The 288358-nt window shown below is 36.1% G+C and overlaps 2 protein-coding genes, 1 long non-coding RNA gene and 1 pseudogene across 6 annotated transcripts; 2 read left to right on the forward strand and 2 right to left on the reverse strand.

Moving 5' to 3' along the window:
- Nucleotides 1-6223: 6223 nt before the first annotated feature.
- LOC125153708 (destrin-like) lies at nucleotides 6224-6930 on the forward strand (annotated as a pseudogene).
- Nucleotides 6931-69580: 62650 nt separating this feature from the next.
- Nucleotides 69581-205548, reverse strand: SNX13 (sorting nexin 13). Of its 3 annotated transcripts, XM_047841186.1 has the most exons (26): nucleotides 204891-205547; nucleotides 161580-161692; nucleotides 157291-157393; nucleotides 155235-155324; nucleotides 154168-154289; nucleotides 138860-138981; nucleotides 138666-138767; nucleotides 137333-137421; nucleotides 131457-131540; nucleotides 127780-127918; nucleotides 127324-127412; nucleotides 123006-123105; nucleotides 120789-120982; nucleotides 113256-113360; nucleotides 112661-112793; nucleotides 110039-110076; nucleotides 105288-105357; nucleotides 100842-100981; nucleotides 89603-89710; nucleotides 87329-87439; nucleotides 82318-82479; nucleotides 80753-80824; nucleotides 77678-77823; nucleotides 77332-77400; nucleotides 75568-75680; nucleotides 69581-73124 (listed from the first exon to the last, which is right to left on the reverse strand). In XM_047841186.1, the coding sequence occupies exons 1-26, from the start codon at nucleotides 205488-205490 to the stop codon at nucleotides 72877-72879; spliced, it is 3462 nt and encodes a 1153-aa protein (XP_047697142.1). In that variant the 5' UTR covers nucleotides 205491-205547; the 3' UTR covers nucleotides 69581-72876. The 3 variants fall into 3 exon arrangements, with proteins under 3 accessions (XP_047697142.1, XP_047697151.1, XP_047697158.1); XM_047841195.1 differs by lacking the exon at nucleotides 82318-82479 and having other exon boundaries at nucleotides 204891-205548; XM_047841202.1 differs by lacking the exons at nucleotides 155235-155324; nucleotides 157291-157393; nucleotides 161580-161692; nucleotides 204891-205547 and adding an exon at nucleotides 144358-144412 and having other exon boundaries at nucleotides 138860-138993; nucleotides 154168-154234.
- On the forward strand, nucleotides 205183-217100 carry LOC125155695 (uncharacterized). 2 transcript variants are annotated; one of them, XR_007148312.1, is made up of 3 exons: nucleotides 205183-205234; nucleotides 213867-214086; nucleotides 216473-217100. It is a non-coding gene; the product is annotated as an uncharacterized LOC125155695 (long non-coding RNA). The 2 variants fall into 2 exon arrangements; XR_007148311.1 differs by having other exon boundaries at nucleotides 205194-205262.
- Nucleotides 217101-261691: 44591 nt separating this feature from the next.
- PRPS1L1 (phosphoribosyl pyrophosphate synthetase 1 like 1) lies at nucleotides 261692-262821 on the reverse strand. The gene has a single exon (XM_047849303.1). The coding sequence runs from the start codon at nucleotides 262693-262695 to the stop codon at nucleotides 261739-261741; it is 957 nt and encodes a 318-aa protein (XP_047705259.1). The 5' UTR covers nucleotides 262696-262821; the 3' UTR covers nucleotides 261692-261738.
- Nucleotides 262822-288358: the final 25537 nt, after the last annotated feature.

Genomic DNA, 288358 nt, shown 5'->3' on the forward strand with positions numbered 1-288358 from the left:
CTATCAAAATAAATAAATAAACATTTTTTTAAATTCCTTACAAAGATAAAATCAGGTGAGACTATACCTCCAGAGCAGTCTTGAATGAAGATAGTAAGTCAGGAAGGGCAACCTGCCTGAGGGGTGTGTGGGAAGAGGAAAGTCAATCATATCGGCTTCCAACATGGCAAAAGGAACTGAATGGAGGGGACTAACTAGGGAGGTCTTTCTCCTCCTCTCCACTGAGACTTTGCCCTTGAGTGCTCACCAGTCACCAGCAAAACCTAGTGCTTGAAGAAATGTTCTGCTTTAATGTAAGGGTACATACCGCCTGTCCTCTCAAGCTCAAACTCCTTCAAGTTTCATTCCAGAATAATGAAATTTTGCCCTGCCATATGAGCTGATAAACTGACAGATTTATTACAAAGCCAGGAAATTAAACTTTGACCAATATTTGGTACAACACTTCCCAGGGCTTGATGAAGATCTTTAGAAGTCCTGAACATTGAAGACAATGCTTCCCACTCCACCACTACCTACCATATTATCACTTTTTATAAAGATGTAAACCTTGAAGTAAAAAGAATTTCAGCAAAGTTCAGACTCTTACCATGATAATAATGCAATGCATTTCCTGAAGTACCATTTTTCCCCAAATTTTTTCAATTTGCTTGTGTCTCTATCTCCTGGTGATCTAAGCATATGCTCAGTGTGTCTACTGGGGATTTTATCCCTGTGTCCACCCAGGTGCATACCCACCAAATATATTTCACTTGATTGGTTTGGTTATTTGTATTACAAGTTTTTCCACTGGAACAGTTAGGTTTGATATGACCTCCTCTCTCTTGAAAGAACTGTGAAGAAGCAGATTTTTCTAACATTTTAAACACAGAATCAATGTATTCATTTAATATACATTTCTTGAACACCCAGGATGTTCCGAGGAGGACATAGGAAGTCAACTGTATTACAAGAATAATTAATGTGTGGAGCAAAGTCACATGTAGACAAGGACATGAAAGAAGAGAAGTGAGCTGAGTGACTATTCAAGATGTAGAGAAAAGTACCTGGAAGGGACTGTATTAGTCTGCTCAAGCTGCTATAACAAAATACCATAGTCTAGTCTTAACTAGACGCTTAAACAACAGAAACCATTTTTCACAGTTTTGGAGACTGGCTTTCAAAGCAATTTTTCTGAGAGGAATAGGCTTCAAAAGAAGAATTTCAGGAAAGGCACAACATGGTCACTTTTCCGTTTTATAAAAATCATCCTTACCAGCTGCCTGTGAGGGTGGACTGGAAGAGAGAAGTAAGCAAGGAGAGCAGTTAGGATGTCATCAAAGTAATGTAGTGGAGAGTTGGCCACTATTCTTTAATAAACCTTTGTATCAATTAGGAAACATCACCAAGTCACCACTGGTAAACAGAGGAATTAGAAGAAAGGAACTTCTCTGAACAACACACCCCTGTAGACACCTAGCTTGAAAAAGAGCCCCTTTGTAACAGGAAAGATTGCCCTTCCTCTCACCTGAGGCAGACTCATGTCAGGTGCAGGGCTTAGCCTTGGTTTCAGCCCCACTGACGCTCTTGCCCAGGCAACTTTGCACACCACATAAATCACTTGGGTGTATGGACAGTGACAGTGATAACACAATCAATGGGATCAAGTCACTGAAAGATGGGGGGAGATCAAGATGCCTAGGATAATTTCTGAGTCCCTGCTTGGAATTCCGGGTATAAGCTACTGAGTCTAGATTAAAACACCGTGAACTTAAGGTATCTGAGACATCCAAATAGAATATAATATGATCATCATATATCCCTCAGATGTTGTCTTCTACTACTAGACTGTGAGCTCTATGAGAACAAGGATTGTGTTCTTTGGGGCTGCCAAGCAGGGTTGTACAGTATACAACTCACATAGGCATGAGCAGCAGCCCTAGAAATGATTCTCAATATACACCATTGAGTGAATATATAAGAAAAATGCAGCTTAGGAGAGGACTTAGCATTAAAGCCTTAACCCCACATGATAGAGCATCAAACCAAACCCCGATTTCTGATCTAGTCATACATGCATTTCAAACAGGGCTTATGAAGTTTGCCGTTTTACCAGACTGAGCAATGGGAGGTAGAAAATGGTAGAAATGGGAAAACAGGGTAAAGCAAACAAATACGGTATGTTTAGGGGAAAGATGATATAATAGGGTCATTTGGTAATTTTTAAAACACATTTCGGCCAGCTACTTAAAAATAGAAGGGATAGGAGGAGACAAGGAAAGAGAGCGGAAAACTGAGAAAGCAAAAGAGGGAAACACACTCTGCTCCAAAGATTTAACTCCCCTTCTCTGCTTTAAGGAAGGTACAAACCACTGCAGAAGGTCTCGCTTGTTCCTTGCTTAACTCTCTCCACTTCCCTACCTCTTCTTTCTCCCAAACATCACCATTTTCAATGGGATGAAGGATAAGGTTCAGGGAATATTAAAAATGAGAGTCATATTTGATGGGTGAGAAAAGCTCCAAGTAGAGGGTTCATCACAGTGCCAATCTACCAAGGTGACAGAACTGTTACATAAGCAGCTGCTGCCTTTACAGAGTGACATCCTGTCACATCCTATAACAATAACAGAGCTGGACAAATGCATAAGGGGCAAGGACTACAAATCACACCCTTTGATAATGCCCATGTTTCTCTTGACCTCCAGCTTCTCACCACAAAAAGGAGGGGCAGTGTATCTAGAAGAAACAGACTATCTCCGTAGATTGTCCTGCTTTCCGCCATATGGGCAATATCCTGCTGTCATGAAGCATTCGTAACTGAGGAAGCACCATACTTGATGTTGTTTAACTACATTTATTTGGTGAAACATGGTGAGGTTTTAGTAATCTAAAACACATAAAATTACTTAGGGGGTGGGGCAAGGAGGATCATGATTATTAGAACACTGGAAGTGTTCTTTAAGGATAAAAATTGAATATATTTTAGGATAAAAATAAAAATTGAATACCTATGAGCCTGTGATGGAAATATGTGGTAAAAATTGGTGGTCCATAAAGTTTAGGTTCCAATTAGGCTACAGTTAAACGGATAGGCACAGATGCACCTAGGGGGGACTTTGGTAAACTGGTCATTTTTCCAGTTTCCTCACCAGAGGGCAGTGCTGCTTCACACTTGGAGCCTTTGCCTGGGCGGCAGGGGCAGGCTGGCTACACGCCCCGAGTGTTTATCCCAACTTGGGTATAACTGAAGAATTTTGTTTTGTCCATGTCCACGTTATAAGGAAAGTTTTTAGCAAAAGTTATCTTTTATCTTCTCAGAAATTGACAGAGTGATCAGGGAATAATAAATAGCCACATATTCTCTTGCTTCAACCCTGAAAATGAAGGGAATTAAGAGTATCCTTGGTTAGTGATAGGATAAATTGGATTAGTGAAATCCTTTTTGAGGATCTACTGCACTTTACAGGCACTTTTGGAGACCGTAAAAGTTCATGAGAGACATATAAGTGTTTATAACACTTAGTATACTTGAGACATGAACCTACCCTCAGGGGATAGCCAAGTATATTTAACAGAAGCATATTTTATGGAACTAACTTAAATTTTGTAAATCGTATAAGTCTGACTATGTGGACAAAGAGAAGTTACTAACCAAGCTTCGGAATTATAGTGACTGAAGTCTGAAGAATAAGATATTTTCCAAAATGCTCCCTTTGGGTTTTTGTTTTGTTTTTAATTAGTTTTTTTTTATTTTATTTTAGACAGGGTACACATACAAGCCAGGGAGAGGGGCAGAGAGAGAGAAAGAGAGAGAAAAAGAATCTCAAGCAAGCTCCATGCTCAGTACAGAGCCCCACACATGGGGCTCCATCCCTCTATCAGTTGGGGTCATGACCTAAGCTGAAATCAAGAGTGGATTCTCCATCTCCATTGACTGAGCCATCCAGGTGCCCCTTCAAAATGCTCCTTTTGCAAATGAATGCTTTTGTGTGCTACTCTTAATAAGCACTAGCAAGACTTTCTCACTGATAACTTGCTACAAAAGGGGTGTGTGTGTGTGTGTGTGTGTGTGTGTGTGCACTCTGCTTCCTCTAATGAGATTAAACTCAATTTCAGAACTATGAGTTCAAATTTTGAGCAGTTACAAAAAAATCACCTATGTGGCCTTAATGTTTCCTCTAAATGCTTGCTGTTACAGCAATCATCTTTTTTGTTAAACCAAATTTAAGAGTGAATCCTGAAAGCTACTTCAATCAAACTGAAAGTTCATTCTTAGACAAGATAGAATGTGCTCACTAGCAATTAACAATCCAAAGTTAAATTAAGAAATTACTTCCATTTATAACAGAATCAAAAACAATAAAATACTTAGGAGTAAATTTAACAAAAGAATTGTAGAAAAAAATAATTGCTAGGTGTGTACACCAAAAGCTGCAAAATATCACTGGAAACTGATAAAGATCTTACTAAATAAAAAACATCCCAGGGATGCCTGGGTGACTCAGTCAGTTAAGTGGGCTGGCTTTTGCTCAGGTCATGAATTCATGGTTCATGAGTTCACGCCCCACATCAGGCTCTCTGCTATCAGCACAGAGCCTACTTTGGATCCTCTGTTTCCCTCTCTCTCTGCCCCTCCCCCGCACATGCGCGCGCTCTCTCTCTCTCTCTCTCTCTCTCTCTCTCTCTGTCTCTCTGTCTGTCTCTCTGTCTCTCTCTCTCTCTCAAAAATAAACAAACATTTTAAAAAATGTCCGAGGTTCATGGATCAGAAGATATTTTAAGATCTTCCAAATTTGTTAAGATGGTAAAAGAAACTGATCTTCACATTCAATACAATTCCTATAAAAATCTTAGATGGCATTTTTGCAGAAATTGACAAGCTAATCCTAAAATTCATATAGATATGCAAGGGATCCAGAATAGCTAAACCAACCTTGAAAAAGAACAAAAATGAAGGTCTCACACTTCTTGATTTTAAAACTTACTACAAAGCTATAGTAATCAAGATTGTGTGATATTGGCATAAGGATAGACATAAAGATTAACAGAACCCCAAAATAAACCCATACACTTATGATCAATTGATTTCTGACAAGGGTCCCAAGACAATTCAATGAGGGAAGAAGAATTTTTTCAACAAGTGGTACTTGGACAACTATTATACACACACAAAAGAATGAATTTGTACCCTACATCACATCATATACAAAAATTAATTCAAAATGTATTTAAATGTAATACCTAAATGTAAGAGGTAGCACTGTACAACTGTTAGAAGAAAACATAGGTATAAGTTTTTGTGACCTTGAATTAGGCAATGGTTTCTAAGATCTGACATCAAAGCACAAACCACATTAGGAAAAAAATGCATAAACTGACATCAAAATTTTTAAAATTCTGTGCTCTAGAGGGCACTATTAAGAAAGTGAGAGGCATCTAGATGGCTCAGTCAGTTGAGCATCTCACTTTCACTCAGGTCATGATCTCGCAGTTCGTGAGTTTGGGCCCTGCATCTGGCTCTGTGCTGACAGCTCAGAGCCTAGAGCTTGCTTCAGATTCTGTGTCTCCCTCGCTCTCTGCCCTACGCCTGCCTGTGCTCTGTCGTTCTTTGTCTTTCAAAAATGAATAAACACAAAAAAAAAAAAGAAAGTGAGAGGACAACCTACAGAATGGGAGAAAATATTGATAAATGATATATCTAATAAGGATCTAATGCCCATAATATATAAGGCAGATTTAGAACTCAACAACTAAAAAAATAACCCGATTTTTGAATGGGCAAAGGTTTTGGACAGAGTCCTCCAAAAAACACATATACAAATGACCAATAAGCACATGAAAAAATACCCAATATGATTAGTCATTAGGGAAATGAAAATCAAAACCACGAGGTATGCTCCAGACCTGTTAGGATAGCTATAATAATAATTTTTTTAAAGACAATAGCAAAGGTGGGGTATCACGTGACCCCAGCCCTCAGGGAGTGGGGGAAATACGGTTCCCCTATCCAGCTTGATTCTTTGCCTGCCCCTTGAGGCCAGGTGCCAGCCTGAGCTCAGCCTTCTCCTCCCTAGTAGATGAAGAAAGCCCCACCCCACAGACCCAAGCTGGTGAGGAGGGTGGATCTGTCCCCCAGGTCCTGGAAGGAACCAGGTACTGTGGTAGGCTTTGCAGATTCAACAGTATACAAGACAAAGTCCCTGTCCATATAAAGTATACATTCTAATGGAGGAGACAGTCCGCAGAAATGCAAGTTGCCGATGAAGTATATCTTATTTTTTATGACATGAAAGTTCAGAAGTGCTCCACACCAGAAGAAATCAAGAAAAGAAAGAAGTCTGCCATGTTTTGTCTCAGTGCAGATAAAAAGTGCATCATTGTAGACGAAGGGAAAGAAATCTTGGTTAGAGATGTGGGTTAAACCATAACTGATCCTTTCAAGCATTTTGCAGAAATGCTTCCTGAAAAAGATGTCGCTATACTTAGTATGATGCAAGTTTTAAAACTAAGGAATCCAGAAAAAAAGCAGTTAATGTTTTTGTGGGTTTTTGTTTGTTTGCTTGTTTTTGTTCTCAAACGATTTCCAGACCTGAGATGGTAGTTATGGCTCTGCCTCCATCCTTGGACATTCAAGTTGAAAGGAATAAGAACCGGAGAGACCTAGAGATTGCTCTGTTCCTAGTTCCCAAGGACAGAAACTATTCTCTGTGGGAGGAGTAGACAAGGGTATCAGAACCAGCTCCTCTGGAAAGTAAAGTGATGAATGTGAGCCCCAAGGATGCAATCATAAAGAAATTTCAAGGCATAAAACATGAATACCAAGCAAATGGGCCAGAAGACCTCAGTCAGGCTTGTACTGCTTACAAGCTAGATGGATCCTTAATTGTAGCTTTTGACGAATGCGGTGTAGACCATCATTCAGTGCCACAAATCAAAAGCTTCCATGTTTAATGTTATCCTCTTGCTATATAAGCAAAACAAGTATGTTTAGGCCAGGGTTCCATTGAGGGGGAGCTGTCTTGTCATCGGTTAAACTAAATATTCTATCAATATGCAAAAATGGTCCTAAATAAATCTAAAATCTGAAGACATATATTTTGACATTAAATTCTTATTGGCTCAATGCCTGTTTTGATGAGTTGGCTTGTAAAGATTTTTGTTAAACCCATGATTTTTAATCACATAGTTCACAAAACAGTACAAGGCCATATGAAGAGAATTATTGCATCTTTGCTACCTCAACAGTTACTTTGTTTCTTTTGCTTAGAGAATTGGTCACAATCTGGTTATAATTTTGGCCCCAAATTCTTTATTCTCTCTTAAGCTAAACCATACAATGGAAAATAAATCTCCTCTCTACATGTAACAGCTCTAATATACTAGCTACAGTAAGATTAAGTCAGGCAGACTTAATTCTAGCAAGCGTGTAATGGAGACTGCCTAAGAATTGTTCACACTTCTCACTAAGGAGGGCATTTGTTGGGATGAGCACTGAATGTTGTATGTAAGTGATGAATCGCTAAATCTACTCCTGAAACCAATATCGCACTGCATGTCAACTAACTAGAATTCACTTGAAACACGAAAAAAAAAGAAAGAAATGTGCACACTTCTAACCAGTGCTAATCTTGCAAAACGTTGTTTTGAGCACGCAGTTGAAACGCAGGAAGCAGTTCCTTGCACCTATAGTGAGCTCTCACTCACTAGCTGGGAGATTGTTCTGAGAGTGACCTAGCATCTTGGAAATCCAATCATGATGTGTCCTCAGGAGAATGTGCCATACCTTGTAACAACTAACAATGACGCAAATTAGAGTTCCATTGTAATATACTCTGTTAGTGAAAATCATAAAATGGTGTATTGACAAGTTGGGCCAACTGTGACATCTTTGCGTCTCCTTCAGAATTGTGTTGCTTCTGGTACAATAAGGTGTGGAAGAGCATTGAGTTTATGTTTACTCTGGGGCCTGGGAGAACTTCCTAATTTCCTAGAGCAGTTTGTTGATTTCATGTGAAATGGGGAGCAGGTATAATGGATGACACCCACAGGAAGCCACTGCCTGATGACACTTGGAAGTGATTGTCTTTAACATCACAGGCATAGCACTTTGAACAATATAGAGATGCACACAGTTGAACTTAGAAGTAGCAGTATTGGCTTTATGTAATAAAGGAAGCAATATTAACTTAAAAATAAGATAATAATAAGTGTTAGCAAAGATGTGCAGAACCCTCATACGTTGCTAATGGGAGTGTAAAATGATGCAGCCATGTTGGAAAATAGCTTGGCAGTTCCTCAAAAAGTTGAACCCAGCCATTGCATCCCTAGGTATATACCCAAGATAATTAAAAATACGTATTCACACAAAAAACCTACACGCAAATGTTCATAGCAACAATATTTACAATAACCAAAACGTGAAAACAATCCAAGGTCCATCAACTGACAAATAACTAAATACAGTGTGGTGTATCTGTACCAAGGAATAGTATCCATGCATAAAAAGGAATGAAAGTACTGATACATGCTACAACATGGAGGAAAAATGGAGCTAAATATAAGAAAGCACTCACAAAGGAACAAATATTGTTCCATTTATATGAAATTTCCAGAATAGGCCAATCTGTGGACAGAGGCATATTAGTAGTTTTCAAGGGCTGGGGGTAGGGCAGAATGGGAGTGACTACTAATGGGAATGGGGTTTTCTTCTGGGGTGATGAAATGTTACTGAATTAAATAGTGCAGAGCTTTGTAAACACACTACAAACCATTGAGTTTTATGCTCTAAAGAGTGAATTTTATGGTATGTGAATTATATTTCAATTAAGAGAGAGACAGAGAGAAAGAGAATGGGCTTTGACAGAATGTTCCCAACCATGAAGGAGAGGGAAGTAGAAATGAGGTCATTAAAATGCTAGCATAAAGAACACCATCATAAATGTGCTCTCAACCCAGGTCCCGGTAACACTGTTTACTAAAGACCAAGTCCTGCCTTTTTCCAAATATACTGATTAGAAAACAAAAGCTTATTGACCTAAATCAGAAAATCAAAACAAAACCAACAAAAACAAACCAAGTGGTAGCATAGTTTCTCTTTTTTTTTTTTAGCAAATATTTATCTTATTAGTTAATATGAACTAATACTCAACAACAGGAAAATTGATTAATAATAATGTAGTAATGTGGGGCGCCTGGGTGGCTCAGTCAGTTAAGTGTCCGACTTCGGCTCAGGTGGTGATCTCACAGGTCGTGAGTTCAAGCCCCCCATCAGGCTCTGTGATGACAGCTTAGAGCCTGCTTCAGATTCTGTGTCTCCCTCTCTCTCTGCGCCCCCCTCCCCAGCTTGGACTCTGTCTGTCTGTCTCTGCCTTTCCCTGTCTCTCTCTCTCTCTCTCTCTCTCTCTCTCTCTCTCTCAAAAATAAATAAACACTAAAAAAAAATTTTAATAAAAAATAATAATGTATTAATGCAATGGAGTGTTACAGAGCAATAAAAAAGAATGCATCTGTACTGCATCAACAGAAACTTGACCAAGAAGCAAATAACAAGACTACATACAGTATGAGGCAATTTATATAAAATTTCTAAATGAAAAGCAATACTGTACACATACACACATACCACTTAAGGGTATATATGTGTATGTATATATATATATATTATAACTATATATATAGCTATATATACCTAATTATATATATATATATATACACCTAATTATACATATATACCCTATTTTATATATTTATATATATCCCAAAGTATATAGTATATATTGTATAATATATACACAGCATAGTAAGAAATCTAGTATTAAAGATATATATATATATAATACATAATAAAATATAGATTAAGAGTATTAAAGGATTAAGTATCAAATATTAGGGATATATATAAAATATTAAAAAGCTCATGCAGTGATAAACATCTGACTGAAGAAAAAGGAAAACCTGTAGGACAGAGAAGGATTAAGAGAAGAACTATTTCAACTACATTTATAAAATTTCTTCCTTAATCTGGGTAGTAGGTACATGAGTTTATATTCTGTTATTCTTTATACTTTGGATTCTGTTAGAAACTTTCTGTTACAAACTTTAAAAAATAAAAGCAATTTTAAAAAATCATCATCATCAGGGCTTTTTATGGTTTGCTTTAAAATCACAACACATGATGGATGAAGCATTAAGAGCTTCTCCAAAATACTTTGCAACTATGCAGTGGCAAGTACCAAAGCTTTGAAAATTTTTCAAAAATGAAAGCAGGTCGGGATCCTGGGTCGCTCCGTAGGTTAAGCATCCAACTTTTGGCCCAGGTCAGCATCGGGCCCTGTGCTGACAGCTCAGAGCCTGGATCCTGCTTCAGATTCTGTGTCTCCCTTTCTCTCTGCACCACCCCCTCCCCGTCCCCCGCCGCCAGCTCGAACTCTGTCTTTCTGTCTCAAAAATAAATAGACATTAAATTTTTTTTAATGAAAGCAAGAAACCAAGAGGGGGCCTGTGTAGGATTCTGTTTCCACTTCGTTGGCAGAACTTATTTCTTAGGGTCTGCAAACCAATAAAGAGCTGGTGGCACTGTGTGCAAGGTGGTAGTCAGGTCTCCCTCTTGCCTGTGAGCAAACGGATGCCTGCAGCACTCTCTCTGGTGCCCCATTATGCTCCAACCCACCTTCACAGCTTCATGCCTATATTTGCAGCCTATTAGAGGACGTAGCTAGAAAGTGGTCAAACCTTTAATCAAGCAATGAAAAGATTGCTGTCATCTAAGTGTTTGACAAAGTATCTATGTGAAACCAGTTGACATAGTTGAAAAGTAAAAAAAATCAGTCATGTACCACTTGAGCTCCTCTGACAACTTACCTTACTGCTAATACTGATTTTTTCTCTAAATTAACCAAATTTAACCTTGTTTGGGGACTTTTAAAAAAGTGTTAATGTGGGGCACCTGGGGTAAGCTTCCCACTCTTGATTTTGGCTCAGGTCACGATCTCAGGATTCCCTCCTCTGGCTCCTTCCTGACAGCGCAGAGCCAGCTTGGGATCTTCTCTCTCTGCCCCTCCCTCCCTTGCTTATGTTCTCTCTCCCCTCCCCCCCCCCCACTCTCAAAATAAAATAAATAAACTTTAAAAAAAAAAAAAGAAAATTGTTCATATGTGTCTGTGCCTTTGTGTGTCTTATGAATATTAATTAATGGAGGTTAGTATTTGTCATTCTATAGTGTGTAATTTTTAAATTCAACCCATTAAAGTTATTACTATGTAGATAACACCCAGAAGCAAGAAGCCACGAAAAAGCCAAACAATAAAATTCCCAGTGCAGCTTCAAGCAGACACCTGGAATCTGAGCACTCTTGTCTGGGGCGTATCTGTTAGACTAGGTAGACTAGGAAATAGCACAGTGGGGAGGTCTTCTGGGTGATGCCCAGCCCAGAGGTATCTTTTTTCGTGTCTGAAGCCAGAGAGATTTATCAAATTTCTCTCTGCACCGCATTTCAAATGAGCAGCTTTGCCAAAGGTTTTAGTTGAGTGCACAGGCACTGGCAAAGAGTCCCTCTTCCTGCAGTTCCCTGATTGAAAGCCTTGCAAAGCAGTGGCGATCAACGCAAACAGCCAGTACAGAGGAAATCCAACTGATGACATCCTCCTAACGAAAACCAAAAGGTATTTCTGCCTTTCAACATCTCCAGCCATTGCAAACAAGACCTCAAGTCCTTCCTGATTAAAGAAGTTGCTGATCCAGTTGAAAGGAAAGCAAAGAAGCAAATTAGAAGACAATACAGGGTCAAGTAAGGCTAGCAAAGAAACGAGACTAAAGCAAAACAGAAGCCCTCTCTTGGTCTCTAACCCAATTTATTTATTCCCATGAATTTTAATGGTATTTTTTTATTATTAAAGTATAACATGCATACATACAGCTTGATGAATTTTCTCAAGTCAAGTACATCTCGTGACGACATACAGACCCAGCAGCACTTTCATGCCTCATCCCAGTTACTGGTTCTCCTCCCAAGGCAACCACAGTTCTGGTTTCTACCATGAGCAGTCAGTTTTACCTTCCTCTGAACATTAAACAGACTCCTACACAATGCAATCTTTTGTGTCCGGCTTCTTTTGTCCTACCTTGTGTTAGTGAGAGTCATCATGTTCTGTGTGGCAAGTTTGGTCACTGAATGAACAAACTACAGCAGATGTCTTCTTAGTCCTGTTACTGAGCATTTGCTCATCCAAGCATAAGCTGACATGGTTTCTAAAATCAGAGGGCTCCTTCTAGAATGACCAAGCAGCACAGCTCTAGCAGGCTTTGGCCTCCAAGTTGGTACATCAAAGAAACATTTCTTCTCATTTTCAGTTTCAAGAGGTTTCAATGCCCTGGGTGAAGTTGTTCCATGTGTATTTTTTCTCTCTTTAATGATGATGGAATATGTCCTAATATGCTTTCTCCAGTCAAGACACTGGTGGTGAATTTTGCCAAGTTCTCTCTTTTATTCATAATCAGTTTTACTAAGTTCATCAATTTTTCTAGTTGAAAAAGAAAAACTTTGTTGACTTTCCCTATTATACATTGGTTTTCAATTTCCTTAATTACTGCTCCTTAATACTGTTTCTTCTCCTTGCTTTAGTTTAGTCTTTTCCTAAGTTTTGAGATGGATACCTTGGTCATTGATTTTTCAGCCTACTTTCAAATATTGTTTTCTAAATTAAGCTATTCTTTTCATCTTTAAAACCATCCTTCTGTACCCTGCAATCTGTGATGCTGGGATTCTTACTGTGCACACTACAATTCTACTCCACTCATGGGCCAGCCCCTGCAAACGGGGTGTTGAGACGATGCGGAGGCCACCATGGAGGAAGAAGGGCCTTGCCCTTTCTTAACCCCTCCCATCCTGAAGCCCCACCCAGCAATAGCCTTTCCCTCCAGTGGCACCTGTGGGTTCAGCAACCCCCTCATTGTTCCTCAGCTCATCCCAGCTCCACAGGGGACCTCTTCCAAACTTCTTGGTCCCCTCAGCTGTAGGATGGAAGCTGCTTCCTGCAATTAATAGATCTGTTACTGATGTGTCCCTTTTTAGCTTTCTCTTGCTTATCTCTCCCTTATCTTCATTTCTTTCTGCTAAAATAACTAGTTTGGTTTGTCTTCTGACTGCACCCTGCCTGTCGTTGTCCCAAAGCACGTGAAACAAAGAAGTGACACATATTCAAAACTGGACTCAAACTCTCATTTTATCCTCCCTCCCAAATTGCTTTTCCTCGTCTATCCTGTATCTTTGTGGAGAAGAAACCACAAGCCAGAAATCTGGGACTTTTTCCTAATGGTGTTTGTTTGTTTGTTTGTTTTTACCTCTCCTTTAGCCTCTATAGCCAGTCTACCATCAAAAGCCACTGCTTATGACTTATATATTTTCCCAAAATCTCTTCCCTCTTTTCCATTTCCCCTGCCACCACTTTATTTCAGGCCCCAGTCATTTCTCATCAGGCCTATTTAATTAGTCTCCCAGACTGAGGTCTCCTTATACACCAATCCCTATCCTACTACCAAAATCATCTCCCAGAAAGGCGAAGCTTCTGTGTTCAAAGACATTTCTGAGGCTCCCCATTGCCATAGGGTAAAGCCCAAATGCCTCAGCAATGAATTCATCTTTTAGCCTTTCATGAGCTGATCTTTACCCATTCCCTCAGCTTCCTCTGTCACTAATCCCCACCTTCCACAAGCAAAGCCTGTCCCCCACCGTACACACACACACACACACACACACACACACACACACAGTCTCCCAGGATGCCTGTCTCATTGGGCTGTAAACATCTTGAGATGAAAAGATAAGGCTTATCCATCATCACCCACAGGTCTTGGCAATCAGGGCATTCAAAAAGCTTCCATGAAATGAGAAAATGACATTCCATGTTTCCATATAATTTTCATATTCATAATTTTTAACTATATTAGTTGTGATGGTTAATTTTATGTGTCAACTTGACTAGACCACAGTGCTCAGATATTTGGTCAAATATTATTCTCAATATTTAACTAACATTTAAATCAGTAGATTTTGAGTAAAGTATAGCGCTCTCCATATGTGAGGTGGGACTTACCCAATCAGTTGAAAGTCTTAATAGAAAGAAAAAAAAAAAAAAAACCCTGACCTTCCCAGAAAAGGAGGGAATTCTGCCAGCAGACTACCTTTGGACTCAAATTGCAACTTTTCCCGAGGTCTCTAGTCTGCTGACCTAATCTGTAGATTTTGGACTTGAAACCCAATCACATGAGCCAATTTCTTAAAATAAATCTCTTTTGATACACACACACACACACACACACACACACACACACACACACACCCTGGTTCTATTTCTCTGGAGAATTCTAATGCATTAGTTTTGGATTTGGGGTTTGTTTGTTAGCCATCATAAATACAATTCTATACTGATAGTTTTATCTCAAATAATTATTTAGGATTAAAATCTAGGGTTAGGTTTCAATTCAAATGGATACAAGTTACAGAGGCTCTTAATAAATATTTTCTAGTCTCCATCCAAAAAAAAGATTATACCAACATATAATGCTTTACTATTGTGTAAATGAATGTTGGCCCCCAGAGTGTTTTCCACACTCATTAATTTCCACACTCATTAATTTATGAATTTTTAACTCTTCTCTAGGTGGAATATGGCTCTGTACATTTCCTTACTGGGTATGTTTCCTATAAAATAGACTTTATATATCATTTGCCCATTTGTCCCTGGAGTGTTAGAAGTGTAACATGATTCCTTCACATTATTAGTTATGACAGGATAATCGTTGTAATCAATAGGTGTCAGGGTTCAAGGATATGAGGAATCTGTGTTTTGCTTATGCAGGTCAGTCTATACAGTTATCAGGATCTCAGGCTATATAGCCTGTAAGCTCCATGTAAGTCGCCCTGGGACACTTCTCTATCCCGAGCAAGAGGAGGGAAAAGAAAGAGGAGTATTCATAGAAGAATTTTTTAGACTAGGTCTGGAAGTGGAACTCTTACCTCCTCTATCAATCCATTTGGTAAACTCATCATATGGCCAACTCAATGCAGGGGTCTGGGAAATGCAGTCCAGCTGCATACTTAGCAGAGAGAAGATAACTTGGGCTGTGGTGAGCAACTATCTGTCTCTGCCACCGTACGGAACCTGCTGTGCCCAGTGTTAAGAATGTGGACTCCTAAGTCACTATCCAATGATCATATAGAGCAAGGTACTTAGCTTTTCTGATCCTGTTTTTCATTTTTCGAATCTGACCATAAAAGGACCTCCTAGAGCGGTTGTAAGGATTAGACAAGTATGTGCAAGTTCCTGGCATATAGTAGGTTTATAATACATATCAGATTCTTTCCATAATTTTCCATTATATTTTTGGTAAATGTGTGTTTATATTCATTTGCATTCATGTTCTTCTGTTTGGGGATGTGAAAATATGGTGTTTATGGCATTCTAAGTCCTCTTTCAATTTGTAATTTCTTGTAGTATTTCCAGGAGTTTCAAGCTATCATTCCCCATTGTTGAATAGGATGTCTGCTCTGTACCTTCTAATTTGCCTATGGCCTGAGTATGTATTTTCTTCTTTTAAATTCTCCTGTAGTGCAAGTTCTGGAACACCCTCAAAGCCCTTCCCAATTTCCAAAGATCAAACTGTGAAACAGGCAGGACAAGTATCTCTCCTAACAGGCTCTCTATTTCCTGTCATTTTTTTCCCTCCTTTTTTTTCTTCCCTTGAGAGTTGCTCTATCCTCCCATCCCTCTCCTGAATGCTCTCCACATCTCCCTGCCAACATTTGCCCTCAGCAAAACAGCTCAATTATGTCAAAATGACTGTAAGAGATTTAAATAGTGATATCCATCTTTGGTGGAAAACAATCACCTAGGGGCTGATTGAAATGTAAATCCCCAAATTTCTGATTCAAATGACCTTGGTACAAATCTGCATTTTAACGAGTACCCTAGGTGACTTTAAAACAGATACTCCCACACTTAGAAAAAGTGGCTTAACTCCTTGCAGAGACATTTACATATAAGATCTTAAACTACAGAGGAGAAAAAGTAATAATAACATGATTTCAGGCACCTAACAATGGATAAGAAAGCCTTTCTGGAGAGAGGGTAGGTGGCCTTGTGGCCTCAAAATGGCATATATTCTCCTTTATATTTACTGGAACTGTAATCACCTTTGTTCCCCTACAGGTAAGAATAAATACTCTCTGGTCTGTGGTCTTAGCAAAATCAAACCAAGTGTTTTCCAATCAGTTGCTGCATGACTGTGTGATTTAATGTCTAAAGACTAAAACGATTAGACCTCTCAATTGCTTTGTGAGGTGCTATTCTTACAGCCAAGGGGGAAAATTTCAAGTAGAAATAGCAAGTTGTATTTCTAACTGTGCCTCTCTCTGAGTGCTCCAACCACTTCAGTCTTACTGTTGAGTCCTTTAATAATTTTTTTTAATGTTTATTTATTTTTGAGGGAGAGAGAATGACAGAGCACGAGCAGGGGAGGGGCAGACAGAGAGGGAGACACAGAATCTGAAGCAGGCTCCAGGTTCCAAGCTGTCAGCACAGAGCCCGACGTGGGGTTCAAACCCACGAGCTGTGAGATCATGTGAGATCAGCCGAAGTCAGATGCTCAACTGACTGAGCCACCGAGGTGCCCCAATAATTTTTCTCATTCTTAAGAAAAGATATCCCTTTCATTATCTTTCTTCTAAAAGAAAATGCAGATATTAACATATAGTCATTTTATTGCTCACTACACAAGAATCACATTTCCCAAACCTTACTGCATTGAGTAGGTAAAACAGAAAACCTTTCATAACACACGCTGAGTATGACAATGGAATTCCATGGCCCACCTGGTTCAAGTTACAGGAGTGGCTTAGTGTAGTACCTGATGTATTTCACCCCAAGTGATAGCCATTTCAAGCATCACCCTACAGAGGCGTGATCTTCAAAGAACTGAGAGGAAAGAAGAATCATGTAAATAATATTCCAACATGGAAGAAAGCGCATAGGGCACTAAGACCCGTGCGTCTGATAGAGGAAAGCAGGATTGAAGGCCAAGAGCCTATGAGACATAAATATTCTGCTGAGGACCTTCTAAGACATCTAGAACAGAATTATTAGTGGCTCCGTTTGATCATTAAATGAAAGGCTGTCGTAAATCAAGAAGATAAAGGACAGTTTTCATCCAGAGGACTGAAAAGTCTTCAAACATCTGGTCTGGAAAAGGTTCAGTGGAGTGAGTGTAATTCGGATATCCTACTGGAAAGTAGATTGAAGGATTGTGCTTGGTGCTTGTCTGTTTTCAAGGCACAGGGATTAATGACCAGATAGGAGAGCTAATGACTCAACCAGAGTGGATTATTATTCAGCCTGACTGGCAGAAATCCCTTTGAGGCTATCCTTTATCCCACGTTTTTCTACTTATTAAATTAAATTTAAAAATAGTACCTGTTTTTCCTTAAAAGGAGAAGTAACTTGTATCTCCCTCCTGCCCACCCCATTTTTTTTTAATTTTAATGTGGTAAAATACACATAACATACAATTTCCCATCCTAACCATTGTTAAGTGTGTATTTCACAGGCATTAAGTAGACCACATTATTGTGCCTCTCTGCCTCCATTTATCTTCAAATTATTAAGCAAACTACTACACTGGTCTAAAACAAAATGGAGGGTCCCGATAAGTGTGAAACATGGTGTCTCTGATTCTATCTCCACTTGTAATCTTAGGACTAATAGAACTCTTGAAGTGCCTCCCCATACACATTTCCCCCAACACACACACACACGCGCGCACACACACACACACACACACATACACATACACTCCACTACATAATGATTTCTGAAGTCCCAGGGAAGTCTCACATGGTGTGGCTACCATTTGCTCTATGTTCTGTCACTGCCATAACTGCTGATACTGGAATTTCCAATCCACTAAACAAAGCCACAAGGTTCCTTCAATCTAGTACCCAGTTCCCAAAACACAGCGGTTTTAAATCTGTAGTGGCTCAATGACACTTTCTGTGAACCTCTCCCTTTCTGGTCCGCTCAAAGCCCCTTCCCACGAAATCAGTATTGTGGGCTGGGCCAGAGGAGACTCCAAAAGGACAGTTGTCGTGTTATCCTCGGTTCCACCCTCTACTTCAAAGCCAGGACCCTGCGATGAGACTAAGCCTGTGTCTTCTGACTCTCTCCTTAGTAAGAGCAAGTATCTTTTCTCTCCTGTAAATACACAGAAGTCAAAGAAAGTAAACCCTTACGCACTTTCCAGGTTTTAAATAAATGACTTGAAAGAGTCACTGTATTACATCATATCACGCTCCAAAGCTCGTACTCACTTCTCAACCACTACAGCCCAGCAAACTCCAACAGCCACGAAAGTAAAAATAGTATGATGGAGAAGGTTTAGAAAATACACCTGGGGCCAAATAGTGTCATACTGCTCTATTGCTACAGCAATAATAAAAATGTCATATATTTATTTGTACAGTCTGTAGACAGGGACAGTTTAATTTAGAGGTTTACAGCAACCACTGGCAAGCATCACCCTACAGAAGCGTGATCTTCAAAGAACTGAGAGCAAAGAATAATCATGAATATAATATTCCAACATGGAAGAGAGTGAGGAGGGCACTAACAGTAAATAGCATTACCTCCATTTTATAGATGAAAAGCTGGTACGCAAGACAGCCTGGGATGAAATGGCTGATAAGTGGCACAGAGAGGGCAGCTGCAATCTCTTGAACTCTGTGAAAATATGGTAATGCCTCAGTGTGAAACATGAAGAAAGGCAAATTGACCCCCAGATTATTTCACTCCTCCTACATTCCATTTCTTGCCCACCTTGACTCCCTTCCAACACTTCCAGTTTGCATCATCACTTCCAAAGGAGACACCTGACATAAATTTTGCAATGTCACAGAAAAAGAAGTCAGTGCAAGAATTGCAACAAAGGTATGAGTTTGGGATTTTCCTCAAGAAGCCATTGAGATCTGACCAGTAAGTCCTTATTGCCTAGCAACAGCATTTTCCAGAGTTAAACCAACTACAGTAACAGGAGCCATGTTGTAACTGGCACAATCACAAACAAATGACATAGTTGGTGAAATTTGTTTCTGAGATTTTCAGGCTTGAGCAAGAGAGCTACCAACTCACCAAATTCTTCTAGCAGTGTTTTCTAATAATTTACTAGAAAACTCCAATTTATAGTGATAACAGAAGCTCTTACCATCTGATACAATATCAAAAGACAACTTGGATGAATCTTACATGCTGCACATCAGAATAATCTGTTTAACACAACAGCATAGACTCTTCATACAGCTGTCCTGAAGATAAACCAGACCATCTGACCCCACTATTTAACTCTGCCATTTTAAGGTTGGGTTTACCAAGACATATTTTTTGTTTTGTTTTGTTTTGTTTTGTAATTTTTAATTTTTGGGTTTTTTTAAAGTAGGCTACCTACTCAAAGTGGGGCTTAAGCTCACGACACTGAGACCAAGAGCCACATGTTCTACTGACTGAACCAGCCAGGCACCTTTAATTCTGTCATTTTAAACCAGGGACTTTTAACTAGTTTTTACCTTGCCACTTACTCTGCTTAGCCAGCCACATAGTCAATGACTACCATCACCAAAGTGATACAAAGAATGTAAAATTGATTTGTCATCTAATCCTGAATAATAGGGTATCCTAAAGGAAATTTTTAAAAATCTTTTCACAGATTAGATTATGAATCAGAGGTTAATTATCAAATTAATAATAAATATTTCTAAAAATAAACAATCCCACCATTTTTAATTTTTTTAATCCCACCATTTCATTTATTTTTTGAGAGAGAGAGAGAGCAAGTCAGGGAGAGGCAGAAAAAGAAAGGCAGGGAGAGAGAAATCCCAAGCAGGCTCTGCACTATGAGCAATGAGGGGCTCAAACTCATGAACCATGAGATCATGACCTGAGCCAAACTGGATGCTTAACCGACTGAGCCACCTAGTTGCCCCCCTTTAAAAATAAAAAAAAAATTAATGTTTATTTATTTTTTGAAAGAGAGAGAGAGAAAGAGAGAGACGCAAACCAGGGAAGGGCAGAGAGAGAGTAAAAGAAATAATCCCACTGTTCAAAATTTTTTTTTAATGCTTACTTATTTTTGAGAGAGATAGAGAGAGCATGAGTGGGGAGAGGCAGAGATAGAGGGAGACAGAGAATCTGAAGCAAGCTCCAGGGTCTGAGCTGTCAGCACAGAGCCCTGTGAGAGGCTGGAAGTCACGAGCCATGAGATCATGACCTGACCCGAAGGTGGACGCTTAACCAACTGAGCCACCCAGGTGCCCCAATAATCTCCGTTTTTAGAATGCCAGATTTACTAGTGAGATTTTTAAAAAGCAATGTGAAAACAAACAAAAAATTTGTTTTTGATGATAAACAGAATAACATCTTTGTGACAGTGAAATACTTTAATAAAAAAACTGACCTGGGAAAAACATAAAGACATAATCGACATTGGCTGCACACAGTAAATCTATCGACTTAAAATTTATAGAAAAGTCCATTAGGCCAGGAGAACTGAATCTTATAGGAATCATGGCCATAATGAAGAAAGCTCTGTGAGCCACTTAGGAGTCATTTTGAGTATATATTGTTAAGTAAAAAAAGCAAAGTTCAAAAAGACAGTATATGTAGAACTCTTCCTATTGTGTAAGAAAATATCTAGTTTTTGCTTATACGAAACATAGGAAAGGTAGATCAGCTAACAAAAATAGTTACCAGCAGCAGTAGATAGGAATGGTGTACAGGAGAGACAGGAAGAGCAAAACTATTCTGAGTGTAAATTAATTTTTAGTTTTGACTTATATAAACATATAAAACATTTTACATATCCAATAAACAAAATTAAATCAGAAATGATAGAAAAAGTAAATTCTAAAATTAAATATAATGAGAAACTATCTTAAAAGTATATGTAATTAATAACATAATCATACAGAGAACATAAGTCATTCGTGTAATTAGAACACAGTATTGTGGGATATATTCTGGGAACAAAAAAATGCAAAGCAATCTTTTTTAAAAAATGTTTTGTTTATTTTTGAGAGAAGGAGAGAGAGAGAGAGAGAGAGAGAGGGAGAGAAAGGAGAGAGCACAAGCAGGGAAGGGGCAGAGAGAGAGAGGGACAGGGGATCCGAAGCAGGCATTGTGCTGACGTCAGCAAACCTGACGTGGGGCTCAAACTCAGGAACCATGAGATCATGAGCTGAGCCAAAGTCAAAAACTCAGCCTCTCAATTGACTGAGCCACCCAGGTGCCCCCAAAATACAAAGTAATCTTAAACTACTCAGTAGTTTTGTTGCTATTGGTGTTGTAATTCTGAAATATTGTACTTTGTAATAAAGGAGTAAATATAGGAGATGTTGTTAGGAACCAGTAGTTTCACTGCAGAGAGAAGAGATATAAAGTGGAATGGGAGAAAGCAGGGAAAACTCATGTGTTGTTGAACTGAATTGGATGTAACAATACAATTTTTTTTAATTATCCTAGCTTTATCCATTGAAAAGTCCTAGATCATGATTTCCAAATACAACCTCCAGTGAAAGGGAACCAACGACCATTTGGAGATACAACTGATTTCAGGGCTGGGATGAATCTGGAACAACTCAGTGTACCAGAAAGCAAGGAGGTGCTCAAACATCAGTAGGACACTGGCTTTTGAAGTGGTGCTCTCTGGCTAATTTGGAACAATGTTGGCATCAAAAAGAGTAATGATGGTCATGGATTTTTATCACATCAAACGGTTCTCAGTGTGGGATCTTCTGCAGTACAACCTTCGTAGACTCTTGAAAGGAATCAGTGTCATGAAAAACAGAGGGAAACAGTGGGATTGCTCCAGATTTAGAGAGACTCAGGAGAACTCAGAGAAGACTTGGAGAGGCAAGTATCTAAAGGACATGCAAATAAGGGCGCCTGGGTGGCTCAGTCAGTTAGGCATCCAACTTCGGCTCAGGTCATGATCTCATGGCTCGTGAGTTCAAGCCCTGCATCGGGCTCTGTGCTGACAGTTCAGAGAGCCTGGAGCCTGCTTCAGATTCTGTCTCCCGATTCTGTCTCCCTCTCTCTCTGCCCCTCCTCAGCTTGTGTGCACACTCTCTCTCTCTTTCAAAATAAATAAATAAACTTAAAAAAAAATAAAGGACATACAAACAGACACAAAGGAATTAGCCCAATATAAAAAAAGAAATCACAAATTCACATAAAGGGAAAACCACAAAACTTCTCAAGGTTACCACATTTACATTAGTCTGCTTATGGTGGAAATAAAGCAATATTCTCTTATAATTAACATACTAACAAAGGTTGTGAAATATATTCCAGTATTTGCACTGTGAAAGTTAAGGCTAAATTTGCTTTTGCAAGGGACTTTAGGTTTATGCAAATGTCCACATTTGCTTTGTGTTTTTTAGGATCCGAAACAAACAGAGTGACCCAGTTACTTTTGTCTATCTTAGAGGGCAAAGTGCCCCTGACTGTGATGGCGTAGGTGAGGTACAACAACAGAAGACTGTCCATTTTGCTTTCTTTCACAAGGGAAACAATAGCCATGTGTGAGGCGGGAAGCTGAATCAAACTCAGACCCCAAAAATGAAAACAACAAAAAACTACACAGGACCAGTTGAGGACAATTTGAAAAAATTCAGTATGAACTTTATGTTAGTTGATGCTACTGAATTCATGTTGGCTGAATCATTTCCCCCTTATTAACTATAAGCCCAATTCAACTAAGGAGTTGGTTTTTGTAGAATAATGTACTCAGGACAGACAAGTATTTAGGGGTGAAGTACTATGATTCTGCATCCCACTCTTACTGATTTGGGGAAGGGAAAATGTGTTAAAGAGCTAGAATAGCTATGGTAAATTTAATGTACTTATGGAAGGAGTATAAGATCATTTGTTTTATCCTCCCTCCAACTTTTCTGTGAGCAAAGACATCTTCGTAAATTAAAAAAATTAAAGAAATAATGCCCCCAAAACCCTACAATGGCAATGGGTAAAAAAAAAAATGACATGGGTTAAAACAGTATGATGGATAAATCAAATTTTTGTTGGGGCACTTGCGTGGCTCAGTTGATTAAGCATTTGACTTCAGCTTAGGTCATGATCTCACGGTTCATGAGTTCCAGCCCTGCGTTGGTCTCTGTGCTGGCAGCTCAGAGGCTGGAGCCTGTTCCCAATTCTGTGTCTGCCTCTCTCTCTGCCCCTCCCCTGCTCACAGTCTGTTTCTCTCTCTTTCTCAAAAATAAACAAAAATTTTAAAAAACTTTTTTGTTGTTGTAAATTTTCTACAGAAGGGAACTGATCCTGGTGAATATAATTCAAAAAAAGAAAAGTAGTAAGAAAAATCAGAAAGAATTTTCAGCATGTTGAATAAAAAAAATTTTTTTTGATCACATAATTAAATTGAAAGAAGTTTGTGAAAAGTTTTCAATATTGGTCCAATTCCATTAATATGTAGCCATCAACCATTTGTTAAGACATCTTGACTGTCAAATGAGGGTGGGGAAGCCTCCAAACATGAACATGTTAGTTTGGTCAAAATGGCTGGTAGGGAAGAAATATTATAAACTCATCCCAGGGATTTGGCAAATGTTTTTTTTTTTTTTTTAATTTTTTTTTTCAACGTTTATTTATTTTTTGGGGGGGACAGAGAGAGACAGAGCATGAACAGGGGAGGGGCAGAGAGAGAGGGAGACACAGAATCGGAAACAGGCTCCAGGCTCTGAGCCATCAGCCCAGAGCCTGACGCGGGGCTCAAACTCACGGACCGCGAGATCGTGACCTGGCTGAAGTCGGACGCTTAACCGACTGCGCCACCCAGCGCCCCTGCAAATGCTATCTTTTAAAAATCTGTGCCTTGGGGAATTGGAATCGCTAGGTCAGGTGGCTATGGCTAGGCAATGAGTGCGAAATCAATTTGGGAGAAGCGGAGAGGAGCCTGGAAGATGTGGCTCACCAGAAGGTACTGGAGAAAAGACCCATTCATTGAGTTTCCCTTAATCCCCGGGAAGAGGAAGTCAGCATGGGTCAGCTGCTCACTAGTTTCCACACAAGCAATTTCAGGATTCCTGCTTATACAGCAGGTTCCTTTATTTTCAAGTACTAGTCTCATTCAACCCTATGATTGGGGAAAGACGGACAAACCATTATCTTCACTTTACAGAGGAGGAGACTGAGACTCTTAGAAGTTGCTAAACCTGTCCCCAGCTAGCAAAATGAAGCAAGTCTCCATCCTGTTATCCCTTTAACTGGAATCTGCTTTAAAATGTAACATGGGTTGGGGCACCTGGGTGTCTTGGTCGGTTAAGCGTCCGAATTCGGCTCAGGTCATGATCTCACGGTCTGTGAGTTCGAGTCCCGCGTCAAGCTCTGTGCTGACAGCTCAGAGCCTGGAGCCTGTTTCAGATTCTGTGTCTCCCTCTCTCTCTGCCTCTCCCCTGTTCATTCTCTGTCTCTCAATGTCTCAAAAATAAATAAACGTTACAAAAAAAATTTTTTTAATGTAATATGGGAGACCTCAGGATAAAAAGATCTTCAGCATTATTCTAGACCCTGCATTCTGTACTTATGCTGATTAAATTAAGGATATAGGTCTTTCTGTAAAAAAATTTATTCGTGCTTTTATTTTCCAGTGGTCACTAAGAAGTGGAGAAATTGAGATTCTGATTTGCTGTTAAATAATTACTAATAAATAATACTGGATCAAGTAGTTAATCCTTGTTTATCACTGTTCTAAAAAGACACAGTCAGAACAATAGAGATCTGCCAGCCATTTGATAAATGATTTAACTAACTAGAAAATTATGGGTGAGTCCACATAAAGTCCACAACAGCTTTTGTATAACTTAAGCTTAAATGAAAAGTGGAAAGAAATAATCTGTGCTGGACCATAATGTGCAGTTGTTCGTACTTATAAATTACCCTCAGGTCACCACAGAGAAGAGAGGAGAAATTTAATAATGGCACTGAATAATATTTGCCTAATGGTGCCATTCCTATCAGTTACAAAATCATTTAAAACCATGGTACACTGTGCTGTGGGAAATCAAAATGTAGAGAAATCACATCAGCTTCTACAGTTTGAACTAGGATCTCAGTGCAGTGCATGTGCATGCATGTGTGTGTTTGAGTGTGGGTGAGTGTGTGTGTGTGTTTAATGGGACAAAGAGGGTCTGGAGGAGTAGGAGGATGAGGGATGGGGGCGCCATACAAAAAGAAGCCCATCACTTCAAAGAGGCGGCTGGTGGTGAGCAGGTGGGGGGCTCTCTAGGGAAGGTACAGGGACAGTTACTGTGCTGGAATGCACATGTGGCAGAGCAGCAAATGAGGGGGGCTGGAAGATCAAAAGGAAACCTGAAAATCACAGGTCACTCCCAATCTGTACCTCTCAACTAGGATTACGGCGTCAGGCATTTGAAAGGGAGTGCCTGATCTTTACAAGGTCAAGAGCCACACACTCGGTGAGTCTGTAATGGATCTGATTCAGCTAGTTTGGTTACTGCCAAATACAGAATACATTCCAGCCCAAGAAACTCAGGTAGCTCCCAAAGCCCTTTAAAGTTTGCAGAGACAACCTGCTTTTCCCAGGCTTCCATGGGCTCTTTTGAAGTATCTCCAGGAGCTAAACAGCCTTTCCAGAAGGACTCATTTAGCAATGCTCATGAAGAGTGATGAATGCTCTCCAGATTGGCCCTTTTTTGTTCCTCCAGTGTTACCATCCTGGTAGAAAGAGGATGACCTCCCACCATTATGCTCTAGGACAGAATCACAAGGATGCAGTGGTGCTATTTATAACGACATCCAGTTTCAGTATGTCACTCTTTAAACCCTAATCTTTTTCCTTGGTTAAAAGAGACAGAGAGACAGAGACAGAGAGAGACTATGTTTCTAGGTTTATTTAGATTGAATTTCCCATATGCAATTTTAGCAGAATTAAGTCCACGAATAGCCTACCATATGCATGTCTGTGGTTATGGCAGAGGACCTGGTGGGGGATGTTTCCTTACACATTATGAAAGCAAAATAATCTAGTCATTGATTCTGTTAATGCACTTTGTTAATACAAGTGATTCTTTATGGCCCTTTGTGTTAGTAGCAAAGGCTTTTCCTTTTGATAGCCCCTAGCTGGTCTAATAGGGATGTACACAATTCATGAAAAATGTGGACTAGTTTAAATTATCTTAAATGCTGGCTTAAGGATTAAAAAGTCAGTCAAATGTTTTGTTCATGTATATCTTATAGATCCCATTTCCAAAATTAAATTTTTTATTGATTTCTACTGTTTTTCTTTAACTAAACACATTGAAAACATCTGTGAAATGCAGTCACGGTTTTGGTTCCTTGGAGGAAAGACCTGCTAGGCTAGAAACAATCCATTTTTTTTCTAACTGTAATCACACTGGGATGGGTAATATAAGCCACCATTACTCAGACCTTTTCCTCCTCAGCTGGTGCTAAAAAATCTGGACAGCTCAGATAAAAGTAGACTTTGCTCTGTGGATAATATGTGGGTTTTATTACATTTCATATCTCATCTTGCACGGTTCAGTGTGTCCATCAGCACAATTGCACAAAATAACAAATCCAGTTCGATAAATGTTTAAGTCATGTTCACTCTGCTTGGGTACCTAGAAATGTTAGCTTATTTGATTTAATTACAAAGAGCAAATCAATAAAACACTATCACCAGAAAATTTCAAGCTATGCATGCTCAATAAATTTATTCATTTAGTTTCCAGAAAACATGCCAAATCCTAGGGCAGAAAACTCAGATTACTTGATTTTATTTGATTAAAACTGAAGTAGAACCAATAGGGAGAAAACATCAATCATTTGTAGTGAAAACCCACCAGGGAAGCAGCTCCCACGATAATGTGGTTTGCCACTGGATAATGTTTAAGACTCATTATTTGAAAAGCCAGGTCTTTAGAGACAACAGGGGCTGAAAAAAATCAATTCAATTGACAAAGGTCTCTACTTCTGAAATGCACGTGTTATTCACTTTTTAGGATTTTTAGCAAGGGAAATCATAATGAGAAATCATTACCCAATAGATGGGTCAGATGGTTCAACCTGGGGAGGGGTGTGACAGGGACAATAATCCAGCTGCACGGGGACAGGTGTAGGCAGGCAGCGCCACCAGCAGTGATAGTCTAAGCAGATCGTCCTGTGGCAGAATTTTGGCTGTGCTTTACCTGTCATGGTTTCTGCCTGAGTTGTTTTTCCAGCTTTCCTGTAGATGCTGGCGGCCTAGCTAGACTTTTAATAGATTCAATTTCTGCTTAAGTTAGCCACGTTTTTATCGTTGTTTGCAACCAAGAATCCTAAAAGTACAAAATATGATACCGGAAGAGGACGTATGGCAAATAAGGGAATGTAAAACGTGGATTTGTGTGAATGCAAAATATAGGGAAGAAATAAATGAGAACCCAACTCATGTTCCTAGCTTGGAAATTGGCAACTTTGTTCAGGAGGTTGTGAAACAGCTGACAAAACAGTCAGTCGTTTCTATCTTGTGGTGCCAGGGCTGTTGTATAAAGAGAAACAGAAAAATGTATGATATTGGAACATATTACATAGGACTAGTTCTCAGAAAAAAAAAAGGAAAGAAAGAAATCTGGGCAGATGGTAGCCTATTTGAAAGCAGAGAGCTTGAACATGATTCAACTGCTGAATTCACCAAATTCTAGACTTCCTCTTATCTGAGTTAATACATTTCCTTAATGCTATACCAGCTGGAGTTGTCAGCTACTTTCCATCAAATCCATCTTTTTTTTTTAAGTTTATTTATTTATTTTGAGAGAGAGAATGGAGGAAGGACAGAGAGAGAGGAAGAGAGAAAATCCAAAGCAGGGTCCCAAGCAGACTCTCAGCACAGAGCCCTACGTGGGGCTCAAACTCAAGAACCATGAGATCATGCCCTGAGCCAAAACCGAGTCAGAAGCTTAACCATCAGAGCCACCCAGGTGCCCCTCCATCAAATCCATCTTAATGGTGCACCAAGAAAGTTGGGTCCCCATCTGCTCTGGAGAAGAATGAGCACCTGCTACATGTCCTGTTTGCTACATTGGGGCCAAAGATGGCCTCTCTTATGGGTCTCTCTGTATACAGTGTTAACTAAATGTTATCTTGATTCATGGTGAGAGGCCAGGCATTCAAGAGCTGTACTGCCCAGGCACACATCACCCCCTGTATCAGGACTCATACTTGCTATTTCAGATTCTCCTGGCCCCACCTGTCTCCAGCACCCCTAGCCATTTGTTTTCCATTAGCTTTCACTGCACAAGCCCACAGGATCTGGCTTCAAGCCCACAGCACATGTGGCTTCACTGTCCCCAGGTTTTCTATTGCTGCTGAAGCATGAGAAGCCAGGAATCTTCTTAATGGTCAATTGTGTGCACCCTGGCTCTATGGAGTTAATATCCCCTGAGGAATTAATACCTTGGAGGGGTAAATCTTTGACCGATGGGGAATGGGCATTGTCAGATAAATTTTTTCTTCACTCTCTCCCTCAGAAAGACTTTCCTAATATTCAGTAGTTCAAATGGCTCCCAGAAAATGGCCCTGAGATGTAGAGCCATCAGTTTCTCTGGAGAACTAGCACAAGCCCTCCCTATCATGCACTCCCTCAGACCTGTCCTCTCTCCTCTGCCTCATTTCCTATTTCCCTCATTCTCTCTTCCCTGGGTTTGAACTTTCTAATGATGAATTCAAAACATAAGCTTTTGATGGATCTATTTTCCACAAAATTGGGGCTAAAATTCACCCAATATTTAAAACTACATCACTTTTTTTCAATCATCCTTCGAGATCTTAGCCTTGGCCCCTAACTTGACCCTAAGCTTAAAATATTATTGTAATCAAGCTGAATCCGTCAGCTTTATATTGAAGGTTTACATGTATCGAATAATTCAGGAGACAGTCTGGGAGACAAAGTGGTATTTGTTTGGGGTCAGATTCCAAAAGAGCCTACTTCATCTGCCAACACTCTCCACATTCAGCCTTGGTAAACTCCTCATTATCAGGCTGTACCCCACATGCCCTTCAGCAACATGAAGACTTTGTATATGTGTTACCAATGCTTGGAAAGCCCTTTACTGTTCATAAAACTTCTTTGCCAGTGTTGCATACACAAGTATTTTGACTAATTTCTCTCAGGGTTCCTGATGGCTTCCAACACCCACCCAAAGAAAGACTCTGACCTTTGAAGTTAGTATTAGCCTTTGGAACCCAATGATCTTATTTTTCTTTATTCATTAAATACTGTAAATATAAATATAGTCTCCATTGGACTTATAGTGACAGATTTCATCACTGGAAGACACTGTGCCTCCTAGAGCTTCTTAATCTTTTCCACCAGTTCCGATAACCAATCTGTAAGTACGTTCACTATCGCTTTCTCTCCCCGTAACTTCTCTTTTCCCAAGAGTACTGAATATAAACAATAGAGTAACTAAAAGTTTTTATTACTTACTTGTTTTTTAATATAGGCACCTCCTGTCATTAGGAGAGGCAAAGTCAGACTTAAAGTAAAATTGCTTCTGTTTAAAATAGGTTTCCCATAGCTGAAGCACATCGGTTAAGGTAGAAAAACCTCTCCTCGCCGAAACTGGTCTCAGTGAGGTTCTAATGGGGCTTCTGCGGTTCTGTAATTATCTGCTACTGCCAACACACAATCAGGATGCGTCTGACTGAAATCCAAATAACACGCACTTTTCACCGGACCTTACTTACACATTTCTGAGCCCAACTATTACCATCAATGATGTGTCAACAGATCTGAATTTAGAGGAAGAATCAATATTGCGTTTCCAAATGACAGGGATTAACAAAGACATTGTTCTCTCCAACAAATATTTGGACTAAATGGCTTCTTTCTAGCCAATAAGTTGATGCTCCAAGTTTCTGCTGGAAATCATGTGTCTCCAAATAGCAATTTCTGTCTATTTACAGAAAATAATCAGATACAGAAAGAGTTTAATTACTCCTATAAGAAAACAAAACTCTGGTAATCACTCCAAGAATTCAAGGAGTGGTATGACAAAATGCTTTTTAAAAAATTATTGCCTCAATTTAATAGCTCAATTTTGAAAAGTGAGAGGAAGAAACTTATAAAATAGAAATTGCACAGAGGAATGTTTTAAAAAATCAAGATCCTAGGATTTAGAGGGGCAGAAAAACCCCATAGATGATGTTGGCTGTGCTCTCAACCATTCACTCTGTATATTTCCTGGGTCTGAGGAAAGTGGTGATCTTTAGACCCCAGCCTCAAACCCCATCCTCAGAGCCCTCCTGCTTAGAAGCCAGACATCAGGCTCAGACCACACAGCAGGCAGCTTTCTTGAGAATATAGCTTTCCTCTCAAGTGCATAGCAATACCTATTCCAGATTTGGCTGTTGAAAGGATTAAATAAAATCCAAACACATAAAACAATCATCCCAGAGCCTGGTGAAAAGTAATTGTCCAACAAATCATAATTATTTTTGTAATTATTGTTATGGAAAATCACATGGGCTTACAATGTTTTCTTTCAGATAATGTCCTCATTGCTACTCTTTCCTGACCCTCCCTGTACAGTTTTGGTGTCATTTGCCTCACGTTCTCTATTTATATGGAACTAAGATTATTCTGTTCTGGTCTTTCAAAGGTAACATAAAGTTAAATGTTTTGACTCAAGTCTTTCTGATGGGCCAATGCAGGAGATATACTAGTACTTAATAATATATGCTGATCCAGTGTTTCTCAATGCAGATATGGAACATTCTGGAAAAATGTAGACACATTTTTGGTTTTCTCAGTGACTGAGGAACTATTGGTATTTACTGTGAGACCAGGGATGCTAGAAGTCCAACACTACCAAAAATTGTACCACATTCCTCCAAACATCCAAATACTTCTCCAGACATTAATGTAGATGAGAAAAACATATGTTATACCCACTTACAAACATCTGAGTCTAGACCCTATGGCTATTTTAGATACAAACACAAAGTATATATGAACATACTGCTTTGAAAACTCAGAGACTCAGAATAGAGGTTAATTACCAACTGGAATGGTAATATTTCATTATTTTCAAAACTAATAGGTCTGGATTGAGACAAACCATCTTAGCCCTGCAAATGTGCATGTGTACTTTTTTTTTTTTTAATTGAGGAAACAACCAGCAAGATCAATGGAACATTTTACAAGAAACACACTAACAGAGTGGGCAAAATAGAGTTATCTTTGTAAGAGTTAAGAAAGATGTTTGAAAACTATAAATATTGCCATTTCAAGTGCTTTAAAATCTTCTAATCAGAAAGATAATTAAATAACACAAATGATCACAGATGGGATAAGGCACCCAATGTTGGAGAAAGGTGACAGTTATGTGACAAAGGGAAAAAAAAATCTAAACAAAATAATTTATTGTCTTCCATTTAAGAATTATACTGGTTTCAGAATAACCATTAAAGCGTGCCTGGGTGGCTCAGTAGATTAAACGTCCAACTTTGGATCAAGTCATGATCTCACTGTTTGTGGGTTTGAGCCCCACGTTTGGCTCTGTGCTGACAGTTCGGAGACTGGAACCTGCTTCGGATTCTCTGTCTCCCTGTCTCTCTGCCCCTCCCCTGCTTTCATTCTTTCTGTCTATCAAAAGTGAATAAACATTTAAAAATTTTTTGGGGGCGCCTGGGTGGCTCAGTCGGTTAAGCATCCGACTTCAGCTCAGGTCACGATCTCATGGTCCGTGAGTTCGAGCCCCATGTCGGGCTCTGGACTGATGGCTCAGAGCCTGGAGCCTGCTTCCAATTCTGTGTCTCCCTCTCTCTCTTCCCCTCCCCCGTTCATACTCTCTCTGTCTCAAAAATAAATAAACGTTAAAAATTTTTTTTTAATTTTTTTAAAAAGGAAAAAAAAAAAAACAAAGAAAAAGCCAGCATTAGGAGCCTGCCATACCAGAGACCACTTGACAGCTAAGATCTCCAAGAAGCACCCGCTAAATAAATAAGACTCTTCTTTTGCCCCATATGTCTTACTCCTCTGTCCCATCCAACTCTGAAAAATCCAGAGGGAAAGGATGGAAGTCAGGAAGATATAAACTAAGAAAGAGAGAAGACTCAACACACCGCTTCCTGACCTTCTGGTCAGGCCCAAGAGCAAGGGAAAAGTGCTGAAATGGATCTGAGAAGTTCAGTTTAGATCAGACTGCTCTTTTAATCCCTGAAAAATGAAACTGAAAGTGGCCAGAAAATACCATCTAGGTGTGAAGAAGGAATATCTGACAGAGAAGTTTTCAAAAATGGTAGGAAAAAAAATAAAGCTATCTTTTAATCTTACATTACTGAGTCCTGACCATTTAGTTGATCCAGTTTAAATTTTACTTTCTTTTTAGCTAATAAGTCAGCTAGTTTTAGGGAGGGCTTGAATAAAAAAGGGGATATTTCTGTCCATGTTCAAAACCCAGTAAAATATCCAAAAGGTTATAGTTAATTTAAAGTAAGTTTATTTTGGGTCACCTGGGTGGCTCAGTCAGTTAAGCATCCAACTTCTGCTCAGGTAAGTCATGATCTCACTGTTCATGGGTTCAAGCCCTGCATTGGGCTCTGTGGTCACAGCTCAGAGCCTGGAGCCTGCTTCAGATTCTGTGTCTCCCTCTCTCTCTTCCCCTCCTCCGCTCGCACTCTCTCTCAAAAATAAATTAAAACACATTATATACAAAAATAAGAATAACCATTACAATGGTAAAAGATAGGGGCACCTGGGTGGCTCAGTCGGGTGAGCATCTGACTTCAGCTCAGGTCATGATCTGTGAATTCAAGCCCCGCATCGGGCTCTGTGCTGACAGCTCAGAGCCTGGAGCCTGCTTCAGATTCTGTGTCTCCCTCTCTCTCTGCCCTATCCCGGCTCATGCTCTGTCTCTCTCTGTCTCAAAAATAAAAACATTAAAAAAATTAAAATAAAATAAAATGGTAAAAGATGGCAAAATTCAGTCATTTAATAAACAACAATCAAAAGAACATATATCTCTTATGACAAGGAGATCTTACATGTAGGTAACAGTGTTAAGGCAAAAAAGTACTCCAGGGAATGATTTTTTCTAAATTACTGACAATGGATAAAAAAAGTTGTCAGTGTTTGAAGTCTTTACCTTTTTAACAGGGAAAGTATTACCTTTCCCAATCTACTTACTTATACAAAAGGTAAAGTTGCAACTATAACTAGTTAGCAACACAATATTAAAAGATAAACTGAAGCATATTTTAAAAATTTTAAGAGTTTGAGAAAAAAATCCATTTGAATTGGGCAGCATCCAATCTAGCTTAAGAAAGGAGCTCTGAGGAGCTATACAAAATGAATAAAATGTTTATAACCAGAAGGGAGTGGGAACAAGGAACTTATATGAGGCAAAAAAAAAAAAAAGGTTGATTATTGCAAAGTTATTTTCCTCTAGCGAATATTTGTCTATTGAGCAGATTAGCTAACTAGTGCTGATCAGACCATTACTGATTGGTTTAAGATTCTATTTCAGGGAGAGCTGAATTTATAGTTAAGTCTCAGGTGATGTGAGGCTTAGCATAAGCAACTTCATTTGGGGCCTGTGTCTTGAATTCTTTAGCAATAGATTTATAGTAACTTAAAAGAAGTAGCAACAAATATTTTAGCAATTCATTATATTATTCCTTGGCAATTAATTGCCAAGAACCGTAGTAAGAGACTTGATAGATCAGTATATGCTATTAGGTCAATTCATAAAATTAAGAGTGATTCCTTTTTTTTTTTTTTCTAATGTTTATTTATTTTTGAGAGAGACAGAGACAGAATGCGAGTGGGTTAGGGGCAGAGAGAGAGGGAGACACAGAAACCGAAACAGGCTCCAGGCTGTGAGCTGTCAGCACAGAGCCCAATGCGGGGCTCGAACTCGCGAGCTGTGAGATCATGACCTGAGCCTAAGTCGGCCGCTCAACCGACTGAGTCACCCAGGCGCCCCAAGAGTGATCCCTTAAATGACAGATTATTTTGTAAAATGTTCAACGATATAAAGAAGAATTTGTGTATCTTATACTACAAAAGGAAGTTGACCCTCCAAAGGAAATTATTTGTTTTGTTTTGTTTTTGTTTTAATATTTGATAGCATTGTTGAATACTATTTTTGATTTTTATTTTATCAAATGAAATACTAAGCAATAAAACTTAAAATATGAAATTACACAAACCTATCTAAAATATCCTTAAAAGCTTAAATGAAATCCTTCTTAAACTGGAAGGAAATGAGATCATTGAAGTAAAAGAAAACTTAATGAGAGTTAATAGACAATTTAAATAATTTTAAAGCAAGCCTGCCCATAGAATTTTCAGAGTTTCTGTTTTAACAGCAACTAAAAACTGATTGGTTTAAACCATTGATTTGAAAAAAGACTCCCAATTGGAAGCTGTTAAAAAGATATGATAATGAAACTTAAGGATCTAATATGTTCTTTACAGTACCATTTTCTGTGATTTATTCATTTAACAAAAGAAGTGGAACATGTTAGCCAGTATTTTCAGGAAGAATTAACTGAGCTAAAAATCGACTTTGAGAGTAAAGCATGATTTAACTAGAGGTAACTACAAAGGAATTGGATCCATTAAGACTTTTATACTCCCTGGAAAGATTTAAATTATAACCTCTGGAAGATTTAAATTACTTGTTTAGAGCATTTTCAAGTACGTATTCGGTCGGAAAAGGAATCTCTGTTAAAGGGAAGCTGTTGCAAAATATTAAAGCAACAGTGCATTGTAATGGAAGGGAAAGCATACTCCAGTTTCTATGGATTACAACAAAATATGAAATTAACAGATATACGTAAATTGCTGGGATGTCCCTGAGTTTTACTGATGATTGTTTTTAAAATGTGTTATGCTACTGTCGTGCTCTTTAAAATTTTTGAAGCGTAATGATAAGCAACCTAAGTTGTAAAAATTATACTTGCAAATTATTGATTTTTGTGTTGTCTGTTGTCTTTCAGTCTCACTCTGATACTGGGGCCATAAGTCCGGGCCACATTACTTCTCTAATGTTGCTGTACCTCCATTTCCTCTCCAATGCATCCTCTGTCCCCCATGACTTATCTAAAGCCACCCTCTTCAGGGCCTTTCATCCCCCCATTTGTTAAATACTACAATATGTTTCCCTAACAGAAAAATACATTTTAAAAATTTTTTTTTTTTTTCAACGTTTATTTATTTTTGGGACAGAGAGAGACAGAGCATGAACGGGGGAGGGGCAGAGAGAGAGGGAGACACAGAATCGGAAACAGGCTCCAGGCTCTGAGCCATCAGCCCAGAGCCCGACGCGGGGCTCGAACTCACGGACCGTGAGATCGTGACCTGGCTGAAGTCGGACGCTTAACCGACTGCGCCACCCAGGCGCCCCAGAAAAATACATTTTAAAAATATAACCAATACTCCATTATCACACGTAAAACTAGGGCTATGGTATTTGGTCAAATTTGATAATTTTGCTACTCAAGTATTCTGTTAACACCGTGGGCTCATTTTTGACACTTGTTCTATTGTTACTGACAGAGGTGTATTCCAACTCCAGCTAGAATTGTACATTTGCCCACTTTTGTGATTTATCTTGCCAATTTGGATTCATCTATTTGAAGCAGGGGCTATTAGATGCGTACAAATTAAACATTATACTGATGCACTGATTACTGTCGCCATCATAAAGTGTTCCTCTCTATTTGAAGAAACACTTTTATCGAAGCCTGCTTTATCTGACACACACAAAGCTCCACCAGCCCTATTTTTCTCTTGGTTCAAGTTTGCATGGTTTATCTTTTTCGTCTGTTTACTTTCATTCTTCCTTTTTCTTTTAACTATTTCTTGAATACACATGTTTTGTTTTTAATCTAGCCTGACAATTCTTGACTTTTAATTGAATTCCATTTATATTTAATATAACGTGTGTATTTAAGTTTGATTCTACCCCCTTTTTTTTTTTATTTGGTCCATTTGTCTTATGTTACCTTTCTTCCTTTTCTTTTTGCCCTCCTTTGCATTCGTCAACTACTTCTGTCATTTCATTTCCCCCCTTTATTGTTTATTATATATTGTTTTTCTCTGCTGTTAGGAGTTACTAGAGATGATAACATGCATCCCTGGCTTAACTACTTTTACCTGTTCAGTACTTTTAACAGCTTAGGAACCTTACAACCCCGTGACTCAATTATTCACTTTCCTGCCTTTCGTCCTGTAATTCTCAAGTATTTTCATCCTTCCTATTTTAAGCCTTTAGAACATTGTTCTTACATGCTATAACTGATTATTTAGAATTGCCCATGCATTTAGCCTTTCCATTACTTGCCAATCCTTTTTGCACTTCCATGCATTCACCTGGGATGATTTTTCTTCTTCCTGAAAATTCACTTTGGATATTTCTTTTAGCATGAGTCTAGTGGTAGTGGCAAACTTTCTTTATTTTATTGCAAATACATTTATTTTGCTTTTTTTTTAGTCTTTAGAACAGTTTAGGGTTTTTTTTACCTTTTTTATTCAGGTATAATAAACAGAGTGTTATATTAATTTTATGTGTACAAACAAAGATTTAACATTTCTATACATTGTTCAGCACTCATCAAGATAAGTGTATCCTTTTCCCTTTTATCTATTTCACCCATCCCCCTACCTACCTCCCCTCAGGCAACCACTAGTTTGTTCTCTGTGTTTTAGAGTCCGGTTATTTTGTCTCTTTGTTTTGTTTCTTAAACTGGACATATGAGTGAAATAATATGGTAATTGTTTTTCCTTGACTGACTTATTTCGCTTAGCATTATGCCCGCTAGGTCCATTCATGTTGCTGCAAATATCAAGATCTCACTGCCTTTTATGCATCTCTTTATGCATTCATCTGTGGATGGAGACTTGAGTCACTTCCATAACTTGGCTATTGTAACTGATGCTGCAATATATCTTTTTGAATAAGTGTTTTCATTTTCTTCAGGTAAATACCAAATAGTGGAATCACTGGATCATATGACACTATTATTTTGAATTTTTTAAAGCAACTCCCTATTGTTTTCCACAGTGGTTTCACCAGTTTGCATTCCCATGAACAGTGCATGATGTTCCTTTTCTCCATATCCTCACCAATACTTATTCTTTGTGTTTTCAATTTTAACCATTCTGACAGGTGTCGGGTGATAACTCATTGTAGTTTTGATTAGCATTTCCCTGATAATTAGTGATGTTGAGTATCTTCTCATGTGTCTGTTGGCCATCTGCATATTTTCTTTGGAAAAATGCCTGTTCAGGTCCTCTGCTCATTTTTAATTGGATTGTTTGTTTTGTGGGTGTTGAATTGTATAAGTTATTTATATTATTTTGGACATTAATTCCTTATCAGATGCATGATTTGCAAATGCCTTAGCCCATTCAATAGATTGACTTTTTGTTTTGATGATGGTTTCCTTCACTGTGCAAAAGCTTTTCATTTGGTGTAATACTAATAGCTTATTTTTGCTTTTGTTCCCCTTGCCTAATGAGACATATTTAGAAAAATGTTTCTGCAACCGATGTCAAAGAAATTATTGCATATGTTTTCTTCTAGGAATTTTATGGTTTCAGGTCCCACACTTAGGTCTTTAATCCATTTTGAGTGAATTTTTGTGTATGGTGTAAGGAAATGGTCCAATTTCATTCTTTTGCATGCTGCTGTCCAGTTTTTACAGCATTATTTGTTGAAGAGACTGTGTTTTCCCCATTGGATATACTTGCACTCTTTTTTGTAGATTAATTGACCACATAAGCATGGGTTTATCTTTGTTTTGTTTGCAAATATCTTTATTTTGCATTAATTTTTGAAAGACCTATCCAATGGATATATAGTTCCCAGTTGGCATTCCTTTTAGGACTTTAAAGCTGTTAGCACATTGTCTTCTGACTTCTACCATTTCTATGAGAATTCAGCTTCTTGTTACTCCTGTGAAGGTAATGTATTTTTTCTGTTGGCTTCTTTTAATATTTTCTCTTAGTATGTGATTTTTAATAGTTTTACTAGGATGTGCTGAGGTGTGATTTCTTTATATTTATCCTACTTGAGGTTTATAGAGCTTTTTCAATATATGGCTTAATGTATTTTTATCTGTTTCAGAGAATTCTCAGTGTATTTCAAATCTTTTCAAATATTTGCTTTTGTCCCATTCCATTCTATATTTTGGAGACTACTACTACCTGTATGTTGGACTTTTTCACCAGGTCGTGTATTTTCCTTTTTTTTCCCCTCTTCATCTGTATATTTTTTTCCAATTTACCTTTCCATTCACTAGTCCTGTGATATATCTAATCCACTAGACTCAGACCTAGAGTTACTTTTCAGTACTTGAATTTTTATTTTATTTTCTATATATTTTAGTGTTTGATGAAATTCTTCATTTTATTGATTTTATTGAAACAATACTTACTGTCATTTTAAAGCCTATGTTGGAAAGCTCCAATAATTGAAACACCTGTTGATTTCTAATACATCTTTTCCTTTTGTTTTTAATTTTTCTGCCTGTATTTTCCTGCATAATAAAGTGAATGAATTCAATGGCAGAATCTAGAGATATCTGAGTATATGGTTGGTATTATATTCCTCTGGAGAGGATTTTCTTTCTTTCTTTCTTTCTTTTTCTTTCTTTCTTTCTTTTTCTTTCTTTCTTTCTTTCTTTCTTTCTTTCTTTCTTTCTTTCTTTTTCTTGAGACAGACAGAGAGAGCATGAGGAGGAAGAGGGAAAAAGAGAACCCTAAGCAGGCTCCATGCCCAGCCCAGAACCCAAGATGGGGCTTGATCCCACAACCATGAGATCATGACCTGAGCCGACATCAAGAGTTGGTCTCTCAACCAGCTGAACCACCCAAGTGCCCCCTCTATTTTATTGAAGATTTATTTTTATATTGGGGAGGGGAGATGGGTAGTTACAGTACTGGCACATCACCTTAACCTAATATGGGCTTCAACTGTTTAAAAACTGGGTTTTAGTCCTTATAAAGACTGGTATTTTTTAACTTACCCTTACTCCCAAGGTATAGTCCCTTCTGACATCCTACTGGAAGTGTGGGGTATTCCAGTGTTCCCTTTCTTGATGGGCCTTCAAATCCTTTCTCTCTCTCTCTTTTTCTCTACCCTTGTGAGATAGCTCAAAACTCTACACAGTTTTTTGTTTTTTGTTTTTTGTTTTTGTTTTTGTTTTTGTTTTAGCAGCAGCTACTCGGCCTGTAAGCCTCTTGGTTTGATGGCATCTACAAATTCACTAATGTTTTGAGGAGGAAGGTACACACCTCAAAGAACTTCCCTTCTCTCTGGGATTTTCATGCCTCAATTTCTGATTGCCTTGGTAGTAATCTACTATCTGAAAACCAATGTTTGTTTCTTTTGCCTAGCATGTCTAGATAAATTCAATGGGAGAGTTTGTCTTCAATTAACTACTCTATTATTGTCAGAAGCCAAGGATCAGTTCTGTCGTTTACCTCTACTGTTTAGCTCAGAAAGCTTCAGAATAGAGTCATACTGTCTCTATCATATCTAACAATAACGTGCACAGAACCCCGCAGATATATTTCATCACAGAGTCCTTCCTCAGCTCTACTTGCTTATCTCTGTGTATCAAATGTCTTTTTTAATTTTAGGTTTATTTTATGTTTTAGTAAGAGAGAGCACAAGCATAGGAAAGGCAGAGAGGGAGAGAGAGAATCTGAAACCAGCTCCACATTATCAGCACGGAGCCCGATGCAGGGCTCAAACTCAGAAACTGAAATCATGATCAGAGCCAAAACCAGGAGTCGGACGCTTACCCAACTGAGCCACCCAGGCACCCCAAGCGTCTTTTTGACTTTCATCCTTTAAACTGAGGTTCAATATATCAAGCTTTAACAGTGATGTAATAAAGGTATTTTCATTCAGGGTCTAATTCAAGATCCCATCTTGCTTTATGATATTAAGATTTAATAATAAATACTTCAGGAAGCCTGAAGGATATCAAAAGGTCCTATTCTCTAAGGTTAACAGGGCTACCACAATTTTAATGATAATAATACATTTGCCATTTGAAATTGTATTCTTATCTACTTTTATGTTAATTTCTTAAAGGGTAAAACTCCCTGATCACAAGTCTAGTTAGTGAGAGCTAAGACTGCAATCTATTTATTTTAATATATATGCCATGCTTTTCACAATCCATAACAGTACTCCATTTTTTTTGCACTGAAAATGTATCTATGAGGTGGCCTCTGAAAGACCTTCCTTTTCAATAAATCTAAATAAAAGATGGGTAATATTTGTTATCTAATAGTAGTCCCTTCATGAAGCAGCACCTGCAAAGCGGCCTAGAGGTTCTCGAACTTCAGAGAAACTTCTGTTACCATTGGAATTCCTACCACGGCTCCTCCTTAGGCTTCTGAGCTCTGATGTTATAGCTGGTCCAGTACATGTAAATGGAAAGTGCTAAATCTCATTCAGGTACCTTCAGTTTCCCAATGCTATTTTCAAACATTTTCTGATTCTGTCAGTATTGGCCCACACTTCCTTAGGTGATTTAATTGCCTTTGGCCATGATCTCAAAATAGACATAAAGTCCCCAGTGGGGCAATATGAACCAGCCTTGGTATTCCCTATTCCTTCTGAGCTCAATTCAGTGGGCTATGCAGATGGCTTTACCAAGGATCACGTGGACTTAGCCTGACATCTTCCTGAAAGAGTAAGAATCTCTCTCTAAACAAGTGAGTGGCTATAAAGACTGAATACCCCCATGCAGGGGTATTTCATCTATCTCAACATTCACGACCATGTGAAGGGCAGTCAGGCTCTGAGTTTTCACCCCGAGGCTTGGTGTTTGGTGGCACAGAGATGCAACATTCATAGGAAAATCTCAAGAAAACTTTCACCCTAAGCAGGAGTTTCTGTCCACCTGGGGTGTCCACATATGTGTGCCAATATAAAAATACCCTCTGAAGTTCATTGTGACACTGCTCTTTGGAAGGAAAGCAGGGCGTGCCCAGCACTGTTAATGCCACTTGACACTTCTATTTTTCAGTGTTTTCTCTCTTTGGTTTTTTTGCTCTGTCACTACAAGTGATAATTGGTTAGTCAGTAACTGAAATTGCTAAAAGCAAATGATCAAATATATATTTATACTCCTAACATTAACCCTTCAAAACCTAGGAACTGTTTATAACCACCCCCCGTCCCTAACCCAGGCATTGCCATCAGGTTCAGGAAAAAAAAAAAAAAAAAGGATCCAGTACCCTGTGGATTAGCAGACTTCGAAAGCCAGTGTGTAGTCCCTTAGGGCATATAAAAAGGAAAAGCTTTTTTTTTTTTTTTTTCAACGTTTATTTATTTTTGGGACAGAGAGAGACAGAGCATGAACGGGGGAGGGGCAGAGAGAGAGGGAGACACAGAATTGGAAACAGGCTTCAGGCTCTGAGCCATCAGCCCAGAGCCTGACGCGGGGCTCAAACTCACGGACCGCGAGATCGTGACCTGGCTGAAGTCGGACGCTTAACCGACTGCGCCACCCAGGCGCCCCGGAAAAGCTTTTAATAAGTGATTGGTATTTGTATGTTTTTTATGAAAAAGTTTAATTTTCACTTTTATCAAACTGTCCAATTACAAAGAAAGAAGTGGTAACAAGTCGAAAAGTTATATTTGTGCAAAATCCCTTGAAATTAAAAAGAACTTGTTGTTTATTTATGGATATCCCAAGAGAATTTGAATATTTTCTAGAGGGAGGAATACACCTCTAAAAAAAGAACATGGATTCATACCAACAGTAGGTGAAGGCAAATACGTGTGGAGAAAAAAAAAAGTGTCAAATACATATCTTTATATTTAAATATGCTATCGCTGAGGATAAGAGATTTCTGTCTGTTTGCTCCAGATGTTTTCTAAATCCTTACTAATAGCCCATTTAACTGTGAATAAAAAAGATTGGCACTTTCCCACCATATGATTTCACTCATGTCTGGAATTTAAGAAACAAAACAAAAGAACAAAGGAAAATGAGCCAAACCAAACCAAAACAAAACAAAACCAAAAACCAAAACCAAAACCAAAAAGAAACCAGACTCTTAAATACAGAAAACTAACTGGCAGTTGCCAGAACGGAGGTGGGTAGGCGGACGAGTGAAATTGGTGAAGGGGGTTAAGAGTACACTTATGATGAGCACTGAACAATGTATGTAAGTGTTGAATCACTATATTGTACACCTGAAATGAATGTAAAACTGTAAGTTAATTATACTGAATTTTTTTTTCATTTTAAAATAAACATTAATAAAAGAAGGTTTGCTCCTTATTATTTTTGTAGATCAAATTAAATCTTTCTCTTGAAAAACAGCTAACATTTTTAGGATCAGTTCTCATGCCATGGAAAATTAAAAAAAAATGTTTCAAAACAAAGTATCTTCCACCTATTTTCTAGAATAATTTACCTCTTGCTCTGGGTTCTGGAATCGAGAATTCCAGTCTCATGTAAACGTCCCCCGGCATAAAAAGTGAAAACATTCTGTTGAATTCCATGAAGACAGGAAGAGTGATTATCAGAACATAAGGTTTGGTTTTGAAAACTTCTACAATTTTTGTCAGTGAACATTTATTGGCACATGTTCAGTGTATGTTTATTAGAAAGTACAGTGAGGTTTATAGACTAGCTTATAGGTTAATTCTTGCTCCAGTAGAATTTTAGAATTGCAAAGAAACAGAGTGGGAAAAACCTAATATTTTGTCCTTCTACATACGAAAGGCAAGGGAATTAAAAGCAAAAATGAACTATTGGGACCTCATGAAGATAAAAAGCTTCTGCACTGCAAAGGAAACAGTCAACAAAACTAAAAGGCAACCAACGGAATGGGAAAAGATATTTGCAAATGACATATCAGACAAAGGGCTAGTATCCAAAATCTATAAAGAACTCACCAAACTCCACACCCGAAAAACAAATGATCCAGTGAAGAAATGGGCAGAAAACATGAATAGACACTTCTCTAAAGAAGACATCCGGATGGCTAACAGGCACATGAAAAGATGCTCAACGTTGCTCCTCATCAGGGAAATACAAATCAAAACCACACTCAGATATCACCTCACGCCAGTCAGAGTGGCTAAAATGAACAAAACAGGAGACTATAGATGCTGGAGAGGATGTGGAGAAACGGGAACCCTCTTGCACTGTTGGTGGGAATGCAAACTGGTGCAGCCGCTCTGGAAAACAGTGTGGAGGTTCCTCAAAAAATTAAAAATAGAGCTACCCTATGACCCAGCAGTAGCACTGCTAGGAATTTACCCAAGGGATACAGGAGTACTGATGCATAGAGGCACTTGTGTCCCAAAGTTTATAGCAGCACTCTCAGCAATAGCTAAATCATGGAAAGAACCTAAATGTCCATCAACTGACGAATGGATAAAGAAACTGTGGTTTATATACACAATGGAGTACTATGTGGCAATGAGAAAGAATGAAATATGGCCTTTTGTAGCAACGTGGATGGAACTGGAGAGTGTTATGCTAAGTGAAATAAGTCATACAGAGAAGGACAGATTCCATATGTTTTCACTCCTATGTGGATCCTGAGAAACTTAACAGAACAGAAGACCATGGGGAAGGGGAAGGAAAAAAAATGGTTGGAGAGGGAGGGAGCCAAAACATAAGAGAATCCTAAAAACTGAAAACAAACTGAGGGTTTATGGGGGGTGGGAGGGAGGGGTGAGTGGGTGATGGGTATTGAGGAGGGCACCTGTTGGGATGAGCACTGGGTGTTGTATGGAAACCAATTTGACAATAAATTTCATATTAAGAAAAAAAAGGAAGTATTAACTTAAAAGTTAAAAACTCTCAAACACCACAATTTTTGTTTCCAAGGACCTGTACACATTCATGCATCTAGAAAGCACTCATAAATTTTTTTGACAACCATTATATTTCCTGCACTGCTAAAAATTTATGGAAGAAATGAACTGTTTATTTCAATCTATTTCTTCATTAGCTTTGCAATTAACATAGGAAAAAGAGGGTAATGACATAAGCAGCAATAAAAAAAATGTGCGATCTGTTGATTTGGGATATGTACTTTAAGACTAGGATTGTTTTTATTCTTCATATAAAATGGTGACTATTATAAAACTGTAGACATCAAACCCAAACTGTTCTTCTTTCATTAAAGATAGGGTCTTTTCTCTCAAAAACATATAGGTCCCAAAGATACTCATACCAAGTTTGCAAAATATCAGGCATTGACTCTGTTACCCTATTCATGTAAAGCTGTTAAAAGACTGTCTACATGTATGTAGGCTCAGAGTCATATATCTGGGATTGTTGTCATCAAAGCATAAAACAATGGTTTTCTGCGGTGGAAAATGTGGGATGAATTTTACTTAGAACTTCATATTTTTCTTGATTATTTGAGTATTTTTCAAAAGAAGACAAATTATTTTTCTTGATATAGTCCAAACATGTATTGGACCTCTCAGAATCAAAGTTTTGCTCCTTCAGCCCCTATTGTGGTTCACAATTCTAAGCAAGGTTTCTGGAGCTTCTCCGATAATAGCTGGGGGTCAGCTTGTGGCACACAGCAGCTCGCTGCTCTTGAGCAGTGCCTCTGGTGCCAGAATTGGAATAACCTCCTCTAGAGTTTTTGGTAAGCAACACCTATTTATAAGAACCTATCCGTTATCAACAGATTTTCTGTCTTTGTCTCATCCAGCTGACAACACTCACCACCAGGCAGTGTTGTTTACTTTTAGATTCAGTATGTCTTGGGTAGAACCTGGATATTTGCATTTTCAACAAGATTTTCAGGTGATGCTGAAAGGCACCAAAGTTTCAGAGCCTCTGGACTCAGTATACCCCCAGTGAATGTCCTGTGTAAAGCCTTCTGTGCCATACACATCAGTTGGTCTTGTCAAGATCTTAGCAACCACTGAATAATTTCAGCGTGCTGAGATCACTCCTTCACGACGTGGTGAACCAGAATCATGTCAAAACAATCTGCCTCAGAAACCAGGCCTGACTATTAAGCAATGGCACTCCTCTGGGAGGCCTAAGACCAAAGGTCCCTTATAAAAGTTACTTCAGGTTCTCTCTCTAGCTCAGGAAAGCTTTAGAGCCTTAGAATATTCTGGTCAAGAATCCAGGGAGCGGAATCAAAAAATTACTAGAACTGATACATGAGTTCAGCAAAGTTGCAGGATGTAAAATCAACATACAGAAATCTGTTGAATTTCTACACGCCAAAAATGAAGCAGCAGAAAGAGCAATCAATGAATCGATCCCATTTACAATTGCACCAAAACCCATAAGATACCTAAGAATAAAACTAAAGGGGTAAAAGATATGTACATTGAAAATTATAGTATGCTTATGAAAGAAATTGAAGAAGACACAAAGAAATGGAAAAATGTGCCATGCTCATGAATTGGAAGAACAAATACTGTTAAAATGTCTATATTACCCAAAGCAATCTACACATTCATGCAATCCCTATCAAAATAACATCAGCATTTTTCACAGAGCTATAACACACAATCTTAAAATGTGTATGGAACTAGAAAAGACCCTGAAGAGCCAAAGTAATGCTGAAAAAGAAAACCAAAGTTGGAGGCATCACAATTCTGGGCTTCAAACTGTATTACAAAGCTGATATCATCAAAACAGTATGATACTGGCATAAAAACAGACACATAGATCAATGGAGAAAAATAGAAAATCCAGAAATGGACCCACAAATGTATGGCCAACTAATATTTGACAAAGCAGGAAAGAGTATCCAATGGAAAAAAGAGTCTCTTCAGCAAATGGTGTTGGGAAAACTGGACGGTGACATGCAGAAGAATGAAACTGGACCATTTTCTTACAGCATACACAAAAATAAATTCAAAATGGATGGAAGAACTAAATGTAAGACAGGAAACCATCAAAATCCTAGAGTAGAGAACCAGCTGCAACTTCTTTGACCTTGGCCACAGCAACTTCTTATTAACATGTCTCCCAAAGGTAAGGGAAACAAAAGCAAAAATGAACTATTGGGACCTCATCAAGATAAAAAGCTTCTGCATAGTGAAGGAAACAGTCAACAAAACTAAAAGGCAGTCTACAGAATGGGAGAAGACGTTTACAAATGACATATCAGGTAAAGGGCTAGTACCCAAATCTTTAAGAACTTACCAAACTCAACACCCGAAAAACAAATAATCCAGTGAAGTAATGGGCAGAAAACATGAATGGACATTTTCCAAAGAAGACATCCAGATGGCTAGCAGACACATGCAAAGATGCTCAAAATCACTCATCATCAGGGAAATAAAAATCAAAACCACAATGAGATACCACCTCACACCTGGCAGAATGGCTAAAATCAACAACTCAGGCAACAAGAGATGTTGGTGATGATGCAGAGAAAGGGGAACACTTTGACACTGTTGGTGAAAATACAAAGAGGTGCAGCCACTCTGGAAAACAGTATGGAGGCTCCTCAAAAAGTTACAAATAGAACTACCCTACCCAGAAATTGCAGTACTAGTTATTTATCCAAAAGATACAAAAATGCTGATTTGAAGGGACATGTGGACCCCAAAGTTTACAGCAGCACGATCAACAATAGCCAAATTATGGACAGAGCCCCAATGTCCATCAACAGATAAATGGATAAAGAAGATGTGGTGTATACATTACAATGGAATAGTACTCAGTGATCAAAAGAAAGAAATTTTAAAAACAGAGAGGGAGGCAAACCATAAGAACTGTTAAATACCGAGAACAAACCTAGGGTTGCTGGAGGGAAGGTGGTGGGGGGAGAGGCTAAATGGGTGATGGGCATTAAAGAGGGCACTTGTTGGGATGAGCACTGGGTGTTTTATGTAAGTGATGAATCACTAAATTCTACTCCTAAAGCCAATACTACACTATATGTTAGCTAACTAGAATCTAAATTAGAAAAAAAAAAAATCCAGGTTGTGGAGATGACAGACTGCTTTTGAATTCCGGCTCCATCATTAGCTCATTTGGCTTTCAGCCAGGCTCAGTTACTTTATCTATCAAACAGAACATGTACTTCACAAGATTTTTTTGAATTTACACTTATTGACAGCTTTATTGGGATTTAGTTCATAGACGATACAATTTACACATTTAAAGAATATATTTCGGGGCTTTTTAGTGTATTCACAGAGTTGTGTGACCATCACCATTAATTCCAGAACATTTTCATTACCCCAAAAAGGAATTCCATAACCATGAGCAGTCACACCTTATCTCCCTTTCTTCCCCTAGTCCCCGATAACATTAATCTACTTTCTGTTTTTATAGATTTGCCTACTGGGAACATTTCATGTAAACAGAATCATACATTATACAGCCTTTTGTAACTACTTTCTTTCATTGAGCATTTACCCATACTGTAGCATGTACCGATATTTATTCCTCATTATTGCCAAATAATATCCCACTGTATAAATATGCCACATTTTGTTTATCCATTCATCAGTTAATGGACATTTGTGTTGCTCCCAACTAGGGCTACTATGAATAGTGCAGCCATATAAACATTTTTGAACAAATTTTTGTGTGGATATATGTTTTCCTTTCTTCTTGGGTGTATACCTGGAAGTAGAACTGCTGGGTCATATGGTGACTCTATGTTTAACATGCTGAGGAAATGCCAAATAGTTTTCCAAAATGGCTGCACCATTTTACATTCCCAAGCAGTGGATGAGGGTTCTATGTTTCTCCGCTTCCTTGTTTGTATTTTTTGTTAAAGTCATTCTCATGAATATAAATGGTCTCCCATTGTTTTTTTTTTTAATTTGTATTTCCCTAATGACTAATAACAATGTAGAGTGTCTTTTCATGTGCTATTGGACACTTGTATATCTCCTTGGGAGGAATGTATATTCAGACCCTTTGCCCATCTTTAACTGAGTAATTTGCCTTTTTATTAGTGACTTGTAAGGATTCATTTTATATTCTGGTTACAAGTCTCTTATCAGGTAGATGACTTGCAAATATTTTCTCCCTGTGGGCTGTCTTTTCACTTTCTTGATGGTGCTCTTTGAAACAAAATACTTCTAATTTTTTTCCAGTTTTATTGAAAAATAAATGACATATATCACTGTATAGTTTTAGGGTACCTAGCATGATAGTTGGATTTACATATATTGTGAAATGATTACCACAATAGGTTCAGCTAACATCTAACTTCTCATACAGATACAATAAAAAGAAAGGCAAAGAAAAAGTAATTCTCTTTGTGATGAGAACTCTTAAGGTTTACTCTCTTCACAACTTGTCTATATATGTACAGCAGTGTTATCTATAGCCATTATGTTGTACATTACATCCCTAGTGCCTACTCATCTTTTAACTAGAAGTTGGTATCTTTTGACGACCTTCCTCCATTTCCCACTCCCTCTATATTCTGGCTCTGGTAAGAGTCTGATCTCTTTTTCTATGGGTTTGGATTTTTTTTTTTTTTTAGATTCCACATATAGGAAAACACTTTTAATTTTGATGAAGCCCAATTTCTCTATGTTTTTTTTTTTTCCCTATGATTCTTTTTGTTTCGGGTACTGTTGCCTAATCCAAGGCCATGAAGATTTACTCTGTGTACCATAGAATTTCAATGAAGATTGAGATAATGTATACAAATTCTGAACATGTAAATATCAACAAAGTAATTATCATAATTAATATTATCATTCAGAAAATTCTGGGCTCTGCCTTCAACCCTTATCTTGCTTCTCAGGTTTCTGCCCAGTGCCTCTCTATTAGATTTTCTCCTTGGTTAGACTGGATGGATATCTGGCTCTGATTTCAGACTCTTCCTGAAATACTGCTTCTAGAAACCTCGTATAACCTTATATTTGAAGCAAATAAATGAACTCTTGCTTACTACACATTCTGGACTGTCCAGGAGGGGGCATCAGACAACCAGAAGAGAATTCCCTGGAAAACCCAATTCTAATCAAGTAATACCTACCATGACTGAACACCTGCTGGGTTGGCATCCTCTTTCTAGTCTCTCTATTCATTGGAATAACTGTGACCATGCAGTATTTACATCCTGATTTTATAAAGGGGTTACTTTATTTTCAGGACAGTTTAGTAAGTTTCCCAACATTTCTCAGTTTAGTCATCGATGAGCTGAGAATTGACCGACTCTGAAGCCTGTGGTCTTTCATGCCACTCAATCTCAATGTTCCAATCTAACAAGAATTCTTGAAGCAGAATTAGAACTTCCTTCTTTCTTTATCAGCTTTACATAGCATTAGAATATGAACAAGAACGTGCTAAGAGAATATGTTCTGGACTTGGAAGACACAAAAAAACTGAAAATCAAGTTCACTCATTTCATGAACTTGCAATATAAATTAAAATGCAAAACACAAGTAAGCAACATACTCCAAAGGCAGTGGGAAAGAACACCTCAATAAAGTCAACATTTTCTCTTCTGAACTGGTTTATGATACTTGTTATGGTGAAACACTGGCGTAACTTTTAAGAAACTTGAGCCTGATCAATTTCTCTAAGTCACTACACTTACAATTCAAACGTCTACCCAGGGGACAGTTAGCAGTACTTTTTCAAAATGTTGTCTGGTTTGCAGTAACTAAACTATCCAGTTTACATACATAGTTTACAAGGTTCACTCTTTGTGTTGTACATTCTGTGTGTCTTGGGAAATGTATTATGACATGTGTCCACCATAACAGTATCCTACAGAATAGTTTTTCTGCCCTAAAAATCACCTGTAAAATATGTACTTCTGTTAATGCATCAATAATGTATCCATTTAGTTACTGTAACAAATGTACCACACCAATGCAAGATGTACCTTGTATTATTATGAGATATTATGTACATGTATTATTATGTAATAATAATAGAAACAAGGAGGAGTAATGTAGAAACTCCCTGAACCATATGTTCAATTTTTCTGTAAATCTAAAAATGTTCTAAAAAAATGAAGTCTCTTAATGAAGAGGAGGAGGAGGAGGAGGAGAAGGAGGAGGAGGAGGAGAAGTAGTTTTGTGGAGTTAAGACTCAGTGTGGCAAACCAAAAAGGCTTGATGTCAAATCTTGTCAGTAATGCTTCCAAATTAGTCGGCTATGAACTTGCTTTCTCTGGGTTCAGTCTCTGTACCTTTAAAGTGGAGAAAATAAAAACTACTTCAAAAAGTTAAAAAAAAAAACAAACTAGTTGTCTGGGGCCACCTGCAGCAGAACCCCTGCCTGGTATGCTTATTACAATGCAGGTTCCAGGGCTGCTCTTCACCCTTCCTGGCATCCAGGCCCGATGCCTATTGGGCTGCATTTGTAAGCAGCTCTTCACTAAAAAGCAAGAAACAGCAAGTAATAGAATTATTTTCCCACCATTGGATCCCATGTTTTGACTTTGGAAGAGAGCATCTCTGGGGCACCTAGGTGGCTCAGTTGGTAAGCGTCTGACTTGGGCTCAGGTCATGATCTCATGGTTCCGTGGGTTCGAGCCCTGCATCGGGCTCTGTGTGACAGGTCAGAGCCTGGAGCCTGCTTCAGATTCTGTGTCTCCCTCTCTCTCTGCCCCTCCCCTGCCCTCTCTCTCTCTCTCTTTCTCAAAAATAAACATTAAAAATTAAAAATTAAAAAACATCTCTCCCTTCAGTTCTCTCTTTCACTATGAGTCCTAAACATTATAAAAGTAGAGGATATAAAAGTAGAGCTAATACAATTTATATATTATTTGCCAAAAAGTGGTAATCATAATGATTAAGCCTTCTACAACAGTTATCTTAGGTCAGGTACTATTCTAAATCCTTTACTCGTATGATAACACATTGAATCCTCACCACAATCTCATGTTGCTGATACTATTAACTTCAAACCCATTACACAGATGAACAAACAGAGGCCCAAAGTCAAGGTCACACAGCTTGAAATTGATAATAGCCAAAACTGGAACCCCCAGGTGAACTGACTTCACAGTCTCAGCTCTTGAACACTGCAATTCTTTTTCTTGAAAAATTATTTAAAGCAATAGATTTGGGGGGAGTATCTCATACACGTGTACATCAATAGGGGACTGACTGGGTAAAGAAATTCCCCAAACAATAAAACACTGTGGTGAAAAAGTATAAAGAAGCTATTACTAAGCTCAAAGACAGGATGCAGAATATAAATAATGTGCTGCCTTTATGTTTAAAATAAATCTTTTTCAAAATTGATTTTTTGGAGATCTTTGTGTATTGGGAGTTCATCCTTTGGTTCTTAAAAATTCTTCCCAGTTTGTCATTTGATTTTTGATACGGTTGGGGTATAATTCATCATGCAAAAGTTGTTTTTATCTTTCGTACTTGAATTTTTCATTTTACAGCTTTTGGATTTTGAATCATCATTAGAAAGACCTTTCCCACTTCAGGGGTGCAAGGAAATCCTCCCAATATTATCTTATGGTGCTTTTAGAATTTCTTTTTCACATGGGATTCTTAATGTATTTTCAATTTATTGTGATATACAGGTGGAGATACGAATGAGATCACTATTTTCAAAACATCCATTATTAAATTGCCTTCCTTGCTCTGCTGATATGAGATAACCTCTTTATCACAAATTGAATTTTCTGAGGTATTTTGGATTTTTTCTGGATTTATTTTGTCCCCTTGGGACCATGTTTTTGATTTACAAGGCAGCCAGAGGCTTTTGCCTTTGTACCAAAATATTATTTGAGTCCTGCAGATAAATTTATGGTCTTTTAATGTACCGTGTTATTGCCAACATCCCTCATTGTCCCAGGGAAATTATAGCAGTAACAAACGCTGGTTTTACAGTGAGGCTTCAGAAGGACCCACATCTAGAGAAACACTGTCCTTATTGATAAAGATATTGTGATACTCCCCTGATGAGATTTTTGAATTCTTATCATTCTCTCTGCTCAACCTCACATGTACTCTTTGGAAAATAGCAACCATTTGGATGGGGATTAAATTCACACTGTCTGTAGCCCAAAAGAGAAAGTATACTAATTCTGCCCGTTCACATCTCCTTGACTTCATGTGAAATGCAGGATAAAATCACAAGTTCCAATTTTCTAGGCTCTGAACTTGGTGTGTGGGTCTGCTGTTGGATCCAGGATCTACACACATTCCCCAGAAACCACAACACAAGGGCAGCTTGACTCAGGCGTATGGTGAGAATGTCACAGAGGTTACTCCGACAAAGTCACTTTTCATATCACAAAGCTCTTGCATAGGCCGCACTGTGACCCGAGGTCCCTTTAATCCCCTAGAAAGCCCTGTTTGGATGGGATAGACTTTCTGACATTGTTTGAACTTTGCAGGCTCCATATTAGACCTCTAGTCTCAAGTTACCAGTGCATAGTGGGATAAGGCCTCAAGACCTGAGTATGACTTGGCCAATGCTGTTGGCTCAGTCCCTGTGCCGTGTTAAGCTCCAGTAACCCATTTGAATATGTGTGTGTGCTTTCTAGGCCTGAACAGCTGGGAGGAAAGGGGCCAGTCACAAATTAAATTAGAAGGTGTAAAATGCTGTGGGAAGAAAAACAAACCAAGATGGCAAAAACAGGTGCCAAAAGGCATGTGTTCACAACTCCATCAAAATTTCATTTCTTTGTGAATGATTAGCAGCTAAGCTGCATTAGGAAAAATTTCATGCTTCTCTGAGGGTTTGATGTCCTCAAGATAAAAAGAAGTAACACCTGTTGCTGAAAGATTTTCCAAGAGAGTAGACTGTTCTCCAGCCATCTGAAGTGCTTCTCTCCTCCAAAGTGTGTATGGATTTAAAGATGGTGTCCTTTAGAAACCGGCATCGTTAAGGACCAGCTAACTAGTCCAACTGTGTCTCTTTACTGTCATTTTCCAACTTACTGTTTGAGGATTACCTATTCCGAAGCCTGAACTTTTTTGTTAGAGAGACTTTAGGAAGCTGCAAGCTCACATCACAATGGTACAGACTGGTTTGACATCATCCAAAGCATCTCTCAGGTACCCCTGGTGATTCATGAATTCTAAGCAGGAGACAGACCCAAAGGGCGACGTTTCTAGAGATCAGCCACATAACCCCATTGCATCGTGAGCACAGCCTGTAGGTGTACATTGGGTTGCAACACAGCCACCAGTGATGGTTCCTTGTCTCCACTCACATTTGCTGGGGAACCTACAAATGTCTCAAATCCCCCCTGAATTGTTCTAGGAGGCATCTCATGTGTTCCCCATCCTGGTATTCTTGACTACCCTGTAGCTTTCAGCCTTCCTCACAAGCTCTGGCTCATTGTGTTGTGCTGACTAATGCCTTTTTAAGGTACCACAAGGCTGGTGAGGCCCTCATGGTCACATCTCTGTGTCGAAGATTGCAAACCCCTGAGCGCCATGCTGAGGGGCTGTCTCTTGGTGCTGACTCCCGGGTTCCTGGCACCTTGTGATCTCAGGATCCTGGCTTGATTCATTTTTGACCTGATCTTTCATTATAGCTTTTGCCTTCAAACTCAAAGTAGAAAAAGGACTTGAGGATCATCTAAATGAGTAACAGGCATCGTACTCTTCCCTTGAGGCCTATCATTCTTGAAACCTCTGTACTTAGGGGTTATAAAAATCTCTCATCTCAAAATGTGTTTCAGCTTGTGCCAGGTGAGCTCTAGCAAGCCTGCTCCTACCAGTCCTTTAGTCACAACTGAGTCCCAGGACAACTTATGTAGGCCTTCTGATATGAGATTGCGTATCAGATTGCAAAGCAACATTGACCTAAGCAACTTTGGAAATCTTATTTCTTCTTGAAACTGGCATTCTAATTTGTCAATCTGCCAATTTGAATGTATGATCTTATGGTTGTAGGACAATTTGTAGATTCACACTCCCTTCCAAATTATTGGAGGGGGACAAGAATTGTTAAGAATAAGAATTCAAAGGAAATGGTCTGCATCCACAACCATCTCTTCATAGAAACAGGTCTACTAACTGATATGCAACATTAATAATGTCTTACATTTCCTACATGCAGCCCAATGTTTCAGGGGTTATCCTTTTCATAGTGTTCTGTATTCGGGGCTCCCACATCCATTAATCAAACTCATATGCTCATACATCATGGGCCGTGGGTTTTCTTGTCCTGGCCATGTGTCCCCACTGTGATTCATGGTCCAGTCTCTGTGCTTTCAAGCTTGGCTTTCCACCCAGTGGAATTTTCCTCACTATTTGAAGGCAAGGTGGCATAGCAACTTGGAATTCTGGCTCAACTGAGTCTTAACTGTGTGACCATGCACAGATTATATACCTTGCTCCTGTCAATGAGGCTCTGCTGCTATAGAATGGGGATAATAATGATAATAGTACCTCATGCAGATTTTTCAAGGATTACAATAGGCAAGCTATGTAAAGGAGTTCAATGTCGAGCACTCACTGAACACTAGGTAGGATATTATTCAGGAAAAGGCACACCTTTAGTCAATACAGAAGAGTCTTATGAATCAAAGTCTTAAGGGACACTCTGAAATGAAGAATTAGAAGATGTAAAAAGTACTGGGGCACCTGGGTGGCTAAGTCAGTTGAGCGTCCACCTCTTGGTTTCAGCTCAGGTCACGATCTCATGACTTGTCAGTTCGAGCCATGTGACAGGTTTGTGCTGATGGTGCTGAGCATGCTTGAGGTCCTCTGTCTCCCTGTTTCTCTGCCTCTCCGCTCCCCACCCCATCTCTCTCAAAATAAACATTAAAAAAAAAAAAAAAAGAACAAGATGTGAAAAGTACCAAGTTATTTTTTTATAATTTGTAAACTGATCTTTGGTAACTTTATCTCCATGATTATTGCTCAATAGAAATAAATTTAATTCCCTAAGTTGAGGTCCCATGCCTTCATAGGACCAACACGAGAGAGTAGTTCTAAATACCAGCTGGTAGATGGACTGAAGGAACAGAATCATTCATTTCTTTACCACTTAGTGTTTGATTTTTCTCTCTCCACCTAAGAAAATCCCCCAAAGTAATTTGTAAGCTCAGCAGTAACTCAAGAAATAGAAATGGGTCTGCCAAAGAATGTGTAGATATCATCTAGGAAGCCTAACACCCAACAGTTAAAGAGTCTCCAAAGAAAAAAAATTACTAACCAATGACTGGGCTAACAGGAAAACAATTCCCAGAAGAATGCATTCAGGAAGAACCAGGGCCCAGAGCCTTGCTAGGGCTCATGTCCACGAGAGCTCTCCTTGCCAGCGGTTCACAGGTACCCAAAATGTGCTCTGTTCTTCAGAGCCCACAGTGCCTCAAAGCTTTCCTGGGGAAGTGAGGAGACTTTACCTCTCAGCTCCTTCTCTGAGCTATGCTCTCAGTTACATGAATCCTAAATAATCACCATGTTACACCAAGGTTTTACAGAAATTTTGGGAAGGCCCCTCTTTGAAATGCTGCTCTCAGTACTGCTATTCCTTTCAGACCACTGGGGCAATGTTATCTGACCAAGCGTCTAACCCAGACTCCCTCTTTCCTTTGGAAACATGCTCTTCCAGAAGGTTCTCAGGACCTCTCCATACATCAATTATGTGTGCCTGAAAGCATTTGAATTCAAGAATGAGCTCATTGGAGGCCCTGGGTGGCTCAGTCGGTTAAGCGTCCGACTTCGGCTCAGGTCACGATCTCACAGTTCGTGGGTTCAAGCCCCACGTTGGGCTCTGTGCTGGCAATTCAGAGCCTGCAGCCTGCTTTACATTCTGTGTTTCCCTCTCTCTCTGCCCCTCCCCTCCTTGTGCTCTGCCTCTCTGTTTTTCAAAAAAATAAATTAATTAAAAAAATAAATAAAAGAATGAGCATAGCTGAGGCTCCAACTTGTCTTTGCCCGAGAATGATTTTTGTCAGTGACAGGGTCACAGAGTCACTGGGTTATAGAACTACTACCTTAGCCGTAACAGTCTTATTCCAATGTCCTTTTCCTTTTCCCTCACTGCATATAGTACAAGTCAATAAGTAGGAGCAGTAATCAGGAAGGGAGAAGTCTCACTACAGTTAAAAAAGGATTATCTTTCCCCACAATTACCCTTCAGCAGAGTGGATTAATTAGTAAATTCCTTAAAAACTGTTTTCTATGTACCAACTTCAGACAAGTGTAGCTGTGGTGCAATGTGTGATACTGTTATAATAGGAACCCAGACCTGGTATCTAATCTTCAGTATATTATTAACCACTAGATTCTAGGTGTCATTTAAATTTTCCTCTGCCTTCTCAGGGGTAACTCTCTTCTATTCTTCATAGAAATTCTAGGTAAAATGGAAGTAACTGTCTCCTATGAACTCATGGACACCAGAGGGTGAATGAGCTTCTGCACAATATGTCTGCGACTCAGGGCAGGAGCATGAAAAATATCTTGATTTCCCTTTTCCAAAGCATGACTTTACTTTTCCTACTTTGCTTTCCCTTATAACCTGTATTGGTTACAGAAGTCTGTCATACTTGGGATGCTGGCCATGCATATTACCTCTATCAGAAATCTTGCCTCTGATGCCTGCTGAGACAATCAGATATAGACCATCCATGCTCCATACCATAAAGGATTGGCATAGATGACCGGACAAAGAAAGGCTCCCAACCCAATGATGACTACTGAGGTGGTTTGTTCTAAAATCTCCACCCAATAGGAATTCCCTAAACTGGGGCACCTGGGTGGCTCAGTCAGGTAAGCGTCCCACTCTGGCTTGGGTCATGATCTTGCAGTTCCTGAGTTTCAGCCCCAAGTCAGGCTGGGCTCTGTGCTGACAGCTTGGAGCCTAGAACCTGCTCCAGATTCTGTCTCTCTCTCTCTCTCTCTCTCTCTCTGCCCCTCCCCCCGCTCTCACTCCGTCTCTCCTTCTTTCTCTCTCAAACATAAATAAACATTAAAAAAAAAAAAAAAGGAATCCCCTAAACTGGATATTGATTGGCTGAATCAATCAAATCCTCTCTCCTATATTGAACACAAAGAGAAAAAGAGTGGGAATAAATCCCAGAAATGTAGGATACCAATCAATCAAACAAACATATGGGTAAGCGGAGTCCTAGAAAAAGTAAGAGAAAAATAAATAAAAAATATATGAAGATCTTTGCTAAGAATAATGAAATATGTAAAATCCCAAATCCAAGAAGCTCATAAAAGCGTTGTAAGTAAGCAAGATGAAAATCACATGCATGTACACAGGCATATGCACACACAAAAATCTAGAGACATCATAAAATGCTCCAAAGCAAAGAAAAAAAAATCTTGAAGGCAACTAGCAAAAAGAAAAAAAAGATGCAACCTACGTAAAGAAACAAACAAAAGAATTACATCAGACTTTTCACACAAAAACATTTCTAAAAATGTATTTTTTTTAATTTTTTTCAACGTTTTTTATTTATTTTTGGGACAGAGAGAGACAGAGCATGAACGGGGGAGGGCCAGAGAGAGAGGGAGACACAGAATCGGAAACAGGCTCCAGGCTCCGAGCCATCAGCCCAGAGCCTGACGCGGGGCTCGAACTCATGGATCATGAGATCGTGACCTGGCTGAAGTCGGACGCTTAACCGACTGCGCCACCCAGGCGCCCCCTAAAAGTGTATTTTTAAAAATCATTTATAGACTTTATTTTTGTTAGTAGTTTTAGGTTTACACAATTAAGAGATAGTTCATAAAATTCGATATACCCACCCCTCTCCACTTCACTCTCCAACTCCGCACAGTTTTCCCTATTATTAACATTTTGCACTAGTGTTAAACAATTGTTACAATTGCTTATTATAATATAATAATTAATGTAGTTTTAATTATTCCATGCTGTACATTATTAATGTATATTAACCATGTAAACTATGGATTACATAACTAGAGTCCATACTTTAAATTAAGGTTTACTCTTTGAATTGTGTAGTTTTGTGGGCTTTAACATATGCCTAATGATGTGTATCCACCATTTGTTTTATTAAGAAAAGTTTCCTCACCCAGAAAATCCCTTTTAATTTTTTTTATGCTTATGATTTTGTTTTTGAGAGAGAGAGAGACAGACAGAGTGTGAGAAGGGAAGGAGCAGAGAGGAAGACACAGATCAGAGGCAGGCTTCAGGCTCTGAGCTGTTAGCACAGAGCCCTATACAGGGCTCGAACTCATCAACTACGAGATCATGACCTGAGCCAAAGTAGGAGGCTTAAGTGACTGAGCCACCCAGATGCCCCCAGAAAATCCCCTTTGTTTCACCTATTCATCCCTCCCTTTCCACCTCCCAACTCCCTGACAACCACTGATGTTTTTATAGTCATGGTGTAGCATATTTATAGTACTGGAGGGAAAAAAAAAAGCAGTATGCACATGAAAATATTGTTCAAAAATTGAGGTGAAGTAAAGACTTTTGTAGACAGCAAAAACTGAGAGAACTCAATGGCAAGAGATGTGTATCACAAGGAATGTTAAATCACAATTTCTGAGGCAGGAGTATTATCACCAGATGGAAACTTGGATTTGCACAAACAAATGGAAAGCTTTGGAAATGGCAAAAAGAACCGAAGTATAAATGATATCTTTCCTTGTTTTTAGCCACTTTAAGAAATATTTGGCTAAGGTAAAATAATTAAGAATTTAGCTATAAGGCTTGTAATATGTGTAAAAATGAAATGTAAAATAAAACAACAATAAAGGAGGGAGAAACTGGAAATACAACGTACGATTCTTACAGATTTTAAAACACCTGTGACAAGTTAAAGTTTATATAAATATATATATATACACACACGTGTATACATATATATGCGTATATATATGCATATATATGCATACATATATATAGCATACATATATATTATATAAATGTTTATATACACATACAATGTATAAACAATGCATATACAATGTGTATACAATGTGTATACAATATATACAATGTATATGTAGATATAATGTATATAATGTATATATATTGTATATATAGTGTATGTACACATATATGCATACATATATATACATATATATATTATATAAATGTTTACTTATTTTTGAGAAAGAGAGAGAGTCGCCCAGGCGCCCCTAAAGACATATATTTTAAACTTTAGAAGAACTGGGTCACACAGGTGCCTCATTCGGTTGAGCTTCTTGATGCTTGATTTCGGCTCAGGTCATGATCTCATAGTTTGTGGGTTCAAGCCCCACATCAGGCTTTGTGCTGACAGCACAGAGCCTGTTTGAGATTCTCTCCCCATCTCTCTTTGCCCCTTCCTCTCTCTCTCTCTCTCTCTCCACATAAATTAAAAACAAAACCATTTTAAACTTTAGAACTATTAATAGCTAAAAGCAATTAGGAAAGATAAAACAGATTCATAAAAACCAATCCAAAAGAAGAGGAAAAAGGGAACAGAAAATAAATGGAAAAAAAAAGAAAACTAGCAAGATGATAAATTTAAATTTAACAACAATTAAAACAATTTAAGTGATTTAAATACCCAAATTAAATGCAGAGATCAACCAACCAACCAGCAACAAAAGAGTCAACTACATCTTGTGAACAAGAAACCTTTAAAACAGAAGTGAACACACTACGGCTCATGGCCTAAGTCTAGCCTGCAGTATGGTTTTTTTTAAGGTCTTCCTATTCTCAAAGTAGACATCAGAACAACTAATATCATGAGTGATAAAGAGAAGCATTAGGCAATGATAAATGGGGCAATTCGTCAATATGCATGAAACAAAGCTTCAATGACATGAAGTGAAACCTAATAGAACTAAAAGGAAACAGACTCACAGCTGTGACTGGGGACTTCAACCACTCCTATTTTAGTAATTGAAAGACCAAGCAGAAATAAAACACGGTATAGATGCAGGCCTGAGCACTACAACCAAAGACCTAACCAACAATGATTGAATACTCCACCCAGTAACAACAGAATATACATTCTTTTCAATGGCACATGAAAGATTCACCAAGATAAATCCCAGAAAAGTTAAAAACAACAGCAAGTATATAGTGTTGTTTAACCAAAATGGAATAGACTAGAAACCAATAGCATATATATGGAAAATCCCAAAATGTTTAGAAATTAAATACACTTCTAAGTAACTCATGGAAGAAAGGAGTCAAATAGAAATAAAATACCTTTTGAATTGAATGAAAATAAAGAGAAAACAATCCCAAATGTATGGGGTGAAACTAAAACACACTTAGAGGGAAATTTATAATAATATTAAATGAATATATTAGGAAATAATCTAAGCTTCTACTTTAAGGAACTACAAATGGAGGAGGAAATAAACTGAAATCAAGAAGGAGAGACATAAAGACAAAAGCCTAAATAAGTGCAATTGAAAGCAAAAAAGTAGCAGAGAAAATCAAATGAAACCAAATCAAATGAAATCAAAAGTAGCTCTAAGAAAATTAATGAAACTCTAGCCAATCTGATAAGAGAAAAAAGATAGAGAGAGGAAGGAGGGAAGGAAGGAGAGGGAGAAGAAGAAATGACATATTACCAACATCAGAGATCAAAGACAGAAAATTCCTTCAGCTCATACATACATTAAAAGATAGAGAATATCACAAGAAACATTATGACAATGAATTTGACAACTTAAATCAGTGGTTCTCAGTCAACAGGGGACATGTGTCTGAAGACATTTTGGGTTGTCACAAATGGGGGGCTTGTTCCTGCCATCTAGTATGTAGAGACCTGGGATGCCGCCTAACACTCAATCATTCAAAGGACACCCTCCCACAGCAAAGAATTATCCTATCCAAATGTCACTTTGGTTGAAAAACCCTGACTGAGATGAAATGGACAAATTCCTTAAAAGATGTCAACTACCAAAATTTTCTCAAGAAGAGACAATGTGAATAATTCTCTATCTATATAAGATAGTGAATTCATAGTTCAAAATTTTATACATAAGAAAACTCCAGGACTCTGACCCCACAGGTAATTTCTAACATTTTGGAAGAAATAATACCAATTTTACACACATTCTTACAGAATATAAAAAATAAAAGGAACACCTCCCAACTCATTTTATGAAATCATTATCCTTGTTACCAAGACCAGACTTTGCAAGAGAATCAGTGACTAATATCCCTCATGATCACAACTGTAAAAAATGTTAGTAATAGCAGTTAAAATGCAACAATTTATAAAAAGGATAATAAATTGTGACCAACTGAGGTTAATCACAGGAATGGAAGGTCTATTCAACATTAGGAAATCATCTATTTAATTCACCAGTCTAAAAACAATAAGCATATCACTAAAAACCATCCATTTGTGATCAAACCTACCAAAAGCCTACAGCTCACCTCTAAACTTACTGGTGAAAAAACAGGCATGGACATCCTCTCTCATCATTCCTATTCAGCAAAATACTAAAGTTCTGAGCCAGAGAAGTAAAGCAAGAGAGAGAGAGAGAGAAAGAGAGAAAGAGAGAGAGAGAGGAAGCTTATAGATTAGAAAGAGATTTAAAACTGCCTATATTAACAGAATATGTGATTATCATGTAGAAAATTCCAAAGAATCTTTAGTGAGTTTAGTAAGATCACAGAAAATAAGGTCAACATAAAACATCACATTTCTATATACTAACAATGAACAGCTGGAAGTTAAAATATAATACCATTTCCAATAACATTTTAAAAAAAACATGAAACAGATTAAATCTAGCAAAATATGTAAAATACTTGGTCCATGAAACTATAAAACACTGAGGAGAGAAATCATACCATATTCATGGATCGGAAGATTCAATATTAAGATGCCAATTCTTACCTCAATGAGTTATTGATTAAATGTAATCCCACTCAAAATCCTAGTAGGGTTTTTTGTCTTTGTTTTGTTTTTCAAACAAGCTCATTCTAAAATTTGTAAGGAGAAGTAAAGGAGCCTAAATAGCTACAACCATTTTGAAGAAAACAAAACCAAGTCAGAGGGTTCATGTAATTTAATTTTGAGATTTACTCTAAAACTATAACGTATGATGTTGGCCAAAGAATATATGGATCCATGGAATAGAAATCTAGAAATAGAATCACATATTTATGGCCAACTGGCATCCAACAAAAGTGCCAAAATAATTCAATGGGGGAACAGGATAGTTTCTGCAGTAGTGGTGCAGTAATAATTGTCTATCAATATGCAGAAAAAGAGGAACCTCAACTCATACCTCACATCATACACTAACTTAATTTGAGATGGAATGCAGACTGAAATATATGTAAAACCTAAAACTATGAAACTTCTGAAAGAGATTACCTTTGTGGTATTAAGGAAAGTTTTCTTAGATAAGACAGAAGAATAAAAAAGGAAAAACTGATAAATGACACTTTATTAAAATGTATTAAAATCTACTCTTCAAAAGAGACTGTTAAGGAAATTAAAAGATAAGCCACAAACAAGGAGAAGATCCTTTGAAAAATACACATCTGTTAAAAAGATTTGAGTATACACTTCACAAAGGAAGAGAAAGGATGGCAAATAAGTATATGAAAAGATACATAAAATATTAGTCAGCAGGGAAATGCATATTAAAGCCACACTAAGAGACAATGAGACACAACCAGTAAAATGCCTAAACTTAAAAAAAAAAAAAAAAAAAAAAAAAAAGGAAAGCCAGGGGCACCTGGCTGTCTCAGTCAGTAGAACACATGACTCTTGACCTCAGTGTCATGAGTTTGACCCCATGTTTGGGTAGAGGGATTACTTAAAAGTAAAATCATAAAAAAAAAAAAAAAAAAAAAAAAAGCTTTATAATACCCAGTGCTGACAAGGATGTAGAGAAACTGAAACTGTAACAAATCACTAGTGGGAACACAAAATGCTACATACAACCACTTTAAAAAAAAACAGTTTGGCAATTTTGGAAAAAAAAAAAAAATATATATATATATTTACCAAAGAACCTAGCAATGCCTCTCCTAGGTATTTACCCAAGAGAATGAAAGCATATGCACAAACACCTGTATGTGAAGGCTTATTCTGCCCCCAGCTGATATACTGCAATACAATTCTAATGCTAACCATTCGGAGTTACCATCACATTCTACGGGTTTAAAGACACAGTCTCCAACAAGATTGCCCTTAATCCTGATGCCAACCACATTTGGGAGTCCCCAGGTCACTTGTACTTTTGATAAACTGGTTATGAATCCAGGAGTTCCAACAATCTCTTGTTTCAGTAATTCACTAGAACTATTCACAGAATTCAGAAAAGCACTATAATTATGATGACACTTTTACTATCAAGGATATAAATCAGAACAGCCAAATAAAGAGGCACATAGGGTGAGTTCTGTGAGGTTCCACAATGCCGATCTTTCTTGCCCCCTTCCTGTAGAATAAAGGTGGGTCAAACTACTAGCACAATAATATGTTTGTTGTTCAACCAGGAAGTTCTAGTGAGCTTTGAAGTCCACAGTTTGTATTGGAGTTTCATGACAGAGTCATGGATGACTGAATCACTGGCCATGTAATGAAACTCAATATCAAGTCCCCCCTCTCCTCACCAAAGGTCGGCTGGCTCTAAGTCCCAAACGTCCTCATCATGTGATTGATCTTTCTGGAGATCAGCTCCCTTCCTAAGTCAACTCATCGCCTTAGCATGACTCAGGTGCTCTAAGGGGCTCATGAATAACAAAAACACTCCTATTACAAGGGAAATTCCATGAATTTAGAGTCTTCCAGAGTCAGCAACAAAGGATAGATAGAGGTCAAATTCTTTATTATACAACCATGTTTATAGTAGCTTTATTTATAATTACCGAGGTCTTGAAATAACCCAGTGTCCTTCAACTGATGAGTAGATAAAACAATTGTTGTTATCCATATATATATTATGGAATATTAACAACAATAAAAAGCATGAGTTATTGATACATGTAACAACATACATGAATTTCAAAAACAATATGAAAAAAATTTTACATACTCATTTTAAACATAGTAACTCTCTGTGTAACACTGTTTTATGATCTGAAGCCATCAGAAGATTAAAGTCTTTTTATAAAGCCATAATAATTTTATTCAGCTCAGTGATTTACATCCTCAGTACTATTGATGTTTTGGACCAGAAAGTTCTTTGCTGTGGGCTACGATAGGATGTTTAGCTACATTCCTGGCCTCTACTTATTAAGAGGCTATTAGCAACTTCTCTGGTCCCAACAATCAAAAATGTCCAGATATTCCCTTATGTTGCATGAAAGGTAAACTCACTCCCATTTGAAAACTACTAAATTAGTCAAACACAACTTCTACATTTTCATAACCTAAAAGTTTTGTGGAGACAAAGATAACTTACTTGATCCATTAAATCAGCATAGGAAATTCAAGGCACTCAAATTGGGCTTTACATAGGAAAACATAACCAAAATTTTTAATAATTAGAAACTTCAGCGTAATATTACTTTTAACACTAAGGTGAAGACATGTAGATGTTTTAAACCAAAATTATTAAAACCAACATTTAAACCATAATTATTAAAATTATTTGTCTAATTATTCACTTCATTTAGGAATGTTTTCTGACTTTTTCTACATTTATATACCTAATTATTAAAACAAGTTCTTAGCATTGTTCTTTTATTTGATAACTGATGCATGCTTTTGTTTCTTATCTTGTATTAAGGCCATTAACTTAAAGAATGATAAGCTTTTTGTACCCACCTTCTTCAGCAAGAATTCGAGTTTCCTTAAAGAACTAGCAAACTTATCCACTGGACTATTTGTTGACATTTTCTCCCTGAAACTTATTTGGTTCCTTTATTTTTAATTTATATTAAGTCCTAGTCAACTTATGCAATCAAAGTAGGAGCTTCATTAAATTTAATACTTTAGGGGCGCCTGGGTGGCGCAGTCGGTTGAGCGTCCGACTTCAGCCAGGTCACGATCTCGCGGTCCGTGAGTTCGAGCCCCGCGTCAGGCTCTGGGCTGATGGCTCAGAGCCTGGAGCCTGTTTCCGATTCTGTGTCTCCCTCTCTCTCTGCCCCTCTCCCGTTCATGCTCTGTCTCTCTCTGTCCCCAAAATAAATAAACGTTGAAAAAAAAATTTTTTTTTAAAATTTAATACTTTATAATTGAGTGTCTTTCATATAGTCATCTGGTTCATTAAAGGTTTTTTTGGTTTTTAAAGAAATGATCAAGAGGGGCGCCTGGGTGACTCAGTCGGTTAAACGTCCAACTTCAACTCAGATCATGATCTCACAGTTTGTGGGTTCAAGCCCCACGTTGGGCTCTGTGCTGATAGCTCAGAGCCTGGAGCCTGCTTCGGATTCTGTGTCTCCCTCTCTCTCTCTGCCCCTCCCCCACTTGTGCTCTGTCTCTATCAAAAATAAATACAATATAAAAAAATTTAAAAAAATAATAAACATTTAATTTTTTTTTTAATGAGCAAGAAAAATCAGGCTACTCAGCATTCTTCAGGTTGCATAGAAAGTCATGAAGCTCCTGACAAGCCAAAAGTAATCTTTCTTTCAATCGGCAGTCCCATTCTGTCATGCATACATACTCATTGAAATAACTGTTATAAAAACCAAGGAAAATTCCTAAGTCTCAACTCTTACCCTAAAGCCAGTGAAACTAATTTCCATTTTTTAAAAATCTTCATATGTGTTCTCTCCTATTTGATGGTTAATCTGTATTTTTACATTAGATATTCCCAATAGTGCGATCAATTTTTATGCCCAATTAATTTCCAGAAGTTGAGGCAATGAAGTGGGTAAATGCCAGCGACAAATACAGTGTCACAAACAATTTGTAAAAGGCCAACTTTCTTTGATATTAAGAGAAAAGGCATTTTTCTTCTCCATTTACACACACACACACACACACACACACACACAACTAGCAGCCTCACTTTTACCACTGCATCCTGAATCAAAAATAAAGAGCAAAACTCACCAATTCACTACAGCAGCTTTGGAAGGAGGGAGTTGAGAGGCAAGAAGGACTGCGGGAAGGTGCTCCCTTTCCCACAGGCACGGAAACATATTCTTGTTTTTTTTTTTTCTTTTTTAAGCTTGTAGTACTGTATGAGTAAGACAAACAAGATGGAGTGGTCTACTTCTGCCAGTAGAAACACCTGTGGGCTTCAACAAGCTCGTCCTAATCTCACAGGTGTGACCAGCTCCCAGCCTTACTAAAATGTCAGTATGATACTAAGAATCCTCCAAACCAGCAAACAAAAAAGACAACTGGCTGCTTGATAGACAATCAAAAGATCAGACGGCAAAAACCAGCTTCTCAACATTGCTTCAACCAATGGAGAAATAAAGCAGCTGTGCACTTAATCAAAACCAGAACTGGACTTGACCAAGACCCAGAAAAAGAAGCCAGAGGGAAAGAAAAAGAAAACAGCAGGGATAAAAGCTGTAATTTTTCATGAGGTTCATCCCTAAAGGTGAAGTCAGTGCATTAGGTGAGTCACCTGGGCATCTCAGTGGGCTTTGCACCTGTCAAAGGAAAACTCAGGAAACAAGAGCATTAGGGAAAGGTGTTTACAAAGACTGCAAGGGAATTTTCAGGCCCTAGAAGGGCTGGCTCACAAAATAAAAAGGACAGTAGGTATCTGAAAGAAAAATATCCCACAATATCAGTGTTCCTTAGTTAATAGCCTGATCATGGCAATTTTCTCATATAACCCTTCATTTCACATCCTCAAGAAAAACGCTGTTTTCTCAGGTTGCAAAATCCCTTTATTTTCTTCCCCCGCCCCTCAACTATTGGATGCTTCCTTAAGTAAAGTAAAATACTTGGTTTTGCTGCCAGTCCCTGGCCTTCCCCTCCTCTTAACGCAGACTTAGGCATCCCCTTTACAGTCTCCACACAAGGGAAGCCACACATTTGTTGGCTGTTTGCTTATGGAGAAAAGACTGTCTCTATGACAGCATATCAGTGGCTCTCAACTGGGAGTGGTTTTGCCCCAGACAATCACTTGGCAGTGTCTGGAGTCATTCTTGGTTATCATAACTGGGGATGAGGGGTAGTGCTACTGTAATCATCAAGTACGTAGGGCCCAGGGAGGCTGATAAAGATCCCATCGTGCACAGGACAGCTCCAACAAATTATGCAGCCTGAAATATCAACAGCATGACTGAGAAACCGTGGCACACACTACAATCAGACCACCACCCAGACCACCACCGTGGAGATTTCATCCTCACACTTAACGGCTGTGAAATTTGGGGTAAATGACTCCCATCTATAAACTGGAGAACAGTATTACACCTCAAAAAGTCATTTTGATTATGAAATACTAAGTAACCGGGTGCTATGGGAGTCTTTACTGGAAATACACAAATCTGTTCCTCAAGCTTCTTGGGAGTATATATCCATATTATATCATTTGATCTTTTTTCCCTTTTATCTACATCTGAATTCTCTCTACTGTTTCCACCTCTAGGTATAGAGGCTTCTACAGGAGGATAAATCTTATTGACTTTCAGTGCAAATCTTTTTTTTTTTTTTTTTTTTTTTTTTTTTTTTTACTATTAGCCATTTCTTTGCATCAAGATATATAGGTATGCAAAAAAAAAAAAAAAAAAAAGTTAACATAGCAGGTAGGACTGCTGTCCTTTGAAAACCCTGCTTGCAAGATTGGCCCTTGTTCTCAGGTATCTGAGAAGTTAGATTTTGGAAGCATTCCTACCATTCCCTAAACTGATAAAAGTGGCTCATTATGCCTCAACTATTTGTACGAAATATATGGCTTGTACAGAACACGTGCTTTCCCGCAGGGAGTCCAGAATTTTGGTACATACCATGCAGAGGGTGCCGACAGGACCTCTCCCCCAAAAAAATCAATCTTGAATGAGCTCCCCTGGTAGGCAGTCACGTGTTGTCACAATTCATTGCTGCAGGGGAGTTAAGTGTATTCTGCAAGACTTCATTTGTAAGGGAACTTTTGAAGCTCATGAGGTTTCCCTCAGACTTTGTGCCCGGCATCCTTTTCCTTTGATCTTGTTCTATATAGCCTTTTGCTGTAATAAATCTTAGCTGTGAGTAGGACCATATGCTTGGAGTCCTGTCAGCTCTTCCAGTGAATCACCAGGGGGTGGTCTTTGGGACTTCCAATGCAAAGTCCTACTTTTATTCCACCTGATATGTGAAAGGTCATGTTTACCCACTTATGTTAAAATATCGTATTTCATGCATTTCTCATACACTGTGAATTGGTAAATGAGTTAATTTTTTTTAATGTTTTTATTTATGAGAGACAGAGCACAAGTGGGGGAGGGCCAGAGAGAGAGAGGGAGACACAGAATCCAGAGCAGGCTCCAGGCTCTGAGCTGTCAGCACGGAGCCCAATGTAGGGCTCAAAACCACGAACCACGACATCATGATCTCAGCTGAAGTCGGACACTTAACCAACTGAGCCAACCAGGTGCCCCGTGTTAATTTTTTTTTTCTTGTGAAGTTCTGGGTTCTCAGCTGCTTCAAGTTTGCCCAGGCCAAATATCTGCCAGTATATATGGGCCAATGTCTGGTACACATTTTAAAAACTGAAATGTATCACATTCCTCTCTCCTCTCTGCACTTGCTAGTAATACCCTTTTGACCACACTAGCAAGATCCTTGGCAAGTATCTTTCCCACTCCTCACGGGACATACTATATTATCCCTTACTGAGTTCATTATTCTGGTACCCAGGGTTGAATTAAACTCTAAAGCTGCTATTTAACAACCTGTTAATTTTTCATATTCTCCTTTATCTTCCAAAGATTCAACTTTCCATTGGAATGATAGGATACAAATAAAACTTTGTGGCCCAAGTCCACTGGTTTTTCTGTCTAGAGTTTATATTCCCTAATTAAAGATGCTTCACCTTTTTTTCCTCCCCATCTACGATTTCTCAAATCATGTTCCTTGGGAACATTATCCTCAAGCTATTAATTAAGGTGCATATGACAAAAAATTCTGTGGTTAAGTTTGGGAAGTTAGGTAAACAAAATTAAACAGACTCATTTATTACAGAAATTTTCAGAAACTTTGATATTATCACCTGGATTGTGAAGGAACATAGGGTTTTGAATAGTATGTAGACTTGCATAAGTTACATAGAAGTATATTATTGTTCAGAAACATAGTAAAGGGGACCAATATTTTACAGTGTGCGCTTTAACAAATAATATACCTGTCCCTAGTAGGGTAAAAGTACTCACAGTTGATGTCTGAGAAGTCTATACAGATATAAGAAGACTGAGAATATTATGACCACCCAGACATAGCCACGTTGAGTACTGAGTCTATTGCCTTTAGAACCGAAACATCTAAAATATTAGGAAGACTATGAATTAAAAATGAGATCAAATAAAAACTGTTAATGGATTACTTATTATAGATCTTTCTCAATGAGGAAATGACCTTCTAATTTTGTATGAAGTTTCCTTAACATTATGGTAGTAAATTACTTGCCCCATAAAATGGAAATATTAAATTCAATTAGTTGTCGGTAATCACTCAACAGCTCTTCTATCAATCTGGAACTTGAACTGCTTGGTTGCTAAAATGAAAAGAAAGGAAAATATACACAGATACTAAAAGACCACTGAGCAAGCATTTTTTTTTTAAGCAATAAAAATACAACACTACTAAATAAATTCAACAAAAAGGTTTGTTAATACTTTATTAGTATCTTCTAATGGACAGAACATAACGCAAACCAAATAAAAACTTTAATCTTCTTTTTAGTTCAATAAAAATAACTGACATTCTGATTGTTTCTTCTTTGTTAAAGAAGGAAAGTATTGATAGGTTAGGCACACAGTTGACATTTACTGTACAATGATATGCACAAGTTATCTTTTAACAACTATAATACTAAGATGTGCTCTTTATATTTTTCCCTTGTAGTACAGGAGCCATGCTCCTCTAAGCAAAATTTACTAATAACAAAATAATTTTACAAGGAGTGACAAAAAAGACTTTTAAAACAAGTCCTTAAATAAAAGGATGCAGCAACAACGGAATGTAAGTTGTTGGGTTAAGAAACAGTTTAAACTAGATCTCAAAACATTAAAAATTCATTTATTTTACAATTACTCAAATACACATGCATTAAATGAAAATATTGCACAAAATTAAAATTTTAAATTGTGAAATTTATATTGTTCTTAATTTTTAAAAAATTGATACACTTTCTGGTAGCACTTAACTGATTTTCCCCCAAACACCAGCAGCACAAACTTAAAATGAGCGAACTGAAATATACAAGAAAGTTTTTAACTTTTTTTTAAAAAAAAAATTAAGGCTAACCAAGTGCATCCATTGGTCAATGGCACAATTTTTCAGCAACTATTCAGAACACCCTAATCGTAGGAAATGCCCAGCTAAGCACTATATTTAAATCATACAATCAATTTTTAGGTGAATAAACTAGAAGTTAGTAGTGACGGTTTCTAAATAGTTTATATGTTACCTGAAAAATCAGAAAACCCAAACAAAATATGATTAATTTTGAAGGTTCTTGCCTAAAGGCACCACTGACTTAAAAACACATTCAAAAATCAAATATCCGAAGACTTAAAGCCTCTTCAGGTATATATTTATATATGCAATAAATGCATTAAATGTAATAACTTTATTAAATGTAGTACACTGTACTTGACATGGATTAAATATTTTACACAGCTTGACCAAGTCATTAAAACGTATCTCTAATTTTAGCATGACCACAGCTCTCTCTGATGTAAAAACACAGATGTGCGTGGAGAAGACGCACAGCCATTTACATAGACTCTACCATTTGACATTTCTGCTTCTGAAATATAAACTCTTTCAACAAAAATTGTTTTAAAAACCCACTTACTCATATAGTTTTTGGTATGACTGCAGTTACCTTGCAGGGCTCTGTTATGAAAAGTTGCCATTTTGCACGACCTTTCTTTCCCTGGTTGATGGCCAACATTCCTCACATTATCTGGAAATGCTTTTCACAGGTACACACTAGGCTCTTACATGAATTCTTGTTTACTCTTAGACTTATTTATGTCAAAAATATACTTGAAATGGGCAAGGGTATATTTGAAAATCATTGCACTTGTGGCCATGCCGATGCTTCCCACAGACGTGTTTCACAAATCCTCACTTTGAAAGCCTGGGGCATCAGGAGGGACCTCAGCAGGGAGACACAATGAGAAGAAAAAATACTATTTCTTCCATCAGAGTCAATAAGGATCTTTTCTTATTTCCAAGTTGCAATGAAAGGGATTTCATTTATGTAATTCTTTAGACATGCAACACATACTGAATATATGCATACTGTAAGTATGCACAACAGCATCATTAATAAATATGATTATTATTATAAAGCTTTAAAGGAAGGCTTTATTCTGTTATTAAGCTTCACTCTGTAAGTAGGACCTCAGTGAAAACAAGACAGTAACATCTTGTTCCAATCTTAAAGCTCCCAAATAACTGGGATACTGATACTCTGTCCCTTTATCTTAAGCACCCAGACGTTCTTTTAATACCAGGATCTTGGCTCAGTGGTCTGATGAGTAGCTTCACTATTTTAAGGTTGTAGTGTTAAGTGTTTTTAAAACAAAAAATGCTGACATACCCAAACCCTTAGTCAGTGTAAGTATTTAAAACTATGCAGAAATCCTGCATACAAGGGATATGAAGACTTCCAAGATGGACAAATGGAGAACGAGAAACTATAAGAAATGCAGAGGCTCCAAAACTGGAAAAGGTAATTTGTTGTTGTTGGTATAAAATTATTTTAGGGATTTAAATGTATACACCCAGGGGTTTTGCCAACTTGCTTTATTTAGTAGAATTTTACATTATGCAAAATATAAATAAAAGCATATTTTAAAAAATATTATAGTTCTGTTTTCATTATTTATTTTCATATATACACAGTAACAGAATTAAGAATTTGTATGTTTACATATGACTACTAAGCTCATTTAATCCTTTGATTTGCTACTTTTGCAATCGCCTAAGGTATGTCTAGATCACACAATTTAAAATTATCATATTGTAACTTTCAAGAGTGTGTTTTTTTTAATTTCCATATTTTTTAAAACAACAATGTATTTGGCAGTTCTTTCAAGAGATTATACTCCCTATTGTATAATCTGTAATCTCTTAAAGATAAAGAAACCTGTAATAATTTTGAAACTTAAGTGAGAATGCCACTATATGCTTCTTTTTGCACACAGAATACCAGAAGAAAATTTATGATTGAGTACCATAAGAGCAAAATAGAGCCCCAAAGCACATAAGAATCAATTAAAATTTGTTTTATACCAGTGAATAACAAATCCAATCAAATTCTGGTTTTGATTGGTTTTATTTTATGTCACAAAACTGTGATTAGGATATAAGGTTACTTCATACTTTAAGGGCATCCTGTCACTTTCCCCAGACCTGAAGCAGATGTTGCAAAGATCATTCGCCTGGCTAATCCACATTATATCAAAATTCTGATAAAGACCTATAAAATTATTATGCAAAAAACAAATCCCTCCAAGTCATACACTGCTCAGTTTCCCAGTGTTAAACAAATTAGCCAGTTTATCTGTGAACCATTGTTTTGTGCTTTCCTTAGCTTTCGTATATACATTCTGGCACTTTGTCATTGCTGGAGAATGCTGATTAGGCTGAAATGGAAGAGACCAACGTCATTCTTGCTTGAGAAGGGGGCAGTATCCTCTCAATGCTGCAAAAATATGCACCAAATCATTTAAGACACAGAAATCTCTCTTGGTAGTGGCTGGATTACAGACGAGGATGAGAAGAACCACAGTCCTATGGATGTATTAATAACTATTTTGAGACACTGAAAGACTGGTGCGACACAACAGTATATGAGTTAAGCCCCAGAAGATCTGTCCATATTATTAGTCTTGGACAAAATGAACACCAGCTTCATAGATTGGAGTGTCACCTTTTCTGTAAAGAAGGCGCTTGAGTAGTCTGAAGTTTCTGTTTATATTTCTGTATCTGCTTTGACCGTGAATGCAGTTTGTTGAAAAGTTCACGAAATTTATACTGTGGAAATAAGGTTTCCAAAAAGCCTTCCAGGAAGACATAAACCATTCTCCTATTTAACTGGTTGTGCTGAAACATTTCAAAAACACGAAGAATACCTTTCCGTGTTGTCTCAGCCCCAATAATGTGCTTCAGTTCATCTAAATGAAGAGGGGGAAAATAAACATAATTCATTACTCATATAAAGGAAACGCAAGGCCTAAACTATGCTCTAAGTTAAATAAAGTATATTAAATACACAGTTGAGTAATACAGGAGGTATTCAGTTAATGTGTTTTGGCTACATATTGTAACTGAGACTTAAAATTTAAACATCTGCAGGCATCCACCTACTTACTAGACACTGGGGATGATAGAGCGAAGGAAAAATCAGGATCCGGACTCAGAAACCCCACATTAGAGTTAGAATCCCTTAATACCTATATGGTACTTACCCATCCTGAGTTTGTTTCCTTATCTGTAAAATGGGGATTTACAATAAGCAAACTCTTATAACTGTAAGAATTTAGAGAACTTTAATGAAATAATGTGAAAAGTAATCCACAAAGTCTTAAACACTGTACAAATAGTCTTAATGTATCTAATGCACAGTGAGAAATACTACAAGGAAATGATGTACGAAAGCTGATTAATGAAAAGCTGTCAATGGTCAAAGTGCCATGAAAATACCGTAAGTATAAAGATGTTTACAGAGGGGAGAATTTCACATGGTACACAACAAGGAAAGGCTCTCTTTGTGGAAGTAACGAGTGAGGTAGACTTTGCTACCTGAGCGGGATGTTGACAGGCACAAACAGATGACGGTTTACCTTTGGTGGAGAGAGCAATGAGCAAATGAGCCCTAAGTGGAAAAAACAAGGCAGGTTCAAAAAATGGGAGCGCTACAATTCAGCTAAACTTTAAGATTCTTTGAAAAAAAAAAAAAAAGTGGAGAGAAGAATGGAAAGAAGTGCTGTGGCTACCAGAGTGAGCCAAGTTTGGAGTTTACTCCTAGGCAACGGGAAGTTATTACAGATAACTGAGTAAGGGAATATGTATGATTATCCTTAATGATTTATAATCAGGACCCTAATAGCAGTAAATGCTATGTAATTGTTTTCAAAAGAAACATACAACTTCCAAAAGGTATGTCTCTAAGTAGGAGTAATATACAATTTACAGAAAATGACTTATGAATGTACTAAAAACAGGTGAGGGATTATGTATATATAAAAACATACACCTTTGTATTTTCCCTCACTTCCGTTGAGTCCTCACACAAGTGTCCTCTCCTCTCACAACAGCAACTCACCAGCACTACTGGTCTCAGCGTTCACCAAGAGCTCACATCCTAGCTTTTCTTTATTGCTCTGCCTTCTGCCTGTGTCTCCCTAACAGAATGCAAGCTCCAAGAAGGCAGAGATTCATGCAAAGAAAGTGTGGCACATGATACGCTCTTAATAAATATTTACTGAACAAATGCAATAAAGTTTCTTTCAGCTATGTAATTCAGTCTACAGCACAACTGGTTTACTAATAAATAGTACATTAAATAATATTTCATCCTAAGCTATTGTTTATTTCTATTTTCCTAAGATGTTATTTCTATGATTTGTTTTTTTTTTCTCCAAATGCAATAGTATAATCTATAAGGTAGAATTAATAACCATTTGGCAGACCTCCAGCTTAACTGATGGAAGAGAGATTTTTAAATCTATGATGAAAATATAGTTTTAAAGAAAAACAAAGAGAAAAAAACGTTAAATGATGTTAAAGAACTTCACAAATACTCCTTCTCCATTCTCTATATTCATAATTAAAATGTGGAGAAGAAATATCTAAGTATTTTCAAAGATATTTGTAACTACAGAAGGAAGCAAACATCCATCCAGTCACACAAAACTGCTTTTCATATGACATAGGCTCTCTTGTTGAGAGAAGTCAAAATGGGGACAAAGTGAGTCTAAGTTAGTGAGATAGCAGTGTTCTAAAGTAATGCAAATTAGAACAGAATGCCACTATGTATACTTTCTTTGGAATCATGTTTTAATAGAGATTAATGGACCAAACAGTTGTTAATATGTAAAAGGAACCTCTGAAAGAATTTGTTTTTTCTCTGAAGTAGGACAAATATTCTTCCTGGAAACCTCACATTTCATGTTCTTTTATTAGCCCTTTCATCTGTTACACAGGATATTTATCATCAACTTTATTCTCAAAATGGTTCAAGGTAGCAAATGAAGTGGTTAAAAGCACCACTATTTTTCATGACTTAAAGCAGTGGCTTTTCCAGTTGCTGAGCACAGAGCAGAAGCTGAACAGTCACTTATTATACTAGCTCTGAACCTGGGGTAGCTTCTTTAACCTCTTTGAGCTGCTGTTTCCACCCACAGAAACCTGTGATGTTAACAGTACCTAGCTTCTTAATACTGTTATGAGAATTAGTAAAGAATATATGAGAAATGCGTAGCACAATAGCTGATATACGGCAAGTCATTAACTGGTAGTTACTATAATCAAAAGGCAGCTAAACCAGCATGCTCAATGCCAAAAATTCAGAAGAACTACAAATTAATAAGATTTTTATCAAACATCTTCACTCACCTGGCATAATTGAAAGTAATTTAGTTTTTCCTGCAACTCTTGTTCTCATTCGAATAGCTTTATCTCTGCATGGAACAGTCTCTGCTAAAATGCCATTTGGCCAAAAGGCATCTCTATTTAAGAAAATCAAATAAATCTTGTAAAAACTTTCATTTTCAAATGATACAAGTTAGCACAATTATTCCAATTTTCTACAGAAGACACAAATGTTAACAGAAAGTGGGAACATTATGAAATTTTATAGATGTATGATATTCAACAAATAGTAACTAAGAGCAGGGTTCAATTTTAAGTGTAAAGGGATATACATTGGAAAAGTAACAGATGAATTCTACCCTAGAATAACTTACAAACATTAACAAGTGATAAAGATAGCAAAATGGAATATATAGGTGACTACATTTAAACTCAAAGTAGGCCTCTGATCTCAATGAGAATGAAATCTTATCCAAATACAACCTCATAATATCTTGAATTTGGGTACCTTATAGTTAATCTCCCTTGGTGCCCCTATAACTTAGCCAATTTGAACCAATCCTGCACACACACTTACAGCTAGCCTTTTTACAACATTCCTTTCACATTCATACCCTATTCTCCCTCACTTGGTGTGTCTGATTTCTGTTCTCCAATTCACAGGCCAAAGATAGGAACTGAGCACAATACCTAAGGTTCCACCTGGGAATTTGGGCTGAGGGAGACAGACTTCCCAGAGCAGTTTTTCTTAACTTTGAACATTAGAAACACATGGGAGCTTTAAAATCTTAATGTTTAGGCCTTCTACTGGATTAATTAGTAAGTTAGGCTCCTAAGATGGGACCCAAACATCACTATTTTTTAAAGCTCTCCCAGTGATTCCAACATGCAGCCAAGGCTGGGAATCAGTGTTCCAGAGTAAACATCACTACCCTACCCTGAAATGGAATGTACATGTGCCATAGCAGGTGGTCAGACTTTTGGAAACAGTGTGGGGTAGGGAGGAGAAACTCAGCTTCAGATTAAAGAAATTTGCTGTTCCCTACTTTACAGCATGTGAGCCTTTGGACAAGCCGCTGAACTTCTCTAATCCTCAGTTTCCACATAATAAAAAATGGAGACAAAAATTCGTATCTCATAAAATAGGATAAAATCAGAAAGTGTACATAAAGCAGTAGGTGCCAAGCAAATAATTAAGGTTCAATATTGACAGCTCCTTTCTTGCTTCTGTTACTTCAAAGTACATGATGCCACGAATATGCCTTATCTTTCACTTTTAGAAAAGAGGTTCATTTCTGGACTATACCATGCTTTCCTTAAAGGGACTGTATTTTATCTCAGTCCTGATGACTGGCAAATTACTAGGCACAGAGGAGAGGTGCAGGGTATTTGTGTAGGATGAACATATGAACTGGAGTACCACTGCTCTTGATTTATATTCTTTTCGGAGGTTCAAATAGTTAATAATAAGTCCAGAGCCAGAGATGTACATATTTTTTTTTTAAGTTTCATTTAAAATCAAGGATTTCAATTATTTTCAAGTCACATTACTATGATAAAATGTAACCAGTATCTTAAAGATTATTCTTTAACACTTTTTTCAATTCTGGTTTTAAAGAAACACAGATCAAAGGGTCCATGGAACAAATGTTTATTATAATTCTTACAAGTCTTTTTGTTCATCAAAAAGGAAGAAAACAAAGAAAAGAAAAGCAGTGTAAGTTAATTAGTGATAACAATGCTAAACACTGTACTACCTGAAAGAAGTGACTGTGTCTTAAGATATACCTGAAACGTTTCACTAAGTCCGCTACTTGCTCAGGTGAGGTCATCCAATCAACATGGTCAACTATTTTTCTGAAAGTAAGGAAATTTAAATGAGTAGGGTGAAAATTTTAGAAAATATATAAAATAAGGAAACACTACTTTCATGGAGTAAGCAACTTAGTTTGTATGTAAATTATCTGTAAAAACACCAGGCTGTTTTAATGATCATAAAAGGCCCAGAGATGAAAATTCTCCTACAAAAGTTGAGCAATCTACTTCCAGAAGTACAAGTTTAAAAGCTAAGTAAGAACAGTTCTAAGGGAAGAAAAAAAAAAAGAAAAAAGAAAAAAACAAAAAACCCTGGTACCTGTTAATAGTATCACCATAAGTGGCTCTAATAAGCTGCTGAAGTAGGTTTTTGATATTCCTTCGCAACCACTGATTCCTCTCTTTTAAGTCAAATACTTCATCCATAAGAAGCAGCATTACTCTAAGTGGAATATTGTCATCCACCTGACAAAATATGGGAAGAAATAAAAAAATGTTTGAGTTACCTATCTATTATGAATGGCTACTTCTGCTGCTTTTACAAAATTATTGCCACTATTTCAGACATCAGAGAACAAGTTGTATTATAGTCTTCATAACCTAAGATTTCAGTCTAATTTTTAAAATATATGTCTTTAATAGCCAAATTATGGAAAGAGCCCAAATGTCCATCAACTGATGAATGGATAAAGAAATTGCGGTTTATATACACAATGGAGTACTACGTGGCAATGAGAAAGAATGAAATATGGCCCTTTGTAGCAACATGGATGGAACTGGGGAGTGTTATGTTAAGTGAAATAAGCCATACAGAGAAAGACAGATACCATATGGTTTCACTCTTATGTGGATCCTGAGAAACTTAACAGAAACCCATGGGGGAGGGGAAGGAAAAAAAAAAGAGGTTAGAGTGGAAGAGAGCCAAAGCATAAGAGACTCTTAAAAACTGAGAACAAACTGAGGGTTGATGGGGGGTGGGAGGGAGGGGAGGGTGGGTGATGGGTATCGAGGAGGGCACCTTTTGGGATGAGCACTGGGTGTTGTATGGAAACCAATTTGACAATAAACTTCATTTTTGGAAAAAAAAATAAATAAATGTTTTTAACAGTCATTTTGACACAATATAAAATTTCACAGCCCTACAATTCCAAGGTGGTAGAGAAAAAAACTTCTTAAAGTGAATCTATGAAGTCCTGGGAAGAGAAAATTTGGCTCTTTTACTTTTAGTAGAGTCTGTACTAGTCTGATAAGGTAAATGCTATTCCCTTTGCCTATTTTCTGGAGCATCTTTTACAAGAGAACAAAATATTCTCAACATTTCTCCTTATTTAATAGAACAAAACACAATCTACACAAAATAACATGTTTTCTTTTGTTAGTGAGTTGTCTGTATTTAGGTATTTTAAGAAGCTGAAATAAAATTCAGTATATAGCTAAGTTAATACTACAAAAAGCATATTTCAATACATTTCTAAAATTTTAACTTTTAACAAGTAAAAATCTGTACACTTTTGCTATGGGAATATGCAATTAATGGTATAAAAATAAAGGTAAAAGTAAAGACAACTAGGAAAAAGTTAAACAAAAGTTTAAAAAAAGGTAAAAAGTAAATGCAGCTAGAATGTTTTCATTCCAAAAATACATACAAAGATTTAGAACTATAATAAAACTGCATATAAATGCCAGTAATTTTATAATACTTTCATCACCAACATACTCTATTTCCTCATCCATATTGTAACTTAAATCTTTAGGAAATTCCATGAGTTATATATTTTTCACTGTCATGCTGTCAACATTTTCTTAGTGCACCTTTCCTTTCACATGTTGAAAACTCATAGCTAAACCAAACAAGGGGTGGCTGAGGTTGGTGAGGGGCATGGCTGGTGGGGAAAGAGACCAATTTCACTCCTGAGGTAAAATAAATATTGCTCTAGTCTCTGATCAAGTATACTCACGAGTCTGGAACAACATGGTAATTCTAATAAATACCTAAATTATAAAAACCTCTAACAGAAGGTATGATGTTTTGGATATTATACCAGCATAAATCATAACAAAACATTCTAAAATGAATTTTAAAAAGCAAATAATAGATTATCTTTAATACAGTTTATTATAAGAATTTCAATGTGAAACTGAAGGGAGGTAATTGTAACTTGAAAATAAATCTGCCTAAGAAAACAGAATACAAAGCCCAGACTCAAACATATATGATTATCTGATCTGTCACAAGGGAGAAATATAGGACACATGGGAAAAGAGGGCCTTCTCAGTAAATGGTGCTTGGGTCAACTGGACCCCTACCCTCATTCCATACACAAAAATCAATCCTAGATGAATGGGGAATTATATTTTTGCATGATAGAATAAAAAATATTTTTAAAGAAAATCATAGGTGATCTCTGTGACCTTTCAGTAGGCACAGATTACATACATACATTACACAACAGGACACAAATCAGAAGATATTCACAATACACAAATACTTATATCTAACAAAGAACCACTATTCAGATTATATAAAGCACTCTTGTTAATCAAAAAGACAAAGAAAGCCAAGCCAACAGAAAAACAGAGGAAAGAGCTAGACACACAAGACAAGACACCCAAATGGCCAATAAACATATGCAAAAAGGTTCAACATTTCAACAGTCATCAGAGAAATGGAAACCCACATGAGATACAACCCAAGTGGCTAAAATTTAAAAGACATAACATATTGAGTGTTGGCAGGCTATGGAGCATTGAAATTCTCATGCATTGCTGGTAGCAGTGTAAGCAGCATGAACACTGTGGAAAACTATTTGACAGTATCTATTAAAACTGAATTTATGAATACCCTCTAACCAAGCAATTCCATTCCTGGGTATAGACCCAACAGAAATGTGTACTCAATTTTTTAATCAAATGACATGTACAAGAATGTCCATAGGAGTACTACTCATAATACAACAAATAAATTATACTATATTAACAAAATGGAATACTGTAGGTCGACAAGAATGAAGAAACTACAATCACACAAAACAACATGGAAGAATATCACAATGTTGAGCAAAATAAGCCAGACTTAAAGGAGTACATACCTTACTGTTTCATTTATATAAAGTATAAAAGCAGGGTAGAAGTCAGGATAGTGATTATCCTTGGTGGGGAGAGGATAGTGACAGGAAGAGAGCATTAGGGGCTTTCTGGGGTATTAACATTCTGTTTCTTGTTTAGAGTGATTACATGGACATGTTCAGTTTGTAAGAATTCATCAAACTTAACACATATAATATATACACATTACTGATAGGTATACATATTATACTTTGTTAAAAAGTTAAAAAGATTTGCCAAGTATGATTTCAATTACAGTTGAGTACTACCAAAAACAAAATTAACTCACAGTATCATCAAGTTGAGCTGAGACCCGACAATGTTCAGGATCTGAATCAGTCTTCGGAATTAAAGGAGGCACCTAACGTTTAAAAACAAAAACAAAAACAAAAAACAACAAAGTAAACACACTAAAGAAGACAGTGAAAGAACACAATATAATAATCAATCAAAATGAGCACTAAGCATAATAATAGTGTTTAATTTTATTTTGGGGACAATACATAAGCAAAATTTACATAGTATTAAAAAGTATTAACAATCTACAATTAGAAACCAAATGTTAAAGTGTGATTACTTCTTTACCAAAAGATATTTTTTCCTTTAAAAGAAAAAATGGACTTTTGAGTTGGAAGGGGAGATTATTTAGTCAAACTCCTATACTTTTTAGAAGAAATTAAAGCTAAGAAAGGTTAAATGATTTAAAAACCAAATGTTCGTAGCACAGCCAGGGAATGAAATTCCAATCTTCTTTCTTTTACCATAGGGAGCTTAACAGTATATTAACAAGCTTAAAAAATGAATTAACCTGTTGTTAGATAATATAAGTTATGGGGAAAATGGACAAATTATCATTTGTCAGCATGACAGGAATCATCAAGATTACCTATAACCCCTTCATGTTACTAGTAAGGAAAAGGGACCTGGAAAAGCTCAATGAGTTCTGTACAAAGTCATATGGGTAGTTATCAGCAAGACTGGCACTGGAAAATCCTCATTTTCAGTGTTAGCGTTATGTTCCCATGATTAGAAACAAAGATAAAGCATCAGAGAAAGTATGAGAATAAATAGAAAAGTATGGATTGAGATACACATTATTTTAGGAGTTGTCTCTTAATGAATTTCTGTTATTTAAATATACATATATATATATATATATATATATATATATATATATATATGATATTTAGTTAGATCTGGCACATGATCTAACAAATAGAAAACTCTAATAGTTACATCCTTTCTTTTATAGTCTTGATCATAACCTTAAACAAGTAGGTCAAAATTATAAAAAGTATAAATGAGAAAGTAACAACCTATTTGGTCTGCTACCTGTATTTGCTAATGTAATGGAAAAGTTTCCTAGGAAACTCTTCTAATACCACTCACTGGTATATAAAAATAAGGTATGGCCTCAGAGATAGATGACTGTGAGACTTTTCCTCCCTCTGATCTAGCCACTTGATCATGTGAATCAGGAGAAATTAGGCTTTATGTTTCCTGATGAATACTAACATAGCTAATTTGCACAATAGCGCTTACTTGCTTTGTTTTTGAATTTAATAGCATCATAAAATAAAAACGGCATAATAGAATATAACAGTATAAATAATGTTAACATTACTGGCTTTTACAATTCTACCACAGCAGAGCTTGAGGAATGACTGGATTATAGAGTATCCATTTCTGATAAGAATTTATTCTCTTTAGTTTTTTTTTATTATTTATAAGACTATATGTCTAGAAGGCTGTGGACTTCTGAAAAGAAATAAGGTAAATCTAAGCAGGAGCTCAATAAATTTTAGTTAACTTAAAAATAGTTTGCTGTAGGTATTACTGAAAACATCTTCTTACCTTGAAAAATGATTGCTTTATGTCTTGGCCTAATCTTTCTGACATTTTGCCCATGTTGTCTGACATTTTAGTCATTCCCTCTGCCAAGCTATCAGGGAGGGATTTAACTGCATTTGAAACATTCCTCATAGAATTTCGAAGTGGATTTACAAAAGTGTCCATCTAAGGGGAAAAGATATCATACCATGACTTCATTTTATCAGATTTGTTACTTAACTGAGAAGCGTGGGAAAAACAGAATCAATACACAAGAAGAATGCAATCATTTTCTAGTCTATAGTATCTCATTGTATTTTAAAAGTACAGAACTGTTGTCTTCAAAATGTATGGTCTTAAAGCTGTATTTTCACACATAAATATGATTAAAAGCTTGGGGGTGATGAGGCTATTGCTAGAAAATATAAGCTTTCGCTTATATAAAAATAAAATACACTGTTAGAGATACTAAGTTTGGGTGCCTTATTAAGGAAATCCTGAAAAAAAAAATTTCCCAAAGAGAAATTAATTCAAATGGAATTAGCCACAATGTACTTCTGCTACAATTCAAGGCAACAATAACATAGACATTTTGAAGAAACACTGAAAAATAAACAATTAGATAAAATAAGCAGAAAGCTCAAGTAATTAACAACTAAGATCTTTTTTTTTTTTTTTAATAAGTTTTAGATTACATTACATGCTGTTTAAATCTATACAGGGAATATGGAATTCTTTAGTAAGACAGAATAGAAGAAGTATAAAAGAAAATGTGATGAGGAACATAAAAAGGAATAATCTCCAGAGGGCTAGGAAACATTAAAATTGACATTCTGACTGTACAAATGTTAGATAATTTCAATTAAGAAAGGGAGAAATAGGGGCGCCTGGGTGGCGCAGTCGGTTAAGCGTCCGACTTCAGCCAGGTCACGATCTCACTGTCCGTGAGTTCGAGCCCCGCGTCGGGCTCTGGGCTGATGGCTCAGAGCCTGGAGCCTGTTTCCGATTCTGTGTATCCCTCTTTCTCTGCCCCTCCCCCGTTCATGCTCTGTCTCTCTCTGTCCCAAAAATAAATAAACGTTGAAAAAAAAAAAAAAGAAAGGGAGAAATATCTAGAAACCAAAATAGCCTACATATGGTACTGAGATTTTTAATAGAAACAAAAAAGAAAAAAGGGACAGAAAACCAAAGTCATACAAAAAACTAAAGAATATTTTCCAGAAAATGTGAGTCGCATGAAAACTATTGCAGAAACAAATTATGTTCCCTGAAAAAAAAAGAAAAAGAAAAAGTTAAAAAAAAATAAACGAACTCTACTCCATTGCTTCAGGAACACAGCACAATGTTAAGAGATGAGTTCAAGAAGACAAAATTACTTTACTCTAATGTTTTCATGATTTTTTCATTAAGAAAAACTAGAAAAGATAAAATAAGTACTATTAATAAACAAAAGCAAAAAGTGAATTTCAAGAGAACTGTAAAATAACTGGGAGTTTTTAGTTACTCCTTGGATTAAACTGAGCCAATAGCGCTATAGATATGCTTGATGGAATATGCAACATTCAGGAGGGACACTGTCACAAAAGAACAAGTCAGAAGAGAACCAAAGGACAAAAATCAAAGATGAAGAAGGATTTGAAAAACACTACCACTGGTACACAGATACAGAGGTAAAAGGATAAAAAGATGAAACTCACTCTGTGCATGTGCACTTGTGTGTAAAATTGTGTGTTCTTATATATGTAGCCTCATGCTATCTTAACACTAAACTACCAATGATACTCTTTTAAAGTAACAGAACCTAAATCTATATCATGAGTTAGTTAATAATTATAAATAGTTGCCTGTGCACCATCCTTGACCTACAGAATCCATTTATTTTTCTATCCTTCTTCCTTTTTGCTTTTTAATTTCTGAGGGTAAAGTCCAAGCATCTGTGTTGGGGGTGCGGAATGGATAAACTAGGGGGATGGAAAAACCTCCACAAATGATTCTGATGCCTAATCCTGAAAAAAACAGAATTTTAGAAGCATAAAAACAGAGTCCATCACTTATGACAAGGTTTCCAAAAACAGGATATCTCTTAAAACAAACAAACAAACAAACAAATGTGTAAATTACCAAGCAGAGGAGTTAATTATGGATTGCCATCATAAATGTACACGTAGCCTGACTTACCAAAAATGTTGCCTATTCATTATCACTTCAGATATGTGTATCAGTAACAACACAAATTAATTTTAACTTAAATTTAGATCCCTAACTATAGCTTAAAATGCCTCATACCATGATGTAAAACTGGATAGAGGGGTGCTTGGGTGGCTCAGTCGGTTGAGCATCTGACTCTTGATTTCAGCTTGGGTTGTGATCTCAGGGTTGTGGGATTAAGCTTTGTGTCAGGTTCTGCACCGAGCATGGAGCCTGCTTGAGATTCTCCCCTCTCCGTGGCTCATGCTATCTCTTTCTAAAATAAAAATAGGGGCGCCTGGGTGGCTCAGTAGGTTAAGCATTCAACTTCCGCTCAGGTCATGATCTCGCAGTTTATGGGTTTGAGCCCTACATCGGGCTCTGTGCTGACAGCTCAGAGCCTGGAAACTGCTTCAGATTCTATGTCTCCCTCTCTCTGTCCTCCCCTGCTCACACTCTCTGTCTCTCAACAATAAATAAATGTTATAAATAAATAAATCAATAAGTCAATCAATCAATAAATAAATAACATACAAATAAAAAATAAAATAAAATAAACTGGAAGAAAGATAACTGTGTGCATAAAGGAAGACTGTTACTTATCTCTTCCTAGGAATCGCCTGCATGTCTTGCAAGGCTAGACAAATTGTGTGACGAAGTTAATGTGTTATAATGTATTATTTCTCAAGCTCTGAGAGCCACGGATAAAATGCTTGCAGATGATTTTCGCTATTTAATGTCCAGTAAAATATAATTAAGGAAAAAATATTAAATTATAATTTAGCCAAAAAGGATATGTAGCTGAAAAACCTCTAATTCTTGACATGCGTAAAATTATTTTGCCAATCTAAAAGAGGTCAAGATGAACTTGGTAATTACCAACATGATTTATCAAAAATGTATGTTACTAAGGATTTCCAGAAATGATTTGGAAAGATCTTTAAACTCCAGTAGTAATATTTTTAAAAAGTGACACATAGCTGTTTGGATATACAACATATATGTGCTTTACACACACACACACACACACACACACACACACACACACACACACGCTAGTATGGTTGATAACAAAGAATTGGGTAGGGGAGCCTGGGGGGCTCAGTCGGTTGAGTGTCTCGCTTCAGCTCAGGTCATGATCTCACGGTCTGTGGGTTCGAGCCCCACATCTGGCTCTCTGCTGTCAGAGCCTGGAGACTCAGATTCTTTGTCTCCCTCTCTCTCTGTCCATCCCCTGCTCGCACTCAGTCTCTGTCTCTGTCTCATTCTTTTTTTTTTTTTTTTAATGTTTATTTATTTTTGAGACAGAGAGAGACAAAGCATGAACGGGGGAGGGTCAGAGAGAGGGAGACACAGAATCCGAAACAGGCTCCAGGCTCCGAGCTGTCAGCACAGAGCCCGACGCGGGGCTCAAACCCACGGACCGCGAGATCATGACCTGAGCTGAAATCGGCCGCTCAACTGACTGAGCCACCCAGGCACCCCTGTCTCATTCTCTCTTAAAAATAAAATAAAATAAATTTTTTTTTAAGAATTGGGTAGATCTGATGTAATGTTTCTTTTATCTCAAAAAAAGCTGTCATCAATTCATTAGTTTATCTTAAAATTGATACAATCTTAAGAGAGCATATAAGGTAAACATCAAAAAGATGGAACACCAGAAGGAATCTCTACTGACAATAAAACTATTCAGAGTTGAAATTTCCACTCACTCATGTCAATCATGAAATACAAAGACAATCCCACCACATCCCCTCCTTCCAACATTGTAAGGTACATAATATGGAGCTTGTTATTATAACACTCCACTTAAAAATCTTAACATCCACTTGGACGTTAAGACCCAACGCCCTAGAGTAATCATAAAAGTTCTGATGCTTAATTTTTACTTATTTTGTACCAATTTATTCATCTTCTTAAAAAAAAAAAGAGTCTTTTCGGTGGGGGTGGGGGGAAGGAGTGGCAGGGAGGTTGTGGGTTTTGTTTTCTTTTTTCATTTTGAAATAATCTGAGATTTCTGAAAAGTTGCAAGAGTATATAGAATTCCTGCACATTATTCACCCAGCTTTCCCAAGTGCTGTGACTTCTCCTGTTATTACTGCCACTACTACTACTAAGAACTAACATTCATTCCGAGGTTACTGATGTACCAGGTGCTATAACACATGGAGTATCACATTTGATTCGTACAACGCTTCAAAATGAGAACATCTTCATTACTTGAGAAAACTAAAGGACCAAAAGGTGAAGTAACATATTGCAAGTCATAGCTAGTAAATGGCAGAGTAAGGAGTTAAACCAAAGACTAATTCCAAAGTCTGTATTCTCACCTACTAAACTATCTTGCCCAATTTCAGTAGTCATTTATTGTCTTAACCTACCATCAGATTCCAAGTGTACGGCTCATATTCTTTGAAAGGCATTTAAAATAATAAAGTTTTCACTCAAGGGACATAAATACTTTCGGGAACATAAACTATTTAACATTTTTTCTTACCCTTATTCCACGTATAAGACATTTCCTCCCAGTAAAAGTTCCTTCTCAAGTTATTGAAAAGCTTGTGACCTATCTCAGGTAAACCTTCCTTATTGCATTATTTCAAAAAATCTTTTTTCTTTTTTTCAAGCTCCTGTTAGACTTTAATCTACATGTAAAAACAGGAGTTTATACTTATTAGGAATACCTATCAATAGTAAGTTTACTAATGCATAGAAGATAAACATGCCACGAAGTATTTAAGAAAATTTTCTGGTTTTAAAACATACGTATACAAATTTATTTTGTTTTATTTAAAAAGAAAGTATGAAAACGGACCTATAAAGAAAACCAGTGTAATAGTCTGCTTACCTTGCGAGCAAAATCCCCTTTCCCTTTACTGTAGGCTTTGTTCTCAAGGAAATCATACACATAGTGAGCCAAAGCTGGGGATGCTTTCATCATTTCAGGAGTTAGTAGTAACTAACAGGAAAAAAAATGGTATCTTATATTGATATGGTACTGGAAATTTAGTCCTGTCTATAATTTTATCTGCTAGAAAGTTAAGAATATACAGAATTTTAATTCTGTGCTTTAAAAAACACAATTATACAGTTTATAAATAAAGTCATCAATAATTCTATTATCATTAACAGTTTGGTGCATATTTTTCTCATTGTGCTATTTTTGACTTTCAGTGCATCTAATGTCAAAGCTGTCCAAATGGATTTACCACAGTAGTCCTCCCTCTCCATACCTGTGATAAAGTTTAACTTATAAATCAGCCACAGTAAGAGATTACCAACAGCTAAAAATAGAACAATTCTAATAAACTCTAACAAAAGTTGTGTGAATGTGGTCTCTCTCTCAAAATATCTTACTGTCCCCATCCTTTTTGTGATGGTAAGAGATGATAAAATGCCTACATGATTAGATGAGGTGAAGTGAACGACAATATGCATGTGACATAGTATCAGGCTACTAATGACCTTCTGACAATTCATCAGAAGGACGATCTCTGCTTCTAGACCACAGCTGGCCATAGATAACAAACCACAGAAAGCAAAACCATGGATAAAGGGGAGACTCCAGTAGTCCATTTTCAGGCTTTACAGTTTATACTATAAAGATCCACAACAGTAAACTATTATGTTATTCACATTCTAATTCTAATGTTAATATTAATAGAAAGTACATAAAATAATCCAAATAAAAACTCTGAAGCATCATAAAGAAGCACGAAAACAAAATACGGCCTTCACAACTGTTAATGATATAACCTACTACTTAGTTCATTCAGTGGAAGGTTTTGACATACATTGAGTTCATTAGATACAATATATACGGTACAGCCACTTTTAAAAGATTCATTTAAGGAGCCAGACTTGGAAGAAGGTAGTTATCTTCTATATCTAATAATTGATATAGATTTTTACACAATTAAAGCTAGTACATTAAAAAAATCAAAATGTTTGACAAGAGTCATACCAATCATTTCTGACGTTCAGTTTTAAGTCAGAAGACAAAGGTAAATAATAAGAGATTATATGTTTTTACTATCCTTTCAGGAAATAATAATGCCATGGAATTACAATTATGGTTATAAATAAACCAAAGTGAACTTATAAATGCTTTTATAAATGTGTAAGAGAGAGAGAAACTTTCCCAACAAAATATCCAGTATAGCATTAGCTAAGTTTCACTAAATACTAAGGCAGGGTCAGTAAACCTTTCATAAAGGTTCATATAGTAATTATTTCAGGTTTGTGGCCCACTGTGTTTGCTGAAACTACTCAACTCTGCTGTAGTAATGTAAAAGCAGTTAACAGACAATAATAAACTAAATGGATAGCTGTGTTCTAATAAAACTTAATAAAACATGTGGTGAGCTAGATTTGGTCTGCAGTCTGCCATTTGCTGACCCTTGTTCTAGAGGATGGAGTGGGGATCTAAATAATAGAACATTATATACCTGGGCTGAGGCTGGGTCTACTAGTAAACCTTTGCAAATTATTCATTGGAATAAAGAACTATAATGTAAGATCATTATTATATCTGGCATCTGGGTACCCATGTCTAAAACAAAGTTACTTCGGGGAGTCGTAACAGCTCATGCAGTAAGTAACTTGTGAGACAAATTTTGTTATTTCATGACAGAAATCTGTAAATCTTAGATACTGCATGTCAGAAACAGTCCCTTGAATCTATTCCTCTCTTGAACTATCCTATAATTTTAGAAGCCTTAGACTCATTATGGACCATAGGAAGCATTTATCAGGAATGAAAATCTGCTAGCTTTGGATACACCTTGAAGAGCTACTATCCACTGAATTGGAAACATTAAACTGTTTGGTGTACCATCAAACACCTAGACTTTACAGTAATGTAGAAAAGATAGGTGTATGCATCTAACCCTGAACACACAAAATCCCGATCACTCAGTGTCCAGGAAACTTCTTTGTCAATAAACAGAGAAATAATGTTGATAAATTACTGAGCAGACTGCATGTCACATTGGACATGCTACTCAAAGGTGGTATTCTATTCCACTATTATATTAAAACATTACTTAATAAAGAAAAATCTACTATATCTATATGCTATATTAAAATAAAAATCCATGAGTAATAATAAACAAGGGCTTACCTGCAAATATGCATTTAGATCCTTTTTTCTCTTTTCTAAAAAATCTCTATCCATATTATTAAACGTCTTTTTACCAGGAAGCTTCAAAATGCTTGACAGATTTTCAAACTAGAAGATAAAATACATTCAATAATTTTAGTTTTATAGAAAAAAAGTATTTTCCAAATAACAATCCTCTATCAAAAGCATCTTTAACAGATTATTTTGCAATGCATTATACTAAGCAAAAATAAGAAAATATGTCCAAAACACAGTAGTAATGCTATTTATTAATAAAGGAGTATTTTCAATTAAGAATGACAAACATGAATAACTAATAAAGATGGGTGATGTCCACATGGGATTTCATTTTAAAACTCCCGATTTTGTTCAGAATTATCAATACTAAAAGGTTTTAAAAGTGTTTTCTTTAACATTTTGACTTACGAATAAAGTATTAGCAAATATATTTTTAATGATCAAATATCCATGAGTTTCTGGCTCTTTAAGAAATCTAACAAATCTTTTTTACTATTAATGACTTTAAATCAGTTAATCATTGTAATAGCTATTAAAAAAAAAGGTAATTTCAAAATACAGATTGCAATTATACTACAACTCTATATAAACAATTATAGTGTAACACTGACACTTCTTCCCCACCAAACACATGAGAAATGAACTCACAGATTACTAAGAAAAAGTCTAAGAGCCATTAATATGTATCTTATCTTTATAAGGCCACGAACACAAAGTATACACGCTCTAAGTCTAGCATTTATAGACTTAACATTTAGGCACACCTTCAAAGATCCACATATACAATTTTAACTCTACCAGGGGCTAACAGAGTGTAAAAGCAAAGTCATTTAGCTAGTGACTAAGCCTGGCCAGCAGTCTAGTAATTGAAATTTCAAGCAATCTTAGTGTCTTTCCCATGTGATACATGTCCTGAAGTGAAACAAACTTTCTAAAACCATTCTTTGTTTAAAAACATCAACAATAATGGATCTATAGAGAAAATTCATTCCTGCTGCAGAGATTAAAGAGGAAATGAAAAGATGCAGGATGATTTGTATCTCCAAACTGAAAGATTCAGAAAATTTATTTTATTTTTCAATATTTATTTATTTTGGGAGTGCAAGTAGGGGAGGGGCAGAGAGAGGGGAACAGAGGATTCAAAGCAGGCTCTGCGCTGACAGGCTGACAGCACTGAGTATATGCAGTGCTCAAACCCACGAGCCGCAAGTTCATGACCTGAGCTAAAGTCAGATGATCAGCCTCAACCGACTGAGTCACTCAGGTACCCCATTCTGATAAATTTTTAAATGGAATGGCAAATCAGATAGTTGCTTGACACTATAATGTGAATAAGTTCATTGTATGTTATACATGAAAGGTAAAGGCAACTCTTTTGCCTCAACAAAGGCAACCCCCCCCAAAAAAATCAACAACAAAAACAAAAAAAAAGGAAACATGCAATTTACAGGGAAAATGTTATGCTGGAGTGATATTCATAAATTTGTTTGGCCACAACAGTATTAAAATAGGTCCTCATTAGATCAAATGTCCAGTGGAGAGCTCCTGGTTTTAAGAATTTTTTTTTTTAAATCATACCTTATGGAAATAAATTTAATTTTTCAAGGTGTCCTAAAAATATTTAATTTTCCGGAATATTACTTATCTACATTATCCTAAACTACTGATTTATTTTTAATATAATTTATTGTCAAATTGGTTTCCATTTAACACCCAGTGCTCAGTCCAACAAGTTCCCTCCTCAATGCCCATCACCCACTTTCCCCTCTCTCCCAACCTCTCAGCAATCCTCAGTTTGTTCTCAGTATCCAAGAGTCTCTTATGGTTTGCCTCCCTCCCTCTCTGTAACTTTTTTTTCCCCCTTCCCCTCCCCCATGGTCTTCTGTTCAGTGTCTCAAGATCCAACTATGAGTGAAAACATATGGTATCTTTCTCTGCATGATTTATTTCACTTAGGACAACACTCTCCAGTTCCATCCACATTGCTACAAAAGGCCATATTTCATTTTCTCATTGCCGCATAGTATTCCATTATACATATAAACCACATATTCTTTATCTGTTCGTCAGCTGATGGACATTTAGGCTCTTTCTCTAATTTAGCTATTGTTGAAAGTGCTGCTATAAACATTGGGGTATATGTGTCCCTATGCATCAGCACTCCTGTATCCCTTGGGTAAATTCCTAGCAGTGCTATTGCTGGGTCATAGGGTAGATCTATTTTTAGTTTTTTGAGGAAACTCCACACTGTTTTCCAGAGCGGCTGCACCAGTTTGCATTCCCACCAACAGTGCAAGAGGGTTCCCATTTCTCCACATACTCGCCAGCATCTATAGTCTCCTGATTTGTTCATTTTAGCCACTCTGACTGGTGTGAGGTGGTATCTCAGTGTGGTTTTGATTTGTATTTCCCTGATGAGGAGCGACGTTGAGCACCTTTTCATGTGTCTGTTGACCATCCGGATGTCTTCTTTGGAAAAGACTCTATTCATGTCTTCTGCCCATTTCTTCACTGGATTATTTGTTTTTCGGGTGTGGAGTTTGGTGAGTTCTTTATAGATTTTGGATACCAGCCCTTTATCCAGTATGCCATTTGGAAATATCTTTTCCCATTCTGTCAGTTGCCTTTTAGTTTTGTTGATTGTTTCTCTTGCAGTGCAGAAGCTTTTTATCGTCATGAGTCCCAACAGTTCATTTTTGCTTTTAATTCCCTTACCTTTGGAGATGTCTCGAGTAAGAACCTGCTGTGGCTAAGGTAAAAGAGGTTTTTTTTCCTGCTTTCTCCTCTAGGGTTTTGATGGTTTCCTGTCTCACATTTAGGTCCTTTATCCATTTTCAGTTTATTTTTGTGTATGGTGCAAGGAAGTGGTCTAGTTTCATTCTTCTCCATGTTGCTGTCCAGTTCTCCCAGCACTATTTGATAAAGAGACTGTCTTTTTTCCATTGGACACTCTTTGCTGCTTTGTCAAAGATTAGTTAGCCATACATTTGTGGGTCCAATTCTGGAGTCTCTATTCTATTCCATTGGTCTATGTGTCTGTTTTTGTGCCAATACTATATGGTCTTGATGATAACAGCTTTGTAGTAGAGGCTAAAGTCTGGGCTTGTGATGCCTCCCGCTTTGGTTTTCCTCTTCAATATTACTTTGTCTATTTGGGGTCTTTTGTGGGTCCATACAAATTTTAGGATTGTTTGTTCTAGCTTTGAAAAGAATGCTGGTGCAATTTTGATTGGGATTGCACTGAATGTGTAGATTGCTTTGGGTAGTACTGACATTTTAACAATATTTATTCTTCCAATCCATGTGGATGGAATGTTTTCCCATTTCTTTGTGTCTTCTTCAATTTCCTTCATAAGCTTTCTATAGTTTTCAGCATACAGATCTTTTACATCTTTGGTTAGGTTTATTCCAAGGTATTCTATGGTTCTTGGTACAACTGTCAATGGGATCAGTGTCTTTATTTCTCTTTCTGTTGCTTAATTATTGGTGTATAAAAATGCAACCAATTTCTGTACATTGATTTTGTACCCTGAGCCTTTGCTGAATTCATGTTATCAGTTCTAGCAGACTTTTGGTGGAATCTGTTGGGTTTTCCACGTAGAGTATCATGTTGTCTGCAAAAGGTGAAAAGTTTGACTTCATCTTTCCCAATTTTGATGCCTTTTCATTTTGTTGTCGGATTGTTGATGTTAGGACTTCCAACACTATGTTAAACAACAGTGGAGAGAGTGGACATCCCTGTCACGTTCCTGATCTCAGGGGGAAAGCTCTCAGTTTTCCCCACTGAGGATGATATTAGCTGTGGGCTTTTCATAAATGGCTTTTTTAATTTTTTTTTCTTTAACATTTATTTATTATTGAGAGACACAGAGCGTGAGCAGGGGAAGGGTAGAGAGAGGGGGACACACAGAATCTGAAGCAGGCTCCAGGCTCTGAGCTGTCAGCACAGAGCCTAACATGGGGCTTGAACTCACAGACTGCAAGATCATGACCTGAGCCGAAGTCGGTCGCCCAACCGAGCCACCCAGGCGCCCCAGCATAAATGGCTTTTATGATGTTTCTATCCCGACTTTCTTGACGGTTTTTATCAAGAAAGGATGCTGTATTTTGTCAAATACTTTTTTGCATCTATTGACAGAATGATATGGTTCTTTTCTTTTATTAATGTGATGTATCACATTGATTGATTTGCGAATGTTGAACCAGCCTTGCAGCCCAGGAATGAATCCCACTTGATCATAGTGAGTAATTCTTTTTATATGCTGTTGAATTCGACTTGCTAGTATCTTGTTGAGAATCTTTGCATCCATATTCATCAGGGATATTGGCCTGTAGGTCTCCTTTTTTATGGGGTCTCTGTCTGGTTTGGGAATCAAAGTAATGCTGGCTTCATAGAATGAGTCAGGAAGCTTTCCTTCCATTTCTATTTTTTGGAACAGCTTGAGAAGGATTGATATTAACTCTGCTTTAAATGTCTGGTAGAATTCCCCTGGGAAGTCAATTGGTCCAGGACTCTTATTTGTTGGGAGATTTTTGATAAGTGATTCAATTTCTTCACTAGTTATGGGCCTGTTCAAATTTTCTATTTCTTACCGTTTGAGTTTGGTACTGTATGGGTGTTTAGGAATTTGTCCAATTTCTTCCAGGTTGTCTGGTTTGTTGGCATATAATTTTTCATAGTATTCCTTGGTAATTGCTTGTATTTCTAAGGGATTGGTTGTAATAAATCCATTTTCAATTGTGATTTTATCTATTTGGGTCCTCTCTATTTTCTTTTTGCGAAGCCTGGCTAGAGGTTTATTAATTGTGTTTATCTTTTCAAAAAAACAACTCTTGGTTTAATTGATCTGTTCTACTGTTTTGTTTTGTTTTTGTGATTCTATATTGTTCATTTCTGCTCTGATCTTTATTATTTCTCTTCTTCTGCTAGGTTTGGGGTGTCTTTGTTGTTCTGCTTCTAGTTCCTTTAGGTGTGCTGATAGATTCTGTATTTGGGATCTTTCTTATTTCTCAAGATGGGCCTGGATTGCAATGTATTTCCCTCTTAGGACTGCTTTTGCTGCATCCAAAAGGGTTTGGATTGTTGTATTTTCATTTGCATTTGTTTCCATATATTTTTAAATTTCTTCTCTAATTGCCTGGTTGACCTATTCGTTCTTTAGCAGGATGTTCTTTAATCTCCATGCTTCTGTAGGTTTTCCAGACTTTTTCCTCGGGTTGATTTCAAGTTTCCTAGCATTGAGATCTCAAAGTGCACATGGTATGATCTCAATTCTTTTATATTTACTGAGGGCTGTTTTGTGACCCATTATGTGGTCTGTCTTGGAGAATGTGCCATGTGCACTCGAGAAGAAAGTATATTCTGCTGCTTTGGGATATAGAGTTCTAAATGTATCTGTCAAGTCCATCTGGTCCAATGTATTGTTCAGGGCCATTGTTTCTTTACAGATTTTCTGTCTAGATGATCTGTCCAGTGCTGTAAGTGGAGTATTAAAGTCCCCTGCAATTACCACATTCTTATCAATAAGGTTGCTTATGTTTGTGATTGTTTTACATATTTGGGTGCTCCTGAATTCGGTGCATAGACATTTATAATTGTTAGCTCTTCCTGATGGATAGACCCAGTAATTATTATATAATGCCCTTAACCTCTTGTTACCACCTTTTTAAAAGTCCAGTTTGTCTGATATAAGTATGGCTACTCCAGCTTTCTTTTGATTTTCACTAGGATGATAGATAGCTCTCCATCCCCTCACTTTCAATCTGAAGATGTCCTCAGATCTAAAATGAGTCTCTTGTAGACAGCAAATAGATGGGTCTTGTTTCTTTATCCATTCTGATACGCTATGTCTTTTGATTGCATTTGGTACACTTACATTCAGTGTTATTATTTAAAGATATGGGTTTAGAGTCATTGTGTTATCTGCAGGTTTCATGCTTGTAGTGATGTCTCTGGTACTTTGTGGTCCTTGCAACATTTCACTCACAGAATCCCCCTTAGGATCTCTTGTACGGCTGGTTTATTGGTGATGAATTCTTTCAGTTTTTGTTTGGGAAAATCTTTCTCTCCTTCTATTCTGAATGACAGGCTTGCTGGACATTCTTAGCTGCATATTTTTCCTGTTCATCACACTGAAAATTTCCTGCCACTCCTTTCTGGTCTGCCAACTTTCAGTGGATAGGTCTGCTACTACCCTTATGTGTCTACCCTTGTATGTTAAGGCCTGTTTATCAGAATCCTCTCTTTATCCTTGTATTTTTGCCAGTTTCCCTATGATATGTGGTGCAGAAGATTGATTCAAGTTACGTCTGAAGGGAGTTCTCTGTGCCTCTTGGATTTCAATGCCTGTTTCCTTCCCCACATTGGGGCATTCCCAGTTATGATTTGTTCAAGTACACCTTCAGCCCCTTTCCCTCTCTTCTTCTGGAATTCCTATGATACAGTCATTGTTCCGTTTCATTGAATCACTTAGTTCTCTAATTCTCCCCTCATGATCCTGGATTTTTTTCTCTTTTTCCATAATTTTATCTTCTAATTCACCTATTCTCCCCTCTGTCTCTTCAGTTCACACTGTGGCCACCTCCATTTTATCTTGCACCTCATTTATAGCACTTTTTTAATTCATGATGACTCTTGATCTCTGTGGCAATAGATTCCTAAATTCTTGTTCAGTTATGTTGCTTGTATCTGTTTTGATCAATTTTTTAGCTGTCATTTCTTTCTGGAATTTGATGAGAATTCTTCCATTGCATTATTTTGGCTAGTTTTCTGTCCCTTATGAGTTTTAAAAGCTTGTCATGTGTGCTCTACATCTGCGAGCACTGCTATGTTAAAGGGGGTCATACACTGTCCAGGGTCTGGCCCTTCAGGAGGTGTTTTGTGGAGAGTGTTACTTTCTCTCTGTTGTTGTGACTTTGGTTATTTTATTTCCCTACTCGTAATGATGTTTTGGACCCTCCACCAGGTGTGGTTTAATTTTTTCCTTGAAATAGCCCTATGGCCCCTCAGGTTGTCCTGGTTTCTCCCTGGTAAACTTAGTTTCTTTTTCTCCCAGACTCTTGGGGTTCAAAGTCCTTTGGCTTCAGCCCTTCTTTTTTTGAGAGATGTGGGAAGTACAGATTCCCCTACATCTCAGCCATGTTGGCCACCCACCTCTCCTAAACTACTGATTTAATTTTACAGAATACATACTTTATTCTAGTATTACAAGTACGTTATGGGTGAAGTGTACTGCGCTCCCAAGTTCAGATGTTGAATCTTTAACCCCTAGTACTTCAGAATGGTTATATTTGCAGACAGGGACTTCAGAGAGGGAATTAAGTAAAACAAAGCCCTCAGGGTGGGTGTAATCTAATCTGACTGGTATCATTATAAGAGGAGGAAATCTGAACACGCAAAGAGAAAAGAGACACCAGGGACGTGAGCACACACAGAAAAGGCCATGTGAGGCCATATTAAGAAAGGCATCCATTTGACAGCCAAAGAGAGATATTTCAGGAAAAAAACAAATTTACCAACACTTTGATGTTGGACTTCTAACCTCCAGAACTGCAAGAAAATTATTTTTATTGTTTAAGCAACTTAGTCTGTGGTATTTTGTTATGATAGCCCTGGAAAATTAATACATCAAGGGAATATAACAGTATGCAATAAAACAACAATTTATTTTGGGGGTGCCTGAGAGGCTCAGTTGGTTAAGTGTCTGACTTCAGCTCAGGTTATGACCTTGTGGTTTGTGAGTTCAAGCATCATGTTGAGCTCTGTGCTGACAGCTGAGTCTGGAGCCTGCTTCAGATTCTGTGTCTCCCTCTCTCTCTGCCCCTCCTCTACTTGCTCTCTCTCTCTCAAAAATAAACATTAAAAAGAATTTTTTTTTTAATTTCAGAAACTTTAAATTATTAAATGTTGTTAATAAAAAGAAATAAATTAAATGCCACAAAAATAGTTATTTTCTTAAAGCCTAAATTATCAAACTCCTTTTTAAACTGTCTAGAACAGAAGCATATAGGACTCATAGTTTTCTCAAATATTGCTATTATAAAAAGAAAAATGGGGAAATTTTATACTCTAATTAAACTTACTATAATTGTGGTATTTTAAAGATTATATTTAAATACAAGGGAGCCCATTCCCTGAAAGGTAATATAATTCTCTCTGCAAAAATTCATGAATGTATTTTTTTTTAATATTTATCTTTGAGAGACAGAGTGTGAATGGGAAAGCAGCAGAGAGAGAGGTAGACACAGAATCTGAAGCAGTTTCCAAGCTCTGAGCTGTCAGCACAGAGCCTGACATGAGGCTCAAACCCATGAATGAATGGTGAGATCATGACCTGAGCTGAAGTTGGTCACTTAATGACTGAGCCAGCCAGGTGCCCCCCATTATTTTTTAAATATTTTTAAAATATTTTTTAAACGTTACAAGGATTCAAAATTTGTTTATATCCAAGCACATAATACTTTTACTCAGTTACCTTAAAGCATACTTAATATTTTTTAAATCACTAGTATTTTATCTGTGCTAATATACAATTCACTCAATATAATACAATTGCACAGTGTCTACTAGAATGTAGGATCCCAGAGGCAAAGACTAGGTCTGTCTTGTTCACTGTTGTATTCTGACCACTGAGAACAGTACCAGGCACACAGAAAAACTCAGTGTGTGTGTGTGTGTGTGTGTGTGTGTGTGTGTGTGTATATATATATATATATATATATATATATGCTGAATAAATAAATGTGTAGTTCAGGCCATTTCTAAAATAACGTGATATTTAATATTAATTATTTTCTTTCAATTTTATAAATCTTTATCAATAAAACATCCAATGAGCCTAAAAACATCTTTAAAGAAAATAGTATATTTAGACTGGAAAAGCTTACATCACAAAGTTAAGAAAACAAAACCTGTTTTAAAATAATGTTAACACTTGAAGAGCTCTATGGAGTTAAAATTTATTTGTGTCAATAGGTTGTACTGTTACCAACTGATGAATTACTATGAATCACTGCATTTTTCTTCTGCTGTTTTATGAGACATTTGAGTTTAAAAATATAGATAAGGCAGAGCTAAAAGGCGAATAGCCTGGGTCTTATTTACAAATGTTCAGCATTTTCCTTAAAGCTACATTTTCACTTAGAAGCTTTGTTTTTAAATTCTTAAGCTCATGGGATGAGCACTGGGTGTTGTATGGAAACCAATTTGTCAATAAATTTCAGAAAAAAAAAAAATAAAAAAAAAAATAAAAAAAAAAATAAAAAAAAAAATAAAAAAAAAAAAATAAAATAAAAAAAAAAAATTAAGAAACCTCTAAAAAAAAAAAAAAAAAAAAAAAAATTCTTAAGCTCTGTGAGCAATCTAAGTAATCATACACTACTGTGACTTGATAAGAAACACAAAGTCAAAACACAGGCACTTTGCCTGCACTGAGCCCTTTTAAAAATGACTTCTCTTGGGGCACCTGGGTAGCTCAGTTGTTAACCGACTTTGGCTCAGATCATGATCTCACAGTTTGTGGATTCAAGCCCCGCATCAGGCTCTGTGCTGACAGCTAACTGCCTGGAGCCTGTTTCAGATTCTGTCTTCTTCTCTCTCTGCCCCTTCCCCTGTCTCTCAAATAAATAAATGTTAAAAAAAAAAAAAAGTAATAAAAATATAAAAATGAATTCACTTTATTAATTTAATTTTTGCTGTATTGTAAAAGAAAATTTCTGAATGGACTGTTCTATTAATAAAGGTTTTTTTTTTAAAGTATGCTCTTCACTTATAATTGTCAATATGTAAACATAAACATGATATTTACAGTCCTTGCCTAGAATATTTAAATTATGCAGTTATTATTCCTCTTAATAGTAAAAAGTTAACACTATTCAAACAAAGGAAATTTCACATTATTCCAAATTCCCATTGATTTCCAAGTAAATAAAACTACTTAGCAATTCAAATTATTTTAAAATTTATCAGGTTTGGTTGATATATGAGGATGTGAAGAAAGACAATATAAGCTGTGGGATTTTAGACTATAAAATAGGTAATATTTATAAAATTAAAGCAATTATTTCATCAATGTGGGACAGAAAATTCTTTCACCTCTGCAAAAAAATCAATCTAAGCTGAAGAAACAAACCAAGACAACGAAAACAGAAGAACAGACATGTCCAAAGTTGTTAATTTCCTTATGAATATAATTTAAAATAGCATTTTTCATATGGGCTTCTGGAGTCAGCCCTAATCTGGTTTTAATCACTTTTAAGCTATTAATTATCTCACTCTATTCACAAAGTATTTTAATGAAATGATCATGGTGCCGACCATATTTTTTCCATTATCTTAACTGAAAAAAGATATTTTCTGATTACTCAAATAATACAATGTCATTTCAAAGCTTCTGTCCATTCAGATGTCACCATTAATTATCAGTATTTTTACTGGTTTAAAACCAGCAAGTATAGTTAAAAAACTTTGAATGAAATCACAGATTCTCAAAAGTTACATTCCATAGATCACATATTCCAATTCATGTGATGATGATCTATTTTTTTTTAAGTTAAGGAAAAAAGTATTTAATAAAAAATTAAAATAGAGAAATAATTCATTTACATTTGTTGTCTTTAAGCGTCCACATACTTCTATAAAACAAGAGGGATGTATTTAGTAAGAATTAAAACATTAATTGGCTAATGTTAAACTTAATTTAGGTTGTGGTTCTTAAAACAACTTAATAGACCAAGGATTTAACTGTTACACTATTGGGTAAGGGTACTATTTAAAATAACTATAACTCTGGATTATATTGTCCAAAATAAAAACACAAAATGCCCTACAGTGATACTCCTCCATGTCTTAAACCAAACCCAAATCCCAAATACCTCTTGCAAAGCACAACACACACACACACACACACACACACACACACACACACACACAAACACACACATACACACAAAGTCAGAAAGATACATTCATTATAATTTTCCAAAGCAGACCACTGATATTTTGTCACTAGTCTACAATGGTTATAACTGGTTAAAGATTGATTTACTGGTTAAATGCTCCTAATCATTCTAACATTATGCTGACTATACAAAAATTCTTACCTTACTTCCTTTGGCTCTGCTCATTATCTTAGCATCCTCAGAGCTATTTAGAATCAAACATCAAATCAGGAAACAACAAAAAATGCACAAACTCGAAAATGTACGTTCAGTGAAGGATTACCTGTTCAGTGATTCTCATGTGGAAGTCGTGAAAGTCGCTGTAACGGCGATAGGTTTTCCACATCTCCTCGCTGTTAAGACCACGCCGGTGAACAGTGATGGCATATAATGCATACGTCTTGCCATGATCATTACAAACGCCTGCCACAGCATATGGGTCATAGTCAGCATATACTAGTCATTTCAAACAAAATGAAGAGGAGCAAAACACACACAGAAGAGGAAGATGAAGAACAAAAACAAACAAAAGAACATGAAGTGAAGAAGAATTTGAAATGACAGACTGAGACAAAAGGATGACACCAAAGGATAAAAGACTCCCATCCTCTGGACTCACATTCACATTATAAGTTTATGATGACACTACTAGCCACACAGTGATACCTACCTACTTCGACTCACTTCCTCAAGAGCCTGTACCTATTCTTAGTATGACACCACACTACCGCCTCATAATGTAACATTATTCTCTACATATTTAATTAAAAGAAAAGTAACAGAAATAAAATAACAACCTTTGATACTAGCTTTCACTATTCAATTGTATTTCAATTAATATCTCTCCAACCAAACAGAAAGCAAAAGCCAAGAACTACAATTCATGCACTCTGGCAAGTCTCTTTACTGTTTACAATTATCAAACATTTATAAATGTAGTTCATTCTGGAGATTTTTTTTTTTAAAGACATTTTCCTACACAGCATCCTAGTGAGGTAAACTCAAAACCTGTTCTGATTTTGTACTAAACTTAAGACATTTGTTGTGAATCATTTTCTCTAATTTTCTTTCCTATTTTCCAGTTTCTTTCCTCCTTCTAGTGTTGTATTCTAGATCATTTCTTCAGGTCTCTACAAGTTTTGAGTCTCTAGTCATCTATATCTGGTCTAATTCTTAATCCATCCACTGACCTCAGTTTCAATTACAGTATTTTTTTCTATGATTTTATTTTGGTTCTTTTGACAAAGTGTTGCATTCTTGCCTTAGCTTTTATCTCTACAAGTGTTTTTAATATCCTCTCAGGCTAGGAGACCCTGTGGTACACAATCACTTGAGGATGGCTATATCTAGACACACCCACGCTGGGAATCAAGACGGGCTTTCAATTTCTTGTGGGTACCATTTCCAGACATGATCTTGGCATTCTTTGTTTTATTCTCTTGACACCAGGGTAAGTTTTTCTAGTTCCTCGTTCCTATTAAGCCACCCTTGGTTACTCTGGGCTTCATGTGAAGTACTAGGTTCCAGCTTACTATGGCCTTAGCTCATCCTGCTACTTCTAAATTTGAGGGACATGAAAATGCTCTCAAAAATAAAAATAGCAGGGGTGCCCGAGTGGCTCAGTTTCAGCTCAGGTCATGATCCCAGAGTCGTGAAATTGAGTCCCACATGGGGCTCCATGCTAAGTACAGAGCCTGCTTAGTCTCTCTCTCTCTCTCTCTCTCTCTCTCTCTCTCTCTCTCTCTCTCTCCCTTTGCCCTCCTCCCCTACTTGCTCACTCTCTAAAATAAAAAAAAATCTTTTTTGATTAAAATAAAAAAAAATTAAAATCAAGATAGCAATGTTTATGCTCCTGTGAGCTCCCTGGCTTCAACTCCACTTTGCTTTCCTAAATTTATTTTGCGTCATGGCCTATGGCACCTGTACATTTCTCCCTGTAGCTATTTTTATTTTACTGTTTTCAGCCTTTCTATGTGTGGAAGGCAGGATTTCCAATAGCACTTTAGACTACCATTTGGCCCACAAGTATAAATTGCTCTTCTAATAATAGATTACATTAATCCATAATTGTGAGGGGAAATAGTGACTGACTAAATATTTTGTATTTTGTATATAATTAGGCCAAGAAGGGTTTGCATAGCATCTTACTAAATTATTTTAATAGCATGAACGCTAAAAATCTAAATTGGCAAATGCAGTTTGGACAGAAACCTCTTTTAGGCTTTCATCAACATTTTTCTAAGATTTGTTCTGTCTACTCAGAATTGTCCTTTGTTCCCTTTTTATCTAATATCAATTTCCTGATTTGTCAAAATATAAGATTAGGGATAGACTTTGGTTGCTTCACTCTCTGAGACTTTAGCTCTATGTAACATTATTTATTATTCACTGTTCACTTCTTCCAATGATCCTTCTCACAGAGACCTGTGCAGAACAAACTGCACCAAACTTTTTCATCCTGTTATAGAACCAGCACCACTCAACAGAGTTAGCACAGCAATGAGGGAACAGTTTTATCTGTTGTGTTCAAGAGAGGTTTGGTGAAAGAAAACAGAAAGCAGAAGCCTATTAGGCAACAAATCATAACCAACTAGAAGTTAACAAGAGCAAGAAGACTAGGATGGAATAGAAAAGACATGAAGGGAAGAATGTTAAGAAAGCATTCTAAAAAAGATTTCTCACAAATTGACAGGCAGAGGAGCTCATGACTCGGGTGCATGAACAATAGGAAGAATAGGTTGTGCAGAAGACAAAAAGGTAATTTGATTTTAAAAACAGATAATGAGGCTGCATATATTTATTATAAGATGACGGTGAGATATTACAGTGGAAATAGGTTTTGCTTTCATTAAGACAATGTTACTTATGGCAGGTGATGTACAAGCTATTTGTCACTAATCCAGAATGAGATAAGGAACTAGACCAGAATGTAAATCAAGCTCTCATCACTAAGTACATTGCTTAATTTAGCTAGTAATTTTAAAGATTTCACAAAGAGAAGTGTTCAGTAGCCCATGGATCACTCCTTGAGAAGCACTTCACTAGAATCTACGTTCTACTTCCTGTAATAAGATGTTAAAAACATAAAATCTAGACTCAGAGACTATGAAGCCTAACTGGTAAAATATTTACTGAACAAACACTAATATATAATGGCTACTCATGTAATTACTAATGTAATTAATTAGTCTCATAACAGCTCTGTGAGGTACACATTATTATTGATCCATTTTATGGATCACAGAAGTTAAGGAACTTGTCAAGTTCACCCAACCATTAGGTGGCAGAGCTGGGACTTGAACCCACGCAAATGGGAAAAAAGTTATGCTCTTAACAACTATATTATGTTGCCTCTTTAGTATTCATACTTAAGTTTGTCTGACAGAAATAACAATTTATTAAAAATGCTTTTAGTGCTTCCATACATTTTAAGAAGCTAATACTTTTAAATAAATGGATAAAGGAGCTAGAAAATCAGAATGTTTAGAGAAAAGAAAGATCTACAAAAGAAACATGAACATGAGTATCTTCCTTGAGACATAAAGTATAAAGTCCTCAAGAAAGAAATAAGGACAAATACTGAATATTTGCAGTTTGGAAATATCTTCCCATTTGGAAGACAAACCAACAAAGAAAAGAGAGACTTTTAAAAAGAATTTTACATTTCAGGAAGCAAAATTGAAACAACAGTGAAACAACTATAACAAAAGCTAGAAGGAAAAGCAACAAAACTTCTGGTTTTATTGACAAAGGTGTCATCCAATGACCCTTAAGAGCAGGTAGTGTATGCACCAACTAACTGTAAAGGATAAAAGAACAACTTAGACAGCAATTATAAATAACTTATTTCAGAAATATGGCAGGTAACACAGTGCAAAATGAGATTCTAGCTCCAGTGAGAAGCAAAAGAAAACAGAGATCTTAAAAAAAAAAAAAAAAAAGATGCAAATTATCTTTTAAACTGCATTGGTACTGTAAGATCTCTTTTTAGTACCTAAAACGTAAGCAAGAAATTGAACTGAGATACCTCAATATGGTAATATTTCAAATGTAATCTGACAGACATAATCCTGTAATCTAGGAATAGTGAGAGGCTGGACAAGTAAACCACCATTATCTACTCATTGGCATTATCTAATAACCCAGTGGCAATGATGTAAATTGATTTTTTTTCCTCAGTTCACTAACCATTTTGCATGTATGCTGACTGAGTCACAAAATTTTAGAGGTTTCTCACCTTATCCAAGCATTTCCTAAACTTCCGTAAGCTCCTATACCAAAGTTTCATTAACCCAGTTATCTAGTCTGACTCTGCATTATGAAAAAGATTGAGCTAAAATCTACCCCAAGTGATTTCTTAAGAATTCTGCAGACAGTTATCAGCTAGACACAAACAAGAGGAAAAGACTGGGTTTCAAGTTTATTAGCTATGACAAAATGCTTAGAATTTAAGCTTTTCCAAGTGTTAACAGTAACAACCTTAGAGAAGGAAGATATATAAGTATATTCTAACATACATATATCATCAAACATGATACAAAGTATATATCAAACCATATACACAAATAAACATTTTAGAAGTTAACAAAAAACAATGCAGAAAAACATGTAACTTAAAAATACAACTATAGAACAGAAAAATGGTTTGTAAAAATATATGTGGAAAATAATCCAGGTGTAATAATAATCAATAATTTTTAAGCAATAATTATACCACAAAGTCTCTTACCAGTGTCTGAAATGTAAGCATGAAGTTGTACTGAGTCATCAGAAGATACATTTGAAAGGTCATCTAACGACTTGGAAAAAAAAAAAAAAAATATATATACATTTTTAATTTTATAGGAAAAAAAGTGTTAAAGCATTTTATGTCACATATGCCTTACCCATCTTTGCCCCATGTAAACTTTATATTATTTGTATCCATCCCCCAACAATAATCCTATTTATACGAACAGGATAGAGAAAAATCCACAATTAAAAAAACTATAAAACAAAGAAATTCGGAAATCAACTTAGTACATCAGATTATTTCTTCCTTCGTTGCTTATCCGCACTTGCTACTTCTTGATTATATTCAATACATGGCAAGAAAAAAATATGGAAAAAATCAGTAGACATATTCTTAACATTTCAATTTTTTAAAATGTACTAGAACCAATTCCTTATTATTTAGCATTTTTATTAATTTAGAAATAATTTTAGATTCCTTATCTAACACGAGAATAATAGTACCTACACATTGGTTACATAAGGATTAAATAAGAAGACATGTAAACATTTAGTAAGACTGCCTAACACAAAAAGTTATCTATTATTGTGATCTGTATGAAGTGAATCCAGACTCTAAGACAGATTTCAAATAATTTTGAAAAATAATTGCACAAAAATCATTACTGAGTGATTCAAAATGAATCTTTTTTAACTATGGCCTTTGGGTTTAAATTTAAAACTTTTTTGCCTCAGATACATACACCCACACATACCTAGAAGGGAACATAATCACATCATGATAGACTGCAGGAAAGAGTTACCTTGAGCCAATTATATTTATTGTAATAATAATAATAATAATAATAATAACACCATATTATGTACTTGAAATTACTGAAGGTAAATCTTATATGTTCTTAATATAAAAATGGTAACTATGTGATGTGATAGAGGGGTTAGCTAACCTTATGGTAGTAACCATTATGTAATTATCAAATCAATATGTTGTACGTATTCAACTTATATAATGTTTTATGTCAGTTATAACTCAGTAAAGCTGGAGAAAAATAAACAGCAACAAAAAAGAATTAACTTGAAATTGCTCTCCTCAGAAAGGACTGATTACAAGCCTGGCCCTTGGATGACAATTGGTGGGAAGGTTCCCACCATTGCCTAACTGCTAAAAGTCATTCATTGTACCTAACCTGTTTGTATAAACAATGCGGTTTATGTTGAACACCCGCTTTCCTTTTGAGAGTCTTGAATTTTAGTATACACTAACCAGAAGTTTGCCTATGTGACCGGCCTCCAATGAAAACCTTGGTCACTTAGTCTCAGATGGGCTTATTTAGTACCAGCATTTCTTATGTGTTGTCACTTTCACTGCTGGGAGAATTAAGTATGTCCCATGAGATTTCCATAGGAGAGGATTCTTGGAAACTTGTATCTGGTTTCCTCTGGACTTTGTCCCATGAGCCTTTTCCTTTTGCTGATTTTGCTTTATATCCTTTGTCTATAATAAATCCTATCTATAAGCATGACTATGCTGAGCCCTGTGAGTCCTCTTAGTAATCACTGAACATCAAAATGGTCTTGGGGACTTCTTGACACACAGACATTATATGGTTCAGAGATCTTACACTTTAAAAACCACAGTATCTGAATGAACTCCGAAGTCTTAACATGATATTACCAATACTACTAAAGAGTCAGTTAAATGACTTAAATGCAGCCATACATGTGACACAAAGCCATTTAAATTAAGGCAATTGCATTCTAAGGAGAAAGCCAAAATTTATCTACTGAAGACTGATTAAGAGAAGCAAAATATGATAATTCCATACAAATAATCCACAGTATTCCCCTGGTCAAGAAGGCGAATCATTTAGTTAAAATGGGGCTTCTCCAGTGATACCCTAAGAGACTTTAGCCAAATCAACTGTTCTTTCTTGTACCTCAGTTTTCCCAATGATGTAATGGCATAATACTTGCTCTACAATTTTGCCAGTTTATAACGTAAATTATAATGCTTTGAAAAGAAAAAAAGAATCCACTTATTTAAGTGGTCATATGACCTATAGTCAAATATCTTGTTAGAAATATAACCTTTCTTTTAATATTACTTTTACATGAAAAAGCTTCAAAGAAAATAGAATTTTCAACAAAATTCAGATTGTTATCTACTATGATCTTCTTCCAATTACAAACTATCACAGAGAATATATAACAACTGTTTTTCAAAAAGTATTATTGTTGTTAATTACTATCATTATTATTATGATTAACCTTGCCTTGTAGGTAACATTTCAACAGCTAAATGCTACTTACTTTAAACATGTTAGCATCTTATACTATGCAACCCAGAAGTTGTTAGAGAACTTTGTACATAAATGTCTTTTTAGTACACCTAAAATATACAATTAATAAGTATTATTTTCATTAAATATGATGAAATAATCTAATGAAACATCTCTTAAACACTAGTCACAGGTATAATGCAAATGTAAATATCAAGGAGACTATATAAAATTACAAGTGGTGAAATAATATTAATTACAGTCTGATTTAGAATTATAAGTATTATTTAGCAAAAGAAAACTATGATCAAAACAAGTACACTAATGCTGCCCTGAAATAAAACATAGTTTTTGTTCAGTGATCCTTGGGTTAAGATTCTTGAATCTTTGGCAAAAAAATAAGAAGATCATTTTTTAAATTACTATGCTAAGTCAAAAACTGAAAATTCAGATTTACTATGATAACCCACACAACTATGATGTCCCTGCTAGAAATGTTTACAATTCATGTGCCAATCTCAATTGAAAAATGAGTAAATCAATACAAATAAATATTTTCTTTGCTTATTATATGGGAAAAAACTATTATGACCTATTTTACAAACTTCAAGCTATTTTTAAAATGGAGCTATCCAGGGGTGCCTGGGTGGCGCAGTCAGTTAAGCGTCCAACTTCAGCCAGGTCACGATCTCGCGGTCCGTGAGTTCGAGCCCCGTGTCGGGCTCTGGGCTGATGGCTCAGAGCCTGGAGCCTGTTTCCGATTCTGTGTCTCCCTCTCTCTCTGCCCCTCCCCCGTTCATGCTCTGTCTCTGTCCCAAAAAAAATAAACGTTGAAAAAAAATTTTTTTTTTAAATAAAAAAATAAAAAAATAAAATGGAGCTATCCGCTAACATTTATCTATATATTGGGATTCCTGGGTGGTGCAGTCAGTTGAGCCTCTGACTCTTGACTTTGGGTCCTGGGATCAGGCTCCCTGCAGATCATGGAGCCTGCCTAAGATATTCTCTCTCTCTCTCTCTCTATCTTTCTCTGTCTTCCCTGCTTTCCTTCTCCCTCTACCCCACTCACACATACTCTCTTCCTAAAAAAATAGTAATTTTAAAAATTGTCTATATATTTAAAAAGAAGGCAAAAGACTCCACCTACTTAAAAGCTCAAATGTAATAAAATTAAGTGAATAACAAAATATGTCAAGTCATCAACCTCAAGTGTGACCTTTGTCAATCGAGATAGTGTTCTGGTTTCTATCACTATGTGATAAAGAAACTGTTATTTGAAAAAGCATTTATTCCAAATATGGAATAAAGGAAACAAGTATTTGTTACTAGTGTTCATACATTTATACAAACACTACAAATATGAATACCTGAAATTTCAAATGAAGGAAAAGTTTCATTGCATTTAGGCATTTTTTCTATATAATGAACATTATTACTAATACTTTCTTCATGCTTTAGGAGTTATTCCTTCTCGTTATAAGGCTATGGAGTACAACAAAAAAATGGTAGTGATACCAAATGACTTAGGAAAATATTCTAAATGTTACACCACCTCTGACATAACACTATAGCTGACTTCCTTGATATTTTGTTAAAGGTTATGTAATTTATAGAGTAATAAAACACTCAATATGGTCATTTTTGAAATAAATGTAGTAATACAGAAGACAACATAAGATAATGGACCTCTAGACCATTTAGCTATTACAAAACGTATGAAAGTAGTGTAGCTAGAATGAAAAACAAAGGAAACAATCTCTCCCTAACCCCCCCCCCCCCAATAAACTTTGCACTGAAACTTTCACAGAAGATATTTCTTCCTAGCAACATTTTATGAAGTTATTCATGCCAAGGATGGATATATAAAAGAACTAAAATGTTCATTATTTCACACTTTACTATGAATGTATAAAATGCCAATGACAGCTTATATGTTAAAAATATGTCATTCTTAAACCTGTAATCATAAGATAAAGTTGCTTAATTTACTATAAGGCTTTAAGCTTTTTTTTATGTATACAAAAACCTGAATTTGTCACAGTGTACACTATAAGAAATACCTGGAATTTTTCAGATATCCTAACTAATTTTATATTTCTCTTCTACACACAAAAAGAGCAAATTTCAATGTACACGTTTATATGTCACAAGTTTACTATTCAAAACACCACTATTCAAAGTCACTTCAAAATACTAAATATTGGGAATGAAAATATGAAATCAATTTTTTATCAAATACAACTGAATTATGCAGGTGTGACTTAAGCACACTCTTATAAGTGAAAATAAATAAATTTCAGAGGCTCTTATATGTGAATTTAACATTTCTTTTAAAGCAAGTAACTTCTTAAAATATTAAAGCATGATCTGAGAGCTTCTAATATATCATTTATTTATGTATGTTATGGCTCACCTTTTATAATATTTTCAAGCCACTTTAATAATTAAGGCACCCTATAAGAGTACTTACCAAATTTATGCTTCCTGTAGGAGACCCATTAAAAGATTCTGTGGAAGGGGAAATTCAACTTAGTATACATTAATAACATTTTGGAAAGAGTTGTTTTATCTAAGGTTAAAACACTAAGAATGAAAGTCACCAAAGCAAAGACTTATTAACAAAAGAGCACAGAAAACTGTGGTACGGTACTCCCAAACACCTGTTTCCTTAAGCCTCATGGTTTTCCAAGCCAGGTATTTCAGTGAAAATATTTATGTACCTAAGTTGCCCCATCTAAAACATATACCAAAAAAAGGTGTTCATGTATAGGAAAACAATTATTAAATATTTATTTTCCCATTATCATATGAAGTTGTCTGATACAGGGTAAATATGAGGAAAACACTGCAGAGTGAAGTCAATTAAGAAAGGTCTCAAGTATTTTGTTAGTTTTTACTGGATTAAGACGTATTACAAATAAAACTTTTCTTTCCTGTGAAGAATAAATAGATTATTACTATAGCTATTATTTCCACTTATTCTTGGTAGATTTGGCTCAAAAACATTGCAACCCTAGGTTCCTAAATATCTCACTAATAAAACAAGATAATATAAAACTTCATATACAATGCCATTTAATTAAAAAGCAACCAAAATTATTTTTAAACAGTAATGTTATAGAGCTAAGTCAATTATACATTATTAAAATTAATGTCTTTCCCTCAGTTTTTTATTCTATATCTGAACGCGCAAAGTTATCCATTAAGATGCACCTCTGTTAAAAATACAAATTAATGTATGGTAAAGTAAAATTCATATACAGTTTTAAGTTAAGGTATGGTTTCTAGCACTTAAGAGATTATGAATAAAAGCTACAAGTGAATTTACAAGACTTTGGAAAAGTTCTTACACTATAGGATCAAAAACTACTCCCACAGGATATATTGCTACTATCGCCATTTTAAATTATATATCATTTAGAAGCTCATACAATTAGCTGATTATGATTCAACATATCTTCTTTCATTCTGGGTCATATAGCAAATCCACTTCACAAAACTAAGAAATTTCTAAAGTAGATGGAATTAAAATAGACAAAAAAAATTCTAATAGTCCTTTCTGGAAATAGCGCTGCTACTTGCAAATTCACAGCAGCTTTGTAAAAGATTTTTCAACAGACACAGTAAGTACAGATAAACTAAAGTTGAGGTTAGCTCCTACAGAAGTACTCTTCAAAAAAAAACAAAAACAAAAACAAAAAGTTCCTTAATTATGCAATCAAATCCAGTTAATGGAATATTATTCCAGTTTTAGAAATAAAACCAGAAAGAGTATTAACTAAAACTCCCACAATACTAGACCAACAACCAATATAAAAGTTAACAAAACTCAAATGTAAACTTCTCTAACTGGGTTTCTTAGATTATTTAAAAAGTAATATCTTATTAATGTAGACCAGGGAGTGGGGAAGGGGAGACAGAGGAGAAGGAAGGCTAAGAACCTTTTATAATGGAGATACTTTTTAAAGCAGTGCTTACTACCTAAGAGATCTATTTTATCTCCAACCCCAGTGGTCCAGCCCTTAAAACCTATTCATAAGTAAAGGATTGAAATTAAAGCATTCTCTTAAAATAATTACTTTGTCAAATCTTTCCCATTTACTTTTTATTTTCATTGCTTATATAGACAAGCAATGTCTATTTCAAACCTTATTGAAATAAATCAAACCTTATATATTTAATTAGTTTAATAAGTACTAATGAATTGGATCACAAGTAAAATGGCCACTGGGCCTCACAATATGGAGACTTGTGCTCTAAGGGCTGCCTCTCCCACTATTTTTAAGTAACAGCTTATATACTACTGATAAAAACTGGTATTTGTGTTTGAGTCTATAAATCATTCTATGTACATAATTTCCCTTAAATCCGACAAATGATATCAAAATAACTCTGAAGATACGGCAAAAATTTTATCCTAGATTTACAACTAAGAAAAATGAGGCTTGAAGAAATTAAGTATTTGGCCAACATCACAGAGGTACTAAGTAGCAGAACAGGAGTAAAATCTAAATATTCTGATTCTCAAAATCTGCTTTCCTCATTATGCCATAGCGGTAATAGCCTCATCTGAAAAAATTCAATGTTGAAACAAATGACTTTTGTAGCTTCTTCCAGCTTATACTCTGCAGGGTATAATTAAAGGGGAAAAAACTGTTTTTTTTTAAAACAATGCTCTTTGGATTATGGTACACTCTCAGGATCACTACTTGTTATCTCATTTAATCCTCTCAATAATCCTGTTAATCATGAATACTATTAGTTATTAGCAAAAGGGAAACTATCATAAAAAATATTTGGGTGATACAATTCAAGAAAACATTCTTTAAGACTCCAAGGCTTTTATAGCTATGTTCTAAACTGTTATTAGATTTTCAACATTTTGATTTAGTGAGGTAACTAAACTTTGTCATTCATTTATAGAATTTTAAATATAATTTATAATTGGGCTTCAAGGTATTTTTTATCTTGTTTTAAAGATCATGTTTTGGCAACAGAATATATGTAGGAATACGTTATGTGTACACACACACACACACACACACACACACACACACAAACACACACACAGGTGCAATGTGTGTCACCTTACCTCCATCACCATCATCTGATCCTCTGAAACTAGGATCTTTTAACATATCCAGCTCGGCTAACATGCGCACATAAAGTGCATTCTGTCTGAAGGAAGGATAAAATCTTTCATCTCGTAGCATCAATTCATAAACCTTATTGAAATAAATTAAGATATTCCACCATTAATACAGATAATATACTAATTTTCACTAATAAGATTTCACCAAAAGCTAGACAGAGGTCTTGCTATAAAGAATCAGATTCCGTATTTATACGATATCAGCAATAAGCCTATATCACAAATAATGATTTCAAAGGCTCCAGGATCACAGTAAAATACATTACGTCAGGTTACTGACATATCATCAACTCATGAAAGTCTAAGACTATATATCTGGCCCTTTAGATTTAAATACCAACCCAACATAAGGATTTTCCTCACTTGTCAATTAAGTGAACAAACTGGCCTATCCTTTTTGTAACTGAGAAATCTGGGTTCCATTACTCACCTTTTTAGTTATTTATACTTTTATGTTTCAATAACCTTTGAAAAACTGAATTACATGTACAAGGAAATACATATTTTTCATAAGAATGAGAAATTCAACATATACCTTCCTTTGAATGTCATCAAAGATTTCAGGGGTTGGATCTTCATGATTCAAAGTATCTGCTAATTTTGCTACCAAATAATCATCAACAGTAACTCTTGGAGATGCCTAACAAACAGAGAAAAATAATAGTAGTAATGACATTTTGCGTTTCTAAATACAAGTTTATTCTTTATAGAAGAATTACATAGTGGAATTATATTATTGAAAGTAATTGGCAAAAAATCCTTGGTTTGTAAACAACACTGATGTTTAATAAGGCTGAAATAAGAACCAAACCTTCTTGTCATAACGTAATACAGAATGGGAGACAAACATGGATTTAAATCCTGGCATTTGCTGAGTAAGTAAGTTCCCTCTCAACAGGCTTAATTTCCACAATATGCAAAATGGATATAATACCACCTACGATTATTACGTAACCATGAGAGATTTATCTAAGGCATACAATCCCAGTGTGTAGCACCTAAGAAACACTGTCATTAGGAATTAGTGCTTAACATCCAGTAGCCCTGGATGTCTATTTAATGACTGCCAAAACAATAAGCCATTTTTTACTTGTCATTTAACACTAGAAATAGTCCTTTTAAGTTGCCTTTAAAAGAGACTATCCTTTTCCTAAATTTGGCTTTATATCGCTGTAGCAAAATCCCAGTGTGATATGGGAGGGCAAAAATATGAAAAGTTAATTTCTTTCAACGACTTTCATTTTAAAGTGCATAATATGACAGATGTACCACAGAAATATAAAATCTGATGTTCAATGTGAAAATTTTCTTTATTGAAAGAAAAAAATGCTGAAAAACTAGAAATATGGTCTTCTTTAGCATGTCAACTTGAATTTTTAGTTCTGAAGCCTCTGAAGAATAAATGAGTGATAAGGATGTTAACTTTTAAAAAACTAGAACAAGAATGCATTGTTCAAATAATTTCTTTATACTATCCAACAGAATTATCTAAAGAAAAGAATGGATAAATACAGAAAAAGAGAAAGGTTTAGAAATAAGTAAACAACAGAGTATAAATGTATAGGAAAAGGACTATACAACTTCTAATGTTCCCTTGTTAATTCAACATTATAATTAGTAAACCCAAGTAGGTGGTGCAGGGTGGTTGGAGCTTTTTGGAGGAGGAAGGGGAGGGTGCTTATTTGTTGACTGTGTATGAGAGGATGTGGTGTGGTGGTGTGTGTATGTTTTCCCCTGAAACAACAAAAAAACTAAACAACTTCAAGTCTGTAAAAAAATATTAGGAACTGATGTTAGCTAGTTTTGTCCTTTTTTTGCCCTCTAAGATGACTAAATCAGTTTCTAGGAAATAAGAAGATGCAAATTTGAAAATTACAACATTTCACATTTAGCTTACTTTTTCCTATAATCTCAAATATACAGAACTGAATTAAGCCTCATCTTTGGTATAGGGTGACCAACGTTTTTAAAGAGTTATCACAGGACACAACTGACCAGATCTCAAAGAATCAATATAGAAAAAATATTTATATACATTTTTTATTATTTCACATAAAAATACAAAAATGTGTTTTTTCAGAATTATCTATTAATGTGTGTTCTGCACTTACCCACTACACAAATGTGATTATTTAAACAAGAAGACTACTTAATAGTGGCAATTAGTAATTAATAGGACTAATTCAACAAATAATGTTTAAGAAAAACCTAACTATTTAGGTTCTGTTTTCTGATACACAATTTAACTTTTAAGCTCTTCATTATATAATAAATATTGCAGGCTTTATTATTGTGTATTATTAAAGTGAATAGAAGACTTTTAAAAAGATTAAAAATATAATAAGACTAAACAGGTATTATCTATATTTAACTTAAAAAAATTACTTTCCTTTTTATTCCACGATCTGATGAAGATATTTTTACTTTTTATGTTTCCTTTTTTAACAATACTTCTCTAATCTGCCTGCAGACTTTAGGACTTTTTTTTTTTTTTTTTCCTTAAACCAGGGGGTATAACTGAATACAACCAAATACAAAATTCACCTTGACTTTTACCTCTGTTCTTAAGCCTACATCACACTTATTTCCCTTTTCAGTCCAATGTGATGACATCAAGTTAAATAAATACCCTTTCGGGGTGCCTGGGTGGCTCAGTCGCTTAAGCGGCCGATTTCGGCTCAGGTCATGATCCCGCGGTCCGTGAGTTCGAGCCCCGCGTCGGGCTCTGTGCTGACAGCTCAGAGCCTGGAGCCTGTTTCAGATTCTGTGTCTCCCTCTCTCTGACCCTCCCCCGTTCATGCTCTGTCTCTCTCTGTCTCAAAAATAAACATTAAAAAAATTTTTTTTAAATAAATAAATTAAATAAATAAATAAATACATAAATATCCTTTCAATAAAACCATTTTGGCACAGAATACTAAGACTTTCCTTACTAAAAGCAGCAGCAGGTTTTTAGACCTATAGGCCCAGTGTATCTAAGAATTTATCATATAGACTTTATGTCTAAAATGCCCATTTTAAACACTTCAAAGCATAATGCATGTCATTAAAAGTTAAACTTCTCTTCCTCAAGAAAAATGGTTTTAAAACACACAGATCATTTAAACTTGTGAGAGTGAAGGTGAATTCCAAACAAATTATAGTTTTAGTAAAGAAACAGAAAATCCTATTAAAGCTGGCTGTCCCTTTCTGGTGATATTTTTTGAGTCCTCAATAGTCTCATCTCAAACAAACAAACAAAACCATTAGCCATTTTGTTCACTGAGTTTTTCTATAACCCACACAAAAACAACTTAGGTCAAACCATCCTTCTCAAGGTTCCTCTTAACCTCTTCAAAGATCATTCAACAGTTCTGGAGAAAAAGGCATATAAATTTCTGTTTACCAAAAAAATAAATAAATAAAAATAAAAATATTTGTTTACCATAATTCTTTCCACCATATTTATTTTTTTATGTATTTCCAAATTAGAAGACATTATTCTTCTCCCATTCTTTGAAAACATGATTTTACTGCTATCAATATTTTAGCATTTTTTCTATGGCTGGCAACGATAGCCATAGCCATGTTGAAGCAAATGTCTAAAATGCTTATTTTCTGACACTTTTATAATGTCAAAAATCTCATTAAGTGTTTATGAATGTTTTGAAGAAACTAAAAATTGACCAAAAAACTTTTATGAAAACCTCGGTATCACAGGTAAGCAAATGGTACCCCATTTTAGCAGTATTGTATAGAAGGAATACATATTTAGCAGGTAAGATCTTTTCATTTTCTTTGGTAAGAAGTTTATAGACTGAAAGAAATTTGTCAAAATTTTCATTTGCACTGTCTGATAAATATGTATTTATATAAAAGCAAAGTTTCTTTTATGTTTTCTGCAATTTATTAAAATGTTAAACAGCAAGATTATCTAAAACTCCCCATTTCTTCACATCAAAGAACCTAGTAGCTATGGGAAATATACCCTTCTTGCCACAATTTGATGTAACACAATATACTACCAAAAGCATGACTGCTGGTTAAGAACTGCCAGAATAAGTTCTAAACTTGAAAGGGCCAAAACACGTTATCAAAACTTTCTCTCTTGTTTACCCACAGGATATTTCAGCTGAAACTTCTGAATCATGAAATGTAACACTATTCAGTTTAAAAGTAACTCTACTTTTACAAAGCAAGCAAGGGACAGATAGGCTAATGTGTGTTCATTTGTACACTGTGCCCAAGCTAATTCACTTAATACTCACTAGTTTTAACTGATCACTGGGGTCTTTTGGGGAGATGGAAAAAAACAAAAAACAAAAGTAAAAACTTTTTATTAATTTAAAATTATTTGCAATATTCAGTTTCAATATTTGCTTTTATATCCCCTTCTCCACCAAGACCAATCTCAAAACATTTTTTATACATCAGGTAGTATGCGTCATTTTGGTTACTCTCCCTAATCCAGGTATGTCATTAAAACGACATAGTCATTTAGTCTTCTTTTCTGGCACTGTCTAGGTCATGCTGATGTTGGTACTGTAATTATCCTCATTTTCACGTCTCAACTTTTAGAAAACATGGTTTTAATATTCATAATGTTAAAAATTAAAAAGTCCTGGGACACCTGGGTGGCTCAGTTGGTTAAGCATCCGACTTCGGCTCAAGTCATGATTTCGCGGTTTTTGAGTTCGAGCCCCACGTCGGGCTCTGTACTGACAGCTCAGAGCCTAGAGCCTGCTTCGGATTCTGTGTCTCCCTCTCTCTCTGCCCCTCCCCTGCTCATGCTCTGTCTCTCTCTGTCTCTCAATAATAAACAAACATTCAAGAAATTTAAAAATTAAAAAGTCCTATCACAATACAAAACACATGACAGGAAAAGTAAAAGACAGACTGTGAATATCCAGGATAACAAATCACTTAAATTGTAGATGCGGTATAGACAATAGAGTCCATTACTGTGAAGAGCAAATAATGGCTGCCAATATTATAAGCTAAGGAAAAAAGACAACGATGACTGTGAATAATCCACACCATAGTCATTTGACACTAACATGTTGCCTTCAGCCCTGAATTTCTGGCATCACATTGAGGTTTTGAATTTTTGTCAATCTTCTCCATCCAATGCTAAAATGTGGGACTTGCTGTGTCCTAGGGAAAGGTTTCCCAAGACTCAGGAGGTCTTTCAATGCTTTAAAAAGAGATGACCTTCAAAGAGTAACAATTAAACTCATAGTTGATTTCTCAGTAGAAACATAAAAGCCAGAAAACAATGAAATGCTATCTTGAAAATGCTGAAATAAATTAGCTTAAATAATTATTAATTTTTTATTTATCCAGTATTAACTATAATCCCCACACTGGATTACATAAAAAAGAAATGACTACCACCTACTTTAAAAACTAACATAGAAAGACTTTGATATATACCTTAAAGCTGTGTTTTTAAATAGAAACTCTTGAAAGTGTGCAATAAGAAAACATGAACAGCAATATTCAGAGCAAAAGTATGAGAGAAAAGAAATGGAAAACAAACCAAATTGCTCATAAATATCACTGAAGGTAAATAAAGTCTTGTATATGTGTATGATAAAATACTTCAGTGAAAATGAACTATACTTGCATGAATCAAAATGTATAAATATCAATATAATAATGAGAATAAAACAATGCATATAGTATCAGACCATTTATATAAAGGCCAGAAACAAAGCTAAGGGGGCACCTGGGTGGCTCAGTCGGTTAAATGTCCGACTCTGACTCCTCTTGATTTCAGCTCAGACCATGATCTCGTGGTTTGTCCATCGAGCTCTGCATTGGGTTCTGAGCTGACAGCAGGGAGTCTCTCTCCCCCTTTCTCTCCTCGCCCCTCCCCTGCTCACGCTTTCTCTCTCTCTCTCTCTCAAAAGAAAGAAAGAAAGAAAGAAAGCAAGCAAGCAAGCAAGCAAGCAAGCAAGCAAGCAGTGTATAAGCAATGTGTGCTTTAAAACACACATGTATATTAAAATGGTAGGGAAAAGCAAGTGAATAATTACAAGAAACTGATTTCATCAGGAATTAAAGAAACCGGTAAACATGATAGGTGAAGACAGGTGAAGAATATATTAAGGATCTTCAAAAGCATAGTAAATGTTTTATTTCTTCAGCTAATTGGGGTGTATAAAGGTGTCTGTTATAGTATTATTCTTTAAAATGTGCACTCTGTTACGTATATTTCATAAGGCAAAAATATAAGCAAATGGACGAATGAGCAGGTTTCAAACAAAATTCACACTTAAATTCAAATCCAACTTTTGTGCTACTTAAGTATAAATTAAAAGGTATTATAGCATAGCCATTACAAGTACTGGAGTGTGAGAAATCTCAAGGATTGCTGTGTCCATATTAATGAGGGATATTGGTCGACAGTCTCCTGAGTGAGGTCTTTGTCTGGCTTTGTTATCAGAATGACAGTTTGGCAATCTGTGTCTTTGAAAGCATTTGCCCATGTCACCTAAGGTGTCTAGTTTGTTGTGATAAAGTTGTGTATAATATTTGCTTACGGTCTTTTTGATTTCTATATGGTTGGTAATGATGCCTCATGATTTTGGTATCTGTGACTTTCTTTCTTGGCCAATCCTGCTAAAGTTTTTCAATTTTATTTCTCTTTCAAAGAAACACTTCTTGGTTTTATTGTTTTCATTACTGTTTTTCTGTTTTTCATTTCACTCATGTCTATTCTGATCTTTACTGCTTCCTTCCTTCAGTTTACCTTGAATTTATTTTGTTTTTCTTCTTCTGGTTTAAGGTGAAAATATAAATTGTCATTTTGAGATCTTTCTTCTTTCTAACTAGGCATTTAAAGCTACAAATTTCCCTCTAAGCACTGCTGTAATTGCATCCCATAAATTGTGATACATTGTGTTCTCATTTTCATTCAATTCAAAATACCTTCTAATTTCCTTCTGATTTCCTTATGACCTAGAGACTACTTAGAAATGTGTTAATTTTTAAATATTTATAATTTCTCAAAATTCCTTTGTTAATTTCTAATTAATTGTACTATGATAAACAGACATTCTTTCTATGGTTTCAATACATTTTTTAATGTTTCTTTACTTATTTTTGAGAGAGAGAGAGAGCGCACAAGCAGGGAAGGGGCAGACAGGGAGGAAAGAAGAGAACCCACGCAGGCTCTGCGCTGTTACTACAGAGGCTGACATGGGGCTCAATTCCCCAAACAGTGAGGTCATTACCTGAGTCAAAATCAAGAGCCAGGCACTCAATCAAGTGAGCTCCCCAGGTGCCCCTAATTTCAATCCTTTTAAATTCAGAGTTGTTTTATGGCCTAGTAAAAAGTCTGTCTACCCTAGACAATGTTCCACAAGAGCTTGAAAATAGTGGGTATTCTGCTGTTGTTAGTGCAAGTATTCTACAGATGTGTTAGATCTAATTGGTTTACAGTGTTCTTCGATTCTTGTATAATTTTGTCCATTTTTTTTTTCCCCATTTGGTCATTTTCTTTCTAATCATTCTGTCAATTATCGAGTGGGTATTGAAGTCTTCAACTATTACTGTTAAATTGTCTATTTCTCCCTTCAATTCTATCAGCTCTTGTTCTATGTGTCTGTGGAGGTTTTGCTGTTTTGTTTATAATTATTTTATCATTTTGATCAACTGACCCTTTTAGCATTATAAAATGTTCCTCTTTTCTCTAATAACAAATTTCGTCTTAAAATCTATTGTCTAATATTAGTATAGCCGCTCCAGCTCTGTTTTGGTTGCTGCTTGCATGGTTTATCTTTTTCCATTCTTTTACTTTCAATCTTTTGTGTCCTTGAATCTAGAGTGTGTGCCCTAATCTTGATTCTATCATTAGTATCTGCGTGACCTTGGCAAAGTTAATTCAATTTTCTAAACATGAGTTTCTTTACCTATAAAGTGAAGATAATAATATACAATAAGACTGTTATCAGATTTAAATGAGACACTGTTTCCAAGCAGCAGTGCCTAGTATAAGTAATGAATATTCATTTATATTACAAAAATTATTACTAAAGATGCTACCAAAGAAGTTAAGAAAACAGTAACAAAAATATATCCCCACCTTTTCTGATAAATACTGTTCATATATTCCAACAGCAGCTGCTCTTAGAAGACCTTTGGTTTGGTTAGTTTGATGTTTTCCATCCTTCTGACGACTTAATAAAACTTCTAGTTGCTGTTGGGCTGTAACTCGGTATCCTTCCACTGTCATCCAGAAGAAGAGGTGTGCTTGACCTCCAGTTTGCTGCATGTAATCTAACAAACAAAATCCATAACAATGTAGTTATTCATGTCACATGTTTTTGGGTGCATGTAACCATATGACAAGTTAAGAAGGATTAAAGTTTCAAATACTTAAAACCCTATATTTTCAAACTGTTAGGCAAATGCTTGAGGTAAAGAATACTTACATCACAAATTGTTAAGCTAAAAAGACCACAGTTATGTAAAAAGCACAAACTGAAGCATTTTTTTTTTTAAATTTCATTTTTCATGATAAAATTTCTAGGGGATATAATTGCACAGAAGGCTTCATCAGAAATAAATTTCAATATTCAGCTTCTGTTCTCAATAAAGATTATTAATTATAATATTAATATTTCCACAAATTTAAAAAATAAGGATTAGTATCTTCAACAAGCCATGTATTTATGTTTTTGGTCATGAAAATGAAGAATCAGGGAAGTTTAATGAAAATGTCCTCCAGATAAAAGCAATTTTGATGTATAGTTGACCCCTGAACAATGCAGAGGTTAGGGGCACTGACTCACCATGCAGTCAAAAATCCATGTGTAACTTTAGACTCCCCCCAAACCATAACTACTAGTAGTCCACTCTTGACTGGAAGCCTTACCATTAATATAAACAGTTAATTAACACATACAACATTTTGTATGTTAAATGTATCATATACTGTATTCTTACTATAAAGTAAGCTAGAGAAGGAAATATTACAAGTCATTAGAAAAACACATTTGTGGGGCGCCTGGGTGGCGCAGTCGGTTAAGCGTCCGACTTCAGCCAGGTCACGATCTCGCGGTCCATGAGTTCGAGCCCCGTGTCAGGCTCTGGGCTGATGGCTCGGAGCCTGGAGCCTGTTTCCAATTCTGTGTCTCCCTCTCTCTCTGCCCCTCCCCCGTTCATGCTCTGTCTCTCTCTGTCCCAAAAATAAATAAAAACGTTGAGAAAAATAAAAAAATAAAAAAAAAAAGAAAAACACATTTGTATTACTGTACTGTATTTATTGGATAAAATCCAAGTAAAGTGAATCTGCAGAGCTCAAATTTGTGTTGTTCAAGGATCAACTATATTATCAAAATTACTAAATATTTATATTTATTAAAATGATATAAAAAACCCCTTTCCCATTCATGCACTGAAAGATACAAATAACTTATAAGCACTGTGTACTGCTGATAAAGTACTCTTTCCCAAACAATTTAGGGGCACCTGGGTGGCTTAGTCAGTTAAGTGTCCAACGCCTGATTTCGGGTCAGGTCATGATCTTAACAGTTCATGAGCTCGAGCCCCATGTCGGGCTCTGTGTTGACTGTGCAGAACTTGCTTGGGATTTTCTCTCTCCCTCTCCTGCTCACTCTCTTTCTTTCTCAAAATTAATTAATTAATTTAAATTCATAGTAGAATCTCCTAGAGTTTATTTTTAAACACCACTGAGTGTTTCTTTTAAGTAGGCTGCACACTCAGCATGGAGCCCATGTGAGACTTGAACTCATGACCCTAAGATCAAGACCTGAGCTGAGATCGAGAGTCGGATGCTTACCCAAATGAGCTACCCGGGCGCCCCTCCTAGGGTTTATTTTAAAAGCAATTTAACAAACACACATTTAAGTTATGCAAAGCATTTCGTTCCTTCAAAACAAAATAAATCTCCACCTCGATGATTTCCAAAGAAAAGGACTATTTCAGAAAATGAAGAGTGGAGGAAAGACATAACTGGCATGCTTAATTTCAGATATTTAAATTTTAGTAATCTTTACAATTATTAAAAATTTCAAGGGGTGGGGCACCCGGGTGGCTCAATCAGTAAAGTGTTTGACTCTTGATTTTAGCTCAGGTCATGATCTCACAGTTCGTGGGTTAGAGTCCCACACTGGGGTCCATGCTGACAGTGTGGAGCCTGCTTAGGATTCTCTCTCTCTTCCTCTCTCTCCCTGCCCCTCCCCCACTCATACTCGCTCTCACTCTCTCTCTCAAAATAAAAAATAAACTTAACTAAAAATTTCAAGGGCTATTATTTTCGTAAGATGGATTTACCTACCCATAAAAAACTGTAGTGCAACATTGTCTACAAGAATGCTGTCCAAAGGGACTGTGCAAAGTTTCCCAAAGTTTGCTGCCAGTTTCACAGTATTTATTTCCTACAAATAAAAGTAAATATAGGTTAATATTTTATCTATTCACTCACTAGGTTAAAGATCATTACATAGATATAAAAACATTACACTAAAATGGAATAAAGTGCTTTTTCCTTCTCATTCATTTAGGTTCTCAAAACAGTATAAGCCTGGAGAATTTCGTAGTTATTTTAAGTTGTTTAGTGAATATGCATTAAAAGTATGATAGGCATCCATTTCTTTCAATACAAAATAATTCTAAATTATTGGAATTTCAAATATTCTCTATCTCTACACATATTTCAAATGAAAACAAATATTTTAGGGGCTAAAGGGATGTATGGAATACCCACGATGTGCAATAATAAATAAATACCAACATTCTCAAGTATAGATTGAGGTCTATCCAATGAGAAAACAGAAAATATTCAGAGTCATTTTGCTTCTCACAGAGCAAAAACTCTACAGTCTTTATATAAAATGTTCTTCTCACACTACCTAAATAGTAAATTATATTCATTTTTCAAAGTAACACAGTAAGATAACTACCTACACACAGAAAAAAATGAAAAATAAAAAAATAAAACAAACATAGGTTCAAAATTTAGAGAATCTATATGTCAAGCACAGTGCTAGGTACATTATACACATTACTTTATTCTCCACAACAATCCTATTGGATAAATATTGCCAATCCTACTTACTGGAGAAGAAAGCTTAAGATCAGAAAGGCTGCCTATGATCACAGAGCTGGCAAGAAAGACTGTTTTCAAAGCCTGCAGCTTTTCCCATAAAATCCATGATGTTTCAGTGAAGTATCAGTTTGTCTGTATTCCTAAATCCATCCCTCATAACCATCTTTTTAAAAAAGAAAGTAAGGTTTTTCTGAAAGTTAGGCTGCCTTAAGTAGGGGTGGATACTAAATTAGATATAGGTAGTACATAAAGGAGAAAGAAGATAACTTGAAAAAAGGAGGGAAAATGCCCTCTGTATTTAGTATCTCCCTTCATATAAACAAACTCAAAATGGGTGAAAGACCTAAATGTAAGATAGGAAGCCATCAAAATCCTCAAGGAGAAAGCAGGCAAAAACCTCTTTGATCTTGGCCACAGCAACTTCTTAATCAACATGGCTCCAGAGGCAAGGGAAACAAAAGCAAAAATGAACTACTGGAACCTCATCAAAATAAAAAGCTTCTGCACAGCAAAAGAAACAATCAGCAACACTAAAAGGCAACTGACAGAATGGGAGAAGACATTTGCAAAAGACGTATCAGATAAAAGGTTAGTATCCAAAATATATAAAGAACTTATCAAACTCAACATGCAAAAAAAAAAAAAAAAAAAAGAATATACACACACACACAATGGAGTATTACTTGGCAATCAAAAAGAATGAAATCTTGCCATCTGCAACTATGTGGATGGAACTAGAGGGTATTATCCTAAGCAAAATTAGTCAGTCAGAGAAAGACAAATATATGACTTCACTCATATGAGGAGTTTAAGGCACAGAACAGATGAACACAAGGAAGGGAAGCAAAAATAATATAAAAATAGGGAGGGGACAAAACATAAGAGACTCTTCAATATGGAGAACAAACAGAGGGTTACTGGGGGTTGTGGGAGGGGGATGGGCTAAATGGATAAGGGGCATTAAGGAATCTATTCCTGAAATAACTGTTGCACTATATGCTAACTTGGAAGAAAAGAAAAGAAAAGAAAAGAAAAGAAAAGAAAAGAAAAGAAAAGAAAAGAAAAGAAAATACGGAAAAAAATTTAATGCAAAAAAAATTTCTTTAAATACTGTATAATAAACAGATAAGTGACTTAAAATGTTTGGCATAAAGTAACCCAATGCCAGCATATGATTTCTCCTATCTAAATCTTCTTTCTTCAAATTTATCCCTTTTTATCCTTCCCAGAAGCAGCTCCACAGATAAGGGATGCAGAAGAGTATTCACTGCAACCTTATTACTAATAAAAAAGATAAAGGGCCTTCTAAGACTTCAAGATGGGTAGTACGGTTAAAAAACTTCACCTCTGTGGGGATTCTGATTTTTCTTTCAAGGAAAAACTACTGTATGACCTGAACTACTAAAAAGGTGAAGCTTGATATTCAAAATAGAAATGACGAGCTTCAAACAAGACATCTAAATTTTAAAAGGATTTGCTATCAAAAGGTGTCCCAACAAATGGACTTTAAATAATGATGATGAAGGATCACTAACTCTAAGGTCTAGATAAGGTAAACTACCATAAGTGAAATCATACCATTCTTCCATTCTGAATTTGCACGGGTATATAATTTTAAAATAACACTTAACTAGAACAGCCATACATACACATATACTCAGGTATACGACAAATGTGGCCTCAAGTAAGGTCAGTTATAATTAATCCAGCAAACTAAACCAAGATTTACAAAAATTAGTCTTCTGTTCCTTAATAAATTTAAATACACTGCAAAATTACAAGCCCAGAGAGTCACAATAAATTTCCAAAATAGAAAATCAGCCAAAAAAACCCTGACTACACTAAAAACTAAAAGTAGTAAAAACTGCTTTTTTTCTGTTTTAAAGCCCCAATTCTCTGCTCCTCTGCAGGGCAAAACTCCTCCAAACAGCTGCCTATAATCACTATTTCTAATTCATCTTTTCCCATTTTCTCCTGGACTGGTTTCACTTAGGGTTTCTCTCCACTACTCCAAAATGCTATGATCAGATCACCAATATTCCCCTGGTGGCAAATCTAATGGCCAATTCTGAGTCTTCATCTTACTCAACTTATTAGCAGCCTTTGAAATATGTGATCTCTATGCTTGGCTTCTGGAATATCACACTCCCAGGTTTTCCTTTAATTTCATCAGCGACTTAGCTTAGTTTCTTTAGCTAGATCTTCCACTTTGTCTTAAACTCTAGTAACTATAGTGCCACTGAACTAAGTCTTTGGTATCTTCTTACTCACCTTCACTCTTGTAAGAAACCTCATCCATCCAGTCTCAACTTTAAATAACTGTAATAATCCTGAGGATCCTCAAAGTTTAGGCTATCACTGACCGCTCCCTTGAACTACAAAGTTTACCAATTAGTGGGTTGACTTGACTGTTTAACAGGGATCTCAAACTAAAACATGAAAATTTAATTCTCTCTGCCAAAACTCCTCTTCCCTGTATTATCCATTTTATAAATGTAAATAGCAACATTTTTCATGCAGTTGCTCAGGCCAAAAATTCTAGGAATCCTCCTTGAGTCCTTTTTTTTTCTCTCACTCCATATTTAATCTCTTAGTAAATCTGTCAGTACTATATCCAGTCTTCAATTACCTCTCACAACCTCTGTAGACATCTCTTACTTGACTAAAGCAGTAGTCTCCTAAATGATCTGTCAGTCTCCATTCTTGTCCCCTGCAACTCCACCACAATCTAATCATCACCAAGAGTCAAAGTAGTCATTTTAACTCGTAAGTCAGATCATGTCAGTCGCCAGAACAAATCTCCAATGGGTTCCCGTCATAATTAGAATTTTCAAATAATTTTGCATGGCAGATAAAACTATATATGATCTAACCCCCAAGGTTCCTCTCCAGTTTCATTCCTAATATAATCCCTTCTCATTCATTCTATACCAGCCATACTGACCTGCTCTAACTCAGCAAACACTTTCCTATCTCAGGACCTTTGTATATGCTTTAACCTTTGCCTGAAAGATCAATAAAAGACAAAAATTCTCAGGACTTTCTCATTAATCTATCAGATTTCTCTATGCTCACATGTCACCAAGTCAGTCAGCATCTATCTAAAACAGTCTTATACATTCTCTATCCCTCTAGTTTGCTTTACTTGTTATTTTTCATATTGTACATTTTTTAGTATATATTAATTTACTTAGTGGTTTATTTTTTGATTCTGCAACTAAAATGTTAAGTTCAATGAAGAGAGAGATTTTGTCTATTACATCCATCTAAAATGGTGCCCACTGTATAAAATTATGTAAAGGTTGAATTTTGAATAGCAAATGAATAGATGAATAAATAAAAAACCTTTAATTACTGTAGCATTATTCAGGAAGTTTTTAATCTCTTTAGCTTCATTTAATATAGGATAATACAGTGTATCCAAAAAGTTTTCTGCAAGGCCTTTTGTGGAGGGCTACACTGGTTAATATCCCAATTCTTGTTATTTGCTAGATATTTAAATGAATTTAAAGTATTTGTAACTAAACATTAATTAGAAAGTACTTACTTTGCCTGACTGTAACCGCTGTATTCTTGAGTCACATACTTTTTTTACAAATAATAAGCTATTTATTTGATTTTTGATAGTGTTGATATCTAAAAACAAACAAATTGATTGTGAGCTAGAAACCGGTAATGTTATTTATGAAATATTTTAAACATGCACTTACTTTAACATGATAACCAATGAACAGAGCAAACAATAAGAGAAATAATCTGAAATTTTATGGTGAAATTATTTAATTAAAGTTAAACCATGCCAATTATTTTTAAAGACTTACAGTATGAATTGCCTCACATTCAGGAAATTATAATGCTTTTATTCTTAGCACATGTTAACATAATAAAGATTTAGATGCAGTTAAGGTAAAAAATAGCATAAAATGACACTTAGGCAAATTAAAGTTTTATTTAGAGATATAGTAATGATTAAAGAAGACATTTTCATACTTAAATGACTTACCATCACCAACCGTATCTAGAGATCGAAGATACTGTAATTCTTCTACTGCCTTATCTCTGACTGCTTCTAGCTCTCCAATATTGTCACTCAATTTAATAATGTTCATAAAGGCCTCATAGTTGCAATTAGAATCACGGATCTATAAAAAAAGTTCAAACAATATGTGCGAGGGGGACTTATTAAGGAAAAAAGGAATCTTCAGTGCCTACCATGTGCTAGGCAGAACCTTACAGCAAGTGTTTATTCCAGTGCGTATAAGAAAACAAAATGAAAACCTCTGTACTCATGGTCCCGGGAAGAGGCAGAGGAGTAGAAGACGAGATTAGTGGCAATGGAAGGCACATCGGGCAGCGTACAATACGTGTTGTGGCTTTTACTCTGAGCGGAATGAAAAGTTACTGGAGGGTTTTAAAGAGAAAAGTAACATTCTGTGACCTAAATTGCTCAGAATCAATGTGATGACATAAATAACTCTGTCATTTTGTCTTTTTCTCTAGCCATGTGCTGTTTAAGAACAGGAATGGGGTGGACAGTAGGGCTGAATTTAACCAGAGTGTGGTTGCACCAAGCAAATAACAAAGATAGAGGGAGAAAAAGTAGTCAAGGATATTATGAAGTGACTAACCACCGTGACTGCCAATAAAATTTAAGTAAAGCAATAAGGGGATCTATGAAAAGGTAGCAGACTTGAGATATTACCCATTCTCCAAAGAGGTCAAAAAACTAGTGATTGTTTAAGTTCAGAACTAAGGAAAAACTGGCCAGTAAGTGTATGAAAAGATGCTCAAATATCATTTAGAGATGCAAGTTAACCACAACAAAACGACAATGCCAAATGTTGACCAGAAAGTGGAGACACAAAAACTCTCAAATGGTACTACCAAAGTGCAAAATTAGAACACAACTTCGGAAGACCACTTGGCAACTTATTTTACTTCATGTAAATTTTACTTGAGTGATTAAAAAAAAGGTAGGGTATTAAAGTCTTGATTTTTCTAAGAATACATTAAGAAACAAATTAACAGCTGTCCATTCATCTGCTCTAGTTAGAGATAACAATATGAGCCAATTAAGTAATCTATTCCAGAGTAAAAGATAAGACATCCTTAATTAGTTTGTATTAAAAAAAATACATACTCAGAGATGAATAATGCAAATTCACCCATACTATTTTTAGAAATGACTTAAAACTGTGGGGTGGGGTGCCTGGGTGGTTCAGTGGGTTAAGCTTCCAGTTAAGCTTCAGACTCTTGATTTCTGCCCAGGTCATGATCTCAAGGTTGTGAGATCCAGCCCTGAGTAGGGTTCTGTGCTCACAGCAGGGAGCCTGCTTAGGATTCTCGCTCTCCCTCTCTGCCTCTCTCAAAATAAATTTTAAAAAACTTAAAAAAAAAATACTGTTGGGCAACACTAACATTTTATACAGAGAGAAAATATGTTACTTACTAAACTGCTTGCTGTTGGGGGTGCCTGGGTGGCTCACGTGGTTAGGCACTGGACTTTGGCTCAGGTCATGATCTCATGCTTTTTGAATTCGAGATCCCCTATCAGGTGAGCTTGAGCCCTGCTTCAGGTGAGCCCCACTTCTCTCCCTCTCTCTCTCTTTCTCTCTGCCTCATGGAGTTTTCTCTCTCCCTGTCTCTCTCTCTCTCTGGCCCTCACTCACTTGTGCCCTCTCTCTCAAAAATAAATAAATAAATAATAAACAGCTCTAAACTTTTCCTTTCAAATAGAAATGAACTGTACACTAAGTTGATAGAAATGAACTGAACTAAGAACTGAGCTTATTTTAATGTTTATAATACCTATGTATACAAGGTTTTCCACACAAATAATGTCAAAAGACTGTAAACCCGACCACAAGTAGGCTAGAGATCCTTTATTGATAAACTCTTCTCTTTTAAATATATTTTCTGATATTGTGTTGCAAGTAAAATAGTGATCAATTCCTGTTCATTAAATACCAAAAAAACACAAGCATCATACACAATAGTAGAAGCCCAAGTGTGGGAAGAACAAGTAAAAATTTGGTGTTTTGAATTCTTTTTAGACTATCTATATGTTAAATCTCTCCCCCAAAATGTTTTCACCATACAATTAATTATACAGTTAATACAAGGTCAGCAAAAGAAAAATTGAAAGCTAAAGAAAAATATAAATAGGAATAAAAATATTTCCTAATCCCATGAGTGAGAGATAACATTCTGGTGAACATGCACCCTTTTCTGTAACACAGGTAAGATTATACAGCATAAAACATCCATTTACTGGTGTTATAATAAAATGTTTTAATACCTTTTACCCTTATTTTATTACTTAAATGTTTTTAAATTTTACCTGTATTTTCCTATTTCTTAAAACATTACTTTTTTGTTATATACCCAATATTCCATATAAAATGAAATATATAAACAAAAGAGAAAAATTAAAACTATCATAATCCTACCTTTCTATTAACATTTCAATCAGTATATACACTATCAGAATTATACAATCATTAATAAATATTTACATATTTGTTTTTAAAAAGCATAATCTACAAACACACATCACTTTTAGTTATCCTTTTCAACTTAAAAATATAAACATGTTTTCATATTCAAGATACACTACCATCATTACTCTTTTTAATGGCTGCAAAATATTCTACTGTGTCAATATGCCATAACTACACAATCCTCTATGTAGAACACTTAAAAAGCTTTCAAGTTTTCAGTATTATAAGCAACGGCCATTAATGGCCTTTGTTTCAAACTTATTACTACTTTAGAATAAATTTCAGAGTAGAATTCCTAACCAGAGGATACGTATTTGTAAAAATTTTAATTAGACAGATATACATATTTTTAAAGCTTTTGGTAGAGCCTAGTAGGATAAAGGAAAAGAAGAATCAAGTTGTGTGACCTCCATAGTTTGATAATGGCTAGTTTGATAATGGCTACTGGAAACAAAGAACAATAAATAAAGTAACTCTCTCCTACGAAAACTAGACCGAGTTACTGGAAAAATTCCAATTCAAGAAAATGAATCAAAGATCTAGAAGTATTTATCACAGTATTCCCAGCAACACCCCATTTACAATACTTCCTTGACCATGAATTTATTGAGGAAAGCCATATATAATCACACAAAAATAATTATAACTACTAAACTTAATAATCACTAACCCTTTGATATGTCTGCCAGGATGAGAAAACTATGAGTTAGCTACTTATATACACACTAAGCAACTTACAGAAACAAACCTAAAACACACAGGCTCCCATTCTCAGTCCAGGTTTCCTATCCCATTTTCCTCCACTATATAGTATAAAACATAAAGTACATATATTTAAGTAGTTCAGACCACAGCCATGTTTGAAACCAAATAGCAGCTTTTAAAAGTACTCATAATCTATACACTCCGTCAGGAAAACATCCTTTTTTTAAATTTAAATAAGTGGTAACAATACCAAAATTGTGAGAGGATTATCATATCAACAAACTTCTTACAATGAATTTGTCTAGCACATTCAACCTATGAGCAGAAATACCAGAAACATAAAGATTATCTATAAATATATTTTTACCTAATTTATTCAATAAATTATTGCTTGATCATCCTGATCCCCAGATATTATTTCTAAATTTTAAAAAAATGCTTTAAAAACAGAGTTGTAATTTTAGAAAGTACATACCATCCATATGATATATTGATTAATATAATCAGGATCACTGAGTTGATTTATTAATGGAAGAAGAACTCCTCGTGCAAGGATTTCCTGGACCAAAAATGTAAAAAAAAAAAAAAAAAAGCAAATTTAACTTAATATACTTCTCAAATCAATAGCATAATGTAAATAACATAATGCTGTTACTTAAGAAAGATATGACACATGTAAAACTTGATAATCAACACATCTTATAAAAAGATGACCTAATACACCTCAGTTAAAATAAATGAGATAGGGGCGCCTGGGTGGCGCAGTCGGTTAAGCGTCCGACTTCAGCCAGGTCACGATCTTGTGGTCCGTGAGTTCGAGCCCCGCGTCAGGCTCTGGGCTGATGGCTCAGAGCCTGGAGCCTGTTTCCGATTCTGTGTCTCCCTCTCTCTCTCTGCCCCTCCCCCGTTCATGCTCTGTCTCTCTCTGTCCCAAAAATAAATTAAAAATGTTGAAAAAAAAATTTTTAAAAAATAAATAAATAAAATAAAATAAATGAGATAAAGCTACCTGTATCAACTTGGCTGTATCTCCACAATGACATCTAGAGTTGAGTAGAAAAAAGCAGAAGGGTATCTCTAGTATGCTAGCATTTATGTCAAGTTTTAGAAGGCAAAACATGGCACCAAGTGTCTATGAATTCCTACATCTAATTAAAAGAATAAAAATGAAGGATAATAGGAAAAGATACACACCAATTGTAAAATAGTGGTTACCTTCAAGGGAGAAAAGAGCAACTATAGCAAAACATTAACAGTGGTTAAATTTTGGTAGTTGGTACATAAATGTCTACTGCATTATTCTCTATACTTGTCTGTGTTTGAAATTTTTCCTAAGAGAAAATAAAAAAATAATATGGTAATATAATTATTCATCTTTCTCTAGAACATATCTTCTCATTCTTTACAACTGTTTACTCTGCAACCTATTAAAATCCTGCCCTTGACTACAGAATGAAATCCAATCAAATTAAACCCTGATCATTCCAGCTGAACACTTTTTTACTTACATGTTTAAGATACACTCGTGCCCTGAATTTATGGCATTTATCACTTATCATTCCCCATGTAATTGTGTTATCTTCTACTTCTCTGAAACACCGCAAATATCCAGGAACCTTCTGTATATAAGTGACGTTTATTAGTTGATCTACTGACTTATCTATTTTCAAAAATATTTACTCAAGGTCATTGTCTTAAACATGGCAGGCATTTGATAAATACTAAAGGAATGGAAATAAAGCAAATTAAGAATTTAGTGCTGATCCTATTTATATCATATTTTCACCCATTATTGATCTTCATCCTTTTACGCATGTGATATCTAAATTTATAAAACACCATTTCTTAAGAATACTGGAAAGGCTAAATAAATGTCAGTTTAACAGGATGTTTGACTTCTCTAATTAAAGGACCAATTTATTTATTCCTTTTACCAAGATCTCTAACTTATCTGGTTCATTTTCCAGTATAATAAGTTCATAAAGGTAGCCTTCACTTTATTTTCCTTCGGTGAGTTATCTTATATACATTCTACTTTTTGTAAGCTGTGGAAGTCTCTGACAACTATTACCTAAGGATGAATTAACATTTCCAAAAGGCATCCATGAAGGTTCCAATAACTTTGTTTTATAATTCCTTTCTTTTCTTCACATTTTTTAAATGTAATCTCTACACCCAAAGTGGGGCTCAAACTCACAACCCTGAGATCTAGAGTGGTATAATCTACCAAGTGAGCCAGCTAGGCACATCTTTTTTTTTTTTTTAAAGTCATCTCTATGCCCAACGTGGGGCAGGTCCAATAACTTTTTCAAGCATCTTTTAAGACATCTTACAGTCTTAAATTAGAAGTAATTGTTTATTCTTTCAAGATTAGCTTCCGTCTCCAAATTTTAAAAATTATATTTATATAATTCATTCCTTCAAGTTATGTCTCTGGCCACATATGCTCAAATTTTAATGTTTGCTATTTTTGAGAGAGCAAGCAGGGAAGGGGCAGAGAAAGAGGGAGACACAAAATTGGAAACAGGCTCCAGGCTCTGAGCTGTCACCACAGAGCCTGACGTGGGGCTCGAACTCACACACCACGAGATCATGACCTGAGCTTGTAGTCGGCCGCCCAACTGACTGAGCCACCCAGGTGAACTCATATGCTCAAATTTTTAAATGTACTATGTAAGAAGAACCAAGTTTTTTGTAAGTTTCTTTGCAAAGTAAGAAAAAAACACATGTGGGAAAGAATTTTGAATAGATCTAGTGATTCTTATTAGTCAATGCAATCTGTCAATCTGTCTTAGAAAATTACTTTGATCTTCTAATTTGCCTCATGAGAGGGTGTGGTTAGTCAAGATGTAATCTTATGACTCAACAATTCCTATACAGGTTCTAGTGAAAGCTCTAAACATTCCAAAATAGGTAGCCTTTTCCTTATAATTTCTACTTTGACAGAAGCGCCAGCTGTCCAATATGAAGGCTTAAAAGCTACAAAGTCACTGAGGCCATGAATCTTTAAATAAAACATGGTAATGGAAAGAAAGCAGACGTGACTAAATAGCAATTATTGCAGTCAAGTTCTGTGATTTGTACAATCCATATAAAGGATCCCTATAAAGGAAATAAGTAACAACTCTTTAATCTGTTATTTAATCTGATCAAAAGCATCTTTGGGGAAAACCTGAATTACCAACAAAAGAAAACTGATCAACCATCAAGCTGAAAGAAAAAAAGAAAAAACTGATTTGCTGAATATAGTACCCTATAATTATTCAAACATAAAGAAATGAAATAATGGTCTAAAAGAGCAATCTATAGCAAAATATATTTGCTTTTTAAACAATCCTACTTATTTAAAATATAACCTCATGTAATAAGGCACATCTTCATTCACATCTCCTAAAGTCAGTTTAATCTTCAAGAAGCTAAAGTAGCATGTACACCACAGCAGCAAGAAGGGCAAATAGGTTTCCTCTTACTAAAACTAATTCTCCTGACTGGGTATCTGCTATGTGCCAGGTGTGATGATAGCCATTAAGTACATAATGATGATACAGATATGTCCTCTGTCCTTATGGGGTTCATAGTACTACTGGCAGAAAGAGGCACCAAGTAAATAAACACAACAACCCAGTTATAATATTAAATATGGCAAATGCTATGAAGGAAAGTAACTGTTTACTTACGTATGGTAATAGGGAATTATGAGGGAAGTTTAGATTGGGTGGTCAGGGGAGGCATTTCTGAGAAGGTGCGATATGAAAGATGTAGACAATTTACCCAAGAAAATAAGGGTAACCATTCTGAGAAGACAAAAAAGAGTATAAGATGGCCCTATGGTAGGGAGAAAATGGCACTTTTGGAGAAATCAGTATCACTGGAATACAGTGACTGCATGGCACAAAGGCCAGAGAGGTAAACAAGGCCACATCACGCATGGCCTTGCAAATCTCTGGAAGAACTCAAGATGTGAAAAATTTACTTGATGGTCATGGCATTGGCTAGGATGGAGAAAAGACTTAAAAGGCAAGAGAGGACATGGAAACAAGAGTAAGATTTCCATTTTGGACATCTGAAGTTTAAAAGGTCAATCGAATGGTGATTTCAGTGGGCAGCATGTCACAGTAGCCTGGGACTCATAAGTGAAGTCTGTACCAAGATATAAATTTGAAAGTCATTAGCACTTGGATGGACTTTAAAGGCATAGGAATGGGTAAGAAGAGGGCTTAGGATTAAGAACTTAAGTATTTAAAGGTTAGATATGAGAGGAGTTAAAGCATCTAAAAAGGACTAAAAAAGAGACCAAGCGAAGAGAAAAATCAAGAGAGCAATGACATGGAACCCAAGACAAGACAGAATTTCAAGAGGAAAAAGATTGTCAGCCATAAGGAAGTAGCTGAGACACTGCCTAGCAGTGGCTGTCTAATGTACCAGGAAGACAAAGATTCTGTGAATGAGTGCTATGACTGACTACCGGTATCTTCCTTCAGTGGCAGTTGTGAAATCTAGCGATTGACCTGTCAGGTATTTTATCACCCGTGATAATGACTAGCCCAAATAATTGGTCTTAACAATACATCATCTATCAGACATTTCCTATTAAAACCAATCATTTTCTACCTAATTCACAGTACCACTACCCTACTTGAGAAGGACACTGACCTCAACTTAGGTAGGTACTAAGAAATTGTGTGGTATTGCTTAAATAATAACATATAAGCATAAAAGCACACCTCAGCAATTAGTATCTATTTTGCTGGATGATAGACTAAAAAGATTCTAAGCTTTCCTTTTCATATAAATTAGAAGCTTTCATTTTATCCATTCAACCAGCATAATAGTTGTAGCTAGCTAGCATTTCTCAATCATAACCAGCAGCCAAAACCAAAATATTATTCCTTTATATCCATATTTGGAATTTTACTCCAAATGTTTACATACAGGACATAAAAATTCCAAAACTACTGTTCTCATCCCACTTAATCATTTTCTAATTATAAGAAGCAGAATCTTAACTGTCTGGGTTTTTTTTAAGTTTCTATCCAGAAGTATTATTTTAATTAGCCTCATTCCAGTAAGTTTATAGGTAAAGCTATATTAAATAAAATCTAAAACACATCCTTGTTATAACCCAAAATCCCAGTATCTGACTCTAAGGGAGTTTGTCTAAGTGTTGTCCAGAGACCTCTGAGGGATGGAGGGAGACAAACACACAGTGTTATTTTCAGAAACGAACATGATGGTGTGATGATACATCAATTAACTAATGGAATGTGTGCTTCTGCATTCTTGTGTTTCAAAATTTCTTAGTTTTAACTTATGATACAGTAAATATTGGTAAATAAATCTGTAAACAAAAACCCATGTAAACAAAAACTCTTTGGGGTCCTCAATGAGTTTTAAGAGTTTCACAGGGTCCTGAGACCAAATATTTTGAAAATTATTACTCTAAGTTTCTTCAGACATTTATTTTATTTTTTTTTAATGAAATTTATTGACAAATTGGTTTCCATACAACACCCAGTGCTCATCCCAAAAGATGCCCTCCTCAATACCCATCACCCACCCTCTCTTCCCTCCCACCCCCCATCAACCCTCAGTTTGTTCTCAGTTTTTAACAGTCTCTTATGCTTTGGCTCTCTCCCATTCTAACCTCTTTTTTTTTTTTTTTTTCCTTCCCCTCCCCCATGGGTTCCTGTTAAGTTTCTCAGGATCCACATAAGAGTGAAACCATATGGTATCTGTCTTTCTCTGTATGGCTTATTTCACTTAGCATCACACTCTCCAGTTCCATCCACGTTGCTACAAAAGGCCATATTTCATTTTTTCTCATTGCCACGTAATATTCCATTGTGTATATAAACCACAATTTCTTTATCCATTCATCAGTTGATGGACATTTAGGCTCTTTCCATAATTTGGCTATTGTTGAGAGTGCTGCTATGAACATTGGGGTACAAGTGGCCCTATGCATCAGTACTCCTGTATCCCTTGGATAAATTCCTAGCAGTGTTATTGCTGGGTCATAGGGTAGGTCTATTTTTAATTTTCTGAGGAACCTCCACACTGCTTTCCAGAGCAGCTGCACCAATTTGCATTCCCACCAACACTGCAAGAGGGTTCCCGTTTCTCCACATCCTCTCCAGCATCTATAGTCTCCTGATTTGTTCATTTTGGCCACTCTGACTGGCGTGAGGTGATACCTGAGTGTGGTTTTGATTTGTATTTCCCTGATAAGGAGCGACGCTGAACATCTTTTCATGTGCCTGTTGGCCATCCGGATGTCTTCTTTAGAGAAGTGTCTATTCATGTTTTCTGCCCATTTCTTCAGACATTTATTTAATAGGAGTTTACACTTACCCTGACAAAGTATCGCATGATCTTGTTCTGGAAATCTCCAGGAGGTAGCAATAAATATAGTAAGACCTCACACAGATCCCTTAGGAATCCTAGAAATGAAAAAGGTGGCCGTTACATTAGAAAATATAAAATCTCCACCTACTCTTGATTAAAAAAAAACACAAAAAGGCAGAAATAAGCAGCTGATTATACAAGTTTATTATTTCAAATTAATTAGTCCATGTAGTATTCATTAAAGTTTTTTCATTATTCTCCAAACAGTAACTATTCATTAATCAAACTAATATTTTTTTTTATTCTGCTCAGTTTTACCCTATTTTTGAATCATTGAGAAACTTCAACTATAAAAGTGTTTTCCCCAAAACAGTTTTAGCTGTACCGTGTATTCTACACTTCTACTACAAATTACCTTGTATACGTAAAAGCTTCTTGCATATTTTAAAATATACCTGTAATTCTTCTTTCAAAGAAAGAACTTCCACTATTCTGTCAGATAATAACAAAAGAAAAAGTTATGCTCTTCTACGTTACTAATTTATGAGGGCTCAATCTACGCACATCACTCTATTTCTTCTATTTGGTTATTATTTCAGGTCAGTGCTAAGGAAATGGCAATTAAAAATTGCATTGCACAATAAATATAAAAAGGAAAGAAGAAAAAAGGATAAAAGAGGAAAACAAAAAGTTGAGCACATTGTAGAAGTCAAAGAAAACAGTTTCCACCAACTACAAACGCTTTTCTCTAGTTGTTCATATGCTAACATTTCCTGGAAACGTAATTATACAGCCGATCCTGATAACAACAACAAAAAATGTGTCAAGTAGCAAAGACTCTTTCTGACTCTTTCTCAGTGGCTATAAAACTAAAAAAAGACATCTTCAGCTAAAACTTATCTAGTCTAACCTCTGACAAAGAAAGTACAAGTCCATTCAACTCCACAAATTTTATCTGAAATTATACTCATTCTTTTAGAAAATATTTTAGGGTAACAGTGTACTCTTGAAGTAGAAATGATAAACTCAAGGAGAAAATAATCTACTACAGATCATAAAAAGTAAATATACAATCATAAAATGTTTGTGCTTGCTATATTTTAAAAGAGAGGTAATCTCTAATCTCATCTTCAAATTTTAAAGATGACTTTAAAAAAAATAATCTGGAAACTACTTTTAATAGTTAAAAAAAAAATACAATGAATAGTGACAGTGTCTACACTATGCTACCTTTCCTGTAAAAATAATTTCACCTTTTACCCTTCTATTCGTTGTTCTGCTAACTTGTCTCTAACCATTCTGCACACTGTTCTCCAAAGACTTAAATTGAAAAGAAAACCTTCTTCATCTTTGGGAGAAGTGCACACTAGATCACGGCAAACATCCTTCTCCATTTCAACTTCAACTTCAAAGAAGGTATCCACAAGATCTTCTGCTGTACCTGGACAAAGAAAAGAACAATTCAAGAAATGCAGAATAATAAAGAAAAACAGATTTTAAAGTCCTAATTTTCAAAGGCAATAAACATATTACCTTTTGCTTGATCATCTTTCTCTGTTATCTTCTGTTGAGCCTTTCTGAATACTCGTAGGTGTGTGCCAAAATCATCTACAATGCGTGTAGTAAAATAAGGTTGCCAGTCTATTTCTTTTGACCTTATAAAAAACACATTACATAAATGTTTTAATCAGAAAGCATAAATTCATTTTAATGACTCACAGACAACATGATCATCACAGAGACTGAATTTATTTATAATGAGATTTTGTTCAGTTAATTACTATTACATCTTAGTCCTCCCTTTCACAAGACCCAAGGTATATCAAATCTACTTGATTAGGTCTTTGAACAATATTATTTGAAATATTTTATCTGCCACAGCTTAAAAATACTTTCTAAGTGCGTAAAATAAATAGAAAAATAGTTTTTCCAGTTATATCTGAAATGAGTCTGACAACAGGTATATCATGTAATTTCTCACCCCACATGTAAGAATAAATTAGGGATTCAGAATGTTTTTGCTTGCTTTTAAAAGAGCATTTGAGACATTTCTTGATTCCTTCTGAACCCTTACTGAATTCTCCACATTCTTCGCCTTAATCATACAGCCCAAGTTCTGAACCAAATACCGTCAGTAGGAGGCTGATTTCCATTTGCAGATACTAGCACTTAAAAACTTGATCATTTGAAATACAGTCCCACAGAAATAGTTTAAAGAATGATATAAAAAGTCACTATCCATGAAAAAGAGGATTACTAATTTTATTAAGCTACCTAGTACTCTATTTTAAAAGTAACAAACCTCAAGAAACATTGCTAATTTAGTACACCAGTGAAACAGGTAACAAAACAGATAAGCCAAAAACAGTTTACACCTGTCCCTGGATTAAGTGATATTTTTAAATAGTTTTTCCAGGGCTATTTTCCTTAAATTAGCATTCAACTTAATTCACCTTTTTTTGAAACAAACCAAGTAGATAAAAGAAAGAATCTACTCATGAAGATGCTGGGTGAGAGAAGAGCAAAGAAAAAGTAAACTATAATTCATTATGTTATTTACCCAAATATATGTAATAAAGAAAGAAGCTAATGAAGAAATTAACTTGATTATTGTTGCACTTCTGGAGAAATCTTAAAAGGTGGCAATGGCATTGAGGACTGTAACAGACGCTTGTTTTCAAATAAAAACAGAAGTTATTAATACAGTATTTTTTTAAATGAACAACCATAATTCTGATACATACATGGGAAGAAAAAGTAAACTTTAAGTACATGAACACAAAAACAAATTAACATTAAAAAGGTAACCTGCACTCAGGGATGTGAGAAGGGGTTAACATTATTTAGAGTACTGTAAGAGCCATAGTATATAACCATATACTACATGTAATAACAATACTCAGCCTCAATTTAAAAATAAAAATTTAAATCTAGCAGTCTCTAGAGTTTTCTTTATTCTTATTTAAAAAAGAAAAAAGGGCGCTTGGGTGACTCAGTAGGTTAAACATCTGATTCTTGGTTTTGGCTCAAGTCATGATCTCACGGTTCGTGAGTTTGAGCCCCGCATGGGGCTTCACACTGACAGTGAGGAGACTGCTTGGGATTCTCTCTCTCCTTCTCTTTCTGCCCCTCCCCCCCTTTCAAAACAAATCAACTTTAAAAACAAACAAATAAATAAATAGAAAAAAATCACAATCTGTATAAGCATATAAATAACTCAACCTTTGCTTGAGTTATTTATAAAAAATCATCCATACCTCAAAATTTTATAATAGAAATCAGTTGGTATAGGTCATTACTCATTTAATCGATACAAGGTTCATTCTAACAAATTTAGAAGCTGAATATGTAAACTTTCAAATTATATCTGTTACATTTCATGGTACAATGCAATTGATATATTTTGCTGAATTTTGCAAACAAAATACAATTTACTAATTTAAAATTTTCTTAATATTATTTGAGAAAGAGAGAGAGCATGAGCAGAAGGGCAGAATGAGAGAAAGAGAGAATCTCAAGCAGCCTCCATGCTCAATGCAGAACCCAGCACAGGGCTCAATCTCACAACCCTGAGAACATGACCTAAGGTGAATTCGAGAGGCAGATGCTCAACCAACTAAGCCATCCAGCCATTCCAATTTACTAATTTTAGAAGGTGTTCTCAACTCAACTCATTACAGACAGCAACACTCAAAATAAGTGAAAATAAGCAATTCAAGTACATAAAATTTATTTTAAATTTAAAATAGGGATTTCTACCTTAAAAGATAAATATGTTGAGGATGAAAAAAACAGGGAACACAGTATCTATATCTCTAAGATCACTATTTTCTCCTCGCTTAACTCACTTCCACTGAGTATGTGCAAATTTAATGTTAATCTCAACTCAAAAGAACTCTTCTAGGTTAGGAAGATAGAAGAAGAATACACTGCTTCCCTTTGTAAATTAGGAAAACATCTACTAAAAATTTCTAGTAGTATTTACCTTTTAAAACTTATGGAAATATTCTGAAGATAGTGACATACTTTCTAAAATTATGTAATAGGTAAAAATGGAACATGAATATAAAAACCAATTAAAAATCATTCAATTTCTGTGACAGCCACACTTCCTTCTATTGATCCACATGTAGTTTTCTATTAGAGCTCTTAGTATCAATTATTCTTAAATTATATCTACAAGTCAAGGCTCTTTTCACTTTGTTTAAACTATTCCTCCACATGATTCTTATTCTAATAAAAACACTTGGATTATTACACAATAAAATAAAATTCATTTTATTACTATTATAAGCTTTCATTTCTTGAATTTAAATAAGGAGAGAATTATTGCCTATATTACCAAGGGTATAAGTGATATAGTCAAACCTACCCTGAGATTCTAAAATTTACAGCAGGCCACTAAAGCCTTTCTGTCATATCTTGGCAAAATAGTTGCAAAAATTAAGAAAATTAACTAGAAATGCAAACAAGTAATGAAGTTTTACTAAAGTATAAGAGCAAAAACCAAACCATCAAGTGTACCTCTCTGAACATATATTTGCATGTCTTTATCTCCATTCCTACGGCCAGCATTCTATTCCTGGCCTTTTATTTTAAACGGTTTCCCATGTCTACCACCTTTGTATCCCCATAATTCTGGATCCATACAGCAGCCAGAGCGATCTTTTTAAAAATACAAATATGATAGTACAAGATAAGAGATTCAAAACCCCTTCAATACCTCCCCATGGATCTTAGGGCTAAGCATGAACACTTTCTCTAAGAACGTGCATACCCAGGATGACCCTGCTTACTTCCTCATCACCATCTGTTCCACCCTCTTACTTCCTTTCTGTTCTGCTGACTCACGGGCTCTTTCCATTTCTCAAACTCAAATACGTCCTGTCTTATTTCAAAGCCTGTAGATACGCTGATCCCTCTGCCAAGTTTGTTCACCCCCACCCACCCTCCACACATTTCCCTTCTCTCCCTCACATTCACTTGACAATTCCCACTTACTTTAGAGTTCATCTAAAAAGTCAATTTCACTTGGCAGCCTTCCCTGACCCTCACTCTTCTCCCTCTCTGCCTTATTTCTTCAGACTAGGTATGGATCTGCAGTGATACAATGTCAAAGCACCAAATTTTCCACTTTTTATAGCACTTACAACCTACAGTGAAATAATTCAACTGCTAGAGATGAATTTAATTGCTGAGACAAAAACCTCAGGAAGCCAGAGACTTTGTCTGTTTTATTCTGTGTTCCTTTTATTCACAAGGGTATCTCCCATAGCTAAACAGTGTGTTGAACACTGGAGGCACTCGACGCATACTGATTTATGGATTCCTCTTTCAGGGTCAAAACACTGTTGACAAGTGTCCCAAGAGAGACAACATGAGGCACACATGACGGTTCCCTATTTAAGTTCTGAAATAGGACACAAAGTGAGAAGTTCTTCTTGCCTTTCTAAATCCTAAAGTTACTTAATGCTAATACCAAAACAAGAAAATGAATATCCCAAATATGGGGGCTGACAATGAGATTATATAAATTACATCACTGGTTCCATCTATGCTAAGCAGTGTACAGCTCATCATCAGTAATGCAAAAAAAAAAACACACCAAAATCAAGTAACTATTTCTGTAAAAGAGCACCATTACATTAGTTGTGAAATTCAGCAAGCCACATTACTTCCCAGGGTTTGTTTTCTCTAAGGACTGAAGAGTTTTAAGAGTCCATGATTATATAACCTGAATACGCATCCAAGCATGTACAACACACACACACACACGCACACACACAGAGAGAGAGAGAGGACATGGAAAACTGGTAACTGGTAAGAAAATGAAAATATCTGACCAAAAGGAGTCATAAATATATTTCATTTTAACGTAAATCATATAAACTTTCAACATAAAATGAAGACCTTATATTTGATCAAGGTTTTGCTAAGTGATATATCAATGTGGCTTTTGTCTTTAATAAAACGTTCCTACACTGCAACAGTTTGGTGCCCAATTCCTTTTAAAGAGTATAACTAAAGACATTTGTGAACAAATCTGGATGCAGAGTCCTTCAAGATTTTCCACCAATATTTCTGGGGCATCTGGGAGGCTCAGTCAGATAAGCATCCGACTTCAGCTTCAGGTCATGACCTCACAGTCAGTGAGTTCAAGCCCCGCGTTGGGCTCTGTGCTGACAGCTCAGAGCCTGGAGCCTGCTTTGGATTCTGTGTCTCCCTCTCTCTCTGCCCCTCCCCCTGCTCATGCTCTGTCTCTGTCTCAAGAGTAAATAAATATTTTTTAAAGAATTTAAAAAAAAAAGATTTTCCACCAATATTTCATTACTTGTCTTGTGTACACCTGATTCAACTATAATCCATTTAACACCTAGCTTTGAGTAAAATCCAATGCAAAAGGCAGTTTTCATAGAAACTACCTTGCCATTCTCATAGTTTTTCCAACTATGTAGGAGTAAATTAAATGATGATTATAATAAGTTTAACTGGGATACACACATCTGAACAAATACAACTTTCTTTTTTAACATATTTGGTTATCTTTCTCCTCTAAATCACACATGTTCAGCTCACAACACAGACCAAGTGGACCAGATATTCTGGAGGCCAAGCATACTTTTGAGAAACCTAAAACTCAAAAGATGGGAACAGGAGCAGACATAAATACCAGAAAGTGGTCTTTTCACCTAGCTTTAATGCTAAGGGCATAAATCTGTATGTCTTACAAAGGGAATAGAGAATACTGGTTAACTGAAATAAGTTAAGAGAATTGCTACCACAGCAGTACAGAATTGGAAACATACCAAAATTAGCTGAAAATTTTACTGACAATAACTACACACAAAAGTAGAGGTGAAGTGTTATGCTGTAATTTAAACGGATTAAATAAAGAAGCTACATTTAAAACAAATCTTACTGAATGAGTGGTATTGAAATGGGAGAAAGACAGGATATAGGAATGTGCAAAAGGAGGGAATAAGCATGGTATATGTAAGGGTCATCATGCGGTGGATGTGCCTGACTAAAGATGGGGTGGCTGTTGGGTAGTAAAGGCAATCTTCACATCCGTGGCAGAATACTTTCCTGGAAATGGTCTTTTATGTCAAAGGGATAAAAGTAAAAACTGATTTTCACACACACACACACACACACACACACACACACACACACACAAAATCCTGTAATAAATGTTGTGTTCCTGATGCCACATTTTTTTTCAGAAATAACTACTAAGACCCTATTTGAATACAGTAAGAATGGCACTGAATACTGCATAGTGTGTACGTGTTTAAGTGTATATGTATATATACACACACATACATGTACACATCCGAAGGCTTTTTAGAGGTATATTAACAAAGCAATATAATAAACAATCACATAAAATTATAATAATATGTATTAATCTCCTATATCATCTCTTTTACCTTCTATTTTTAAAAAATGGGCATTTGAAAAAAAATCTTTACTGTAGTAAAATTCCTACTTTTTCCTGGGTAGATTTTAATAAGCAAGAATCTTAGAGGAGATTTTGAAAAATGTTTTACTGCAGTAGAGGGCTTTTGATCAACTGATCCAAAGACATCTTTTAGTGAAAGTAGGTGGCCTGTTCAAGAAGAATCCCTTCTTGAGCCACTGAATCAGGCAGTAACTTCCCCCTCATAATTCACTATCAGAAAAGATACACACTTTAACATAAACCTTAACTTGTTTCCAGCCTTCAGGAGCCCTTGAAGGACTACTTTGTTACAGTGTCCAAAGCTTCAGCCTGAAATTGAATTTGAGCAGGTTTTTAAGGCACAGAACTGTAAACTTGCTTCTAAATCCATTAAAAGAATTACCCTTCGTGCCATCTCAACTTACTCATAAATACATGTGACCGTAACCATCTCTCCAGAGCACCTTTGTTTCCCTTTGAAAATCTGCTTTAAAAATCTAATTATAAGGATATGAATAAAATAATGAAACTTTTTTTTCACATTACTGAATTTACATTAAATTTACCATTACTCTTTACCATAATCCTCAAATACATATAAAAGAACTAAATCATCAACCACAAAAGGAAACAAGTCTCACTGCTTCATCATTACAAATCTGTCTGCTCCCTTCATTGGAAGCACCTTTTCCCAGCAGGGGAAAAAAAAGAAAGTGGGAGAGCCAAATGTGCACATTCCTTTTCTAGTTCCATGTTCAGTGACTGCCTGCCAATAGCTTAAAATCAACCATGGGAGGAATATTTACACTTCACAAAACTTAGACTTCTAAAACGACAAATGTATTGTTTTCACCATTCTATAAAGAATAACAGCCATAAATAATTTGGATAATAAAATTTTTTTAATTTTCAATGATACAAGACTTAACCATCGAGAAAAGATTAGTCCACTAAATGTCTTTTATGTCTAAAGTCAAGCATTCTTCCTAACCACATAGAAACATAATAAAAAGTATAAACAAACTTTATTATCATTCTACTCTAAGACCTCCTACTAGTAAAACAACAGACTAGAGGAGCGCTTTAATTCCTAAGTAAATTAAATTTCATTAGCAACATTAGACACTATAAAAAGTAACTCCCCAAATGGTATCCAAAATGTAAGGTATGACAGAGTATGTGAGTGCATGTTTTGAGGATGAGGTATGACTGGAAAAATAAAAACAAACCGACACTAGTACAACCTGACCAAGGAAGTCTTACTGTTTTAGAATTTCAAGGGATCTGAAATAATTACAAGTCCCACCATTATAGAGCCAGACTTCAATTACTTCTTCTAGATCATACAGTTAGTGAGATCAAAGCTTTAGTTTTTTTAATTTTTTTAAAAAGTTTATTTATTTTTGAGAGTGAGAGTGAGCACAAGCAGGGAACGGCAGACAGAGAGGGAGACACAGAACCTGAACCAGGCCCCAGGTTCCACACTGTCAGCACTGAGCCCGATGAGGGGAACCCACCCACTGTATTCTCAAGAATAAATGAACATTTAAAATTTTTTTTTAAATTAAAAATAAATAAATCAGGATTCTTAATTTTCCATTCAGTGTTTTATTTACTGTGCCTTAATAACACAAAACCTCCTGACTCTTAAAGTTATAAGAAAACTAAAAAAAATGGAAAAAAAATTTAGGCATGCAGTTTTATGTAACCATATTAAGGGAAATTATATTTAGTGAACTCTAACACCACATAAGATGTTCAATTCTACATCCTGTGCCCAATGCTTCAAAGAGATTAAAGATCCAGATGTTCTAAAGGACACAGATCTCAGAATACAATGAACAACTTAGAGAAACACACATGAGGCACACACTCAGCTATTTTAGAGGGTGAGTATAAAGAACACAGTGATGAAAGCCTTAATCAAGCTGTAGGAAAGGAAAAGAAATAACCTAGGGCTAAGTGTGCATCCTCTTAGATATAAGGTTAAGTATTAAAATATTAAAATAAACAAGCTTTTCTAACAAGATGTACCTGACAAATGAAACATTCCTAGACCCCACCGTAAAATATATCAAAATTCTGTAGGGAAAAACAAGTCATACAAGCCATAAATGGACCTCAATCAAGAAGAATTTGACTAGTTACTATTTAATCACATATAAAAACACTATTTTGAGCATTAGTTTCCAGATCACTTCCCAAAGAAATAAAGGGATGTGGCTGCCATCCTAGATATCTTTATTGCTCATTACCAAATGTTTCTATCTTCGGTCTCTGGCTATAAAAATAATACAGTCTCATTCTGTAAAATGTAATTTCTTTCCTTCCTTTTTTGTTTGTTTTTTAATATTTATTTATTTTTGAGAGACACAGAGAGACAGAACACGAGTAGGGGAGGGGCAGAGAGAGAGGGAGACACAGAATCTGAAGCGGGCTACAGGCTCTGAGCTGTCAGCACAGAGCCCGACATAGGCCTTGAACCCACTAACTGTGACATGACCTGAGCCAGTCAGACACTTAACTGAGCCACTGAGGTGCCCCAAATGTAATTTCCTTCTTTTAATTTTCAGCATCAGCCTTAATCAGCCATAATCCACAATCCAAAGATCAGCTAATATTTTAGTGTACTTCCCATCAGTCTCTTTGCTATGCATGCATATTTATGGTTTTCTTACATGGCTAAAATCATACACTATGTTGAATAATTTTTACTCTAATGTATTTCCTATTAATTTAACAATGCTTCCTAAATATTTTAATGACTACAAAACTAATTCAAGAGTCAGAAAACTTGTTTTCTAATGAGCCAAACGGCAATTTTTTTTAGGCTTTGCAGACCACACTGTCTGGGTCACAACTAGTCGACTCTGCTATTGTAGCACAGGAGCAGCCATGGACAAAAATGCAAACAAATGAGTGTGACTGTCCAATAAAATTGTATTTACAAAAACTGTCTACAATATACTATACTTAATAAAATTACTGAATAACTAATTTTAAAATGGGGAAAAATCTGAGTAGACATCCTCTAAAGATGCTATACAAAAAATAACTCATAAGCCCATGAAAAAATGCTCAATACCACTACCTCTCAGGGAAATGCAAATCAAAACAATTATGAAATACCACTTCACACACACTAAGACAGCTGTAATCAAAAAGACAGACAAAATCACAGAATGCCTGTCTGGCACAATCAAAAGAGCACGCAACCCTTGATCTCAGGGTCATGAGTTCAAGCTCCATGTAGGGTACAGAGGTTACTTAAATAAATAAAACTTGAAGAAAAAAGAAAAGACAAAATCAAGTGTAGGCGAGGATGTGGAGAAATCAGAACCCTCATAGTGTAGTGGTGAGAATATGTAGCCACTGTGAAAAACAATTTGCAGCTCCTCAAAGGTTAGAGTTACCATATGACATAGAAATTCTACTCCTGTATATCCAAGAGAAATAAAAACGTAGGTCCACAGAAAAACCTGTACATGAATGTCCACAGTACCATTCTTCATAATATCCAAAAGGTGGAAACAATCCACATATCCACCAGCTGATGAATCCACATGTCCACCAACTAATGAATAAACAAAATGTGGTTTATTATCATACGATGAAATAAATAACAAATAACAACAAATAACTCATAATCCCATGAAAAAATGCTCAATACCACTACCTCTCAGGGAAATGCAAATCAAAACCATAATGAAATACTGCTTCACACCCACTAAGACAGCTGTAATCAAAAAGACAGACAAAATCACAGAGTGCCTGTCTGGCAGTTGTTATTTGTTATTTCTTATTCAGCAATAAGAAAGAATAGTAACATATGCTACATGGATAAACCTCGAAAACATTATGCTAAGTGAAAGAAAAAGAAGCCAGTCACAAAAGGACACATAATTAGGAGGAACAGAAATTAGGTAAGGGTTACCTAGAAATAGATACGGGGGGGGGGGGGGGGGGAGGGGAATACAGGGAGTGAATGACAGTAGATACAAGGTTTCTTGTGGGTCATTTACATGTTCTTGAAATGACTGTGATGAAGATTGCATAACTCCATAAATAAAAGCCACTGACTTTAAGTGGTTAAATTGTGTGATATGTGAATTATATAATATACAATTAACAACCCCTGTTCTATTCTACATATGTAAAAACATTAAGTTACTTTCCCTTCTTTTAAATACTTAACGGTTCCTGGGACACCTGGCTGGCTCAGCTGTTGGGGCGTGCAACTCTGGATCTCAGGATTGTGGGTTCGAGCCCAACACTAGAGATCACTTAAAAATGAAATCTTTAAAATAAGTAAACAAATAAATAATCCTAATTGTTTTTGCTGTACTGTAGTAAATAGGACAATAATCATTTTTTAATTAAAGTCTGTTTTTCTTCATTTTTTATTGTTTATGTATATTAGAGACCGGGCATGAGCAGGGGAGGGGCAGAGGGAGAGGGGGAGACACAGAAGCCGAAGCAGGCTCCAGCCTCTGAGCTGTCAGCACAAAGCCTTACAAAGGGCTCGAACCCGTGAGCCATGGCATCATGACCTGAGCCAAGTCAGATGCTTAACTGACTGAGCCACCCAAGTGCCCCTGATTAAGGTCAGTTTTAAGCTAAGTCTTCAAATGGCAAAGAATAGAAAATGGCAAAAGAGTGTACAACTTTACTGATACAAATGTCCATTATCTGAGTTGTGCTTCCCTTTTGGAGGAGTCTAGGAACACATGATCTATTACTTCTATGACAAAGGTTGTGAGAAAAATGGCTAAATAATCAGAACATATCTCCCATCATTCCAGAAAGAGCGCTATCATTAGTATCCACTGAATCCTGGAACATACATAGCCATACCTCCTCCTCCCACAGGAAAACCCTTTAGGAAGAACACAGCCCTGGCATTAGAATGTATCTCTTTTCTACTGACCTTGGGGTTAAGGGGAACAGAGGTGGAGGAACACAGTTACCATATTTACCTTTGAGTGCAACTAGGTTACTTGATCACTTGCATTTCCCTATGGCTTCTACTACACTAACCTTATCCCCCTTCTCAGAACTTTGCTCTTTCATAACATGTCCTTCATCCCTCTCTCTATCCCACATATCCATTGTTGAAGACCAGTTTTAACCTTAATCCACAAGAGGTCTTCATTAGTTACTCTGGTCCATTCTACCTCTACATAAAAATTGCTCTTGGGATGCCTGGGTGCTCGCTCAGGCAGTTAAGCATCCAACTTCTGATTTCAGCTCAAGTCATGATCCCAGAGTCATGAGATAAGCCCTGCATCGGGCTCTGTGCTGAGCCCCTCCCACACTCATGTGCACCCACTCTCTCTCAAAATAAACTTTAAAAAAAATTGCTTTTAATACCACACAAATGACTACTTTGTTGCTCTATATCTTAAGTGCTTTAATTTGATCTCCCCCCCCCCCACCCCTTGCCCCCCAAACAAACTAAGATAAGGTAAAAGAATCTGTGTATATATTCTAGGAACATAATAAGTAGCAAAAATTAAGTTAGCATACACTGAACATTTACTGTGTACCAATCCTGTGGTATTTTACATGCACTAGTACCATATATAAACATTACAGTAACCCCATGGGATAATTATCTCATTTTACTGATGCAGAGATTGAAACAGAGAAAGTCAAGTAACTTGCTCAAAATACCACTTATTGGCTGATAAATATTCCATGAAATGCTTTCTGAACATCATCTCATTTGCCCCTCACAATTCTGAGTTTGCTACAAATGTTATTATTTTACATAAATGGTAAGAAATCTTAAGTACACTATAACTCAATGGTACAGGTAGAACTGTAATACAGATATCCCAGAGCTCTCAGTGCTGTATCATAGTATCTTATTTGAAAGAGGAATAAAAATACAAAGGTTATCACAGATTCATCCCCTAAAGCTCCAGCCTAGTTCACACCCAGGTTCTACCACAGAGAACTCAAGTGTGCTCCATGAAGGTTCCCATCCCTAAACTGCTACTAGAGTAATAGATACTAATGTTAATACAAGGTCCTCTCTCACATGTGATGTCATGTGATGTCATTTAAACCTAACAACCTGATAAGTAGATATGAGTTATCGCCAGACTCAAAGAATTTATATATTCTGTTCATTCAAGGTCTTACAGCTTAATAATAGCATTAAAGCTCAAAATCAGGACTTCAGACTCTTCATATGTCTTTTCTTCCTACTGTGTCTCAAAATTAGCTTTACATTTTATGCCGATACTCTGTAATTGTTTCCTCAAGGTAATGAATAAATATGACCACCAAAATGGAGGGCTTCAAATTTTTTTCTGGGTTCATAGGCCCTTTTTAAAATGAAATCTGTAATCACCCAATTAAAAAAAAAACAGTTGTGCATACACTTTCAGGGCTTCATGGGCCCCTATACAAGACTGTACCTTGAAGGGCAGAGGCAATAACTTAACGCTCCTGTTACATGCTCCAGAAACAACAGGCAGCACAGAACAAGGAACAAAGTAGTATTCAAGTGACTGCAAACAGACCTAATTTCCATACTATCATTGAAAACAATCATGGAGACTCTGTAAGACATACCTTTTAGTAGTAAAAGAAAAAGCCAACATAGAACAAAAATAAAGTCATTCACATGGATGACACAATTATTGAACCTTACTAAATACCAGGGACTTGACTTTGTATCATTTTTACCCTGAAAACAGCCTCAAAAGTAACTTCGTTATTATCAGTCTATTACAAATGAGGAAACTAAGGTTCAAAAGGAGAGGATTTATTTGTCCAAAAACTTAAGGTCAATGAGAAAGCAAAGATATAAATTCAGGTCAGTCCAGGATGAAAAAAACCTGACTCTTTCTGCAATCACCCAAATATTCACCTTGATAGCATACAATGTTACAAAAGGGGGAAAAGAATAAAAACAAAACAATTTATTACATGAAGGGTAAAGAAAAGGTGGTTTGGGGAATCAAAAACAGGGAAAGTAGTGCAATGAGAGGTAAAAAGGGGGGGAACATTAGGATGAAAATCTAAAGTTTTTTTTTTTGTTGTTGTTGTTTTTGGTTTTGTTTTGAGATAGGGAGGAGCATGAGTGGGGGAGGGACAGAGAGAGGCAGAGAGGGTGGGGAGGGGGAGAGAGCCAGTGAGCAAGCATCCCAAGCAGGCTCCACACTGTCAACAGGGAGCCCAATGCAGTGTTGGAACTCACAAACCATAAGATCATGACCTGAGCCAAAGTCAGCTGCTTAACAGGCTGAGCCACCAAGGCACTTCTAAGATGAAAAATCTAAATCATGACATATCTGGTAGGGAATGAAAGAAGAATACTAGACTGTGGATAATCTTGGACTAATCAATCTTTCTGGACCTTAGCTTCCTCATCTGTGAAATTATAAATGCTGGAGGGCGTTAAAAATTTAAATTTCAAATTCCTTCACAACTTTAAAAACATTTTCACAAGTGTTATTTTTATTACATTCCATCAAATGGGGATTCTGTTTTATTCACTGCAGTATCTGCAGCACCTGGTTGGTACAAAGTAGGCACAAAATATTAGTTGAATGAATTAAATAAATTTGATGCCAACAATAACCCTGTAAGGAACACAGAATAGGGAAGGTATGATTATGCTTATTTCACATACGAGAAAAACAAAGATTCAAAAAGTTTAAAATACTTGTTAATAGTTCCATAGCTAAGTAGCAGAGCAGAATGCAAACTCAAGTCTCCCAATTACTAGTTCAAAGTTCTTCCCAGGTCTAAAATTTGTTAGATTTCAATACATACTTAGGCAGTCAGATACATTAATAATGGACTCTCATTTCTACCTTTCCAAAGGAAGAAAAAAAAAGTCATTAGGATGATGTTACTATAGAAAGTAGTGAATGACTGATTCGGAAGAGTTACCTGAAAGAATGAATACCCAATACTCAATAATGTTATATATATGAAATAAAGGAGATAAAATCCAATCTCTGACTTTTTATCATACCTTATTTTTGGTGTTCCACAGGGAGCGTACACTTGTAATGATGGCTGGCTACTGGGCAAATGTTTGCTGTTAACACTGAGGGAGAAGGAGTTCAGATCTATCTCTACACGTAAGGTTATGATTCAAACCATACACATTACTGCAGGCCTCCCCAGTGACCTGAGGCTGAGGAACTAAGCTCCTACTCTGAAGCTCAGGATTAAATGAGTTACAGCTGAAAAGTCCTGACAGGGTAGCATGAGCTGGAAACATCTATGTGCACAGAGATGAAAATGCCATACAAGCCCCAGGGCAAAGCTCTAATTCTCCAAGACTGTCCGAAGTATAAGATTGTATTTCAAGAATTTAACTGGGGAAGAAGAGGGGTTGGCTGAAAAACAACACCTTCAGATTTGAAAGTGTACTGAAGGCCAAGGCATGCAACTTCCTGCCTTGAGGCTACAGGCTGGTAGGAAAATCTGTGTGTGGAGTGGGTAACAAAATCCTTCAATAAAAAATTTTAAAAAATGCAAACTCATCCAAACATAAAATCCTTTCTTTCAAAAATAAGTAATTTCTGGATATGAAATGGCCACCCAAAAAAATCAAGTAGTTTCAATACAATAGAGTCCAAAATATTTTGTCATACGAAAGGTAGTATATAAGCAAGTTTTGTAAGGTAAGAAATTTAGTATATCTCCTAAAAATTTCTTAAAGCAAACTCATCAAACTACACTCCCTTCTGAAAATAAACTGAATATTCTCCACTGACTTAATGATCCTTTGGTTTCTTCTCCCCCTAAAAGCACTTCTACTAGGTACGTGTCAAAAGTAAAAGAGTAGTTATACTGAAACTACTTCCATGGCACTAAAATAAAACAGAGTATCTGGATAAGAGGGGGGAAAAAAAGGTATTCTCAATAAGTGGGGTGAAAGTCACATGACCAGACCTGGATGAAGAAACTTACATCCAGACAGAAATCAAGGCTTAATCAAGATCAACATCCTGTAAATATAAAGGTTAAAGTTAAAGAAGTATAGGTTTTTAGAGCTCCAGTTCTATAATCCGAGCGTTATCTCGCAATAATAACTACTGTTCTACTTACCTTGTAAAAAAAATTTTTTTTAATGTTTATTTTTGAGAGAAAGAGACAGAGTGAGAAGGAGGGAGGGACAGAGAGAGAGGGAGACAGAATCTGAAGCAGGATCCAGGCTCTGAGCTGTCAGCACAGGGCCCGACGTGGGGCTCGAACTCACGGACCCTGAGATCATGCCCTGAACTGAAATTGGCCACTTCACCAACTGAGCCACCCAGAAGCCCTCTACTTACCTTTTAATAATCAATTTCCCCCTTCCATTTAAAAGTCATTTTCCTTACTGGTATAAACAATATATTTTAAATTTTTCTGCATCAAACAGTGACCTTACCTAGTAGCAAATTGAATGAGTGCATTTTGAAGAGTCTGCCTAATTTCAAGAAGAAAAGATTCATCATCACTTAGTGTATAATACCAGTACTGGACATAATCCCTCAAGGAAAACTGGATAACCTAAAACAAAAATATTGGGGAAAAATACAGCTTTAGGATTAAAAAGGATCAGTGGCGAATTAAAACCTGAAAGGATTTTTTATCAATTTATATTTACTCTCTACACACTAAACTGTGATTTAAAAAAAACTGCCTTATCTGTGGTCAATCCCCACCCATATTCAGGTAAAGACATAAATTTACCTGCAAAAAACATAAATTTTCAGTGCCATGATACAATCAAGAGTTTAATTAGTTCAATGGAATGAGGTGCAAAATAATACCAAATGACCCTAATTCTCAAAAAGAAACCTCTTTTCCAAGATTATATCTTCAAATATACTGCAGTCAAATTACCAAAAAAGACAAAGGAGTTCACTTAATTCTAGGACCTTGGATACTGCAACAGTATTAAAGCAGCCTATAAATAGCAAATAATACAACTTGATGTGTATTATTTTTGAAAATCAGGTACACTAAATATGGCTCATCTACAAAAGAAATGTTAGAATTTTAAAGTACACATAATAATCATATAATGAAATAAACATCAATGAAAAATATCTGGGAGGAGAAAAAAAATTTGTAATCTAATTTTTAAATATTTTTTTTAATCAAATCAGGTATATCCATTTAAAAAACAATAGGAAAAAAATATCTGATTTACCAAACCACTAAGCTTGTTCATCAGCTAAAGAGCATTTTAACTTTAAAATAATTAGAAACATTATCAAAGAAACTTTTTTCTAAACGCAAATTCAAACAAAAGGCTTGAATATTACATAAACCCCTTCATTATGAATGATTTCTCAAATAAGGTACCATGTTTAAATACAGGATCCAAGGACAGCATAATAAATTTCCAGCATATTACATATATAACAAAAAATATTTCCTAGTATTTTCAAAAGAAATAAACCTTATTACACAATACAAGGTATGCAAATACCACAAAGGAAAACTCACTTGCTGGAGAGGTTCATCAATTATATTGGCACCTGTCAATCTTCTATCAATCTTTATAGTCCTGGCTTCTCGTTTCATTTCTTCTAAGCACTTAAAGATTAAAATAATAACATTTTACTGCACAGTTTCTTAATTTAAAATCTCTACAGTTCACTTCTAACTGAATATTCATTGTAACTTTCCTGTCATCTTCAAGTCAGTCAATAATAGCCCTATTTCTTAAGGCTCTGGTATAAACCAAACACCAGCTCTCAAAGTTTCTCTAACAAAGTTAGACACCCAGAAAAAAATTCTATTGTTATCCTCAAAAATTTTAAAAACATCAGCAAATATTATTTATAATGTGAGAAAACTGAAAAGATATTGTTGCTGTATTTCAATTAAACTTCAAAGCCCTAAGTTAGTGTTTCAGGTGAGTCAAATTAATAATTATCTTTATTAAACTCTCCTCTTCTCCCTTCCCAGCCTATATACACAGCTGCCAAATGAATATATTTTAACTAACTTTATTTAGGGATGATTTTTAGCAACTAAAGAAAATGAATTCCTCTATTTCTCTGTAGTCTTCAGAAAGATCAGTGGACTGGAAAAACAGTGAAAATCAGTGGGACACTCTTCAATTAAAAATATGAACAAATAGCAAAGCACAAATATATATATATATAAAACATAGGCTTCAAATTATAACATGCAACTGCTAAGACTTTTTTCATAAAATATACTTATAAATCATTTTAGAAATAGCAAATGAAAATCACTCTTTTTATATGATGTACTAAAAAACAGATTATAAGACTTAGCTAGTCTTGACTGTTATTATTTCCATTTAGGATATTAATTTTTAACATATTTCCCATCCTATATTATGTACCATTCCAATGAATGAAAAGTAATGGATGGCTAAGAAACAATCCAAAAAGAAAAGGTTCATTTCCTCGAAAAGATTTGTGAGCAAACTCAAAAGAATACGTATTGGGGCGCCTGGGTGGCGCAGTCGGTTAGGCGTCCGACTTCAGCCAGGTCACGATCTCGCGGTCCGTGAGTTCGAGCCCCGCGTCAGGCTCTGGGCTGATGGCTTGGAGCCTGGAGCCTGGAGCCTGTTTCAGATTCTGCGTCTCCCTCTCTCTCTGCCCCTCCCCCATTCATGCTCTGTCTCTCTCTGTCCCAAAAATAAATAAAAAACGTTGAAAAAAAAAAAAAGAATACGTATTAACAGGAATTCTAAAGGAGGGCAGAAGAAAGTCTCAAAGAGATTTTAAATGTTAAGTATTAGAAGAAAAAAAAATTATTAATATGAAAGTTACTAGGATGGGGTGAAATTCTTTTATTTCAGTAATATAAAATAATACTGTATATTACTATCTCTGCATCTCCTACATCTTAGCACATAATGGACAAGTTAATAAACGTAAAGTTAAAATATAGGTATCAACTCCAGACCATTTGTCTTTCTTCATACAAGATGAGACAAACCATCCTGAATACCCAACAATTGAAGGCAATGCAAATCTGAAGCTTATTTATAATACTGAATTCCAATTTATTTATAGGTTATGATATAAAAAATAGAAATATACCAACATTCAAGATGTTGTGTATGTGTGTGTGTGTGTATATATATATATATATATATATATATATATATGTATAAAACTGGGCCTAAATTATTAAAATTATAGATACTGCATAGCCTAACTGCAAGCTATATTTTCCAAGTCAGTTAAAGAAAAGTGCCCATTTTCTTCTCTCCGGTTTCTATGTAATTTACTTCATTCCAAATTTTGAAATCTTATGTTAAGATAGCAGGATGAGGGCCCAAATTTCTATCTTTTCCTAAAACTTGCATTTCCACTTTTTAACATCTAACATTAAAAAAGTTTTCCAAGTAATCTTTTAAAAATGCATTTTCTAAGCATGATCAGGAAGTCTCCCATAAATTGACAGTGAGCGTTAGTGAATTATAGGAAAATCTGCCAAGCCATATACAGGTGATCACATTATCATCACCGCATAGAAAAGGACTTTGAGGTTTCACACATTCCTTTACTCTATTTACCTTAGGAATCCCAGTGGATGTTGGAGGAAGAAATGAGTGTTCACACTGTTCTAGGTACTTCTCTGAGTTTGTTTTTCCAAACAGGAGAGTAACCACAAAACCCCTGGGGGAAAAATTAATTTTAGATACAAAAATAAAATTTTATTATAAGTTAACACATCTATTACGAAATGTATTTTTCAGGTTTAATAGATGCCCTGTCATTCACTAAAAAGTCAGTTTTTGACTTTGGCAAGGCAAGTAACTGACAATTTTGTTATGTTCTGAAGTTTAAAACAACTATAAATATTTTATGAATTTACACAAGAGTGCCTTTCAAAGTTTTTATACAATATACTTCATAAAGAATCCCGGGCAACAAGTTCAAACTTTAGGAAAATCAGCCCTCAATAAGTAAGTAGGCTAGCTAACCAAAGACAAATAGGATCTAAATCCATAGCTAAAATCACACGTTTCTGTAGTTAACTGATTAATGTGAGATAGTAATATAATTTCCACTATGGAAATAAAATAAATAAAGGCTATACAGGAAAAAAAGAGGTTTAATTTATAGTTTAAAGTCAGACTGGAAATTAAAGATACATATAAATATATCCCGAAGGCTAATTGTTTTGAAATAATTACAGAGTTGCGGTAAGACAAAAACTGGTTTAGAACTGCTTTACTGTATTTACTAAACGTTATCAATATTTTCTATATTTAAAATTTACCACTTAAATCTCAGCACCACTAAGCAGATAGGAAATCCATAAAAAAAAAAAAAAAAACAAACAAAAACAAAAAAAAAACCATCAAATTCTAACTTTACAATGATCTTGGAGTAATCTTCCAATGATTCAAAGGCTGTGGTGACTAGGGAACTGTGAAAAATTAACTATGGTCAGCCTCAACTACTGAAAGGAAGATTCTCAAAGTTCTCTGCTTTCTGTGGCTATCTGCTCCTTAGTATAAGCACCACAAACGCAGAAAGGGGAGTGGAGAAAAACAAGTCATATGAGCCCATGTCATCAATTCTATTTTTGTTTCTTTTTAAAAGGGCTGGCCTCAGAATTACCAAAAATTTCACCTGTCTTGCATCTGCTATTATTAGTAAGAATCAAGCTGGCCCCATATTTCAGTTTTATCTAGTGATATGTACATTTACAGACAAAATAAAATGCTTACATTAAGTTAACAGTGCTAACAAAAATATTATCATGAAACAGACTGATAAAACACTAACCTTTGTCCAAAGTATGATAGTAGAAAAGTAAGAGAAGGAACAGTTTGATCTTACAAAGAACCTAATTAATAGTTTCAGCCTTGAGGTTTAAGTAAAATCAGATGCTACAAATGACTGTATCATCCGATACAACAGAACTACATGAAATAGCCCATAGTATAGTATCAATAGCATCCCCAAAATTTTTTTTTAAAAAACACACAAAAAAATCCCTAAATGATCTTCCTTCCAAAAGTTTTCTTTTTATTAGAAAATAAGGAATTAGCTTTGACTATAAGCAAAATATATACATTAGCAACAATGTAGAAGGGCAAACTGCAGAACAAAAACAAAAGGTGGTTGCCATAGGCAATGTATTAATTCCTCTCAAACTTGCATTTTTAAGGGGAAAAAATAACTTTAAAAACTTGCACAATAAAAAAAGCACTAAAATTAAGAAATGGTTAGTATATGGAATGTAATTATTTTACTTAAGATTGATATTTAAAAACCTATTTTCGTTCTTACAATTCATAAAGCATTAAACCATACAAAGTTACATTAAAGAAAAGACAATCATTCTTTGTAGTTAAAGACAAAATAGGAAAGATGTGATTCAGGAATTATGGTACTCATTGACCATAACAGAGTTAATTGAGAAATGCTTAATTAACTAACCCCCTGAGACAATTTTGGGAGGCCCTTAGTATTTAAGTTAAAGTTCCCTTACTATAGCAGGGAATTTCATGGAGATCAACAACCTGGGACAGAACATCCAATCAATTTATGATACAATATCAACTTAGGATTTCAGACCCTACCATGTGACTCTTCATATTATCTACCCAAAGAGTTTTATAGTGGCCTTCACACACCCTTCAAAATTCCATCTTATCTAAAAATTTACAGAACTTTAGAAGTGTCTAAAAAATATTTTGAGATTACTTCTTGATAAATCTGCAGACTCACAAAGGGAACAAGAAAAGTTACCATGACTCTGAAAAGAATGGACTCATCACCCTTCCCCTTTTCCAAAACTTTATATGGAGCACTTTCGTATAAGAGAAATGATTCTCCACTCCTCCACCTTCCAAAGGATCCTAGAGCTCCTGCTGACAAAGTTGCAATTTCCTCCCTTTATGAAATATTGGAAAATATTCTGAAATCCTTTTCCATCACTTTTGCCAAAGTTTTATTCATTTAGTGAACAGAAGAAATCTCTCCTTTTCAGAGAAACATGTCAAAACAGTCTCCTTTCCAATCGGTAAAATCAATCATGAGCCTATAGAGAAGAGGTGCAACCATATAGTTATGCAACCATGCTGCTCTGGTCTTAATTTGTAACAAAGAAGTCTAATTTATGAAGCAAAGAAGGCTGTAGACCTATAAAGTCTTCAGTCATCTTTATCATCAACAAAGATATTCAAAATTTTACTTATCTAATTCCTATGGCTTATTTCTAATTGCTTCAGTATATAGTATCATATCTAAGCAATAATGATGAAAATACTCAATCTGAAATATAGTTTTAGGAATAGTCCTTGAGGTAAATGTTTGATTTCTCACTTGTGCTACAAAGAGTGGGTGCACTCCCTATAAAATGGCTACACATAACTTTCAAACCCTATTGTGAAAGAGGTGGGTGGTGTTATGTACATTTAGAAGTCAGTTCTTGAGTATCTTACAGGGTCTCTCAGGACACAGTTTATATATGCTATTCAATTCAGCTAAGTTCTTTAAACCTATAGGTTCAAATAGCTCTTCCAAATATTTGGGGTCTCAAAAGATTTTTTAAAAAGAACTCAAGAGGGTGCCTAGGTGGCTGTGTCAGTTAAGCACCCAATTCTTGACTTTGGCTCAGTCATGATCTTACTACAGTTCGAAAATTTGAGTCCCATGTCAGCCTACTCCACGATGACAGCCAGAAGCCTGCTTGGGATTCTCTCCCTCTCCCACCCTCCACACTGGTGCCCGTGCTTGCTTTCTTTCTCTCAAAATACATAAACTTAAAAAAAAAAAAAAAAAAAAAGAGCTCAAAGGTATTCATTCCACAATTACATAAATGTATCTTAAAAATACAGACACACACACAAACATATATGTACATTCACACACACATAGTAACAACAAAATACTCAGCTAAGCGACCTTGGTTTGAGTATCTAAATAACAAGCATCTACCTCTGTTTTCTATAGATTTTCTCATATACAACTCACATCTGATACCAAATGCTCCATATAGGAAGCTATACTAAATCATGACTGAAACCTCTCTTGTAAAGGATTATCAATCCAAGGTAAAGCATAAACACTGTTAACCAAACAAACATGAAGACAAAAAGGCAAAATCAGTTGTTCGAATTTTCTATAACAAAGTAACAGCATTCTCCAAGGGAAATTAACATGGTTTGAAGTCTAATCAATGAAACAGTATCTTCTATACTATATAAAACTTGAATCATCTCAATATAACTTATTAATATAATAGATTTAAAATTTTTTCACTCCTAAAAGGTAGTAACACCAAAAGGAATAAAAACTCTTTAAAACTGTCAAATTATACAGAAAGTTTGTATCATTGGAAATTGAAAGCTTTTTGAAAATGATTATGCATATTTCTGATACAAATTACAATCACCATTGCTTTTTTTTTGTTTGTTTATTTTTGAGAGAGAGACAGAGAGGGCATGCAAGCACGAATCGGGGGGGGGGGGGGGGGGGCGGGGTAGGGATAGAGAGAGAGGAGACACAGAATCCAAACCAGGATCCAGGCTCTGAGCTGTCAGCACAGAGCCCGACAAAGGGCTCGAACTCACGAACTGGGAGATGATGACCTAAGCCAAAGTCGGATGCTCAACCGACTGAGCCACCCAGGTGTCCCCCATTACATTGCTTTTATTTTATCAGGTATCTTAATTTTATTTAACTTTGGTAAAAAATAATTTGCAAAAAAAGAGCATTCACAAACCATACTTCCATTTCTCATGGTCATTTTTTTCTTCTTCTTGAGGTCTCATGGTCATTTGTTTCAATTTTTAACAACAGAGTATGACATAGCAATTATAAGATTATCTTTGAGAATACTTACCCACCCACAAAGCAGAGGATATAAAATGCCAAATAAAATATTACAAAAGGTCCAAAGGTTATTAGAGAAAGGACAATGCCAAGGCTTCCCCATCCCCATATGGATAGACTGGTCTGAAATAAAGAAAAGGAAAATAATTTTTAATAAATAAATGTCCATATGAATTAGAAAAAAACAAAACTTTTACATTCTTTCAACATATACAGTACTATTTGCAGTATTTGTTACATATTTGTTTTTGAAAATGTTAACTACATTCTTGGAGACTTATCTCTAAGAAACAATATACAGAATCCATATGTAGAAAGGGATTTATAGTACATCAGCAATGATTTTTTAAAAATCTAGTGGCAATGTAAAGCACAAAAGCAATCATTACACAAACTGTTGAATGGTATGCTGGCATGAGAAATGATAAAAAAAAGTACTTATAAAAACATTTACATATGCACACATATATATAAAAGGTTAAATAGCCTCCAAAGTTGTACATGTTTAGAGTATTTCATCTTAAAACTAAGTTCCAACAGAAATACAGTATAACAACATTTTTTAAAACTTAAAATTTCAAGGTAAGAAATCCACATCTCACTGAAAATTTTACTCAAATTTACATAGAAATTTATAAAATTATAATTGCACAACTTCCAATTTTGTTACCAAAATATACCATGAGCTCAAAAAACATCTCCAAAATTCTCAATCCTTAAAAATAAACAAAAAACCCTGTTTTGTTTAGAATTATACTGTATTATATATTTAAAATACTCCTTTTGTTGAAGGCAAACTGGATTTTAGCAATTTAAGTCCTTACGAATAAATAAACGTATTCAATTCAGTAAGTTCCTACATGCATTTGCCTTGCACTGTGAGGTCTACAAAGGATGCACTTGTCCCATTCCTGCCATCAAGGAGCACAGAGAAGAATGTCTTACAGGAATGAAACAATTAGACACTGAACCAAAAGAAAATAATAGAAAGCATTATAAGATGCTAAAGTGAACAAAATTAATGACCAAAAAACTGGAATAGACAGTAAGTTCTATGGATTATGAGAGAAAGAACAGTTTTATTTATTCATTCATTCCTCAGTCAATGAATGTTTCTTATGTGCTATAAGCTGAAGGTGCTTGGGGAAACCACAAGGAATAAAACATATCCTCATAAGGCTACTTTCTAGAAAAGAGAGCAATAAGCATACTCTCATAAATTTACACATTTGCGTAAGTTTACATTCCAGAAGGGGAAAAAAACAAGTAATAAATAAATGTACAGTTATATCAGCCAGCGAAAAGTGCTATGGAGAAAAATAAAGCAATTACATATGATTGCTATATAAGTTATATATATAGGACTATATAAGAAGCTTTCAGCTAGATGACATATGAACAGAAATCTTAGAAAAGATTTATTTAAGTATAATTTATAATAATGAGTCTTCCTACCCCAAGTAATGTTTTTCCATTTATTCATATCCTCTTTAATGTCACTCTGTGGAAATTTTAAACATTTCTTCTTCTATATAAGGCTACTTCAATCTTGTTCGTTTGTATTTATTATCCTTTTTCCTCATTCTGGCCACTATTATCTTTTTAACCAGAGGACAGAACACCCACTGATGAAGTTTCTGCTCTGACCTCATGATTTCCTCCTTGAATCAGCTGGGGAAACTATTTCACCTACAGAAGTGGTCTCTGACTTCTAAGAGCTGAAAGTAAACCATGGGGATTTAAAATACAAAAGCAGTCCAATCCTTCTGCTGAACATCCAGTACCTGATCCACACTACAGTACAGCCAGAGGCCCAACTATGGAAAGCAGATGCTATTTCCCAAGATTCACTCAAAACCTTACCCACTGAATTCCCTGCAAAGAGTTCTCATACACTCTCAGGAAAGCTGAAACCAGACTATGACCCAAATACTTTAATCAATCTACCTTCTCCATTGAGATCTGGCCTAATATTTACAATATTATTCTTTCTTTACAATGTTAGATTTATGCTTGCTAGCCAGTTTGTCAAAACTAAACAACTTGCTGCTTGGATATTTTAAGAGGTTTTAAAATGAAACGAAGCAAACTGGCTATCTCTGTAGATAAAGGAAGGAAGCATGCAATTGGAGGACAACCCACAGGAGGCTTCTCAAATATTCAGTAGGGTTCTATTTCTTAATCAACTGTTTGCCTTAAACTGAATAAATGTAATATTTCTTCTATGTGAATCATACATCTCACAATTAAAAAAATTTTCAAAGAAGAATCACAGTTAGTTAATATGGGGAAGATTATTTAATGCAGCAGTTAGTTAACATGGTAGATGCTCGAATGTCTAAAACATAAGTTTTCAGAATCTTGTCTCTTCTCATTTGAAAATGGTAGCAAAATGATCAAAAAATAAATTATTACTCATTCATTCTACAAACACTTGTCAATATCTATCACAATGTGCCAGGCACTAGTGACTTAACGGTGAACAAAATAGACATTACTGTCATAGTTTTAAAATTCTACAAGAGAAGACCCTTTGTGAAAGAAATTTTTATATTCCAGAGACTAATAAAATTAAGCATGTCAAATCAAGCAAGTCAGGGGCTCATTTATAGTTAACGTCAAATTTTAAACTGTTCATGGAAACACCAGAATAGTGAATTGTCCAAAACTAGAAAATTTCATATTATTCCAAGTGTTCCCAGATATAATGTAATTGGTTGATATTATTATGTTATTATTTGGTGAGATTAAGAAAAACAACTAATCTTATACCATATAAAAATCTTGAGTTCTAATTATTTCCTAAGATGAGAAAATTTAGGATAATTCTGTACCACATCAGAAACTTTTTACAAATTCAAATAAGTATTAATTACCTCAAGAACTGACCTACCATGGAAGCCAAAAAATAGAAACAGACCTCTATCACAGTGATTTACATTAAAATAATACTTGATATATTATCATTTTCTCCTCTAAATACAATAATCAACACCGAAATATCCATGCTATGTGATTCCCTAAACTCACGGACTTATCAAGGAGGCACTGGAAGAAATTTTCAAAATCATCTACTCTAGTGCTTCTCAAACTTTAAGGACCTTAAATACAGACTCTTAAAATGCAGATGCTAATCCATTATCTTTGTGATTCTTTCATTTCTAACAAGCTATCAGAACTGTTTAGAACTAAGAACAACTATCTATTTATAATTTTCCTTAATCTCTAGGTCCACAAAACCTTTTCCACAACTCCAAAATTCAAAAAGCTTTGAGAACCAAAGCTGTACCAAACATTCTAAATACTATCTCATTTATTTCTCAGAACATTTTATGAAGTAATCAAGAACTTAGTACAGCATAGTGCCCCAAAAGTATGGACTTTGTAGTTAGACTGAGTGCAAATCTCACCTTTACTATTTATTAGTTGGGTAATCACCAAATGCCTTAATTTCCTCACCTATGTGGCTGTTGTGGGGAGTAAATGAGTCCCTGGTCTTGTATTCAATTTTACCTTAATCACAATTATTCCTAGTTTAGCAAGAGAGAAACCAAGCCACAGAGAAGCTTAAAATAAAAAACTGCCCAAGGTCATGCAAGCTAGTAAGTATAAAAGTGAGATTTGATTCTAGGGAAATCCCAACTCCTTATTAAACCTTAAAATTTGTCACTGACAACTACCTAAAGTTAAATCACAAAAAGAAAAGAATGTTAAAATCATCAACGAGTGCTTCCCTTTATCCAAAAATTAATCAATTTAATACGCTTCCCAAGATATTAGTCAGAAAATGTCTTGTAATGAATATAATAAGTCCCTGGTCTGAATATAAGTATATAATTTTTATTATTAGAAAATCAACATAACCATGTATACCCTACAAAAGTAACGGAAAGAATTTCAAGGGTCTCAATTTATGAGTATGTCCTGACACCTATACACATCAGTGTGGCTTTGAGCACAGGGACACATAGACATAAAAACTGACCCCTGCTTCCAAGATGTTCAAGAACCAAGAAAGGATAATGACTCCTGACAACAGGAAGCAAGTGGAAATAATTTTCCTTGTAATATTTTATGCCTATCAAGTCCTATTGATATCTATTTCATCTGTTCCTCACCATAGTCTCTTATGATAGTAAAGGTAGCATCATATAATAGTAAGAACACAAAGAAAATACAGTCAGTTTACCACTAACATTCTGTGTAACCTCTGTAAAATCACTCTCTTTGATCCAAAGTTCCCATTAGCACAGTAAGTGGAAGTCAAATCTAACTGTAATAGATTGATTAAGTAACTTTCTTCATAATGACACAGCTATTTCAATGCAAAGCCAGACCCAGATTCTCCTGGCTATAGGAGAATGGGACTAAGTGGAAAGAGCTATTTAATTTTAGATCACATAAAAAACAGATGGTCAGAGCTCCCACAACATGGACGTCAGACTGTGATGTAAGTCTCACTAGAATGGGTCAACCACCCTCAGAGTTATAATGACCTGGTATATCTGAACACATTATATGGCATAGGGCAGCCAGACAGATAGGGATGAGAATCTTAAAACTGATACTACTTCAGCGCCAATTTGGGTCACAGAAGTCATATGATTTCTTATGAAATCTTACTTCTTATGAAACTTTACTTACTTAACAAAAAAAATAAGTACTCATAAGAAGGGTGGCCTTATTGTAACTATATGGAACCTTGTCTTATTCAACATTATATAATAATTTAACCAAAGCCTGGTACAAAGAAGTTGTTCACTAATTATGTAACTATTTAATTTACTAACTAGAGAAGTAAAATGAAAGGGATGGAAGAAAAGGGGAAGGGAAAAAGGAGGGGAAAGGGGAAATGGCAAGAAAGGAAGAAGGTCTAGGAAAAGTGAAAAGGAAAAGCAGCCTAAATTGAAGTGCTCCTCCAACCCTCACCTTATGGCTTTAAGCAGAGCTATACATTCTTTCTAGTACAAACCATACCAAATTCCCACTCTCAAAAATCACTCAAAAAGCTAGACTTTGTTCTTCCACGAGACTGATGTACAAAAAAGCTTTCCTTAGGCTGCCTCAACACATGCTCACGGCATCCCACCTTATTATTTCCTTTTCAGGGAGGAAGTCACAGAACAGGAGGCACACAGGGATCATGAGTACATTTGCTGGGGCAACTGGTCCCAAACCCCGCTTTTCACACTCCAGGGACACAGGAATAAAGATCCTCTTCCACTCACTCTTACTTAAGATACCTAGTATATTCTTGGGAGGATAGTTAAAGACTACTGTGATCGGGTGTATTGAGCCAGGGGAGATAGAGGGCCTGTGGAAAGGGTAGACACCTCAGGCAATGACCCTGGTCTCCAAGATGGCTGAATACCCAACCTGCAAAGGTAACAGCCACTGGATACTTGTGGAGTTCCTCCTACCTCTCCCAATCGGGGGTGTGTATTTTTAGTTCTCTGGTAATAGAACCTTCTCCCTTACAAGAAAAGTGTATTGTTCAACTGTTACAGATTTTCAAGAATGAATTATACACAAATACACAGATGACCGCTTGAACAAACCCTTCACTTTTTATTAGAGCAGTAGTTATAAAAGGTCATAGACTACCACACAATTATACACAATCAGGACTCCTAGCATCCAATGACAAAGAATATACAAGCTACAATAAATTACTGTTTTTTAAACTAAATTACTGTCAATTACCACATACCTATACACAGTTTGAAAACAATAGCAGGTACATTCATAATATGCATTTGTTTATTCAGGATACAAACTATGTTATAGGCTGCAGACCCTCTTCTCATCCCCACAGCCCATACACTGGGAATCACTGAACTGGAGTCTTGATGTAACTGCAGTATTGAAAACAAAAGAAAACAAAAGACTGTATTAACTGAACACTTTCTCTTATACAGGAAAAATCATAAAATTATTTAAAATGTGGATGAGGCAGTATAGCAAAGAATAGTCCTGACAGGCTTCCAATAAATACTCAAAGCCTCAAATTGAAAAACTACTTTACCAAAGTTTCCCGAATTTCCAATAAAAGGTCTATAGTAGATACATAAGAATGAAATAAATTAATCAAAAGAGCTTTTCAGAGACTACATATTTCTAGTTACACATACTGTTTTGGAGTCTATGTAAGTAATAAATCTCAAAAATAATAGAGATATGTTTAAATAATAAACCTTCAATCTCCATCAAAAAGAAGCAAAATTGATTCTTTTCCTAATGTTTCCATTTGGCAGATAAAGGTCTATTTTTAATTTGTTTATGAAGGAGACAAACATATGTGTGTATATATACGACATATGTGTACATATGTCGTATATATATATGACATACAAAAAGGAAAAGTATTCCCTAAAAAATAACTGATTAATGCAAAAATGTTAAACATACCAAAGAATAAGACAGTTAAATTTCTAATTATGTGCTACTAGAATCCATCAAGATATCAGAACGGAAAATACCGGTTCTATGTATTCTACACAAATTGCATTTTTTTTTTGTATCAGCATACTGACCCTGATTATTCTGAATTCAACTACATATTAGTAAAGTATGTATAGCTATCATTCACCTAAGAAAGAGAGTTATAAATAAACACACATTTGCTTATTTTTTTTAATATAAGTATATACAGATACTTTTTTAAATGATTTATGAGGAATGAAGAAAATGGAAGTAGAGGAGACAATTATAAGAACTAGACATCTAAAAATACTTTGCTGTGTGGATCTGATTTTGTAATGGTATAAATACGTTTATACCATCAAAAGCAAAGTAAAATCAATCTAACTATATACTACTAATGTGGAATAACCACACAGAGAAACTATTTTAAGTGATTTTACAATACAGTTATTCAACTGTGGATCATTAGTGGTATGCACTCTAATAACAATAACAATGAAAATCTAATAGTGTGCTTCAGTAGAAAAATAGTGTTGACAGTTCCACTAAAGCAAACCAGGGCTATTGAAGCAATGGTTGATTCCAAGACTGGGGCAGGAAATAAGTTTAAACTGGGCCTGCGCACCTTGATATACCAGAAAGCTACTATAGACTGCTGAGGACAAGTCAGAAGGACTCAGGAGAGGCGTGTGGGTGGTTCAGTCAGGCTCTTGACTTTTGCTCAGGTCATGCATGATCTCACGGTTCATGGGTTTGAGCCCCCCAAACAAATAAACTTTAAAAAAAGGACTCAAGACAACCTGAAAACGCTTTAATTGGTTAAAGATGGCATCACTAAAATTAGTAACTGCAGTGGATGGGAGCACTTCAAATATTTGAGTTCATGAAAATATGAAGACTTTTTAAAATTCCATTAATGACCTTTAAAGGGTGCAACTCTGTTTGAAAAGTGGCACAGAATTAAGCATTTATCAGGGTAATCAGAAAGTTTATGAGAATTTAATTTCTCTTTAAGGAAATACTCCATATAATAAAGAAGAAATGATAGAATCAGAATAGCACCATATTGCAATCCTTAATATATTAGAGGTCTAGCAGAGGAAGAAGGGAAGGAGGGAGAGAGAGAGAGAAAGAACACAAACCAGATATCATATGCTTCCTGAAAGAAAAAAACACACCACCATCTATGAAATATTCTTGTATGGAGGTGGAATCAAACCTGAATCTGATTTCAGGAAATCAGAAGACTAGAGAAAATGTTATAGTACACCATGGCGATGACCTAAGCAAAAACTCGAGACTGTGAGAAACACTAAAGGGCAAAAAACACAGAGTTCCTTCAACAAATGAAGGGTAAGAGAAAACCCATATAAGAGAAGGGGGCAAGGGAGGAAGGAAGAGGGTTTGGGAGAATCTGTGGGTAAAATTGCAATACGTAGAGCTTATTCAACTTGATTTTAACAGAAATACAGTGGAGAAAGGAAAAGAGAAAAAAAGGATGAGGAAGGAAAAGAGAAATGGGTAATGGGTAATTCTTAATATTTTCTGGATATTTAATGATATTAAGTTACTGCTTATTTTTGACTTGGTAGAATGACATTAAGGTTATATTTTAACAAAGAGAATCTTTATGTCTTACAGACACATGAGGAATTATTTACAGATTAAATCCTATATCTAGAATACACTTCAAAATAATTCTGTAAGTAGAGACTGGGGAAAAAGTGAAAAAACCATATAGATAAAATATAACTGCCCATGTGTTGATAAATGTCTAAGCTGGGCATGAGGATAGGGAATTCATTATATTAATCTTTCTACTTTTAATGCTTGAAATGCTTTATTAAAAAATTGTTTAAGCATACACAATAATCACAAAATTTACATACATAGCAAATGTACTTGAATTTCTTAAGTAACCACTTCACAAAATAAACAGCCCACAAACATGCTCCATGTTTACACCCCAGAAAATAACTTGGGATTAAAAATTTCCTATCATTAGTTCACAGTAGAACAACATACACTTGGCTATTATTCTTTTAGGGGCCCCTGGGTAGCTCAGTCAGTTAAGCATCCAACTTCAGTGCAGGTCATGATCTCATGGTTCATGGTTTTGAGCCCCACGTTGGGAACCATGCTGACAGCTCAGAGCCTGGAACCTGCTTCAGATTCTGTGTCTCCCTCTCTCTCTGCCCCTCCCCTACTCACATGTGTCTCTTTCAAAAAGAAAAGAGAAGAAATGAAAAGAAAAAGAAAAGAAAAAGATTCTTTTAAATATGCAACTAAGTAATGAGTTTTAACATCCTATTTTTTGCGTGGTCATGTGCATGTTTTATATAAGAACAACTATTCAAAATAATTATTTTGGGGGATTTCATATGATTCTATAATAATTACATAGCTATATACTGGGCCTTAATTATACAAAGATGTATCAGTTTCTGTCCTCAATATGCTCACAAACTAAATAAGTAAAATACATTTGTAATGACAATATAGAACAGTGATTATCACAATAAAAAGATTTACAAAGTGGAAATACAGAAAAGATAAAGCCTCTAGAGCAAACTCCTTTGAAATTGCCTTCAAAAGGCAATTTTTCAGTTAAGAAAATCAATCTCTTTTCTTTACAGTCACCTACTTTTTTTTCCATCAAAATGGTATTACCCAAAACTGATTACAAACTTTATTCACTAAAGTTCTGATAATTTCCAAAAATAAAAACTCCAACTGAACAAAGATTCACAGATGCTAAGGCTATTCAAGAGAAAGTACCCTTGGATTTAAAAGTAGGACAGAGAATATCATTTGTTTACTGAATTTAAGCCTAATGCTCAAGGCTATTTATAATGTTATCCCTAAATATATTTAAAGATTCCATTTATAAATGGCAACAAAGTAAGTTGTGAGGGATAAATGCACTATTCAAGAACTTCCAAAAAACTACACATAATCAAAGACATTCTTTTCAACAAATAATACTGGGAAAAATAAACATCCATATGCAAAAAAAAAAGAAGAATTTAAGACAACATATCTTATAACTGTCATAAAAAAGTAACTCAAAATAGATCAAAGACCTGAAAGTAAAAGACAAAACTATAAAACTCCAGAAGAAAACATAAGAGAAAACCTACATGACCTTGAGCATGATGATGACTTTTTAGCTACAACACCAAAGACAACCCATTAAGAAATAAATGATAAACTGCACTTCATTAAAATTAAAAACTTCTGTTCAGCAAAAGATAGTATCACAATAAGTAAAAGATCAGCCACAGAGTAGGAGAAAATATTTGCAAAAGACGCATCAGATAAAGGAGTTATCCAGAATATACAAAGAACTCTTAAAATTCAAAAATAAGAAAACAAACAATCCTAATTAAAAAATGAGCCAAAGACTTTAATAGACACCTCACTGAAGAAGATATACACGCAAATAAGCATGTGAGAAGATATTCTACATCATATGTCATCAGGGAGATATGAATTAAAACCACAATGAGATACCACCACACATCTATCAGAATGGCCAATATCCAGGACACTGACAACACCAAATACTGACATGACGTGGGACAACAGGAAATCTCATACACTGCTAGTGAGAAGGTAAAATGCCACTCTGGAGGTCAATTTGGCAATTTCTTACAAAACTAAACATACTCTTACCATATGATCCAGAAATCATGCTCCTTGGTATTTACCCAAAAGGAATGAAAACATGCCCATAAAAAACCTGCACAGAATTCATTTAAAGCAAGTGTATTCATCACTGGCAAAACTTAGAGCAACCAAGATGTCCTAAAGTAGTTAAGTAGATAAACTGTGGTACGTTCAAACAATGGAATATTATTCACCACTAAAAAGAAATGAGCTATCTAACCATGAAAAGACATGGAGAACCTTAAATGTGTGTTACAATGTTAAAGAAGCTAATATAAAAAAGTTACATACTGTATGATTCCAACTACATAACATTCTGCAAAAGGCAAAACTATGAAGACAATAAAAACATCAGTGGTTGAGGGAGACAAGATAGGAAGATGAACAAGAGTACAGAGAATTTTTAGGGGACTGAAAATACCCTGGATGATATTATGATGGATATGTTACTATTGCTGCAACCCACCAAATGTACAACACGAACAAAGGTGAACCCCGAGGTAAACTAGAGTTTGGGTGATTATCATGCATCTATTTAAGTTTAGCCTCCACAAAATCTACCATTCTTGTGAGAGATATATAAGGGAGACTACATGTATATGAGAACAGAAAACAGATGGGAATCTCTATACCTTCCCCCCAATTCGTAAACTGAAAATTGCTCACCGAAAAATCTTTTAAAAACTACATATGAATAATCACAAGTACAAAATGATTTCACAAAGAGAGAAAATGATAAGATGTCATCAGTTATAAATTAAAAGAACAAATGCTAAAAGTCAAACTCAAAATTCATGCAACTTTTAATGAAATGTAAAAAAAAAAACCACAGAACTATTTTTATATATTAAAATTAACTATTTAAATTCACTTCACAAATTTCATAATCTCTCATCTTAGTATAGGAAACTAGAGATCAACCACTCTGACACAGAAAACTCTAAGATAAACTACAAACATATAAAAAATATGTATCACCTAAGTATGGAAAATTATTAGATCATCAAAATTTTGGTTGATATAATATACCAGCACATACTTCAATTCCACTTAGACTCCCCTCTCCACCCAAAGAAAATTACACTTCCCTTATTCAAGGCTCCTAGTAAATAAATACCTCTTATAATCTACTATGATATGGTGAAAAGCCAGTGAATTCAAAAATTAATCATCAAATTCTAACATTTTGTGGCACTATTTTAAATATAATTTTTAAAAATTTTTTTTATTAGTTTTCTTTATTTTTGAGAGGCAGAGAGAGACAGAGCATGAGTGGGGGAGGGGCAGAGAGAGAGGGGAACACAGAATCTGAAGCAGGCTCCAGGCTCTGAGCTGTCAGCACAGGGCCCTAGGCGGGGCCCAAACTCAGGAACCATGAGATCATAACCTGAGCTGAAGCTGGACACTCACTCGACTGAGTCACCCAGGTGCCCCTTAAATATAATTTTTAATTGTAAGTTCTAATTTTTATACCAATGAAATTTATTTACTTACAAGAAAAAGCTGTTGCTAAAACATGCACCATCAAAACTATGACAGTTCCACTTGCAAGAATCATTACTCTTCCCTCCCATGAAGAAAAAGCAGAAAAGCCAAAGGTAAGCTCCAATATATCTCTCTGATTTTCCCATGGAATGAGTAGGAGACTTCCTATAAAAATTGACTCAACAAAAAGAAATAAATCAAGATAATACAGTAAGCCCTAACAAATTAGGTGTTCTGAACTTGAAACTGACAGAAACATTATTTATCTGGGTTGCATTCTTGGGGCAAAACAACAAAGTAGAGTGGGAAGGGTGTGAGAAAGAGACAGAAACAAAGAGACACAGAGAGAGAGAGAGAGAGGAGAGGGAGGGTGTTTTAATTCTGTACTAAAATATTCAGCATAAAATAATAGAAAAATATCCTAAGTGTTCAGAATCAAGACCTCAGCAAACAAGGAGCAGAGGGTAAGGAAAATTCACTGTCAGAATACTTACTGCATGTGGAGTAAGTCTCAGCCCATTTGACTTCATGACCCAATTATTATTCAATCTTCCAAACTAAGGGATTGAACCTGTCTCCTTTTCCACCATAGTCTTCTGTGGCTTCCAGTCAAGTTTCCTCTCTTATCCTAATATGCAATAGAACCAAATATATCTCAAATATCTCAGTAGGTGATTCGGAGATCTTTGTTTGATCTCTGGTTGATCTTTGTTATAAACAATTTAAGGTTGGAGAAAGGGATCAAAAAGTGGTGTGTTTTATTTGGCCAACAAATGATTTTTTTTTAATTCTTAATAAACATTTAAAACATCACATACAAATCAGAATTTCAGGCTTTTCTTGAAAAATGAAAAATTTAGATATCACAGAATAACATGCCTGCAAGGGAACAATGAGATAAAATTGAGTGGCAATAACCCCCATGAAAATGAGCCAGGAAGTCCTCAGTATTGCCACAGTACCAACACCTGCTAAGGTTTATCTGATTCTGGGTCCAAGATGTAATTTATCGTCAGAACTTCACAGCTGTTTTAAAGATGCCAAATGTTGACCTATAACTATGTCATTATCAAAAGTGGGAAAACAGAAGATAAACCAAGAGTAACATGTTTTAAAAACGGCAACAGTCTATTACTTAGTGGAAGCAAAGGTATAAATGCATGTGCCCATTTCATGGAAGAGACCTGAATTCACATATCTAAGTCAGGCCTTTCCTTTTCCCTAGTTTAGTCTGACAACAAACACTTTAAAGAAGAATAAGCTAATAGTCTCTAGAAGAATCCAATGGGTAAGAAAAGGAAGGAAAAAAATTAGGAAATCACAAATAGGGATTACAAACAGGAAACTTCTGAAATCTATTAAAGTGGTTAGGGATAAAAGGAGGGGCAATGGGGTGGCTCAGGAGGTTAGGTGTCCAACTGGTGATTTTAGCTCAGGTCATGATCTCACAGTCCTGGGATCGACCCCCATTATTGGTCTTAGTGCAGAGAGTAAAGCCTGCTTGGGATTCTCTCTCTCCCTCTCTCTCTGCCCCTCCGCTACTTGTGCTCCCTCCCTCTCTCTCTCTCCTTCAAAATAAGTAAAGGGATCAAGGAAAATTAATACTGCTCTGTACATATGCCCTGATCATCTTTAAGAAAAAAAAAAGAAGAAAAAAAAATCCTGCAATTCCCAGGATTCTGTTTTCACTGTCATAGAATCTTCTATACATCCAATCCCTGAGTAACTTTGTTTTCTAATCCACCACTTTTCACTACCTCTTATGTACTGTGACTTTCAGAACTGTGCCTCCAGCCCACATATGCCTCTTGAGTTTCTAAAAGTTACACTGAACTGCATACTTAACATTTCTGCCTAAGGTTCTCATGGGTACCTCAAATTCATCATGTCTAAAATGAAACTCATTACATACCTTAAATATCTCCTATATTCCCTTACTTAAAAGAAGCATCAGTGCCTATCCAATTACTGAAAAGATAAATCTCAGAGTTATCTTGGACTGTCCCCTCTTGGAACTGTCACATCCAACTAATTACATTTTATATCCTAAATATCTCTTGGCTCCTTCCCCTCTTCACCATTAAAGCCTTAGACAAGACCTTCACTATAGCCTGCAAGACTACAATTTCTGCCTCCCCTCTATTCTATCCTCCTTACTGCCAAAATGACCTTTGAAAAGATTCTGAAATACCTGGCTATTCCATGAGCAGAACTCATTCTCTTCTGTGTATCCTTTAGGATGGATTATCTTTCCTCGTTAGCAAGAATCTCTATCAAATTCCCTTCAAGTACCAGCTCAAACTTACATGTTCCATGAAACAAGTCCTCCCTCACAAGCACATCTCTCTCCACAGAGAGAATGTTCAGTCCCTGCATTCTCTGTCTACACAGCACTATTTAAAATTCTACAGGGGCACCTGGGTGGCTCAGTCAGTCAAGCATTCGACTTTGGCTCAGGTCATAATTTCATGGCTCATGAGTTTTAGCCCTGCATCAGGTTCTGTGCTGATGGCTCAGGGCCTAGAGCCTGCTTTGGATTCTGTGTCTCCCTCTCTCGCTGCCCTCCCCCGCTTGCACTCTGTCTCTCTCTTAAAAATAAACATTAAATTTTTCTTTTTTAATTCTACAGAGTTATTCATATGTATGTGCCTTTCTAGACTGGAAGCTTCTTTCATTAATTGACTAAACATTTACTAAGATCTATCATGTGCCCACCATAGCCAAGTTCTGTGGTTTCAAAGATAAGTAAAGCACTGTTCATGCCTCAAGAAGCTCAGTCTTATGAAAAGAATCACATATATACAAATATAAAAAAATTCAGTAAGTAAAATGATAGAAATGCATCAGCTATTACAAGGCAATAAGTGATCTGATCCAGCATGAAGAAGAGAAAGGACAACAAATCAGAGGAAGCAACCTGAAACAGGTGATACCTAAGATTAGTCTCAGAGAGTAACAGGACATAGCCAGATGAAGAACAGGGAACCTGATAAAAAGACGACAGGAATAGGCACTGAAGCAAGAAATGCTTCCATGGGGAGTCCAGTGAAGGTTGTTTTTATAAAGTAGATTGTAAGAAGTATACATGATACTCAAGTTTAAACCATTCTATCAACTACCTGCAAGATTTCAAAACTGGAGACAGAAAAACCTATGAAGGGCAATTACAGTCATATTATCTAAAAGTCAGAAACAGGGCAAAGGTAGGGTGGATGGACCAAAGTCTATAGACTGGAGAAGTATCTGGATGACTCAACCAATAAACCTTGTGAGTAACTGCATGGAGCATGAGAAAGAGCCATCATCATAGCTTTTTAAGCTTCAGTAGTAACTGGCTGAACAAACAGTCACCCAAAACAACACCGAGGACAACAGGGTTGGGGGAATGTTTATTGTTTTGTTTTGTAGATGAAGAAGTCAAGTTCATTAAGGGGCATGTTGAGGGTAATACACAAGACCTCAAGTGAAGATAGTCTGCAAGCAACTGAATATAGTAATACAAGTTATTTTCAAGGAAATACTCTGGCTACAGATACAGAATTTGAAGTTATTGTCACACAAATAGTAATCTTATAAATTAGAATGAAGTAGATCATGAAGAGAGCATCAAGTCAAAACTGAAATACTGGTAACATCAACATTTTAAAGGGCAGAAAAAGAAAAATGAAGCCCATGAGGAGGGCTGAGAAGGCAAGCTTAAAAAGACAAAAAGAACCCATAACTCAGTGGAGTCCTAGAAGCTAACAGTATCTCCATAAGAAATAAGTTATCAGCAGTGTCCAGGGGACTTGACAACAAATGGTTAACTGATGATTTTACTGAGAGCAGCATAATAGAGTAGTAAGCATAGAACAACACTGCAGTAGTTTTAGGAATAAGTGGGAAGAGATTTGTATGTATGCCAGGCTCTAGGAAAAAACCTAGTAAAAAGAATACAGGTCAAATAGGTGTGACTGAGCAGTAGCTGAAGGGTTCAAAAGTACAAAGACAGTTGGACCTCTAATTAATTGCAAGAGGTATAGCTGTTTCCAAAATTTAAAGTTCTTTTACCGCACGGAACTTAGGTATCATGTTCAACGTTATCTCCTCATAGCTACCAAAATTCCTGGAACACAATACAATTCAAAGAGTCTGTGATATGTATGAATATGAATATATGAATGAACTCAGGAGGAGGCTCCTTTTCTAATAGAACTGACCCCCCCCCCAAAAAAAAACTAAAAAGAAATAGCCCCTAGAAGCATGTGTCTAGAAGTGGGATAATAAGAATTATCAAGTATCTCAAGTTATCATTTCAGAGATTCATTCACAATTAATGGAACTTAATGCACAAATGTATAGGATATGATGTCCCATGCTAAGATCTTTTCAGTCTTTGCCATCCAATTATTTAGGAGTGAACAAGAGAAAATAATTTTTATTTGAAATATAAAGCCAGTAATTGTTACATATGTAAAAAGCAGGTTACATCTACTCATCCCATCCTCTCATCCACAGCTCTAAGAATCCTATTATCCTACTTACGTTTCCCTCCCCCAACCTCACCATGGTCTAGACCAGGTATCTCTAGGAAGTCAACTTCCTTTCTATGACACAAAAGAAGTCAACTTACTGTTTAGCAGACAATGTATACCTTGTGAGACCTGACTTCATCAGTGATCTGAGCTAGGCTCTCTGTCAGTAACTTAAAAAAGTACAAATTGTAGCCAGCCAATGGTGGGCAATGGACCTGAAAAAGAATATGTACATTCTGGGGCTGAGGTGGCTATTTTAAGGAACAGATAAGCCAATGAATAAGCCAGGAAACCAACTGAGACAAAAACTGAAAATGAAGCAAACACACCCTGCAAAGCTGAGATGAGAGACTTTGTGGTTACCTGTGAGAGAAAGACAAAGTGGGAGAGAAGGAGAAAGAAGGATTGAAGAGGAGAGAGGGTGAGGAAGAAAGGGAGGGAAGGAGAGAAAGAGGAGGAGAGAGACTGAGAGAGTTGAGATCTCAGTCAGCTTTTCAGTTCCCACAGGACCAGCTGTGTTTCATTTTACTTCCCTGAATTCTCCTTTTTATATGAGGTAACTGGGGTATATTTCTGTTTCTTACAATTAAGATTCCCAACTGGAAAGTCCTAAACAAGATTAGATTAATGCCAGGAATACAGAAGCCGTTTTTGTTTTTCTAAGTCACTAAATAGGCACTACACACTGTAAGGCAGAAGTAGTTAGGAATTCCGGTTTCTAATCATAGCTCTCCTCTAAGATACCGTGCAAATCTGGGCAATCAAAATGTCTCTCAACTTTTGTTTACTGACTTTGAAAAGATGGAATTGGATTATAGATCTCCCATACTCAAATGGCTTAAAAGTTAACTTGAGATGACAGTGTGAGGGGTGTGTTTATGTGTACACACACAACAAATTCAAACATGTATTTACTCTTAAAGCAACCCTTTGGAAGTCTCTTGCAAATTTTTCTAACTACATGAAAGATGTAAACTTGGAATATAAAAGGGTGTTCTCCTAAGACCCCAGAAATCCATAAAGCAGCACCTAAAGCAAACGTAGTAACTATGTCAAAATACAAAACTTCCTTTCAAGACAAGCAAGGTATTCACCTGATATAATGCCTCCCTTCTTGGACTTTTCTCAAAAAAGTCCTACCTGCCTACCATACCTTAAAGGATCTTCTGAAGGATTCCTTAAGAATACAACACCATGTTCTGGTTCACATAAATGACCCCCACCATGATAGACCAGAGACAGCTACAATGGTGGATTTCTATATAATGGTGGATTTCTATAGCCGGTTTAATGTTCTGTGAGATGACCTGGCAGAAAAGCTCTATCAAATAACAGGTAGCCTAGCGAAAATGGTGACTCTGATATGACTGATAAGATCTTCTCTTAAAACTGTCAATTGGTACTAAGAGGGATAAAATCAGCAGTAAGGCAGTAACAGAGTCAATAATAATAATAGCAAAGCACTACCACAGGGGTTAACAAAAATCTAATGCTGAAGAGGGTCACAAGGTAACCAGATAGCTAAATAGGCAAGGCATTTCTCTGTTCTATGAAGCATGACTATGTAATAACGCTCTTATTTTACTGATTTCATCATCTACCTTTTCAATAAAATTCTTGTCACCTAAGATAATTCCAAAATCGCTCTGTGCTCTGCATGTTAAAAAAAAAAAAAAAAGTCTAATTTACCTAATACTTTTCATAAAGTTAAATAAATGCATTCTATGTACCTGTTATATCTCTATCTTCTAAAACTGAAGTAAAAATAAATAAATAAATAATGACCTCCAGAGTCTTTCCTCAAGTAGTATAAATGTAGGTTTATAACCTTATTTGGAATAAGTTTTCTCAGTTAACAGGAAAACTCAATTAGGTCTTCCAGGGTTAACAATAGTTTAACACTTTTTTTTTTCTTTCTAGGCAAACAGATAATTCAGTGAGGGCCATTTTACTATTAAAACCAAAGAAAAAATGAAATATATATATATATATATATATATGCACACTTCAATAATGACAGAGGGTCATTATTTAGTCCAACTAAATAAAAATCAGCCTTACCTCAAAAACAAGAGATTTGATGACTATTTAATCTACCTTAAAGCATTTACTTTAAATTTTCTACAACAACCATTCATCAAGTATAATATAAGGCATTGTTTTAATAAATACATTAAAGTGATACAATGGTCTCAAAATTTTTGATCAACACAGTAACTGCCAACCCCTACCAACTGACCCCAAAAATACAAGTGGAAGACAAAGAAATCTGACCTGCACTTAAGTCAATTAAAACCTAAACATATCTCCTTGAAAAAAGCCAAGACTATCTGTGTTGCTATTTCTTCTTTTCGATTATCTTCAGGTCGTTGTCCTAAATGACAATAAATAAATTTACTTAGACGTCTAAAACCATTCTCATGGGTTCTAGTAAGGAAAAAGAAATGAAGGAGTACAATTTCAGTTTGAATGAAAGGAACAAACCAAAATCAAATTCAATAAACCAATAAACCACAGGGAGCAAAAAAAAAAAAAAAAAAAAGGATAAGTGTGGTTGAAAATCTATTGCATAAAACATATCAAGAGCTCATACCTTTAAAAAAATTTTTTTGGCTCACTTTCTTTTCCAAGTCACCATGCTCTTATCATAGTGGAGGAGAGAGGAAACAAAAATAAATAAATAAATAAAACTAGGTGATAGGTAAAATGGAAAGACCCTACAATGAACAGTTACTACGTGCCCCAGAAATTTCACTTCTAGTGAAATACCCCAAAGGATTGAAAACTCAAATACATGTACATATACATTCATGGCATCACTATTCATAATAGCCAAAAAGTGGAAACGGCCCAAATGTCTGTCAATAAGTGAATGGATGTAAACAAATTGTGGTATCTACATACAACAGAGCATTAATCAGCCATAAAAAGGAATAAAGTATTGATGCATGCTACAACATGTATACATTATGCTAAATGAAAGATGCCATATACTAAAGGTCAAACTGTATGATTCCATTTATGTGAAATATCCAGAATAGCTACATCCATAGAGACAGAACGCAGAATGGTGGCTGCCAACTGCCGGGCGGGGGGGGGGGGGGGGGGGGGGGGGGAGGAGGGGGAGGGGGAGGAGGGGGAGGAGGAGGAGGGGGAGAGAAGAGGAGGAGGGGGAGGAGGAGGAGGGGGAGGAGGAGGGAGAAAATGGGGAACGAGTGTAATGAATAAAGTCTTCTTTTTGAGGTGATGAAAATGTCTTGGAACTAGATAGAGGTAGTAGTTGCACAACACTGTGAATATACTAAATGTCAATGAACTGTTCATTTTAAAATGGCTAACTCTGCTATGTCAACTTCAATTTCATCTCAATTTTTTTAAAAACTTAAAAAAAAAAACTGGGTCAGTTGTTAGAAGACACAATTTCTAGACTCGGGTTCTAGGCCAGCTACTTATAGCTGACCTCTCTGGGCCTTAATTTCTTCATCTGTAAACAGGTTGGAAACAGATGATATCCAAGGTTCCTCTCACTTAACTAGTGCTATTTGCAGCTCTGAATTTTTAAACAATTGTATCATATAGGAATTTATCTGAAAAACAAAGCATGAAGTACTGGTTAATGTTCTCAACAATAGTTATGCAGGAAAGTCATTAGAAAGTTTAACAACATTGCTTCTCATAATGACTTTAAATAAAAGTGGACATAAACATTAAAAGTCAATTCAGTGAAGACAATTCTGCAAGGAGTAAAACTAATGTGTTCTAAGATTAAGGTTTTCTAGGGGTCAAACTATATATCCAAGTGCAAAAATTAGAGAATCTAACCACAATTATCAACAAAAAACTAGATGAAAGAGAGTCTAGAAGAAAAGTTGGATTAAATAACTGTTGGGGATTTTGCCTCAGTATCAAATCTTTTGGGCTCTGTACTGAGTATCATACAGTCTGAGATGCTGGTAGTCTATATTTCTAATTTAGAGTTAACCCACATACACCTAAAAATCAGGTAAGTCTTAAAGACACTAACTAGTGTTCTCACAACCCTACTTTTATAAGGTGGCAGACAATAGCAAAAACAAATAAGCAAAGCCAACGTTTCCCACAGGAAGCAGCTTTTGATATATTCCAACATAACAAATGTTGACCTGAGTTACCAGAATTTCCCACCATACAGGAGAGTAGAAATAATTTTGGCTTAGAAAATTTAAGCCAAAAGATGTCAGCTGTCATAACCAAAGAAAAATCTTAACATTCCTCTGAATCACCTGAATCTGTATTGTTTAAACATTAAGATGTAACCAAAGATGACTGAGGCAACTGACTTGTCGTGTAGTTTTTTTAATAAATATCATCTGAGTTTTAGAACTATCAGTACCATTCATATCGACCTAAACATCAGATAAGTCAATGAACGCAATCCAAGAAGAGAAAAGGAGGGGCACCCAGGTGGCTCAGTTGGTTGAGCATCAACTCTTGATTTCAACTCAGGTCATGATGCCAGGATTATGGGATAGAGCCCCATGTTGGTCTCTATGCTGAGCGTGAAGTCTGCTTAAGATATTCTCTCTCTCTCTCTCTCTCTCTCTCTCTCTCTCTCTCTCTCTCTCCCTCCCTCCCTCCCTCCCTCCCTCCCCCCTCCCCCGCCCCTCTCCCCCACTCATGTGCTCTAAAATTTATTTAAAAAGACAGAAAAGGAAAACAAGCACTATTTAGCATAATTGTGCCTCAATTTTCACTTTGCTAAGTACATCTGAAAACTATGAATACAAAAGATATAAAAACACATGTCATAACCTAGCTGTTACAACCATCTTTTTTATGTACCCTAAATCCCCATGACCTATCATAGGCTTCATTTGCTTGGTATCATAGCCTCAAAAAATTACTTTTAATTCCACAATTCAAACACATATGAAATAAGGTCACTGTATGAAAAATCATCTAAGTTTAAAAAGTATAAAAGCTTTAATCATGACATACATTTTGCTTAGTAAAAGCACACGGGTTTTAATTGCTAGTTAACATGATACACTATAATTATGCAAAAAGTCTTGTTTTCCACTTAGCATACAATTTTTTTATTTCTATATCAGGCTGTTATTAAATTTACTACATTACTACTTACCTTATTTTGACCGAAATATATCGAAATTTTTTTAGAATGTTTTGAATGAACTCTTCATTCAAAAGTAATTTCATAGTATATTTGCATAGCTAGGGTAGCTCTTTCAGGCTTCAAGTATTATACTTTAAAAAGCTTTAATTTTAAAAGAAAAGTAAACTGGCTGCACTCTGTTGACAGGGAGGTCTGATTATCTCATTTCTCAAGTTTAAAGTTACGTGTCAAAATGATTAAACGAGCTGCAACTAACCCATTTATTCTTGCCACAAATTTGAATCAGTTTAACAATTATAAACCTTTAGGCCCATATATGGTTTATGCATCAGTTAATCTAGGCTGAGTGGTTTCTTTGTGAAACTCACTTCGACTCTCTACACTTAAAATTCTAATATATAATAAGAGAAGTTTGCCTATGTAATACATAAGGTCCTTTTTCACTATTTCTAAGTCTATGTCACATCTTGTACATTGGGGGAAAAAAAACCATCAATAGTTGCTCACAAATCTGAAACTGGAAACAAAATTTTTCCTGAAAAGCATCAAGTGTAAAAGTAAAGAAATAGTGAAGGCTTTGCCAGTATTAGTAGGTACAGCAGAGTGCCAAAATCACATAAGCAGCAAATTGGAATAAACAAAACTAGGCTATGCAGAACTGACCAAGCCTTAAGGCTCCAAAGCTGCCACCTGCCAGTGGCAGAACAAACAGACCACGCCTCTAACCCCTCCCCAGGGAGCCTGGAGACTAACCTCCCAGAACTCTGGGTCTCTCCATGGATCTTGCTCAATCAATCCAAACCCTGTAACAAAGAGAAGGGTACAAGGCTACCATTTCCTATGATGTTGAACCCATCAAGGTTGAAACTAACTCCTGAGAACTATTAACCCATTACCAACTGTCATCCACTGTGGGACTAATGAATGTACTTTCCACACACTATGCCCTGTTGTTTTTGGTCAGTACCAGAAGACGAATTTATTCACTTACCAGAACTCACCTGTACACTAACCACTGTACTGTTCTTGCTTTTTTCCCCTCCATTTCCTACTTCCCACTGCCTCCTTCCCTCCCAAAGCTTTCCTCTAGGTTTACTCTGTTCCACAATAAAAACTAGCACACCTCAAAACCCTCACTGTTGGCTTTAAGTAAAAGCTGCTTCTCCAGCAACCCTCTCAAAGGCTGCTTATTTTTTCATTTATCACTTAGTCCCACTTTTTGATGCTGGGTCATGATCCTAATCATAAGTCCCAGACAGTTTCCTGTAAAACCCCCTGTTCCTGTGCAATTCCTGCACCTTAGAATCACCTGGGGCATTTAAAGTCTCACTACCCACGTTACACCACATGCAAATTGAATCAGAAAAGCTAGGGATGAGAGCTAGCCATTTTTCCAAGGTGCATCAAAGTTAAGGAAAGAGCATTAGTGTTTGTAAAGTTCCCCAGGTGATTCCAATATGGTCACAGGTGGTAACTTTAGTCTCCAAGAAATTCCTAACTATTCACTCAAAATTCTTTATACATGGTACACAATATTCTTCTCTCCCAAATACTACATAACCTTGAAGTATTTAACATACATATGGATAATCCAACCATTACGCTACTTTGAACATCATTAGCGTTTGATCTCTGCCAACTTTCAATGCAACTCCACTTTAGCCACTGTAACACCATACTCTAGACTTCATCATCACCTGTCTTTTTTGAAAGGGAAATGTGAAAATTATCTTATTCTCTGACCACAATCTTCCAGCTCAAATTAGTTATATCAACTGCAACTATTTTTGTCATTCAGAGTTGCAGACACTTGATTCTTCTACTTTCTCCTCATTTAGCCCACTTCTGTATTCACTTCCCTATCTAAATAGGACTCCATGGTTTACCATTTCAACCACTCTCTTGCCAATATCCTCATTTATCACATTATGTTGGAAGTGCTTGTTTATTTTCTGATATATATACCATATGCTATAAGTCTCATGAGGACATAAATTGTGTATGTTTTGTTCATTGATGTATTCTTGGTGCCAAGTGTAACATTTGGCACATACAGTATGCTCTCAGTAGTACATACTGAACACACAGTATCCTGATCAATCATCTAAATAAACATTATATATATCAAGACTTTTTTCCCCAATATTAATCTTCAACAGTTTATCTTCCTTTCTGATCATCAACTGGCATCCAAACACTTAGGTTCCACTTACCCTTGGTTTCTGTATCAAATCAATTCATTGAGCAACTACTGTCTACACAGTAGAAGGAAGATAAGAGTTTAAGTGTACCAACAAACAAAAACCATTGGAAAATTAGATAAACATTTCAGAAACTTATCAAAGAAGGAAAAGGTAATTCACATCACTATCTTAACAGTAATTTTTAAAAATTTAATGAAAATTCTCTACCGTGTTGAAATATAAAGGAATGGAAGTAAATACAGCAACATTTTTAATGGAAAAAGAAAATACTTTCACTTTTTACTAAAAAATGCTTCTGCACTGATTTACTTTTCAAAATTCATGTAATTTTTTTAACAAGAAAATAAAGCGCAAACAATACTATTTTTAGATTGCATATACCACTTTTCCTACAAAAGATACACCATATTATTAACTGATTTTATTAATATTTGATTAACAATTCACCTAAAATATTTAAATGAATACACTATTACATTTATTTCTATCAAGCTAAGATCACAAAGGCTGTCATAAAACTTGTACTTCACCAAGTAAAACCTTTCACCTTCTGGAGAAAGCAAGACAAAATAGGTGGTCAAATTATGGTAATAATGGGGCAACAGCTTAACACACATGACCTTTAAAACAGATTTGCATATGGAAAATCTTAAAGAAAAACTAGATATTTGTATATTGCCAAAGTCTATTTAAGTAGTTAACAAGAATCTTACAACATTCAGTAAGAAGCATAACTAAGAAGGTGGGGGTGAGGAAGGCAGACACTGCTGCAAGTGACTGTGGAGAGGCAGCCGAACCATAAACAGAGATGATCCTCAAGAGTATCATGATCTGAGATAAGATTCCTGAACCTAGAGTGATGCTGAATCAAGCCAGCCCAATAAAGGATCTCCAAAGTTAGTACCTAGAAACTCAGATTATGCTAGGAGAAAAAATAATGAATAAGCACCGAAATTATCATGAGATAATACAACTAAGAATTTATCAAGGAGATAATGCATCCAAGAATTTAGTGAGCAGGAGTAAGCAAATTACAGGAGCAGAGAGGGCAAGGTTGGAAATATATGGTATCTTTGCTTTTCGAAGATTCCTCCTCCTCCAGGGGTGTTACTAACCATGAAGAACACTCATAGCAAGGCAAATGAAGATAGAAACACTGCAGAATTTCCGGTTACTGTAGTTAGCTTCCCCACTAAAGAATACAGTGGTTGTTAGTTATCCAACACTGCACAATGTAAACCCAACTCATCACCCTCAAATCTCAGTAAAGTCTTTTCTATAAACACATACACACCACCTAGATATGATATTAAAATTCACAAAAAATATTTTTTTTAACTCAAGTTGGAGAAAACTGCAACGATTTAATTTCAGTCCTACTTTTATCTGTTAAGTCTATCTTAAGTTAATACTATCTCCTGAAGTTAACCAAAAATGCATCGCAAAATGTAAATACCTTTTGACACCAGAAGCACTATCAACCAAAGAAAAGTAGATAGATTCGACTATATCAAGATCAGAAAATTTGGCACTCAAATGATACCATCAAGAAAATGAAACCCAAGACACAGAATGGGAGAAAATATTTATAAATTATACATCTGCTAATGAACCTTTATATATAACATACAACAAACTGTTAAAACTGAGTAAGAAATATACAAATAGCCCAATTTTAAAATGAGCACGAGATTCGTATACAAATTTCTCCAGTGAAGATAACTGGTCATGAAAAGCACATGAAAAAAGGTTCAACAACATTATGCATAAGGGAAATGCAAATCAAAACCACTATAAGACACCACTTCTCACCCACCAGACAGCTATAATCAAAAAGAGAGATAATAACAAATAATCTCAAGGATGTGGAAATTAGAACCTTAACTATATTGCTGATAGGAATGTCCAATGGTATAGCCGCTTTGGAAAACACTCCACAGTTCCTCAAAGGTTAAATATAGTTAACATATGATCCAGAAATTCCATTCCTAGTATACATCCCAAGAGAACTAAAAACATATGTCCATACAAAAACCTGCACACAAGTGTTCATACCAGCATTATTCAGAATAGACCAAAAATGGAAATGACCCAATGCCCATCAAAAGATAAAAGGATACACAAAATGTGGTGTAGCTATACAATGGAATATTAAGCAATTAAAAAAATTTCAAGTACTAATACATGCTACAAACATGGATGAACCGTGAAAACATGCTAAGTGAAAGAAGCTAATCACAAAGTCCACATATTCTGATTCCATTCATATAAAATGTCCCGAATAGACAAATCCACAGAGACATATTTGTGATGGTCTGGGGCTCAAAGGAAGGAAGATTTGGAAATGATGGCTAAAGGGTGAGGGCTTTTCTATTTGGGGGTAAGGAGTTCTACAACTTATTGCAGCAATGGAAGCATAATTCTTATTAAAGTCACCGAATTTATACCCTTTGAATGAATTATATGGTATATGAATAATATCTCAATAAAACTATTTTTAAAGTACCACTTACTAGTTAAACAACAAAGAAAAGTAAAATAAATAAGCAAAACAGGCTGGACACGCAGAACAATGGAACAGAATCAAGATAAAAAAAATTCTAAAGAATAAGTATCTAAAAAACTGAAGTGCAGAAAAGGTACTACCTTTAATGCAGTGGCTCTCAGCCAGGGGCAACTTTGCTCCCTGGGAGACATTTAGCAAAACACAGAGCCATTTTTTGGTTATCAAAAGGTGATGGGAGGTAGAGGAGTAGGTACAATCACGGAGGCCCACGATGTTGTTGTGTGCATTCCACACAGCATCCTAAAACAGAACACTCACAACAATGAAGAGGAAACTGAGGATGAGAAAGAGGAGGAGAAAGAAAGATGAGATTACCTATTCTGGATTAAAGATATTACTGGAGTAGATCCTGGTTCAAACTGGGGAATTTTAATACAGTGAATATTCAATGACAACACAAAATTACTGGTAGTTTTATTAGGTGTAACAATAATACTGTGGCTAAATTTTTAAAAATCCTCACTTGGGGTGCCTGGGTGGCTCAGTCAGTTGGGCATCCGACTTTGGCTCAGGTCATGGTCTCGCAGTTCATGGGTTTGAGACCCGCGTCAGGCTCTGTGCTAGCAGCTCAGAGCCTGGGGCTTGCTTTGGATTGTGTCTCCCTCCCTCTCTGCCCCTCTCCTGCTCACACTCTGTCTCTCTCAAAAATAAATGAACATTAAAAAAATTTTTTTTAATCCTCATTTAATACAATCCCCATCAAAATACTAACAACATTTTTCACAGAACCAGAACAAACAATTCTAAAATTTGTATGGAACCACAAAGACCCCAAATAGTCAAAGCAATCTCGAGAAGGAAAAGAAAAGTTGAAGTCATACAATTCCGGACTTCAACTTATATTACAAAGCTGCAGGGATCAAAACAGTATGGAACTGGCACAAAAACAGACATAGAGATGAACAGAAGAGAAAACCCAGATATCCATAACTATATGGTCAATTACTCTTCAAAAAAGCAAGAAAGAATATTCAATGGGAAAAAGTCTCTTCAACAGATGGTGCTGGGAAAACTGGACAGTAACATGCAAAGGAAAGAAACTGGACCACTTTCTTACATCATACACAAAAATGAACTCAAAATGGATTAGAGATCTAAATGTGAGACCTGAAACCATAAAAAATCCTAGAAGAGAACACAGGCAGTAACCACTTTGACATCAGCCATAGCAACTTTTTTCTAGTTGTCTCCTGAAGCAAGGGAAATAAAAGCAAATATACGAAACTACATCAAAATAAAAAGCATCTGCACGGAGAAGGAAACAATCAGCAAAACTAAATGGCAACTGATGGAATGGGAGAAGATCTTTGCAAATGACATATCTGATAAAAGGTTACTATCCAAAATATATAAAGAACTGATAAAACTCAATACCCATAATAAATCAAACTAAAATATGTGCAGGGGCACCTGGGTGGCTCAGTCAGTTAAGCGTCCAACTCATGGTTTCAGCTCAGGTCATGATCTCACGGATCCACGGATCATCAGATCAAGCCTTATGTCCGGCTCTGCACTGACAGCACAGAGCCTGCTTGGGATTCATTCTCTCTCTAAATAAATAAGTAAATACACTTTAAAAAAAAAAATGGCAGAAGACATGAACAGACACTTCTCCAGGGACATACAGATGGCCAACAGACACATGAAAAGATGTTCATTCATCATCACTTACCATCAGGGAAATGCAAATCAAAACTACAATGAGATATCTCCTCAAACCTGTCAGAATGGCTAAAATCAATAACACAACAAACAACAGGTGGAGAAAAAGAAACACTTGCATATGGTTGGTAGGAATGCAAACTGGTGCAGCCACTCTGGAAAACAGTATGCAGGTTCCTCAAAAATTAAAAATTAAAAATGGACCTACCCTAAGATCCAGCAATCGCACTATTGGGTATTTATTTACCCAAAGAATACAAAAACACTAATTCAAAGGGACACATGCACCCCTGTGTTTAGCAGTATTAGTCACAATAGCCAAGATATGGAAGCAGCCCGAGTGTCCATCAATTGCTGAGTGGATACAGATGTGGTGTATATATATACAATGGAATATTATTCAGTCATACAAAAGAAAGAAATCTTGCCATTTGCAATGGCATGGATGGAGCTAGAGAATATTAAGCTAAGCAAAATAAGTCAGAGAAAGATAAATGCCATATGATATCACTCATATATGAAATTTAAGAAACAAGACAAATGAGCAAAGGGGGAAAAGACAAATCAAGAAACAAACTCTTGATTATAGAGAAATGATGGTTACCAAAGGGGAAGGGAACGGGGAGATGGGTTAAATAGGTGATGGGGATTAAGGAGCACACTTGTGACGAGCATCAGGTAATGTATGGACTTGGTGAATCACTATACTGTACACCTAAAACTGATAGAACACTGTAGGTTAACTGTACTGGAATTAAAATAGAAACTTAAAAAGCCCCCCCCCCAAAAAAAATCCTTATTTTTGGAAGATTATGGGATGTTGTGAGGAGAAGTGACATAATATCTGCAGTTTACTTTAAAATGATTCAGCTACAGGAGCACCCAGGTGGCTCACTCGGTTATGGGGTCCGACTGCTGATTTTTTGGCTCAGGTCACTATCTTATGGTCATGAGACTGGGCCCGCCCACCAGACTCTCCCCACTAACAGCACAGAGCCTGCTTGGGATTCTCTCTCTCACAATAAATAAATAAACTCAAAAAAAACAAAAAAGATTCAGCTACAATAACAACACACACAGAGTCAAAAATAAAGCAAATATGACAAAAAAATGTTAGCAAAACCAAGTACTTAGCAGGTACATGGGTGCTAATGGCAGTATTTTTCAAGGTTTCTATATGTTTGAAAACTTGCATTTCAAAAAATTGATTTAAATTATGTACTTTTTATTTTTATATAATTTATATACTTCTTTAAGTACATTATTTTAAAAATTATCTTTCTGAATAATGGAGAGTGTTTTCATGTACTACATTTCTTGAAACAACCATGGAAATGTTTTAATGGGAAAGAGGGCATTATTCCATTATATTTTGCAAGGCAAGAAAACAACAAAAAAAATTAAAATCTTGAATGTCCAGGTTTCTCACTAATTTTCTTCCCATTCCATAAATACCTTGTTCTCTTTAGATCCTGTCACTATGACACTAAACTAAACTGAAATGTACTGTTCTAATACAATATTACACTTGGCATTTCTAATCCCACAATTGGTATACTGCCTACCTACCCTCTTTGGGCTACATAAAGATCCTCAAACATCAAAGACCATTCTCTTATCATTAACTCATACTGAAAAATAAGCTTAGTTACATGGCAATTCATATTAATAAATACCTTTAAAAAAACTGAATTATAAGGAATGAATTCAATTAATACACCAGAAGGCTTCCACTTACAAAAGTGTTCTGAAGTACACAAAACTTATACCACAGCAGTTCCTGGGTGCAAAAGCAAGATAAAACAGGCCATATTCATAAATGGTCTCTCTTCTCCCTCATTTATATATGACTATAACAATACAAGAATAAAAGTTTCAATATTCACAACTCAACTTCTGCTTTTCCCCATAATATATCATCCAAGGGGAAATCAAAACAACACAAGCCTATCACAGCAGAGAGAGCTGTATTTCAACGTACAGCTTAGCAATGAACTATCACCAATCTTCTACCTTTCCTTTCTTTCTTATGAAAAAGGGCATCCTCTAAAACAACAATAGGAGCCATCATTTATTAAGTGCTTAGCACTGGCTAAGACCTTTGCCAACCACTTTACGTATATTTCTCACAACAACTCTGACAGAAGTTGTATTACTAACTCTATTCTACAAATGAGGGAACAGCTCAGTCATAGAACTGGACCATGAACTGAACTTTGTTTAAAATTCAAGCATGCTCTATACCATTATTTTAAACTGACTCTCAAGTAGACTTTTTAAAAAAGGAGGGGATAGGCAAAATTCTATACCCGATATCTGAATAGCAAAATAAAAGTGATTTATTGAGTTTCAAAAATTCAATTTATCAGAAATACCTAAAGTAACTAAACTGACACTAATATCTTAAAGCCCTTGGTACTCTTTAACTCTTTAAGAATCTGATGTCAATTAGATCTGATGCAGCTATTAGAATTCAGATAACTTTCAGCGTATGTTCTAGAGTTGGCACAGATTCGCATAAATTTCCTTCACGTTTCTGAAGGCTGGACAGTAACAACTTAATATCAGAACAATGACCCTGAAAGTACTACAAAATCCTCTAAAATCATAATAAAAAAAAAAAAAAACCTCAGCAGTGTTAACTCAGAGATTATGAGTCTTTTTTAATCAAAATAAATTCAGACAAGAGGCATACAACCATAAAAAGAAATTCTAATACAATGTATTAAATATATATAAACTGTTTTATTTGTTCACCACTTAAGTTAACAACAGAAAATATTTTTATATCCATAAGTGTTGTGTAATTTAAAAATCAAAGTTAAATTCTCTATCATGGCCTGTTTAGGGTAGGAAGGGAGGGAGGAAAGGGTAAAGATTGGGGAAAAGCCCTAAGAGAGCAAACTGCAAGCTTACAGACACAGAGAATAATAAAAGACAGAAGCCAAGAGAAAATAATCAACACATCCAAAAAGCATCAGTAATAAGAAAGCAAAACTAAGTATAGAAAGGAAGATAAAGACATCTAGATTCACCCACAAAGGACTGTGATGGCATAATCTCCAGCTAAGTAAAATGTTTTTATAACATGAACACCCCCTTCTTAAGTATAGCAGTTTATTATATTATTGTATGAATGCAAATAGGCAGCTGCTGTATAGAGACTGAAATTATTTATATTTCGTATCCATATTTAGACTTGTAAGTACAAATTTTATTTGTAATAGCGTAGCCCTCAGTCCTTTTCTTAACCTACTGCACAGTATTAGTAATACTAATCAAACCAATTATATATGCATGTATATATGCATATATATACATATTTATATCTTAAACAAAGGATTCTTGTGTTCCTCACCTATCTATCCCCTACAAAAGGAACAATCTAAAAGAGCTTACCTAAATTCAAAGCTGCTTTACATAAAACTTTATCAAACTGACAAGAATCATAGTACTTCCCATAATCATAGTACTTCCCATAATAGAAAACTATACAACACTGACATTTTTAAAAAATTTTTTGAATGTTTATTCATTTTTGAGAGACAGAGCATGGGGGGGGGGGGGCAGAGAGAGAGAGAGAGACACGGAAAGTAAAGCAGGCTCCAGGCTCTGAGCTGTCAGCAAAGAGCCTGATGTGGAGCTTGAACCCATGGACCATGAGATCATGACCTGAGCTGAAGCTGGACGCTTAACTGACTGAGCCACCCAGGCACGCCACAACACTGGCATTTTTAAAGCTTAATATGAAATTGTACTACTTTTCCCTTTCACCTCATCTACAGTAAAAAAACTTTAATGGCCAGAAGAGATAAATTAGTCAAAAGTTCTAGTTATGACCAATTCATAATGTAAAGGTAGCACCTCTCTATTTCCTCCTGAAATTCAGTCTTAATCTAGCACTTAATGTAATACATAAATTAGAAAGTCAGTAAAAATGGAGACAGAAAGGGAAGAATTAGATCATCTAGGTCAAAGAGGATTTGTTATTTTTGACATTTTGAAACCTTAATGACACAAAGAACACAGAAAACAACTCCAAACACTAAATTGTAAGTTATGAAAATAAGCTACTTGCTATTTACATCTGAAGAATCAATAATAAAACCTAGTATTTACTGAGTGTTACTGTGGGAAACACTGTTCACAGTACTTAACATGTGTTATTTCACCTAATACTTCTAACAACCCTGTGGCATAAGTACCATTAACTTACAATCACACAGATGAGAAAACTAAGGGTAAAAAAAATTAATAACTTTTCAAAGCCAAAATGCTCCAAAGTGACAAAACTTTGATTCAAATCCAAATAATATGACACCAGCCGTCACTCTTAACCATCCATATATGACACTTAAAACTTAGGAATGTTCAATTTGTGATCAGAAGATACACACATATATGTGCATGTACAGATAAAAATATATAGATATAGAAAAAATGATGATTATCACTGCACCCCACTACAAAGATAATCACACTTTGGTAGTCCTGTAAATTTTGTGTTAGTGTCTATTAATTGATTGAATATTCTGAGTTATCAGACATTAACTTGCAGAGCTTTTTGGTTCATAAAACACACTTTTAATAAATTATAAAATACTCTTGTCTAATTTATATTTCTAAAATTGTTATGTAGTAAACACACCCTCTCTTTGTAAAATACATTATTTCAATGTTTCTTTTTCTCTTTACTGTTACACCTTTAAAGCTGCCTCCAACATCCCTTTAGCCCATTTCCCCTTATTCTGCCCACTTTTACCAGAATCAGACTACTCCAACAGTTTAAAGTGTTAAGCACTTAGGTACTACCCAAGAAAATGCATGAGATGTTAGTAATTAACTTCGGATGTAAAAATAGCTGATTATATTAATAGCTGCAGTCTGATTAAATATCCTGAAAAAAATATGCCATCTCAAATAAACTCGGGAAGAGAAATCAAGAACAAATCTAAAGTACAATATTATGACTTAAAGAAACAGTACATAACACAAAAGATCATATCTTAACATCAGACCAATTACTTCCCAAAATTTATGTTAATAACTAAAATGAGATGACATTTTATTTCACACTACACTTAACTCTTCCATTAGCACTGTACAACTTCAATCAGTTTTATGATGTCTAAGCCTCAAATGATGGTGAATCCAAAAGCCATTCTCCACACATGCATAGTGTCTCACAATACAGGGGCGCCTGGGTGGCTCAGTCAGTTAACTGTCCAACTTTGGCTCAGGTCATGATCTAATGGTTTGTAAGTTCAAGCCCCATGTCAGGCTCTATGTAGACAGCTCAGAGCCTGCAGTCTACTTCAGATTCTCTATCTCCTTGTCTCTCTGCCCTCCCCTGCTCACTTGCACATGCGCTCACTCGCTCGCTCTCTCTCAAAAAAAATTTTTTTTAGAAGTCACAATACAAAGAATCACACACTCTCTCAGGTGCCAAACCACGGCCAAGCTACTTAAAAGTAGTCCCAGGGCTCCAGGAGCAAAACCAATTCAGGTTTAAGTGAAGTAACTTACAAGAACTCCCCCGTAATGCAGAGCTAAGGACAAAAGCAAAAGCAGGATTCACCTTGGAGGTTTCATAGATGCATCAGAATAAAAATGTTCCTCGTGAAATTGGAGAAAACTGTACAATAAACCAACAATAGTAAATAATTCCAGCCTCCTTATGTGAGTATTTCATACTAACTTAAAGATCATTAAAACAGTTCAATTCTCACAGTTGAACATAAAATTACTTTGGGAATTTCTCTGGTACATACTATTTCTAAATTTACAATGGAAGTATAGATGGGTGAAATGATCTAACAATGCTCTGTATCCAATAGTGACACTGAGAAGAATTTTAGTCAAGAGATTAGAGCAACAGCCGCCCTCCTTGAAGGTATACCCCCCAAAATTTCCAACTTTTTAATATCCATGCCCAAATTTTACTCATACTTGCAAACTTTCAAGATAGCATTAGAGGTCATGCAAACTGTGAAACACTCAACAAAACACAAAAATCAGCACTATTATACTATTAGATACAAAGCTTTAAGTTTATCTAGTTATAAACTAGAAGTTATAAAGTAGAAGTTTATCTAGTTATAAACTAGAAGTTATAAACTTCAGGAAGTTTATCTAGTTCAGTACACATAGGATCATAATAAAAATCAAGTATCGAGGCTCCTAGGTGGTTCAGATGGTTAAGTGTCCAACTCTTGATCTCAGTTCAGGTCTTGATCTCATCAGGGTTGTGAGTTCAAGCCCTACACTGGGCTCCACTCTGGGTGTGGAGCCAACTTAAAAAAAAGAAAAATCAAGTATTAAAAAGATGCAAGACGAAATTCTAAGTTGTTCCTGCATTTGTAATTGGGTCATGCGAAAATAAGATCAATCCAGGAGCACCTGGGTGGCTCAAGTTGGTTAAGCATCCAACTTCGGCTCAGTTCATGATCTCGCAGTTCATGAGTCTGAGCCCCACGTGGAGCTCTGTACTGACAGCTCAGAGCCTGGAGCCTGCTTCAATTTCTGTGTCTCTCTCTCACTCTGCTCCTCCCCCACCCATGCGTGCACGCTCCTCTCTCTCTCTCTCATAAATAAACATTAAAAAAAAGAAGAAGAAAATATCAATCCAATCAGATTTTTACCTGTTGGAAAAATCAAGACAGAATTAATTACATTCTAACAAAAAAGCCTGGTGTTCAACTTTTTCTATTTTTTTTGTTGTTGTTGTTTTGTGATCCCAAACACAATATTCAACCATAATGCCCTACTGAAAAATGTCTAATAGACACTGATAGTAACTAATCCTTGAAGGATAATTAATGTGACAGACAGCTTAAATTTATAGTAGACAGCTTTTGTCTTTTCACTTTTACCTTAACCTTACTGAAGGAAATATTTAACATTCATTCATTTAATAGATATTTAGTGAGGACACTAGGTGTCAAGCTCTATTCTAGGCACTGAAAACACAAATGTGAGCCACATCTTCAGTTTACATTCTAGCGGGGAAGAAACACAAAAAAGATAAATAAATGAATATATAGCATATGAGGGTGGAGACCAAGTGTTACTTTCACCAGGATAATGGAATTCAGCTGGATCCTTCAGTAGACTATAGAACTCTTAAGGAGACTTAGAGTATTTTTGGGGTGGAGAAACATGACAAATTCACAGATTTTTTTTTCTTTGCTTCTCTGTTCTCATATATAAATATATATGAATATATATATATATATATATATATATATATACACACACACACACACACACACACACACAGGCAAGATGGTTGATGCTTCAATTGCAAGGAGAAACTCATTTTAGAGCTGCCATCTCATCCAAACTGGTAATTCTACCTGGAGTTATAAAGCTAATGCAAGTAATTACCTTTTAATTACATATTCCAACCTTTTATTTCTCTTAATTTTCCATCCTTTAATTATGGTACTTGTTTTATTTTGAAAAAAGACTTCAAGGCTTCAGCTGAGTGACTGCCCAACTGGCACAATTTAGCTCTGATAATGAATTTTCTGAGGGCAGGTTTCAGATCTGACTCACCACTTCAGCACCAGAACTTCTTATGTGCCTACCATATAGTAGGTATATTTGTGTTTGGTGAACACATTAATCCACAAAAATGAAAATCCAGTACAAGTTAAAACCAAAGCTTAATGAAAATTATCCTAACAGCTTCTTCTTTCAAGAAATAACTAAGACTGACTAAAAGTTTTCTTTTGTCACAAATATTTAAGAACATGTACAAATGACTACTAAACCTCAAATAAGTAACCTTTTTCAAAATATTTTTTTAGAATTTGTTTCAAAAATTCTTAATCAGTTTACCAACTACAAGGGAAAGACATGCTCTTGGTTTACTTTTTTTTTCTTTCACCTCTTCTAACCTATTGCCTGACTCCCCTATAACTACACCAATGGCCAGGGGGGCACCCTCTTTCTCAGGAGATCCATTCATCCCCCCACTGAGCAGCTAGTGAGCCATAAACCTGGATGGAGCCTAGGACTTGAATTCACACTAGTGCAAGGCATACAGAGAAAACACCTGATATATTAACTACTAATATTTGTATAATGATTGGCAATTTACAAAGAGTTATATTCTCTGTACTCTCATTTTATCTGATCTTCACAACAATGTGAGAGCAGCTAGAAAGCTATTATTATCCAATTTTATAAAGAAGGAAACTACGACTCAAAAATTTCAAACAACTTCCCCAATGTCACATCATAAATAAGTGAAGTTGTGACTCAGCCTTATATTACTTAAGGTTATTTGTATGTTGTCTCACTACCATGGTAGGTGTAACTTGTTTACAGACATGAGGATGCATTACCACGAGTCCAGCCTATCTAGTCACTCAGTATTAACCTCTTTTTAAAGGGGTTAAGATAGTTTAAAAGCTGTCCACTTGATTTAATTCAAAGTTCCCTCTCCTCTCAGATATTTAAAGCTCTGTAATAACAGGACACCTGGGTGGCTCAGGCGGTTAAGCATCCCCCCGCTCCAGTCATGACCTCACAGTGATCGTGATCAAGCTCCATGTAGGACTCCGCACACAGCGGGAACCTGCTTGGGATTCTCTCTCCCTTCCTCCTCCCCTGCTCGCAAGCTTTTTCTCTCAAAATAAACATTTAAAAAAATAATAATAAAGTGTTGTAATATCAAAATTAAACCTGAGAAATGGAAAGCCAGTTTTAGATTACCATCAATAAAGAGAGCAATTAACGGTCTATGAGACCACAAAATTTCAAAACACATTTAAAAAGTCACTCAGGGAATGCCATAAAGTCACCAAATAGCTAGCTAGTTAGTGACCAGCACTGAACACTCCTCCCCATGATAGAACCTATTTTCTCCCTCTTCCAAAAGTTCATGCTCCCTCCTTTCCCATTATAATTCGGCTAACACGGCTTAATTCCACCTGAAGCAAAGATCCTCTCATTCCCCTTTTCTTCTCCCTTTAAGAGATTTCTCTTCATTCCATAGCTAGAAATGAAACTGAACATAAGCAACCATGAGCACATTTAACATAACCAGATTAATACAGAAAGCACACTACATAATCTGCAAAAGGCTATATATGTACTGGTAGTTACTACGTAAAGAGATGAAAAGCCAATACATTTTACAGGGACCATATGACATACAACCAATACCTGTAATCTTTAAAACTACAAACACTTCTACTTATTTCTCAGTTCTTCTCCCAAATTTAATTCCATATTTCCTCAAATAAAATAATTTTATAAATGTGTAGCAATGAACGTAACACTTTAACCATAAACATACCATAGACTGGTTAAGAAAATATTTTTTATCAATGTCGATGGAAAACTGGTCAACAAACTTTAGAACAATCCATCCAAACAACAGAGTCATATACACTGATATCTCCCTATTTAGGACCCCCAAGGATAGTTATGAACATCTAAAACCTGTATTTTAGTATTTCAAAATACCAAATGGAAGGCATGTTCAATATAAAGTTACAGGGCTTAACTAAAATGTCACATATATTTGCTTCTGCTTGCAATTCGATCAACTAGCTAGCTACTGATCAGGAGGGAAGGGGTTTATGTGTGCTGGATTAATAAAACATAATGAAAGTAATTATGAATGTAATTTATTTATAAGCTCTGAAAATCTGGAATCAAAAGGGAAAAAATAAAACAAAAGCCTTTTAAATTTCTTTTTTTTTTTTTGGCGGGGGGGGGGGGGGCCGCCTGGGTGGCTCAGGCAGTTAAGTGTCCGACTAGCTCAGGTCATGATCTTGTGGTTCGTGAGTTCAAGCCCTATGTCAGCTCTGTGTGACAGCTTGGAGCCTGGAGCCTGGAGCCTGCTTCAGATTCTATCTCTCTCGCTCTCGCTCTCGCTCTGGCTCTCGCTCTCGCTCTCTCCCTGCCCCTCCCCTGCTTGTTCACCCTCTCCCTCCCTCCCTCACTCCCTCCCTCTCTCTCTCTCTCCCTCTCAAGAATAAACTTTAAAATTTGTTTTTAATTTTTTTTTTAAGATTTTATTTTTAGGTAATCTCTCCCCCCAATATGGGGTTCAAACTCATAACCCCGAGATCAAGAGTCGCACACCCTACTAGTGACTGGGCCAACCAGGCATCCCACCCCTTTAAAATTCTTGAGAAATGGTTGGCAATATTCAATTTGGCTTATCAAAAGATGCTAAACAATATTGTATGTACAGTTACAAGCCAGTCTCATTCTAGACAGTGATGTCCTTCCACTACCCTTATAAAATCTCTTTCCTACTTTTTAACATCCTTTAAATGCCAATTGAGGCTACCATTCTTATTCTAGTTAGTAGCCTTTACAATATCATTAATTAATCATTTTAAAAATTGCTCATGCAGTTTAAAGATTAACCCATCCCAAGAATATTTCTCTTAACCAAATCAAGTCATAATTTTTTACTAAACATTTATGATGGGCAAGAAGTGTGTGTATGTGTCTTTCAAAAGAGTCCTGAACGTCCAAAGACCTTTCCTTGCTGTACAACTCATCACATCTCAGGATTTCCCATACAAGAAACTCTCTAAGTCTCTGCTATTAGGGTTCTCCAAAGAAACAGAAACAACAGGAGATATAGATACAGAACTTTTTAAGGAGATTATGAGGAATTGGTTCCCATGATGACAGGGGCTGAGAAGGCCCCCCATCTGCTATGTGCAAGCTGGGGATCCAGGAAAACTAGTGGTAATTCAGTCCAAAGGCCTAAGAACCAGAAAACTGATTTAAATCCCTGGGGGCAGGACATGAACTAAGCTGTGATGCCCAGCTCAAGCAGTCAGGCGGCGGGGCAGGGTGGGGGGAGGGGGGTGCAAATTTCTCCTCCCTCCATGTGTCCTATTCTGGCACTCAATGGATTACATAGTTTAGATAGTGAACATCCACAATGGAAGAGCAATCCACTTTAAAGAGACCACTGACTCAAATGCTAATCTCATCCTCATCCAGTACACCCTAAGAGACACACCCAGAAATAATGTTTAATCTTGACCCTCTGTGGCCAAACTGACAAAATTACCCAACACATGGTTAAACAACTTTGCCATATAATACAAATTCTATCACGTTCTTTGAGAGCAAATCACCTATCAAAAGCTATGAGAAATCCTGAAAGAACAAAGCAATTATCTTCCTTTGTGCAAATATCTTCAAAATGTATTTGAAACACAAAATTTTATTCCGTTAACAACTATTAACCTGGAACTTTTAAAAGTGCTAGAGTACATCTTTTCCCATCTGTATCATACTTGTTAACCACAAAATCATCAATTTAGTATTAATATCTAAAAACCAACAAATCTGGGTGGCAGTGACTTAACACCAACGTAAATCTTTTTTTTTAACATGTACTAATGCCTCACATTTGCACACAACTCAAACTATTAAGTTTAAACAGCTACAACTTTTCACTCCATATTTTTAAAAGCACAGGACAAATGTCAACAGGCTGACTGATAACTGGGTGTTATGCAAAAACAATCTCCTGAGTATACCACAGCTCTGGTTCAAATTCAACACATTTTCTTGTATCTTCTATAGCTTTAGTTCTCTGTTAATAATAAATGCTCAGGGGCGCCTGGGTGGCGCAGTCGGTTGAGCGTCCGACTTCAGCCAGGTCACGATCTCGCGGTCCGGGAGTTCGAGCCCCGCGTCAGGCTCTGGGCTGATGGCTCAGAGCCTGGAGCCTGTTTCCGATTCTGTGTCTCCCTCTCTCTCTGCCCCTCCCCCGTTCATACTCTGTCTCTCTCTGTCCCAAAAATAAATAAACGTTGAAAAAAAAAAATTTTTTTTAAATAAATAAATAATAATAAATGCTCAGAATAACCTTAATAGCTTTTGAAAAAAGTTTAAAAATGTGTTTAATGAAAATTCACTGATAAATATTTCATTATATTCTAATGATGTGAAAATTCAGATTTTAACAAATCCTTAAGTAAACATCCCAGACCCTAATTATGATATATGGAAATTTACACTTATTTTTTTTTTAATTTTTTTTTTCAACGTTTATTTATTTTTGGGACAGAGAGAGACAGAGCATGAACGGGGGAGGGGCAGAGAGAGAGGGAGACACAGAATCAGAAACAGGCTCCAGGCTCTGAGCCATCAGCCCAGAGCCCGAGGCGGGACTCGAACTCACGGGCTGCGAGATCGTGACCTGGCTGAAGTCGGACGCTTAACCAACTGCGCCACCCAGGCGCCCCTACACTTATTTTTAAAAAGAGAGTGGTGGAGGAAGAGTGGGTATGAAACAAATAATTTTCAAGTATACTATGACAAATAAGAGTAACATTAAGAGTAAGATGTCCTAAAGGGCAAAGACAGAAGGGGAAAAATAATTTAAACATTTAAAACAAACAAAGCTGTCATCCCTATATGGAAAATGCAAAGACACACAGATATGTCTAGCAAGTCTTATAAATATTTCAATTATATTGAGAATGAAAATAATACAAATAGAAGTCAAAAGGTTTAAATCAGAAACTATGTTACCTCCTCTTTTAAAAAATAAGGGGGGGGGGGGGGGCGGGGGCAGAAGAACCTACCAGTGCTCTACTTTCAAATCACACCAATCTATCATATCACAGGTTTCAAAGTTCAATGTACATATTAATTTGCTCAATTGAGTAATTTTTCCTTGTAGCTTAGTATGGCCCTTAATTGCTCACATGAATGGTTTCTCATTTCTGAAAAGGTTTCAAAGATCTATTTTGACAAAATGCAAAACTGAGAAGTTTCATATGAATGTTTATCACTACTGTTACTATTATGTATCTATATACTTGGCATCCCTACTTTGGTTCAAAAACAAAAACCAAAAAACCTAAACCTAAAAATAGTATACTGATGACTATCGATTACAAAAGAAAATCAATGACACATTCCATACTGAGCCACAAAAACAGCACACAATTTGGAATAAGACGACCTAGGTAGGATTCCCAGCTCCACCATTTGTTATATAATTTTAAGCCAACTATTTTAACTCAGTCTCTGTCTCCTCACCTGGCTAATGAGAATAGTATCTCCTACCTCAATGCTGAGATGCAAAAGACCCAAGCAGATAGTACCACTCACCACTTTCTAAGCATAGTATACACTTGTTGAACAAGAGAATCTTCTGTAACACAGCTCGTAACTAAATATTTTGAAATCTAACATGAATTAAATCACCTCTTCACCTCCCCTAATGCCTCCTGATCTGTGTTAAAACTAAGAGAAGCAGTAAAATAAAGTACTACACTACTAATTTTTTAGTAACCAATATGGAGTACAATTTTATATCTACTATATTTCAAAATAGGACTATTTTTCAGACTTAAAAAAAAAAAGTTAAAGCAAGAAGTCTTTCTTAAGTAATGATAAGTCTCAGTTTACCTACTGACAATATTCAGACAAGAAACAGTGTATTATTAACATCGATCAAGAGAGCTGAAAATTACTGAAAGCTAAATAGAATTCTGTACTGAGTCAGGAGATGAGATTCAAGTTTCGTATTTGCAACTAATAACTGCTTGACCTTGGACAAGTCCCTGGGCTTCAGTTTTCTAATCTATAAGATGAATACTAAAAACCAAAGATAAAATCCAAGTGCCGTTTAATCTGGGCCTTTCTCCAGAGAGGCAATCCCACACAGTAGTTAAGAGAATGGACTCAGCAGAACTGCCACTGGCTCTGCCACTCACAAGTTGCACACCGGTAGACACACATCGCACCAGAGGACACCTTATATTTTTTTTAATGTTTAAAAAATTTTTAATGTTTATTTATTTTTGAGCTAGAGGCAGAGCACGAGCGGGGGAAGGGCAGAGAGAGAGGGAAACACAGTATCTGAAAACAGGCTCCAGGCTCTGAGCTCTCGGCACACAGACCGACACGGGGCTCAAACCCACAAATCGTGGAATGACCTGACACAGAGGGACACAACCGACTGAGCACTCAGGTGCCCCAGCACTACAGTACTTCTTACTAGCATCAATGGTTTACTGTTTAAAATATTTCCCTGAAACACAAAATCGTTTTACAATACAGAAACTTAGAAGGCACAGTCCTTCCACATCAAGACACTAGCATTTTACTAGCAGACACGGAGCTCATATGACAGCATTACAACTTTTTACAACATGCTAACCTAAGCCAAGTTTCATCAAAAGATCATAAAATATCATACTTTAGAGACACCACTGAAACCTTGTTAGAAGGCTAATTGTTCTCACCAAAATATCACAGTGAAGGTAAAAATAGAACTGCTACTTAGGTCTTTTTTTTTTTTTTTTAACCTAATACTGCTAATGAAAACAGAAACTTATACCATAATCTCCGGGAATAAAATAAACTCCAGGATGCAAAATAATGTGGAATTTAAAAATATAAAGTGAAATGCAAACTATTAGAGATAATTAGTTCATTAAAGTCAGCCAGTAAAATATTTACCAGATACATCATACTCCAGGCTCTGTGCGTACATTATGTGCAAATACCAAGTGTGAACTTCCTCAGAATTAATCAAATGGTAAAGGCAAGTAAATGCTTTTTCATCACATTTTCACGCCACAAAAGCCACTCATCCACAAACGTTTTTATTTCCTTTAGGCCCAGGTAGGAAGGAAGACTGCCCATTAAAACTGTTTCCTTTCCTTAGTGCAGCCCACAAAGATGCCCAAACTAGTAGTCCCTGACAGCTGATACCAGAACCTTCACAGGACTTCAAGCGAGTAACTTCTAAGACATTTCCTCAAATCCACAAGCTGCACAATTTATCTTCAGTGACGCCCACACCACCACATAGCACTACACCTAACTGTTAACCGGGGTCAAGTATCTGATGAGATCAATTTAATTCCTCCCCTGAACGTATTGCTAGTAAGGAACTCTACTTCTTCAAAAAGTCTGCTTTTTGCAATGGACATCAAGCACTAGAAAAGGGAAACTGACTGGCTAGTCATAGTTGCCCTACTTCCATTTCAGGTCCAAACGAGGAAAAAAAAAAAAAAAGCTGTTCCACGGAGAGTATCAAGGGAGCCTTAAGCAAATCAAGAGTGTAGATGCTAAACTGAACTTTCTGATTCCTACGATTTAAAACGGTGACAACGGGTGGGGGTTAGAGGGGGAGGTGAGATAACTGGGCTATCCAAGTGTGGCTTGAGAAAAAAGGTCCACTTCACGAAGTAGTCAAAGTAGGGGGTAGGAAAAACCGGTCTGGCCAAGTGACAAACCCAGGATGCTGACCGAGCTTGGAGGTGGAGGGCCCTGGAGGCCAGGGACCGGAGAAGGGAGATCTCGGGCAAACCGTAGGGGAAGAGCAGCACCAACGCAGAGACCGACGCTGCCACGGAGCAGCGTGTAAGGGGACACCACGAAGGAAACGATGAGTTAGGAGGTAGCGACAGCAAGAGGGTGGCCAGTGCCACGGGCGACGGGCAAGTGGCAACTACGAAAGAAGAGGCACAGCAGCCGGAGGTGGTGGGACTCTGTTGAGTCAGCACAGCTCCTATTCAGGGGGCACTTGTAGGATGCCCGTTGCTCTTCGGGCCCCGGGGCCCGCTACGGAGGGTCGGGACCGCGGTCAGGAGAAACGCTGTTCTCGGAAGAGCTGGCGCCGGCCCCTTCCCCATTTCACAGGTAAACACTGGCCGCCGTCGCCGCTTACCTCTGTTAACATTATTACACCCCGGGGAAGTGAGCTCCTCCCTAGCCTCGCCGCATGGCAACAGCCGTAGCAGCAGCGAAAACTGCCCGAGCCGCCGCCAACGGCCGAAACAGCTCCTTCAGTCGTCTCCCGGGCGGCGGCTTTACTCGGCTTCGCTGGCTTCCCCCCGGCCCGGCTGCTCGCGACGGACGCGCCGCCATCTTGGAAGAGCGACGTCCGCGTCTCTCTGCGACGTGCGCTTCCATTGGTGGGCGCAGGAGCCGCCGGCGACTCGTGACCGTCTCCATGGCGCCGGCGCGTGGGGAAGCGGAGGCGGGCGCCTCGCGGCCCACTCGGCCACCGCGGTGAGGCCTCCGAAGCTGGGTTCCCAGGGTAACTTGCGATTGCCGGTAGTAGAGACGGGGCCCAGTGTGAGGCCGGCCCGGGAGCGGGCGCGCTCGCCCTCCGGGTTGGGTCGTCCTCCGCGGCTCGCCGGCGTAGGCCGGCCCTAGGGTGGAGTGAGATGGGCAGAGGCCGAGCCTTCGACTGATGGCGCTGCGGACCTCGCGCGTCTCGGGAACTGGGAGGCAGATGTCCTGTAGACAAACTTCCCTCTGGCATTTCCTTTGCACAGCGGCGACCGAAGAGCACGCGGAGGCTCGGTTCCCTCCACGGTCTGGAGTTAAATATGATCTGAAACTGCTCCTCACGCAGTCCCTCTCTTCTTGAACTTTGACAGAAACTTTCCTTTCTCCTTAACCAATCGTCAGCGAGCCCTCTTTTGGGGTGTGCGACAGGTTGTAGAATTGATACAGGCATATCAGCTTTACCCAGGATCCTAGCACTTAGGACGGTCGCTGATTAAGTGATTGGCCAGCACCTACATCACAATGAGATCTTAGTTTTGCTTTTTCTAAGAGACCTCTTAAAAAAAATAAAGCCACTTTTGCTTTTTAGCTGTCATCTTTTACAGCTCTACTAGCCCCTTGATACAATGTGTCTGTGTATCAGTGTGAGCAGATTTCAGCAAGTGGCATTGTAGCTAGTGCCAAGTTGAAATGGGACTGAACTCTGGCCCTCAGTGTGCATTCTAAGAAGCCCCTGAGACTGACACCATTCTGAATCTACCGCTAGATGAGTTACAATATGTGGAGTTAGAGGCAGTCACTTCTACCTGAATTTTAACGAAAGTAGTTTACCTGAACCTGCTGTCAAAGCGTGTTGTTCTGTTGTGTGTTAGAAACTAGTTTAGAAGGAAATTGAAGATTTTCAGGTTTGATATGCAGAACCCTTCCATCTTTTTTTATGAGGGGTACAAAAGCACTCTGAAAACTAACGTCGTTCATTCCCCTTTTCCCGAATCTCCTTCCTTAACAACGGTGCTATTCTATAAAATGAAATTTGCTTAATACATTACTATTATAGTCTCAAAATATTACAAACTTGTGTTATCTCTATTCTATTGTATCCTCCCCAAGGAAACAAAACTATTTAGGTAGTCAGGTAAAAATTCAAGAAAAACCCTCATTTTGCCCGATTCAACTAATTGAGGCAAAGTAGTTTTTGTTTTGATACACATCTGATACATAATTTCCGTATTCCTGGGCCAGCAGAATTCTGACCTCTGCAACTAGTATTACTACTAGTTTTACTACTACTAGTAGTACTACAACTACTATTACTAGTATTGACAGATTAAGCCATGATAGGAAATAAGATTGGAAAATACTATCTGGACTAAGATATTAAGGGAAACTAAGAGATACTAGAGACAACAAGGAAGCTGGAAAAAGATATTGTTCCAACCTGTAAGTAAGAAAATAGAGAAGGAGACTTGTTAATATTTAAGATACCAACTAGTGAATTACAACTGTAATTTAGGTGTCTAGCCTAAGTATTTAACTTTTTGCACATATTTTCCCATTACAGAAGTAATACATTTTCACTTGGTCTAAAGGTAGTAAAGTAAGTGTAGGCATTACTTGAGTTTATACCAACCTGTAATACGACCCGGACATGCTTTTAATATTTAAGAGTTTATCTGCAGACCTAGGAGAGAGAAAGCCAAAATCATCAGCTCCCAGTTTTCTCAGCGAGCGTCCTTTCTGTGACCTAAAAAACCTTATGCTAGCTAGCCTTGCAGGTCTCTCCTCACATCCACTGCTCTGACCTCATTTCTACCAGGCACTTTGTCCCAGCTTTCCTGCTCCTATAACAGCAAGTCATGTTCTTGACTTGGGGCCTTTGCACTGACTGCACTCTATCTAGGAGGATCTATCCACCAAATACTTGCATGGCTAGCCCCTTCACTTCTGTCCCATCCCTGCTCAAATGTCATCTTTTTAAAGAAGCCTACTCTGACCATCCCATTTGAAATGTTGCCTGTCTCTATCCTCCCTTCCTTGCTTTAGTTCATAACTCTTACACTTTCTAACAGTTACTCTTTTTCTTATTGTTTGCCTTCCTTCCATTAGGACATAAGCTCCACAAGGTCAGGGATTTTTTTGCTTTGTTCATGGATGTTTCCTCAGCACCTGTAATATAAGAATACTGCATGGCACATAGTAGACACTCAATAAAAATTTCTTCAATGAATGGGTAAATCATTTCCTAAAAGACCTCAAAAGGAAAAAGCCTAATTAAAGTTGATTTTTTTTAAATGTTTATTTATTTTGAGAGAGAGAGAGAGAGAGAACATATGAGCAAGCAGCTGGGGGGGGGGGGGTGGGTAGAGAATCCTAAGCAGGCCTTGGGCTGTCAGTGTAGAACCCAACATGGGGTTAGATCATGACCTAACTGAAATCAAGAGCCAGATGCTTAATGGACTGAGCCACCCAGGTGCCCCTGATTTAAAACACAATCTTTACTATTGAAAGGTTAATTAAAAAAAAAAAAAAATTGACCATTATGTGTTCTTATTTTGCAATTATGGGGGAATTACTTTTACTGTCACTAGAATGCTAGAGAAAAGTTTATGACAGAATTGTGAGCTATGCCTTTTCCTTCACCTAGCTCATTGCTGATATTTTAAACGGTGGTAATGGGATAGGGGATAATAAAGATAAAATATATTCAAAACAAACCTTTATCTTGGGCATGAGTTAAAATTAATTGCTAGCAAGGCAAGCAGAAACTGATTAAGGTATGCCATTTTGGTGAGTTATGGAAATTGAGTTATATAGTTGGGAAAGAGAATGTTTACAAAATCCACTAGCTTAAAATAAGCACCTAATTTGGTACAGATTACAGTCGCATTCCATGTAGTCTTAAAAACATCATATCAGTTGTTACAGAGGAAACCTGGGACCAACTGATCTGAGACGTAGGGTCCTTTGGCTATCAATCAGAAATTCAAAACAAAACAATCCGTCTTAAGAAACACATGATAAGGATATTTACGTGGCTGTTACTGCAAAAGGTTTGATTCCCCAGTAGCACTGTCCAATCTGCCCAATTAACGCAGGAAAGGATGACAAAAGAGGTCAGAGGCAAAAATCAAGTGTGTAATGCTTTTCAACAGGCCACTGCCAGTGATTTCTAAACCCCCAAGCAACAATTTGGTATATCCAGTTTGCCTGGATATATCAGAGGAAAAAACTCTCCCAAGTATTCAGGTTGTCACAAATTAGCTACAATTCTTTTTGAGAAACTGGAAGAATATAGCATCAAGGTTTCAAGCAAATCACACCTATCAAACAGTTGTTACTTTTTAATCTTTTGGGGTTTTGAGCCATTTTATTAACTGCAGTTTCCTTGTAATAAAATATCGTCAGTGTCAACTACACCTCTACTGAACATTAAATAGTACTACACATTCATTAACAAAGCCCAATATCAAAGCCAGTGAATTGGCGTTTAAGTAATGTACTGCCAACAGAGAAGACACATTCTAAGAACAGTCAACAGCAGGATATCCTGAGTCTTTGTTAAAGCTTTAGTAACAGAAAGCTGTAAACAGCAGTAAGCAGAAATTTCAGGGCATTTAAGAGTGATCTGAAGTCTAGCTTCAAATAGCCCAGTCTGTGCTTTTTTCTTACATAGTATTTTTTGAGGAAATACTGAGGCAACTCAAGCCTAAGAAACAAACAATATGAAGTTTTCCTAACAATAGATGCAGCTATAGCAAAATAATAATGTTGACATTTCAAAAGTATAAGATCACTGGCAACCTCAGCCAACAGTTTTTGAAATAAATAGTTTTTAAATAAAATAGTTTTGTTTTTAACATCACAAAAATTAGACCTAGAGCACTTTTCAAACATTTAATTCTCAAATACGAACACTATTTTTCAGTACCTAGGATGGGCCCAAGATGCTGTGGGAGGCATTTTGCATACAATATACTTAACAGTTGAAGAAGACTTTCACAGTAGATCTTATTACACTTTGAGGCCACGACAAATTTAGTGAATCCAAGTCATCTATCAAGCACATACGCTATCAACATCATTTATCACTGTTAACGCTGGCTTCAATCAACCTGGCTGAGGTAGCGTGTGTCAGACTTCTCCAGTACAAAGTTACTTTTTCCCTCTTTCCATATTGTTCTACTCCTTGGAAGAAAGTCACTATCAGCAGGCCAGACACCATCAGCAGGGAATTATGAGGGTGGAATATCTACTTAAATGATTTGAAATTATTTTGCATGGGAAATCTTTCTCTTCTTCATTTTTTATTGATTCAATCATAGGAGTAAAGATTCATAGACCTTTATTTTATACTTCAGGTTAAATCCAATACTCTTATTTTGTTGCTCAAATTGTCTATATTTAATGTATACCTAGACATATACATAATGTCTGTGTATAGTGTAATCTATATTTAATGTATAAATAGTATACATAGTGTTATTCAATGTATGCATGTAGAATGTAGTCTATATTTAATGTATACCCAGACATATGCATAGTGTCTACATACAATGTATAATTATATGTAGTCTATATTTAATGAAAAAATATATGTGTGTATATATATATATAGTTATATAATTCCGTATAGTTGTATAATTCTGAATTATATATGTGTAAATACTGTATCTTCAAGTATATTAAATGAGTTAATCTTAAAAATTAAAGTTTTTCAATAATCATGTCCTCAATTTCTTATGTGAATCATAAGAATTGTGATTAGCCTTTGACCTCCTTTTTTTGCCTTTATCCCAAGGAGGAAATGAGAAAAGGAATCCGTGCTCATAGACAGAACCCAATATGTCCCCATATTTAAGGCTTAACTCAGCTAGTTCCATTTTTACAGAGTAAGGGTGAAATTAAACACTGCTAATCTATTGTTCCCTACTTTAATAGCTTAACAACTAAGGTAAAAAAATAAGATCATTCTAAAAATTACTATTGTTTTTAAATGGTAATATGTTAATTGGTACAAAGTTAATTTGACCTGCCTTCACCCTTGCATGTACAGTGATCCTTCTGTTTTTAATAAAAATTTTACATTTAAACCTATTAGTAATAGACATACACACAATTAAATTGAAGAGATATTAGACATGTGCCCCATAATATTGACTGTCGAATGTAATGAATATGAGCCTGAGAAGATTTACATTGTGGTCCTGTCTTTACTATCAAATAAGATTAAACCTTGGAAATGAAAATCCATCATTTGTTGAGCATAGTGTCTTTTTCTGTAAAGCTAGGAGATTAAAACATATAATTAATTTAACACTAATATACTGTGTACATGGGAGGTATTATTTGAAGCATTGGACAATGTCCTCTGTCTCAAGATCAAACACTCTTTAAGTTTTTTTCAAGTTTAAAACTGGTACTTAATGATAGCAAGTAAGTTGCAGTTCATTTTCCTATCACTTTACTCCAACGAACATACTCATCATCACCGTTTTCAAAAACCTTGCTACAGAACAGAGGCACACTCTGCTGTGAACTGTTACGCGTATGGTAATGAACTCCTTGAATTACCACCTTACCACTTAAAATAAGACACTTCCTACCTTATCATGGCAATGTGTGTAAGTATCCACGAACAGAGAAATCAGCAAACATGTCAAGGAAAGTCCTGGGCTATAAAAAAAAAAAAAAAAAAAAGCAAATACTCAAATAAAAGGAATGTGAAATCAGGCTATTTATTCCTGAAATCTATAGGGCATTCACTTAATTTGGATGGATAAGATTTATCTTGTTCACTAAATCAGCAAAATGCAGAGGGCTTCACATTTTATTTTTAAAAATAGATGTCCTTTTTGGGTTTTCCTGTTGCTGGGGAAGTGTTCTTTCTGTTGCTAACAGAGCTAAATGTTCTGCTTTGAATGGGAAATGTTTGTTTTTATTGGTAGGAGTAGCAGAAGGATGAATGAAGGAATCCATTAAAAAAAAAAAACTGTTTCTGTAAGCGAGATGTCTGCCTTCTGGGTAAAGGAATATGATTGGTTATTTACCAGATTCTTTAATAGAATCATGAAGTTGGTTTATTTGTTTACACATCATTTTATTCACTAAAGCATAAATGGACTAACTATCCAAATTGTAAAGATCACAGGATTATAGAATTCATACTGAAACATTTATTACCACTGAACTTCCAGTGGTTAGAAGGTACAAAGAAGACATTTATCATCTTTACATTTTTCACCTAATGTAATTTAGCTTCCAAAAAAAGGGGGTAGGGAAAGAAATAAATGAGATCTGGCTTTCCCTTCAAATCTTAGTATCATATAATTAAAATGCAAGCCATCTTGCCCTTCATCTTGGTATATATTATTTGCACTGTTTAGGGCAGGAAGCTGATGGGGGAAATATCACAGGCAAGCAAATAAGTATAAAATATTAGTTTGATATATACTGAGCTTAAAACTGCATGAAAAATGGCCATTCTGGCTATCCTAAATTTAACAATTACAAAATTATTTTTAATATAATTTTGTTAACCCCAAATTAAGTTCTATGTTATCAGTACCTTAATTGTGTTGTATTACTCTGTGAAAGACTGTAGATCTCCTAAACAAGAGCTTTTACTTTGTTTCAAGCTGTGTCTCTGATTAATTCATCAAATGTATTCTTCATGGTTATGCCAGAAATTTTCGTTACACTGAAATTCTGTGATGTGAAAATGTAATTAAGTTTCTATCTTCCAAATTTGATTTTGGTCTTTAGAAGCAAGTTTTTAATCTATGAACCATTAGCTTTTGGGAAAGAGGGAATATTTCATAATATCTGTCTAAATCATTCTGTGGCAGATGATGCTGTATTGACCTAGTCATTTCATTTTCCTCTGGGGATTGAAAAAAATTACAAATCCTGCCTGTTTAGGTGGGGTTGTGTAACTAGCTCAGGCCAATGGAATGTAGCAATCCTCCTCTCTCTCCACCTTCCAAGGTGACCTTGGCTGTTGGTTGAGGTAATAGATGGAGGGAACCACACAGGAGAACCCATCTATTAGATCAAAAAAGAAAAAAACTTTAGACTTTGCATGAGTGACAAGTTCTTTCGTTGTTGTGAGTTGTTGTTATCACATCTAGCAATATACACCCCAAATAAAATACTTTTTAACTCAACTCACTGGGAGTATAAAGTGTCTAACCTGAGAAATCCTTACCCTCTCTTCTGCCACCCAATTCCCGGGATGAGGGGACTGTTTTAAGTGACAGTACTTAAGAAGAGCCTTAGTAGTTACACCAGTTTTTAAGTAGAACTACTTCATCAAATCACAACCTAGTGTTACACATTAAACACACACACATACACACACACACACACACACACACACACACACAGAGTATTTCTGGGAGAGGTGGACAGGCTGAAGACCCTGTTTCATCCGGGCTACTCAGAAAAGAAAACCAAGAGAGTTAATGGAAGAGGAAAAAGAGTGAATAAAAGACCAGCATGAACCAGAACGAAGGACAAGTTCCTCTTAAAGTAGTAAGAGCCTTCCCAGGGAGTTCCAATATGCATTATCCAAGGATGTGGCAAAATTGGGAACTAAGGAGGTAATACAGTCAGGTGGTTGGCTCGGGAGTTGTATCAAGGAATGACTTTGGTTAATTGGACTGTGGGGCAAGTTTTGCCTGGGGATGCCTTACAGGTGCTCCTCACCCTGATCAGGAGAGTCTCCCACACTCAGGAACAAGGGAACTAATGTTATTACACACCTCTGTGCCAGGTGCATTGGGTATCTTGTTACCTTTACACCTCATGGTAAGTATTGTTAGCTAAATTTTTTAAATGAGGACATTGAGACTCAGAAGTTTATTTAATTCACCTCAGAGTTCTGTGCTAATAGCAAATCAATTTGAGTCTAGACTTTTCAGATTTGAAACTTTTTTTTCCTGCTATATTTCCCACACACTCAGCCACAAATCTAGGAGTTAATGTGCCATTTGAATGTCCAATAAAAACTCTCTTTTTCTCAAACATTTCCTGCTTGTTGCAGCCTAGATCTCTTCAGGATCTCTTGAATTAAACTATAATGTATCTAACAATAACTTGTTTTTCCAGTTTACCCTTTCCCCCCTCCCTCATAAAAAGAAATAAGGGTATGAACCCTATAGAGTTTTATCTGATTTTTTCTGTTAACTTGTCAAAATCTAACCATAGTTCTACTCTAACGTAAACACAATTTACCTCTCCTGATAGTAAAAGTTAATCTCATGTTTTTATTGAATTTTTCTCATTGATTGATATGCATAATACATTCAGCTAATTTCTCTGAGCCCACTTGAGGCCTCTTTATCACTGACATCATGCGATCTTTCTATGTCTGCCTCACGCCTATTGGCCTCTGGCTCATGCCGGGCTTACACTGTAACCTAAGGGGATGGTATCCCGTCTGTGTCTTTTCTTCTGCCTTCTTTCCCCAGTGAAGTACCAGACTTGAGCTGTGTAATTTCTCTTCTCCTTCACTTTTCACCCTCAGAGACCTATGCTTTTCCATTTTCCTAAACCAATTGTATCCCTTCTCCTCAACTGTGTCTGACATTGAGAAGTCTCTCATTAATCAACTCTTTCTCTGTCTCCTTAGGCTAACCCTTAGTCCCTAATGTCCTTATGACCATGGTCACGGGCTGCCTCTGAGCCCCACTGGAACTGAAAGGGATGACCTGTGATCTGCAACCACCAGTAAGAACAAACTACAGAGTACAGTTGTGCGCTAACTTCAACAGCATGTCTGTTTTGCTGCAGCACATGGACATTTATGAGAAGTTAAGTCCAGAGTTGATTTGCAAAGTCCCATTTTGATAGTAAGTTTATTATCAGTTTATTTCTGATTTTTCTCCTAAGCCCCAGATTATCTTTCCCTTATTTATTAGTCTCATTCATTATCCCTTTTCTTTTTAACCAATTCGTTAGAAATATCTTTGGAATACTGCATCTCCTATAATCGTATGTTTTTCATGGCTTATTTTAAGAAATACACTAAAATTCAAAATGTATGCTAGCTAAAACTGATAGGTTTTCACAATACAATGTTTAAAAGGGAGTAATGCCCTCCACAAGACAAAATAATTACTAAATGACACAATTACTATCCAGTTTTCAACTTAACTTATTCAACAATTACTCTCATTTATCCATATCATGTATTCCTTTAAAGCACATGAGAGTTTTGAGTTGCTAGAAAGCTAGTAAGCAGATGCTTTTGTATTTGGTGCTAAAAATGTAAAAGTAAAGTAAAATATCAAAGGTTTTCTCACTGTTCTTTTTCTTCATTCCAATTTTTTGGCCAAATTATTTTCTCTGAAAGATGGCAGTCTATCTGAGATAAAAAGTGTATTTCTAGTGTTCATTGTCCCACTTTGTCTAGTATAGTTTTTTAGAAGATTATTAGAATATGAAAGAGATTCTGATAGTTTATAATGCAATGAAGCAAAAGTGAGATTTTAATCACACACATTGATGAAGGAGCAGAAAAGTCTTGCAGAGATTCTGCTTTGGCTTCCTTTTCTAACTAAAATATAAAGCTAATGGAAATGACACATTTTGTAAGTGTGATAAAATAGGTACCTGATCACTTGCCCTAATAAAAAAGAAAATGGATTTGAAAAATCTAAAATGGTGAATAATCTAAAACTTGTCAAACTGTAAAGTAAAGCCATTCAAATTTGAGCATGTTTAATACTGGATATCCACCGGTATTACTGAGTACACTATTTTAGAGAAATCATAGTGATGCCATAACAGAACCTTAATTTTACATTTTAGCTCTCTATTTTACAGTAACTTCAAGTTCTATTTATTACCTATGCTTCATAAAAATCATGCAAAGCATCACAGAGCTGGTTCAGCCTGACTCATGAGCTAGGGGCCAATTGTTAAAATTTGTGGAATTTTACTCGCCAGTTTTTAGATACAATCATTACCAAAAATTAAAGTATATGAACTTACAATTAAATAAATTATATGTAAAATGAAGGCCCTAAATACTCAAAACAATCTTTGCTTCCCAACTATTTTACTACTTTTTACCACTACCTGTGTTTTCGAGGTCATTTATGTTTATTGCGTGGGGAAAAAAAACTATAGAATAGTGGGCTACTTCACATCTCTTCCTAACTCTTTGTTCGTGATGTCCTGGTGATAGCTGGAGACCAGCTGTGGAGGGAGTGTTTACACCAAGGAAATTGGTAAATACTACAAAATCAAGATGTGAGTTACTGTTTTGCTGATTTTCTAGAGTTAAGGAAGGGATCAAGAACATGTTGATAATGCATATTAAACTTGAAAGGTGTCATGACCAACTGTTACATTGTAAATAACACACAAAAAAATTTGAGGAACTATTCTAGTATTCAAACACTACTATCCATTTCAGGAAGGAAGTTGCTCACACTGTTGACAAATGAATGAACTTCTGACATCTTACTTGTTAAAGAAAAATAAAATATCAACCAGTGTTTGTGCACACTTGTTTGTCAGTTGCAATCACAGTTGAGCTAGAATACAAGAATTCAGCAAAAATCAACAAAATCATTAGAAGAGAGTTAATTGCCTATATGCAAATAATAAACAATATTGAACGTTGTATCTTTTTCTATATTCTTTTTTTTAACGTTGATTTATTTTTGAGAGAAGGTGAGAAACAGAGCGTGAGTGGGGGAGGGACAGAGAGAGAGGGAGACACAATCCTAAGCAGGCTCCAGGCTCTAAGCTGCCACCACAGAGTCCAATGCAGGGCTTGAACTCATGGACCACGAGATCATGACCTGAGCCAAAGTCGGATGCTTAGCCAACTGAGCCACCCAGGTGTCCCCTGAACATTGTATCATTTTAAATAAATTGTGTGCCACTCATTTTCTGGTATTGGTAAAATCCGTGATAAATCTATATATACCTATAAATATATGTGTACCATTTTTTCCCCCTGAAGAGCCACTTAACCAGCTTACCACTGTTGAGCACTGACACTCTGACCCCCTTCACACAGTCTCAGTTCAGCCATTGGTTGACAGTTTATTCTTCCTCTCCTCCAACCTCACATTTGATTGGTTATGACTTGTAATAGTTCTCAAAGGTTGAGAAAGGTAATTCCTTCTTCAGCATCTCTATTATTTCAGATTCTTGATGTGGAGACCCAACAATGTCATTTATAGTGTTTAAGGTGACCCATCCTCTTTCTTTTGCTTACAGACTCTGCCTCCCTTGCCACAGAAGTGGCCGTGGAACTTGCACCTGATTAATTTGAGCAACAGTGATTAGTGAATTGACAAGTGATATAAGCAGAGATGGAATCCCTTTCTGGCTTTGATACTATGTATGTTCAGGATACTATATTTTTGGGGTTGCTAAGTAGAATCTGCTGGCAAGTATGTTCTGTGCCACATAAAGGAGGCATATCTGCAGAGCAGGAGAAACTGATATTAATATGTCAAGAGAAGTAGAGACAAGCAGAAATGAGCAGCAGAAAGAGTATGTTCTGGGAATGTTGAGTTCCCAGATCCAATTCTTTCTATAGGCATTACTTTCTGTAGCCATTTCTTCATTTCTATGAGTTATTTCAGTATCTTCCTAGAAACATGGACCGCTACATTTACCTTTGCCTTAAAATAACATAAACTGATTTCCTCTTTACTTGTAATATTAGAGTCCTGACTAATACAAATCCCTATGCAGTTAGTGGGTGGGCTTTGGCAAGTCTGCAAACTGCATGAAATTGTAAGCAAGATTTTGGGTTCGATTCTAAGTGCACTTTGCACCCCCGCCTCCCGGGAATAGTTTTGTAGTTTGCCTCAGATTCAAAAAAGACCTATAAGCCCCACAAAAGCTGACTTAAGTTAGTATGAATAAAAATAAACTAAACAAATAGCTTTCTGTGTCAGAATTTACTCAGAATATACCATACCAAGGTGGTTACATTCACCTGAGTTTGGATTGGAGTCTGTCTTTGCCTGATGTTTTTAAACTAGATTCTAAGGCTTCCTAAGAGCTTTAAATACCAAAGACACTTATTTTTCATTTAATTCCTTCCTTGTTACTTTCTTCACGTACTAGCCTATTTGTATATGTGTGATATTGTTAGCATATTTCTCAAGAGAGTAAAATGAGAGGCACTCGCTATTCACTTGTCAAACATCAAAGAAGATGAACATCTAATAAGAAGCTGCTATCTATATTCTAAAAAACCTTTAGACTTGACTTTTATCTACCTTTGGAAATAACCTTCAGGAAAATAATAGGGAAATAGTATTATGCATTAAATTTAAAATTGATAAATACAACTCAGACGTTTTAAGATTACTTTCAAAAAGACTTCTGGGTTAAGAAGCCAGTGAAATTAAGTTATAGGGCAGAAAGAATCTTTATTGAGGAAAATTAAAACTGGACACAATATAAATGAGAAAACAGTAAAATATAAGAAATCCATCTTGTTCTCTTGTGTGTTAGCTATCAAGTGGAAAATAATTGTATGTGATAAAAAGCAAAATAAAGTGTTCCCAATACTATGTATTCAATACCTTTACTTCAGAAAAAGCTAAAGCAATTTCATAAGATGATTTTTGTCTAAGAAAGTAATTTATTGCTTGGATAAGCATGACACAGAAGGCTGTGCAGGCCCCACTTACCTCACTGAAGCAATATTTTGTTAGCCTTTGTAACAGTTCTGGTTGATTGTACCTATTGCACCAGAAGAAATTATTTAAATCTCATTTAAAATATAACGGCCACAATAAAGTAATGTAGTCAAGGTTTCTTTGAAAATATATTTGGTTTGAAAATTAAAATGTGGTACACTGAAGTTTCTAAGAACTAAAAATACTTTGTCATCATAGCCAATAGACAACATTATAAATATCCTGTCAAGGCTGAAGTGAATAATGTTTAAGGCTTATACTGAATACAACTAGACTGAGATATCAGGTTAACTGGTGAATCTAATAATGAAAGTTTAGGAGCTAAAGCTATCAAATCAACTGGACCATTTTAACAAAAATTTTACCACATTCCAACTTTACTTTGAGATGAAATTTAGTGTTGCTTCTCTAATCATGTTAATCATTAAGTTCCCATTGAGAATGATTCACAGATGCACAGAAAGAAATTCTATCTTTAATTCTAAGGCTACAGTAGGTTGTATCTATTTAATGGGTAGTCAAGCTAGTCTGACCTTTAAGGCTAGCTCACATTCTTGGAGTCTACAATTGTCTTTACAAATATTTCTTATACTATTGGCTATATTATTAATCCAAACGTGTACAAATAGATTAATAGATAAGCATGAAATAGAAAGGTATGAAGGCCCCGATGACCAAACAGACAATGTTTTGCCATCCTTTAATTTTTAGCTAAAATAAACGTTTGGGTACAACAAGGCTAAGAGATTTGCCCCTGGATGTTCCTGTCTCCGAAATCCAGATTTTCATCACAGTTCATTATAGAAGAAGTGCAAATGAACATGGCTGTAGGTGTTCAGCTCCAAGAATAAAAAGTTAGACATTAAAATTCTGTTTGGGAACAAGAAATATGTGACTCATTATTCTTTATCATATACTTATTTATATATTCATTTCTTCCATGAGATGCCCTACCGTGACACTAAAAGTAGTAATTTATCCCAAAGCACCTGGGTTAGGCACCCGACTCTTGATTTTGGCTCAGGTCATGATCTCCCAGTTCCTAAGTTCAAGACCCTAGTTGGGCTCCACACTGACAGTCTGCTTGGGATTCACTCTCTTTCCCTCTCTCTCTGCCCCTCCCTCTACAAAATAAATAAACTTTAAAAAAAGTAGTAATTTATCCCAAATTAAACAATAATCATGAGTAACTCCCAAATAGACAGTCCTTCCGAACAAGGAGACTGAAAGAGAGACAGCAAGTGGGAGAAAGCCATCCGAATGTTGCACCAGTTCAAGCTGAAGGACACAGGAGGACAAAGATTTAACCCATTATGTCTAATTTGTAAAATTCCACAGTCCATTTCAGGTTTAAAACTCTATCTCTTCTTTTTCCAAAAGTTCTACTTCTCCCCTCCACCCCAAGCATTAAGACCATCTTTTATACCCCCCTCCAAATTTGAAAGTAGCTGAGAACTTAAAAAGAATAAACCCAATAGGCACAGAGGGAAAATATGGGTCTCAGAGTTGGTTTGGGATAGGTAAAGAATATTTAAAATATTTGTGTAAACTGCTTAACAAAAGTAGAGAATTCCTTTCTTCTTAAAACAATGTAGCACATAATTTTGTCTAACAGACAACCGATTGTTCTCTGATGGTAAAATAATTATGAAAATACCAGGAATTGACAAATGAGTTAGATTGCTTGCTATAATCAATATAGCTACAGTTTGAAAATAAGATGTGGGGTGAGGGGGAAGCAGGGCAGGAAATTTAGAATTTTTGTAGGACATCATGGTTTTTTCAGTCATTGACTCTTGATAAAGGCCAATTTTGAATTAGTTTAAAAATCAGAGACCAATAGACAGCATTATAGGATGCAATCTTGGAAAACTTCACAGTAAATATTTTATTAACTCTCTAGATAAAGACAACTTTCAGGAAGGATACTAGTGATGGAACACTTTCTATCGAGTAATAGTTATACTGTACACAACCATGGGTTTATGTCTTTCTTGTCTACTAAATTGAGCTCCTTGAAGGAAAAAATGCTGTCTTCATATCCACCACTCCTATACAAAATGTGACTCAAATGTTCATGTAATTGTTTAACTTACTTACTTTTATCTTGTATGATTATGGAGCATACACTCAAATGAGAGTTTATATTAGAATCACTTTTGAAGCTTTTCATAAAACAGATGCTCAGGAACCATACACAGGCCTACATATGTTGAAAAAGCTCAGCAAGTTGGTACACTAATCCAAGTCAGGAACAAGGCAAAGATGCCCGTTAGCTCCACTACTGTTCATCTTGGAGCAGAGGTATTAGTGAATTCAATCGTATAAGAGAGAATAAGCAGAAGTATAAGAATCGAAAAAGAAAGAGTAAAACTATATCCAATAACATATGATATATTCGTATACCTAAAACACAGAAGAGAATCAATTCTAATACCAATAAGAAAAAACACTTAATAAGGTAGGAGATATTAAACTAACTATAAAAATCAATAACTTTCACAGACAAATAATCACTTAAAATCTATAATTGAAGTAAAAATATAGTAACAATGAAAAGAGAAATACTTAAGAATAATCTTAACAAAAAAGGTGACGAACCTATATAGGAAAAAATGTAAATACTCTTGAACCCAGAAAGTAGACCTAAAGAAATGGAAAGGCATCCCTTGTTTTGAGATAAAACAACTCAACATTATAAAGATGTAAATTCTCTCCAAGTTAATATATAAATTTATTGTGATCCTGATTAATATTAATAAAAATACCTTGAAGTTGTTTGTTTTTGTCTTTGTTTTGATTAATATAGGTTGATTTTAAAGTTCATATGGTAAGATAAACATGCAAGGGTAGCTAGAGAAACTCTAAAGAAAATCTAATGAATGAGGACTAGCCCTATGTGATACAAAACACACTATAAAGTCTCTATAATTTAAAAAATAGGGAGTGGATACATGAATACAGAGACACATGTAACAATACAAGCCCAGAAAGAGATCCAACTACCTGTGGAACTTAGTAAATGATATACAGGTGGCTGTTTAAATGACCGGGGGAATGATGGATTTAAAAAAATTATTTTAGAATATTAAACAGAATTTTGGAAGAAGACAAAATTAGACATGTATCTCACCAATACCAAAGAGAAAACTCTGACTGCATCAGATATCTAATGTAAAAAATATCATATAAGCACAAAACATAGGTGGATTCATTTAAAACATGGGTGGACGGAAAGGCTTTTTAATTTTAACTCAAAATCTGGAAGCATTAATAAGAAATCTTTTACTTCCCATCCTTTATTCCTGAAGGTATCTTTATTCAATAGGAAGCTGAGCAGAGAAAATCAACTTGAGGGGTCTGGGATGAATCTTGCAGCTACAGGGATCAGTACTAGAGTGTCTATGCACACTGAGCAGATGTGTGCCAATCAAGGGCAACATGACTCTCGCTCTCACAGCATGCTTACTTCATACAATTGGGATTCTGCCTTTGATTCCCTACCTGGTACTAGACTGAAACTGGAGCCTCTAGCCTGCTTCTCTACTACCCGGCAAACCTGCATAAAATTTACTGCCATCTTCCCATCAGAAGGCCACATCCTATCCCTCAAATCCCCCTACCGTTCATCATTGATTAAGGACCCATTGTGAAATAATAACCCAAAAGTAGCATCAAATTGACTTCTTCCGGTGTTTACGCTTTCCTGCATATACTGTTTATACTGTGATGTCACGTGGGCTCCTTGTATTGCCTGTCATCTTTATTTGTACTGCACAATCGACCCTCCTCAAGTAACGACTTCTGCCAGAACCAAGCCCAGGGCTTCTTTCAACTTTGTATTTTGGGCCACTGGCCCGACTTCCCCAGCTTCTCACCCAGCAAAGAAGTCGTTCTTCTCAGGGAACCTTTTTCTATCTTCCCTCTTCTTGATGTCTAGTCCTTATTTGGTAGTTAGATAGCTAAACCCATGTCTTTTAGCCTTTAATCACCAAATTGATTTTCATTGTGCTGTGGTAGAAATAACAGGGCTTTCCTATATCGGTTCTTCTCTTTCAGGAAAAGACATGCGTAATACTTTGTTTTTTAATGTTTATTTGTTTTTGAGAGAGAGAGAGAGAGGAGGAGAGAGAGAGAGAGAACATGAGCAGTGGAGGGCAGAGAGAGAGAGACAAAGAATCTGAAGCAGATTCCAGGCTCAGCTGTCAGCCCAGAGCCCGATGCGGGGCTTAACCTCACAGACCACGAGAACATGACCTGAGCCGAAGTCTGATGCTTAACCAACTAAGCCATCTAGGTGCCCCTTTGCCCATCTTTTAGTTAGGTGTCAGTATTGTAGGTCAAGCTTCTTGGATGCAGTTTCTAAGACAAAAATGTGTATGCAAGTGTTGTATTAAGAAAATATTCACAAGGGAGAATAGTAAAGAAATGAAGCGAAACAAGGAATTAAATAAAGCCAAGTAAATGTTCAGACAAAAGTCCCACACAGGATAGGTTTTAGCATGATCCCACAGGAGAATTCTGGAGGATAAGTGACATCTCTGAATTGTCCTAAGCTGAGAAAAGGAAACTGAGCTTATATTCTTGCACAGAATAGTCATTAAACAACACCCACATCAGGGTTCATCCATGTGAATGCCAAGCACTTCTAAATCTGTAGAAAGAAGTTTCAAACAGAGTACCTGCTCAAAGGCAGGTGGTTGAAAAGGAGCCACAGGTGCTAGCCATTGAATTCATATAGGCTGGAGACAGAAGGAGATAAGCCAGGGATACGCATTGTCTACCTTACATGTTGAGTAGTTCTGGCCAATAATTTTTGGAAGGAAATTACTATCACAGGTAAATTTCATTTCCTGTGCCATCCACCAGCATTTTCTTCTCCCATCTTGGCAACCCAGAACCTACTTGGAAACCGTGGCAACCTTCTTCAGACAAGCCAGTGACCACAAGATGGTAGAGCTTTGTCAACCTGTATTCTTGAATTATTGGGAAAGAACCTCCTTCTGATCTGTTGGACACTTATATTAAAATTCGAAATAAACGTAGGCTGCGTTTGTTATCATGGTACATCCTCTCGTGTCCTAATACACATATCATTTAGGCATTCTTCCTTCAAAATTTTTGTTGAGAATATGCCATGTGCTCGGCATGTGCTAGAGAATATAAAAACAAATAAGAATTTTTTTTTCCAGAGAGCCTATTGTTCCAATAGAGTATAGTTTTTGCTGTAATACACTATGGATATGTGGGATCCAGAGTGTTATATTAACAATAAATAGGAGACTGCAAATCGGGGAAGGCTTCTTACAGGAGGTTGCATATAAGTTATAACAGTGAGTAGAAAATAGAATACAAAGGGGCTAGGGAAGAAAGGCCATTTCATGCAGGTAGAACATGAGATGCAAAGTTCAGATTCATGAGGAACAGGTTACCGTGATGACTCAGTAAATATAACAAAATACAAATAAGTACTTTGATATTGTTTGTTGTAGCTTGGCCTATTAGATTGAAGCACAGACTAGTTAACTGAAAGGAAGACATTTCAAATGATGAGCTAGTTCATGACCTAAGGAAAATTATTATTTTAACTCACCATGTCCTGTTTATCTATGATGAAAGATGAAGTTACTGATTTACTTCATGGGGATGTTTAATATTTGAAGCTGCTTTGAAAATATCAAGCTCTGGGGCACCTGGGTGGCTCAGTCAGTTGGGCATCCGACTTTGGCTCAGGTCATGATCTTGCATCCATGGTTTCGAGCCCCACATTGGGCTCTGTGCTGATGGCTCAGAGCCTGGAGCCTGCCTTGATGTCTATGTCTCCCTCGCTCTCTACCCCTCCCCTGCTCATGCTCTGTCTCTCTCTATCTCTCAAAAAAATAAAATAAAACATTAAAAATTTTTTTTAAAAAGAAAGAAAATATCAAGCCGTTCTCAAACTTGAAGAACTAGTACAACTTCCTTGGGATCTGTGCTGATGAAAGGCAACATGATTTTTAAATCTTCAGACTAGAATAAATGTAAAGAAGAAAATAATTGTTGGTTCCCTTTCACTATTAATAAAGGACGTTCTGCTGCTATATCTTTAACGATATGAGGCTAAAGAAAATGGTAGAAGTATGATCAATTCACAAGGCTGAAACAATTCCTAGCAGATGGGAAATTTTTCAAAGTGATTATCACTGGAAGGAGTTTCCAGGGAATAAGTACTCCGATGGCCCATTTTTAAATTTAAATGCAGATGGTGATGGTGATGGTGATGATGATGATGATGATGATGGTGACGACTAACATCTAATAAGCAGATACTATGATCTGAAGCTTTTTGAAGTGCTTTTCCACTTACTATCTTTTTAAATTCTCTAGACAATCCTATCCCATAGCTTTATTACTACCCTGTCTTACAAATAAGAAGATGCAGGCAGAGCTTACTAATGTGTCCAGGGCAACTCAATAACCTTGGTGGCTCATGGGTCTAGCAATATTCTTGAGTACTCATCTGTCCCTGAACTCTGTCTCTGTATATCTTCTTAGGACACCCACAATTTCCCTGTGAAATGAGACCTAGAGGTCTCATGGGCAGAACAATGCCTTTAAGTAAAGTATCATCATACTTGGGTCAATACTTTTGTATGTATGACTAGATTAATAAAAAATCATTTTAGTAAGCAAACTGTATGGAAGAATTAATCTGAATTCTTCTTTTTCCTGACCTCTTTTGTTGATAGTATCTAGTTACCCATCTATTTTCCATTTTAGATTCTATCAGTTTCCTAGGGGATTTCTGATTTTTTCTCAGGAACAGCTGCACGTATGCATTTTTGTGGTGAACAACTGCTCCTGAAACTTCTGCCTATATTTGATGCCACTTTCCAGAATTAGCCCATTTTATTAACCAGAGCAAGTTTCCTTTTGCCCATGCTGGAATATGACATGAAGCAATAATACACACAAAAATAATCCCCTAGAAAAATATGGTTTGTTTTCTAAACACCTAAAACATTCACATTCCTGTAGCATATTTTCAGTGTTCTCAACATATTGGTGAAGAGAAATGATCTGATCTACACATTGATTAAGCAATGTTGATATTGCTTAAAGTTTCCCCTTATATATTTTTTTAAATATTTATTTATTTATTTTGAGAGAGAGAGAGAGGAAGAGAGAAAGAGAGTGAGCAGGAGAGGGCAGAGACAGAGAGAGAGAGAGAGAGAGAGAGAGAGAGAGAGAGAGAGAATCCCAAGCAGGCCTGGCACTGTCAGTGCAGAGCCCAAAATGGGGCTCGATCTCACAAACCACGAGATGATATCCTGAGCCAAAATCGAGAGTCTGATGCTTAACCAACTGAGCCACCCAGGTGCCCTCCCACTTATATTCTAAGAGCACCATTCAGACTACAACATTAAATTTTAAAAGCTAATATGGATCTAAATTCAAGTACATTATAATCGGTGGTATGTGAGTAGTATAATCTATTTGATCAAACTGAAGAGATAAAAATATGAAAGCAGTTGTGTGTTCACTTCTGAAGTGGGCATGTCCTGTTATTTTTATTTGCAAAGAATACTAGTCAGGCTTTTAATAATCAAGTGATAGACTCACAGGACTGTAATGAAAACAATAGTTAATATTTATTGAGTACTTACTACATGCCTAGCTCTATGCTAATCGTTTGACTTGCATTATCTCATCTAATATTCCCTCACAAATCTGCAACCCATATATATGTATACTAATTCATACAGTCACTTATAGATGGTAGAACATATATGTATATTTTCCTAACTCTCCACGAATACTATGAAGATTCTTCGAGTCACCTTGCATTGACAAGCAGTTTTCCCATTTCCCACTTCCTATAGAAAATACCCTTTGTTTTCTAGGCATTTACTTATTACTTCTGGTGAGTTCTATAGAAAATAATTTTCGCCTTCCATTTAGCAGATGCTGACAAGAATCAAACATTATAAGAGTGGACAATGAAGAGAGTATAGAGGGGGAAGGATAGCGTCCAGGGCTCCAGATCTCTATCAGCTCAGGTATCAGTCATCTTTCTCAGCTGAGAACAACCACCAGAAGACAGTATTAAATTAGCGGAGACAAGGGGCGCCTGGGTGGCTGAGTCGGTTCAGCATCTGACTCAGGTCATGATCTCATGGCTCATGAATTCAAGCCCTGCATCGGACTCTGTTCTGACAGCTCAGAACCTAGGGCTTGCTTCAAATTCTGTGTTTCCCTCTATCTCTGCCCCTCCCCTGCTCATGCTCTGTCTCTCTATCTCTCTCAAAAATAAATAAACATTGAAAATAATTAAAACAATAAACTAGAGGAGACATGACTAGAAGTAGTAAGAGGGAAAATGGAAAGAGACTTAATTTTGGTTTAGAATACTAACATGAACTAAAGATAGACACCTATCTCCGTGTCACACAAGAAGAACTTGAAAGACCAAATAACCACACAACGTCTACCATATACGGGATGGAGCCTGAATCAAATCCGAGTCTGTCTAATTCCAAATCCTTTCTACCATTTTGCTATTTACAGCAGAGCTGCCTGGATCCACAGTGCTTTGCTATTGCAGTGGCCTGAGGTGAGAAGACTTTCATAGCCCCTTCCCAAAGCAACCTGAATCTAGGTTTTCTGATAATTTTTGAGAGTCATAGTATGCACTGGAAGTAAAAGGAAGAGTTAAGAGAAGTGCTAAGACATGGAGGCAGTAGAGCCTAGTGACTTTGTCTATGGATTCTGGAGCCTAACCTTTTGGGATTCAAATTCCTGGTTTACTAATTACTGCCTGTGTTCCCTTGGTCAAGTTACTTAGGTTTTTGTGTGCATAGGTTTCCTCATCTGCCAAATAGGGGCAATAATAATACCTACTTCTTGAAGTTGTTGTTTTTTTGTTTGTTTGTTTGTTTGTTTAACATGAAGGAATAACTGCTGCAAAGCACATAGAATAATGCCTTTCACACAGTGGGTATTCAATTCATGTTGTAAGACATTTCGATATATATGGCAAGACACTAATATTATAGTTAAACATAGGGTAGAAACCAAGAGGGCAATGAAGATCAAAAATGTCTAAAGTAGACAAAAATGGCTTAGTGAAGGGGTGGAGAAGAAAGAGAAGAGAAGATGCATAGGGACTTGTAGGCAAGTTGGACAGAAGGAATAAAGTGCAAATGTCAAATAATGACAAGTCAAAGAATACAGTTTAACAATACAGACATTGCCAGGGAGTGAGAAGGAAACCTATCTTGCTTCCTTTCTGGCTGATTGTAGAAGCAGGAAAGCAAGAGCTTCCTATGGGGAGCTGTAAGGGAGGCAAGGACTCTTAGGGAGAGCCTAGAAGAGCCAAGGGAAGTTACAACAAATCAACAGGATTAAACACACATTTGCCCTCAGGGGACTGGGCCATAGAGGTCACACAGAGGATGATGGAAATGAGGGGAAAAGGATTATTGAAAAAGAATTTTGTGGGACAAAATGAGGACAATAAATGTGTGCTGTGAAAGTGGGTGGGAAGAACAAGAATGAGGAAGTCCTGGAGTAGGAGAAAGAAGTAGGACATTCCGTGAGGTGGAAAAGAGTCAACAACTTATTCTCCACGCACTAAGAGACTGAAAGATAAACCAGGTACGTGGCCAAGGTTGAAGAATGAGTGTAGTCAGGTGAAAAACGTACAATCATAGAATTGTGCAGATGAAGAGTTAGAGATAGCTTACCCTAAACTCTTTTTTTTTTAAGTTTATTTAGCTTGAGAGAGAGAGAGAGAGACAGAGAGACAGAGAGAGGGAAAGAGAGATCAAGGGAGAAGCAGAGAGAAGGAGAGAGAGAGTCCCAAGCAGGCTCCACACTGCCAGCACAAAGCCTGATATGAGGCTGTGCAGAGCCTGATGTAGGACTGGAATTCATGAACCATGAGATCACAACATGAGCTGAAGTTAGACGCTTAACCAACTGAGCCACCCAGGTACCCCTTACCCTAAACTCTTACCTCATAGACGATCTCCAGCTCTGTTTGACTCAGAAAATCCATACAGAGCATGTATGTCTCCATCCATGCAGTCATGGCTCCATCCATGCTGCACATGGAGTGGTTAGGACATAGAAATCCTTTTCACACTTTTGGGTAGATGCAAATTCAGGGTGAGAATGGGCTATTCGCAATTTATTAAGCCAGCTGGGTTTTCTAATGGCTAGTCTATTAATTTCAGCGTTTCTGACAAGGGTATAATTTTAGACCAACCTTGTTTAAGGAAGTGAAAACATCAGCTTTCCAGACCTTTGAACAATTAACAGTCATATTTAAATTTGAATAAGTGACCCAGATTTTTCTTTAAAGTATTATTTATTTAAGTAATCTCTACACCTGGGGTGCCAGGGTGGGTCAGTTGGTTAAGCGTCCAACTCTAGATTTCAGCTCAGGTCATGATCTCAGAGTTGGTGAGTTTGAGCCCAAGTCGGGCTCTGTGCTCTCTCTCCTCTCTCTTTGCCCCTCCATAACCCCCTGCCTCCGCCAAATAAATAAGTAAATAGATAGATAGGTAGATAAACAAATAAATAATAGTTTAAGTAATCTTTACACCCAACCTGGGGTTTGAACTCACAGCCCTGACATCAAGTCGCATGCTCTTCCAACGAGCCAGCCAGGTGCCCCATTTGACCCGGATTTTGACACTGATCCTGATATACATACAGTAGAAGCCTTTAGCCCTCAGTACGGCTGTAAGTGAAGCAGGAAATCAAATAGGTTATTAATAGAAGAGTTGGGCTAAATAGACTGTTGTTCCAGAAAGTTATAAGACTTTTTTTTAAGTAATCTCCATGCCCACTATGGGACTTGAACTCATGACTCTGAGATCAAGAGTTGCATGCTTTACCAACTGAGCCAGCCAGGTGCCCTAACATAAGACATTCCAAATTGTTTTGGGAGTACTTACATGTGTTCACATATTAAATATATTTTCCCAAAGACTCATTAAAAAATATATATATATAGCTAATGCATATCAACATATTTAACTTCTAGGACTCTTGTAGCTTCCTTAAGAAATATTACCCTTTTCTTCTTTGGCAAAATTTCCAAATCTATACAGACATTAACTTTCAGAAGTAAAGGACTGCTGTGTACATCTAAATATTGAGGCATTAAAAAAAAATCTCAGACTGATAGAATCAATTTCATATTATATTTTGAACTGAATTGAAATCTCAACTCTAGGTGGCAGCTTACTCCATCACTTACTTAACGTTCATTTAACAAGCAGTAGATTCATTCACAGTTTTTCCATGAATGTATAATTTTGTGTAAAAATTAGTCCCTGGCTCACAGTAGCTGTTAAAAATAGATTTGATTTTAGGAAGAAAATCATGGCTTGAGATGCAGGTTTTCCTTATAGCTTGTCATTCGTGGTTTCATTAAGTTGATGGGATGAAGCAAAAAAGAATAAAGATGAATGTTTTAACCAATTTTTTCTTTGAGGAATATAATCCTCTCCTGGCAACAGTTTCATGTCAAGGTTGTATTTTTATCATGCGGAATAGAATTCTGTATTAATAATTTTTTCCTGAACACACTAATTTTCAAAAATATGAAGTATGTCCAAAACTCCAGGTTCTCTGAGATTGTTTAATGATATTGATTTAACTGAAGAAAAAATATCCAAAAAAGAAAAAAGCAAAATGACTCATATCTTTGTTTCTTTGCATCTCATTGACAGAAAATAGCCAAAGCTAGAGTTTAATTAGGTTGTCAAGGACCAAAATACTCAGGCTGACTGATTAAAAACAATGCCCTCCTCCAACCTACTTACTCACAAAACACATCTGTATGAGGTGTTTTGTGCTTTTTTTATATTTGTAAGGGCCCCAGCAATGGGTTGTGCAGAATAGCTCCAGGCACTTACCACCCAAATAACTTGCTACACTTCACAGTTGTTTCATTTCTAGTCCCAGCAAGAGAAAAATGAGTAAGGAATTAAACTTTATCCTAAAATTAGGTTTTCTTTAAAATGGGGATAATAGCAATACCTACTTCTCTATGGTGTAGTAAGCATGAAATAAGATCATGTTTATACACAGTGACTGGCATTTGACATTCTGAATGTATATATTGGTTATTCTTGTTCTTACTATTCTCGTTTTTGTGAGTTTATTAATTAATTTATTTTTAGCAAATGCTACACCCACATGGGGCTCAAACTCACCACGCTAAGATCAAAAATCATATGCTCTTCTGACTGATAAATGTTATCAGCTAGAATCTCAAAGAGACTGGTCAATGTGACAAACTCATAAAGAGATTTTATTTAGGCTCTCCTGGGCCTAGCCCTGTCTCCATACTCTTTTATGTGTAAAAGGAACATTAAAAAAAGCCATATGGCATGGGCGTAGGGGGTGAGGATATTAGTCATTGAAGTGAGAAAATGAACAATTTCCAAAATGTGTCTAATTGTTTATAAAAACGAATATAAAATTATATTTGGCAAAACTTGGAATGGTTTCTGCATTTCTTCTGATATATATATATATATGCGTGTATATATGTGTATATATATATATCTGCACATATATATATCTACACATATATATGTGTAGATATATATATATATGCGTGTATATATACATATATATATATACTGATATATATATTCTGATATATATATATGCGTGTATATATGTGTATATATATATATATATATATCTACACATATATATATATCTGCACATATATATATCTACACATATATCTGCACATATATATCTACACATATATGTATATATGTATGTGTATATATACATATACATGTGTAGATATATATATGTGCAGATATATATATATATTGCATATATATTTATAATGTGTGTGGATGGAGAAAGAGGTATGCATTGTAATGTCATCACCATCTGCACTCCCATTTTATTGAATGATATTCTTCCCAAAACTTGTGCTCATCACTTCATTTTTTTCTCGTTGAATAGAACTTATTAGTATCCATAATGAGCTACCTGGATAGCTGAGAAATGTAGTCTTTATTCTGAGTGATTATGTACTCAGTTAAAAAAACCAGTGCTCTATTAAAAACCACAAGTAAAAGTGACACTATTTTATTTAAAAATTAGGAAGAGGGGTGCCTGAGTGGCTCCGTCAGTTGAGTGTCTGACTTCAGCTCAGGTCATGATCTCACAGTTGATGGGTTTGAGCCCCGCATTGGGCTCTGTGCAGATAGCTCAGAGCCTGGAGCCTGCTTTAGATTCTGTGTCTCCCTCTCTTTCTGCCCCTCCCCCACTCACACTCTGTCTCTCAAAAATGAATTAATGTTATCAAAAAATTTTTTAAAAATTTAAAAAAACTAGGAAGAAATGTCATGGATTATTATACCCTATTTACCCAATTTGGGCCAATGTGATTCTGATAAGTTAGATTTGAATGCATACTAAAAATTAAAAAGTAAGAAACCTCCAAGTAGGAGGTATAAAAGCTCTGCTAGGAATTTGATACACAACAAATTTCAAAACTGTCACATTTTCCTGAGGTGTTTGTGAAGTTTTCTGAAGCTAGTTTATAAGAGCCTCTTGGACTCTTTAAGTTGTTCTCTATGCCTCACTTTTACTTCCTAAGAAACTCTGAGAATCACAGACTTGTTTTTCAATCAAGAAAAAAATCAGTTTACATGTGAGAAGAAAAAATTTGTTAAGCACAGACTCATTTGGAAGCAAGAAAGTGTTTCTTTTCGAAAAAAGGCAATTGACTGTATACTCAGTTGACTCAGATGGGTCCATTGCTGCAGAATGGAGAAAAAGGAGATAAATGAGGACATGGGATTTTAAAAAGAACTGCACTACATGTAGAGACATTTCTGGAACTCAGTCAGACAGCAGCCTGGTACTCAAAGTTCTGGGAGGTGAATCTTGGTTTACAAAGCTGGGAAGAATAAAGCCCACAAGATATAAGTGAGCATCTAAGCACCCACAAACCTGTTGACTAAACACATTTCTCTTGTAATCTTCGAATTTCCTCTTATCATTAAAATTTTTAGTCAATTTTTCTTTCACAAAGATTACATAAGGAGTTTTATTTTGTTTTGTTTTGTTTGTGTGAGTGAGCCAATAATACATTTAAAGCAGAATACCAATTCAAAAATTTTTGGCTGATCTAAATTTTTTATTCACATGGCCCCCTTTGCTTGGCCAGAATTTCTTTTTACCACCCTACTGAGGTTCTATTTTTGTACCCAAAAGCAGAATGCCTCACCTTAAAGAAGAATCTTGCATTTGCTACAAGTTGCACAGATAGAACTGGATTTAAATGATCATCATCTCATATGAGGAAGTGACAGGAGAAACAGAGACCTCTTTCTCAAAGCACAGGAAACAGAATTTACTTTTTAAAAAAATTCATTGTCAAAAAGTTACCAAATCAAGTTTGGACTCGTAGGCCCATTTTAATGTTCCTGATTCTCTAAACTACATCATGGCCAACTCTCATATACGAAGAGGAAATGAACACTTTCCTTCTTGTCCAAAGTATCTAACTCAAGGATATTAGCCTTCAAAGAGACACAAACTCTGAGCTATAAAGCAACCCCTCCAAAGTGTAGTTCTGTCCAGATTTATGCCATGTGCTACCATTTAGAAAATCCAGGTGCTGTATGTAGCTAAGTTTTATGAGGAATTTTCCACTTAACAGTCAGTGTTCTACATGGGCAACTTTTAATTTTTAAAAGCCTATTTAACTTTCAGTGTCACTAAACTTTAATACTGTAGTATTAGTCAGACTTACGGGAATTGCAAAAATGGAGATCTAGTTTTCTTTCTCCTGTTTCCTTGGAAACAGGCAAAATTTTGAAATAAAAAGCTTCCCAATTCCTTTTAGTATCTTTTTTTTTTCCCACTATCTCCTCCTGGTCCATTCAGATTCATGGTGTCTTCTTCCTGTACTAAGTGCCCCTTGTAGGATTCCTCTGAGACCTATTTTATCCTCCAGAGTACTCACTGTTCCCATTTACCTTGCTCCCCTCCCCAAGTCCAAACTCAAATTTCTTCCCCCACAGCTTTCCTTTAGGGATTATGAGAAAAGCAATCTGTTTGTCTCCCCACAGCCTTCCCTTAGGTACTACAAGGAAAGAATTTGTTTGAATCTTGTGTCAGTGATTAAGTTTCTTTAGTCTCAGGTTATTTACATTATTAAAGGAAAATGTTTGTTACCTAATCATAATAACTAATTGGAAATATTTCATTTAGGACAACAAAGTGAAATGAAATATACAGTTCTTAGTATAAAACGGAGTTAAACTGAGTGACTTTTAATATTCCCTTTAACCCTGACATACTTTAATTTTATGAGTAAATAAGGGTTGTATAAAGAAAAGATCTTTTTGGCCACAGGCCTTTTTCCTCCCACAGCCAGTCTATCCTAGGCTTAGTTCAATTGCATTCCTTAGAACCAATTTGGACTTCAGGCTGGAAACATGTAAGAAGCGCTAGACTGTCGTTTGTCCAATGGAAATATAACATGAGTCACATAAGTAATTTTGAATGTTCTAGTAGCTAATTTTAAAAAGTAAAACAAAATGCAAAATTAAGTTTATTAATATATTACTTAACCTAACATAGCCAAAATATTAGCATTCTGACATGTAATCAACATAAAAATTATTGATGAATATTTTACATAATTATTTTCATAGTCTTTGAAATCCAGTGTGTATTTTATTCTCATAGAACATCTTGACTCAGAATAGTGACATTTCATGTGCTTTATAGCCACATGTAGCTAGTGGCTACCACATTGGAGAGTATAGTTTTAGACCACAAATCTCTACATATTATAATTGTCTAGGGACCTTTTTGAAAGCCCTGATGTCCAAGCCAAACCCCAGACTTGTTAAAGTAGAATCTATTGGGATTGAACCTGGCCTCAGGATTATTTTAAGCTACCCAGGTGATTACAATGGGCAGTTAAGGTTAAGAATACTTTAGTGTTTCTCAACTTTGACTTAGGACACTTGCATGGTTTTTGTGTTAAATATCAATGCCCAGTCTTCACCCTCAGAGATTCTGATTTTAATTGGTTTAGATTGGGTACTAGGCGAAGATATTTGCTTTGATTACCCCCAAATGATTATAATGTGCTAGCCACGTAGAGAAGTAGTAACATTCTGCAATTCAGCTCTCTTCTCCATGTTCTGCCTGGTCAGCTAGTAATAGGCTTCTATCTTATTGCCAAGACCCACTTCCCAAACTGTACCCAGAACCTTATACTTGGATCCCTGTTTTTGTTTTTTTTATCTAGGTCCCTAGTGGGGATGCCAGTGGGGTATTAACCCACAGAGTATTCCATTTTTCAAAGGTCTGTAGTTACTTGCCTTATCAGTTTTTCTCTTAGGCACTAGAATTCTCCCATAAGACCCACCAGTGAATGTGTTACCTACTGACAGATTTCCCCCGCACTAGCACTAGTTGTCTGCCCACTGGGAGTCCCAGATATTATCTTTCCCTGAATTATATATCATTATGCTTGGTTGCCCATCGGACAAACAAGTCAAAATAGATTTTCCCTTTACAGAGGTTGGACTCTACTACCACCTACTGCCTATCTCTAGTCACTCTAGGTGACACAGACATTCTTAGCCTTCAACTGGATTTGTCACCTCAGCATATGCCCCACCACAGTATTATATTGAGATTATCTATTCTCCCCTTCTGCCCCATTCTGATGCAGTCAGATCTCATCAAACACCTTGGGAAAGAATATCTTTATGATAGGCACACATCTTCAGTCCTCCCTTCCTGGAAACCCACACTAGAATAAATTCCCTTAATATTGTTGATTACCTTTATAGTTTCTTCCCCTACTTGTAGTTTTATGCCAAACTTCACGTGAGATCCTATGCTTCTCAAGTCTGCAATTTTTCCTATAAACCACATCTTAGGTACTGCTATTGCCATCCACACACTTACCCTAAGCTAGGAGCTTTTGGAATGCCCTTGGCACCCTCATTCCCCACCTCCAATTGATTGCCATATTCTTTTTGATTCTACCAACTTTCTTCACATCGTAACATTTCTCCACTGCACTTACCTTTCTAAAACACATTGAAAAAGCACACATTTGTTTAAAACTTTCCAGCTCCCATGTGCCTTACAAAAGTAAGTACGAATACCTAAGCATGGCACATAGCAATAAAATTAATATATGCTATTGCCAGGATTGTGTTAAGAACGTCCAATTTTTCAGTCTGTCCTCAGTCTTTGTTTTCAGCCTTATCTCACTACACTTCTGCCTTGTATTTTCCATCCAATTACCCAAAACATGCACTGTGCATTCATGTACTTTTCCCACTTTTGCTATTCCTTCTGCCTGGAGTATACTTCCTCCCATTCTTTGCCTGGAAAACCCCTATTTGTCTTCAGAATTCTGAAATTTGACATTCTTCTTCTATGGACATTCAGCACTTTGCATTGACTTATGTTACCAGCACTTACTACATTATGAATTATTTTTATCTGTCTACACAGTTAGGATGTGAGCAGAAATTTCTTATTCATCTCTATGTTCCCATCCCTGGCACGTTAGATGTTCAGTAAATGTTAGATATAGTTATTGCATAAAACAATCATAGCTTCATTTATATGGAACTGTGTGAATCCTTTTATTTTCACCCACTTGGGAAGTTAATTGTTGATATGCATTCTGAGACCATTTAATAGGAAAATTTATGAACACTTTAGTCCCAGTTTCTTTTTTCGTACTTTTTTTCTTGTCATAAGCATCTTTACCCAATCATCCAGTGCTGTCCATTGTCTCAGAGAAAGATATGATAGAATCTGGAATAAAAAGCCAATACTGATATCTGAAAATTTATGTCAAAAACCAATGACGGGTCAAACACTTTGATTTACAAGAGCCAAACAATTTGAAGGAGAAAAATGTTTTAGGCTCCAAAAAGTCAGAGCTTGGAGAACTGAAAAAAAGTTTACACCAGGGTTTTTAAAACTTTTTTTGATGGTAGTTCACAGAAATTAATATTTTTACATCTTGATCCAGTATACAACACACACACAAACACACAAATAAAACAGAAGTTTTACAAAACAATACTTACACCTATGATATGATAGAGTAGCATTTTCTATTATGTTTGACTCTATTTAATGTTAACAAAAATAAATTTTATAACCTATTAATGAATTGCAATTTATACCTTGAAAATCTATGGTTTACGCTATAAATCATAAAATGGGAAGAATTTACTCTTTAATGTCTGGGCATCTTTCTCACCACTAGGAAAAGAGATAACATTTTAGCTAGCTGTCAAGAAGAAGGTGAGAGGAAGATGACTAAGATTTAGATCTTGCCTTAGCTAGAAAATTCAAACAGATTGAAGAGGAATTCAAGAAAAATAGCAAAGAAGAACACAGACTCCTTAAAGAAATTCTGCAAGAACCCTGCTGCTATGGGACTTGGATCTGCAGCTGGAGAATGTGTCTGGACAATAGACCCTGATGGTGCACTTGCAGAGACTCACACACATTGCAGCATAGGAGGGGAAAACAGCTGCGTGTCTTTGAGCTGTCTAGAGGTATATAGAAGAGCTAAGAAGTGGGGGGGAGGGGGTGAAAAAGGCTTGAAATTAGGATGAAAAATCTCCAAATGCATGGGATCTTGTGACCAGGCACCAGGGCAGTCAGCACGGATAGCAGCAGCAGATGGCAGCCCATAATACCAAAGGCCAAGTAAGGGCATCCAAACCATAGCAAATGCCAAGTTAGCATGCCTGAAGATGGGTAGTGGGTGAAGGGAGAGGAACAGGGTAGAGACAGGACACGACTGACAAAGCACACAGTTTTGGGACAAGATACTCCCTGTTCTTGGGGATCTTGGTTCACTTAGGGGAGAGAAGAGAAGATTGAAGAGGCGGAGGAGGAGGAGAAGGAGAAGGAAAATGACTTTTTTTAACCTCCTGCTTGGAAGACATTACATTTTAAAGAAGAGTTAAAGGTATTGAAATGGTAGAAGTATGAGATTTCCATCATCATTTCTGCATATTTGGGTAATGACTGCACATTTTAAACCTACTAAATAAACAAACTGCAAAACTGACACCATTTCTAATGGCTAGTGTCTTCCATCATCCATTTGGTCATCAGCAGAGCTTTACTGATTGGTTTGCATCAGGATGAAAATTTTGGCATTCTTCTTACCTACCCCAGCTAAGGCCGGTCACAGGGAGGAGAGGCCTTAGAGTCATCAGCCACTGGGGGCAGCTGGGGGCTTTTTGGCAGCTTGACTGAGGTAGGGAAGAGCAGAAAGGCTCATCAGCCTTTACCTGATCACCTAAATTAGGCTCATCAGCTATTAGTCAAGAACAAGCCCGCCTATGGAGGAGTACCTGAAATGAAGGGTTGATTAGCACCTTGGGGACAGAGCAATGCTTCTCTAAACACAATATACCTCACAGTGGATGAGCTATAAATATTGCCTAATTCCCCTAATATTGGGGATATGTGTATTCCAAGAGAAAACACTTACAGAACCCCTGATGGTATTGGGATGCACAATGGGGAGAGACTGGTGTCTTATACTGGGTGACCATTGAGAAGGACCCTGAATCATCTGAGGAAGCCATTTGAAACTCAGTGGTATACATGAGCTGCCTGTCTGGTTGGGAGCAGCTGGGACCTCATGAAGTGGGTTTTGCTGACCACATTTTGAGCCCTCAGTGAACCTTAACCTGCTTTCATAGGCATGCTGTGGATGGACAGGGCTCTTGTGGAGCTCTCTGGAGTCGTACTCTCTATTCATAGCAACACTTTCTTTCTCCAGCTCTTAGATGGCTCCTTCTAGTTTCACTCTACCTCCCTCTGACTCAAGGTTATCTGCCTTCTCATAGCATCTTCACTTTCATTCAACTTCTGCCCACTCTACTTTCTTCTCTACAGACAATGTACCTCACAGCAGATGCCAAAGCGTCTCTCACTAACACCCTTAAAGTTTCTTTGGTCAACCCTGCCTGCAAATTCTCAGCTCAATTGTACAATCTATCCTTTCCCCCCTGTTATATCCATGCTGCAAAGGACAGCTATAAATATGAATATAAATATAGAGAAGGGGGCCATTCAAAATATAGAGTACTCAGTCGCAGTTGGTCCTTTAAGGCCATGTGAAAATCCTTCTAAAAATATCATGTGTCAGTATACACTCTCTCCAAAGCTCTAGTAATTTATCTGCCCTTTTATTTCTGTTAATATAATTGATAGCTTATATTTATTGAACACTCCTTGTTATAGGTATTTTACAAGGATTATCTCATTTAATTCCTACAAGCACCCCATGACAGGTATTACTATTGACCTCATCTTACAGGTGAAGAAATTTAGGACTGGGGACATTAAACCATTTGCCCCTCATCATAGTAGATGAAGGAGCCAGAGTTCAAACCAATTCCTCTCTGATGTCAGAACAATGCATTTTAACCACTAGATGACTGCATATTTCTCATCAGGCCATTCTAAACTTCCTCATAGAAACCCCTAGGACTCCTGCCCTCCAGATCTTTTTAGCAATTGTCCTTACTTTCTACCTCACCATGGGCATAGACACTGGCAAACTGGAGGAACTGAAACTCCTTCCCTGGCCAACTGTACCTCCCACCATCTTTCCCCAACTATATGTGAGAATTATCAAGTCCAGACCTTCCTTTCTTCTTCTAGGTCTACTTTATCATTTATCTCCTCTCTGTATCTTTAACCTCTGCCTACTAGCTCTTTCCTCATTAAAAAAAAAAAAATCTTTAACTTTGACATTGCCTCTAGTTTCTTCCATTTTTCCTCTTAAAGCCAATCTTCATGAAACAATAGTCTCTACCTCTGGTGTCAACCCTTGAGATTGTGAGACCCATGAGGACAAAGACCACATCTGTCTCGTTAACTGCTCTATACACTTGTCCTCCCCTCTTATCACAGTGCAGGCACTAATAGACATTTGATAATGTTTTATTCAATTAAGGAATAGATGCATGGATGCGTGGAAGAAATAAATAAGATTTCCATCGCCAACAAGTTTTTGAAGACTCTGGTAGTCCTACTTCATCTGAAATCAAACTCATTATTTTCCCTCTTCATGCCTGTTTTTCCTTTTGTGATAGTTTCCTTTCCCTTATCGTGTATATGCAGCAAGTTACCAGGTAAAACTATTATATCAAATCAGAATAGCTTATGTAGTGTATTAAAAAACATTTATATTTGTCTCCCACTCCCTTTTGAAATGATTTCTCTGGGTCTAGTTATCATTTTATCTCTGGGTGAAATCTAGGGCAAGATCCATGGTGCCCTGTTCCCTTTTAGTGACCAGCTATATCATAGCCCTGAAGACCCAGTCTCCCAGTAGCTGATCAAACAAAAGTGGCTCTCTCCTTAAAAGAGATTTTCAGGTCAATTGCTAATGTTTATAAATATATAATGTATATACATATACATGATATTTACATTAAATATAACTTACATATAAATTATATGTGTGTGTGTGTGTGTGTGTGTGTGTGTGTGTATTTCATGTTGTTATATTCCTTGTTTCTCACTCTTGGCCCAGACCTTTTGAGTTCATGCCACCACATTTGTTCTATGAATCCAAGCCTTTTCATTAGTTCCAACCTATTTCTACACTTAATCTTAAAATCGGTGGGCCCAGAAGAGGAGGTTGTACTTTCTATTCACTTGGGAACACTTTGAGAGAAGGCATTACATCCTTTTATTCCTCCAACATGTGTCTGTCCCCCTGGCATCCTGATGTAGTTCCCATTTTACACATGCTCCTTAGAACGCAGCAGAATATAGAACCCTAAATGGTTAAGCCACATATTGTGAGTTTGAAGTGATGAAAATGTGAAATATTAGGCTGAATTCAGATAATCAAACTCAAGTTCTATACCCAATTGTCTCTAAAATGGGAATGCCACAAATTCAGTACCAAAAGTTGCAATAACCAAATTCTGAGTTTCAATATTAGAATTCCAGTTCTTCCCACCCCTTCCCATAATGCACACTGATGGGCTTGCTTCTTACTCCTTGCCCATCCCACCCCTATCTATTTGACCCTTCTGTCACTCACTTTTTGGCATGAGTAACTTGGCCTCTGCTTGTGCCTAGGTTCATTATGTGGCAGCTGTTTTCATTACCATCTCATTATTTCACTGAGGGGGAGACGTTTCCATGGTGATACTGAACTGCATAAGTAGAGATTTTACTACACTGAGCTTTTATCTACTCAGTGAACCAGTTAGATGGGAATTGAGCTAGAACCTTTCCAGTAGGAAGAGGGACTGTATACTTCCCTTCTCTTTCCTGTTATTTGTCTGTGCTTTTTATCAGCGAGAGTATGTTATAATTATGAGCTCCTAACAACAGATGGGAATTGATGAAGAAAACCAGTAGTTATTTCTGTTTGTATTAATTAACTTGCCCTTTTAACATATCCATGGAAATTTCCAGAGTAGCATTACATAAAATAACTGACTAGCTCTATTCAATTTTTTTAAATAGCCCCACCAGGAAAAAAGAGTTTGGAGTCCCAGGAAAAATTCTGTATGGCAAATGGACCCAATTACTAATGTGATTATTTGCCTAAGCTTTGATTGCTTCCAAAGTTGTCATTGCCTGGGGAAACAAAGGTCACAACAGCATTGAAATGACTATTTAATACTTTCTCCACATGTGAATGAGTGGCACTCGCTTTTCCTTAATTGCTTTGTGGTTAATCCTACATTTGCAGGATGATTTTTATTAATAAATTTCCCCTTGCAGTAAGCCTTCACTAATTTGATCTTCAATAAAAGTAAATCTATCGATGGCAGCAAATTCTTTTTTCTTCGTTTGCTTTTGGACTTTTAGCCAAATCAAACCACATTTGTTTAACACTTAGGATCTTAAATTATATTCTTAATTTCAATGTAACATCACTGTGTTAACTGAACTCTAAAGACAATTAAAAAGCTTAAACAGCATTGACATTGACAGAATTATTAACAACATCCATTAAACAAATGCACCAATAAGGTAAGTACATCAGAGCATGTGATGGTTAATACAGACTGTGATCAAACCAATTATGGCATGGAATTCAGTTTAACATAGATTTATCTCTAACCTGATCCATCCAACTTTGATGGCCAGAAGAATATCGTTTTCACATAGTTATTGATTTCTTAGCATTAATCCTATAGAGATTTTCCCATGGTTAATTTTCAATAAATGTAACCAAATAGATGGTACAGTAGGAGAAAATATAACAGAACACTTGTTGGGGAACTATTAAGTGTTAGAAAAAGTGGCTCAGGTCATGATCTCACAGTTCGTGGTTCGAGCCCTGTGTTGGGCTCTGTGTTGACAGCTCAGAGCCTGGACCCTGCTTCAGATTCTGTCTCCCTTTCTTTCTGCCCCTTCCCTGCTTGTCTTCTCTCTCTCTCTCTCTCAAAAATAAATAAACATTTTTTAAAAGAAAAGGAAAAGGAAAAGATTTTTTCCCTGTTTATTCCTTGCAACAACATGAGGTGGATATTACTATTTCCACCTAAGTGTTGCTGAAACAAACATTTTGGATATTCAAGTAATGTGTCACGTGTCAAACACCTAGTCCAGTATTAGAATTGGTGTTCAAATTCTGATGTTAGGTGTATTGTTCCTAACATCTCATCAGAAGTGATTATGGAATTATGGTAGCCACCGTTAGTCTCTAAATATAAACTAAAAAGAATTTGGAAGGGGCACTGTGTGGACAGTTATAGGGTGAAAGCAGCATAGAATGAATTGCAAAATCTAGCACAAAAATCTGTTTTTATGAGGAATGTTATATATTAGAAAACAACGTTCAGCAGTATCTTGGAAGATAAATCACATATTAAAATGAAAAGTAGATTTTTATAAGTGAGGAAGGGTTTGGTGGGCAGTTCAAACTTGAGTGCAGTTTCTCCTCTTCAAGAGCCCTTCTGTCAAATAAAAGTACATTGGAACTGTTCATCGCTGCTTATTTTAAGTTGCTTCTATTTCAAAGTTCTACTTCCAGGGGAGTAATATCACCTATCTCTACATGAAACTCAAGGGTTCTCTTCCCTAAGTATTTAGAGGTAACCCATAGAATGCAATAACCTGTACATTTGAAATAAGTATAGATTCAAGACTCGGCCTTGCCTTAATATCCCATTTGGCATCCAAAGTTCTATTTCGTTAACCCACTGGCCTAGATTAAGCACAATTTCAACTTTGCTTATTAGTATGTTCTAATTTACATTTTCTGTGAAACTTTGTCTTCCATATTTTAAAATAACGGGTAATTTTGGAGACAATGGTTAAGATGAGGAAAGAGACGTGTACTGACATAAAGTTATAAGGATATTCTTCTGGTCAATACTTCCAAAATATGCAAGATGACACAAACACAATCAAAGTGTTCAGTCAAGGGTTTGTAGAATCAAGTCCTATGAAAGTTGTGGTTATAGACAAAACAGAACTCCATCTGAGTGTCACCCAAGTATCACCTGGTACTATTTTTGAACAGGCCATTGCTATCAAGACATGTCTTTACTGAGAGTGCAAGTGTAATGACCTTTCAGCTTTCTAAATGTGGATAAGAGCTCAATGTCAAAATACATTGCTATGCCTCACCACATAGCTAGAAAGAAAATTAATCAAAATTTTATGTGTGCAGATGGAAATGCTTAAGCCAGTTTTACAAACCAATTACTGTTTGGTTCCAAAAACCTGTAACTTGTTCGAGATTTAATACACACTGAACAGCCTCAGAACTCCTTGAAGAATAATAATTCAAACTTAATGTGGCATGTAAGTTGTCTACTATTTTTGTGTTCCTTAGTTTCTATATTTTTCCGTTAAGGTAAGTTATAATTCAGGAACATGCAGGAGATGCCTTTATAGAATATGTTTTCTGCTGATTGGCCTTTTTACAAAGACTTATGTAGCATATTTTTAGCGATGTAGTACCGTTGCTATTATGGGACCTGATTCTGCCCTTCCTGTTCAGAATAAATGTCCTGAGAATCCTAGATAAAAACAGCTGAATTTTGGATCAAAAAGGAAGGCTTTATTTTAGCATTTGTCCTGGCGAAAGCTTCAGAATTATAATAAAAAAATCTAATTTCGCAGGGGTTTTTTTGTTGTTGTTGTTTTTGCTTAGAAAGCTGCTGGTGTTCAGATCAAAATATAGACTCTACTGTTTTATTTTAAATAATTTTTCTTACGACATAAATAATATGTGCTTAGGGTATGAAAATTAGAAAAAAAAGAAAAAGTAGGAAAATACATAAACTAAAATGAAAATTAAAATTACTTATAATTTTTCTACCCAGGCCATTGTTAATATTTTAGTATTTAACATTAATTTTATAACCTAATGGATATTTTTTAAATAAATGGCGTAATATGATGATAGTGCTAAAATTTTAGCATCTCTAGATTTTTCAAATTGCAATGTATCATATGATTATCATTTAGTAAGCATATATTTTGAATGCTTTTCCATGTTCTTAGTAAGATCACTTGTAATGGCATGAAAACATTAAATACCAAATATAAAGTTTCCCATTTATGAATCTTGAATTTTTTGTTTTATTCTTTTTTTTGGGGGGGGGGGGACAGAGAGACAGAGCATGAACGGGGGAGGGGCAGAGAGAGAGGGAGACACAGAATCGGAAACAGGTTCCAGGCTCTGAGCCATCAGCCCAGAGCCCGACGCGGGGCTCGAACTCACGGACCACGAGATCGTGACCTGGCTGAAGTCGGACGCTTAACCGACTGCGCCACCCAGGCGCCCCATGTTTTATTCTTAACAATGTTTTGAAAAATTCAGATACTTAATTACTCATTTTAAGTGAATGTTTAAATTTTATCAAGGGAATAATAATTAGTAAACATGCCATTTCCACATTTTAAAAATATTAACACTCTAAATAAACTAAAATTGTTACAGTGTTCTTAAATATAGCTAATGGAATTCAATATCATAGTGATTGGATGCCCATCATGGTACATTTGAAAGATACATCAACAGGCTTTTTTTTTGTCAGAAAGTATACATTGTTCCTTTTCCTCCTTATATTTTCATTACACTCACCTCACTGATTTTTTTTTGTCCTAATATACTCTATTTTTATGTTTGAAGTATTTATGTTTTGAAAGGATTTATTGAGGGGCACCTGGGTGGCTCAGTCTATTGAGCTTCCAACTTCAGATCAGTTCATGATCTCACAGTTTGTGGGTTTGAGCCCCGCGTAGGGCTCTGTGCTGACAGCTTGGAGCCTAGAGCCTGTTTCCATTCTGTGTCTCCTTCTCTCTCTTCCCTTCTCCTCTCTCTCTCTCTCTCTCTCTTTCTTTCTCTCTCTCTCTCTGTCCCTCTCTGTCTCAGAAATAAAACAAACATTGAGAAAAAAAGGATTTACTGATTATAGTATTACACCTCTCTGAATCAAAATATACACATAAAATGACATTTGAAAATTGATTTATTGGCTATTATCATAAAGCCTTAAGTGTTTACAATTTCTTTCTTTTGGGTTGAATTATGATGATATTTAATATTAACTGATTGGTCAAAGAAACCTAAATTTATTATGCTTTTTATAAAATGTTAAACATTTAAGTAAGATTTTATCAGATGCATTTCTTAATATGATGAATGCAGCTTTTTCTCTTTTCAATAAAGGGTGTACCCATGGCTAACTATGCCTTATTTCCAAAGTGAGACAAGTTTTAGTGAAAGGTCACTGAAAGTTCACTGATAAGTCTATGGCTTACGTGAAGTCTTTTCGTGAGTGTTTCTAAGTGCATTATTTACAGAAGAATCCACAACACATCCTCTTTAAGTGGGTCCAAACAGAGTAAGTGTGTGATAGGAATGAAAAAATCACCAGAGAAGTAGTTAGCGAGTGATGCTAAGCAGGAGACCTACCCAAAGCAAAGACAAATGTGAATTGACATCATCAATAATATTTTAGCAAATCTTAATGGAAATATATATCCTCCAGCTCTGAGTTTATGCTAAAAAAAATGAACAAAACCGAAACCCACTAATTTACCTTCACCATTGTTCTTTCCACTCAGACCTGAGACATTCATAGGACATAAATATGGAATATTTCACTACCTACTCCTTGAAAACATTTTAAAAAATTAAAAGAGACCCAAATGGTGTCTTGATCAAGGGAGGCTTCACAGACCCCCACATTTAGAATTACCCTTTGTCTGGCAACCACATCATCTTTATATAACCTGGGGAAATGCAACCTTGTAAATTCAGGGCGGGTGAGGATATGACTTTCTCTGGTAAAGTGGAGAAGGGTGTTAGGGAAAGTGAAGGTAGAAGAAGAAAATAGACATGATACTTTGACCATAGGCATTTTCTTAGGCTTAAGAAAAACAACATTCAAAAAAAAAAAAAGATCTGGAAACTGATTTTCTTAAAACTGTCACTGCATATGTTCCATATGGAGTACCTGCAAATATCCCCAACGATATTGAACCTTGTGTGAACATCATTGGTATACCAGGTCTCCAACAGTAAAACATTTGCTTAAATACCCTGACTTAAGTGATAATATTAAAACATCCTTGTTTTTAAGATAGAGAGAGGAAATTCCAACAATTGTAGGTTTAGTTATATAATAATTGGATGCTAACAGTTTAAGGTTGGTAGAGACTAGCTGAATCCTCTCCCTGGTTATAGATGGAAAGCTGAGATACTGAGGGGAAAATAATTCTTCCCATGTGACTCACATAGTGGGAGCAGAGTAACTAGGATTAGAAACTTCTTTAATGGATCATAGTGCTTAGGAAAGAATTCTCTTCCATTTGTTTTTTAAAGTCCAGCCTTAATATAGTTTTAAACTAGCATTCAAAAATTGCCAGGTGCCAGGTACAGAGAGCCCGGTGAAGGGGCTTCTCTGAAAACAAGCCCCTTGCCCAAAAATTAATCTGGATATCACTGGACCTGACTTCTAGTGTCATCACCATATCTATTTGCTTTTCGTGGTTTTTACTAGTGTTTTTTTTTTCCCTTAGTTTCTGCTTTGGTGTTGGCCTTCTTGGTCTTTGGAGTCTTCAACTTCTGTTCTCCTTTGAAACTGCCATTTTTAAATCAGATTGTTTTTGGTATTGAGTCGTATGAGTTCTTTATGTATTTTGGATGGTAGCCCTTTATCAGATCAATGATTTGCCAATATTTTCTCCCATTCAGCAGGTTGCCTTTCATTTTTGCCTTTGCCATGAGATGCTTTTTAGTTTATGTATTCCCAGTTATTAATTTTTGCTTTTGTTGCCTTTGCTTTTGGAGTCAAATCCAAAAAATCATCACCTAGACCAATGTCAAGGAGCTTACTGCCCACGTTTTCTTCTAGAAGTTTTATAGTTGCAGGTCTTACAATCAAGTCGTTAATCCATTTTGAGTTAACTTTTGTTTATGGGATAAAACAGTAGTCTAGTTTCATCCTTTTGCATGAGTCACTCCAGTTTTCCCAAAACCATTGATTGAACAGATTGTCCTTTCTCCATTGTATATTCTTGCCTCCTTTGTCATAAATTAATTGATCATTTATTTGTGGGTTTATTTCTGGGCTCTCTAGTCTATTCCTTTGGTCTATATGTGTAAGTTTCTTGATTAAAAAATACTACAACCTTTCATTATCAATTTGTCTAACCCTCAAAAAACACATGTAAGACTAAAATTGTTGGGGTGCCTGGCTGGCTCAGTCAGTGGAGCATGCAACTCTTGATCTCAGGGTTATAGGTTTGAGCCTCATGTTGGATATAGAGACTACTTAAAAATAAAATCTTAAAAAAAGATTTTAAATTATTTATTTTTATGATAAACAGGAGACCTAGAAGAATGTAATGGGTTTGTGTTACTTAACCATTATCTGCATCCATTTCTTACCAGAAGCATAAGCTAAACACACAAAAGTCATGCAAAATTTTAACTCCACCAAAAGTTTTTCCTTTTTCCAATACCTCTGAGATTTAAACACTGGAATTTTCCTGGGTATACTGAAGCAGCAGGGAAACAATGATGATGGTATAATAAAGCCAGATGATGTTCAACTGAAGACCCTTTTGGCTCATTTTATTTCATAATCAAAATCCCAAACAAAGTTTAAAAGGGACTTGGTTCCCCATAGTGCTACCCTGCCATTTGTGTTTGTCTGTAATGTAATCTGTAGATATAGATCTCAAGGCCTGTGGAAAGTTAGCATTAAATTACTGGTTAATGTTACTCTGGAAGAATCGTGTTCATTACAGCATGTCTTTGAACCAACTTAAATATCCTTATAGTTGTCCTTCAGTTTATGATGCTGAACGTATGGTGCTTTAGCCCTATAAGAAAATAGCAAAGATGAGATTGCCTTGTAGTCTCATTTAGACAGTTAATTTTATCTTTGTTTTCTTAAGTCACATTTCATTGTGCTTCTCGATGGTGCAAAACTAATTGGCTCTTATCACAATTACATTACCTTCAAAGGCAGATAAAATTAATGCAAAGTAAAAGATCACTACAATCAGAGATATCTGGTTAAAAGGGAGACAGGCTTGCATAAAGTGGCTGCACAATCCACAGAAGGCTCTGGCAGAATAATAAATCATTACTTTCTCCAGGTTATCATCTTGTGCTCTAGTTCATTATTTTGTATCATTTGTTTTAACCTTGGATTGTCCCTACTACATCTGCTCTGCTGTGATTAATTCTGCTGATGGAAATAAACTGTCGAAGGGCAATGCTGTACTGCATGACTAATTAGCCTACCGAATTATGTTCATAAATTAACATTTTGTTTTTATTCATTTAAATAAATCAAACTTGTCCAAACTTATTTTGTATAGATCACGCTAATATCAATTTATATTTTGTTACCTTTTAGCTTAGATCAGTTTACTTACTTTTTGGTCAACTAATTCTTAAACAGTTTCTCACTTTCACTTCTCTAAAATCGCCATAGAACATTATTGTCCCTGTTGGCCTAAGAGGAAGAAAGGTATGTTCAGTTAAGCTGAATAAGAGCTCTCCACCAAGCTCTCTGCTTTACCTTACCCTTTCTCAGCTTCCTCCTGCCCCCAGTGCTGGCCACAACTCCTGTCCTACTCCTTTTGGTTATGTAGGACTAAAAGAATGTTTGGGACTGCCCCCAGATTCCAGTGTTGCTGGAAGCACTAATCCCTAGTGTGATGGTATTAGGAGATGGGGCCTTTGGAAGGAAATTAGGTTGAGATTAGGTCAAGCGGGTGAGACCCTCACGATGGGATTAATGGCCTCACAAAAAGAAGAGGAGATACAAAATCTCTCTCTACACACTGTGAGGATATAGCAAGGCTGCAAACTGGGAAGCCTGCTGTCACCAGACATCGAATCTGCCGGCACCTTGATCTTGGATTTTCCAGCCTCCAGAACAACATGAAAGAAATGTTTGTTGTTTAAGTTTCCCAAACTATGGTATCTTGTTATAGCAGACCAAAATGACTAAGACAGGTTATTATTGTGAAAAACCAAATTCTTCTCATAAAAATTGTGGATTATACAAGAATGTTGTTAGTTATAAAAACAATTATTTCAAGAACAGAAAAACTGATGGCAAATGTTTCTATATATTCTCCAATACTGGGCTGTTTGCTTCCAAAGTCTATTTGAAGAATAGGACTTAGTCTTCCCAGAACACTATGTCATCAATCTTATTTTTTTTCATTTTTTAAAAATTTAAATCCAAGTTAGTTAACATATAGTGTAATAATGATTTCACAAGTAGAATTGAGTGATTCATCACTTACATATAACACCCAGGGTTCATCCCAACGAGTGCCCTCCTTAAGGCCCATTGCCCATTTAGCCCATCCACCCACCCAACGCCCCGCCAGCAACCCTCAGTTTGTTCTCCGTGTTTAAGAGTCTCTTATGGTTTGTTTCCCTCTCTGTTTTTATCTTATTTTCTCCCATATGTTCATCTGTTTTATTTCTTAAATTGAACATACAAGTAAAATCATATGATATTTGTCTTTCTCTAATTTCACTTAGCATAATATACTCTAGTTCCATGCACATTGTTGCAAATGGCAAGATTTCATTCTTTTTGATCACTGAGCAATATTCCATTGTGTGTGTGTGTGTGTGTGTGTGTGTGTGTATACACGACATCTTTTTTATCCATTCATCCATCAATGGACATTTGGGTTCTTTCCATAATTTGGCTATTGTTGATAGTGCTCCTATAAACATTGGGGTGCAGGTACCCCTTCAAATCAACACTCCTATATCCTTTAGATAGATACCTAGTAGTGCAACTGCTGAGTCATAGGGTAGTTCTATTTTTAACTTTTTGAGAAACCTCCATACTATTCTCCAGAGTGGCGGTACCAGTTTTTATTCCCACCATCAGTGCAAGAGGGTTCCCCTTTCTCCATATCCTCACCAACATCTGTTGTTTCCTGAGTTGCTAATTTCAGCCATTCTGACAGGTGTGAAGTGGTATCTCATTGTGGTTTTGATATATATTTCCCTGATGACTAGTGATGTTGAGCATCTTTTCATCTGTCTGGTAGCCATCTGGATGTTTCGTTGCAAAAATGTCTATTCATGTGTTTTGTTCGTTTCTTTACTGGATTATTTCTCTTTTGGGTGTTGAGTTTGATAAGTTCTTTACAGATTTTGGATACTAACCCTTTATCTGATATCATTTGCAAATATCTTCTCCCATTTTGTCAGTTGCCTTTTAGTTTTGCTTATTGCTTGCTTACCTGTACAGAAGCTTTTTATCTTGATGAGGTCCCAATAGTTCACTTTTCCTTTTGTTTCCCTTGCCCCTGGAGAAGTGTTGAGTAAGAAGTTGCTGTGGCTCAGTCTTATTTTAATAAGAGCAGGTAAGCTCTTTTCAATAAGGGGTTCACTGCCTGAAACTTCAGGGAACTGAATAATATGAGAGAATTTAAAACCCCTCACGTTTATTTAGAAAGTTTTCATTGAGACTGTCCTAAACTTTTATCCAAGGGCCTCGCCTACCAGCTCACGTGATACAGTTACACTCATTCTTTACAATTCCGTGTTCACTAAGGGCACGTTGGTAGCTTGAAGTTGGCAATTGGGAGTGTTTATTCCAAGGAAATATGCAAACAGTACAAATCAGGGCTTTTGTTTTCCAGAGAGCTGGTTGTTAAGCACTTACCAGCACCCCCTGTTTACATGCAAGGTAAATGTTGCTAGGCATGGCTCCCTTATAAGCTTTTTCTGATCAAATTCTTTGCTGTTTCATAGAGAAGAATCTTTATATTTATATTCGTTGTTCTTCCCCTATCTCCGCTCTCCCCACCCTCTTCTCTCTTTCTTTTTCTTTTATTTGGGAGCATAGTTTCTCAGGGCTCTGCACTCTTTGAAAGAAATACCTCAGAAATTCTCTCTGAGTAAAACAACCAGGAAACAGTTATTCTCAGGCTTTTTAACTCAGCCAAGTCAGGTACCATCCCAGTTACCACTCTAGACAGGCTTCCACAATTGTAACACCTGTTTCTGTTTTACACAGGTGGAGTCACCTTATGTCTTCTTTGATACTTAGCTTTGAGAGAGGAAAGTACCATATAATTGAATCACTATATCAAACATAACTAAATCACTATTCAGTTAGTGACCAATGTGTTTTCAACGGAAATAAAAAATTTGCCTATAGGGCACTTTTTACTTTTTATTTTATTTTAAATATTTTATTTTTAAGAAATCTCTACACCCAATGCAGTGGTTCTTGAACTCACATCCCTGAGGTCAAGAATCACATACTTTACTGACTGAGCCAGCCAGGCGCCTCTGTAGGGCACTTTTTAAACCAAATGAACTTGTTTTATCTGTCTATTTCATGCCTTCCATTACTGTTTCAGGCACTGAAAGGGATAAGGACCAGAGAAAATAGTCATCTCTTTCAGAATCCTTCCAAACTTCTTTGGAAAATGAGGGCTGATTGATGAAACGTGTGGAGCAATGAGGAGATAATTAAGAACAAAATTGGTAAAAGCTGGTCAGTATACCAAAGCACTAGAGAGGTCAGGAAAGATTGTATGTTGGAATTTCCACTTGAATTTGTCTTTGAGCAATGACTAGGACTGGGGCATTAAGGAAAGAGGAAAGAGGCACTTTATGTGAGACCAACAGCATGAGTGAAGGACTTGGCCAGTGAGCAAGTAATATCTGACTCTTGGGAATTATTCGGAAATTTGGATGGATCCTGGGAGGTTTCTAAAAGCCAAAAGAAAAATGTGTTAAACACAATAGGCAAGAGGAGGCTATTATAGAGCTTTTGAGCATTAGAGTGATGACATTAAAGGGATGCCTTTGAAGATTAATCTGTCAGCATTATTTTTTTTAATTTTTTTTTCAACGTTTTTTATTTATTTTTGGGACAGAGAGAAACAGAGCATGAACCGGGGAGGGGCAGAGAGAGAGGGAGACACAGAATCGGAAACAGGCTCCAGGCTCCGAGCCATCAGCCCAGAGCCTGATGCGGGGCTCGAACTCACGGACCGTGAGATCGTGACCTGGCTGAAGTCGGACGCTTAACCGACTGCGCCACCCAGGCGCCCCTAATCTGTCAGCGTTATTAAAGAGATTGTATAGGTTAAAATTAATGGCAGGGGAAGAAGTAGAAGTACCTTAGGTTGGCCTTGTTAATAAGCACATAGGGACCACAGCAAGGAGCAGGTGTCAGCCAACACTGGGTAGAATGCTACTTATTCGCTGTGGCAGAGGTAAGCGTACAGGAAGTGGTAGAGTAGGCCCAGTGAGGTCAGAAGCAAGCTCCCAAAGCACAGCATCCAAAAGGCATGCTTGGGCATGATACTGGCAACTGCCAGAATTAAAAGAGTTCATCTGATGGACAGAACACAGTGACGGGAAATCTAAGTGATGGAGCAAGAGAGCTGACCAGATGTGACAATGTAGCAGGTGTGGGAGAGACTATTCCAGGCTTCTCCCCAGGAAGGGATGCAGACACTAGAGCCAGCAAACTTCTAGAGCCTTGATATCACTTGGGATTCAATGTAGGGCCCCAGACCAAACAGGAAGCAGAGCACAAAGCTGAATATGGAGAAGAGAGATAATGGGAGGAGAGAGTGTCAGAGTATGCCAACCCAAGGAATGCTTAGACACCTGAAGCTTGGTCCTCAAATAGCAGACCTTGGGCTGAGCTGTGTTGATGGTAAAGAAGAAAAGGACAGTGAGAACCCAAGCACTACAGGTAGCGGATGCATCACAGCAATGAATTCTAAGCCTATACCAGCTTACAGATTCAAAGCTTTTGATCTCTGATTTTGGTTCAGAAACTAGCAGATCCCTGTGAGAGTACTTGAGGAAGGAGAGGTGGGAGATATAAAATGAGGATTGACCCTTGGAACTGAGGCAATAATACAGTTAGCAAGAGCCCATAGTCTAACTTTTTTATATTTTAGCCCATTGACATATGTTTTGAAGAAGTACACGTGTCTAAGTGGCAGAGGCAACAAAGAAGATGGGAAAACTTGAGAGGTATTTACATATAATTTCAGTAAAACGTTAAATAACTATCATGTACAGGGATTGTATTGTTGATTCATTCAGATTTCTTCTTCTTTTATTTTGGATAGAGAGGGGGTGCAAGTAAGCAAGGGGCAGAGAGAAAGGGAGAGAAGCAGGGCTCACCCAAAGCGGACTGGTGGTCACCTAAGTGGGGCTTGAGCTCACCTGAAGCAGGGCATGAGCTCACTGGAAGCAGGACTCGAACTCAACCATGAGGTCATGACCTGAGCCAAAGGCAGATGCTTAACTGACTTAGTCACCTAGGTGCCCTGATTCATTCAGATTTCTGACTGTTTGAGCTGTGTAGAAAACTTTTATGGACATAAACTCTTCCTATATTTACTTTTCTTAGGTTAGCTTAACTCTCCTGACTTATCATGGTGGTATAATGCACGTAACTTGGTATTACTTCAATAATTGACTATTGCATATAATTCACAGACGTTATTCTTTAATGAAGAAGCACAAAGTATAGTTTTGGACAATTCCATATTAACTCCAGGACATACATTTTTATAAATGAGGCCCCAATTTGAGGTTATTTTTTTATCACTTGCCTGTAGCAGTTCAGCATGTTGCACTAATGATGTGGAGGATCCCACTTAATTCCAAGGGACTATCGTTCCATAGTTTCCTTAAGAGCCTAGACATACACCCATACACATAAAAAGTCTAATTGAGGATTTTACTTCTTTGAATACATATTGGTTATCAAACTTTGAATTAATAACATTTTAGAGTATTTCTTAAGGTTTCCACATTACACTACCCAAATTCTGTTACCAAATAGAGGAACACAGGGCAAAGTCTATAAGCGTGTCTATTAATAGAGGAAGAATTCTGTTTCAAGCAAAGGCAAAGAGGATATCTAGGCTTTATTTCACATACATACCATGTGACCAAAACTGTTCCAGCTGTTTCATACATGTTCATAGTGAATCGCAACATTGTGTGAGATATTTTGTCTCCATTACGGAGATGAGGAATCAGGGATTCAAAGACATGTATTAACTGGCTCATAGTATAGCTGGTAAGCAGCACAGTCAGAATTAAAATTAAGGTGTGTCTACTTCTAGAGATCATTCTTGTTTTTACTGCCCCACATTACAAAAATATGTTTGTATACATAAACTTTTGTAAATGAAAGTACTAAATCTATTTTTTAAAGATGCTGCAGCTACGAGGTCTATATCAATATATTTTCTGAGTTAATTACACAAAGTTAATCCTACAGACCAACCCACAAATACATTTTTCTATGTAACAATTCAATATTTCTCAAAATACAATTCAGCTGAGAAATCCTCCTGATCTAGTGGTCACCGTAACAGAGGAATGGCATATAAGTTTCACCTGCTGTCAGGTCTTACTAATTGATAGTGGCCACCTGGATTTCTGCATGGAGAAGAAATCTGAGGTCATGTGTAAGTCAACAGGAAGGCGCTCTGGGATCCATTGGAGATGAAGGCCAGGGACATGGGTGAGGAAAATGGCAGCTATGTGCCTGTATTGGCTTGAGCTGCCACAAATATTAGCAAAGTAGTATGCGATTTGATATGCTACTGCTCAAAACTGCCTTCCGCACTCAAAATTCTCTCACTTTAATTCTCTCAAAATTATTCTCACTTTTGTTTTTTCTAAACTGGCCTGATCATCTAGATTAATCATCTAGATTAATTGTTTAAAAATACTGTTTCCCAGGCTTCTTATCTGGAAGATTCAAAAGCTTAAGACTAGGAGTCCAGGAATTTTATGTTCTGGCAAGTTTGGGATTATTTGAATTGCCTTATTTATTTATTTATTTGTTTGTTTGTTTATTTATATTTTTGAGAAAGAGAGAGAGGAAGAGAGAGACAGAGAGCAAGCACGAGCAGGGGAAAGGGGCAGAGAGAGAGAAAGAGACAGTTTCACGTAGGTTCCACGCTCAGGTTCCATGCTTAACCAACTAAGCTACCCAGGTGCCCTTGAGTTGTCTTTTTATTCAGAAAACCTCTCTGAGGGACAGACATTAAGTTATCGAGCAGTAATAATTTAAGACATAATCTTCCTGATAGAGATTTGAGCACTTACCGGTCAGGAGCAAACAACAGACCCATTTGATCAGAGAAATTCGGTGCATGTGGTAGCTTCCCCACCTTATCTGGTTCTGCCCAATTTACTGACTCATTCCGCTTTTCCTCTCGCTCACTCCACTCTGGGAAATACTAGCCTTCTTTCTGTTGCTCTAACGTGTGCATGTTTCCACCTCAAAGCCTTTGTCCTTGCTGTTCCCTGCATGGTATGTCATTCCTGGAGACTTTCACAGGGCTGGTGCCCCTAATCCTCTCTGAAGTGGTAGGACTATTAAGTGAAAAAGCTAATTGGTAAGCAAGGAGGAAGATTTTAAGTCTGTGAAGTAGACTCATTGCTTATATGACAATCAAGCTGTTTAATGTTATAAAAGGGAGGCTCCCTGCCCTAGCTCTAAGCAATGAGTTATACCAGTCATTGCATAGCATCTGCAATGAAATGAGGGTAAAGAAATAATGGTTTTTCCCTAGAAAATCAAGAATGATGAATATAAAAACAGAGAATGAAGTCACTAGTTGAATAATAATTAAATCTGGGTAAAATATATTATTTAAAACCATTCAATCACTGCCTTATCTTTTTTGATTCTTGCCGGATGCTCCTGAGTAGAATCATCTGACTATCTTTGAATGAGCATTAGGATTTGGGAAGCATCTTAATAAAACACTAACTGAAGCCACTCTGAAGAAAACATCATTAATCATGTCATCTGATAAGAGATACTGTCAAAGCTACACTTAGAAATTTATACTCAGGCTGAATTCCAGTAACATCCCTTGTATACATTAGAGATTAGGAAAATGAGAGCTTCTTCATTTACTATATAAATTTTTGAAAAATATTATTTTGGCCTAATTTCTCAAAATGGAAATCACATAGACACATGGATCTACCAGTGGCAGAGTCTTTCTAGTCCAGTTCACTTTATACAATTCTCCTGTATTATCTTCAGAAAGTACTATTTTCATTTTAACACCATCTATTGAAAATATACTGAAAAGGCTGCAAAACTCCCTATTACTTTTTAAGTAAATATAAAATATTTAGGTTGGTATTTAAGACACCAATTTAGCTATTCCTAGGTTTACCCATCTTTAGGCAAGATTTATATCAATTTAAAAATATCAACCAAACTATAATAACTGACTGCTTAGTATATGGTAAACATTAAGTAAGACATCTTGAAGATGCAAAAAATTTATGAGGGACAGCTGGGTGGCTCAATCAGTTGAACATGTGACTCTTGACCTTGGCTCCAGTCATGATCCCAGGGTCATGGGATCAAGCCCTGATTCGGGCCCCACATCAGGCTCTGATGATTCTCTGGGCAGATGATTCTCTGTCTCTCCCTCTGTCTCACTCCCTCTCAGGGTGTGCACATGCACGCTCTCCCTCTCTAAAAGAAAAAAAGAACAAAGAAAGAATATATGAAGTATTCCCATTCCTTAATGACTACCCAAATTAATCTCATAGGAATAGGCAACATTGTAAAGAATGATGCAGACAATAGGAGCTTGCAGGAGAAAGACACAAAGAGATCAGAATTGTGACGTTTGTAAAAGAAGAGGGCCTTGAAGAAAAGTAAGATTCAGTCAAGTGGAGGGTAACAGAGAGGCTATTGGAAGTTAAGAGAATGTATGTAAAGGAATGATGGCAGAAATTTGCAAGTATCTTCTGGGTCAATAAATAGACCAATATGCACAGAGCACAAAGTGTATATTGGGAATAGTGGACCAGATTTTGATAGTCAGGCATCAGAATAAAGGATGGGTTTTCTGTAAACAATAAAAAGGAAATCATTGAAAACTTTATTATGAGATCAAGGTAATGAAAAATATTTTAGGAAAATAAGTCTGGCAAAAGTGCAGAGAGAATCTGTAGGAGGATATTAGGGTGCTTACCTTAGACATTAGTGATGTAAAGAGGTCTTTACCCTTAATATTTGCCCACAGTGGCTGAGAATAAGCTGTATTGGGGGCTGTTGGGGGAAAAGTTTGAGAAGTGCCAAGAGTTGGGAGAAAAGCCTCTATTGGAGGGTCATAAAAAGTCAGGGAGAGAGGTCATCTTGATAAGAAAATAGTTATCAATCTGATAATGGTTTTTAGAAATGCCAAGGAGAATGAAGAAGGCCAATAGAAATAAAATAAAAATAAAATAAATGCTTAGCCTGAAGGGAAACCATCAAAAGGACAGAAAAGTAAACCATTTCCACATGATATAAAATACATGGAAACCAATTGCCAATAAATCCTAATAGAATGAAAGAACTGAAAGTTCATAGAGATAAAAGATAGGGGTTCCTGGGTGGCTTAGTCAGTTAAGCCTTGAACTCTTGATTTTGGCTCACGTCATGATCTCACATTTTGAGAGTTTGAGGCCTGCTATTGGGCTTTGTACTGACAATGTGGACCCTGCTTGAGATTCTCTCTCTCTTCCTCTCTCTCTGCCCCTTACCTGCGCTCTCTCTCTCTCTCCCTCAAAATAAGTAAAAACAAACTTAAAAAAGATAGGATCCCCAAATAAGAAAGTCTTATAGCAAATTTCTAAAAAAAAAAAAAAAAACTTCAAAGAGGAATTGGGATATTGAGAAAGGGAATGATCTATAGTCAATTTGCTTAACTAAATTATTTTAATGAATATATTAAAGAGCAGTGGAATAGTTGTGACTGTCTCCAAATTTAGACCAACAGATTCCATAATTTTGTGAATATAGTTATCGAAAGTGAGAGGGCAAAATTTCAAGGTAGGATTTTAGGTTTGAAAGGCTATATGGTATATTGCCTTCTCCGTTACAAGAATATAAAAGTTATTCCACATTTTATTCCAGTGCTTTAGAGTTTTGTTTTTTATGACCATCTCCCCTGGAATTTATTTTTATGCATCATTTAAGGATGAGAAAAAACTTGTTTCCCAATTAATAGTTTTCCACTGATTTCCATTGATTGATCAATGCACTATTTATCTAATGACATGATACACCAATTTTGTCATATATATGCATCCTTGATTTAATGCCACTTGGGCAGAATTAATTATGATATATATATACACACACACACATATGTATATATACATATACACACATATATATACACACATATATATACACACGTATATATACATACATATATATATACATATATACATACACACACAGTTGACTCTTAAACTACACAGATTTGAACTGCTTCAGTCCACTTACATGCCAATTGTTTTTCATAAACACTGTACAGTCCTATAAATGTATGTTCTCTTCCTTATAATTTTCTTAATAACATTTTCTTTCCTCTAGCCTACTTTATTGTAAAATACAGTATATAATGCATATAATATGCAAAATATGTGTTAATCTGTTGTTTACGTTACCAGTAAGGCATCCGGTCAACAGTAGGGTATTAATGGCTAAATTTGGGGGAAGTCAAAAGTTTTAAGAGGGTTTTTGACTGTTTGTGGGGTCAATACCCCTAACTCTCACCATGTTCAAGGGCCAACTCTCTCTATACATATATATGTATTTCCTCCCCTTCAGCTTCTGAGTACTGTTGTGAGCTCTCAGCCAATAGGAGCTGGTATGTATTGTGATGGACTGTATAAAATAGTTCTTGGCCAGTAAGCATAAGTACACTATAGCTTTCAGCTACAGAATCTGCTACTTTGCTAACCATTTGGTGAATATATTCTGCAGTGTGTGTAATTTATTATGCTATGGCTTCTCTTTCGTTTGTTTTGTATTCTGAGAACAGTTTGTCCAAAATGACTGGTTAAATGTGTAGAAATAACACTTGATATATTTAATATATACAAGGTAATAGTGTTATAATGGTACTTAAAATATAAGTTTTGAAGAGGCTGGAGGTGCTTTCCAGGATACAATCAAGTAAGCAGAGTGTTAAGATCATCAAAAAGATATATATTGATAAGTGACAACTGACATTAAAAAGCCCATTATAACATCACTATGATTTGGATTGACCAACAATTATATGAAGATACTTAAGGAAAAGATTATGGCAGGAATCTCATCCCCATTTCAGAGAATCTGAGTAGATTGTAGGAGTGGTTGCCAAAGCAGGATACCAGCAAAGCATATCCCATAGGGATTTATGATAGTGATTCTCCTATAGAATTGATTCAGTTATGTTTCTCTTTCCAGTAATACAATCCTTCCATTAAATGGGGTATGGGTGTGCTAAATTCCTGTAAGTATTCATGGGTCTGTTTCAGGAATTTAAATTCTGTAATATTAATTTATGTGTTCATTCCTGCATCAATACAACAGTTTTAATTACTATAACCTCATGTTTTATTATATTACAAAAACATTTTGAAAAATATCTTGAATATTATTTATTACTTATCTTTCTAGATGAACTTCAAGAAAAGCTTCTCTGTCTTTTTAAATACTATTAGGATTTTTATTGGGATTATACTAACTAGGTGATTTGAGGAAACTCTCATAGTGTTCCTCCCAGATTCATATTTTTTATATCCTTTAGCAAAGTTTTCTCATACCAATCCTACAGTTTTGGAGTTTCTTACTGGTTATTTTGCAGATTTTATTGCTCTAGGTTGTGGCAATCTTTTTTCAAAAATATTTTAAAATTATGTTTTGTTGGTGTTTAGGAAAGGCAAATACTTTATCTTATCGGTAGTCATTTTGCTGACCTCTCAAAGGAATAGTTTTTCTTTTGATTGTTGGATCTTTTTGTTGATAATTATGACATTTGTAAATACCGACAGTTCTGCCTCTTTTTACCCAATACTGCTCTTTTTCTTGTCTTATTCCACTGGCTTAGAAATTTGACTGATTGTAGTGGGAATTATTAATTATATCTTTGTAAGTCTCTAATGGATTTGCTTTATCTGGTCAAGTAAGCTTCATTCTATTCTTATTTTACTGATAGTTTTATTTTTTCAAGATTGTCAAGATGATTGTAGTAAATCCTCTTTACTATATAAGGTCTATATAAATTTCTTTAAAAAATGTATGAAGACTATGACCTATTAATATTTTTAATATTTGTAAATGTTCTCATTCATGCTGGAAAAATGTGAATTATCTGTTTAGTTTCCATATGTAGTTATTAAAATAACATCTTTTATGTATGAGAGTTTTGTTAACATTTCCCTCTATTAATGTAGATTATACATCTCTCTTCATATTGTTTTATTTTCTTTTTATATTTCAATGTTGAGTTTTTAACTACATAAAGATTCATGATGCTTGTAACTTATGGGGGGTTTAATCAGCAAAACATATGCCATGTTTACTTTGACTAAAAGTATCACGCCTAGGTTCTCTTTGTAAGCATTTATTTGGTATATTTTTCATCATCCCTCTACAGCCAACTTTTTGTTTAGATGTGTCTCCTGGTCTCTTGTAAACAGCTTATCATTAAATAAATTTACTACCCAATCTAAGAATCTATCTTTTATGAGGTTAATTTAACATATTGACTTTTAGTTAATACAGTGACTTTATTTTAGCATATATTTGGTATTTTCTTTTTGCGTTATTTTCTTCCTTATTTACTTTCTATCTTCAGCCGAATTTGTTTACTTTCTTCACTGGGCCATACTTTTTTTTTTTCCCCCTGTCTAGGAGTTTTCAAGTAATTCATCACATTTCTCTCTTGCTTGTCCTTGAATTTTAAATAACATATTTAAACACAGGTTTTTGGCTATAATGTCAATCATTTGTGTCAGTAACCTCCTTCCCAAACTACATAAGATTATTAATATACTTAGACCAATCCTAACATCTCCCAATCTCTCATGCTTTGTGGATATCATCTGGAATTTTATTTATAGATTTTGAAATATTTGCTTTATATTGTGGCTCAATTTTTATGTGAATTTTATCTTAATAACTATGATAATTGTAATTTCATGAAAAATAATATTTTATCAGTTTCACTGTTACCTCTTTCAATCCGTGTGTTCCTCTTAGTCGTATATATTTATTTTCGATATCTTTAAGTGATACATCAGAAAACACTCATGGTGGCAAAGTTCTGAGACTTTTAATATATTAAAATGCCCTAATTTTCCCCTCAAAATTAAATGATAGTTCAGCTGGGCAAAGAAATCTAGGTTAAAAATAATGGTCCTTTAGAACTGCAAAAATTGTTTCCACTTGCTTACTGCCTGGGAGATCAAACGAGAAATCTAACAGCAATCTGAATATTGTTCCTTTAAAATTACCTTATGTTTTATCTTTTGAGAAGCTTTTAGGGCCTGTCTGCATTTTCGTGGAGATCGGAAATTTCCCAACATGTCTAGGTGTGTGTCTTATTTTTCCCCACACACATGCAGACATTTTATTAGTTTCTGCAACAAGAGGACAATAATACCAATTTTTAAATATAAGTCTGAGGTCATCTGAGATGCCAACCAAATACACGGAAGAAAGATAAATGTCTTGCAAGAGGTTTAGCACAGATCTTGGAGAAGTTGTGCTCAATGGGAAGGGGAGCAGCCCAGAGGAGGGGGAGTAAAAGGGGGCAGAGGGTCAGATGAAAGGGTAGTGGTGAGGGTGATGGATCTGGTTGGCTGCAGTTGCTAGTTATCCTGAAGCAACTTTAGCAATTATGCCTAAAATTCCATAGTCACTTTCAAACACCTCCATATGATACCCTCAAAATCTGAAATCAGTAGATGAACTGTAGCTGCAAGGTTCACAAAATAATCAATGAAGCCAGAATGAGACAACTCAGAGAGAAAATCCCAGCACTTATTCTCAATCTGTCCTTCCTCAATTTAAAATAAACTCTAATAGGGGTGCCTCGGTGGCTCAGTCACTTAAATGTGGGACTTCACTCAGGTCAGGATCTCAGGATTGGTGAGTTCGAGCTCCAAATCTGGCTCTGTGCTGACAGCTCAGAGCCTGGAGTCTGCTTAGGATTCTGTGTCTTCGTCTCTCTCTGCAACTCCCCCACTTGCGCTCTGTCTCTGTCTCTCTCTCTCAACCTCTCAAAAATAAAACATTAAAAATTTAAAAATAAAATAAAATAAACTCTAATATACCTGAGGTGAGATTCAGAAAGTAGCAGCAGAGCCAGCTGGGTCTTCTACTGAACTTTTCATCAAATACCAAGAAAGAACAAGGGGCAAGGCATATTTTTATTTTTATTTTATCTTATTTTAAAATAGAATAACCTGAAGTTATTCTATTACAAAGGGACATGGCTGAATAGGTAGGAAACAGATTCTCCGTTGTGAGTTCTCTTGATGGCTTCTGCAAGGATCATGGAGATGTCGATCGCCTGTATCTTGGAGCAGTGTTTCATCTTATCCTCCTGAGGTATGGTATTGGTGACGACCACCGCTTCAAAGCACGCACTGTTGATGCGAGCAAGGGCCGGGCCAGAAAAGATTCCGTGAGTCAAGATCGCATAAACTCTGGCGGCTCCAGCGGAGAGAAGTTTGTCAGCTGCATGACAGATTGTACCACAAGTATCAGCCATATCATCCACAAGGATGGCCACACGATCCTTCACATCCCCCATTAGCACCATACGGTCCACTTCATCGGCCTTCTTCCGTTCTTTGTGAATCAAGGCAAAGGCCACATGCAACCTGTGTGCAATGGAGGTCGCTCTCTTAGCTCCACCAGGGTCTGGTGAGACAACAGTGCAGTTCCTCCACTCAGAGATATTCTCCCTTATCCATTTCAGGACAGCTGGCTCCGCATAGAGATTGTCTACGGGGATATCAAAAAAACCCTGAATTTGAGAAGCATGTAAGTCCATGGTGATGATATGATCTGCACCTGCTACAGACAGCATATTTGCAACAAGTTTGGCGGATATTGGGGCCTGGCTCTTATCCTTCTTATCCTGCCGGGCATAAGGGAAGCATGGGATGACCGCAGTAACCCGGCTGGCTGAAGCAATCTTGCAGGCATCAATCATGATCAAAAGCTCCATTAGACTGTCATTGATTTCGCCACAACCACTCTGCACTATGTAGACATCCTCTCCTCGCACACTCTCGCCAATTTCCACACAGGTCTCCTGGTTGCTGAATTTCTTGGTCACCACCTTGCCTAGCTCCAGGCCCAGGCGGTCGGCAATTTTCTGGGATAGGTCCTGATGGGAGCTGCCTCCGAAGATTTTGATATTTGCCATTTTGCCCAATCACTCGAGGTACTTACTCTTCGTCCGGCGATCACTGCTGCTGTCAAGATTGCAACCGAAGTCAGACCACAGACTAACAAAGGACTTTCCGTTGTTACCGGGCAGTTACCCGCCCGGTTCAGACGGTGGGCGCGAGCTGGTCTGTGTTGATCTTGAGTCTTTGGGAAAAAAATTCCTGCTTGGCATCCACTTTGCACTTTTAAACTAAAAAAATCAAGTCTTTCTTCAGTTCATGGAAGTTTTTCTTCTGTTAGTGCCTGTAGTAGTTTCCTAGGGGTGTGAAATTTAATGCCTAAAAATATAAAGTTTCTGTAAGGTAAAGGATGTATACGTTTAAAAGGAAAGTTACAGACTGGAGAAAATGTCTAACAATGTGCTTCCAATGGAGTGAGGAAAAAGACCAAAAACATTTGGAAATGGTATGAATAGGCAATTTACAGGGGAAAAAAGATAATAAACATATGAAAAAGTGCTAGTAATCAGGAAAATGCTAATTTTCACACATTAGGTGGGCCAAAATTATAAGATAGATAAACTCCTCTATTGTAATAGAATGTATAAGTGTGAAATTTTGCAAGGAAAGTTTTGTTTCATAAAACCTTTGACTCAATGTATCTCCTTCTAGGAATCTACTCAATAGAAATATTCATAGACAACCCCAAAATATATTGATAATTTTATTTGTCACTGTGTTAATTCATTCAATTAATATTTCATGAGGTATTGTGTGTCAGGTATTGTACCATTTATAGAATATAAGATGGTGAATGACAAATAGTAAAGCTCTCTAGAGTTACTCATAAAAACAAAATCTGGAAACTAACAAATGTCCATCAATAGGTAAAGTATCATATAATGTATTATACAAACATAAGCAGACATTAAAGAAACTGACTTATGTGCAGTCATATGGAAATATTCCCAAGATATTTCTAAATGTAAAAAACCCAGTCAAAAAGGTACACAATATATGAAATTTGTGTATTTAGAATTAAGAAATAGTTAAAGCATCAAGTCATTACGGAGGTCCTTTTTATGATGATTATCTCTAGAGAGGGGTGTAGGTTGGTGGCAGTTGGGGATGAAGAAGGACTGTCACATTTTATTGCCATTTATTAGTGTAGTATTTGAACTTTTATTACTTTTATAATTAAAAAAAAGACTAATAAAATATATGTGATGATTAAGTGTTAGCAAATTTTAAGTACACAGCTTCCAAAATGCATTAGGAGTTGGAGTAATGGGGAAAGAAATGGAAGGGACCACAGATACCAGAAATTTCAAGAACAAATTGTATCATAAAAATAATGGAAGCATCAGATATAGATCATACATTTTTATCCTGCTAATTGTGTGTCTGACTTTTGGTTCTGCAATATTTTGATCTAGCCTAAATATAAATAACCATTTTTTCATAGTTTGAAATTGATAAATAATCTGTTGAATATATTTTCTCACCCTACTTGTGAGCTCTCCCACTGAGTGGGGTTCATGAATCGGGTAAGGACTGGAGTAGGAAACAGAAATGGGTAAGATTTGACAATGTCTATGAAACACATCACTTTGCTAGAAAAAAAAAGTGTAGTTATATTAAATGTGCTATTAATATAAAACCATATAAACAGCTATGTCAAAAAGGCTAAATCAAAATGTCCTGCTGCTGATCCAATCACCTCTCTTCTCAACATCGTCAAGCTTTTCTCCTCAATTCAGACTCTTCATGGTTGATAGTGCCTGCCAGCTCATTTCTGCCTACAACCCTCCATTCATGTTCCTTCCTATCATAAAATCAGCAGACCCATCTATACTATATAATTCTCATCCTCAGCCTGACTACATACAGTGATTTCTAAAGAAAATTCTGTGGCTTAATTTAGCTGCACTAAAAAGTACTTGCAGCTTCAATTAAAATGATTTTTCTCTCAGTGTTCTCAATGTGTCACACATTTTTCACTTTTTAAAGAAAAACAAAACAGATTTTTAAATAGACTTATTATTACCTAAATAGGACTGAATGCTAATGTAAACATTAAAAACACATAGTTGGTTGCATTGCCTTGAGGTGTTAAGTAGAAGAAATTTTTGTCTTGCTGCTATTTTTTGCTCCAAGCTCTGGCTGTTGCAACACCTTATAGTTCCAGGGATTTGTCTAAAATCATAAAATGTTAAAGGTGGAAATAGCCTTCCAGACCACCCAGTCCAACATCCCGATTCACAGACAGGGAACCGAGGCCCAGAGAAATGAAGCAACTGGTTTGGGATCTAAAAGCTAATTAGAGGCAGAGTGTGGACTAGAATGTGGGATTCCTGAATTTCCAAATAGCATTTTCTCAGTCTATCATTTTTCTTTGAGGTTTATGAGAATGAAGGAAAAATGTAAAAGTCGGGCAGAAACTTTTACATAAAAATATTACTTTTTTTATTATCAAACAACTACAGTAAGGAACAACTTTCCATATCTGAGACTGAATAATCCTTTTAAAAATTATTTCCTGAAACAAATGAACGATTGGTAGTGTCATGGAAATATCTCTGTTACGCTGACATTTCTGTTACATGAATCTATTGCAAGGGGATTTAGTTCCTCTTTACTTTGGTCTTTGTGGGTTGAGAAAGACATCTATCTTATCATTGGCTGTTCCGAACAAAAGTTACAGGTAGGAATGATGCCTATTGAAGAACATATTCTCTGTATTTAAGACATCATATCTTAATAAATTACTCTAGATAAATAAATTGTGGTATAGAGAAAATGTCTATCTTTCTCCTTCCCAAGGTAAGCATATTTAAATGTCATCTCTACAGATCTTTGAGAACTGCTATATTTTGAAGGTCTTTTGAGTCAATACCCAGAATATATATATATATATATATATATATATATATATATATATATAACCTTGGTGATAGTTTCTTGCTTTACTGATTATTTTTTACCCTTTGCAATTCCAACATAAATAATTCGAAGAGAGAGCCTGGATGCAGCTTGATCAGCTAAGGAGAAAAGAAATTCAGTCAATTCTTTTAGAAAGTGGAGAAAAACAGTTGTTGTATTTTAAGTAAAATAAATGCTTTCACTAAACATACTTGCAGTTGACAAAATGCTAGATGTTTAGGTGGCAATTATAGTTCTTTGATAAACTGTCAAATCTTGTCACAACACATGTTACAAACAAGGACAGATTTAGATGTCCTTTATGACAGCTTTGTGTAGGTTGAGAATGTTTGGCAGTTAATTTCAAACAAGGAACATATTTTTCTTTCCAGCAGTTATCTGCTTGTTTATTAGGAAGAATTTCTTTATGCCTTTAATCTTACTCATTTGACTCACAGTTCCAGATCATTATTGTAACATTACCTTACCTCATTTATTTTGTTCATAATAACCATCCACAATACTTTGAGAAAATTTCCCACAGAGCTTTACATTGGTAGAAATACTTTAAAGTTTGTTTTGTAATTTTTTACAATTAAAGTTGACTACTGTGTGTGTTTATTGAGCTTTTAGTTGGAAATCCATCATTTTATACAATAGATGTGAAGATAATGATTAGGTAAACAAAGCTGAGTAAAACAAATAAAAGAAAAGGAGAAAGATTTGTGATTCAGAAATGCCCCTTTAATTTTGAGAGTTATTGTAGACTTACGAGGGTATTTTTGAAACATGTTTACAAATTTAAAAAAATTCCGGAAAGCTTGAAAATCCTAGTATGAAACAATAATCTTGGAATAAAAATGATGTCACATATGCTGAATAATATGTACTTGCAATGGCAGATGAAGCAGTATATATGGAGATCTTCTATAACTAGCAAATTGCAAATAAGAAATATCTCCCCAATATTTATATGAAATATTTTAAAGTGTTTTAAAACAGTTTTTGGTGATGGATCTTTCCCTTTTGTGTATAATATTAGTTTCATGAAATTAGTAAAAAGATTCATGTTAATTATATTTTGACAAAACACAAGCTCCATTTATGCTATTCAATTCTTTTTTAAAGATATTTTAGGGGTGCCTGGGTGGCTCAGTCGGTTAAGCTCAGGTCATGATCTCATGGTTCGTAGGTTTGAGCCCCTCGCCGGGCTCTGTGCTGACAGCTCGGAGCCTGAAGCCTGCTTCAGATTCTGTGTCTCTCTCTCTCTCTATTCCTCCCCTGCTTGTGCTTTCTCTCTCTCAAAAATAAATTAAAATTAAATTTTTTTAAAAAAGATATTTTATCTTTTTCAATTGTGATCATTTGTTTGGTCCTCATAATAAACACTAAGACCCATTGTCCATTCAGGTAAGTAAAAACTGAGTGTACTGTGCTTTGGAATGATGTAGTGATTCTCAGACGTGAAGGACATCAAGATTTCCAGGCAAGACTGTTAGAATACACATTCCTGAACCCTGTGCCTACAGGTATTGATTAGTGGGTCCAGGGTGGAGTCCTAGGCTTTGTGTCTCTTTTTTTTATTATTTAAAATTCTTTTAATGTTTATTTTTGAGACAATGCAAGAGACAGAGTGCAAGCAGCGGAGGAGCAGACAGAGGGAGACACAGAAACTGAAGCTCCAGGCTCTGAGCTGTCAGCACAGAGCTGACTTGGGGCTCAAACTCACAAACCGTGAGATCATGACCTGAGCCAAAGTCGGATGCTTAACTGACTGAGCCACTCAGGTGCTCAGGTGTCCCCCCAGGCTTTGTGTCTAATAAGATACCAGATAACGCTTAATGCCGCTTTCTGCTGACCGCACTTTTGAGAGCCACTGGTTTCTATCATCAACATTTATTTTGCCATTTGGGAAAATGAAAGGTATAGTTTTCTTTTTCTTTGACTCATTTCACTAGCTGTTGTGATGTAGCATTTTGATTTTGCTTCTAGATCTTTTTCTCTTCATATTCTTCTTTTCTATGTATGAATATTACTTTCACATATCACATAATTCTTTAAGAACTATAAACACACACACTTCAACTTAAAATACCTGTATAATGTTCCAGAAATATTTTGACAAGTACATGTAGGATATGAACTCTTGTTATTTTGGAGATTTAAAAAATCCATTAGGCATTTGAGCATCTGAAAATCAGTTTCTACCTACCAGCCCAGTAAGAATTGAATGAAAACTAAGAGGCTCTCCAATTTATTGTCTGATTTCCCCTCCTTGAATTTCTTACAGTATTCACCACTGAGATAGTTCTTTTTGTCTTACCCTGAAGACCGTTTGGCTGTCCATGAGGATACTAAGCATTGTACAGGGTAAATACTTGCTAGTTTGATTTGATATTCCCCCTTGGGAGGAAGTCATTGTGTATCACTTTATAAAACAACAACGACGACAACAAAGTAAGCAAAAACAAAAGAATTTCTCTATCAATTAAGTGTTAGAAAGAGTACAATCTTAAGGCCTCCATATTGTTCTTTCTCAAAGGCTATTATTCCTTCATACTTCCTTTCAAATTTTAGAGTCAGCTTTCAAGTTCCACTAAAATTTTTGTTAGATTTTGATTGGAATTACATTATACCTATGAATCAATTTAGGGAGAAAATTGACATTACAATACTGAGTTTTCCAATCCATGAACATGCTATTTCTTTCCACTTAATTACTTTTTAAAATGAAAATAAGTTTTCATAATTTTTCTGTAGAAGTCTTTCCTTACAAATATTTTTCTGTATGGCTTTTGATATTTCCAGATATTTAATTTTTATATGATATGAATGCTATCTACTGAAAGTTGTATTTTCTGTTACATAGATATATACTTGATATTCTAAATATTATTTCTATTTTTTAAACTTTTTGGGATTTGTAATAGTTTCTCTATAAGCCATGATATCATCTGTAAATAAATGTCAGTTACGGTTCTCCTTTCTGTTCCGTGTACTTCCCCCCCGGGCCTTTTGTTGCTGGTTAAAATCCTCTAAATTCAGGTTGACTAGAAGTGGTGACAGGTCATTCTTGCCTTGTCGCTAATCTCAAAAGGGAAGACTTTTAGTATTTTACCATTATGGATGATGTTTGTCAGTTGCATTTTATCAGAAAATACTCTGCTAGATTAAGAAAATCCTTTCTGTTATTAATTTGGTGAAAGTTTCTTTTTTTCTCTTTAATCAAGAAAGGGACTTGAACAAAGTCAAGTGCTTTTCCCACAGCTTTTGAGAGTATAATATGATTTTTGAGTTTAACTTCTTAATATTGTAAATTACAGTGATTTCTTTTCTAATGTTAAACCGACCTTACATTCATGAGATAAACCCAATTTAATCATTATATATTTCCTTTTTTATATATTGCTTGATTTAGTTAGCTGATAGTTTATTTAGAATTTTTTCATATCTTTTTAAGCAAATCTGGTCCATAATTTTCTTGTCTTTTCTTACTGAGAACACAAGATTATGCTAGCTATACATGAGTTGAAAAGCATGTCATTTTTTTTTTGTCCTATAGAAGATTTACGTAAGTTATGACATTATGTGGAACCAGGCCAAAAAGTTTTGATTACTTATTTAATTTATCCAATGGTTTTCAATTATATTCAGGATATAGGTTATTGGTAATGTTCAAAATTTCCAATTTTTTGTCAATTTTGTGAGGTTTTTTTTTTTACTGAATTTCTTATTTCATCTTATTTTTCAAATTTACTGACTTGATACTATCCATAATATCCTCCTATTTCATTTTTAGTACGTGCAACTTTAGTACGTGATTCCCTTTGTCATTTTTTGTCATTTCTAGTATTAAGTTTTTTTAACTATTTGCTTTCTTTTTGATCAATTTCATCAGAAGTCTATTAATTTTATTAGTCTTTCCAAAAAACTAATATTTGAAATTGTTGATGCACCCCAGTGGATGCTTATTTTAGTCTTTGTTGACTAAGATTATTTTTATTATTTATTTTAATCTCTTCTTTGAGTTTATTTTGCTTTTCTTTTTTTTAAACTTCTTGAAATGTGTGTTTAACTTATTATTTATTAATATTTAAAGCTATACGTTTTTATTCTAAGTACTGTTTGGACTGAAAATTTGTGTGTAATTTTTATAGTATTTCTGTGGGTATTCAGGTAAACTTATTTTCTAATTTTGATGGCAATTTCTTCTTTGTTCAGCGGTTATATAATTTTTTGACTAACAAGTAGATAGGTAATTTTGATATCTTATTTATGGTTTCTAGCTTAGTAGTACTATAGTCAGAAAACATGATCTGTGTGATTTAAGTATTTTGAAATTTGCTGGAACATTTTTGTAGTCCTAAGTGGTGACTTTTCGTAAATATTCCATGTGTGCTAGAAAAAATACGTACTGTGGAGTGGTTAGGTGCTATAAACATACATGCACATTAGATCTGGTTTGTTTGTAATGTTCTTTATGTCTTTCCTACCTTTACTGATTTTTTTTTCCTATTTCATCAAATACTAAGAAATATGTTAAAACTTCAACAGTGATTTTTGGTGTATATTTGTCTCTATAAATCTCTCCTTTATTTCTCTGTATTTTAAGTTGTAACTTTTGGAATCGAGAAACTATTTTAAAGTAAAACTCTTTTTTCTCCTAATGTCTTTTGCCTTAAATTCTATTTGCTGATAATTATATTAGCTATCTTTAAAATAGTATTTGGTTTATTTTCTGGTCTTGTAGTTTTAGCCTTACTGTATGTTTATATATTAGTTGTGTTGCTTATAAATGCCATTTAACTTCATGTCCTTTAACTTTATTTATCCCTTCCTAACATAGAGTGGTCAGGTATTATCATTTCCCTTCCTTCTCTCCTTCCTTCCTTTTTTTTTTTATTTCCACAATTAAATTATTATTGTTGTTTATATAATCAATGTTCATTTAGATATATCTACCTATGTATTACTCTCTTTTCCCCTCTTTTATTATAACATCTTAAATATCCTTTTGAGATCAGTTGCCTTCTGCCTAAAGTACATCCTTACAAATTTTCAAGATACTGCTGGTGAAAAACTCTCTTTTTTCTTTTGGTGTGATGTCTTCATTTCACCCTCATTCTCAGAGATATTTTTGCTAAGTGTACAATTCCAGGTTGTCGGTTATTTTCTTTCAGCCCATTGAGTTAATCATTTTCCCTTTCTCTGGATTCTCTTGCTGCTATTTAGAACTCAGCCTGCTTTGAAGTTATTCTTTTGAAGGTAAGACATTTGTCCCCTCTAGCTGCTTTTTAAGACAATCCTTCCTTCCTTCCTTCCCTCCCTCCCACTCTCTTTTTCTTTCTTTCTTTCTTTCTTTCTTTCTTTCTTTCTTTCTTTCTTTCTTTCTTTTGTTCTTTCTTTCTTATGCAGATTCACTGTTATAAGTCTTGGTATGGAATTTTAAAAAGTATTTGCATATGTTTGAGATTCATTTGGTTTCTTAAATCTTTGAATTGGTGTTTTTCCTTGGTAGTGGAAAAATTCTTTACTTTTCTTTAAATATTGCTTCTGTCCAATTCTCTCTCTTACTACTGTAGCTCTGGTGAAACTTAAAATATACCCCTCATTGCATATTCCATGAACCTCTCTTTCATAGTTTTTGTTTGTTTGTTTGTTTCCTGTGCTACGTACTAAATCCCTTCTTCTGACCTGTCTTCCAGTTTACTTACTCCCTTTTTATCTGGGCCTATTATGCTACAAAAACGGTAGATTGAAGTTATTTTTAAAAACATTTTTGAGAGTAGTTTCAAAGTCAAAAAACTGAGAGTAAAGTACAGAGATTGTGAGGATGTGTGGGTATAGCTTCCCTTATTATCAACATCACCCACCAGAATGACACTTTTTTTTTTTTAAATGGAGGTTGAACCTACATTGACACATAATAATCACCCAAACTCCATAGTTTACCTTAGGGTTCACTCTTGATGTTCTATATTCCATGGGCTTGGACAAATGTATACTGACATGTATCCATCATGATAACATCATAAAGAGTATTTTTACTACTCCCAAATCTTCTGTGTTCTGCCTATTGTCTCTCCTCTCCTTCCTTACCACAGGCAAGTACTGATCTTTTTTAGTGTCTCCATAGTTTTGCTTTTTCCAGGATCATATGGTTGGAATCATTCAGTATGTAGCCTTTGCAGATTGACTTTTTTCACTTATTAATATGCATTTAAGTTTTCTTCATATCTTTTCATGGCTTGATAGCTCATTTCTTTTTAGTGCTAAATAACATTCCATTTAGTGACCCAGAAATCACACCCATGTGGTAAGAGTAGGTTGAGTTTTATAAGAAACTGCCAAATTGTCTTCCAAAGTGGCTGTACCATTTTGCATTCCCAACAGGAATGCATAAGAATTCCTGTTGTTCCACATCCTCACCAGCATTTTGTATCACCAGTGTTCCAGATTTGGGCCACTCTAATTGGTATATCTCTTGAATTTTTAATTTTAGTATTATATTTTTCATTTGAAAACATTTTAGTTTTGTTTTCAATTCTATGGGGACAATTCTTAGAGTTTTGTTCTCTGAAGCTGTCTTCACAGTCATTCTTATATGAAACTAATTTTTAAATCCTAGTATAAGGGGCACCTGGATGGCTCAGTCGGTCAAGATCATGATCTCACAGTTCATGAGTTCGAGCCCCGCATTGGTCTCTGTGCTGACAGTTCAAAGCCTGGAGCCTGCTTCGAATTCTGTGTCTCCCTCTCTCTCTGCCCCTCCCTCGCTCATGCTCTGTCTCTCAAAAATAAACATTAAAAAATAAAATTTAAAAAATCCTAGTATAAAAACTGTGTCATACAGTATATCTGGTGATTCCATTGTCTAAAGTCTTTGGAATCTGTATCTGCTGTCTTTTTTTCTTGCTGGTTTTTTTCTTTTATGCTTATTTATCTTTATGTACCTTTATAACACATGAAATTTTATATTAGAAAAATTCTTTGAAGTCTAGAATGAAAATTTCTTCTTCCAGAAAGAATTTATTTCTGACTCCTGCGTGGGATTGTGACCAGTCTGGGAGCACCTTGAACCACATACAGCACTTAAATTTCCCCGGACTATCCAGGGGATATAACAACTTCTCAGGGATCCCCTCCTCCCAACCCTTTCACCCATCTTTCTAACACCACTCCCTGCTCTCTGCTCTGCTCACAAGTCATCTCTCCCTACTATGGATGGGGGTGGCAGGTTTCCTTCTGGTTCACCGTTATTCTGAAGATAGAAAGTTTTTGGGTCCCAGTTTAATGAGGAGAAGGCCTCCTATGAGACTCTTCACCTTCAGGAGGCCCCGGGCCTTAACTTCCATCACTCTTGACCCATGAAGTCTAGAAAACTGAAACCTACAATAATGACAGCTAGTCTTGGATCAGGAATTTAGGATGAGTTGTGCTCAGATTCTCTCCCTGAGGGGTAGAATGGTGGAGGCAGCAAGCAGCAACTGCCGCTGGCAGAGAATACCTGTCCCTGGTGGGGAAGCCATCTGGGCAAGCTTAGTGGTAGGAGAGACTGTACCGTGGTGGCTGATGAAGAGGCTGAAGTGGACAAATTTGCAGGATCTTGTAGAAGTAACAGAAACCTGTAGTCTAAGGAATTATCAGAAATAGCTGTTGGATGCGTTGAGACAGGGCTAATTTTTGGAAGTAGCTAGTGTAAGCTTGTGCCATTGTGGTTACATTTATAGTCCCAGCATGGTTTCCCCATGTCTGCTAGGACCTTTAAAATCAAGGATATAATTACATTTATGATAGACTCAAAGTTGGTGATAAGGGAGAGTAAAGGCATATAATGAATGTATATTCTATATACTAACTCCTAGTAATTTGTCTTTTTAAATGTTACTTGCAATTGTTGACTTTAGCAGTTTACTTCGCCAACAGTCACTTTTTGTGTAAATACATTCTGCTTCATATCCTTATATGTTAATTGACTTCTTATCAATTCAATTCATGAGCTTCTCATTTCAAATAAACTACAATGAAAAACAAGAAACAGCTTATTAGTGTCAATCTGTTTTCTTCCTTTCATACACATAAGAAGAGAGATCTTGCCTGTGGATAAATGAATTTATGACAATAAACCATTATTTTAATTCTCAAAATTATATATTTTTTAAAGCAACATTTTATTTTTGTAACTTTGGAGGGTCCTGCTCTGTGTTTGAAGCCTAGAAACGTAGTGATTAATAGTGTTTTCAAGTATGAGGAATGGAATGGAAATAGTTGATTTCTAATTTTCTGTATATTTAATTCAACTGCAGAGAGGCAGCTTGATGTCACAAATGTGCACAGAGGCTCTGGTGCCAGACTGCCTAGGTTTGAGTTGTGCCTCTGTAGCTTCGTATCTGAGTGACTTTGGACAAATTAACATATCTTTGCCAAAGTTTCCTCATCTATAAAATGGATGACAACCATAGTACCAACTTCTTAAGACTGTGAGGATTAAATAAGTAGCACAAATATAAACCATTAGTAACAAGTGCTTTATATATTGTATGTATAGCACAATATGTTATAAATGTTAGCTATTTATGTATGCAGGATAGGTGTTAAAAATATTGAAAAGTGAGAGCAGGACTGGTCTACGTGGAAACTTGTTTCAGATTCTTCTTTACTTGCTATTTATCTTCTTCCTAGAGCGGCAAGAACAGTATATTAGAACTGGAAAGTTATTGCTTGTCCCTGTCTTTCCCATGGGGTTACGGTAAGCTGTGATGAGAGGGTCACATGCTGAAAGTATGCCTCCTCAAAGAGTGTGTGGTTCCATCTGACTTTTTGAGCTAGAATGAGTCTTTGCCCGTGAACTCCTACATCAGGTGAGAGCTGGGAAGACACCGACATCTTAGTGCACCTTTATGGCAGCAGACTGCCTCCATATACAATGATAGATTAAGGTTCCTGAAAAAAAAAAGTTTAATCATATAGCCACGTGGAAGATTATTGGTTAACTAAAAGAGAATGGTTTCTTATTTTCCTTAGTTTATCTGATAGGGATTAAGCATATTTTGACTACAGATCATAAAATCTTTGGACTATTTGAGTGTTTAATTCTTATAACTATATATTAAGTCTCTGTTTTCAGTATATTTTATAGCAGTAAATGGTGATTGGGAAATATGATCTTTCCATCTTGAGATTCTATGATAGTAGGTTATTTCTCTCAGAAAGACATCACTGAAACTTTTTGAACAAGGAAAAATGTGTCTTATTTATAAATACTTCCAGGGAAGGAAATTCCACAGACCCTTTTGATGATTTGCTCTTTCTAAAAATATAATTCTTTTGGGAAATTCTATTCTATCTCACTTAAGTCTTCTCTCCTGAAGTTTAATCTCATTCTTGCTTATTTGTTCCTCAATAAAGATGGCGAGCAGCTGATATCATCCTCTTCATATACTTGAGAACTATTGTTAAAAAATTCCTTTGCTGAATAATGTCATTTTGTTAAGGCCTTCATTAGAGTTTCCATTTTTATAGACTTTGATCATTTTTACTACTGTCTACATCTCTCTCTTAAATTTGTAAATCTAAATAATTGGTGCTCATGCAGGTCTGACCAGTATAAGTATTATACTGGCTATGTCACCTCACATTCCTGATGCTTAGCTACTATTTATACATCCCAGTATCACACTTGCTTTTTTAAGAATAGTAAGAACGTTTCAATGGAGGTGATACATCATCTCTGACCATATATTTGTGTTACAGGTAAATTAAGGCCACTTGAAAATTAGCACCCTCCCCTCACACACACAAAAAAAGAGCATATCTTGATTGTAAATTTTTTCTAATTAAAGGAGTTCTTTAACAGTTGTTTAAAAACAGCACTATGTTCCAGAGCTACATGGAGTTAATTATGGTTTATTACACACTGAAGGGAAAAAAAAATCAGAGGTTGCAAAAAAAAAAAAATGAATAGAGGGGATTTTTAGCAGTTAATTGAATTATATGTATTTTTAAAAAGCCAGTGTGTTTAAAATAAGTAAATAGATCTTGGATTGAATTGTTAGATTTTACCAGTGATATACTTCTAATCTTTCTATTTTAAATATGTTTTAAAATATTTATTTATTTTTGAAAGAGAGAGAGAGAGAGAGACAGAGAGACAGAGAGAGAGAGACAGAGTGTGAGCAGAGGAGGAGCAGAGGGAGGGAGACACAGAACCTGAAGCAGGCTCCAGGCTCTGAGCTGTCCACAGAGAGCCCGACTAGGGCTCAAACTGACGGACTGTGAGATCATGACCTGAGCTGAAGTCAGTTGCTTAACCAACTGAGCCACCCAGGTGCCCCACTAATCTTACTATTTTAAATGTGGATTGTAGGCACTTAGTATTTGTGTTTGAAGTCTGAATCTTAGTATTTATGTTAGTATAGTTAAAAAAAATTGAGATAATTATGTTATGAAACTGGAACTGAAATTGGCAAGGTAACTCAATGAAATTTAATATTTTCTTGATTATCATATTAGCTCTCAGATTATTTCTTGAATTTATGATTAATTCAAAGAGTACATGGCAGATTGTTTTCTTATTTTAACTCTGTTTGCATGGTAGCTTTATGATGTTGCTTTGTCGAGTGACAGAATTTTACTTGCTTCTTTCACTTGTGTTTTTGTGTCTTTAAAGAGCTTTTACCACTTTTAAAAAAAACACTGCAATCAGAGAAGATTTTCATTAAATTCTTTTTTCCATACTTACTCTCTTGTTTTGCTGATGAAATCTTCGTTTACTTTTCTTTGGGAGGTTTAGTTTATGGCCAACCATTTACAACATATGCATAATTTATTTATGACTCGAATATGACCAAAATAAGACCAAATTTATGACCAAAATAAGATAAAAATTAGTGAAACTTAACACTTGAAAGGTTCCATATGTTTGGATGTGCTCAGATTATTATTTTTTCCCTATAACTAAGTTACAAATCACTGAGATGTAACTTATGTGCAAGCACTGTATGGGATTTCATGAATATTTAGTGCTTTGTTTCTATTTCTAAGTCTGTGAAGTTTCATAAATCAGCACTGTTTTTGCTTGGTTGCTACATAGCTGTGATTTTTGTGCTGTCTCTTCTGTATTATAAAGGCTGAGTTTCATACAATTTGCATACGAAAATAATTTCTGGTAGGTAAGAAACAAATTATGTTGGCTCAATACTAAGGGTTATGATATAAATATAATGGAAGCAGGAAATACACATTTAAATTTCCACTTAAACTTGCAATTCCTATATGGTGTTTACAGGTTAGTAAATAGGGAGATCTTGACAATCTATTTCCAATTTCATGAACTGAAATCCAAACTATTACCAAGTATTTTCTGTCTGAAAGCTCCACTGGCAATGTTTCCTCAAACTTTATGAGGGTAAATATAGGCCCTCGGCTATTTGTTGGGGTGTCATGTGTTCTAAACCAGAGATTTCCAATATGACCAATCATCAGTATCACCTGAATTGTTTTCTGAACATTTAGATTTCTAGATTCAACCTCAGGAATTTTTTTTTTTTTTTTACCTGGTAGCATTAAAGCAGTGATTCTCAACCTTGGCTATACATTAGAACCCCCTGGGGAACTTGAAAAAAACAAACAAACAAACAAACAAACAAACAAACAAACAACCTGATACCTCAGCTCCATCCCCAGAGATCCTGCTGTAATTGGTTTGGGGTCATTTCCGTCTAACCTGAACCCTGAGAGACTTTCAAGCTAATGTCACTTTTGAGAACCATTGCTTTAAACAAGACATTTCTTTATTATTTTTTATTTGTTGAGAAAGATTGAGAGAGAGAGAGAGAGAGAGAGAGCACAGCCTAAGCAGGGGAGGAGAAGAGGGAGAGGTAAAGAGAAAATCTTGAGGAAACTCCATGCCTAGCATGGAGCCTTATGTGGGGCTCGACCTCAAGACCCGGAGATCATGACCTGAGAAGAAACCAAAAGACGCTTAACTGACTGAGCCACCCAGGCATCCCTAAACAAGACATTTATTAATTAGAGGTATAATATTCAGAGTTTCTTATGGTGAATACTGATTTGGTTTTTAACTTTACTATTTCATTACCATCTTCGTATATTTCTCCTTTTTTTTTTTTTTTTGTTTATAAAGTTATAGTGATAGCCACTGGGAGAATCAGAAGCTGATACTTCCAACCGAGTTCTAGCATAAAGAATATCTGAGCCTGTTTACCTTCACGGGGGAAATATATGACTTCTTTGAGAAGTACGCGAGAAGCTGGATTGCCTTCTTCCCACCAGATGGAGAGCCTACAAACAAGAAGATTAGGGACAGAGGAGTTAATAAATTGATTTTGCTGTGCCCTGGACAACCAAGAGATCTACTTTAGCTCGAGTTGTCTCCTTGAGCCTTGGTAATAATAGATAACGTTTACTGAGTTCTTACTATATGCTAAATACTTGGAATCTTCATAGTAGTCCCACTTCCATTTTACAGGAAAGGAAATAGCAGGACAGGGGAGTTAAATAACTTTCCCAGAGTCATAGTCATTATGCAGTGAGATCTGGATTTGAACCCAGACGGTCTGACTCCAGGGCTCTCTTGGCTGCCTACGATCCCATTTTGACTGACTAGCTAGACCACAGTATGGTATAATAGATATGGGCTTATAAGGGTATATGATCAGATTGAAGTGTGATTTTATATAAGCAATGTAACATGTACAACTTACTTGACTTCTCTCACCTTTAATTATCCATGTGTAAAATGGGTAATAATAACATCTTCTTCACAGGGTTATTATGAGTCCAGCTTAGTACCTGCAATTACTGAGGAAATAACTTCTGTTTTTAATCAATCAGCACAGTGTATGAGTCCAAAAACATAGAAATGTGGGATTTGGACTTATTACTATATTTCTTATGAGTAGGCTAGATGGTAGTTCCAGAGTGTATATAAATTAGCTGAGGTTTATTCTAACCCTGAAATTCTCTTATTTTTATTAATTGTATTATTCCTCCAAATCCATTATCTTTACTTGGCAAAATTCCTCTGGTCCTATCATTGTGGTCAATCATTTAATTTGTTAAATAAACCTTATTTTTTCATAGATGTGCCTAAGAAAAGCAAAACTTCATTCCTATGAAATATACTCCTTTGAGGACTGAGTAGAAGACTCTTCCTGAGGAATTAATATGATGACTCACCTGAAAGTCCCATAACATGATGCTTCATAATATTACTGCAATGGGAATCAAATAATCGTCCTGATCTTACTTTTTAAGTGCTGAGCAATTTCAGGCATGCTCACTTAACCTCATAAGTCCATGGTTGTCTTATGTGTAAAATTTAGAAGCTGTATTATTTGATAGTGATGGTTTCTCTCACTCTAATATTATTTGATTCTGGATATTACAAAATAGTAACAAAGATGTATTTATATATGGAAACTGTATATATAATGAGAACTGCAGTTCTCACCCACCAGTTCATCGTTTTAGTTCCAACAGTTTCTTCCTTATTGCGAGCTCATCTGTCAAAACGAAGAAGTAGGATTCTGTGATTTCCAACTTTTTATGATTCTATTAATCTTTCCTCCATTATCAGCCATTCGCCAAAAATGCAACAGCCCCAGTGGACATCCTTTCCTCGGTTTAAGTTCCAACAACTTCTGGGAAATTATTTTATCTTGTTATCATTTAATATTTTCTTTACCTGATTATAGTGTTTCTCCAGGATTGATTCCTGAATATATATTTGATTATCAGACAATGCAAATCTTTTTCTAGTTCATATGCATACACATACATATAAAAGTTGCATTAGTGGATAGAAGATTTCCCCCACAAAATATTTTTAAACTTCTGACACCTGGTACCATTTACTTGTTTTAGAACAAAATATGACAGTGTCCTATTTAACACAGAATTATTTATACTATAGTATAGTGCTTCTCAAACTAACTGTGGAGTTCTTTATATATATATATATATATATATATATATACACATATATATATATATACATATATATATGTATATATATCTCCAATCCATTGTAGATCAATTCTTTTGTAAAATACAATAAAAATGAATTACTAGAAAAAAGATATTTTAAAAAAACTTAATAATATAATTTTTAAAATTATTTGTTGCAAGAGACATAAACTTGTTCTATCAAGCTACTGCAAAATTATTTCTTTCACATTTTTATTCTCAATGTCTTTATGTCTCACAAGCCAATAGCAAAGACTTCATAGAATTTTATAATCTGTGGATAATTGTGTTGCCCTGGTCCTAAAAAAGAAGTTTGACTTTTTATCATTTTTGTAAGTTTGAAATTCTTTTTTTTAAGGTTTATTTATTTTCAGAGAGAGAGAGAGAGAGCGTGCACACGTGGGAGCGAGTATGAACAGTGGAGGGGCAGAGAGAGAGGAAGAGAGAGAATCCCAACCAGCCTCTGCACTGTCAGAGTAGAGCCCAGTGTGGGGCTTGATCACATGAACCTCAAGGTCATGACCTGAGCAGAAATCAAGAGTCAGACGCTTAATCCACTGAGCCACCCAGGTGCCCCATGAATTTGAAATTCTTTAGGAAAAATAAGTATATTACAACATCTACAATGCTGTAAATTTTTTAAACTTGTTTTTAATGTTTATGTAATTTTGAAAGAGAGAGACAGAGTGCAAATGGGGGAGGGGCAGAGAGTGAGGGGGACACAGAATCTGATGCAGGCTCCAGGCTCTGAGATGTCAACACAGAGGCCAATGAGGGGCTGAACTCACGATTCACAAGATCATGACCTGAGCCGAAGTTAGACGCTTAACAGACTATGCCACCCACCACCCAGGCACCCCTGCAATCTTATAGTGAAAACATTCACCTCTTCATTTGCAGGAAATATTTTCCTTATAATTTTGATTAAGAATGAAATGTAAGGTGTAGATTTTGAACGTTAATCCCTTGCTTCTCTCTTCCTTACTCTCCTTTCTTAACATGTAATATGGCTTTAAAAGGCCAGGTTGGCTAGATCAGACAATCTCCACATTCAGTGACTGGATCCTTCAGGTTCTTTCTATGGTTAAAATGTAAGTAGATATTAAGCCTCACCTGTGTTTAACTTTAGTAGAAGCAAGTTGTTCAGATCCGTTCCTGACAATGGCTTTTAATGACCAGGAGAAGGACAAAGCCTGGGGAGAACCAGGTGACTCAGGCATGGAGAGGAGATACTACCAAAGGGGCCATGTCTGTTTAGGCCACATGCCTAATAAACCAGCACCAGAGATTTACCCATGATTTTAATGCCAGAGCCATTATCTGAGTGGAAAACAATCCAAAATATTGATGATGAAGGAAATTCGTGTAAGATGATGCATTTCACTTACTGTAAGAAAGAATGTTTCTCAAAATCGTAATTCTACTGGAAATTTCAACTATATATACAGTATGTATCTTTGAAAGATAGTTGCTAGGTGAGTAGATTTTCCAGTCCCCAATGAAGGATTCATTTCACAATCAGCTTAAGCCTGTATTTTTGAAACTTGAAACCTTACTCATCTGGCAGAGAAAAGGATCATAACTACTGAGAGGAAATACAAAGATGTTTCAGAGTATCCAGATTTTACTTCTAAATCTTATCCTTCATGGACATTAAAAACAAAAAATCTTATTTATCTGCCAGGGAATTTTCTGCATCACTGCACAACCAAGTTAACTATTATAATGCAAAATCTCCCTTTATAAGGACCCTTGAGAGATATTTCTCTCTGGCAGTGTATTAAGAATACTGTGCTTCCCTTGAGCTACTCATTTGTTTTTATTTTTCTTCTTAGCTCTGTACTTATTAGATAATTAAATAATTTAATTAAATTTCATGGGCCTCACTTTTTCTCCTTTCAAAGGTGGGGATGAAAACACTTATAGGGTTGTGCTATAGATTAAATGAATTAATATGAATTAAATAAATTAATATATCATAAGTGTTTAGAACAGTGCTTGGAACATAAGTACTTACTAAGTATAAGCTATTGTTGTTGCTTTGTTATCACTCAATTGGTTGATGATTTTTATTAACTATTCATGTTTTTCTTTTGTACTTTTTCTTCTAGGAACATTAGGGTCAAATTTGCTTTTTCTAGTAGCTGTTCACTATCCTTTTAGTCCCCTTATTCTCAATTATTTATCAGTTTATTCTTTTATTTACTTATTGTTTCATTTTCATTTATTTGAGGGAGAGAGAAAGAGAGCAGGGAATAGAGGGAATTTTAAGAAGGATTCATGCTCTGCGTAGATCCTGATGTGGGACTCCATCCCACGACCCTGGGATCATGACCTGAGCTGAAATCAAGAGTCTGCCACCCAGGCACCTCTTTATCAGTTTGTTCTTTATTCTGGTACTTTGCATGCACACCTGCAGGCTGGGCTGAAATCTTTGTTTTTGGAACAAAGCGGTGTATCAATCAGTTCATCCATCAGTCTCCTAAAAACTGAATGATGAGTCCACCTAAGGACAAGAATTATCTCAAGAACATTTAAAAACTCAGATTGGCTTAAATGTGGCATTGAAAGGGAGATGGAATTATTATATTTGACTTAGAAAATTACTCCAGCCTTGTCTCCGAGGTCAGTCCTATTACAGCAAGGGGGTGTATTGGGATGGAGAACAGTCAACCTCAGTATCAATTACAATAGAGTATCCTCTTCCTTAAGTCTTTATCCTCAGTGCCTTACACAGTTTCTGGCACATTACAATACTCAATAAATGAACAAATCATTTTTGCTTGGGTACCGCATTTTCCATTTGGAAACTTGAGCAAAGGAAACTCAGTTATAACCACACAATTCCTATAAATTAAATATTTTCTGTAAACAAGACGTTTCCATCAAGCAAAACTCTAGGATGCTTTTTATGATTTATTCCCTGCCTAATTCACTTTGTGTCACTCTTACACATACACTCTGTGCTCTAACATTATCAGATCCCAGAAGGTCTCTGAAACCAACGTGGTTTTTCATTCAGACTTATGTTTGAACATGATATGCTGAACTCTTTTATCTAGTAAAGCACTTATATTTTAAATCTGGACTTAGATCTCTGTTTCTCCATGGGGAGATTTTTTGGCCAATTCACTCTATTAGGCAGAACCAGACATGCCAATATTTATGGCCCTCCATGCTGGGTGTATGTCCTCCTCGTAATCCTCTAAATATTGTATTTTCTTAACTTGCTGCCCAGACAATGTGTGAGGGAGAAAGAGCACAGGTTTGCAATCAGGCAAAACTAGGTTGGGTTCTTTTTAGCTGTGTAACTAAGCCCTGCTATTTAATTTTGCTGAGAGTCAGGCTACTTGTTTTGAAATGAGGATAGTAAAATCTACCTCATGAGGTTGTTGTGAAGATTAAATTAGGTAATATATGTAAAGGTCAGCACATAATTGGTTCTCAGTAGATAAATAATAGAGTAGGTACTTAATAACTAAAATGTATTTAGCATTATTGGAGGATTCTTGAAAAAGTGAAGATAGTGTAATAGATTTATGATGATAGGCTAAAAATCAATATGAACTTCTATCTGAGGCATTGGAGTTCTTAGAATTAAATTTATTTTAGGGTTATAAATATGAAAAGGGTGAACCATGATTTCAGCTTCCTCCTAAATAGCACCTAGCATAGATCATGTGTTAATAGATACTCACTAAAGATTTTGATGAATGGCCAGCAAGAAATTTGCCTCCTTTTCTCACATCTCCTCAAAGTTCTATCACAGAGTCAAATTTAAGAATGATAAGCATGGTATTAGAGCAGTGGTGCCCCCAAACCTCACCATCAGCATTGGTTTCCAGATGAGGCTATTCTTGAAAGACTTAATTTAAGCTTTTCCACTTAGCATTTAATGTGACTTATTTTGTACAATGACAAAGCTGCAGGTGTTAACAAATCTAAGAGTTTAAAAATGTGCTTGTGGTATATTTAAAGTGACCAAAATAACTTTTTTTAAGATTCAAAAATAAACTGTTGACATAAATCACAGAAATACCACTGCTTAAAAAATAAGATTTGTCGCATCTTGTCTTTTTCACTCAGAATTAAAGGTTCTCTGTAATCTAGCCCTAGTTTACCTTCCTGACACCACCAGCACCCACCCCCTTCCCAGACCCTCTACAGTCCAGTCTTAAGATGAAATTTTTCCATGTCTGCCTTTAAGTCCTCCTTAGCCTCTGCTGTGTTTTAATATAGAGACATGACTTTTCCATTTTTTTAATTCCAATTTGAGCTGAAGCTCAGGGCCTGGTAGGTGCTGGAAGCTCAGGACACATTTGATTAGTGGTGGGTGACCCAAAGACAGGGGTAAGCTAGGATATGGAGTAATCAGACATATACAGTCCTTCCTGAAATGGACTGAGGAACAATGACTGGAGTTGTTAGAGTTGATGGCTGGTCTCCCCAGGCTGGTAATAAAAACCATGCTCAGTCTTCCCTGGCAATATCCTTGATGGAGAAATGCATCCTGAGTGGCAGGGGAACTGAGGTTCACAGACTTGACCCAGACACAGTGGATAAAGGTCAAAAGGAAAAGGAAATTTTGAATGAATCACAAGGCATAACACATCCTTCAGCCCAGATCTTCTCTCTTCAACTCCTTCCTTTCTCAGGATTTATGGCAGAGCCCAGAGAGAGTTCTCTTTAGTGAAAAGACACAGAATTGAAAGCCACCAAGTGAGTGGTGAGCAATTAGTGCCTTTAGTCAGCAAGGCAGAAGGGCAGCACAGTTGGAAAGCTGAATGGGAAGAAGAGGGTGCCTAAAAAAAGTATTGGCATCCTTGTCTCCCTGATTCCCCACACTTCCAAACCACTAAGCCTAAAGAAATTTCTAGAATCTTGGCTCTTTCTTAGATAAACAAGGGAACAGCATTTAAAATACCTTGTAACTCCTTATAAGAGATGATTTCTCTGTAGGGTCCCTCAGATGGAAGAAACCAAATGTGACATTTCACAATATGGGAAGGGGGAGGCTCCTCGCTAATTGAGAAAACATTTCTATTCACAGTCTTTAGACTGAGATTTAGACTATGCTATTCCCAAATTAACATCTGTTCTTGGTAAAGATAGCATGGCTAAATTCCATTATTTAAAGATATGGCATGCCTCCATTTTACCATGGCCAGTCTATGGAGAGAGAAATACAATCAGGAACTTTCACAACCTTATGATTACACCAACTATTCTTTTTATATAAAGTAACTTATTCTTACATTGCCTCTAGAGGAAATCTGAAAACTTGAGCATTAGTCTTAAAATATTGAGTCATCAATAAAAGTTTAAGAGACTGAGAAACCAACATTTATTAAGTTTGCTTCCCTCACCTACAATACTCACTTTCCCCACCAGCTTCCTGCAGAATTGGGCTCAAGATAAATACTATGACCATTGTGAATCACAAGAAGACTATTTTTTTTTTGCATGTCTAAGTAATAAGGTGTTAATTTTCAATCCAGTTATGCATACATGATGACTATATCAAATCTTTTCCCTGGTTTTAGTCAAATATTGTCCGTCCTTTAAAGCTTAATTTAAATCCTACACGTTTGCTCTCCCTACACTCCCTCACCCATTTATTAAATTTTCTTAAGTCACATTAGTGTCCTCTTTTTCAACCTCTGAATTTAAAGCATTGTTATCTCTATTTTATATTTAACTGCTTGACAATGGCTCAAGGACACATTACGTGATTGCTTAGTCTTCCGTTAAAAACTTTTTCACCTCAGCCACTGATTTGTTCAGACTTGATTGAGTTAGCCATACTTAGCCCCCGAAGCTAGAAATTTGGGAGATCTAGTCTGTGAAGTTTCTAGATCATTTTTTAAAGGAATAAATGAACATTTGGCAGGAAGTGCCTTTCATAAACACCATACTGAGCACGTTCCAGTGGAAAAATTTCAATGGTGAACATTAGTTACTAGGTTTTTTGCATGGAATTCTACACTTTCTATGAATCTTTATGTTTGTCTATTTCTTGTTTTTTAATGAATAAATATTCATTGTTGAAATTTTTGAAAAGTGTGAAGAAGTATAAATGAGTACAAAAAATGTCACTTAAAATCCTAGTACTCGTTTTGGCATATTTCTTGCATTTTTTTGTGACAAATTTCATGCTTTATGTACAGTTTCATATCCTGCTTTTGCATTTGATATGACATGGGGATTTCACTTAGTCATTCAAAACACCTAGCAAACATAATTTTTAAAGCAAATTCTCTTTCATATTCTCATTATATGAATAATTCATGTTAGTTATAGAAATGTAAGTGTATATATTAACAGTAATTTCACCACACAAATAAATGCAATAAAATTTAGTGTGTATTCTTCCACATTTTTGCCTATGTTTTTAAACACAAATTTGTATGCATATACACTATAAATAGGCAACCCTGGGATCACATTTTGTATTTGGTTTGGCAACCTGTATTTACCACTTAATACATTTTGGATATCTATCTATTATTTACTCTGTTAAATAGCTGCATAGTAGTATATTATGAAAACAGATGTGCAATGACATTTCCTCACTGCCCACTCCCCTCTCCCAATGATAGTTTCTTAGCTTTTAAAACTAAGAATAATTCTAAACTAAATACAATGCTGTGATGAACATCTTTACCTCTAAATGGCATTCGTACATAAAATTATTTCCTTAGAATAAAGTTTCACTCTTGGAACTGTTGGTTAAAGTACATGAAAAAGCTCAGTATGCTTGTGAAATATAAATTTTCTGTGGTTTTAATTTAAAAATTCCTTTGCTATTCCTTACTTCATGTAAAATTCTTGCATCTACCTACCCTTTACTTTTTAATACACTGTAGGCTAAAAGTCGTTTACATTTAAATTTGCATTACTGTTGGGTTGCCTGGGTGGCTCAGTTGGTAAAGCATCCAACTTCAGCTCAGGTCATTATCTCACTGTTTGCGGTTTCGAGCCCCACATCAGGCTCTGTGCTGAAAACTCAGAACCTGGAGCCCGCTTCAGATTCTGTGTCTCCCTCGCTCTCCCTGCCCCTCCCCCACTCACACTGTTTCTCTCTCAAAAATAAATAAACATTAAAAATTTAAAAAAAAGAAATTTGCATTACTGTCATCATCAATGAAGATATTGGACATGGTTTTATAAAATTTAGTTTGAATTCAAGAAAGCCAACTAGATAGATGGCTGGTATGAAATTTACTCATAGATTGATTTGATGGTGGTTTCTGGCTCTATCTTTTGTCCTTTGTCAACCCCTTGGGGAGAGTTTATGACACTAAACACAATTTAGTGTACCCAGAAATATGAGATTGGAGCTGCATTAACTGCTTTAATTCCATAATAATACCTACTGAGAGATGAGATTTTTATTTAGGTAAGTGTTCAAGTCTGAATGAAGTCTCTTGCAATCTTCTATGAAATGTGTGCATTCAGAGCTAAAATTTCATGAGAACTTTGCTCAAGGAATTACTTTTCACCTCAGTTCAATGTTAATTTACTTTACTTGTAAGCAAGCAGAATGTCGCAATACTATTTCTATCCTAAGAACATATGCATGTTGTTCCATTAGTAGTAATATTTTCATCAGAACATTGTTGAACAGTAGCAAGTGATAACATTTGTAGGCAGTAATCAGAGACTTGACAGCTTTCCTCACCATTAACATTCTTCCTTCTAGGAGGCGAGAGATGTAAATTGAATAGAACACTTCAGAAAATGATTATTAGCTGATGTTAACACAGATACCAAGTTGAAGTTGGATTACTTCTTTAAGAAGACAAAGTGATCTTTCAGAGTTGTTGTATCTTAATGACTCTGTTTTATCGATGACAGTCATAACGAAGTGGGGAGTGAAGTAGAATCATACAAAATCTCTTTTGCACAGAGAAAGTGAGAGTTACCACGTATAAGTTTCTTCAACTTCTTGCTATTCACCTAAAATTTACCAGTGTCTATCCCATTTCTTTCTCCCCTCATTAGCTGTGAAAGAATAGGTGCCTCTCCTTCTGTCTAAAACCAAACTCTCTCATCTCCTTTAGGAAACTTGTGCAACTGTCAGAACTTCCTCTTTCTCTTCTGCTCTTAATACTAGACTTTTGAAACCCTTGAAAGATGTTGTTTCCACTCCTTCTCCTTTTATTTAGTTAAAAAAAATTTTAATGTTTATCTGTTTTTGAGAGAGAGAGAGAGAGAGAGAGAGAGAGAGAGAGAGAGAGAATATAATGAGCAGGGGCAGGCAGAGAAAGAGGGAGACACAGAATCTGAAGAAGGCTCCAGGCTTTGAGCTGTCAGCACAGAGCTCGACTCGGGGCTCGAACTCAGGAACCAGGAGGTCATGACCTGAGTCAGATGCTTAACTGACTGAGCCACACAGGCACCCCTTACTTTACTTTTATAAAACTTACTTTTACTTTTATGTCCAGCTCCAAATGCCTCTCTCAACCAGGGTTACATTAGAAAATTAAGCCCTACAGAATAGGATTTGAGGGACTTTTTTTCTTTTTCCCAATTTCCCATTAATAGTGGAGCGATAGTCCCTTCATGAAGCATAGTAGAGAAGATAATTACTAACACACGATGGATGCTTTAGGGCACTAAGGTTTAAATATTTATTCTAGTAGGGGCGGCTGGGTGGCTCAGTAGGTTAAACATCTGGCTCGGGTCATGATCTTGCAGTCCCTGGGTAAAAGCCCTGCATTGGGCTCTGTGCTGAGAGCTCAGAGCCTGGAGCCTGCTTCAGATTCTGCATCTCCTTCTCTGCCCCCT

Source organism: Prionailurus viverrinus, chromosome A2, assembly GCF_022837055.1.
Source record: "Prionailurus viverrinus isolate Anna chromosome A2, UM_Priviv_1.0, whole genome shotgun sequence".
Taxonomy (NCBI): domain Eukaryota; kingdom Metazoa; phylum Chordata; class Mammalia; order Carnivora; family Felidae; genus Prionailurus; species Prionailurus viverrinus.

Bases quoted from the DNA above. Each gene is read 5' to 3' on its own strand.
- PRPS1L1 (XM_047849303.1), bottom strand. From the start codon at position 262,695: ATGGCAAATATCAAAATCTTCGGAGGCAGCTCCCATCAGGACCTATCC.
- SNX13 (XM_047841186.1), bottom strand. From the start codon at position 205,490: ATGCCAGAGGGAAGTTTGTCTACAGGACATCTGCCTCCCAGTTCCCGA. The intron at 155,325-157,290 runs GTAAATAGAGTA...TTAATCTTTAAG, and splicing joins CATCCACTGGGATTCCTAAG to TGCTTAGAAGAAATGAAACG. The intron at 89,711-100,841 runs GTAATCCTTCAC...TTTATCTTCTAG, and splicing joins ACATGAGAATCACTGAACAG to TTTGAAAATCTGTCAAGCAT.